This window comes from Rhinolophus sinicus, linkage group LG06, assembly GCF_036562045.2.
Source record: "Rhinolophus sinicus isolate RSC01 linkage group LG06, ASM3656204v1, whole genome shotgun sequence".
Classification (NCBI taxonomy): Eukaryota; Metazoa; Chordata; class Mammalia; order Chiroptera; family Rhinolophidae; genus Rhinolophus; species Rhinolophus sinicus.
In genome coordinates, this window is record NC_133756.1 from 22,860,886 (window position 1) to 23,149,243 (window position 288,358).

Below are 288,358 nucleotides of genomic sequence, written 5' to 3' on the forward strand. Positions count from 1 at the left end.
CAGACCAATTCCCTGGGCCTCAGTTTCCCCACTTGCCACATGAACCTTAATTTAGAGTTATGGGGGACATGCTTGGGGCATTTGTCTAAATGGGCAGTCCTCAAACAGAAATAATAGCTGCATATACTGAACACCTACTATGTGACAGTATTGACCCATTGAAATCCGCCTGCTGAGGGAGGACAGTTGTTCTGTCTCACAGAATACAGCCCCAGACTCAGCGAGGTGACCTGCCCCCTGCCCCGTCTGAGATCTGGGAATCCTGGAATCCCTGCTGTCAGCACTCTGGGCCTCACATCTTTTGAGAGCCACAGCTTCCTGAGCCTCAGTTTCTCTATCAGTAAAAATAGAAGGGTGTGCCCATCATGTTCCGGAACTCTCTGGGGGCATGGAATCAGTCATAAGGCCAGGCGGGCTCCATGGAGACAGCTACACAACACACAGTGCCTTGCTCCGGAGGGACTGTGTCCTGACCCCCCCCCTCACCCCCCGGGGAGCCTTGCCCCTGGCAGTCTGCCTCTGCAGGATTTACTGACTTCACCTGGGGCTGCCCTCTGCCTCCCCCATTTGCTTTCCAGCAGGAGGTCCCCACTCCACTTCTCTCAGGCTCAGGCCCCACCTCTCGGCCCCGCCTCAGTTGCTTCACCCCGCAATGGAGGTTTGAAGGACAAGAGGAAACCTTAGGTGAGGGTAAATGCCAAATTTCTGGTGAAAATACCAGCTCGCCTGAGCACAGCCTTTACTGGTTTGCAAAATAGATCTGTTCTATTAGAGCTCTTGATTCCCCAGGAGCCAGGAGGCTGGGCATATGGTTCCCATTCTCCAGATGAGGAAACTGAGCCCCAAGTGTGAAACCATTTTCCACAAGTCAGTGGTAGAGGCAGGTTGTAAACGGGTTGACACCCAATCTTGGGATCTCATCTTAACTTGGCATGTGCCCCTCACCTCAGGAGTTTGGGGACAGCAAAGTGTTGGGGCTCAGAGGTTGGCCAAGGGTGAGGGCTTTGTAGTCAGAACACGAGTCCAAAACCTGGCTTGGCTGTACGTGATCTGGAGCAATTTACCTCATCTCTTTGCCTATCCGTTTTCTCCTCTATAAAATGGGGATAGCAATAAGACCTTCCCTGCTGGGCTAGTGAAGATTAAACAAGTAACAAATGTAAAGCACTGAGAGTGCCTGGACCATGGTAAGTGGTAGCCAACAGTGTAACCTCTGGGCCAGCGTTCCCATCCCTCCCTGGGTACTGGAGCCTCCTGGGGAGCTTTCCACACACGGAAGCCTGGCTTGCCCTTAGAGAGGCAGATTCCGTTGCTCAGAGGTGGGGTCTGCGTGTGAAGCTGTGGAAACTCTCAGATGATTCTGCTGTGCAGTCAACAGAGGGGACTGCTCCGTATCAAGCTGCTCATTGTGCAGCTGGGTAAACTGAGTATCTGAGAGGCAAAGTGACCCATGGGTCCTCTGGTCTCCCGTTCCGGCTCCTCCAAGACTCTGCTGCCCTCAGATGGCTTGTTCGTGAGGGTGACACCAGCTGAGCAGGCTGGGTGGGAGCTCTGGCCTCACTGCCAGTGACTTGCTGTGCTGTCTCAGGCATAGCCTTTCCTTCTCTGGGAATTAATTGCCCTTTTGTAAATAATAGCCACCCCTCACACCCCTGCCTCAGGGAACAGAGATGGTGGTTGTCATGTGGGGTCTCTGGTCCCCCTACCCGCACAAGAATGCAGGACATGGTGAGGCCAAAAAGGAACGCCAACAGAGCCATAGATAGGGGAGTCATACCACTATATTCTCGCTGGCAGCTGGGTTGGAGACACAGGAAGCAGGAGCCACACAATCCACAAACTGCTGTCCGCTTCTCTGCCAACCAACAACCTCCTAGCTCAGCCACAGCGGTTATATTACTGGCTAATGGCTAACTGGTAACAGCTGATGGCCAACTAGTCACAGCTGATGGCCACCTACTACCCGAGCCAGCACCTTTTCATGTGAGGCCGAGAGCCTGGAAACTGCTCTCTGGGGCTCTGTCCCCACAGTGGTCCTGTCGGGGCCAGCCTGATCCCTTGGAGCCTCAGTTTCCCCATCTATGAAGTGAAAGTGTTGGGGAGATGCTGCCGCACCTGTGTCCTGGCTGCCTCCAAGGCCCCAAAGGCTGGCAGAAGCTCATGAGCTCCAGCCTGTGGTCCCTGGGTCCACGTGGCTTTTACCCTGCAACCCCAGATTCTGTTTAGTTTCCTAATGCACCGGCTCCTTGCAGGGGAACGTGAAGCTGTGGAGAGTAACTGTCCCTTCCTGCTGTCCTGGGCTGCCTGGGCGTGAGGTCTGCCAGCCCAGAACCTCTGAGAAAATATTTAGACAGTAACCGAAGCCTCAGCCACCTGCTTTCCCTGCAAATGCGCAGTTAATCTCCTGGACGTGCTCTGCCTTGTGTCCAGCCTCAGGAATGACGCTGGGGTGGCTGGCCCACCGCTGCTGTGTGGGAGTGAGACACGCTCTGCTGTCACAGAGTCCTGGTGGGGCCTGGGAGGCCGTTAGAGGTTGTGCAGTCCAGCCCTTGACCCAGTGACAGGACCGTGTCATAGCTTCCTGCCAACTCTTGTTTGTACACCTTCAGGGATGGGGAGCTCACTTTATTCCAAAGTAGTAATTCTGCTTTAGAGGACTTTGCCTTTTAGGAATCTGAGATTTTGTCCCAGGATGTTTGGGGCTCTCCTAGCATAGTCAGCTCCCTGCAGAGCTTTGGGGTTCACACCAAAGTCCTCCTGGGTCTTTTGTGCTCCCAGGCATACCTCCAGCACCTTCAGCCACCCTCAGGTGTGAGGTGAGCAGACCTCTCTGTGTCCTGGCCCTTGTTCTGCACAGACTCTTATTTGTCACTGGCAAATTAACCAAAACAAAGAAGCACTTATTAAACCTCCAACATGTGCCAGGCCCTGTGCTGGGCACTGGGGCCACCGGGCCACCAGCACGGTTCCTGCTGTGACAAGGCAGGCACAGTAAAGGTGAGACTCCAGGCCCTCCCCCAGGGGGGCCCGAGCCTGGGCTTGCTGAGTTGAGCCGTCCAGGCTGCCAGACCAGCAAGAATTCCCAGCCTGCCCACACTGGGGCGGCATCAGTTCTTTTCTGGAGAATTTCAAACATACACAAAAGTACAGAGAATCGTGTAACAAACCCCAGAGACGTGTATAATGGATCCATCCTCCAGCTTAGCATTTTCACCTCTAGGTGAAATCTCCTCTGCGCCCCACCGCCCAAATTGAGTTGAAGCCTGGCTGCTCCAGTTCTTTGCTTTGCCCTAGAATCCATGCACGGGGCTCCCTGGCCCCGCAAGGCTGAGTAGGCCCAACCTTCTGCATAGACAGGATCCATCTCCTTGGTGGCAATGCCCTGCTCGGGGCTGCCTGGAGGCCCATTTCCTTGCTGGCCTCTTGATGGCCCTTCCACAGGGTCTTGTTGCACAACTGGGCCCCTGGGAATAAATCAAAGAGCTTTGGCTCTGCAGCCATAGGGCTGACAGGGCTGGCAATTCCTTCCAGGTTCACGTTCCACTTGCATTTTCCCCCAGAGACATGATCACTTAGAAACCTATAAATCCCTGGCAGGGCTGATGGCCCAGGCGAGTATATAAATCGGGACTTGTAAAAGCGTAATGGTCCCCTCCGGACAGCGGAGGAGACGGGCGTGTGCCAGAACTCCTAAGGACCAGTCTTGGGCCTGTAATGCAGATCAGCAGGGGCAGATGGCTGGCCTGGGGGCCACAGACTGCCCTGGAATTCCAGCTCCGCCCTGACTCTCTTGGTGGCTTCAGGCAAATCCACTCTCTGAGACTCAGTTCTTTCCTCTAGAAAATGGGGTAATCACACGTACCTTATAGAGTGTTGTAACAAGGTCACATACGTTTTGGAGGAGCTGTAAGCATGGGATGCAGTAGTTCGTTGGGTAGACTGACAGATGGGTGTGGCTCGGGACCAGGAGGCCTGGGCTCTCTGCTGCCCGTCACCGGCCGGCTCTGTCTGCGTGGGTCTCCTCATTTGGAAAACAAGGGGTTGGACATGGGACCAGCTCACAAATATTTATGGTAGCCATGCTACACACAGGGTTCGGTACAGACAGATCTATGTTTCCTTGCTCCCATCTCTCCTGCTCCATCGAGGGATTTAACAAACAGGCATTGAGCACCTGCTGTGTGCCAGGCGAAGTTCCAGGAGCTGGGCAGTCAGTAGTGAGGACAGATGGCCTGCCTCAGGGTGTACGTTCTCGTGGGAGATTCCCCAGTCCATTCCCTCCACAGCAGTAGGTGGGAGGAAGCATCCTCAGGTATAAATGTGATGGGTCACTGCCACCTGCCCCTTGCTTGGCGTCTCATTCTCTATGGGTTTCCTCATCTGTGAAGTGAGAGGGGGGAGAGCTGGGTCATGGAGGGTATGCAAGGGCCAGTGGGAACAGAGAATATGGGAGGCAGGGGGAGTCCCTGCAGGGCAGATCCAAGCATGGGGAATCCCTGTGCCCTGCATTAAGGGGACCCCGGCCATGAAGGGCAGAAGCAGAGGTCCTAATACCCAGTCTCCCCCAGACCTGTGGCAGGTGGAATTCAGGTTGAGGAGGGGTCGCCTTGCCCCGAGGCCTCTCCAACAGCACTCTTCCTGGATGCCCCCTTTTCATGGCTCTCTGCACCAGTCACCAATGTTCTATGTCGCCTTGGGAAAGGCACCACAGAGAATTAGGGACACTGAGCAAGGAGGGAACAAAGAAAGGAGAGTAAGGGGAGAGAGAAGAAAGAAGTCCTTGTCTTGCGTTAGACCTGGAAGCTTAAAGAGCGTAAGGCAAAGAGAAAAAGGAGGGAAAAGAGACCAAGGGAATGAACTGGGAACAGTGGAGAGAGAGGAAGGAGAGAATTGGGAGGGGAGAGGAAGGGACAAATGGGGAACAGCAGGGAAATGGAGAGACAGAGAGTGGAAGGGTAGAGAGCCAGAGAGAACTGCAGGGGAGCAAGGGGGAGCAATGAAGGAAGGCAGAGGGACCGGGAGCTGGCTGACAGGGACACAGGGAGACAGAAGACAGAGGGCCCCTGAGGGAGACGGAAACAAGGCACTGGACAAAGGCTAGGGCTGCGGGGGCCGCCTGGAGTGGCTGGCTTGGAAGGGCAGCACGGTCGCCTGGTGTGCCTGGGCACTGTCCCCTGCACTCTTGGTCTCCTTTGGGGGCTCTCAGCAGGCTCAGCTCCACTGCCCTAGAGGCCCCACAGGGCCCCCAGCCTTGGCCATCCCCCAGGAGCTCTCCAGGCGAAAAATACCAACCTCCTCCCCCCGAATCCCAGACTTCCTTGTGTGAGGGTGAAGTCATCCCTCCTGCCCATTAGGGGCAATAATCACCATGCCCCCTGTGATGGCACGGACTCCTGCTGTAGGGTCCCTGGCCACGGTCTGATCTCAGGAAGGACTGTGGTGTTTTCTAAATAAGAGATCAAAAAAGCACTGGCTGGGCAGGGAGCTCAGGTCCAGGCTCAGTCCTACCCCAGGGCCCCACCGCTGCTGAGCTCACCTAGGACTAGGAGAGAGACCCTAGGGGCGGGGCGGGTGTGGGCGTATCATAGTGTCAGGCCAGGCGGCTCCTAAGTGGCCAGGGGAGGAGCAGAGGCTCTGGGCAGGCCCCAGCGGGAGAGGGGCACAAGCACATTTACCGCGCAAGGTCACCATGAAAGCTACAGCTTACCCTACTGCAGCTTTGGATGCCTTCCTCTCCAGCTCACTTGTCTTTTCTCTCTCTCTCTGTTTCTTCGCCTTTGTCTCCTTGTCTCTCTCTCTCTCTCTCTCTGAAATTAAATGGGATCCAACTGCCAAGCTCCATGTGTGTTCTGCTCATGGCCTCAGCCCTTTCCGTTATTAATAGAAATGTCCTCACTGTACAGCTTAATTCTGCTTATCTGGAGAGGATTAAGCGTGTACAATGACATGCAGTATTGATTGCTGAGCTTCCCTGTTAAAGGAATTTTGCCACGGCCTAATTAGTTCCATGACACTACTGGAGGGTGGGACGAAGGGGCGAGGGGGGCCTGGTGGGACTCAGGAGTCCTGGGTCCTCATCTCAAAAGCCGCTGTTCGGAGCGGCATTGGGTCAGTCTCTGCCCACTGGAGGCTTGGATGGGCCCTGTTCTGGGAGGCTGGGGCTGAGAGAGGAGGAGGGAGCCAGGCTGCCCCCAGTCTCTGGGGGGTAGGCAGGACAGTGGGTGAGAGGATGTGTGCCAGCACTGGAGGCTGGGGTTTGAATCCCAGCTCTACCACCCGCTGGCTGTGCTACATGGGCAAGTTACTTACTGAACTTCACCTTCCCTCAGTCTCTGCATCTGTAAAATGGGGTAACTGTCAGGCTCCGTCAGGAAACAGACGGCCCTCTGACTGAAGCAGTTGAGGGTGTCATGAAGGGACTGCATACAATGGTGTAGGTAGCATATCAGGCAAACCAGGGCGCCCTGACTTCCCTAAAAGTGGGAGCCGTTCCAGCTCCACCCATGCCTGAAGGGGGTGCACAGGGGGTGGACTGTGTAGACAGGGCCGCTGGACTTCAGTGGAGGCCACAGCCGCTGGGGCCCTCCCTATCCCCCTATATCCCATGCTAAGCTCCTGATTGGCTGGAGCCAGAGGGAAGACACAGTCCCCACAGGTCGGCCCTGGACACAGCTTTGGGGGGAACGCGCACCTGGTGGGTGAACAGGAGTCGGAGAGCGGAGTCACGTGAAGCACATTCAGGCCTGGCTCAGAGCTGCTGGGACCTGGTCAGATGCAAGTGCAGCCTCCTTAGACCTGGGGAAGGACCAGGCCCACACCATGGGTTCTGTCATCCATGGCTGGGTAGGCTCTCTGAGCCTCAGTTCCCTCTATAAAGACAGAGGTTGAGATCTTTCCATCTCACTTTGCCTACTTAACCCTGCCATGCGGTACAAAGAGGGGATAGAAGGATCCTTCATAAGGCTATTTCCAGAGCACAGGAGGGCTCAACACACAATAGGTGCGCAGCAAACGTGATCTCCCTACTTCAGTAGTGATGAGGCAGGAATTTGCCTTGAGGATTTTTTACCAGGTGACCTTCAGGGTGACGTGGTGATGTAGGACACTATCAAGGCCACCTGCACAGGCCTGGACAGGGGTCTGTTCCCGGTGCTGGATGATGCGGACGGAGATGGGCAGGGCAGGGCGGCAGCCCAGGGAGACGTGGTGCCCTCAGAACCAGCCTCCTCACGCTCCCTCCCCGGCCGTTCATGGTGGGGGGGGGGGCTGTGTGTGCAAAGGAGGTTCAGCATCCCGGCCTGCCTCCAGCAGCCTTGCCTCTGCCCCTCGCCCTCAGAACGTGCTTGGGCTTGGTCCCTGGAAGGCCTGCTCTGTTTACCCAAAGCCATGGCAGAAATGAAGTATTTTCCCACCTGCCGAGAAATCAGGGCAGAGAACAAAGTTCTGGGTCAGAAGGATCTGGCTTCCAATTTCAGTCTCACCTTGGTCTGCTCGCCTGCCGATGGGGATAAGCCCGCCTGTAGGTGAGGTCCTGGGACTAGTACCAGAGTCTATAAGGCCCACAGCCATGGTGGGGCCATGTGGCTCAGGCACTCATTGCCACTGGGGTACCCAGGGCCCGAGCTGGTCTCCACGGGGCCTTGGGAGCCCCCACACTGGCTCTGTAAAATACTCCTCCACCCTTGTTCTGGTCTCGTCCTCTAGGCTGCAATCACTAAGCAGAACCAGGCCCCCAAGTTTCATTTACAGTTTTTAATGTTTTTCTTGCAAAACCCAAAATATAAAACTGGCAGGGGAATGGAAAACAAGTTCTGTACATTTTATATACACGAGGTCTGTGATTTTAAAACTATTTGGGAGAGAAAGGGAAGACACAGTCAGGGAACGTCGCAGGTCACAGATCCTGATGGGTACCTCTGAGCGCCCGGCTCAGGCTTGGACAGTTGCTCCCGGCCAGTGCTGGGCGGCCGCTACAAACCCAGCACCCTGAGGGCGTGGAGAGCTTTGCTCTGGCTGCTCAGGCTGGGTGCATGGAGGTTGGGAACACATGGGAGGTGGGCAAGGTAGCATCTGTAGTAGACGGTGGACAGGTGTGGGCTGGGCCTTCCTTCAGGTGTCCGTGTAGATGGAGGGGATGTGACTCAAGCAGTGGTCGAAGGCTCCATTGGGGAAGAAGCTGCAGTCCTCAGGGCCGCTGGACACGATGTCTTCAGATGGCTGTGGTGGTAGCGCTGTGGGACCTGGGGCCTCAGCCAGGGCCTCGTAGCCTAGGGGTGTGTGGGGGGAACAGGGTCTGGGCTGGGGAGCTCAGAGGCTATGGCTTGTCATCTTTCCCCAACCTCCAGACCCCCCCTCTTGCCCAGGGTCTCTCCTTACAGCATCCCCTCCACAGGGCCTGCTCCGAGCCCTCTGCCCTTCCAGGTAGGGGAGGTGGATGGTGGGTGCGGAGGCGCCCTAGTCCTTGCACCTTAAGAGGCCCATGGCAGCTGGGGAGACAGGCAAGTGCTGGCTTGGGGTATCTTTCACCCAGTGCTGGCCTGTGGGGCAGAATGTGTAGAGGAGGGGGTGAGGGTGGGCAGGTTCCCTTCTGGCAGAAGGACCCCGGCCCAGCCCACCCTTTCAGGTTCCTCCACCCCACCAGACACAAGAAGCCTAAAGAATGGGACCAGCACTCACTCGGCACTCACTAAGGGCTCGAAGAAGTGGAATCTCATTTAAGCTTCACAACAATCCTGGGAGACTCATTATCCCATTGCACAGCTGAGAAGACGGGCTTAGAGAGGGCGAGATACTTGCCCAAAGTCATATTGCTGGTAAGTGGCGGAGCTGGGCTTTGAACTCAGGTCCATCTGGCTCCGAGACACCTGGCTCTTCCATTGGACATGCTGTCTAAGTGTGGGGTCACTGCTCAGAGGCCCTCAACCTGGGAGGACCTGGAGAGGGGCCTGCACAGGCTGCCTATCCAGTCCTTGCCCCAAGGGCTCTGTGCCTGAGCTGCTGTCATGAACTTCTACAACCTAAGACAGGTGGGCCTCAGTCTTCCCATCTGTGCTATAAGACCAGGCTGAACTATTCCTGAAGAGGAGGTGTGGGCAGCCTGGGATGGGTGCTGGATGCTGCGCTACCACCCAGACAGGGGAGAGGGGAGGCCAAAAGAACCCCCTAATCTATGTGGGGGGAGGGAAGTTCCTTTTCACCCCCTAAAAACGGTTTATTTCAGGCCTTGCTCCTAAACCAAGAAATCCTGCCTTCGTCTGTCTGGGACCTGGGTGGAGGACCGGGCTGTGTGAGTGAGCAGTGCTGGGCCAGCGGCTGGTGCCTAATCACACACCCATCCACATGCGTGCAAACACAGAACACACCCACCTGTCCCTGCACACCCTGTGACTGGGTACCCATCTGCCTGTGGTGAATGCATGTGACACGTCCACCCACAGATATACTTGCACCCTACTCAAACACAGTCTGTGCACAAAGATGGGGTCACGGGATAGGGGACCCCGGGGTGTGCACAGAGAGGGTCACGGAATGGGGAACCCCGGGGTGTGCACAGATGGGGTCACGGAATGGGGAACCCTGGGATGTGCACACAGACAGGGCATGGACATTGGCAGAAGCACGATGTGAGCACACGTGCACTGAAGCTCCTTATACACTCGTGGGCCTCACACTGCCTGGAACCCACAGGCGCTGGCTCCACATGCAAATACACACACAGATGTGTCCATGGACACGCGAAGAAAGAACACAGCCACAGGCACGGGAGCACGTGTGTGAACAGGAAACATGCACTCACAGCTTTGTGTGTGCTCGACTGTGGCCTCGGAGCTCGTCCCTGTGTCTTTAACCTCCACCCCAGCTTCACTCACCCAGAGCAGCCCCAGGGGCATCTGGGACAGGGTCTCAGGCTCCCCTTTGTCTTGGGCCCCCATCCTACCGAGGCCTTGTAGCTTCCAGCTGGACCCGAGCTCTGGGGCTGGTCTGGGAGGGGACTTGGCTTGGGAACCACTCACACGTGTCCTGCTCTGACCAGGACTTGCCCTGCCGGCCTGAGCCCGACTTTACCTCGGGCCATGTACAGACCTCCCCTCTCACTGGGCTTCTGCACCCCAGCCAGGGGCATTACCTGGGGAAGGCCCACGGCCCTGCAGGGGACACACATGTAGTACAAGGAACAAGCACGACCTCCAGGCTCTGTCCCTTCCTAGCAGAGTGGCCTCATCTGTTAACTGGAGATCAGTATTTGTCTCATTCCCTGCCGGATCCCCAGGGTCTACAACAGTGCCTGCACATAGTAGGTGCTCAGTAAATGTTCAAAAGGAAACATCAACTAGGCTGTGGGCTCCAGTCTGATTCTTCTCTGCTCTTCAGAAACCTGCCAGAGTGCAGACATGTACAAGCCGAGTGACAGTGTGGGAGGAACAGACTGTGGAGTCAGGCAAGTCCCCATTCTGTATGATCCTGGGACCTCACTGTGCCTTTAATTCCCCCTCTGTAACCTGGGGATGCCTCTGCCTCATAGGGCTGTCCGCAGGCTGTGGGGCAATGTGCATAAAGCACCCAGCACAGGGTTGGCCCTTGGTAGGCGCTCAGGGGAGGCAGGCAGGGGGCTTACCTGTGGCAGGTAAAGGTGCACTGAGGCTGTGGTAGCCATTGGGCCGCAGCGCATTGAAACCGTGGGCCTCCTCGGCCAGCCCATCTCCACTGGCTGCTGGCTCGGCGGTCCGGTAGCAGTCACCATAGGGGAAGCAATTTTGGATGGAGTGGAAACTGCCCTGGTACCCTGCAGAGAGAGGCAGCAAGGGCTGCATTCACAGAGGAAAGAGGCCCAGGGCAGGGAGGGGCCCATCCCCACTGCACTGTTCAGCCTCGCACATTGTTCTGTCCAGGCGTGGTGGGTGTGACTGAGAGAAGGGAGCCCCAAGGCGGAGAAGGTACCAGGTGTCCTGCCCCCCCTTTCTGCCCTGCATTGGAGGGGTTTGGGGAGGTGGCCTCATGTGGCTGTGCCTGACTCGTGTCATTTGCAGCTGACGAGAGTGCTCTGAGGGAAGGGACCGTTGGCTCTCTCTTCCCCTCCCCTCTGAGATGACCAATCACTCACTGCTTCTCCAAGCAGTAGGTGGTTCCCTGCTCTGCCGATGCTGCTCCCTCTGCTGGGAGAGCCCTTTGACACCTTAGAGATGGAGCAAACTCTTTCCCCGCTCAGAACGAATTTCCTCCAGGAAGCGCTTCTGCTGAAGCGTGTTGGGTCACCTGATGCCGGTTTCTCCCAGTGTGGCCTTAGTGACCACTGTCATCCTGTTCCCCACCTGCCTCCCCCTGGTCGGTGATCCATCTTTCTTGGGCACCCTAGCAGTAGTCGGTGTGTGTATAGGACAGGGACCCGGGCCAGAGCTTACCTTGCGGGCTGGGCAGAGGAGGGGGTGGAGGGCTCTGGAAGGGTGGGTAGGGTGGCTTGCTGGGGAGTGTGGGGAAGGGCTGGCCCCCTGGAGAATGGCTCTGGGAGGACGGCGGCAGCGGTGGTGGCCCGAGCCCCTTCAGTGGGCTGACCATGGGTGAGAGGAGGCTGGGTCCCAACCTGGAGAGAACAGAGATAGCCATGAGCGATATGGGCTCTGGGGTTGTAGGGGCCAGAGGCATGGCTACCGCTGCTTGCTCCCCTCCAGCAGTGGTGAGCTCACTAGCTGACTTGCTCAAACTTACAACACTGCAGTTAGAAGAGGAAGTTTTATTTCTGATTATGTTTAAACTGGAATTAAATTTTAAAATCCTGTAAGCGTTAAGGCCCAAAGGAATCAGTAAAGAAAAGCTTCCTTCTGGCATTTAGAACTGACAGTCAGCAAGAGACACTGGTTATAGGCGTGACCTTCGGAGTTGACAGAACTGTGTTTAAAAGCCCATCTGCTCTCACTGGCCATGTGATTTGAGGCAAGATGCTTAATATCTCTGAGCCTTGGTTTCTGACAGGGTTGCTGTGGTCTCTGCTTGGCACACTGCAATTCTTATAACCCCGCGCAGAACACCAGCCGACCTTGCTGAATCTAACTTTGTGCGTGCAGGAACGGGCACGCTGAAAGCCTTGGCAGTTCCTTAACAGAAGACTCCATGGCACTAACAGTCACCATTCACTGAGACTCCATCTCACCCCAGGCCCCGTGGGAGATGTTCCTGTGTCCTTCTCACCGACCAGAAAACCAAGGTTCAGAGAGGATGCCTAAGTTAGTCCCGGCCACACAGCACTGCCATGCACATCTAGGAAGGGTGAAATAAAGAAGGCAATGTACACAAGCACCAGTATGACGTCAAGTATATCCTTAGCCACTCTGTGAATCACCGTCATTATTACCAAGATGAAGGGAAGGAAACCTAGCAGGTAGGTTTGATGTCCAAGTTGGCCTTTATTTCCCTCCATGTGCACTTTCAGTGACCTCTGTCCCCATCCCTGGCCATCTCTCCTCCACTTGCATACATCCTGTGATGGGGGACTCACCACCTCCCTTCATACACAGCCTGAGGGGATGCAGCCCTAAGCCTGTGCTTGCTGGAAGCTCATGTTCTGAAACAAGCCTGCCGTGGCTGAGCTGTGCAGTCACCCGGACCCAGCTGAGTGGAGGTGGGCCATCTAACTGGACGGCACTGCCTCGTGCTGCCTTCTGAAGCCTCCGGATCTGTTCACAGGAAATGATCCTAGGCTCAGTTGGTCTTGGGGGCTTTTGGGACCAGGTTGAAGGCTCCCAACCTATAATGCATTTATGTGCATTGCAGAAAGAGGGAGAGAGTGAGCGTTTGATCTCCATTTTCTTATTTGCATTTGTGGATTTGCTGGACGATCCACATTAAAATACACTGCAAACTGAATGTCACAGCTCTAGGTGACCTTTGCAGGCTAGGCATGTTACCGTGGCCAAGACACAAGGTGTTCATGGCTGGATCAGCGCCTCTCTCTGGGGAAGGACTATCTTGAAACCAGAACGGGGATCTGGAAATTGGTCAGTGGGCTCCACGTCTGTACCTGTGCTGGGTCCCTGTCTGCTCCCTCCAACCGGGGCATCCTGATGTCACTGCTCCTTCACTGCACTGTCACCATTCATACGTGTGGGACCCGACCACTGTGAGTGTGCTGAAGGCAGCAAGAAGGGGGGCCTATGCACTGGGTCCCTGGTCCTTAGCCCAGCACCTAACACCCTGTACGTACTCGTCAGCCTCAAGTTAATGGACTAAATCCTCCTCCAGCCTCTATGAATGAACGATCATTCTCGTCATCATGAATAGGCCAGTCTCACAGGGCTGGCAGGTGGGTCGGGTCTGCCACTGTGCTCTGTAAACGGTGGAGGGCTCTGCACAAGCCATGGGATCTCATGACCAGCTCTCCCGGCTGAGGCTGGACCCCGGTATGGCCAGGAGGGTGGATGCTCCTTCAGGCCTGCTGGGTGGTGTCCGCCTGCTCTATGCCCACCCCAGCCTGGCACCCACACTCCAGCTCTTTCCTGATTTCCTGTCAGCCTCCTGCCCTGTAAGCTCCTTTGGGGAGGGCCAGGTCTCGGTCCTGTCCGTCCCATGGTGCTCAGCCCTGGGCCTGGCACACAGCAAACAGCTGATACATACTGACAAATGGGTTTCTGAATCACTCAGCGACAAAACCCAGAAATTAACGGTGCTACAAAATTAAGGAGAACCAGATCTGAAGGGGAAAAAACATGCATTTCCAAAGTTTGTTTTTCTTGTCTTAAAGCTGCCATAAATTCACATTTGGCACCTTCACAGCCAGTGAAATTAAACAGAACATGACTCTCTCCATAGCAGACGTGAAGGCTGAGGTTATGCTGCTCTACCTGAACCCTTTAAAAGGAAAAAAGATCCTCTGGAGCTCCTCTTCTGAGTCATGCAAATGATTCCTAAATCAAATATTTTTGCTACAATTGGAACCTATAAAAATTACTATGAAACCCCACTGGCCTGGCAGACTGAGGGCTTCATACCTTGTACAGGGCTGGGGAAAACACCACCCTGTTCGGCGTCTCCTCCGAGCCAGAATAAATAAATTTGGTCATGAAGTCAGGCCCTCTTAGCATACTTTTGAGTGAATCAGATAATTCTGTCAAGCTATTTAAACGTCCCAGCAAACCACCGGGGAGCCGCGAGTGGCCTTCCCTGTTGACTTTGGCAGGGAGTGGAGGCTGAAGGCCTTTCCACCCCCCTCTTCTCAGGGGCTGAAAAAAGAAATCCATTCAAGCTGGGCCCAGGCCTGGTGTCAGGCGTGAGCACCCTTCTCTCCCGCAGCCCAGAGGAGCCTGGGCACCTCGCAGTTGGAAGACTTGAGCCCAGGCTCCGGCAGGCATGGCTGGGTGGGCAGGCTGGGGGTCTGTCTCGGTCTTGTCACCACTCTGCCACTCGTTGCACGAATTCTTGACGGGTACTTATGCAGGCGGCAGGCAGGTGATGAATGAGGCAGAGCAGAGTGCACAGGCCCGAGCGGGGAAAGGCCTCTGTGGTTTATTTTTCTTGGGTTGGAGATGTTTGGGGCTGGCTGTTGGGTGAGCAGGTGGCCTGAGCCGGTGGTGGGTGGGTGGGGGACGGGGGCTGTGTCCGTGGAAGCTGTAACACATACAGCGTCAGGCATGTGCTGGGATCTCACTACCTTCTTCCAGGAGGGTATTTTAACGTCCACTTCACAGAGGAGGAGCTGAGGCTTGGGGAGGGCTTGGTTTTCTGGGTCCTCCTTTGCACCACATCAGCTGCCTCCTCATGGGTCTCTGCCCACCCACAACCACAGTCTTCTGCTGTTCCACGAATGGCACTTCTGCCCACCCAGGGGCTCACCCCTGAAGGCCCCTTCTCTTCCCACAAATCAGAGATTACCTAAGTCCTGCTTATTCTATGTCATGAATGCTTCTGGGGGTGCTTCCTGCCCACCTACCAGCCCTGCCTCAGGCTGCCACCCGCCCCACACTCCACCCCACATCCGATGCCCCCCCAGCAATCTAGGCCCAGGCTGCAGGATGTATGTTCTCATCCCCAAACGTGACCACATCCCTGCTTAACACCCTTCAGACAGAGTCCCATCACAGGCCTCCTGGTCTGGCCCTGGTAACCTTTCCCCTGCGCTTCTCACCCCACACAAAGGTTCCTGTTTCCCAGAACACACCAAGCTATCGCCATGCTTGCCTCCACTCTTGCTGTTCCTTTCTCTCAACCTCTCCACTCAGCCAACTCCTACTTAACCTTGGAGGTCCAGCTTAGCACCTCCTCCAGGAAGCCTTCCCTGCCATCTGCCCCCACCGCACTGGGTTCTCCTCTGGGCTCCCACAGTCCCCTCTGCTTCCTTCCCTCAGAGCACTTGCCCTGTTTAGTCAACCTCTTCAGGTCTGTCCATCTCCCCTCCTCACAGGGAGCCTCTCCAGGGCTGGCCCAGGGTCCCCCACACCAGGGTCTTCATAACTGGACATTAAATAAATGGGTGAGTGAGTAGGAGGAGGAGCCCAGTGAGGAGCGTAGGCAGCACATTTGGTAATGAAGCCAGGTCCGACCCAGGCCCAGGTGGCCAAGGCTGTGGTCTCAGGGAGGTGGAAGGAGCTGGGGCCAGGCCTCAGGGGACACGTGTGACCATGTCCTGCCGGCGATAAGCGAGAATGGCAGGGAGGGCAGGTGGTAGGGCAAGAAAAAGTTTTCTGCAGCGTTAGAGGCCAGCAATAAGCACAGGCACCATCTCCACCCATTAAGTGGCCACAATGGGAACCACGTTGAATGCGGAAAGAGGCCACCCCTCCCGCAGTGATCCTGTAGGAAGCGCAACGGTCACAGCCACAGTGGTGAAAAGTGGGGCGAGGCCCAGGCAGGCATCTCTGGAGTGGGCAGCAGGCAGTGTGCTCACCAAATGCATAGTGCGAGCCAAACAGAAGCCAGAGTGAGGCTACCAGGAGGCCTGGGTGTGGCAGCCCAGAATGCAGGGGTCACGTGAGGGCACGGCATCTCCCCAGGGCTGCCCCAAAGGGGAGGAGAAGGTGCGGCATCAAGAAGTCCAGGTGCCGAGACCAGCTACCAGGTAGCGTTACTGTGAGGCACCAGTGAAATCACGCATGGAAAGGGTTTGGTACAGACGCAGTATACAGGAAGTGCTGCCTAAACACGGGCTACTTTCACTGTTAGTAACAACCATTGAGTGTGTGGGATGCCTGCCCTCACCTCCTCCCATGCAGGTGCCTGCTTGCTGCCTTGGAGAAGGGCTGGCTTGCTGTACATACCCATCCCTGGTGTTCTCAGCCGTGGGCAGAGGGGACAGATGATGGGAACTGGTGGTGGCGTCCATTGGGTGGTGCCTGGAAGGGACATCGTGCGTGGGGGGCAGGATGCCTGATGCGAGCCCATTATGGGGGGTGATGGAGCCAGGATACACGCCTGCAGGGAAGCAAACAAATATCGCTGGGCTTCGGCCACTCCCTAGAGATGGCTGTGGACGACCCGGGAGCTGTGTGTGTGCTTATATAGAGAGAAAGATAAGAAGGGAAACCAGCAAGGCTGTGATAATAGAAGGTCAGGGGCCCAAGCAAGGGGGACGATGGTTTTATTCTGCTCTGTTTATGCCTTGGCTGAAGGGCTGTGTGCAGGGCTCAGGCCTATTCTGATAGCAGAGTTCCGACGAGGAGTTATCAGAGACATGGGGTGGTCAGGCCGTGCGTGAGTGCGTGTGCGTGTGCTGGGCAGAAGGGTTATATGGAGCAGGCTGCCTCAAATCTCTGGGGCTGTTCTGTGAAAGAAGGGGCTGACTCTGTGTATGCGTGTAGCCTCAGAAGCAGACAAGGATCCTGGAATGGAGAGAAGCTTTAGAGAAGAAGACTCAAGCTCAGGGCTGGGCCATTCTTTCTAACAGGCTGAGCTGCTGTAGGGTAATGGGCTGCCTTTGGAAAAAATGAACTCCCCATCATCCCCGGAGATGTGCAAGGAGGTCCCGGATAGCCACTGCAAGGGGTTCCAAAGAGAGCATGACTATGCTAGCTGGATAGCAGGCTGGCCTGGGAGACCTCTGGGAAGGGATGCCACAGATGGTTGCACAGCCTGTACACCGCACAGGGTCCCAACTGAGGAGAGGAGTCAGCCAGGCTCTAGCCTCAGATTCTAAGCCTGCAGAAGACACCTGCAGGTTGATACCACCTTTTATCACCTTTTACTCCCAAGGGTCTTATCCTTGTTAAGATAAGTGGGCCAATGAATCAAATGGGGACCCTAGGTCAGAGTTAGTTATTGCTCCAGGGACCTTACTGAGGGTCTGAGTGTAGTTACTGAGGACAGTGACTCCCAAATGCCTTCACCAAGGAACCCCAATTAGAGAGACACAGCAAGAATTACAAATTTTTGACATTCCCTATTTTATCTGAAAAAAAATTGGTTTGATTCTGCATCCCCCTCTTTAATCTGGCTGTGTTTATTTGAATTTTAATAGAAATTGACATCATTTTCTCAGAAATCAATTCATCAAGTATCAAGTTGGTGCCCTGGGAGGACTCTGGCCCCGGGGGCCATACCCAGAACTGCACTGATGCAGTGCCCACTCTGATTGGTCAAAGCTCATCCTGGGCCAGCTGTTACACTTTGAATAGCAATCTGGTCTCAGTGGATCCAGACCCAATGCTCTTTATCACCTCATGAGGACCATCTGAGAACACATCACACTTTTTTCACGGATGGGGTAAAGAAGGGACCTTTACCTTCTCAGGTGGTTGGGGTTCCAAGGCTAGCCCACCCCAGGCTGGTCCCTCTGGCCCAGGCCTGCTATTCAGGAAACTTTTATAAGGAATTGAGCAGAGCTATGACAGGGATTGCAAGCTCAGTGTCTTACGTGGCATGACAGGGAGCAAAATAAGTGAAGCTGCAGGGTTACCATAGGGAGTAGTGGGGACTGCGGCAAAGTGGAGAGAATGTGCCTCTTAAGGCCTTTACATTGAAACTGCTAAAAAAAAAAAAAAAGAAAGAAAGAAAGAAAAGAAAAGAATGAAACACTGTGCCTTTGCGACCAAACAGTTTGCAAACCCTGTCCTGGAGTTAAAGCAGCAGATACACTATGGATGGATTTTATTAGGTGAAATTCTACTCTTACAATAAATGTATGTTAGCAAGTTACTATTCATCAAAAATATGCTATATGTCAAACTTTTTCCACACCAGTTTAACCACCTCAACAACTGTCTGTAGGGGAGATAATGTGATCCCATTTTAAGACAAAGAAACTAAGTCTTAAGAACTTCAATGATTTGTCGCAAGTCACACAGTGGGCAGCTATTCATGCCTCCTAAGGGATACCAAGAGAAAGTCCATTTAAAGCCATGCCCAGCAAACGGTCTAGGGCTCCAGATCAGGCTATGGCCTGTATGTCTGGCGAGGGGCCCCTGGTTCAGGCCTCACTGCGGGATGGGGCTCGGAATGGGTTCCTGAGGGACACTGCCTCTCAGGCCCAGTTCTTACCCCTCCCTGTCTCAGGGACCTCTGCTCACACGGCATGTACCGCCCATATATCCATCCACTGCCTCCCTCAGCCACAGACCTCTCCCCAGCTTGGTCAGAAAAGCACCAGAGGGGATTTCTGTGGATGGAGCTGGCTCAGTGCTGCGCATGGCTTGCTCCACTCACCACTCTCACTAGCACCGCTTCACCTGCCATCTTGAACCAATTTGGGAGCCTGACAGCTCAGAAGGCCTAGAATCCTGATAAATCCCGCTCCTTCTCATTCAGCCATGCTGACCTCATGCTTCTCACATCCTCACTGCCCATCGTGTTCCCCTGGGTCTGCTAAAGGAGGCCTGCCAGAGAAGCTTCTGAGGTTTTCCTCTGAGGAGAGCTGGCCGTCCTGATGAAGGACAAACTCACAGGCGCTTCGTACAGTTTGACAATGCAAATTCAATGTCACCCTCACCAGCTCCTCCCTCACCCTCACTCCTCTGTCGGAGACTCTTCTATCCTAACAGGACTTGAACCTGTTCCCCTGCTTTCCCTGCCCTAGTCTGGGTCCCTGCCTGTACCACCCCAGAGGATGAATACGTGGGGGGTGTCTGAGTGTGTGAACTAGGCATGTTGAGCATGCAAAGAGATGCTCGATGGAAATGAGGGAATCACTACATGCAAGGGGCAGCGGGAGTGGGAACGCCATGGGGCCGGCCCAGCCTCTCCCCAAAACGCACCACTTCAGGCTGTAAATCAGCGTCATCAATCATCAGCCATGAGCGCTTAACCTCTGGCCCTAACATCTGTTCCCAACTGTGCCTCAGGCATCTGCTGAGCGGCCTGCAGCAGGCCTGGCGGCCGAAGCCCAGAGGATCCAGGACTCCGTCCCTCCCTGCTGTGCTGCAAGCTGCTCGAGGACAGGGACCGGGATGGGGCCTGACATACAGTAGGTGCCCAGTTCGGTGCAGCAGAGCCTTCGCAGCAGGGGAGACGGCAGACTATGTGGGTAAAGGCACTGCCTGCAGCCAGACGGTCTGGATTCAGATCCAGCCTCTGCCATTTACAGGCTGTGGAACCTCAGCAAAAAGTGACTTGACCTCTTAAGGCCTCAGTTTCCTCATCTGGAAAACAAAGAGCACACTAGCATGTACTTTATGAGGATTATGTTAATACACACACGTACAGTCCCCAGAACTGCTCTTGTACACACTCTAAAAATGTTGGCCATCGTATTGTTGTGAGATGGATGAGTAAATACTCTTCTCATTCACCATGAGCAACAATAATAACGATAAAATTATTGGTCACATTAGGTTTATATAAGTGATCACACCCACAGTCATACTTGTGGTCACAGCAGGTCTAGGCGGGGAGGCAGGGGACTGAGGCTCAAAGCAGGGAAGACACCCTTCACTCACTGTCACAGCAGGACTGGGCAGGCACGCTATGATCCCAATGCTGCCTCATCCATGCTGCTGCCTCAGTGACTCTCATCTGTAGCATGGGTTCAGTGGGGATTGAATAAGATGACGTTTGTAAAGCGACTGGCCAAGTGCTCAAGAGATGGTTCTTACTGGCTCCGGCCCCTCCGCCTGGGACAAGCCTTGGGATGGTATCTGGGAGAACAGGCTTATAAACTGGACCTGCTGCAGATTTCTCCTGATGACCTCTGGTCAATCCTTCTCCTGAGTCCTCCCAGGCTGAAAACTGATGGGCTGCAGGAACTATGCCCCAGGGCAGCCATTGCTAATTAGTCACAGCCCTCTTTCCTGTTGAGTCTCAGAATCTTTCTCAACACAGAGCTCTAAGCAGTAGGGAGCTGGCAGTTGAGATGCAAACCTTCATCCCTAGGGGTGGTCATCCCTATGGTACCTTCTTGCCCTGCTAATTTAGCAACTCTGATCCCGTGAGAAGCAGCCTGTGGCTGGAGGGAGGAGGGTAGGTCCCTCTTCCATGGACCAATCCTTCTGGGGTATCCTTGCCCTTGCAGGCCTGTCTGAGCACATACCCCTATGAAGGGCAATCCAGAAAAAGGACAAACACCTTCTCTTTCCAAGGCTGTTTTGGTAAGTGCTTTGACATAGTTTTAAATCTGCTGCTACTTCCATGTTGAGAGGAAAGAATACAAAATTGAAAAATAAAAAAATGTTTAAAATGGTTGGAGTAATTCAAGAAATGCCAGAGGGTGGGAAGACCTTTCTGCTCTGATGCTGTGGTTTCTTCTGTGGGAGGAGAGGGCAGAGCACAACTTTGTCAGCTGGAATCCACAAGCCACACTGTCCTGATCTGGGCTAGATTCCTAAGCCACACAACCAAGAACTCCTACTGGGGCCCGAGACTTGCCCCATTGCTCGTGGCTGCAGAGAGGGACAGACAGGCTGCCTCAGCTGGACCAGAGCCTCTGAGTGTCCAGCTGGATGGGCCTGCAGGGACCCAAAGGTTTGGGGGCCCCATCTCTGGGCCCCAGAGTTTATTGAGGAGCTGGAAGTGATCATCGCCAAGTTGCCCACCCTCTCAGAGCCCCTCGAGTCAAGGGGTCGTGGTTTGCAGTACGTGGGACTTCAACTTGAGTCCTAGGCCTGAACCTTAAGGCAGGTCCTGAAGGCAGCAAAGTTGCTGCCTTAGTGAAGAGGAGGGGGGAGGAGAATGGCAAGGTGTGTACAGTGGCTCAGAGGCCAGAGGGAGCAGAAGGTGTTCAGGGAACTGTGTCCAGTGTGCCAAGGGTGGGCCAGGAGGATTCCAGGCGCAGCTCGGCCCTGCGCGGCCTCGGAGGCCAGGATGAGAGGAGCCTGGGCTTCCTCCCAGGGGCAACGGGGAACCACAGGAAAGTTTGAAGGGCTATATGCCCACTTAGATACGCTGCAGAGGCATTTAAGCCCAGAGGAGTGGGTGTCCCTCAGCAAGTCGTGCCTATATGGCTCCGAGTGGCCCACAGAGCATTCCTGTCTTCTTGCAGGGCTGGGTGGCAGCAAAAGGGCGCTCCAGGCTACGTGCCTGGCCCTGCCTCCCCACGTGCATACCTGGGAGCAGCTCCTGACCCAGGGTGCGGCCACCCTTCCCTTCACTGGCAGCCAGCTGTGTGGACGCGTGGAGCTGCTGTAGGGCCAGACATTCGGTCAGGACATCAGTCTCAGCATCAGGGCCTGCGTGCAGCTGGAGGGCAAGTACAGGGAGAGAGGGTGTCAGCAAGAGACCACCTGCCCATCAGTAACGCTCAGCTTAGGGGACAAGGCAGGAAGGACAGTGGCCCCAGGGTAAGACTCTTTATCTCACTGAGGCTCAGTTTCCTCATCTGTAAAATGGAGCTAATTGTGTACATTGTGAAGGTTGTTAGTTCAGGTCTGAAAAGCAAATACTAAGACGAGATTAAACATGTAAGAATGTTAATAGGGGACGTGCCTGCGTGAGAGAGCTGGGCAAGCTGGGAGAGCCATCAGACCGAGGTACGAGTCTGACCACCAGGAAAGGAGGGAGGGAAAGGATGTGGGTGGGAGCTTCCTAGACTGGGAGTCTAGGGAGCCAGGGGGTCCTCAGGGAGTCAGAGTCTCCTGGAAGTAAGTCGGGGGGAGGGGCGGGATCCTGTGTCTCCTGGGAAGGGGTCTTGTTTCAGCACCCCCGCAGGGCCTGCCACATTTAGTCACTGGCTGGGAGCAGCCCGCAGGAGGCACAGCCTCAGCACGACGCCGAGGTGGGTGTCAGTGCAGCAGCCGGGGCCTCCCGCAGGTGGCTGGAGGTCTGCGAGGCATGTCCTCATGGCTGCCACGGAGGTGGACTGGTGCGGAGGAAGTAAAATACAGCAGGTACGCAGTCTCTTCCCTCCTTCTCACCCATCCCACCACCTTTTTTCCTTCCTGGCATAAGGTCCAGGGGAAATAGTCCAGGGCTAGGGACAGAAGACTTGGGTTCCAATCCCACTCCCTCTTCTTACTCTGTGTCTGACATCGGGCAAATAACCTCTCTGGCTCTTCCTCTCCTGCCTGTAGCAACAATAATCACCTCTCACCCCAGGCAGCTCCGAGGCGTAATGAGATGATGGGTACGAGCATACTTGTTAAATGTGCTGCGCAAAGGGCTGGCTGACTCTGGCTGGCCGAGTCTCACAAGGTCACATGACAGTGGGCACACTGATCAATATACGGACCTGAGATCATTGGCTAAGAGCAAGCTTGGGCTGGCACACCTTTGGCCAATAACCTTCAGTTAGTCCCAGAGACAGACTGGAGACCAACATCTCAGAACATCTTTGCTTCTCCAGATGGGGACAGATTGGGACAGGGAGGGGCTGGTTGGTGCCTTAGGGACATCAGGAGATGAGAGGGCATGCACCTGGATGGGAAAAACTGCTTTTCCCAGGGAAATCCCAAAGCCTCACTTCTGGAGCCCTGAAGATTGACTTGTTCAAATCCTCATTTTATCTGGGACAAAACCAACCCAGAGAAGGTGAGAGCCTTGTCTCATGTCACACAGCAGCTGAGAGCCAGCCCCAAGGGTTTTTCCACCCTCCAAGGCCAGAAGGGCCAGCACCCAGGCTTGGGGAGGGCATGCCCAACCTCTCCATGGGCCCTCAGCTCCTTGACCCAGCAGCTGTTTTCCATGTAAATTAAGTTTCTGGCAAAAGAGGGCCAAAGCATGCCTTGCAGACCACAATGTCGATTGGATTAGGAGCAGCGGGAGAGGAGAATTAAGGAAGAAAAGCATTTCTAATTCTCTCTGAAACGCAGCAGGGCTGCCAAGGAGCTGTCATAATACAAGGGTCGCTTTACCCAGAAAGATACATCATCCCCGATGGCTCTTAATGGATGCTTATTGTTGGGAAGTTTGCAGATCTGCGGCCCCAGGTCCCTGGGGCCCAGTGCAAGCCAAGCATGGGGCCTGGGAAAACCAGGGCAGGATTCTGGTCCTCGGGCACCAGTCCGCTGGGGACAAAAGCCTCCTTGGCACAAAGCCTAGGCTGTTCCCTATCCTGCTCAGGCCCCTCAACCTGAGCATGGTGGGGAGAACTCAAGCCCTGGAGACAGATGGGTCTGGGATGGGACCCTGGCTCTGTCACTCCCATATGGCACAACTCTGGGCAGATTTGTGAACTCTCTGAGCCTCAGTTTCCACATCTCTAAAATGGGGAAAATAATTAGTGCCCACTTCCTAGGGTTCTAGTGAGGATGACATGAGATACAGTCTGAAACATAAGGCTCGGCCCTCCCTTCTCAGGGTGAATATGGATGTGGTGTTTTCACTGGTGAGTTCATGGTCCAGGCTTTAACTATGTCCCTTTTCTGCTCTCCTGCTTCCAGTGGCTCCCAGTGCCTGCAGGATGAAGACCAAAGTTTCGAGCCTGGCTGCCCTCCCCATCATCTTTCCCACTGAGGCCTGCTTGCTCCAATCCCCCCATCTCTGCAAACCTCTATCCCATGGACTAAAGTGGTCTGCTTTTCTAAACTCTAGGCCTTTCTCTGCTTTATTCACGCCCGTATCCACAGCTTGGAACACTGCTCGGGAAACAGTAAGGTGCTCCATGAAGCTTGCTAGCAACTGAATGGGCTCCTTCCCCTCTGTCTTCCTCCATCATGCTGACGGCCCCGGATTGGGCCCTGGTGTTTCTCTTCACCCCCATGCCCTCCTTGGCACCCAAGTACCCCCACTCCCATGGCCCCAGTGATCCTCTGGAGATGTGGGCTAAACCCAGCTTGGTATGCTCTGCCCCAAGTTGTACCGTTGTACCCCAATAAGACCTAGCCGGACAATCAGCTCTAATGCGTCTTTTGGAGCAAAAATTAACATAAGACCTGGTCTTATTTTACTATAATATAAGACTGGGTCTAATAATATAATATAATATAATATAATATAATATAATATAATATAATATAATATAATATAATATAATATAATATAATAAATACTGAGTCTTATATAAGACCCAGTCTTATTTTACTATAAGACCAGGTATAATATAATATAAGACTGGGTCTTATATTAATTTTTGCTCCAAAAGACGCATTAGTGCTGCTTGTCCGACTAGGTCTTATTTTCGGGGAAACACGGTAGTCCCAACCCTCCCACTGTGCTGGGCCCCTCAGTGGCTCACACCTTATTCCAAACAGAACCCGCTGCTCTCTCCTGCAAACCTGCTTCTTTCTTAGATTATCTGTCCTGGTGAAGGGGACCACCATCCATCCTGCCCCCCGAAATCTGGCCCTGGTGCTCCTCTGCCGCTTTCCTGCCCAGCCCAGTCCCTCTCCTTCCCCTCCTGCTCTGCCCCCGTCAGCCCCCACCATCTCTCCTGCTCCCCAGCAGTGGCCTCCCTGCCTCGGACTTCCCTCCAAGCACCCTCAACCCATTCTCTAAGCGGCCCCCAAGCGGTCTTTCAAGGTGACACCCCTTCCCTCCTTAAGGGCCTCGATGGCACCCACTGACCGCAGGACAGCCTCAACTCCCTGGCAGGGCTTCGGGGCTGTCCCGTCCCGTCCCCCCTTGCCTTGCTGCTCAGCCTCGACAAGGCAGGCTGCCCACTGGTCCTCGCACAGTGTTTCAAGCTTCAGTCATTCCCGGGGGTGCACTCTTCTTCCTGTCTTCACCTGCCCAACGCTTCCCCTTCTTCAAGACTTAATGACAAAACACACCACCTCCTGTCCTGAACTTTTACTTTGGGCCAAGTACTGCTCTAAACCCTTAACATGTATTTACTCATTTCATCCTCATGACAACCCTTTAAAGCAAGTCCTTGATTGTCTCCACTGGACAGTTGAGGAGCATGAAGAATGAAGGTGGTAAGAAACGTGCCCAAGGCCACAGGGCATCTGTGGTGAGCCTGGCGGGCAGGCTCCAGAGCGCACCCCACTGTGCTCTACTGCTTCTTCCACGGCTCTTCTGTGTCCGGCCTGACGGGCTAAGGCCCTTCTCCGTGCCCTGGACTAGTCTCTGCATGCCTCCTTGCAGTGTTTATTATTTTGTACTGAATTCGCTCTTTACGTCTGCCTCTTACCCACCAGGTCTCCACTGGAGGTGCGGACCATGGTTTTCCATTTTTTCATCTCCAATGCCTAACAGTACCTGACATCAAATGTTTACTAAACGAGCCAAGGTGAGTGGGCAGATGGATGAGAGAGGAGCTGGACGGTCTGTCGAGCTGGCAGGGGGTGAGGAAGTACACTCAGGGGATGAGTAGGAGACAGATGGTGGACGATGGACAGTGGTGTCCTCAGGTATGTGGAGGGGCGAATGCACTCAAGCAGTGTGGCTTGGTGCTGGACAGGCGGCTGGGAGGCCAGGAATGGGGCTGTCTTACCTTCTTACGCACCTGCTGCTCTTTGGCCGAATGGGCCTTCACGTGCTTGCGGAGCGAGCTGGGGTCCGTGTAGCGCTTGGAGCAGCCGGGGATCTGACAGGCGTATGGCTTCTGTAACACCAGAGGGCAGAGGCTGTGTGAGTGAGGGACCACCTGCCAGGCCCAAGGTCCTGCTGTGTGACCTGCAGTGCGGAGGATGACTGGGCCAGGGGCAGGCTGTAGGCTCACTGCTGACCCTCCTGCCATGTCCCCAGCCAGGAGGGGTCTCTCAGCCAGTCCTGCCCACGGGTGCAGGGAAGGTGACTGGCCTGGGAGCAAAGGGGGGATTTGTGTCTCCATTCTGCCCTCACTCAGGGGTCTCAGGTAAGTCTCCTCCCCTCTCTGAATCTCACTTTTCTCCTCTGCAAAATGGGGCCAACTGAGGATCCTTCCAGCTCTGACACTGGCTCTGAGAAAAGAATACCCTTTGTAGCCCAGAGCTGCAGAGAAGCAGCAAGTGGACAAAGAGTGAAATGAAGTGGCTGGAGAGGAGGAGAGGGAACAGAGAGGGACAGCACGGTGCCAGGAGGGCACGGACATGGGGTCAGGCTGGGGTAGAGCAGGGCCCCAGGCTGGGAGTGGCTGACGAAACCTGGCAGTGGCGCCACAGTCCCCAGACTGCTCTCTGGTCCTTGGCCCGACAATCACGGGAGGCCAGAAGGGAACTGAGTCTCAGACACTGGCCTGGGGAGGCTGGGGGTCTGTGCCTTTTGTGTCCCTTTCCCTTGGGGCTCCCGTCGCTCATCTAGAACAAATCCATGCTCACAGCCTCCCCTGGTTTCTGCCCAGGCCCCACCCTGCTCTTTGCGCCTCCCATCTCCCCTCACGCTCATAGCCAGGGGGCCTTTCTCACACAGCTGGCCATGCTGTACCTTCTAAACACTCCCTGGCTCCCTGGGGCTTTGGATACAGCCCATCTCTGGCCACCAAAAGCCCTTTGCGACTTGGGCCCTCCTTACGTCTCCCGCTCCTCCTGCCCCTGCCTCCAGCCCTCGTCACCTCCTCTTAAAGCCCTCCTTGAATCTTCTTCCCACCTCTACCTCCTGAGCGTCCCATCGGCAGCACTGTCTACCTGCACTGCTGGGTTTGTCCACTGTCCTTCTCCACCAGGTGGTGAGTCTTCCTCAGGGGACAGTCCCTTGATCCCTGTCAGGTCTCAGGGATGGGCCCAAGGCAGGGGCTCCGTGGCTATAACTGGATTCTGAGCTCTCCCACGGGGGATACCCCTACGCCCTACTTGGGGACTCCAGCTGCTACTGGGGCTTAAAATCCCAAAGGCTTCCCTTTTGGAACACACCTCGTGGTTCCTATTTCTCTAGGCCCATTGGCCTCCAGTAACTGTAGGGGACAGGAGAATGTTTGGAGGAGGTGACACCTCTTAGATTAAGTACCAAGGATCTCTGTGTTCCTGTCAGACACACCCACATGGAATCGCCCCCCAAACCTCAAGGTAACTCTGCCCTGTGGACCGAGGCGAGGTTAGGTGACCTCAGACCCAAGGACCCATGCGGAGAGGCAAGCAGAAAGAGAAGACTGTACCTTGGTCCTGCCACGGAGAGTTGCCAGGTTAAAGAAATGGAGGAGAGCAAAAAGAGAGAGACAGCGGTGAGAAGCTTGCCTCGCTGTAAGGAAGGTGTGGGGGTGGGAGGTGGACAGTACGCCTCAGACCCGCCCCCACCCAACCACACACAGACAGACATACATGCACACACAGACACACAGACACATGACCCCTTTCCTATCGGCCTGACCCCACCCCAACATATGCACACACACATACCCCTTCTCATGGGCCTGACCCATCCCAACTCTCTCTCTCACTCTCACCCTCAGTCTCCGGTTCTGCCCTGCCCCGCCCCAGGCTCTGTCCCTTGGGGACACTGATACAAATCCACACGCTTTTGTAGAAAAGCAGAGTTCCTTGTGTGCAGGTGCACTCGTCTGGAAGGAGGGCACAAGGCCCATTTCCATGTTTGTTTTCTCAGGGCTTGACATGCACAGAAAAGTCCTCCGGCCCAGCGCCCCTGTGAGCCCTCAGGAAACCCTGTGGCTGTCCCAAGCAGCAGCCAAGTCACAGGCCTGGAGTCACAGCACAGGCTCCATAGCCTGGGTCATAGCCTGGGTGTGAGGATGGAGCACCGCGGCTCCCAGAGCCCTCCAGGTCGGTGCTCACGTACCGAGTGCGCCCCCCTATGTGCAGGCACCTGCCATCTGTAATGCCCTTTCCGTCTCACACTCACCCTTGTGAGAAGCCTCCCCCTTTGCAGATGAGGAAATTGAGGCTGATGCTTTGCCCAAGATCCCAAGTGAATAAGAGTGTGCCCACGACACTCTACTAGGGCACCTCCTCTAGTCAGCAGCGGATTGTCCAGGGCAAAGAAGGGATTATCACCTCCATGTTGCCATTGGGGAAAACGAGGCCAGAGCGGGCAGTGGCTTAGTCAGGGAGTCTGAGGCAGTCAGGACTGGAGCCCTGCACCCAGTGCCTGGGACATGGCAGGCTTTGGTCAGCATTCTGTCAGCACACAGGAAAGGAGGGACTCATATTTCCTGTGGAGATGGTGTCAGGCTATATATCTGTCATCTCAGTTGATTCCCATCTCTCTCTTGTGAGGTAGGTATTTGAGGAAACTGAGGCCCAGAGAGGCTAGCAGTCATTCCTTGGACTTCTGGGACCAGGTGGAAGGCCAGGACTAGGCTCCAGGCTGGTCCTCTCCAGTCTGTTCCACCACTTTCCTGCCCATGGACAGAGTCCCGTGTTCTCTGGTACCAGACGGGAGCTGGAGACATGACGGGGTCCCCTCTGGAAAACAAGATCCAGCCTGCATGGGGCTGAGTGGCTGGGCCTCGGAGCCTCGGGGGCTGGGACAGCAACCCAGCCACTCAGAGCTGCCTGTGATGTTTACATGGGGCTGTGTGCAAGCAGGGGTTGGGCCTGGCAGCTGCATCTCCCAGGCTTCACCAGGACCTTCTGGGGTGATGCAGGCCTGACACAACCCTGCGGGCTCATTCTGGGCTTGAGCTGACCTAGGCCTCGGAGCTCTGTTCACACACCAAGTGGGGTCCAGAGGCCTATTGGTCTGGGGCTGGGTCCAGGAAATGCAGTCAGGAGGGAGGGAGGAAGGGGTAAGTCAGGGTGGGTGACCCTGAGAGGCCTGGAGGGACAGTGCCCAGGCCTGGGGGGAGGAGGTACAGACAGGCCTGGTGCTGTTGGTGCTGCCGTGTGGCCTCTGGGAGACCTAAGCAGGGTGCTGGGGCACAGTCTGTGCCTCTCAGGGCCTGGGCTGGGACCCAGGGCTGGGTGTGTGAGAAGGTAATGAAGGCAAGCATTTGACCCAGGGTTTGCATCCCAGCTTTGCCACTTACTAGCTGGGCGACAGACAGTGACGTCATTTCTCCTAGTCTCAGGTTCTTTATTTGCAAAATGGGGATAATGGCCCCGACCTTGTGGTTGTCACCAGGATTAAACGGGGGAAGTATGTGTAATATGGAGGTGGGGAAGATGTCTAGAACCTTCTGCCCAGGGCCTGGCCTGAACCCAATCCATGACTTCCCTATTTTCTGCCATCCCCCCATCTTTTTCGGGTCTTGTTTTTCCCAGCTATAAAAGAAGGAGTTCGGACCAGAGGGCCTCCAGCTCGGACCTCTGTTGTTTTGAGGCCTCCAGGTTACCCTGGGGGGGGGGGTGTTGATCCCCCTTTTGGGCCTCCGTTTCCTCATTTGTGTATCTGCGTACTAGACGGGCTGGGCTGGACAGCCACTCAGGTATCCTAGCCCCTACCAGCAGAGTTCCCCAAACATTTACATGAAGAGAGGAGACACAGGTAGGCCAGGGTCCCAGACTGGCCTCTGGCTGAAGACCTGTTTCCTGGTGCACAGGTGGGCTGGGGTCCTCCCAGGCCACATGCACCCCCTCACATGGGCCCTGTGAGACTGGGGTGAGGCGCAGCTCTGAGTCAGCTCTGCTACCTTCTAGCTGAGCAGGCACTGAACCTCCCAGAGCCCTGCTTTCCTCATCTGTCAAATGGTTAGTGACCCCCTGACTGACAGGGTCAGTAGGAAATCCTGGGAGACCATGACTTAGGAAGTGCTCTGTTAACTGCTGAGGTGTGTATTCACAGAGGTAATGCTTGCACTGACCCTGGAAAAGCCACTGGTTGTCTCACTGTCTTGGAGGTGACATACAGGCACCTGGGGCCAGGTCACTATTCCAGGAGCCTGGAGTCTTAGGACCTGCTCCCCTCAACTCCTCACCCACCGGGCTCAAGGGGTGAAAAATGGCCTTGAAGAGCCTCTGGTCTGTCTCTATGGAGAACGGAAAGGAGGGGCAGGGAGAGACTGCTCTGGGGGTGGCTGACCACTCAGGCCTGGGGAGAGGACTCGGGATGGTGAGCTCACCCTCTCCATGGGGATATGCAAGGCCACGGTGCCTTGCTAGACTACAGCAGTGGTGCCCAACGAGGGGACACTTTACTCCCTCCTCCCCAGGACATCTGGGAATAATGTCCAGAGGAATTTTTGGTTGTCACAACTGGGAGATGGGAAATCACTGTCTAGTGGATAGAGGCCAGGGATGCCACTAAATATCCTATAATGACAGGACTTCTCTCTCCTCTCAAACAGTCATCCTTACCAAATGTCAACAGGGCTCAAGGATGAAGGCAGGGTTTCTGCATGGACCCCGGCTCCCGTCCTGCATTTGCCATGTGGGGGGGAGTGCACGTCCTGCCCCCTCCCGCCCTCGCCTCCCCCGTCAGGCCTACCGTGTCGAGGTGGGTGCGCTGGTGCTTGGCGCGGTCACTGGAGTTGCTGAAGGCTTTCTGACAGCCTGGGTGCTGGCACAGGTATGGCTTCTCGCCCGTGTGGCTCCGCAGGTGTATCTTGAGGTTCTCCAGCCGTGAGAAGGCCTTGCTGCAGCCTTCAAACTGTGGGAGAGGCTGGTGAGGGGTGCTCTGCAGCCCCTGTGGGCCTCCCACCCAGCCTGGAAATGGCCCCAGCATCCTCTTCCCTTCCCCCTCCCCAGCACCGTGTCCTGCTCGAGGTGTCCAGGTGCCCTGGCTCAGCAGCTCCCCATGACGTACTCAGAGCCCATGCTCTCTCTGGGAAGCCCTGATAAGTACAGAAACAACTGCACCCCTGACTTAGAAGTGGCCACTAGGGCTGGAGAAGAGAATGGTCTTTCCATCTGTGTATCTGGAAGGATCCCTTCTCCAATGGCATCTGGAAACAATGGCTGCTCTGACAGCAGCACAGCCCTGAATGGACAGATGGCAGGCACGTGTCGTAGTGCAGAGAGCCCTGGTTTTGACAGCCCTCGGCCTCCCTGTGCTTTATTTCCTTGCCTACAAATTTGAGACTGTGTGGCCACCACTCGGGGCTGAAATGAGGGCCCCAAGGGGTAGGACACTGACTGTCAAAGGGCCTGCCCATCTGCAGCACAGCTTCAGCTGACTGCTGTCAGCACAATGACCACATGTGTAAACTTGGGGTCTTTGATGAATCATTTGGCCGTTTAAGCCATCCAAGGCCCACCACATACCAGGCCCTGTGCTGGGCAGTGGGCATGCAGTGGGTGTAGCACAAACACGTGATGCCTCTGGGGGGAGGTGGGGGTGGGGGTGGCAAATGCAGCGCCCTCCTCCTGTGGCCCCAGGTCAACCTGATCCCAGCAACCTCTGCCCAGCTCCAACCTCTCTCCCTGGAATCCTCTAATTTCTAACCCTCCCTCCCTATTCTCCACACCGCTGCCCAGAGGCAGGCTCTGACGTAGTAACGGGACCCTGCTGCTCTCTGCTTAAAGCCCTGTGGGCCTGGCATCGAACCCGCTGGACTCCCACCACTTACTCTCTGTCTCTAATAACCATCCATCCAATCCCCGCCCCCCCGTGACCCCCCAGCCTTCGAAGTCCAGCTTAAATGCTACCTGGTGGAGGAAGAGATAGCCGCCTGGTGTGACTGGCTGCTCCTTCCTGCTTCTCCCCACCCACTGTCTGGCCCGTCCTCCCGTGGTGTGTGCAGCGGTAAGGGGGATTCAACACTGACCCACACCTCTCTGTCCGTCCAGAACTGCTGCTGGGTGTTTAACCACAGAACAACCCATCAAGTGTGTGGCCTCAACGTCCCCACCTCAGAGACGGAGGCTTCCCGTGGTGATTGCAGGAAAAGACAGGATGCAGGCCACGTCTGATGGCAAAGCCCAAGTGGCTCTGCTACCAGCTGCCTTCCTGGGGCAGGTGGGGGTGGGGTGACCCTTGAGGAGGATGAGAGCAGAGGACGCCAGTTCCCTCTCCTGAGCCATCGGTTTCATCCCCCAGGCCAGGGTTGAACTGCCAACCAGATCAGGCCCCTCGTGACCCCATGCCTCTGAGCCAGACCAGCAGCGTCTCCCAGGGCCCGCAGTCCCACCAAGGCCCCTCTCCACCCTTTCTCTGGGCTTATCTGCAGGTGGAGGAAGGAGCTGACAGCGCCCGCCTGTGTCCACATTTGGAAGACATAACCTCCGTGTTTTCTGAGCTGGCACTGGGTTCGTTTTTGTCCCTACCTCCCAACTTTAAAGGTATCTTCTCCATTAATAGTTTACGGGTGGGAGCCTGGAGGGAACTGCAGGTGGATTCAGACCCAGGCGCCCACCTGGCTTATTTTCTCACTGACAGGTCAGTGTCCCCATCCAGGGCAGTTTAGCACATTTGGTCATTTTTGGTGTGGGCTGTTCAGTTGGACTGACCAGCTCCAGCCCTGTGCTGGGTGAGGCCAAGTCAGAGAGACAACCTGACCCGGGTCCTACCCCCAGGAGCGCAGAGCCCACGAGGAGGCACACACATACATCGTCAGGAAAAAACACAGCAGCCAGAAAGGGCCGAGGGGTAACACGAGGCCACAGCAGCACAGAGGCGGCACCTAACCCGCCTGGGAAAGGTAAGGCATCATAGGTGGGGGCTGTAGCAGCTCGGAGAGACATGCAGTCAGGCACGTACCACGGAGACATTCGCTTCACTCAGTCCATGCCCAGCTGAGCCCTGAGCAATGACCAGGACACCACAGAAGAGTGGGGCGATGGACACTAAAGGCCAAGGGAGGCAGGCCCAGGGGCACCAAAGTGCGGGGCGGGCACAGAGTCCCTGTGGAGGCCCCTCTGGGGCTGAATGGGGGGTACACACTGGGGGTATGGGGTGGGCTCTAGTAGGTGAGGAACCTAAAAGGAGATCAGAGGCCAGAGAGTGGGGGCTCAAATGGCAGGCTGAGGAGTCTGGACTCCACCCTGGGGACAGTGGCGACCACAGAAGGGCCGTAAGAAGGGAGGGCACGGAGCCAGATATGCACGTGGAGAAGACCCCCCACCACTTGGGCTGCTGATAACATCTAGGGCTGGTGAGAAGGCAGGTGTTGCGTCACAGCTGAGGGTCACCGAGGCCGGATCCAGGGCAAAGGCAGCAGGACAGGGTGGAGACCAGGCCAGACGTGCCCGCCAGACATGAGCACAGGGCCCAGAGACAACGACCGGTCCGGGACAAGCTCCCTCCCCACCTCTCCCTTGAAGGTCTAGCTGCGGGTCCAAAGCAAGCTGCCCACAGCTGGGTTTTAGACGCTGTTCTGCTTCCTACTTCCAGATGTGCCTTTTCCATGCATCCAAACCAGAAGGAAATCCTTTCTGGGGAGTAAACAGACCACAAGCCACACCCCTTGCTCTTCTGCGATGGCCTTATGCCAAGTCCACCCCAAAGTGAGCTGGAGAGGGGCCGCCTCTCGGCACCCAAGTGGTCCCGGAGTTCCTCTCTGGCCCGAGCTGCAAAGGCAGATATCTGAAGCAGAGCCACGATAACTCCTCAGGTGCTGCGTGATTTTCCTGCGCGTGGGAGGGTCCACCGGCCTCTGGAGAATCATCTCTTCTACTACATCATTTCCCCACGAGGGTCTGTACGCCTGTCTGGCCACCCTTCTGTCTCAGTCCAGTTTCTCCCACCCTCCATGCCGCTGTTCAGGCCACGCCCCTTCTGGGGCACCTTCCCTTCCAGCTCGCTGACAATTAATGCATATATTTTTCAAGAGCTCAGGATCTGCTGCTTGGTTCACTCTCTTCCAATATGGCCCCAAACCCTCTCCCTACTGCACACACCCCAGGTGTCACGCTGTAGCCGCAGGGAGCAGTGAGTGACCCATTGAAGGCAGTAGGAACTTCCGTGCGCCCAAGCCTTTGCTGGAGCTGTCCCCTCAGCCTGGTCTGCCCTCCTTCCTTCGCTCATTTAGCAGACATCTACTCACCGTGCTCAAGCACCACCTCCTCTGAGAAGCCTTCCCCAACCTCCCCAGCCCTCCTCGGCGAGTGGATTAGGTTTCCACTGAACACTCACCGCCTTCCCTCTATGCCTCCAGTTTGAGGGCAGGGCTGGCATCGCATTCAAGGGCAAAGGGTGGGTTAGACATGTGATCCAATGGGGGTAAGAATGGGGGTTTCTGGGCCGGGGGCTGCATTGCCCCTGTGAGAGCACTTCTTCCCCGCACTGTTCATCAAGGTACCACAGACCTGGGCATGTGCCCTGTGCCCATGCCACACCCAGCCTTGTCCTGCCCCTGCCCCCAGAACTCCCCAAAGCTGAGTTGCAGGCTGGCCAGGGTGGCATCGTTTCAGGTAGAATCAGAGGTAGCAGCAATGGAGAAGGGGTGCTGCCCGTTAGGACTGGGCTGGGATGAGGAGCCCCCAGTAGCTCTGGCAGAGCAGCGCCCCCTTCCGGGCCGCACCCCAGACATGCGGGGCCTTGCAGATGTGTGGGCTCTGTTTGCAGCTGCCTCCAGGGTCTCCTCCATCCTTCCCGTCAACAACCACACCGATGGCCTAACAGAGGCAGAGAAAGGAGGACAGAAACACTCACGGGGTCAGCACCTACGTGTGCTCGCTGCGGGAGCGTGAGGGGGACCAGCACAGCGGCTGCCGCAGGGCTCTGGTGGGGGACAACCCAGGCTGCTCCACTTATGAATGAGCTAAGGCGAGGCCTTCAACTCTTTGAACCTCGGTTTCCTCATCTACAAAACGGGGTGAGTTCTACCAACCACAGAGGGTGGTTGTGAGGATTAAGTGAAATAATGTGCAGTAAGTGTTTATACTGGCACCCAATGTCGTCACTGGAACTGTCATTTAAGGCTGCAGAGCAGGTAAGTAGTGGAGTGGCATTCTGCCTGGGTGGCAACTCCTGGTCCTTCTGCCCCTCGGCAGAGTTGGAAGGGGTGCGTGCGTGTGTGTGTGTGTGTGTGTGTGTGTGTGTGTGTAAGACATGTCTCACTGAGCATGGCAGGCTCCCTCGTCCCATGTCCTGTTTCCACCTCTCACTCCTTAACCCCTCACCTCACTCCCTACCCTCTTCTCCAGCCTGATATCTAGACATTACTTCTCACCACACCCTGGGCTCTCAAGCCTTGGCTCAGGTGTATCTGGGTGTCAGCCGAGGGATGGGGCCTGAAGCAGGCTGGGGACAGCTCAGAGGGATATATATGCGCCTCAGTAGCTCCTGCAATGGGGAGTTAGCCCAGGCTGTCCTGGCTCCGTCTCTGACCAGCAGGCACCTGGGCAGGTCTGCGCCCTCCCTGGGGAGCCAGGACCTGGCAGGGCTCACACAGTGGCAGAAGGGCCTGCTCTGGAATCCAACAGCTGGTGCTCCTGCTGTCTGATAGCTGGCAGCTTCACCAGACAGCCCCCAAGACCCCTCCGGCTCTAAGGCGTTAGGAGTCTAGTTCTGAACTGTACATACAAGGAGCTCCGCTCCGCTCAGGACCCTCCCGGGCTCATCGTGCCTTCTGACCCCCGGCCAGTGCCTCTAGCCTGGCATGCGAGACCCTCCGCTGTCTGGTATGCCGGAGCCCAGGTGAAGGGTCCCGACGTGGAAAGCAGGCAGCCCTGTGAGCTTGGTGAGTCGGTGCCATTCTCTATGCCTGTTTCCTGCGCTGTAAAGTGACGATGATGGTGACCACTCAGAGTGCCGTGAGGGTGGGGCAACGTGCACACCGCATGGCACTCAGTGAGGAGGACCTGCCGCGTCGATGCCACTGCTGTGATGTGCTGGGCGTGTTCCTGTCTTGCCCTGAGGGAGGATACCAGTGTGGGTCTGCTTTCACTCAGGCCCCTGGTTGATGTGCTCCCATTGATTGGTCTGGCCCTAGAGCCTTTGCCATGCCAAGCCCGTTCGGGTGCTAGAAGCAGCTCCCAATGAGAGCGAGGCAGCCTTTTGGGGGTGGGAATAGTTTGAAGGGGCCCCATCCATCAGCTGCATGGGGGCTAAGTGGGCAGCAGGGAGAGGTGCCCCACCACTGTTGTGTTGTGGGGGTACAGTTGCTGCCAGAAGGGAAATGTGGGTCTTGCTGAAGCAGAAATAGAGCTAACAGGTACATCCCTGGCTTTGGGCATCAGTTTCCCCGAGGGGGGTGGAGGATGGGCCCCTCAGGCAATGCCACTGTGACCCAAGAGTGTAATGATGCTTCCATGGGGTCCGTACCCCAGGGGGTGGAGCCTTTCTGACATTCTTCTCCTACCTCCAAGTCCCCCCCCCCCAATCCCCTGAGTTCTAGGGAATATGTTGCCCTGGGCAGAACCCTTCCTCCCTGCTCTCAGGGTCCAGGTATACAACCCCGAGGGGCAGACCCCCTGGGATGCCCCCCACCAGTTGTGAGGGTTGGGTATCTGTCTGTAGGGGACAGAGAAATGCCGTCTCTTAAACATCTTACATGCCTGCCTTCTTCTCTTCTCACCTGCCCACTGTCCTGACCCACCACCTGGCATTTCTCTGGTGCCTGTACCAGCCCCTTCCCTGTCTTCTGCCTGGCCCCTCCCCTCCCATCCCAACTCATTTCCATATGGCATCCAGAATCCAGACCAAACACTTAAGGCTATGGGTCTGTCCAAGATGCTCTCGGGCTGGTGTGACTTGGCCCCTGATGATGGCTTGGTAGTGTCTGTCTCCCCCAACTCCCACACTGCTGTGTTTCAGCATCAGAGAGATCTGGGTGCAAATCCTGCCTCCACACTTCCCAAGTGGATGACCTTGGGCAAGTTCATCTCACTTGTTGGAGCCCAGATTCCTTATCTGTAAAATGCGCACACCTGGGCACAGGTAGAGGGGCGTTCTCTGCGCACGGGGTACATGCAGCATACCATGGCCCAGAGCCCTAATGCCATCTGTGTCCACCCAGCGAATTATCTGAGCACCTCTTATTCAGGCTGAATCTGAAATGCACCAGCTCCAATAACCAAACACACAACAGACTTATCTGGCTAGGAGTGAAGGCTCACGTGCCATGGATAACAGAGAGTGTGGCTACAGTGCGTAGGGGGTACACAGACAGGGGAGAAGTAACAGAAGGGACACCTATCAGTCTAGAAAAAAACTGTAAGAATGGATGTCAGGTTTTTATTATTTACCTTAAAATGCATAAACATTAAAATATATCCTAAGATGAAATAGGGGTGAATTCAGAGTGATGGAAGTAACTGGGCGACATCCTCCTAACACCTATCAGGGGCCGGCAACTGTGTGTGTTACCTTTAATCGTGACAACACGCCCTGCTGGTGAGGCTCTTTCCCAGTCCTACTCTGCAGATGAGGAAACTGAGGCTCAAAAAGGGGATATCAGTGGCTCCATAGCCAGCAATTAGCAGAGCTGGGATCTGATCTCAAGTCTGACTAATGTGCAAGGCTGTCTACATGTGTCCCTAACCACTCTGGCCAACTACCTTAGGGACCCCTATATGAAGCACCAAAAACATGTCTGGCACTCAGGAGCTATTACTTGGGCTCACTCAGCGCTTTCCAACTGGGCCCTTATCCTGGGTTCCCTCCCCAGGCAAAGACCAGGACCATCAGATGCAGAGTTGATGCCAGGAAAGGCGGACACGCTCCTTCTTCCCGGCCCCTCAAGACAGGCAATGCCACCACACAGTAAGGAAAATCAAGGCGGCACAGCGGAGAAGAAAGAGCCCCGCTGATGCATAGAGCACAGAGGCTTGAAAGGCCCAGTTTCCACATGTGGGGTGTGTTACCAAAGAAGATTAAAATAATGGGGAAAATACCCCAGGAACCGTGAAGCCCTAGACCATCTGGAGTTTTATAGTAACAGGCAGGGGAAAATCAGAACCTAATTGAAAAAAGTCCACTGCAATCCATTACCGCTGTGTGCAGCTCACAGAACCAAGGGCAGGAGATGAAAGAGAGAGGAGAACTATCTCGGAGCTGGGGAACGGGCACCCTCCTCCCCTCTAGGCCAAGCCTGAGGACCCTTCAAGCTCGGGCTACGGGAGGGAGAGGGCACTGGGTCAGATGGCAGAATCTGCAACGCTGGGCTCACCACACTCAGGTAGCTGCCCTCTCTGTGCCTTCCCCCCATGGGTCGAAGGGCTAAGCGAGATCATTCAGGGAAGCACAAGCATGGTGCCAGCTGGTGCCTCTGGCCCCCAGGGAAGGGTTGAGGGCACTGTGTCACACGTGAGGTGTGGGACACTGGGCTACAAGCTGAAGGCCATGAGGTCACTCGGGGGTTTGTGCTGGGGTCCCACTGACAGCCACAAACTTGGGCAAGTCACCTCCCATCACTGTCCTCATTTTTCTTGTCTCTAAAATGGGGCCACTACAAATGGCTGTTAGAAGTAAATAAAAGGACATGCTCAGTGTAGGACCTGGCACACAGTGGGTACCTAACGAATGTCAAGTTTCCTCCCTGCAGCTGACATGGCCCAAAGAGGAGGGAGGCCCCGGTTTCTCATGCTCTGGCTAAGGATCTCGGCACAAAGGGTACGGAGGGGGTTTGGGGGAGCAGGGCATGGGCGGGAAGGGGAGGAAATGTCTCCACTTTTGGCATTTGCCAGTGACTTGCTTCTAAACAAACACATTTCTGGTTTAAGGGTAAAATATATTGGGTTACAGCAGTCTGGCAGGCCGTTCGGGGATCAGCTTCTCGTTTTTGTACAAACTTTTAACTTACTTTGCAACAATGATTTGGAGGGAGAACTGTGTGGTGCCAGATCCTTCTCTAAGATGTCAAATGATTCTATGCTTGGCCAGCTTGAAAGGCCATCCAGCTGGGAGCTGAGGTCCACTCCCCAACCCCACACCCTGGGGGGGCACTCTGGCCCTGAGGTCACTGTCCAATGGGTCCCGATGGGGTTTCCACGGGGTGGCACGGGGAGAGGATGTCTCCTTAGAGCCTGTGCTTGCCCAGTCCTGGTGGGGGGGAGGTCAAGGCAGGAAGGGGAGGAACAAATGTGGAGAGGGTTCTGGGAGGTGAGGCTGGAGGGCACCGGCCTGGACTCTGCTCTGCGAAGCCCCTGAGGGTCCGGTCCAGCTTCGGGTACACAGCGCTGTCTGAATAAATGAACGAACAGGCAGATGTGTGCAGGAGGGAGACTGACTGTTAACAGCAGCTATCACATTTTATGTACCCGGGACTGGGCCCAACTCTCCCTAAACACATCTCCTCCGTCCCATTAGGCCAGCACAACCGCCGCCCCCCCCCGCCCCTGCCATTGTTACAGAGGCAGAAACTGAGGCCCCCAGAGATGATGTGTGAGTCCCAGAGCTCATGAGGGTGGAGCCTGAATGTGACTCCAGCGCCTGAGCTCTGTGCCCTGGGCCACACTAGTGTCCCCAGCAGCCTGGACCAAGGCTGTGCCATGAAATCTGAGGCTGGTGTGGGAGCTCTTAGCATCTGCTCAGCTCTCTAGGCCTTCACACCATCTAGAGAAGCTGGAAGGCTGAGGCAGGGGTTGGGGCACACAACAGGCAAAAGGAGAATGGGCTGGAGGGATGGCCAGAGACACGCCTCGCTCCCGGAGCCGGGCGGGCTGCGCCTGCCTTTAGGAGGATGTTTCTAAGATGGGGATGGGGTGTGTGGGGCGGGTGTACACCCCTCACCAGGACTGCACTGAAGGCTCTGGGCTTGGCCTTTACCAGCTTGGCCTGTCCAGGCAAGAAATGGGTTTCTGTTCCCAGCCCGTGAGGACCAAGAGGGCTAGGCCACCCTTCCAGGGGTGTATGGAGGCCCCAGAAGTAGGAGGTGGAAGAGGGGACTGAGTCTGCTCACCAAGGAGACAGGTGGGATGCGGGGAGCCCCTCAGGCTGAGTTGTGGCGACATCGTTGGAGATGTGGAAAGAGGCTCGGCGAGGGGCCAGGGCCCAGCAGAAAGCAAACTGCACAGAATGACTGACACATACACACACTGAGCCACCAGCCACAGATCTGGCTACGCAGACACACACACTCTGACACTCTGACGCCCCTCCTGACCAAGCCACACGTCAAAGACACAGTCCCAGGACACCAACACACAGCACTGGCTGACATACACATGACTCCTGTCACAGAGATACACAGGCCAGCACACACATGCTCACACATATACCCAAGGACACGCAAGCCCGAGACCCCGCCACAGGCACAAACGTACAAATTCCGCAGACCCCAGACACTGACACACAGCTTGGGGCCCAGCCCAGCGCAGGCCATAAACTGGCCGATGCCTCAGCATATGATGACCTCGTGGGGGTTTGTGTGCGCTCAGGGAGAAGACATTCACCCAGAGACAACATCCAGAAAAGGCTTCCCAGAGGTCAGTGCATAAAGACATGTCCTCACTCACACATTTCTACATCCAACATGCCAGACCCATGGACAGTCATGTTCCTACACACCTCTCTCCTCGCCTCCAGGGAGCCCCGCGGGAATGGCGTTGAGGCTGCAGGCAGGAGGGCCTGAGCCCCCTGTACCTCCCGACTTTCCTGGACTGGCCTTGGCTTTGGGGAGGGCACGCATGGCCTGAGAGAACCCCAAGACAGGGCTGCAGGCCACTCTTTGGCCCCCTGACCTCTAGCCCAATGCCTCCTCCGTCCTACCTGCCACCGGCCACACCTTCTCGCCTCCAGGCCTCTGCCCAGGCCGTGTCCTCTGCTCACAAGGCTCCCCTTTCGCCTGTCCAGTAGGCCCTGTCCCTCTAGGCTTGTCTCAAGCCTCAGCGTCCACCCACCCACCAACCAGGCCTTCTCTAATCCTCCTGCTCCCGCCCTTCTCCGAGGCCACCCTTCCCGTTCAGCCCTGGTGCTAGGCCACGACTGCCTGTCTCACTGCCCGCCCGGGGTCAGACACTGCACGCTCCCTGGGGTCTTGCCTGCGGCCTTTCCGGCTTCTAGGAGTTCACGCCCAAGAGGGAAGGCAGGCCCAGGCAGGAGACCACATGGCAGCCACTCCATCTCAGCAGCCAACTGAGGAGCAGAAGCACATGGTGTCATGTGCTGAGGCGGCACATGGCCCATGTGGTACAGCATCCGGCCATAGGAGCGGGGGGAGGTGTGAGTGCTGCTTCAGGAGGAGGACGGAGGGGCCAGCATGAATCAAAGGGTCCTCTGCAGCCTCCACCTCCAGCCCTCGCTCCCACAGCCGGCACAGGATGTTTCCCGGCATCGGCGCTGCCCATGTTCAGGTCCGACTCCTTCTCTTCCTGGCCTATGGGAACCTCAGTGCTCACAGTGCCAAATACGGTGCCACACCTGGCCTCAGACACCTGTGATGGACAATAGGGTGTGGCCTTGGTACTGGCGGCAGGACAGTTAGTCCCCTTTTCGACTCTTCTCATGAATCCCAAGAAGGAACAGCGGGGATGGGTCCAGGGTGTGAAAAATATCAAGGTCTGAAGACCTGATTCCAGCCCTAGCTCTGTCCCAGGTTGCTACGTGACCTTAAACCAGTCACTTACCTTCCTTGGGCTTAATTACCCAGGGCCACCTGCCCAGGATGGGTAGGGGAGTGGGGTGAATGTGTACCAGGGTCACACAGGTGGCAGTTGCATCAATGCCGAGCCTGGCATGACCCATGGCACCCTGGGGTTACCAGGGGAGGAAAGAGATCGAATACATTCCCCCCATCCCCTAAAAGAAAACCTCACGTTGGGTCACTGGGAATCATTACAGGTGTACAACACGCAAAGCTCCCGTCTGAGGTCATGGGTGGGTGGGAGCAGCCTGCCCAGTGTGTACCCAGGGCTCAGATGCCACCAGGATGTCCCAGTAGGCTCTGGGCCCCCACCTGGTGAAGGGGCAATGTTCCGAACCAGGCCTGTGAGGGGCAGGACTGAGGCTGGGCAGCTCTAGGGGCAGCAGGGAACTCTGGGGGTCATGGTGGGGGTGGGGGAGTCACAGAGGGACGTGCTCAGTGTCAGGAGGGACCCTATCGTGAGGAGGTGAGTGACCGGTTCACACATGCTCAGGAACAGAGCCCGGCAACATGTCCATTAGGGCTGCTTGGAGGGTGCCACATGGTTCTGAAGTTACCTTTAGGGCATCCAACGAGTCTAAATCGGGTTGGACCTGCCCCCTGGGGCCCGGCGGGATAAACAGGCCAGGCTGACCTGCTTCAGCATTGTCACCCCTCTCTCACCCACCACAGATCGACTAAGGGGCCCCAAGGTGGGCTGGCCCTGGGCTGGTGCCTGGGTTCATGGTGGGTGGGTACTTAGTCATGGGGGACGGAAGGAATGGTGACAGCCCAGCTTTCACACTCAAGCAAGTGAAGGAAGGGCAACTACAACTAGCAACCAATTACACAAACAAAAACATAGAACAAATGAAATCCAGTCCTTGGAGGGGCGAGAAGCTGGGCAGAGACAAAGGCAACCCTTTCCAGCAGCAAGTACCTCAGTCTGCACAACACCCCTCTTCCTTGGTCCTCACAGGATCACAGCAACCGCGTGAGAGGCGGGACCAGGAAGCAGAGGCTCACTCGGGGCTTCTCAGCAGCCGGCAGCTGCTGCCAATGCCTCCCCACCCCAACTGTCCCACTGTGCAAGTGGCACCTAGCTGGTTCAGCCACGAGGAGCCCCCTGGGCCAGACGTCCTGGGAAAGTCCCTCTACCTGCTGGGCCTCAGTTTTCATCTGTCAAATGGATCCGTGTAGAATAGCATTGTGCCTCTACCCGCAGGCCTCGGGAGGAGATAACTTAGCAGAAAGCTGAGCAGACAGGAGCAAGCTCCTGGCTTTTGGGTTTCAAAATTGCAGGCCTCAGGGCTGAATGGAAAGAACTCTGGAGACAGAGATGAGTCACTCACAGTTAATATTTCAGACAAGTTTTTCTGCCATAAATGCATCTGAAAGTGCCCAACCCTGGACCTGGCACAGAACGGGCTTTTGTGAATATCTGTTAATGAATGAAATAACCCGATAACAAATAAGTGAGCTTTGAGGAAAGTGGGGGGCAGGGCAGGGAACCCCTCAAATTCGTGGAGGCCAGGGCTCCTGTGCTCCTGCCCTGGAACAATGCTCCCGGTGGGATAGGGACACAGGAGGGGAAGGAAGACAAGTATAGAGGACGGGGGTCTCTAAAAAGGGAGGCTCTGAACTCTGCTCTTTCACTCCTGGGCCAGGCCCTGGGGGTGTGGACAGTACCCCCAGCTAGGCTGGTGGGATTTGGAGCAGGGCTCCTCCATCATGGGGTTCAGGTGCCCTATAGGCAGGGCTCCGGATGTCTCAGGAGATCCCACGGTCAGTGCAATGGGAGAGGTGCTGAGTCTGCCCTGGCCCCGGGCAGCCTTTCAGAGGGACGGGACACAGGTGGACTCCGGCCAAAGATGGAGCAGGATGTGGGACAGCTCAGCAGGTGCCCACAGGAGAAAACGCTCTGAGTAGGAGGAGCCCTTGGTTCAGTGTAAGCCCCCCACACTCCAGAACTTAGACGCAACTAAAAGGACAGATGGGCACGAGTCTGTGAGCTGCCTGTGATTTGCTACCCAGCATTTGTGCGCTCAGAATAGGAAGGGAGTCAAGGAAAACGTTACAGCCACATTTTTGTCTCTCTCTCACTTGTGTGTGTGGACTTCAGGTTCAGACCTGTCATCATAACACAGAGACCACCGTCTGTCCGCCTTCCTCACGGGGATGTGGGAAAGGGAGAAGGGACAACAAATGCGGCTGGAAGGCCAGCCTGTGTAGCTCTCTGTGCTCTGCCCCACTGACACTTCAGGGCCCCCGGCAGGAAGGTGCTGTATCACCCTCTTGCGCAGGTGAGGAAACAGGCTCCCAGTGCGCCTGGCTCAGGGCGCCAAGGAGTAAGGGCCGCATCAGGACCGAACCCACGGCTGTCTGACGCCGAAGCCCTGCCCTTGTTCTTGTATCACGTTCAACAAAAAGCAGAGCGGTCTATAGATTTCGGAAACATTAGGCCATGGGAAAGAAATGACTAGAAACAAAGAATTAAATGTTTCACATTATCAAAAAATTAACAGTACTACCAATAACAGCCACTACACCAATTTTCAGATTCCCTGAGAGTGATTATTTCCCTTAAGACCTAAATTCTCCAGCTGTTCAGCCCAACACAGGTTGGAAAACTCTAGAAGGGTCTGCAGGAGATGCCCCCGGGTCTGAAAGGAAAGTTATGCCTTCTGCTGGGACAAGCAGGCCCTCCAGCCCTTGCGGGAGCCTTCCATCCCTCGGGCAAGGGAAAAAAATACCCTGTGGTCAACACATGAGAGAACAACCATGCAAACCAAAAAAAATTCTAACCACATGATAAAGTGGGAAGGGGTCCTTAAGAAGAAACCCGCTGCAAGACACTTCACGGAGAACCAAGGGGGTGGGAGGGCATGCTGGGGAGCAGGGCCCCGCCCCCATGTCGGCCTGGCTGCACTGGCTGACTCAGGGGGACACCTGGAACCCATCAGCATTATGTCAGGAATAATGCAAAATTAAAACATTTAGCTTTGGCTTCTAAAATTAGGGAGGACAAAAGGAGAAGGAGGCCATTGTGCTGAGCCACTCAGCTATGACCTGGGCGGCACTAATTTACAGAAAATAAATTGCCATGTAGCACTTGAGCCCAGCTAGGGCCCTTGGGTGGCCAGCTGGGGCCGAGGACTGAGACTGAGTCCACAGCTCTGTCCTGGGCGAAGCAAGTTGGGAGCCTGGCTGGGGCTGAGGGCCCAGGTGAGGCCTTCTACTTGCTCAGTCCCCGGGGCAGTGCCAGGTATACACCCACCCTGCCACTCTCCTCACTGGCTTCCCTGTCTCCACCCTGGCTATTGCCCCCAAATCCATCATCTACCCTCCAGTCAGACAGATTCCTAGTGTGCAAACCTGCTTTGTCACTGCTCAGAATCCATCGATGGCTCCCTACTGATTTCAGGATACAACCCAAGGCCCTCAGCCTCCTCCCATCGGAACCTGTGGGCTTCCCGCTGTGCCCGGCTCCCCAAGCCCTTTTGCTTGCTAGGCTCCAGTTACACCAACTACCTGGGCTCTCAGAACTTCTGTACTTTCTGTGCTTTTGCATATGCTGTTCCTCCAGTCTAGAATTCCCTCTGGCCCAGCTCGGAGGCTCTGGGCTTTGGGGCAGGGCCTGGGCCAGACTCCTCTCTGGGTCCATTATGGCCCTGGGGTAAAAGCAGGGTGGTTGGGCTCGGCTGTGTGGGAACCCGAGACTCACACAACGTCAGGACCGACTGGCCGCAGAGGCCCTTGTGTTACAGCTGGGAGGACTGAGGCGGCCCAGAGAGCGCAGGGCTGATGAAGGCTTCTCCTGCCTCCCTCTGCCTGCTTTGTCCCCCTTCCTAGAGCAGGCTCTTCCTGCTCCTACATGCTCAGTCTGGGGTACAGAGTGCTCCAGAGCCACCCAGGCCTGAGTTCCAATCCCAACTCCTTCCAGCTCTGTGACTGGCAGAAACCACCTAACTTCTCTGGGAGTCAGTGTCTTGGTTGGCATTATGGGGATGGTGATGACAGTATAGGGTTACCCACTCCCAGGGGTGGAGAGTTAGCATCGGCACTGCTGTAACACCTCCCATTGCCACCCACAACCCCCTGCGCAGATGGACAAACGGCCAAGGTTACGGAGGACAGGGAGTCAGGGACAGGAGCGAGACAGAGGCTCGTGGCTCTGGGGAGGCAGTGTGAGCCGTTCACGAAGCCTGCCTTGTCCGGAGGCAGGAGAGAGTAGGCTGCAGTGCGTTCAGTCATTCACCAGCCATTCATTCATTTCCTCACTCACTCAGCTAAGGGCACATAGTGAAAAAGGCAAGTTACCAAACAGTATATATAGTCTGATTCCATTCTAGGAAAGCATATAATTATCACATCCACAGAGAAAAGCCTGGAAAAAATACTCTAAAATGTTCAACAGTGCTTATTTCTGAGTGGTGGAGTTAGGGATAATTTCTCCTTTCTTCTTCCTACTGCACTCTCTACATTCCACTTCCTGATACATTCTTATTGCTTTATGTTTTATACTGCTCTGCTGTGTTGAAGTTTGAAAGTCACAGAGGGCAGTTAACACTTTCACAGACTGCTCTAGGCTACAGAACTAGACTTCCTTCTTACTTCTCTGCAAGTGACTTTGGGGGAGTTGTCCTGCATCACAGGACCTGGGGATGGCCTCTCCCACCTTCCATGTGGAGCCAGAAAGACCTGAGTCAGGTCGGGACCCAACGCTTGCTCCCGTCCTATGTGATGTGGGCACAGGACTTCCCTCTGCACTCAGCTTGTGCATAAATATATAAGGACAATCCAAGGAGCTCTAGAGGGAATCTGAAGATCAAAGAAGACATGGGTGGTGACCAACTTTCTAATGTTTTGGGATGAAGCCCATGGCGATGACAGCTGTGTGCCTGCATCAGGGAACCCGAGGTCCACCCCCCTGGAGGCAGTGAGGGACGCAGAGGACACCTCACAGGGTGATGTCCCTGAGGTGGCTAGTGACTGAAGAGTCTCAGGAGACAGAGTGGCTGGTTTCATTAAACTGTGGTGACTGACAGGATCACTCCGAGGGCAGAGGACACACAGGTAAGTCTGAGCCACCTGGACGGGGGAGGGCAAGGCTGCATTTCCCTTCCCAGCAGCAGCCACAAGCACAGAGTACCAGGAAGGAGCAACTGCTCCTACAACAGCCATCTCTACAGCCTCAGCCAAACGTCTGGGGACACATCTCTGAGCCAGTTGGATGGGGAATGGGCTTTGGATCAGGCAGACCTGGGTTCAAGTCCCAGCTCTGCTGCCTACTGGCTGTGTCCTTAGGAATGTTACTCAGCTTCTCTCGTCCAGAGTTGTCTTCTGGAAAAGACTTGACACTCCTTCCTTATAGGTTTATTGTAAGGGCCAGACAGGAGATGGCCCACCACCTCTGGGGTTGGGACAGGGCTCCCCCAGCAACATGACATGCCAGTGACGGGTGTCACACTCCATGCCACCTTCACCACTGTGCCTCTGCTCCTGCCACATGCTACCTAGAGTGCCCTTCTCCTGCCACTTCACCTGGCCAAATCCTGCTCATCCTACAAGCTTCAGCTCATATGCCACCTCTTCTAAGGAGCCTCCCCTGATTTCCCTACCGTTAGGGCCGGGCTCCTCAGGGGTCCCACAGCCCCATCCTTCCCTAGTCACAACCCCTAGGACTCAGGATTGTAACCATCGGCATCTGTATCCTTCTCTCCCACCAGCCAGGGGGATGAGCAGACATAGGACGGTGCTTGTCCCACCAACTGGCCTCTCACTCCAGGGCCCAGCAATGGACTGGACAAACAGTAGGCGCGCAGGGCACGTTTGCTGACTAGAACAATCTCCTCAATCAGGGTTAGCCGCCCTTGCCCCACCGCCTGCCGTGGGTAGGGGAAAGGCTCTTTCCTTTTAATATCACAGAAGGGTGAGTTGCAAGGGCTGTTAGAGGAAGCCTGCCCACTTTACAGATAGGAGACCAGGGCTGGGGAAGAAGACACTGGCTCAAGGCCACCCATTAAGTCAGTCGTGACGCCAAGACAGGGAGTCAGGTCTCCAGATCCCGCCCAGTGCTCCCTGACCTTTGGCCTTGGGGGTACTCTCCTCCTCACACCCAGAGAAGGGCAGCAGAGCCGTCTCCTGCATCCTCACAGAACTAGCTCTTGACTCCTGGGTCCTGAGCTTTTCCATCTTTCACCGCTGGTTACTGCCTTTAACGGATAGAAGGTGTTACTTATCTCTGTGAGGTCCCATTCCTAGGCCCTGACCCAGGTGAAATCCCCCCTAATATACCTAGGCCCCCAGAACTTCACCAACAGCCAAAGCTCTCCAATGGGCCCTGCAGGCCCCCTTCAAGCCTGAAACCATAGGGCCCTGCTTTAAAATGTGTTTGCTAACTGCATGTACCACAGAGGTTTTCATCATTTTGGGAATGACTATACATTCTGGAACACAAACTTGGTGAACTGGGTGGGCTGGGTCCAGGTCTGACAAATTCTGTTGCCCTGCCTCTCTCCGTGTGCCGAGCCAAACCTGGGCTGCCAGGGATTGCCAGAGCAGAAGGGCGGTAATTTCTCATTAGAAATATGTTTCATAAAGCCCATTTCTATTTTACTCAAGGAGCCAGAGCAGCGGAAAAAGGTCCAAGTTGAGGCTCTGTGTGAGGGGGCAGTAGAGAGGACTTTTGCTTTCTTGTAAACCTGTGCTTATTGTATTTTCCATGTTTTCCGCAATAAACACATAAAACTTTCATAAATATTTATTTTTTTAAAAACCCAAGAACAGAATCTTCCTCCTTTTCCGACTCCTCCCTACTGGCCCGCCTTCCTCTTCGCTTCTTTGCCTGGGGGTGGTTCCTGCTGAACGCGGGATGAGTCCTTCCCCTCCAGCTGCCAAACTCTAACTGGATCCTGGGTCTGTGCAATTTACCTCCTCGGCAACACCCCATTTTAAAGGCGACTGTTGCCCAAGGCCACCCCAGGATTCCTGGCTGACTGGGACCTGAATGCAATCCTGTCTTGACTCCAATGTATTTCTTCTTTTCCACTCTACCGCTCTGGGTCTCGGTTTTCCCATCTGTAAAATACCAGGGAGAAGGCTGAGGATGATCCCCCGGGTCCCTTCTGGCTCTGGCAGGCCACACCTCGTGTGACTGGCTTCCTTCATTCAGCATGTTCTAAGGTCCATCCGTGTGGTAGCATGTATCCACGCTTCACTCCTTTTTATGGCTGGGTAATACTCCATTGTACAGATTTGCCACATTTTATTTATCCACTCATCAGTTGATGGACATTTAATTTGTTCTCACTTTGTGTCTATTATGAATAATGCTGCTATGAACATTCATGTCCGAGCTTTTGTGTAGACATATGTTTTCATTTGTTTACCTAGGAACAGAATTGCTAGATCATATGGTAACTCTGTACTTAATCGTTTGCAAAACTGACAGACTATTTTCCAAGGCAGCTGCGCCATTTTACATGCCCATCATCAGTGTATGAGGGTTCCAATTTCTCCACGTCCTTGCTAACACTTATTACCCATCTTTTTTATTATAGCCATCCTACCGTGTTTCCCCGAAAATAAGACCTAGCCGGACAATCAGCTCTTATGCGTCTTTTGGAGCAAAAATTAATATAAGATCCAGTCTTATTTTACTATAATATATGACCTAGTCTTTAATATAATATAATATAATATAATATAATATAATATAATATAATATAATATAATATAATATAATATAATATAATATAATAATATAATAATGTAATATAATACCAGGTCTTACATTAATTTTTGTTCCAAAAGACGCATTAGAGCTGATTGCCTGGCTAGGTGTTATTTTCAGGAAAACAGGGTAGTGGGCATGGAGTAGTAAGTATCTCATTATGGTTCTAATTTGCATTTCCCTAATGTCTATTGGTGTTAACATCTTCTCATGTGCGTTTGGCCATGTTTTCTCATTGGAGAAATGTCTATTCAAGTCTTTTGCTCTTTTTAAAAATTGCGTTATTTCTCTTTTTTGTTATTGAATTGCAAGAGTTCTTAATATATCCTGGACACAAGTCCCTTACCATAAATGTGATTGCAAAAGTAAAGTCATTCTTGAGCTAAAACAAGAGCTAATATATATACATATATATTAAAACTCCACAAGGTAGGTATTCTTTTTGTTGTTATTGTTTTTATCGCCCCATAGTACAGCTGACTAAACACACAGTGCAGTACCCTACTCAGGTCATCCATCTAGGAAGGGGCAAAGTGGAAGCTCTGGGGCATGAAGGGAATGTCACAGTGCCTCCTGGGGCTGATGGAGGCAGAGCAGCAAGAGACCCCGCAAAGGGCACCCAGGAGCCAGGGTCACCAGGTTGAGCCCACCTCACGAGGTTTTCTGTCTCCTTTACCAACCTTCAGGGATCTGAGTTCCATTTTATTCAGGAAGGAATCAGTTTCCATAGAGCCATGCCTGCTCAGAATTGGGTGAAAAGGGAATTTTCTCCCAGGAGATTCCAGTCTGGCTCAGGAACTGACCCACTGCAAATCATGGCTGAGGATGTTTTCAGCCGTCAGCACCAGAGGGAGCCTCGCTCATTAACACATTGGCAAGTGAGCATCCTGGGCTTTTCTCTGCAGCGGGTCCTGGGCCGGAAGGGAGCAGGAGGCCGTGCTGGGGAAACACAGGGCCCAGAGGGGAGAAAGTCTGGCCCCCAGGGTTTGGAGGGTTAGATGTGACCGTACGTTGAGAGCGAACACCGACTCAACACAGAGTCAGGTTCCAATCGCACTTTGATATCTCAGTTCTAGGTGACCACCCAGGCTGGAGATCAGACCAGATTTATGGGAGAAGATGGTTAATGAAATATTCTTATTATGAACTAGGAATCGTGGAAAATTAAGGAACAACCTAGATATCCAGCAGAGCGAGCAAAGCTGAGTACGTTGTACCACAATCTGCAAGATGGGATATAAAACTGCTACGAAAAACGATGCCTATGATGCTCCATGGAATCATGGGAAAGTTTTAGCCACGATGCTAAACTTATCAATGCAAATTATTGTCAATAATCCTCTCCACAACCCCACTGGGAACTGGAGGCACACAGAGATGAACACCTCACCCAAGAGAAAGTCTGGGTTGGGATTCAGACCCTTCTCACTCTAAAATCCCAGCAATACATTTTAACTCACCCCTTGCTGAGCACCTACTACGTGCCAGACATTGTGCTCAGTGCTCTCAGTGTCACACAGGGACAGGAACAGGCCCAAAGAAAACTTTCCACTCTGCTGGTTTGGAGTCATCTGCTCTCTCTTTTTGGTTTTGCAAAATTTCTAGCATATGATGACGTCCCATTTATAGAAAGAAATTCAAAATAACCGCCACTTGGATTGGCAGTGAAGCCGGGGGACATTACGAGGCAGAACTTTGGGAACCACGTGCCCAGGATGGAAGCCTCTCTCAGGTGATGGGAGACTCCCGGGTTGAGGAAGAGGAGTCTCTCCTTTGAGGCCAAGCCACAGGCCTCTTTCTCCCTCCCGCCCATGTTTTCATCAGCCCAATGGGCTAACGATTTACTCTATGGCCTCCCTGGGTGCTGGGAGGACCCCCAGTCAAACATTCACTCTACTGCGGGAGCTCAGAGCCTGGGGGACTAACGTGAAGCCTCATGAAGGGACTGCCTTTCTCAGGGTCCCTATGAGGACTTCACAGAGCCCTGTTGGCAATACGGCCCCTCTAGGGCCTCTTCCATTGTGAGCTCTGCAGTCCAGCCTATTCCAGCTCTTCCTCCCTCTCCCGCAGAATCGAGGCCTGCTCCTGGCCTGACATTCAGTCCCCGTGTTATGGCCCCACTTCCTTCTGCTCTCCCTCACCCTGTACTCCACTCTCCATGTCCACGGCTTTCCCTGGACGCGCCAGGTGACATTCTGCCTCCTGCTCCCTCTGCCCAGAAGGTCATGGACTCAGTGCTCTCTTCACCCCTCTAGGCCCTGCTCACTCTCATTCCCCCCCAAGAATATTCCCAGATGCCCCCTCTATTGAGGAGGAGAGACTGGGGGCTACAGGCTCCTGGGTTCAAATCACAGGCTGAGCTGGGTCAGCAGACTCATCTCTCCCCACCAGTGTGAGCTCTACTCCAACTCCCTACACCTACCACACACGTACATCCAACATTTCACCCCCGACACACACACACACACCCAATGCCAACACACATTCCCACACTCCATACACAGGAACATACAGAACAGATTCTCCAACACACTCATCCAAACACATGCCTGCCTTAACCACACACACACCCCCATATCCACACCTAACCAACACCCAATGCAACACCATACCCCCAACACACACGCATTGCACATACAACACATACCCAAACACCCAGCCACACTCTCAAATTACCCTCTTCTGATACAAGCACATACCACGTGCTGCCCCCCCACCAATTTAAACTCAAATTCCAACATATACACAAGTACACACATTCGCTCAACCCGACCCACACACGTGTGCATAACTATTACAGGAGTGTGTCTGAGTGTGCTATGGAAGTATGTGTGGGGTGTGGGGTGCTCAGTAGGTGTGGGGTGTGTCGGGTCAGGTCGTGGGTGTGTCTGGGTGTCCTTCGGGTGTCGTGCACAGGGCCCCATGGGGTGTGCAATGGGTGTATGTCTATCTCTAACATATACCACACCCCCAATACACACGTATCAATTGCATAAACACCCCCATCCCATGCTAAACCCCACACACACCCCAGTCACAATCCCAGACATAGATTCTCCAACCGTCCACATTCCAATCACACTGCAGACAACTCGCATACACATCCACACAGACTTAATTCCACAAATACACATATCCACTCTCTCAATCCCCCCAACGCTTAACTCACGCCCAGGTGTAGCCAACATACGCACTCCCACAAAAACCTCACCCACCCCAAAAGATGGAAACCCCCCTCCCAAGACTGTTCCCTACCAGCCCCCCAGGCCTCACCGCACACCACAACCTTAAACTTTCTGGGTGGAGAGCATGTCCCCATGGGAGTGGAACCAGGCAGGTCCCTGTGATCCCGAACACAAGCGTGTACACGGCTGCCTGCACAGCGGGACCAGGTGGCAGGCAGATAGGCTGCCCCCACCAGGCCTTCCTTCTCAGGTCCCCTGGCCACATTCCTGCCTGCTCCAGGGGTTTATTCTTCCCTTGTTCATTGATGATTAAAATACTTTTAAGCCAACCACAAAGATTGTTGTCTTACTTTTTTTTTTTTTTTTAATAAAAACCAACAGATGCATTTGGGGACCCACTGATTTTCCTCCAGGGTGATTTACATGACCACAACCAGTTCTTGGAGAAGAAAAGCAAACATTCCCGTGGCCTAACAGGAACATTCCCGCTCCACCATCCATCGGCTCAGCCCCTCGGCTCATTCCCAGGAACGGCTGGCTGCCCAGCCCCCACCCCTGCCGCCTGACAGCCGAGGGGCAGGAGAAGCATCTGGCCGTCCAGTGGCCACAGCTCCAAGTGAGACTATCTCTAGGAGTTTTTCTATTCTTATTTTTATTGTCAACCCGATAGTTGGGCAAGCAGAGACAAATCCCTCAGCAACAGAAAAGGGGACTCCCATTTAATCAGCCATTTTAAACACTTACCAATCTTGCGGGGCGAGGTATTAGTGTTATCCCCATTTTATATACAAACAAACTAAGCTCAGAGGTAATAAGGAAGCAACTTGTTCAAGCCCTCAACTGGTGGCGGGTCCCAACCAAGTCAACACAGAACTGGTGTTCCAACTGATTCCATATCCCGAGCAGGGGACCACTGACCTTCTCTGCTTTCTGTGCCCACCCAGCATGTTTACACTGGCTGGTCTGGCAGCTGCAGCCAACACCATCGCTGGAAGCCTTGGGGAACCCTAGTTGTGCTTCAGATCTAGGGTAACCAGGAAAGCACAGCGTGGCCTGGAGGGACTTGTGTGTTATCTCATCAACCCTCCCCCAGGATAGGAATTTACTACTCAGCCCTCTGCCAGGGACCACTGCCCTCGGTTCACACGCCTGCTGAGAGGTTGCCCCGGCTGGCCAGCAAGAGGCAGCCTTTTCCTATCCATCCACCGTGACCTATCCATCCACACACTCACCCATCCATCATGCATCCAGTGTGAAGTGCCTACAAGATGCCGGGCAGCATTCCAGCTGCTGGTGACATAATGTTGAACAAGACACTTATGGCCTCTACCCTTGTGCAGCTCACATGCTGGAGTGACACAGATACCAACCAAGTAAGCAAATAAATAAGATAATATCAGACCATGTGAGTGCTATGGGAAAAAGCACTTGGTCTTGTGATGCGACACGAGTACTGAGATGGGGCCGGGGTGCCCAGGGAAAGCCTCTCTGCAGAAGTGGCATTTGAGCTGAGATCTCAAGGACGACAACTTTCTTTTGTCCAATGAGGAAACTGAAGCACAGAGAGGTGGAAAAATCATCTGAGGTCACATGGTGAGTAGAGTTGAACTCAAGCCCTTTCTTTGGGGTGCCCAGAGGACCCCACCAACCCCACCGCAGCCCTGTGGGGTAACGTTTGTTTAACTGAGGTAGTAGTAGGCAGTAGGGGCCAGGCTATTTACACAGTTTATAAAAGTAGAGAACCAAAGCTCAGAAAGGGGAAGTGACCTGCCCAAGGCCACACAGCAAATCTGAAGCGGAGCCAGGACTTGATTCTAGTCTGGCACCACAGGACTAATCAAGCAGCTCATTAGTTCAGGCAAGTTTCCTCTTCTGATGCCAATTTGGACTCGGGGTTGAGCCTGTTGGTGGCAAAGACCCTGGGCAAAAAAGTGTGGGTGTGGATGCGTCACATCAGGGAAGCAGTGACACAGGCTCCACCAATCCTGAACTGTCATCAGGCTCCAGGGACCAGCTCCAAGAAGCTGGGGACACTTCCCTGACAGCCACTGCCTTGGGGGATTCGGGAAGGCTCTCCACCCGACAACCCGTGATCGGGCGGAAGGCACCAGTACAGGATACTCTGTCATCCTCCCAGGCTCCATCAGAGCCTCTGAAGCTTGAACGACACATTCTCAGGTACAGAATGGAAAAAGGACCTGGGATCTGAGGGGACCGGCAGTTTCGGGCTCCTGAGGCTGTCTCTCTGGATGGCCTTGAGTGCTGCCCACCGGTGGCTTCTCTAGGCTCAGCAATGCACAGGGCTGGTATGTTCCAAAACGTGCCACAGGGACTCTCAGATCCAAACACTGGCAACACCCCCCCACCTCCACCCCACCCCCACTCAGGTGACTAGGTTACTTCCTTCCCTACAAAGCAGTGTGTTATGATACGATGGGCCGCTCTGATTCTGTAAATCCTCCACCTCAGACCTTGGTGGTGGCTCTGAAGGCTTCTCAGAGTGACGGGGCACCGGTATCCTGGCCACAGCACGGGACAGAAGGGGACCAGAAGAGGCCATGCAGGTGAGTGTGTGCGTACAGGTATATTGCGGGCACGTGTGCATGTGGGCTGTAGGACTGTGGCTGTGCTGACAGGCTTCAGGAGACACTCGAGAAACAAAAGCCCTCCATCTGCCAGCCTGCCCACACTCAACTCTGAACCAGGCCCACTAGGGAGCTGTCAAAACGAGGAGAGTTCACTTCCAGGCTGCGGAGGAGAGGGCTAAGCTGCAGACCATGTTCATCCACCACCCACAGCCAGTGTGAAGTGTGATCACCTCAGAGACAGCAGCCCGGAGCTCGCGCCATGTGTGCACAGCACGAGCCAGCGCCACAGCCCCACTCACGCCCTAAATTCCAGGGCAATCCTGCCGACCAGGACTGGAATTGGAAACAGTGTATCCCTTAGCCCACACTCGTGCCTTGTTTGCTGGACACCCTGGACGCTCTACATTCTATCGTCAAGTCCCCAGAACAGCCGCAGTGGTGGACGTTATCATCAGGACCCCCATTTTACAGATGAAGAAACTGCAGCACAGGGGGTGATGTAACCGCCATGTTCACTCAGATACAAAATAGTAGCAATTGGGATTTGACTCAAGCAGTCTGCTCACGAGACAAGTTTAGGAGGCGAGCATTGGGTGACCGACTAGATGTAAGGAAGCGAGGAAGAGTCTGCAAAGCCTCTTGGGGTTCTGGACGAGCAGGGCGGGGATGGCAGCTGGTACCCAGATGCAGAGCAACCACAGCCTGTGGCTGAGGCCGGCGGGGGAGCGCGGCTCTGACCCTTTCAGGTGTGCCTTGACGCAGACACAGAGCAGACCACGTGGGTGTGGGGTACCGCTGAGCAGATACTGGGAACTAATTGTCACTCTGATTCCATTACTGAAAACCTCTCCTAAATCACCTCCTGTAAAATCAGAAAGCCTCTATGTACATATAATATTCTATTAAATGAAGCACGTCACAGTACCTAAATGATTTTTACCAAGTTCTTTCCAGTCTCTTGCAAAAGTTCTGATTTCTAAATAATCGTTATCTATACCATATGCCCCTCTGAAGTCTGTTAACAGAACAGCAGAAAACACATAAATAATCTTCCCTTTTGCATGAACTTATGGTTCACTACAGTTACTGCCAATCAAACGTCCTTAGGAGAGCCCCAAATCAAAGCAGGACGGAGCCGAAAATGAGGTGGGAACCAGGATTCTGGATGATGAGGGATGCGGCCAGTGGGGGCTGGCAGCCCCAGGCCCTGCATGGGGATTGCTCGTCAGGCTGAAGGAGGGTACACGGTCAAACAGTGTGATCAGAGCCTGGGTTTGGGAAGCGTAGCAACATGTGGGCACCCAGAGGGGCACCTTCAAAGGGCCCAGTGTGACCCCTGGAGGCAGGCCCAGGGTCGTGCTGGGTGCCATTCCCTAGGGTTCAGCCTCCTCTGTCACTATCCAAGTGATCTTTGGAAAAACGCTGCTGATGACAGCACCTCTTGGAGGATCTCCAAACATTGTCCCAATTCCTCTGCATGCAAGCAATCCAGGTTCTACGAGCCTGAGCCCCAGCCCCAGCTGGCCTTTCTGGTCTCCTATCTGCTGCCCTCCACCCCAGGTCCTTCACCCAGGCCCAGCAGATTCCTTGTCATTCGCAAACACGATGCTCATTCCGTCACACTGTCCCCAATTCTCTTCCTAACAAACTCCCACCCCTTGGGCCTATCCACATGTCCACTTCCCTTGCTTTATTTAGTGTCTGGCTTCTCAACCAGACTTGGGGCAAAGTGAAGAAAAGTGTCCTATTTGTGTCCTGGTGCCCACCCCCAGCCCAGGATTTGGCCCAGAGGAGCTCTTGGCAAAGGCTGAGTGAGCGAGTGAACGGACGCCCACCTTCCCCTTGTGGGAACCCTGTATTCCCCATGCTCGATCAGGACCCTGGATGTGTAGGACAGCCTCAGTGTGTACTTCTTTCCTCCCTACCCCGGACCACCTGGAACCGTCACAGTGCCCTGTGGCCTGCAGGTAACAAGAACAGTCCTGCACTGGCCTGCGTCATGTAGAAACTGAAAAGCAGGAGAGACGCAAAGCCCAGACTGATGAGGGTTCGCCATGGCAGAGAGAAGAATCAGACCCAGAGCTAGAAGGCCTGGGACATTTTACAGGCCCTGGGACCCTGGGACTTCACAGAAACAGTCACTTATAACGTAGTGGGCTTTGCTGGCCTCTGCTATTTTGTACAAATCCTGTCTTTTCAGGCTTCTCTGAAATCCCTGGCTGTTCTGAGGCAGGGACCGAGGCTTTCGTGGCTGTGCCCAGCCACTCAGAGCCCGACCTGGCACAGAATGGACAGTCACTGGGGACTGCGGCCTGAAGAGGGGACTCAAGGTCCAGAGCTCACAAGGTCAGAACACTGCTTTGTCATGACTGCTTGTCAAACGCTCAGTCCTAGGGACAGTCCTGAACCGCCGTCCATCTGCTCAGTCCCTGCCTTGACCCTGCCACACCGCTTCCGGTTGGGGTGGTGACCAGCACACGCCCACCGCTATCCCCCATCGGGCCTGCCTCTGCCATCCATTCTCTCACCACATGGCTCCCGGTGTCCAGCCTGACAGCCTTAGCGTGGCCTAAGGGCCTGGTCCGCAGCCCCCGTGAGTCCCTCCTTTGGCTCATCTTCCCACGACATACCCATCTCCAGTCCATTTCAGCCACCTGCAGCTGGCCGCCCTGATGGGCTTGCGAGAGTGCACTGTCTGTCACACACACACATACACCTTTGTGCCCACCATTCCCTCTCCTGGAACAGCTTTCCTCCTCCTTTGGCTAATACTGCCTCATCCTTCAAGGTCCAGCTCAAGCGGTCCCTCCTCTGGGAAGCCCTCCATGACTTCCCAGGCCAGGATAGGGGCCCTCTATGTTCCCACAGCTGTATTCCCAGCCCTGGACACACAGCGATATAAAGAAGTTTTCACTGGATGTTGCCATGGACAGGGATCATGGAGACACAGAACATCTAACACAAAGCTACAGAAGTTCACAGCTCATCAGCAAAGCCAGAGAAAGGAAAGCTGGCTCTGCTGAGCATGGAGGGAGTGGCTGTGTCCCAGCACAGGGGGAGTGGAAGGACCCGAGGTCACGAGGCCTGCTCCTGCCCAGTGACTGAATCCCCTTGCAGCACCCAGCCTGCTCCCCACCTCAGTGACGGGGCTCACTCCCTGCTTGTGGAACAAAATTCCCACTAGTGGACAGTACTGATTGGCAACAACCTGTGCATTCGCTGACCTGACGCCAGCGTCCCTCCAACGCCCACCAGTGGACCCCCACCCCCCACCGAGGGGAGGAGCTTCAGTGAGGAGCGTGTGCCACAGGGAAGACTGGAGACAGGGTCCGGGTCTGTCTGGTTGGTCTGTGAGTACATCAGCATGACCGACATTCCCACGACTGCGGCACATTTTTGTTATGCCTGCTATGACTCTGGCACTGTGCTAGGCACGCAGCGCTCACGCACACAGAAGGTGCTTTAAAAAGGCCTCAACCACAGTCTGTTCAGTAGACTGTTCAGAAGCCCATGGTAATGGTGACAAGCACCCACGCAGCCCACCCAGCACCCATTCCCGGCCCTGCTGCCCCAAGGACTGCAGGCAATATACCACACTCTATTGCCTGCCACTGTCAGCAGTCAGGCAGAGTATCAGAGAAGAGGCCAGCACCATACCGGGTTTTTGTTCCTTTCAGGAACTCTAATATACACACCATTACTGAGCACCTACTATGTGCCAGGAACTGTGATGGGTATCTACAGCCATTACCTAGTTGGTTGGATTTCCACAAAGCAGAGTGTGTGACTCTTCTCAAGTCACATTCTACCACATTAGTCAAGTTATAGATGAAGAAATTTAGGCTTAGAGAGGCTAAACCACTTGCCCAAGGTCACACAGCAAGTAGTAGAGATCCAGGATTGAAACCAGAACCCCCTTTCCAATAATCTCCTAGGGTCACTTTAACAAGCAGCTAGGCCATGGGGGCCCCAGACCTTTCAGGTAAGCTGAGCAGTAGGGCAGTTAAGAATATAGAGTATTTATAAACGGTGCATGACTTTACAAGCCTCCAGCTATAATTTCATCATAGCCCAGGCCTTGGAAAGTCTGCATAATCCTGGAAGGCGCTGGGTTTTAGCTAAAAGACGGCTGTGAATGCTAATTGGATCCTCGGCCTACACTGTAAATCAGACCAAAGTGTGGGCACCTAAATGCAATCCTTTTTCACACAGGGACTGTAAGTCTTTACATTACTGTTGGCCAACCAGGGCCTTAAATAATTTCTGTGTGACCGAGTTCATAAATCTGCCCTCGCTCCATGGCTGGCAAATGCTGCCACAGAGGAGACCATGATCATAAGTAAACAGTTGGCTGGCAGCTGCCTCCCAGCTAGCCAAGAACTAGAGCAATGAGCCTGGGGTGGGGGCCCAGCCCGTCCTGGGGAAGCCTCAGAATGTGCTGGGCTTGGTGGAGGCCGAAGGGAACTGTGGGCCCAGCCATAAGTGGTGTGGAGCCAAAGACGCTCAGGCCCTTTGGGAGCCACAGAGTTCAGGTCGGGTGTAATATGCCGGCAAACAGAACAGGTCCAGAGGCCCACGAGGGAAACTGGAGGAGAGTCTCCCTCACCACAAACCCACCCACACAATGCCCATCTCTCCACATTCCTGGGAGGCTGGCTTCACTCTCCCCATTTTGGAGGTAGGAAGACTGAGACTGAGGTTCACACAGGTTAAACCCTTTGTTCATAGAGCCAGTGAGGGGAGAAGCCACAGTTTGGATCCAGGGATGCCTCGTTCCAAAGCCCTTTTCCATACCACACATGAAGCGAGGACCTGGGGGCAGATGGGATACAGAGATCATATTTGCCAAACCAAAAATTTGTCCACCCAGAATGACAAGTACACGTGTGGGTGCGAGGACAGTGCGATGGAGCGCTGGAATGTGGGATGATGCCGGAACACAGTGCTGGGGAAGCAGCGAGCTTCCAGCTGGATACGCAGAGGTTTACGAAGGTGCTGTCAGTGCGGCTCCTGCACGATGCAGTAGGAAGGATCCACTGTTTAGTCCGGGATTCATCATCTGCTGAACACTTGTGATACGCCAGGCCCTTGCCAGGTGACAAAGAGCCAAGAAGAGTTGGTGCCTGCCTTCAAGGAGCTTGGCCGCTCAAGAGCTAAGCGGTGAACAGAAAACGGCACCAAAACTTCCACTGCACACAGAGATGAGACACACAAGGAACTTGAGGACATCAGAGAAGTGCAACCGACCAGGGAAACAACAGGGGCCATACCTCCGTGATAACTCACAAAGTGTGCAAACACTGCAGCACCCACAGCTCACCCCTCTGCTCCTAACAGACGAGCAGGCTGAGATTCCTGCAGCCAGCACCCCAAACCACAAGCTCAGCTGGTTCAAGAGCATGAACAAGAACCAGTCAGAACCACAACCCTACCCCTTCTCCTGAGTCCCAGCAATCCCAGCAGTCCCTAGTCCACCACGCTGCCCCTCAACCAATGGGCAGGCCCCCAGCCCATTCCCTTAGACCGGTATCGCCACAGGTGTTCCCATTGCCTCCTCTTCCAACAACGAGGTAACAATAACGATCAGAATAACCGTGATGCAGTTGAACCTTAACCATTTGAAACCTTACTTCCTCTTTTGTAAAGTGGGGTTGATGAAAAAACCAGATCTGCTGGAGGATTAAATGAAATATTGCACGTAGAACACTCAGCACCATAAAATATCAACAACATACGGCAATTGTTCTCAAACTAACACTTTTATGGTGCTTTGCCCTGTATGATTTCCTAGGATTCTTACGATGTGTGGGGTAGTTGTTACTACTGTTCTTATTATTGATGACCATTTTACAGATGAGGAAACTGAGGTTTTGCTTCTGGGCACTTCTGCGGCAAAATGCATAAAATATAGTTTTTGTGGAGCTGCTTATATCCTAGAAAGTAAGGACAATCTCAGAGGCAAGGGAAGAAACAAAAGGAGGAAGCCATAAGTGAAAACCAGACTAACGAGGTGGTGGAGGGGTTGTCCTGAAGCAGATATTGACATCAGAGCTGCAGCAAGGTGTGAGGGCTGGACTTTCAACTCCTAGATTGCGCTTGGGGACCTGGCCAGGTTTGGAGGTAACCTGGTTTTCAGTGCTCCTTGCTTCTGGCAAACGCTGATGCTAATCCTCTAGGGAGGAAAGCATGTTCAACAGGCCTCCAGTGGGCTCAGAGGAAAACATCAACTACGTGACCTCACACTCAAAACTACCCAGCAGACAAGGAAAGAAGCAGAGGGAGAACCTGAAGAAACAAACAAAAAGCCCCACAAAATTAGATGCCCCTCTTCAAGGATTTCAAATTTAAAAACTAACAGACTTAGAACATAAACTAATATGGGTGAAATGTTTAAAGAAATAAAGGATGGGATCACAAAATATAAACAAGTAATAAAAGACTAGTAAAAAATAACCAGTGAAATTTGAAAAGGACCAAACAGAATTTCTAGAAATTAAAAATATAATTGTTGAAATGAATTTTTAAAAACCGAAATGGGTGAAATAGATTAGACACAACTGAACAGGAAGAGCTGAAGAAATTTCACAGAATTCAAATCAGAGAGACAGGCAGCTAGAAAATAAGAGATATAGAGACGAGAATAAGAAGGCATAATATACCTTTAACCAAAGCTTCAAAAGCAACAAAGAATGGAAAAGAAGTAACATTTAAAGAGATAATAACTGAGAATTTTCCATGCTGCAAGGAGGGAAAAAAATAAAAGGACTCCACACCTACTCACAGAGCAGTGCAAATTCAGAACCCAAAGTAGAAGTCTTAAAAGCAATAGAGAAAAAACATAGATAACCCACAAAAGGACAATATTTATACCAACAGGCTTCTCTACAACAAAACGGAAATGGAAGCCAGAGGCAATGGAATAGTATTTTCAAAGTGCTGACAGAAAATAACTGTCAACTTAGAGATGGGTATTCCAAAATCTATCTTTCAAAATGAGGGTGAAAGAAGAGACATTTTCAGATAAATAAATGAGAGAGAGAGAGAGAGAGAGAGAGAGAGAGAGAGAGAGAGAGAGAGAGAGAGAGACTGATGGACTTAGACAGGGAATTTCTAAGTGAAAATGGTACCAGAAAGAAGGTCTAACATGGCCAAGAGTTAATGATGGGCAAATAAATTTATAAATATGTAAATATGTAGGTAGAGCTAAACAAACATTGTCATATAAAATAATGCTTACTAATTTGAAGTTGAAACAAGGGCAGATCTAGAATACTGCACAACAGTAGCATATAAGTTTGGATGGAGTAATTATTAATTACACAGTGTTCTGAGGTCCTTGTATGGCTAGAGAAGAGGTTCAGGTACTAACTTCAGGCTTCTTTAGGTTAAGAATGCCTGGTAAAAATTCAAAGGTTATCACTAAACAGAAAGAATTAGCATGTATAACTTCCAAACCATCAGAGGGGGTAAAGTAATAAGGAGAAAAAGACCAAAAAAACCCTTCTCTTAATCAGTCAAAAAGCAAAATAAAACACAACAAATGACAACAAAAATTAAGACAAAATAAACAAAAAAGTACAGGAAAAGCAAAAGTAGAAAGTGAAATGTAAGAAACACGTCCAAATACTTTGGTAATCATAACTGAAAACGAACCAAACTCTAATTAAAAGAGAGCTCAGCAGAATGAAGAAACAAAACAAACAACACCTCCCACTATTTGCTAATTACACGCCTAAAACATAAGAACATGAAAAATTTGAAAGTTAAAGGATAGAATAAGATACACCATGAAAATGCTCTTCCAAGCAATGCTGGCATAGCCGTATTAATATTAGAGAAAATAGAATTTAAACCAAAACAACAAAAAAATGATTCGGGATAGAGTTATCTAATGATAAAAGTTTTAAACTTCTAGGAAACTAATTATGTTGCAAATATTAATAGAAATACAAAGCCTATCATCTTGGTAAGAGATTTCAATACCTTTCTCTCAATTATTAACAGAACAAAGAAAAAATTAGTAAAGCTATAGAAATTGTGAATAAAATAAGACTTTTGATCTACTGAACAAAAGTAGAATGTACACGTTCTTTTCAAGCACATATGGAACATTTACAAAAAAACTGCTTTATACAGTTATAATGGCTGATATGTAAATAAATGTTCTTCAACTACAGTGAAATTAAATTAGAAGTCAATAACAAAAAGGAAAATATTTCTCTATGTTTGGAAAATTAAAGACTCACTGGGTCAATTAAAGCATCATAATGGATATTTAAAATACTCAGGACTAAACAATAATGCCAACATTACATATAAAAAGTTCTGAGATTCAGCAAAAGCAGCATTGAAAGAGAAATTTATTTCGCAAATGATTGTCCTAGAAAAAGAGAAAGTCTGAAAATTAATGTGCTAGGTGACCCATTTCAGAAGTTAGAAAAGGGACAGAAAAATAAACTAAAAAATATAAAAGAGGATAATAAATATAAAAGCAGAAATTAATGAAGTAGAAAACAAAGACACAAAGAGAGAACCAATAAAGCCAGGAATTAGTTCTTGGAAAGACTAATAACAGAGACAAAACTTCTGGTGAAATGAATTAAGAAAAAAAGAAAGAAGGCATAAAAAAAGAGTAATACGGGGAATAAAAATGCAGACATAATACAGGCCCAGCAAAAACTTTAAAATAAAAAGAGTACACTATAACAAATTCTATGCAATTAAATCTGAAAACATATACAAAGTGGACACATTCCTAGGGACGGGAGAACTAACTTCAGAAGAATTAGAAAGCCTTGATAGGTCTATACCAATTATGGTAACTGCAACAGGAGTTTAAAATCTTTCCATAAAGATAACACCAGACTCAGATAGTTTTATAGGCAAGTTTTATCAAATATTTAAAAAACATGTCATTCCAATCTTCTAAAAATTCTTCAAGGAATAAAAAAAAGAGGAATACTCCCCAAATCAATAAAAATCTGGTATTAAAATCAAATGAGCAAAGTATGTGAAAGGAGAATAACAGGCAACTATCACTCATGAAGAAAGATGTAAAAATCTTGAATTTAGTGATGTAAAGAAAACACCATAACCAAGTTGGGTAGATCTTAGGAATATAAGAATGATTTAGCATCAGAACAATCTATAAATTTAACTTACCATATTTACAAATTGAAGTAGTTAAACTATGTATCCATGATAACCTCAATAGATTCAGAAAGACCCTTTGATAAAAGTCAATGCTCATATATTCCAAAATTCTTAACAAATTAGGAATAAAAAGGAATGTCTCGATCAAGAGAAGAATGTCCTCTTTCACCACTCCTGATCAACATTGAACTGAAGCGCTAGCTAATGAAGACAAGAAAAGGAAATAAAAGGAATACAGATTTAAAAGAAAGAAATAAAACTGTCTTTTTTCACAGGTGACATGAATGAAAATCCAAAAGAATCAATAACAGAATGACTGGGACTAATAAGCAATTATAGCAAGGTTGCAGGATACAGGTTTAATATACAAAAGTTAATTCTTTCCTACATGCTAACAATGAGAAAAAGGAATTGAAATAAAAAACACAAGACCATTTACATTAGCACTCCCCTAAAATGAAACACTTACGTATCGATCTAACAAAATACGTACAAGATATATATGAGGAAAATTACAAAATTGTGATGAAAGAAATCAAAGGAGAACTAAATAAATGGAGAGCTAGTCCACATTTATGGATAGGAAGACTCAATATTACCAAGAAGCCAGTTCTTACCAACTTAATCTATCTATTCAACACAACCCCAATCCAAATACCAGCAAGTTATTTTGTGGATATTGATAAACGGATTTGAAAGTTTATACAGAGAGGCAAAATAACAAGAATAACCCACACAATATTGAAGGAGAACGAAGTTGGAGGACTGACACTACCTGATTCAGGACATACTACAAAGATACAGTAATCCAGGCAGTGTGCTATTGGCAAAACGAGAGACAAATACATCGATGGATCAGAATAGAGAGCCGAGAAATAGACCCCCCAAAATATAACCAACTGATTTTGACAAAGGAGAAAAGATAATGCAATAGCAAAAAAAATAGTCATTTCAAAAAATGGTGCCAGAACTGGACATGCACATGAAAAAGAAATCTAGACACACAGACTTCACATCACAAAAATTAACTGTAAATGGATCATAGCCCTACATACAAAATACAAACCTATAGACCTCCTAGAATATAACAGGAGAAATTTTTGGTTGCCTTGGCTTTGGCAATTACTTTTTTAGATACAATACCAAAAGCATGATCCATGAAAGAAATAATTGATAAACTGGACTTCATTAAAATTAAAAACTTCTGCTCTGCAAAAGGCACTGTCAAGAGAATAAGAAGACAAGCCACAGACTGGGAGAAAATACTTAACAAAGACCTCTCTGATATAGAACTATTATCCAAAATATACAAAGAACTCTTAAAATGCAGTAATAAGAAAACAAACAACCTGATTAAAAAATGGGCAAAGATCTGAACAGATACCTTACCAAAGAAGATACACAGATGCAAATAAGCATATGGACATGCACATGAAAGATGCTCCATATCATATGTCACTAGGGAATTAAATTAAAACAATAATGAGATACCACCACATATCTATTAGAATGGCTAAAGTCCAAAACACTGACAACACCCAAGGCTGCAGAGGGTGTGGAGCAACAGGAACTTACATTTATTGCTGATGGGAATGTAAAATGGTCCAGTCACGTTGGAAGATAGTTTGGTCATTTCTTAGAAAACTAAACATCCTCTTACCATTTGATCCAGAAATTATGTTCCTTGGTACTTAACCAAGTGAGTGGAAAACTTATATCTACACAAAACCTGCACATGGATGTTTGTAGAAACTTTATTTGTAATTGCCAAAACTTGGAAGCAATCAAGATGTCCTTCAGTAAATAATGGGTAAATAAAACTTACCCTGGTACATGAAGACAATGGCATATTATTCAGTTCTAAAAAGCAATGAGCTATCAAGCCACAAGAAGACATGGAAAACGTTCAAGGCATATGATTACTAAGTGAAAGAAGCCAGTATTAAAAGGCTGCTTATTATATGATTCCAATAGCATAACATTCTGGAAAAGGGAAAACTATGGAGATCCCTGGTCGCCTGGGGTTGGGAAGAAGGTGGGACGAACAGGCAGAGCACAGAGAATTTGTAGGGCAGTGAAACTCTTCTGTCTGATGAGCTAATGAGGGATATATATCATTACGCATTTGTCAAACTCATAGCTGTACACCAAGAGTCAGCCCTAACGTAAATGATGTATTTGGAGTGATAACGATGTGTCAGTGTAGGTCCACTGATTGTAACAAATGTGCTCCAGTCCAGGATGTTGATGGTGGGGAAGGCTGTGTGTTTGGGGCAGAGCATATATGGGAACCCTCTGTACTTTTATTTTGTGAACCCAATGTAAATGTCTGTGAATCTAAAACTGCTCTAAAAACCAACCTATTTTTAAAAAAGGGAATGCCTTCCAACTGATGGAAGGTATCTACAGAAATCCTACAGGAAGCATTATACTTAATGGTAAAATACTAAAAGCATTTAAAATCAGCAGCAACACAAGGGTGCCAACTGTCATTGTTTCTTTCAAAGATAAAAGAAAATGTATAATGATTGTAAGCACAAAATAAAATCATCATTATTCACATATATGAGAGTCTGTATAGAAATCTCGAAAGAGTCTTCACAAAAAGTAATAGAAAGAATAAGAGAATTTGTCAAGATGACTGGCCAGAAGATAAATATACAAAAAGCAATTGTATTTCTATTCACCAGGAACAAACAAAAAAAATAATTTAAAGAGAGATGTATTTTAAGTTAGCAACAAAAAACAAAAGAAACCTATTAATAAATATTTGAAAGAAATGTATGTGATACATATATGGAGAAACATGAAATCTTGCAGAAAATCACTAACAAAAACCATGTTTAGAGACAGGAAGAATTAACATCATAAAGAGGTCCATTTCCCTAAACTGATCTACAGAGTAAATGGAATTCCAATCAAAATCTCAAGAGTTTTTCATGGAAATTTTAAAGTTGAATCTAAGATACACATAGAAAAGACCTAAAAATAGCCAAGGGACACCTAAAAAAAGATTGGAGTGGGAGTAGGGTGACGGTCTTTCCTATTACATAGATATTAGCAAAGACTTCTTACAAAACTATGGTAACTAAAATAGTCTGATACTGGCACAGGGATAGGAAAATTGACTAATGGATTAGAAGCATCTAGAAACAGATTCATAAATACAGAGGGTGCCAAAAAAAAATGTATACACATTTTCAGTAAGGAAAAAACTATTAAAATTGTAATACTCGATATATACCAATAACAAAAGATGAATCCAAGTCACGTTTGACTCTGCAATGACAAGGGGTGCTCAAAGTGGTTACCATCAGCGTCCAGACACTTCTGATGACAGTGAACTGCTGCTTGAGCAACGCTGACCAAAGTGTCCGCTTGTATACATTTCTTTGGCACCCCTGGTATATAGAAGCTGATATGTGAGAGGGTGGAATTGCAACTCACTGGACAAAGGATGGGCAATTAAATGAATAGTTATTCAGATGGGAAAAAAAATTAAATTGGGTCCCTACCTCACACCATACACCCTAACTAATCCCAATGGATTAAAACCTTAAATGAGAATACAACTTTAAAAACCTTACAATAAATCCTCCTATTGTGATGCAAGAGGATTTATTTGTGATATCAAGGTAGCGGAGAATTTCTTATAACAGACACAAAAGATATAAACAATGAAAGGAAAGGATGATAAATTCAACTCATTAAAATTAAGACCTTCTATTCTAGGAAAGTACCATCATGAAAGAGAAAGAATAAGTCACAAACTGGCAAAAAATGTCAAGAATTCCTATGAATCAATCAGAAAAACATAACTAACCAATTGAAAAATGAGCAAAGGAGATTAAAGGCATTTCACAGAAGAGGAAACATGAATGGCCTACAAACTATGAAAAGGTACCCCATCTCATTACTAATCAGCTACGTGAAAAGTAAGACCACCACCATTTCACACCCACCAGACTGACAAAGCTATGTAACGTTTTTGAGGATGTGGGAGAACAAAACTTCTATATACTGTACGTGGGTAATTTAGTATAACCACTTTTGAAAACAATTTGGCACTATCTTATGTTCCCTGAGCCAGCAATTCCATTTCTAGGCCCACAGTCTAGTGAAACTCTTCCACTGATCCAAAAAGACACACGAAGAAGCATGTTCACAGCAGCAGTGTGAACTAGCATTCAACTGAAATAACCCAAATGTCCACCACCAAGAGAATAATTAAAGTTGAGATTATTCACACAATGTAATATTACTACTCAGTAGTGAAAATGAATGGATGAATAGCTACACACAATAATACGGACAAAATCTTAAACACGTAAGATTACGTGAAACAATTCAAGATCACATAAAGTAGGATACTACTTTTGTAAAGTTTTAAACCAAACAAAACCAAACAATACGTTGTTTATGGCTCTAGACGTATGATGAAACCGCGTTACGCAAAGCAGAGAATGCTAGACAGAAAACGAGCAGTGGTTCCAGAACGTCATGGATGTTCATTTTGCTACGCGTTATTACTTACACATATTTGCATGTATTCTTTCGAATGTATCAAATAGGATATAATTCTTTAAATGTAAACATGAGTAAGAGCTGTGGGGCTGAACAGTGCTGGTTCCAACCCTGGTGTCTCCACTTTCCCGCATGTGACCTGCACAAGTCTCTTTCCTAAGCTTCTGCTTCTGTTACTTTATCTAACAAATGGGGACAGTAACACCTTTCTCCGGAGGTGTTTGGAGCCAATCCTAACTCAGCGCAATGTCTGGCATGTATGAAGCACTGAGTAAGTGTTGGCTACTTTTATTATTACTATTCATAAAGATAAACATAGTGGCAGGACATGGACCCAGCCTCCACCACTACCTCTCAGTCCCGTGCTCCTTCTATGATGCCCTTTCTGTCTGGGGTCCCCAGGCCCCTGTGAGCTGAAGCAGGGGGGCTCTTTCCAACCTTGTCAGAGGAGCTGCATCAGAAGCGCCTTGGCCAACAGCCCCTGTGCAGTCAGGCGATGTTTATATTCCTGCTGGATTAAAATCCTCAGCCCGCACGGTAGTGGCCTAGGGGCCTTGGTTATTAATAACCTGGCCTAGTGCTAAGAGCCCCCAGAAAATGGCTGGCAGGTAATAGGTGGGATGGCACAGGCACTTCTTGGATGCACATGTGCTCTGGGGACAGAAACGAGCCTCTTCCAGGCCCTGGCTGGTACCATTACCTGGAGCTGGGGTAAGGGAGGGGGGCCGGCAGCTCAGTCCTGACTTGGGGGGGGCTCCACTTCTAGCCTTGCCTCTGCTTGCTGCAGGGACCCCAGGCAGGCTGCTTCAGCCTCTCATTTGTAAAACAGCACCTGGATCAAATGCGTTAGTGCACGTAGACCAGTGCTTACCACAGGGAGGCCCATCACTTTTAGCTATGATTCCCTTGGGGACCCAGTTTCAAGGGTCATCGTCATTAGTCTATGGGTCCTGGAATTCAGCCTGAAGTATGGCTGTGTCCCAGGGCCCCGAGCAAGGCCTGGTACCAAATACAAAGCATCAGGGAGTGTGAGCTGAACACCACTGCCCAGTGGCAGGCCAGCCTCTGCTCCCACTTCCGGAGGAGAACCTAACCCCTTCCCTCCACTGGCGGAGGTCCTGCCTGTTAGCAAGTCCTTCCTGACACTGAGCTGAACCTGCTTCCTAACAGCTTCCTCCCTCTGAGCTGAGATGGGGGGATGACAGTGCGGAGGAGAAGTCCCCAACCCCATTTGTACCCACTCTCTAGGGCCCAAATCCGCATGCCCTACTCAGTGGGCATTCCGCCTGCCATCCTGGCCAGGAGGAACGATGGCTTCCTCAGGCTTGTACAGACACATGCTGCATGGACACGCAGAGGTGTGCGGACACAGTCACACAGCCACAGACCAACATGCACACAGCAGCGCACGGCAGCTCGGCCCCTGGAGACACATTCAATCACACAGGAGTAGCCACAGATACTAACGTGCAGACATACGCTTGTGCACACGTGCACATGTACACACATACCCCCACACACACAAGCACACATCAAGCCACGGTGATTGGCACCCAGAGACAGGCAAACACATATAAACACAGGGCCCCAGAGGCACTGGGCAACTCTAGAAGCCAGGGAGCCCGGGTCAGAGCCCATTAGCAGAGGGGGCTCAGGCCTTCCTAGAAAGGGACTCGCTTTACCCTGAACACGTCCCTTGGGGGCAGCTCAGGCTAATGCCGGAGACCACAGGTCTCCCCTTAGTCACTCAGCAAGCCTGACATCGAGGAGCTTTTTTAGAAGTGGCATAAACAGATATTCAAGACATAGTCTCTGCTTCATTCCATGCCGTACACATCAGCACACAAATTGCAAGATAATAACAATTAGAACAGTTGCGCAGACCAGTTAACTAGTGTGGAGACCTCGCCACTTACTCCCTATACCAGCCTGCAGCCTGCTTGCTCCAGATGTTCTACACAGCAGGATCCTGTGGTCTGGGATCGGCCTCACCCACACCAGGCCATCTGCACTTCTGGTTTCCACTTGCGAGGTGCTGCTCTGAGTTCCCTCAGGGTCACTCTCCATGAGGCCCTGGTCAAGCATAGCTCTGAGCCTCAGTTGCCCCAGATGTCACTGGACCTTTGGTCAGCTTCCCCTGCAACTTGCCCACCGACCCTCCCTTTCTTCCAGGTCCCACTCACCTCTGTCCCTAGCACCCTACACATTGCTGGGCGTATTCCAATCACTCCATTAGGACTGCTGAACTCCCTTCCCACCCTGGAAGACACTAGTGGCAGACCCTCCCTCTCGGTCTTCCCTGGGAGATCACGTGTACACGAGTCCTCCTTTCAGGGTCTGTTTCTGGGACACGCACTTATACACTGTCTTACAGACGAGGAAACGGAAGCTTCCGAAAGGTAAAGTCACTTTCTAATGTCACACAGCACAGCCTGCCCTTGGCAGTTAATTCTGGGGAGGCCGCCTCCCCACCCCTCATCTGAGGGTGTTGATGAGGTCCTGATGTCTGCTGGTTCCTAACTGGGGTAGAGAAAACAGCCCACTTTACCCGCATGCCCAAACCACATTCACGGTTCCAGCTGTGCCATTAGCCAGGAGCTCTGTGATCCTCGTTAGACGTGGGGTCTAGATGTGAATACAGTTAAGAGGAGGAGGGCTGAGTTCAGCCAGGGTTTGACCACAGGCCTGCTGGAGGGGAGACGTCCACCCCGCCCAACGCCTGGGCGCCCTACCCTCTCAACAAGCGGTGCAGTCACTCCAGGGGCAGAGTGGGCGGCCCCATCTGGACCTGACGTTTCGTCAGGGGCCCTCACTGGACACCCTGGCCCAGCACAGAGGATACTTGGGCCAAGTTGGAAAACTGCTTGCAAATGCAGTGCTCTCCAGCAACCTATATAAATTTGGAGAAAAGGGGTTATTAAACCCTGGGAAACTGCAACCAAAGACACTAACTACATTCTTGGAAAAGCCTCTCGAATCAAGTCATTACCTGCTAGTGAACAAGAAGGGGGCAGAGATTTTAGTTACCCCCCTGGCAGGAGTGTGTGGACGTGCTCCTGAGGCACACACACTTATGTTCACACGTACTCACGCCTCTCCCGCTGCAGCCCAGCCTCACGTCCCTGCAGCCCTGAGGACAGAGCCCGAGCTCCTCCACCTGACACACCAAGCCCTGTTACCAGCCCTGCTCACCCCTCCATCACTCAGTGTTCTGGGCCTCCAGGCCTTTTCTTATGCTGTTCCCTCTCATGTGGGACACCCTTCCCATCCTTTCACACCAGGATAAGTCTTACGTAGCTTCCCTCCCTGGATTAAATCCTCTCCATTCGGTCCCCACTTATATCCCTTCAGGGGATACATCCTGGGGGTTTTGTAACTGGGGTCCTGAGTCTGCCCCCGCTCTAGACCATGAGCAACTCCTGGACAGGACTCCTGGCTGCGTGGCCAATGCTGAGCACGAGGCAGGCACACAGTAGGTGCATAGAGGTGAGTAACACATGCACACAGCTGCACACACACCAACCTGCTCTGAGCTGGCCCTTGAGCAGCCCCAGGCACGGAGGCTGCTGCAGCAGCCACTGCATAGGAGGGCCCGGCCCACCAGCCTGCTGTCTCTTCTCGGAGACACGCGCAGGTGCAGTCAGTAAGAAACGGATGAGAATTCAAGGCGGCCCAGCGGGAGTGAACAACCTGAACTACCCCAGTGTGTCCACTGGGAAAGGACAACCAAAATCATCCCCCACACTGCCCTTGCTGTGGCTGTCCGGAATGTGCTCTCCTCCAGATACCAGATTCAGCTTTTTGTCTGTTTTCTCAGTGAATCTTATGATATTGGCATTACTCTCCATTTTATGTATGAGGCTGAGGCTCAGAGAAGTTAAGTGCTGGGATTCCAAACCCTGGCCTCCCATTGCTTCAGGATACTCTCATTAAGCATTTGCTATCCAGACAAAATGGGTCCCAACGCACAAACTGGCTGACCTGCTTTCTTTCCCAGACAATAATAACACTGCACTTCAACAAGTTGCCTTCTGTGCCTTGGCTCCTAGGAAGCTCCAGGAAAATACAGGATTCAATCACAATTTAACTAAATGAGCTTAGGTTTTTTTCATGTATGTCTGTCCTTTTCTCTAATCTCCACCCGTTTAACTACATATAGATCTTTTATTGTAAACACCCATGTATTAATAGAAGACCAAAACTCAATAAGGAATAAAATGGGCTAGAACAGAAGGGAATGGCCTAGGACACCACAGCAGGATTTTTCTGGTGTTTCCTCCACTTATCCCTGTTCACAGGACGAGACTGAAGCCCAGAGAAGGGGAGCATGGACCGTACCTCAAGTGCTCCCAGCCTCTGCAGGCCTGGCTTCTGGCCTGAATTATCCACTTGGCACAGCAGGCACACTACCTAGAATCAGCTGACCTTTGAACTATGCAGGTTTGAACTGTGCGGGTCAATTGAAAACTTCCACAGATAAATGGACCCACACAGTTCAAACCCATGTTGTTCAAGGTCAACTCACTCATGAAAATGTTTTAAAGTAAAATCGAAAGAAAAGAAAGAACTTTTAAGTCCAAGAAAATGTTTTAACACATAATGTGAATATGTGGTCTTTATACCAATGGGATTTTTCATGTTTTTGATGGAGGTGGGGCCAAAGCCAAAAGTGCCAGCATCACGAATGTCACGAGGAGGCCCTGCTGGCTTGACCCATCTCACCGGTGAGTACGGGAAGCTCCTACTTCCCACCTGCCGGCTTCCTGGGGGCCCAGGCCTATTCTGCACTTCCCTTTCTGACAGGATCCAAAGGGAGCGTTTTCATGAACATTCTATGGAGAGTGGGGCCTTGCCAGGTGAATCTAATTTATACCCTGCAGTAACCACCTCAGACAGCTCTTGAAAGGCTGAAACCGCCGCCCGGCTGTGGGAGGGGATCCCCTGGCTGATTTTGCCAACGAGTTGTCAGGACAAACCTTCCTGGGTTCAAAATGTGGAGACAATTAAAGAGCTGGGGCTTTGAAGGCACAAGCTGAGAACTTCCTGACGGAGGTGCTGACGCGGGCGGCAGACCCTCCTTCCTCACGCCTCAGGACCACACCTTGTCTTCCCCAGCCTTGAGCTGGGCTCACTGTGCGGGCAGAGTGGGAGCGGAGCTGTCCTGCGAAACACCATCCCACTCAGGGTCAAGTGGCAACAGAGCTCAGAGGAGCGGTATGGCAGGGAAATGGCTTGCCCTGGGCATCACCGCTGACCCCGAATGACCCCAGACATCACTGTTGACCCCGAATGACCCCAGGCATCACTGTTGACCCCGAATGACCCCAGGCATTACTGCTGACCCTGTGTGTGACTCTCCGCTGGCCATCCTGCTTCTCCAGGCCCCAGGGTCTTCACTGGGAAGATGGGGCAATGGTCCCAAAGACACAAGGTTGTCACGGGATTATATGGGGCGAAGGGCAGTAAACAACTCCAGGCAGATGAGGCAGGATTCTCATTCCCACTGAACAGATAAGGTAACTGACACCAGAACAAGGAAACAGCTCGCCCTGCCAGAACAAGGGATCCAGTGAGGCTTTGGACATAGACCTGGATCCAGGAGCCCAGAAGGCAGGGTCTGGGTCTTCCCGAGGAGTGGTCCCACCTGCAGGCTTACTTGGATTCAAGTCCTGACCCAGCTCTCCTGGCTGTGGGACGTCCCCACAACCTCTCTTCTGCCCAGTGTGTGCGGCCACGAGCCATACAGCCCCTCCACCTGACCTGCTTCCCTCACCCTTTCTCAGGGCTGGAGCCCAAGGCAGTTGCCCCCAAACCCCTCTCTTCCTCTGCCTCCCCTAACCTGTGAGGTCAGCTCTCGTACTTCACATAGACTCCAGTGGGGGTGGGACACGAGGACGGACGCTTGGGGCTCATGGTGCAGAGTCTTGATACAGCAACCCCCAGCCGGTACTGAATCAGCTTCTGAAAAGCTCAGATTACATGAGATTGTTTTGAAGAGCTGCAGTAACTAATGCAGGTGCCTTGTGAGGGGTCCTCTGGGGCGAGTGCAATGAAAACAGGAAGTAATCAGTGCATGCTCTATTACAGAAACTCGCTGACACAGAAGGTATCCTGAAGCAGTGGGAGCCCAGGGTTTGGAATCCCAGCACTTAACTTCTCTGAGCCTCAGTCTCCTTATCCAGCAAGTGGGAGAGTAACGCCAGTATCAAAAGATTCACTGAGAAAACACAGACAAGAGAGCACATTCCCTAACCAATGCCACTTTCTTTTCCCACACTTCAAAGTATTTGCCTCGGGGTAGTTTCATCATTTCCCCTGCTGTATTCTTGGCTGTAAAATAGGCCTTTTGTCATCAATTAATGCAAAATTGTATTCTTGCTCTATCTCTGGGCCCATGGTCATAAAAACAGGGTCTGTGGAGACGGAATTAATGATAAACAGCTGCAGCAACAGCAGCTAATTACCGAACATCTACTACGTGGACAACTTGACTGTAAATTTATTTCCGAGCCCCAGAAACAGCGTGGGAACCTGATGAGAACTCCTTCTTTCTGGGCCTCAGTTTCCAGATACATAAAAGGATTGAGCCAGATGGTTTCTAAGCTCTTGCCTGGGTCTCACGTTCTATGAGCTGGTGGACTCAGGGTGTCACTGTAGATTAACGAGGGAGGGAAGTCAGGGCAAGTGATGGGGTGAGAGGAGTGAACTAACATGTCTGAACACCTACTGTGCACCAGGCACTGTGCTGGCCACTCTGGGCACACTACCTACCTAGCCGAACCCAGACATGCATCTTGAACCTGAGCAATCCTCACCCCCGCCTTGAATTTGTTGCAAAAACCCTCATTATACAGGGTAAGACGCCTGATCCTCCGCCTGAACCCTTCCCAGCACACTCCATCACTTCTACCCCACACTCCCCTTTCCATTCAATCACATTCATTGAGCAAACAGTTGTTGATTGTGTTATTGTATGCCAGGAACTATTCCAGGCATTGGAGATGCAGCAGGGAACCTGCCCTAAGAAGACTAGATTTCATGGAGCTTACATTTGAGTACAGGGACAGATCACAGACAAACAAATACCAGGTACTCTGAGGAGCTATGCAGCTGAAGGTGCCACTTAAGACATGCGGTAGTCAGGGAAGGCTTCCTGGAGGAGGAGACACGAACTTCCATGAAAGCCTCTGTGGGCCTGAGTATAGGGAGGTGAGGCTGGAGCAAGAGCATTCTGAGCAGACAGAATGAACATACAAAGAGCCTGAAGTGGGAACAAACTTAGCATGTTTGAGGAACAGCCTGGAGCCACCGAGGCTGGCGCAGAGCAAGAGAGAATGTGGAAGGAACTGAGGTCTGAGAACTCAATATGGGTCACACACATACCCCTTCCTGTCCTCCATCTCCTTCCTCCTCCCCTGGGCCTTGCTAGGAATATGGAAAGATAACTATGGATGTCAGAATGTCTCAGTTCAAAGGATCTTAGGGATTCTGGAGTCCAAGCCTTCCATTTTACAGATGAGAAAAACGAGGCCCCAAAGGGTCTGGTGACTTTCCCAGAACAACAAGGCAATTTGAGTGCAGAGGTGGGGAAGAAACTGAGCTCTAAACCCCTGGCCCACACTCTCTGACTGACCAAGACTGACTGAATCAGGGTCATGAGGCCTCAGAGCTTTGAACTAATCAAAATCCTTATCATACACATGAAGAAACTGAGGTTCCAAGGTCAGGTGGCTCTGTGTGCAGGAAGATAGCAAGGGGTGGGTGGGCAGTGGAAGTGAAAACTCACGTACCATGCCTGCGTGGGCCCTTGCCCAGCAATCCATCATCGTGCCTTTCTCATGCACATAGGAGGTGTGATGTTTGAGAGACCTGCCACTGGTTAAAGTCTCGCTGGGGCCTGCTGGGAGGTGCTTTGTGAAGCAGACCCTGCCAGGAGGAAAGGTGATTCTGACACGTGTGGACTATACAAGCTGCCTGCCATCTCCCGCTGCATGACCTCCAGCAGGTCATCTCCCTGCCTTGGGCCTCGGGTCCCCATCTGTCAAAGGGTGCTCCAAGAGCTTGGAGCAGCATCAGAGGAGAGTCCCTGGAAGGTTCTTCGCCAGTGCAAACCCAACACTAGCAAGCGTTCTTCAGAATTTGGGAGGCCAGTGATGGTGTAAATGGAAGCAATGCATGTAAACCCTCAACGCAGGGCCTAGCACATAGTAGATACTTGACAGATGGTGGCTCTGTTAGTGGGTAGGGCACGGGGCGTCGTTCTCTGGATCACTTTTGCTCTGTGACCATCCATGAGCCAAATCCTTTCTATGGGCCTCAGTTTCCACATCAGCAAACCCCACAAGTGCACACACAGGCATTGGTACTTGATGAGCCACCTTCTCCGTCCTGGGGACCTGGGGAGAAGGGATGGCGGCTGGCGGTGGGGAGTGAGCGAGAGCATCTTGAGGAAGTCTCCGAGGCACAGCAGACTCGTTTTCCTTCTTGACTTCCAACTGCGCTCATGTTCGTTGGCAACTCCTGGTCAGAAATGACCCTGTAGGCTCAACTGACTCCCAACACTTGGAGTTCAGCCGATTCTGGGAAGTGCAAGTCGTGGTTAAACGGGGGTGTGGAAAGCAACTTTGGGCAGTGGGATGATCATGGAGCAGGGAGCCAGGGACGTGAGGTAGAGTCCCAGGTGTGACACCTGGCCAGGTAGCTTCCACGTTGTGGATTTCAGTGACCTCCACTGTGAAACAGGGAGCCCGCCACCTCCCTGTGCATTCCTGGAGCACAGCGACTATCCATCGAAAGTCTGCATTCTGGGGCCCCACCCAGGGCCTGGCCACGCCTGGGCAGGTACAAATGCTACTCTCAGCTCGAAAACCCTAAGCCTTTCAGCTGATAAAACAAAGCGGCTGGTGGAGGGTTCACCAGTTGAACATGCACTCACTGGGTGCTTGGCTTGCTCCATGTCCAGCAGAGACCTCCCAGTCATGTCCCCAGAAACACATAGTCCTGCAGAGACCTCCAGTCCCATTGTCCCTTCAGCAAGAAATGCACAGCTTAGCACCACCGTACCATCTGCCCCCAACACGCAGACGGATCAAGGGAGGCCGGGCGGGGGGGTGTGGTGGGGCCAAGCGCAGGCTGTGCTCCCTCAGGGAGCCACCTCGCAGCCCTTTGGAAATCACCACTAGCAGGGTCATGGAGTCCCCATGATGGACTCTCACTTTATCATTAACCTCGTCAGAAGAATGCGTGGTGAGGAGGCAGCACGGCGCGAGTCAGTGCCGTAATCACTTACAGACCATGCTGGCCCCAGTCCTGGCAGTGGAAGGAGATTTATTGTGGAGATGGATGGAAAACAAAGAACAGTTGTGCAAACTTTACGGAGTTACATTATGGGAAATGCCTTTCCCATTTCCCACTGGTAAATGTGCTGGACGCCGTTTCCAAAGAGGATTGGGCTCCGTTACCCCATCGGGTCAGACACGATGCCCAGGCCCTGGCTGCCAGCCAAGCACTGCTGTCTCGGGGCACAGCTGACCCAGGATGCTCTGGAGGAGCCAGGGAAGAGGGCTCCTTCCTGGGCCTCTGGACCCTCACCTGCCTATTGTCACTCCCAGCCCCCCATGTACCCACCTTGACCAACATTCAACATGTTAACGTTGATTGCGTCACTCTCCTGCTCAGAACCCTCCCACGACTTTCTCCACTGCCCTCAGGGTAGAGTCCAAGCTCCTCATACTGGACTTTGAGGCCCTTTCAGGTCCAATTCCAACTGCTATTTCTGCTCCCAGCTCCTATGCATATAACACACTCCATGCAAAAGAGGACACCTACATGCCCTTCAAGGGTCAAGACTATCACATCTCAAAACTTTTGCATAAGCTGTTCCATTTCCTTGAAATAGCTTTCCTCATGGTCTGCCCTTGAAAAGCTCCTAGGCTCCCCTCAATGCCCAGCTCTTATGACGTCCTGGGGGAAGTCTTCTCTCTCCTCTGTGGCACTTGGTTAATTCCCTTGCCCCCATCTTCATCTGATGTTGTACCCCCTGCTTCTAGAGTAAAATCCGGCACAGTGTGGGTGTCAATACAGCTGCGTTGAAAAGTTGGCAGCGGGGAGACAGTATAGCTGAGCTTAAGGCTCTCTCCTTAGGTGGGGGCACAAGTAAGGACTCCTGAGTGTTCTGGGTCTTGGAGCGTCCGGGGTGACCGAGGCCATAGGGTCGTGTGACCCATCACCCACTTAACAGATGAGGCCAGGACACTGAGGTCTGTCACTGCAGCAGTTAAATGAAGCCCAGGAAGTCGGCTCAGCTAACCCATCTGCCATCAGCGGAGACAGAGCCTATTAATGCCCAATCATGAAGTTTACCATTTCCAGGATGTCCCTCTTCGAAAACATGGTCTAGACGCTTTCTTAGAGTCACTGTTGATTTTATCTGACTTTCTCATTCCAGTAAGAGAATCATTTCAATTCCATTTACATTTAATTCAAAAGCTCTTTCCCCCTTTTATTATTTTAAATTCAATTCAGAGGGTTGTATGTTTTTTTTCATCCTTAATTTTTTTCATATTCCATAAAGCAGTGTTGAATTCACAAAACTTGGCCAGCGTTCCTCAAGCGTGGTGCTCCCAGGAATTCTCATTTCTACAAGAACTCGGGTTTGATGACTCGGAAAAAAAAAAAAAGGAACAAGGGCTCCTGTTTTTAAGCACCAAGTATTTGCCAGGCATGAGGTAAGTGCTCCATATACATGATCTCATTGAATTCTTACAACACTCTCCCCTTTACAAAGACAGGCCACTGAGGCTCAGACAGGCCATGTGACTTGTTTGAGATCTCACAGGTGAGTAAGGGGCAGAGCAGGAATCTGAACCCCACGGGTTACCCTATGTGCTTACTTAGCCATCGGTCCACCCTGGCTCACCAATTCCTGGCTCAGAATTTAAATAAGGCGGGAAAGGAGGGGTCAGGGATGGAGAAGAGGGAGGGGTGGGGACAGGGCAGTGGATGGGAAGAGGGTAGGGTAGGGGATGAAAGTGGAGGTGAGGGGTGGGGGATGGGCAGGGGAGGCCTGTAGGGCAGGGAAGGGGGAAGCCCAGGAGAGCTGCAGACCAGAAACTGCATGTGGGGAGCATGTGGCTAGCAAGTTACATGCTTGATGGGAAACCTACCAGGGGGGACGCTCCTGTGAGGGTAACTGTGGACTCCGAGGCCCCGTTACAGGCAGAAGCACTGGAGTGGGAGTCAGAAACTCAACTTGATCCCCTCTGGGGATCACTCTACAGTTCGCAGAGCACAGACCCTCCACCCCCCACAGGGACTCTCCAGGGGCATCACAAGCCCATTTTACAGGTGCATCCACTGAGATTCAGGAGTGAAGTGACTTGTCCAAGGCTGCACAGCCAGTGAGCAGCAGAACTGGGATTCCAGCTCCACCTGTCTCCCGTTCCTCTGCCCTTCCCCAGGCATGGCATTTCCTTCTGGGGCCTTAGTTTCCCCCTCTGGACAGTGACAAGAGAAGGCCCTTAGGGCTCTGACCTAATCACGAGGCTGGAGCTTCAGAAAGCCCGAGTTTGATTTTTAAAAACGAGGGGAGGGGGAAAGCATCCAGTATAAGCCAAGATCTATGGAGGAGGAAACTTGGCTTCAAGAAGGGAAAGGATCTTTGCTTCTATTGGGCCCTCACTGAACACAGAATGCTAGGCATTATCCCATTTCACAGCACAGGAAACGGAGGCTCAGCACAGCGAAGTCCTATCCAAGATCACAAAGCCTGTCCCTGGCAGAGTAGGGACTTATAAGAGCCATGTCTACTCCTTTGGGAATGTTGGCCATTGCGTGGTCACTATCCATTTTAGACTCTCCCTTTTCTCATCTCCTAATACAAACGGCCAAGAAAAATCAGATCCATCCGTTGTGCACTTACTGTGTGCCAGGCATTATGTTAAATAGCTCATGTATAGTATGTGTTATGGAAGCCCGACCACTGTTCCATTCCCTCCACTTTACAGGTAAGAAAGCAGAGGCTTGCAGAAGTCAGTTACTTGCACACAATCACAGGCTGGTAGACAGCCAAGCCAGGCTTCAAGTTAAGGCTTTCTTGCAGAAAAACCTTAAGCACCAAATGAGGGGGGTGAACGTGACTATCTTTAAGGTCCCTCCAGTCGTGTGACTTCATAGGAAATGGGTCTGGAGGACAGTATCCAGGCAACCTCACAGAGCCTTGGAGTAGAGAGGTTGGATGTCCACCAGGGGAGAGCCTCTGTACTAGGGAGCAGGCTCAGCTGTTCTGCCTCCAAGGCCAGGCCAGGCATCAAAGGGCATGTGGTCCCCAAGACACTCAGCCGCACCAGGAAACATTGTTATACATGGGGCAACACGTGCTGGGAGAGCAGGAGGCACAGAGGAAGGGGTAGGAGAAACAGGGACACCGGACTTGGCTGTGAAGGATGGTTAGGAATTTGCTGGGCTGGGAAAGGCAATCCAGATGGAGGGACCAGCAAAAGCCATAGCCCAGAGGAGTGAAAGAATCTGGGAGGAAAGGAAGCCTCAGGGCAGGGAGAAATAAAGCAGGCATCCCAGGGCTACTGTTAACTCTCTGGGCGACGCTGGGCCACAGAACCCCCTCTCTGGGCTTCAGCGTGCCCATCTAATAAATGAATAGACACAAGAACTGATGTGACCCCAGAGGGGTTGTTAATGAGGCACATCTGGATGCCAAGATGAAGCTTGCCTTCACCCAGGAAGGTTTCCTACCCAGACCCTTCCATCTGGAATGAGACGAGGCTCCAACTCCAACTCCCCTTCCCAAAGGAGCTGGACTTGGTGACTTGAGCTGGTTGGACCAGCTTGGCCTTTCTAGGCTCATTTACAGGAGGGTTCTCCAGGGCAGGGGTTTTGAACCATGTTCCCTTTTGCAGCTTTTTAAGCTCCACAGAACCCCCAGCCTCCAGGAAAGAAGACTGTTTTCAGATGACTTATTTATTTTGAAGGTGAAATGTCTAATTCCTTATCCCATGAGCACTCTCTCCTCCAAGATAGAACAAAAGACCCATCGTGTCATCAGGGCAGGGGACAGCAACAGGCTCTCAAGGTGACTGGGCCACTGACTTAGGAAAACGAGTTAAATGCAAATGTCTGTCAGTTTCCCTGCTGGACTGAGGGCTCCTTGAGGCCAGGCTGGCTTTGATTCCCTTCTGTGACCTCAGGTCTACCAGGGCCTGGCACACAGGAGATGCTCGGTGACCGCTTGCTGAATGACTTTCATATTTGGATATTCTCTTGATATTTGTAAGCAGACTAATGATTCTTTGCCTGGGAGGTCGCATGGGGTCTCTGGAGTCAGGCTGAGACCTGGGTTCAAATCTGACCCATGATACATTTGGGGCCTGAACTTGGGCGTGAAATGGACAGCCCTTTCCCTATCTGTGAAATGGGGATAATAATTCCAATCTCTAGGAATGTTCTGGCTGCGATCACACATGTGGGGAAGCCCCATATAAATTGAATAACGTTCTCGTCCCCCTTGACCGACTTGGACAAAGTTTTACAGCCAGGCCTCAAATCCTCAGCTCCTGGCTCCCTCCCTTCCTCCATCGTCCAGCAATAATATCACAAGATTCAAGGGCAGCATCCTTCCCACGGTGCCAGAAGTCTCACATCCCATAATTTTGTCTCCAGACCCCCAGGTCCCAGCACGAGGCCCTGCACACAGGGCAGCCTACTCCTCGGGTGAGGCAAGTGATTCAGGAAGATTCTTCCCTCAGTTGAGGGTCACTTTCCCACAGTCTAACCTTCCCCAACTGTCGGCTACCAGCTCCTTCGGGAAACAGCCCCCCACTGAAGCCCCTTTGCTGTGCACTCCGGGCCCCTCACCACCCTCTCAGGGTCCGTCCTCTCCATCCAATCTTTCCATGAGGAGGATGGACTAACAGACCTGCCTGCTCAGAGATTTCAGGCTCCTGGATAATTCCCAGGATTGAGCCTGAGATGCTGAGGTGCGTCAGGGCGGCTGCTGGCCTAGAAATACGCCCAGCCCACAAGGTTGGTCTCAGGCCACGGTGGGCGGGGAAGGAGCGATGCCCAGGGACTCCGCTGGCTGTGATCTGAGAAGCGCAGAGGGCTCTACTCTGCTGAAGGAAGAGACTGGGCAAAGGTGGGTAGGTGGAAGGCAGTGCGGCCTACGGAATGGTCCAGGCAGCTGAGTAAGGTGATGCAGAACAGGCCATTTCTCTGGGAATGTCAGTAACATGGGCAAGGTAACGCATGGTGGACATAGCATGTCCCAGAATATGTCAGTTCTCTTTTCTCTCAGGACTGCCCATGAGCTATGATCCCAGACCGCCAGTCAAGCCTGACTATCAACTCACAGCCTGGCTGGGCACTTAGTCATTATCTGTCCCCTGCCACATGGCAGACGTGTGACCTTGGGTAGTGATTTAGCCTCTCTGGGCCGCCGAGTTTTCACCAGTTTTTGTTCTGAAGATGGAATGGGGAAGGGCCAACACTGAGCCAGGATATAAGAATCTCTGAATCTCAATAAACAGCAACGCCCACTTCTTCCCCACCCATCTTAGCACCCAGGGTTTTGTTTTTCAGGAGGGGTGGGGGGCTGGGAGCCCCAGGATTATGGAAGATGAGAGTAAATTTGGCCTGGGCTGGCCCTCTGGGAGGTGAGCAAGGCACTCCCAAAAAGTCCAGCCAGGTGGCCAGTGTTCTGAGTTCCTTGGCTGGTTAAGGCCAATCGATAATGCTCAGGTTTTGGTCAGATACATTTCCCTGGTCCCAGGTGCAGCGGCACCCAGGACAGATTGGCACATGGCAGAGAGGGATGGGGACCAATGGCCAGTGCCACTGCAGCTGCCAGAGGAACCCGGACAGGATGGAACCCCACGGCTCCAGCTGAGCATTGGGACTGGGAGGACTGCACCACAGCCTCCTCCCTGAACCCCCACCCCGGAGCCCCCTTCTAGCTCCAGTCACCAGACACTGCCTGGTGTAGAGCCCGCACTCGAGATCACTGGCAGACACCTGACAAAGCCACCAGCACGGATGACGGCCCTGCCCGCCTCACCAACAGTGGAGGCTGCTGCAATTAGTCGACCTCACCATCCAGCTCTACCACTGACTGGCTCTTTTGAGCCTCGTTTCCTCATTTGTAAAACAGTCACCAACGATCCTGTCCTAAGTCCTAGGGCTACTGTACGAATGTCCCGAAATGATCAGTGTGAAAGAGTGTGCTGGGGGAAGGAGGGCATTAACTAAGAACTTCCCTATGTCATCTCCTTTTACCCAAACAACAATCCCAAAAGGCAGGTACTATTATTAACCCATCTTACAACCAAGTGTGCGTCAGCTCAGAGAGGCCAACTCACCTGCCTGAGGTCACACAGCTGGTATGCGGCAGGGCGAGGAAGGGACCCAGGTCTATGTGACTCCAGGTCTGTGCGTTTTACCTATCTATACACACGCTCCACGCTGTACTCACAGCTTTGGTAAAACTCCACAAAAGTCAGGGACTGCAGTCAGTCTTATTTCTTATAAAACCCAAGACGATGAGAGGTTTTCCTTTTCACCCTGCCTCTCTTTTTCTTGACATGGACAAAAGCAAACTACAGTCTGCTAATTTCTGCAGTCTCAGACTATCAGAATTCCAACTGTCTGGGAGAGCCAATCTAACAAAGCAAGAAATTAATCTTTTCAAAGTTAACGTCTTAGAGGCGTCGTGGCGGTATTTGGGTTGGACATAACCTTGCTATCGTAACACAGATGAAACCCCCAATTTAATAAGGCTAAGACAACTCGGACAATGTAAGAAACATAACAGGATATTGCAAAGAGATTACGGCGCTTCCTCTGGACGGCATGGACGAGCCAGGGAGAGGGCAGGGTGGGGGATGGATGGTGTGGTCTACTGGGCGGCCAGCGAGGTGGGTGCCAGTCCCAGGCTTGGCCTGAGGTCTAAGAGGCCTCGGCCGAGGAGAGCTGGGCTCCTTGAGACACCTCGAGGCCCGCCTGGTGCGGGAGCTGAGGCTCCACACTTAGGTTAAATGTAAACCAGCTGCAAGGACGGGAGTGTTACAGTTGGATGGAGTGGGGAAGGCTTACCTCATGAAAGAACTGTGGAAACGGCTGCTGGAAAGATAATAAAAGGATTAACTGCTATTTTAGTGGGCCATTTACTCTTCAATCAAAATGTCTCATCTATTTCCTGTTCTCCAGAGGCTCCAGGTCCAAAATTCCTTTGTCTATTACAGCACATGGTAGCAGAGGCCTGTCATGAGAAATTAATAATTTTACAGGGAAGGGTGATTTTATTTATCTGGGTGCGGGCTGGGGCCCGCTCCTTCCCAGGGGTTGCCTACTGCACCAGCATCTGCGGACGGGGGAGCACGCCCATGGCTGCTGGGAGGAGCTCAGAGGAGATCTCTGCTACCATCTCCAGATGTGGCACCCAGCAGCGCGGGCCCTAGGACCCCAGAGAATAATCAGTTGAACGGGAGAAGATCTACACAAACCACAGCACACAGGTTAGAAAGACGCGAGTTCACATTCCACTCCAATGGTTACTAGCTGCGTAATCTTGGGCAGATTATTTTTATTTGTTTTTGTTACTACTACCGTGTTTCCCCAAAAATGAGACAGGATCTTATGTTAATTTTTGCTCCATTAGGGCTTATTTGCAAGGGATGTCATATTTTTTTCATGTACAACAATCTACATTTATTCAAATATAGTCATGTCATCTTCTTCTGGAACATCGTCATAATGTATCAATGCATCTGTTTGGCTGAGATCTTAACTGGGGCTTATTTTCGGGGAAACACGGTATTACTATCATGATTACCAGCCTCTATTATTATTGTTGTTATTGTTCATCTGTAACTAGCTGTGTGACCTGGGGCAAATTATGTACTCTCTCAGCCTCCGTTTCTTCCTCTGTAAAATGAGGATTAACAGTACCCACCCCATAGGGTAGCTGTGAAGACCACGTGGAATTATCACTTAGAATATCCCCTGCATATGGTCAACACTCAGGAGCTGCGGGCCGGTATTAGCGCCATAATCCGAAATCCCCAAAGAGGCAAGATGAGGAGTTCTCATAGCGGTGGATGGAAGGCTAGCTGGACCCCACCGGACTTTTGTTTCCTCATCTATAAAAAGCGTTGGTTTTATAAGACTCTTGTGAAGATTAAATGCAACCATGGGTGAGCGCAGACACAGCTCTTACATCGTCTCCTCCTTGCAGCCCCTCTGGGCCGCCCCGCCCGCAGCCGATGCAAACTCCGTCCCAGAACCTGTCATGGATCTCCACACCCATCCCTGACTGTGAGTGCTCCCAAGGCAAAGACCTTAGCAGGTCAGGGTCGGGTCCCCAGAGCCAGGCGTGAGCCAGGTGTAAGCCAGGGTGCTGGGGAGTCCACAGAATCAAACAAGATCCCGGCAGGCTGGTCCAGGAGAAAGAGCCCTGGAGAGAGATCCTAAAATGACACCGAGTAATCTGGGCTTCTCCCACCCACGTGCTGGTTCTGCATTTACCAAACTGGACAATGGGCAGTGAAGGCGTCAGTCAACTCCAACGGCCCTAATGGCCAACACAACAACTCCTGGATGCTATGATTCCACATGGGAGGCCTAGTGTGAGAAGGCCACTGACCACAGCACTCTGGGGTTCAGGTCACGCAGCCTCCACGTAGGCCCCACAGACACCAGTAGGATCCCCCACAGGAGACAGGGTATTAATGAGAACTGTAGCTCAGCAGTTGTCAGCTCCAGGGTCTCAGAGGGAGACAGGGCCCTCTGTCTCTAGCAACCCTGGCCCGTGCTGTCTACTGGTCATATCCTTCCAGGCAGGGACACGCCTTTCTGCAAGCTATGTGTCACAACACTCCCCAGAGAGTGGCCCAGCCACCAGCTCTCCCTCCAGCATACTCTTGGGCCAAAGGCATGTGATAAACTCAAATTCTCAGCCTGTTCCTTCCAGCCTCTCCCCATGACCTTTGCACGCCAACCACAGGCTCCCTCCTACTTCTGGGCCTTTGGAGAGGTTGTGCACTGCCTCTTACTTGTCTCTGAAGTGAACTCCTTCTCATCCTCAAGACCCAGCCTCCTTGAAGCTGAGTAAGCTGGGCCAGTGCATCCCCAGCTCACAGCAATACAAGCAGATGGGGACCAAAGGGCAAATACCTGTTCCCTGCAGGATGGAGTTTATGCTGCTGGTGGCCAGTACTTCCTGCTTCCTCCCTACTCCCACAAATGCTGCCCTGGGCTTTGAGCAGGGACAGATGTGTGTCCCCTGTTCCCACTACATCCCTTCCCAGACTGAGTGCTCCATGAAGCAGGGCCCAGTGACAGTGACAACACAGAATGTAGAGGAACTCGACCTTGGCTATGACACTGGCCCTGCAAACCAGACACACTGCTTCCTTCCTTCCTCTGTTTCATCAATGCCCCAAGGGACCCACAGCTCTCAAGCACGTGCATGCAAGAGAGAAGGCTGGCCAAGCCTGCTCTGACCTCGGAACACGTGTGTCATCAACTGAACAAGTATGTGGGACACGAGGCCATGTAGTTCACCTTGGGGTGAGGGATGGGGCACCTGGATAGCACGCGGGGTGCATCCAAGGTTCCATGGGATGGGGCACTGGCCATCTTGACCAGTGGCTACATCCATGGCATTGGTCCTTCCCTCCTAACCACAGGAGATTCTAGCTAGCCGCCAGGTGAAGAGGCTCAGGTAGGCCTCTCCGGGCAGTGAGGGGGTGCTGCTTTGCCGGTCGGGCTGGACGCGGCCTGGGGGCCGTGGGAACTCACCATGCACTTGTTGGGCTTCTCGCCCGAATGCACCCTCATGTGGATGAGCAGCTTGTAGCGGGCGTTGAAGGGCTTGTAGCGGCGCACGCAGCCGGCCCAGAAGCAGGTGAAGTCCTCACCCTTGCGCTGGTCGATGTGGCTCTTCTCGATGTGCCGCACCAGCTCCTCTTGCTGCTCGTAGGCTGCACAGCAGTCCACCCAGCGACACGCCTGGCGCCCAGCCACCACTCTCCCTGCCAGGCCCAGCCCGAGGCCACCAAGGCCCGGGCCTGGTGGCAACTGAGACAAGGGGTACGGGGGTGGCAGGCCCTGCTGGTGAGGCCCAAAGAACTCTGAGAACTCGTCCGCAGGCTCCTGTTTCAGGAAGCCCGCCTTCCGGCAGGATTCAAGTTGCAAACTGCCCTCATGGCTCTCAGTGGTCACAGGGCCAGTCCGGACCCGCTTGGGAGGGCCCCCCAGGTCTCCCGGCAGAGGGGGGCTCCGGAGTCCATTTATGCAGGTGACCAGAGCTGTCTGGGAGGCGCGGATGATGGAGGTGATGTCGGAGGCGGCACAGGGTGAGGAGGAGGCAGAGGAGGTGGGCGGCAGGCCCAGGAGGCAGCAGCGCTTCAGGCCGCCCTCAGGGAGGTGGGCCTCAGGCGGGGGGCCTATGTTGGAGCTGGGCTCACTGCCCAGAAGGTAGCAGGACGGCGCGGGGTTGGCGAGGCCTCGGCCTGGGACGTCCAGGTCTGTGTGCAGGCCTGTGGCTGGAGGGGCCCGGCAGTGGGCGGACAGGGGTGCTCGAGCTTCCATCATGGCCCGGTACCCAGGAAGGGACTCCTGCTTGATGTGCTGTGTGGCCGGGAGGCCGCCATTCACATACATGGCCTGGGGTCTGGGTGACCTGGAAGACAGTGACCAGAGAGGCCATGAGAGGGTGGGTACTGCACAGGGGGAGGCCCAGGTAGGGGAGAGCAGGGAGCCTGAGGACCGAGGGCCAGGGACGCCCAGAGCAAGAGAGGAAGGCAGAGGGCTGGAAGCAGAGAGAAAGGGGGGCAGGGGACGGAGGAGGACAGACTGGTTGTCTGGTCAGCAGGGAAGAATGTGGAGGAAAAAGGATAGAGAGGGGAAGAGGAGTGGGGCTGGAGAGAGGTTCAAAAAGGGCAGGAGGCCTGAAGAGGAGAATGCAGGAAGCAGCACTGTTTCATCTGCTTACCAAGGCCGGCCACCTCCTCTGCCCCTGGGTGCCCTCCCATCCTCCCTCTGAAGCCTCCCCAGGGTCTGCTCTGACCCTCTCCCCCTGACCTTCTAGTGAGTTCTGGAGGAAGGAAGCCAAGGTTGACGTTTTGAAGGATACCCAGGTCCAATCTGTCTTAAATCTTGCTTTTACATGTTCCTTAAATCTTTGTTCATTTTTATAATCTTTCATAATCCTGAACAATATTAATTGTGTGACATTTTGCCCCCAAACAATCTGTCTTTTCCACTGTGAACGTCAGTGGGTGGTGGGTTGCAAACACAGTCATGGTTGGAAATAGGAATAACTGAGGAAAAGCATCCTAGGGATGTCCCAGAATTTCAAGCCCAGACAATGTGACTGCATGAAATGCCACTTTGGGGAGAAGCGGTGGGCGGGCAGGCCAAGCAGAGCGGCGTGTGCGAGGCAGGAAACCTGGGTTCGAGGCCAGGGTCTGCCACTCCCAGCTGGGCACACCTGAGCAAGGTGGTCTGGGGCTCTCCCCTCACCCCAACCTCGCAACGGTTCCCCTCTGTGGGTGAGGCTGCTGTGATGGCAGGCTAGCTGAGGTATGTCTTCTCCACACATGTGATCCATACATTCCTAAAGAGGGCATCTCCCAAACTGGGGGCAAGAAAGTACAGGGAGAGAGTCCAGGGCCTGCTGGTCACTAGAGGACTCTGAGAAGGGGCGAGGCCAGCAAGCTGAAAGTGAGAGTCCAGAGCCCTCAGAGAGCGTCACCTCCAACCCCTCACTACTCTGACAGGAAAGGAGTGAAGAGGGCAAAGGGCTCACCCACAGTCACGAGCAGCAAGCCAGTGACAGGGCTGGACCAGAACGTGTCCGCATACCTTTCTCCTGTATAGAACTGACCTGAAGCCCTCCCTGCATAAAGGCTTGGGGGAGGGGCTCTTAAGCTTGTTTCTCAACTACACTTGCACAGTTCTATGCCGAGGGAGACCCCTCTTCCCTCCCAGGCACTCTGCTGCCCAGAACGTAGTCAGTGGGTGGCATCAGAAGGAGCTTAGATTCCAATGCAGACAACACACACATAAACCCTCCCCAGCCTGGGGACGCTGGGCCCACCATCACCAGCAGAGCTCTGAGAAGCTTAAAGATCTGATATACAAGTGGTGACTTTGTGGAACTTAAAAGATTAAATAAAAGCACAACTGCTCCTGGGCCTGGCAGAGGGGGGCATGGGCAGGGAAGGCCAGCCAGGCAAGCCTCTGTTTCTAGCAATCCCTTTAAAAACAGTGGCAGGTGAAAGCAACCAGAAGAGAGTAGCTGTAGCAGTCTGTGACTTAGTCATCCAAATAATCAACAGCAGAAGCTTGAATGACATCAGGTGGAGAGGAGGCAGCTGTGGTCCTGGTGTCTCGTGGCTTCCGCTTCCCTCACTGTCCTTGGGAGGACAGGCCCTAGTTCCGGCACTGCTCTGCCACCGAACCCTTTGCACCCCAGGCAACTCCCATCACACCTCTAGAAAGTGTGAGTGTGAGTCCCCTGCAGACAGAGCAAACAACCTCGGAGGAGCCCCACGTGCCAGACACTTTCCCGAGGGCTGTCTCGTGCAATCAACACAGGAGAACCACGCATGGTATCTGTTGAATGCATGACCAAATTCTTCAAGGGAGAGGCCGCCATCTGTTTTACACTTACGAAAGCTGAAGCCCTCGCCCAAGCCGGCAGAGGCAGTCCATGATGGAGCAGGAAGTTAAACTTAGATCTGTTTGAATCAGAGCCTGGGATTTTCCTGCAACACTCTTCTGCCCAGGGTCCTGCTTCCTCATCTGTACAGGGATCTAATTTAATGACCATTACGTTTCCTGGCAGCCTCAACCTCCTGAGTCTCAAGGACTCAAACGTGCTTCTGACTATCTGTCACGCTGGACCCTAGAAGGGAGCTGCCAAAATTGTGGAACTCAGTGTTTCGTTAGAAGCGACTCAAGGAGAGAGGAGGGTAATCTTGGACCTCGTGGGGTCCGTGAACCCGCTGGTGGTTCAGGAGCTGGGGCCTGGGCTGCGGGCCAGCGCGGTCACTCCACGGGCTTTTCACTCTGCGCTGGGTGATCTAGGGACTCAACACAGTTCAAAGACCAGGTCCTGCCCTTGAGAAGCTCCGCTTCTAATGGGGAAACTGAGGGCCAGCCCAAGGGAACGCTTAAACTGCAGAGGGGAGGGTAGAGTCGTGGCAAACAGTAGACAGCAAGGGGCCTCTGAAGGCTGAGACGTGCAGCTGTGACATGTGTGGCCCACTCAGAGCAAGGTCAGGAAGCTGGTGTGGTGGCAGGCAGGGGCAACTCCTGGCACTACTGGGGCCTGCCCTGTGTTTCTATCTTCATCTACAGGTAAGGAAGTGAGGCCTGGAGAGGGTCAGCATCATGCCCAAAGTCGCCTAGAGAGCCAGTGATGGAGCTAGGACTTGTCATGCACTTAACAGTACATGCTGCTGGCCATGGTGATGGCGGGCAGTCATTTTAAGCACACAAATGACAAAATCAAAATATTGCTGAAGGTCCTTAAAACTGCTCACACTTTGCTGGGTGACCTCAGGCTCGTTTTGTAGCCTTCACGGCCTCAGTTTCCCCACCCAGTGGCGGTTGTGAGTTGCGCAAGTTAACACGTATAAAGTGCTTGGCCCACTGTGGCACATAGTAAGAGCTCCAAGATTGTCACTTACTAGCAGTAGGACCTGGGCCTCCATGACTGTGTGGATTAAATGAAAGAATGTGCACAGGTGGCAGTCACTCACTCAGAAAGTGGGAGCTATTTGATAGTATTAGAAAGCTGGGCTGGTGGCAAGGAGGCTGGCTGGTGTGGCTGCTGCAGGAACCCCGGCAGGGGAACAAGGTGCCGGAGTTCAGGAGGGGACAGCAAGAATGAGAGGAGGGGCCGCAAACACAAGGCAATCTAGTGGGAGAGAGAAGAGACAGGATTCGATGGGTGTGGGATAGGGGCTGGGTCCTCTTTTTCTTTAGGAAAATGAGGGAGTCTGAAAATGCCAGACTAATTCAACTACTTCAGTGGCAGCCACTTAGATTGACTCTGGTGTAGAGTTCTGGGTACAGACTCTCCTGTGCCCTAAATTGTCAAAATGACATTCAAAATGACAAGTGATCTTTCTGATCATCTCTATCAAGACACAAAGGCCACTTCCTTAGCTTTCCCTAGGTTAGCATAGCTTCCACCCTGTGATAGAAAGAACTTCATGGAGACACTGGACACATCTAGGGAGCTTCAGTGAATAATCAAGCATTTGACTGTCACCACACAACACACAGCTCAAAGTCTGAAGGAAGCTTGCTCCTTGCTATATACTGCATTTATGTCCCCCTAAATTCATAAGCCCTAACTCCCATGTGACTATTAGGAGAGAGAGCCTTCAGGGAGGCACTCAGGGTTCAATGAGGTCATGAGGGTGGGGCCCTAATCCCACAGGACTGGTGTCCTTACAGGAGGAAGACACAGCGGGGGTGTGCGCACAGAGCAAAGGCCATCTGAGGACACAGCGAGAAGGCGGCTGTCCGAAAGCAAGGGAGAGAGGCCTCAGGAGGAACCCATCCTGCTGACACCTTGATCTTGGACTTCCAGCCCACAGAACTGTGAGAAATAAATGTCTGTTATTTAAGCCACTCCGTCTGTGGTGTTTTGTTACGGCAGCCTGAGCAGACTAATACTCTCCTAGACCTCAGAAGACTCACTAACATCAAAGAAGGCCCCAGGGAATCTAAATTCTCAAAGAAAAATGGTTCCATGTAGAAAGAATAAGCACACTGCTGTTGAGTAATATCTCCCACTGTGGCGCTCCCACTGGAAAGTCAGCTCCATCGGGAAGATCTCTGCCTCCTTCGCAAGGCACCCGCAGTAACGCGCAGTGCCTGGCACACAGCAGGCGCTTGATAAATGGCTGGAAAAGGAAGGAACTGCAAACAGGCAGCTGGGCGAGTTTTTAGAATCTCTGATCTGTGAACTGGCCTCGGGTCAGCAGCCCCAAGCAGTGGGGAGAGGGCCCTGGGCGCCAAGTGGGTGGGCACACAGGCCTGTGTGTGGGTGACCTCCACCTGTCAGCAAACCAGAGGGCACGAAGGTAAGGGTGGGAGCCCAGGAGAAAGCCGCAGGAGGAAGATTCCAGCTCACTATGCAATCTAATGGAACATCTGTGCAGAGGCGGATGTCACTAGAATTGTATGAGCATTGAATGAGGGTTACCTGGCAGGGCGCCGAGGGGCGACGGTTCCTGGGGCCGGAGATGGCCCAGGAGGAGGAGCCCCCTCTCCAGGCTACGAGTACTCCAGAGTTTGACACTGTGAACCCTGAGCTGAGCTTTCCTTCCCCAACTCATGCCAGAATCTTCCTCTTCTGAAATGGCTGATTCTCTGTGACAAGCTACCCCAGCTTCTGCAATGGGGAAATATACCTGAATAAAACCACCTTTGTCTCTCATCAGACCCTGTGATGCAGGAGGTGTGGGCCTAGACCAGGCAGCCTCACTGCTACTGGGCTCTGGCTGGTCCCTGGCGAGCCTGTGCCTGTTGCCCTATGTATCCCACGGACCAGGCAGACGAGGTGGGGTCTGCAGGCCCGCGGTCCTTGGCCTCCAGGGAATGTCCACAGAAGGCAGCTGACGGTGGGATGGAGCACATACCTGCTAGGGTGAGGGAAATGGAGCAGCCTCTCGCAGGCAGGGGAGTGGCCCCGGGGCGGGGGGCTTCCTGCAGGGAGAAACAAGCCCTGGCGGCAAGTGGGGCTGGGGCCCTCGGCAAGGTCCAGGTCCAGCAAGCTCTTCTCCGAGGCCGGTGTGCAGTGGCCGTAGCTCCCGTTCACTGGGCAGAGAAAGACAGGAGAAGGGCACAGAGTGAGTGAGGACAGCCTTCAGCGTTGCGGGGAGACGGTCGTCACTGGTGCCGCATGGAACAGAGCACCGTGAGCTAACACTCACGGAACTTCTGCTGCATTCACGGCAGCGGGACACCTCCTTCGAGTCCCACGATCAGCAGCGGGATCAGCGAGAGGACCAGGCACGACGCTGGGCACAGGAAACACGGCCGAGCCAGCCAGACAAGCACGGCCTGGGAGCTCATCACCTGTGAGCCTCGTGTCCATCACCGCGTGCTCATCTGACAAGGTGTGTGGCCACCTGCTGGGGCTGCACAGGCCGGGTGAGCATCACTGGTGTTTGTATGTCAGGGAGCAGCTGCTCACTGAACAGCATCTGCTTGTTACCACCAAAGCTCAGTCTATGCTGTTGCCCCAATTGCCTCGCAGCATAGAAATGCAGGATCCAGTAATCCGCACCTCTGTACCCTCCATGGTTCTTGGATGGCCTGACGACCGTGTGCCCTGCCTGGTCAAGCTGCTGGCTTTCTATGAACACTAACTGAGGCAGTAGATATGAAAGCCCTTGGAAAACGATATAACATGTAACAAAAATGTTAGGCGTGGTTGTTACGTTACTTCCCCTCCCTGGGCCTCAGTTTTCTTATCTACAATGTGAGGAGGGTTAGTCTAGAAACTCTCTTCTTCTAAAGTGCCACTAGATTTGTGCCCTGTCACCTGGCAGGGTTATGCTAAGGAGGAAAGGACATGCGTGGGCTTTGGGGCCCTGCGGACCTCGGTGTGAGCGCCTACTGCCCACACACAAGCCCGTGACTTGGCCAAGTCCCTCCCCACGGCTGACCCTCCCTGAGGCTGCCACTCAGCCCCCTGGTGGAGTACGGTGGAGACATCGCCACCACGCACGCCAGCTCTCCAGGGACGCGGGGAGGTTTTGAGGGCTGAGGCACAGAAGCCCTACCGAGCACAGTGCTGGCACCGAGCAGGTGCGCCAGGAGTAGAAATTGTTTTTATTGCCAAATAACACTTTGAAAAGCGTAAAGTACCCTAGAGAAGTAATAAAACATTATTAACAGCCCAAGTATTGTCCAGGTGCTGTTACCACTAAGCGATGAGGAAAGGACTGACCCAGAACACCATCGGCCCCTCATGTAAGAACAAGAACGACAGACGTACTATTTGCTGAGCAGTGTGTGCAGGGCCTGGCTGGCTGCAAGGCCACTATCTTCATGGAGCACCCCCACTACCCTCTGGGGGAGGTAGAGTATTATGATCCCTATTGCACAGAGCGCAAAACAGAGGCTCAGGGAGGTTACATGACTCACCCAAGATCACACAGCTATAAAGAGTCTAGGCTGGCTCTCTGGCTCAGGTCTGCCAGACCAAAACCTCCCCTTGTAATTGCTGTGTAATAAAAAGGGGTCTCTTAGCCAAATATCCAATCCCACCCTAGTTCTAGCCCACCCCCAAGGCCAGACACTCGCAGCTAACTTGCCATGTGCCCACGGCATTGGATAGGCACCAGCACTCACTGGCCAAGCACTTTACAGTTTGCAGCTGAGAATGCAATGCTCTCAAGGTCCCACGGCGGGTGAGGGACTCGGACAAGTCTCCAGGTCCCCAGGCCCAGGCAAGCGGCTTGAGGTGGCTTGGATGAACATTTGCTCAGAAGCCGCCCTCTGAGTCACCTTCCCAGGCGGAGGCTGGGCCCGGGTCCTGCTGTGAGAAACACCCACTCCCACTGGCTTGGGCTGCTGCTCAGCCAGCCCCTCACAAGCTTATTTTTTAATAACTTGGTTGTTTTTTAATTAAAAAGAAATCCCTGGTAACAAATGTGAATGGCCTGAGTTAATGAGAGCAGGCTGCCGCTCGTTTAACTCCGTCTGTGCTTGGCGGTCTTGGCCTTTTCCAAATCGTTTCTGCATGCGATTTTATTGTCCCACTGAGGCAAATCCTGGGACTGAGCCTCAGAAAACTGTGGATAATTTTATGACCATTAATAGCATTTGGAGCAGAGAAAGCTTAATCATTACACAGGGCTGTTCTCCCAGAGTCTTTGGGTCGGGGACACGGTTCTGAGGTTCCTTCCAGGACCCACCAGGCCCATTGGGGACTCTGGGTCACTTACCCCTCCTTCACTCAGGAGGATGTGTGGCGCGATAGAAAGCCACCGGGGAGGCCAGCACTTATCAAGCCTTTATTCATCCGGCCCTTCCTAGGCGCCAGGAACTTTCAGTCCTTTCAAGTTCCATCCCCGTGAGGCGGGCTCATTATAGCCACTTTCCAGATGAGAAAAGTTGAGGTTTGGAGAGATGAGGGGCTTTCAGCCAAACTCAGGGGTATATAAGAGGCGGGGCCACAAGTCAAACCCAGATGTCTCAGACTTCAAAACCCGAGCTCTGTCCTGTTGCCCCTCAGCCAATTGGTGAACAAGTGGGGCCCCGAACAAGCATCCCCACCTGGGACTCCAATGAAGACCACGTTGGCGGACCTTTGGGGGAAGTGACAGTACAACCACTGCCAGGTGGTAGGACCGCTCCATCTACAGATGGGCACACGAAGGCACAGGGAAGTTTAGTGGTTTGTCCAAAGACACACTGGGAGTCAGGGGCTGTGCCAAGATGTGGAAAGAGACAGTCATGACGGGACGAACAACTGGGGCCTGTTGGCTTCTTCTCTGTTGGATACAGTGCGGCGTTTTCCTGTAATACATAAGCAAGCCGGCTCTGGGAGGGAGGAAGGAAGGAGCCCCTCAGGTCAGAGTTTGGCACTGCTCAGGGTTCCCAGCCCATTCAAACCTCGTCCTGCGTAACTTCACAGACCCTGGATGAAAGCATGGGCCTCGCCACCTTGCAGAGGAACGCGAGCACCAGAGCTGGCAAATAGTTGTCCAAGGTCATATGCCAATTGCTGGCACAGCCAGGGCCCGAACCCAGCTCTCCCAAGGCCTATGCCAGACACTACCCTGGGCCACCTGCTTTCTCAAAGGCTAGAAATTAAATGACAGACCGTAACATGTGTCCCAGAGAAGCTGCCACCACTGGAAAGATATGGCTCCTGTCATGGCTGCCGCCCACCCCAGGCACGAGTCCACCTGGGGACCTCCCACTGCTCTCCCACCTGTTGGTGTCTTGCTTCTCTGTCCCCAAGTGCATCACAGGACCCACCCCTGATCACTCTCCACCTCCAGGGAGCACGGATTGAGTCTTTCTCAGAGGAGGCAGGGGAAGGAGAGGGGCACACTGGCCCCACTGCCCTGAGGCAGGCTGGGGATAACCCTGGGAAAGGGCTGTACCCAGAAGCCATGTCTCACTCTGTGCCACAGGGGACCAGACCCTGGACCTGGCTTTCCCCATGTAAATGAAGCTTCTTTGGAGGCTTAGAGGACGAGGGGGATCTCATGTTCATTTCTACAAGTTGATGAGAAAACCTAGAACAGCAGGGCTGGGACTGACTGACCATCTATTTCATTAATAGATGAACAAACTGAGGCTCAGTGAGGGAAAGGACCTTCCTGGGTCACACAGCAAATCTATACAGAAGCTGGACAGGCACCGTGGGGGACTAAGGAAAGGTTGGTTTAGTTTCAAGTCTCAGTTTTCTCGTCTGTAAAATGGTGCTAAAACTGACCTCACAAGGTCGTGGTGACAATTAAGTGAGATATGATCACAATGCATTTGGAACATGCCTGGTTCATAGCAAGCACTTGAAAAGTAATGATGCTGGTCATGCTAATGATTTCTTCCCTTTATCCTTAAGCTTTGGACGGGACCAGGAGGCAGGGCCCTGTGTGACAAGCATTCTGTCCCCAGGAAGGTCAGGTCTGGATGACCCTGAGGCCAGACTCAAAAGGACAAGCCCCCAAGGCTCGGGGGGTCACAAATGCAGGAGCAGGCAGCCTGAATGAGGTCACAGCCAGCAAATCTGAAGCACATGTCTCCAGTTACACAGCACAGAACTTTGCAAATTACCGTAATGACTTGGCTATAAAGCGGCACCACATATAAGGTGACTCCCCACAGGAATTTTAATGTGCGCCCAGAGCTGCCAAGACTGCATTAGAGGGACAGTGGTGCATTCAGCCTCGCAGGCCCGGAGGCCGCCTCCTTGCAACCCCGGGAGTGCCAGTGGGCAGGTCTAGGACGGCCTACGCAGCGACTGCTCCTCCTTCATGGACAAGCACAGCAAATGTTTAGTGCCCACCAGGCACCAGACTGGTGACAGACCGGTGACAGTCTACGAAACATTTCACAGCCATCACCTAGGAGCTTCACTACCACCCTCAGCAGAGCTGGATAGGCTGGGGGGTGAGGGGGCGGTGGACAAGCAATTTCCCAAGCTCACGAAGCAAATGTAGGGCTCAGACTTACACTGGATAGCGGGACTCGGCCATCTTGTCAGCCAACTTTTGATGTAAAGGGCAAGATGGTAAATAGTTTAGGGTTTGTGGGCCATACAGTCTACTGTCACAACTACTCAACTTGGGCTGTGAAAAGCAGCCATAGACAATGTGTAAACAAATGAGTGGGGCTGTGCTCCAATAAAACTTAATTTAGAAAAACAGCTCACTGGCTCTTGGGCTATAATTTGCCAACCCCTGAGCTAGTGCAGCAGCTAGAGACAGGGCTGTGCAGTTAGAAAATCAGGGCTTCAAAATCTGAATCTATCATACTTTCCTGCATCTGTGAAACGGGGAGAATTTCACAGGGTGCAGTTGACGGCTTGAAAACCACTGTCAAACAGTGAATGCAGGGCTGGCTCCTGGTGGGCATTCAATAAATGGAAGTGCCTGCACCTGGCTCAAGAAGCCCCCCCACAGCCTGGGCTCACACTTCTGCCTGGGCACTGTTACCTCACACTCCCATGATGCTTTGCTGCTGTGCTGCGCACATTCTAACCCATCCAGTCAGGGCGGTCTGACACCTCCCAAACCCATCTGGGCCCTCAGAGCTCCGCAGAAGTGGATCTCCTTCTGGAATGTTCCCTGGTCTCTCCTGACCTCTCTGAGCTCCTCTACCTCAGCTCACAGCAGTCCCTGTGAATAGTCGCTATGTAAGGTGCCCCTTCTTTCTGCTCACCCAGAATAGGCTGAACACTCATTATGTTTGATCTCTAAGTCTCTGCAACGTCACCCAAAGTCGGGATGAGAACGCTCTGTACCGGCACGTGGCTGTTTTTAAGGGCAGCTAAAGTCCTGCCTCCACCATGAGTCTGTGAAGACCCTTTAGGACCAGGGTCTTGGAGCCCCCGAGCTGCTGAATGTCACAGCGTCCTGACATATGATTTTGTCCAATTTCCTTCACATACAGAAACCAGGGGCCCAGGTGAGGGAGAGGCTTGTGCCAGCCACTCAGCAAGCAGGTTCTTTAGACACCCGGGCCCCATTGGGGATGCTCCCCTCATTCCTAGCACACGGTTAGACCCACAGGAGGTGCCTGGAAACCCTGGGAGGGTGGGTGACTGAAAGGACTTTCTCAAGTTGACTCTCCTGCCTACTGTATGCCAAACACTGTGACAGGAAACGGAACGAGCTTTTGTCACACACTGTCACTCACACACACACACACACACACACACACACACACAACCTAAGTTGAAGCCCTGGCTCCACCATTAACTTTCTGGCTATTTGATCCTAGATGAGTTACCTCCCCCTTGGAGCCTCAGTTTCTTCCTCTGTAAAATGGGGATAAGGACCCCAGTTACAGGGGGTGCCTGTGAGGATTAAATGAGATAATATATGTAAAGGCATGGTGTCTGGCACAGAGTCAGCACTTTAGGTCCCTGGTTTGGCTCTCTTGACCGGCAGGAGAGATGTGGGCCTCCGGGGTGACATGCGTCTCCAGGAACAAAGGCCTGCTTTCCTGGGCAGTGAGCACCACTGGCCACAGAGGGCAGCTTCAGGCAAACAGAACCTTGAGTTGGCACCCAGGCTCTGCAGGCTGAGTCTGTGCAGAGCAGGGCCTCAGCCCTCTCTGAGCCCCCTGAGCCTTCCCCTCTGAGCAGTAGGAGTGCCAGGCTGGGCAGGAGGGGCACTAGAGATCCCAGAGAGTGGGAGACACAGGGTTCCACTTCTCAGGCTCAGGGAGGGTGAGTGGCTCTCTAAGGACACACAGCAGAAGCAAGCCCACACTGCATCCACACTCCAGGGCCCATCTTCCTCTCCATGCTGCCTCGTCCTCTCCTCTATTCCCTCCTCACCAAATCCAAAGGCCTGGCAACCAGCAGGAAGTGGGGGGCTTCTGAAAGAAGCAGGGAGGCAGACAGCTGGGCTTTTTCTCCATTCTCCACAGCCTGGCAGGATGGGCTAGCTGAGACACACTCACTCAGCCTGGAGCCACCTCGAGGGGTGGGGGGGTTCATGGCCATTGAAGGGGGCGGTAAGCTTGGCAGGGCCTCCGGAGCTACAGAGCCTGATGCTCGAGGCCACATGCCAGGTTTATGGCCACCCGTCGTCTCTTACCCCAGATTACAAAAGCTCCATAAATTCCCCTTTAAAGCTAAGCTCGATTTACGGGACTCAGGCCAGTAAAACCTGAGCAGGCTCACCTCAGGACGGCGCCGCAAAGAAACCAGAGCGAGCCCTCGGCTCTGTCCCAATCCAGCGCAGGAAGTGAGCAGCCCAACGTTGGTTACACAGGTAGGTGCAGGCATGTATATATATAAACACATATATGGGCTGCATTTTCCCTCACATTCTCTTATTGCTACCAAATTAACACATACTTACAGTATGAAAACATTAGAAAATGTACCTAGGCAATAATTAGAAAACAGGTATCACCTATAAGGCCACCAGAGAGAGCCACAGCAGACACGATGACATATAAACCTCTGTGATATTTCCCTATGCATCTCCATAGATTTCTGACCAAAAAAGCAAGATTATATATTTATTTTCTTGTACTTGGCTTTTTTCATTTAGTAACATATCATGAATACCAAAGTTCATGGAGTGCCCGCCCAGTAGTACCAGGGTCTTTCTGTGCCAGTCTTATTAACGCCATTTTCCAGAGGAAGAGCAACTTGCCCAAAGTCATCCTGCTGGTAAGTGGTGGAGTCAAGATGCAAGACCAGCTCTCTCCGATGTGGAGGGCAGTGCATTATTCCACATCGTGAAGGGCTTCAGAGCCAAGGCAGCTTATTTCCTAGTGTATTGGTCAGCCATCACAAAATAATACCATGGAGTGGGTGGCTTAAACAGAAATGTATTGTCTCATAGTTCTGGAGGCTAGAAGTCTAAGATCAAGGTTCCTGCTGATTTGGTTTCTGGTGAGAGCTCTTTTCTTGGCTTGCAGACCTCTTATTATGTCCGTCATATGGCCTTTCCTCAGTGCATGAATGAAGGCGGGGGGGGGGGGGGAGAGAGAGAGAGATAATGAATTTGCTCTGGTGTCTCTTCTTACAAGGACACTAACCCTATTGGATCACAGTCCACCCTATGACCTCATTTAACCTTAATTACTTACTTAGAGCTTCCATCTCCAAATAAAGCCACACTGGAGGTTAGAGCTTCACCATGAATTTGGTGGGGCAAGGGGTGGGGGTGTGGGACACAAACATCCAGGCTGTAATACCTGGTGTTCATTCCCTCCTTTGCCCTCCCTAATAGAGTCCCATCTTTTCATATCTGTATCTAGAGATATGTATCTTGAGAAAGAGAGACAGTATCACACAGCAGGTAAGAATGCAGATTCTGGGGCCCAAGCAACTAGGTTTGAATCCTGGTTTTGCCATTTACTAGCTGTGACTTTGTCTAAGTCACATGACTTAGCTTCTCTGTGCCACAGTTTATGAAGTTGCAATGAGTTCATCCACCCTCTGTAAAGTTCCTAGAACACACCTCTGACACACAGTAGGACACTATGTCAGTGCTTGTTCTCATGGTCATTCTCATGGTCAGCATCACTCCAGGGTGGCTGTGGACACCTTAACTGATCAGCATGACCTCTTCTCCCTGGCCACAGGGTCACAGCGATTGGCTCCAAGACTGGCATGTAACACGACTTGGTTTAATTAGACAGAGGCCTGGAATTTCTGTTTAATGACTGAAGAAAGAACAGCCTCTCCTCCTCTCTATGCGAATAAGGAAGCGTGTGGCGCTGGTAGCTATTAGAAGCCACCTTGTTACCCTAAGGGAAGTCTGTGGGAAGACAATGTCAATAAACCAAGGTGTCTCAACCAGGACAGCAAAGTAACTACGTCACAGCACTAGTGGCACCAAGAACCTCTTGTGTGAGCAATAAAATTCCTATAGTGTTTTAAGCTTGTCTCGGATGTATTTTACGCCACTTACGACCAAAAGCATCCTTATTAATATGATATTCTTCTATAAAATAAATTTTTATCCACTCTCACAATCTTTGTATTTAATTTGAGTATTTAGTCCATTTAAACCATTCACATTTAATGTAACTTACATTTCAGTTTAAATCTACAACCTTACTATTTATGTTTCATTTGTCCCATATATTCTATATTCTTTTCCTCTTTCTTGCCTTCTTTCAAATTAATCAAGTATGATTTTATTATTCCATTGCCTCTTTTAGCTTGCAAAATACACATTCTTATTAGTAGTAATAGTTATCTTAGCAATTATAGCATCCATCCTTGATTTACTGCAGTCTAATGTAGACTAGTACATTTACCACTTCCTGAAAAGTGCAAGAACTTCAGGACTCTGACTCTCTCTCTCTCTCTCTCTCTTCTCTCTGTTATTACTGTTGTGCATTTTAATTCTACATCTATTTTTAAACCTCACCAGATACTATCAATGTTTTGTATAGTCAACATTTACTTAAATATTTTCCCTCCCTCTTGCTCCCATATAGAGTCCTTTTCCTTCTGCATAAAGATTTTTAAAAAAATTTTTAGTCTATTGGCAAGGAATTCTCTCAAGTGGTGTTTATCTGACAATGTTATTCTTTCACCTTTATTTCTGAAGGGTATTTTCACTAGGTATAGAATTCTAGGTTGGCAGTTATTTTCTTTCAGTATATTACAGAATTCTTCCACTGTCTTCCGGATTTCATCATTTTTATTGGAAAGTTATCTGCAAGTCTTTTAAAGACTGTATCACCCCCATTTTAAAGATTTTTCTCTTTGTGTTTAGTTTTCAGTAGCTTGACTATGGCTACGACATGCCTACATGTGATTTTCTTTGTATTTATTCTGCTTGAGGTTCATAGGGCTTCTTAAATATGTGTCTTGATGGCTTCTGTCAGTTTGGGCCATTATCACTTCAGACATTACATCTGCCCATTACCTTTCTTCTATCTTTCTTGGGCAACAAATGTATGTTAGAACTTTTCACCATGTTCTATATATCTATTAAGCTCTTTTCTGAATTTTCCATCCTTTTTTATCTTTCATGCTTCAGTTTAGACATTGTCTACTAATCTATTTTTGTAATTCATTAAACTTTTCTTTAACTGTAATCTATTAAACCCATCTTTTGAGTTCTTAAATTTATTATATTTTTCAGTTCTAAAGTGTCTACTTGATTAATTTTATAGTTTTCAGGTATCTGTTGAAATTCTTCATTTGGTAATCTATTTTTTTGAACATATTAATCACGGTTATTTCAAATCCTGTGTCTCCAACAAGTGGACCACCTGTGAGTCTGTTTTTATCATATTTTTTTCTCCCTCCTAGTCCTGGTATCCCCGGTAATATCTGACTGAATGCCCAACATTGTGTATGAAATTTGTACAGGCTCCAGATGATGTTATCTTCCTCCAGAGGGAATTTTCTTTTGCTTCTTATAGGCAGTTAAAAGAGGGAAAGATGATCTTTATCCAGTCTGGGATTTAGCTGTTTTAAAGCTGGGCTTCAGGCTTTGTAAAGGTTGTGCTACTTCTTGTTCATTCTCTCCTCTAGGATGTCGCCCTCAGGGGCCCCAACTGAAAGTTTGGGATGCCAGGGCTCCTCCTCCTTAGTTGACAGTGAACTTTGGTATATGTTTTCCCAGAACTTAAAGCTATTGAAAGGTCTGCCTTGCATCTCAACCTCTTTACTACCATACTTGGTTCATTTCTCAGCTGCTTAGCTGGTGCTGCTTAAAAATCAACAACTATCTTGGAAGGAAAAGCAACAGTAAATGTTAGGCTCACTTTTCATTACTTCCTGCCTCCATGGAATCTTGACCCCCTCAAGATCTACCTGTCATGGTAGCCCTAAACCCCAGTTTCTGTCTCTCCAGCACAGTGTAGGCTGCAGGAAGATCTGTTCAGCTCGCTGACTCTTGGTCATACATCACTTGCAAAATGGCAAATACGTGAAAGGAAGAGGCACAGTGTCAGGTTCACCTCAGTGCATTTCCTTTCTCTTCAGAATGTTGGTCTCTCAAGTTCTGGCTGTTATTTGATACCTTCAAACAGTTGGTATTTATGTTTCATCCAGAAGAAATGTCTGATCCAAGCTTATTTGGTATAGTGAGATGCAAAAAGCCCCTTCCAACAAATACCTTTAATGACTATATAGTATTACATTATATGGTGGTACATATTTTATTTAATCTATTTATCCATACTTGGGATTAAGATTGTTTAGAAGAGTTTTAAACTAGAAACAATCAGGTAATGAATATCTTTATAGACCCACCTTCATGTCCGTCCATATTTATAACCTTAAGATGAATTCCTAGATGTGGGATTACTGAGTCAAACAACATGCAAAATTTAAAGAATTTTGCTACCTGAACTTCAAACTGCTTTCCAAAAGGAATATATCAATTTCCTATACCATCAGCAGTATAGGAAAGCACTTCTTTCCTTGCACTCTCAGCACTCAGTATTCTCATTTTTAAAAACCTGTTTAATTTACCAGCTCAGAGTTATTTATAATAGAAAAAAATAGGAGATAGACTGCATATATCCAATAATAGAAGAATGATCAAGTAAACTATAGTAAGTTCCTCAGGAATTTTATGTAGGCATTAAACATGATATAATAAAATCCCACCAATAATCCAATAAGTATGGTCCAAAACCTTCAATTACTAAAAAATGCAGAGTTGTGTTATTATGTAGTTAATAAAAAAAAAATACACTTTTGGTGGTTTTTCTAGTTAATGAGTGTGTGTGTGTGGGGGGGGAAGTTTTCACTTATTAGACATGTAGGAAACAGGTCATTTATCACAAAGTGCACACCACACTAAGAACTGATATCAAGTGGTTATGAGGCAGTCACTTCCTAAACCCATCATCCCCTGAAAACCCCATAGAAAAGAACTCTCTCTGTCTGATTTTTGAAGAGGCTGGACAAGAGAAAGTGCTAACTGCCAATCATGTTTTATATGATTTTGCCTCATCCTAAAGGCATTGTATCACGGGTTTCACTGGATTTACTAAAGGTTTCAATTAGATGGGAAAATATTGATAAGAACTATATTAAATGAAAAAGAGCAGGATTCAAAATTCCATATACATAAAAATAACCTGAATAGTAAAAAAAAAAAAAAAAAGAAAACCAGAAAAATCAATACATCAAATATTAATCTTTCATTTCATTCATTCAACACATGTATACTGAGTACCTCCTATATACCAGGACCCGGCTCTGAGTACCAGACATGCAGCAGCTAGGTATCAGTCACCAGGAATGAACGAGAAACGAAAATCTCTACTGTCATGGTGTTTACATTCTAATAAGAGAGAAGACAATTTAAGACAAAAGTAAACACATCAACACACACCATGATATTAGGTAAGTAAACGTTGTGAATGAACATTAAAAGTAAGAAGCTAGAAAGCGCAGAGAGATGGGGAGAGTTGGGCCACGTTTCTCCGAAGGGCTGACATCTGCACAGAGTGAGGTGAAGGAGGGAGCCATGTGGACACCTGGGGGAAGAGCATCCACAGAGGGAGCGGCAAGCACACAGGTCCAAGGCTGGACAGAGACAGCCAGGTGTGACTGGAGCCCAGTGAGCAAGGTGAGCGAGGCAGGTGATGAGGAAGCGGGGCTGATGTGCAGGGTCCTGTGGGTCTGGTGAGGAGCTGGGTGTTATGCCCATGTGGCAGGGAGCCACTGGAGGGTGCCAGCAGGAGTGACCAGACCTGACCTGTGGTACGGACTGATGTCTGAGTTTTATGTTGACAAAAGACTTTAGAAAGAATAGAGTAGATGCAGGGAGAAAGGTGGCTTTATTACAGAAGTGTTTCCAAAAATCTCCCTTCTTTCTTGGGGGGAGGGAACTGTCCCAACTCCTGACTGTATTTACATTTCTGATGTAATGACTATGCATTTGTCAAAATTCACACAACTCTTCAAACACACACACACACAAAAACTGAATTGTACTGTATATAAAATTTAAAATAGTTTTTAAAAATAATCTCCATATTACATTTCAAAATAGTTCATATTGTTTTAGTAATTTTTAAAAACTGTGTGCAAACTATTCTGAGAATAGACCAAGTGCTGCCGCTAACTGGGCATGGACCAGCCTCCAGCATACTGGTCTGCAAACAGGCCCTGTGCCTCTCAGCCCATCGCCAGCACTACCAGGGAATGGGACGTGTGGGGACCCCAGGGTAGCCTTCCTCTTAGTGGCTTATCAAAGAGGATAGCAGCCCTAAAGGAGACAGGCACGTTCACATGAGATAAGGCTGCTGACAGGAAGGAGGCGCTACCCAGTGCATCCCCAGGATGGGCCTCTCCTCCTCCTCCCAGCTCCTTCGCAGGAAAGGCTGCACTCACCCCAACTGTAAATGACTGCCAGTGTCCCCTACAGGAGGGACAGACATTCCAGACTGAATAGTGGCGGGAGCAGTGCAAAACAAGGGACCCAAAGGTTGGCAGAAGAAAGCACTGCCTTTAGTGTATTTCAGTCTCTCCCAGGGGCTGGGGAGAGGTGGTCTAGGAGATGAACCCGATATACTTTAAAATTCGCAGATTCTATGTTTCATCATACTGAGCCATTATGTTGCCAACATTTAAGATGAGAAATTTCAGTGCATCTGGGATTCGAAAATGCCATGATTCTCTGATTCTGATATGATGCCATTTTATAAAGCTAAGCGTTTACGTTACTATGGCTCTAAGATTCTCCGATGTCATGGATTGGACATAAGGAGATTCTCTGATTCCAAGGTCATAAAATCCCAGGTTAAAAAGCCTGCGGCGTCCTAGGGTGCCCTGAGCCCCGCACGAGCCCATGCTTGGCCCAGATCATCAGGGAGCAATAGTAATAATCACCAAAACCCTTTGTTTTTTTTCCAAGCCCAAAAGAGCCAGGAGAGTAATGAGATGACAAGAAAACCAGAGGAAAGGCTGTTGAAATCTATAAAAACTTCTCAAAGACAAACATTTCCATCTGTGTTTTTTCAGTAAATACAGGACATTAATGTTATATCAGGCATATATTTATTATTTTATGTTTGGCCTTTTTTCCCTAACATCTTCCACTTAAATCAAGCTAATTAGTTAACTCTTATGCCCATGCCCATGTTGGTCCCCCCACACCCCACATCCCCCAACTATTAAAAAAATACATAAAGAAAGAAGACCTAAGGGCAATGGGGTGGGGGGTGGGGGGGTCGGGGATGCACAGCTCCAGGCACCTGGAGCGGAGCGGGGGTACATGAGACGCCAGCACTTTCAAATCCCTTCCCTCCATCCCTGTCTCTCTGAGAGGGATCAGTTGTTCTCACTGAGAAAATACCACCATCCTGCGGGAAGACACTGCAACCTCCAGGAAAGGACACCACCAGAAATACAGCACAAAGCAGGCAGCAGGAATGGTTCCTCATCCCTCAGAGAGGCTCAGAGCTTTTAGACTCTGTGGAAAAGACGATGTGCTCCACAGTATGGCCAGAAAGGCTGGCAAAACCTACTGGAGAAGTCACAGAAACTGCTTTGGCTTCTGAAAACTCCTCCAGGAGGCCCTCCCTGACCAGCCCTGTCCCATAGGGTTTTTTGTTCTTTTCTGCCCTCTCTGAGGACCTATAACTAGTGCTCCAGTCACCCTCACCTGCCAGGGCACAAGGGGCAGCATGGCAGCAGAGGTTCTCCAGGGTGGGGTTTCATCCCAGGGGGTACACTGAAAATCACTGGGGGTGGGGGGAGGGAGGCAGGGGCTGCTGGTCACAGTGGCTGGGAACCACTAATTTAGTGGGAGGAGTCGGGGATAGACAACTCACTGCCAAGGGTGGGTCAGCCTTACACTAACTTTTGAGTATCTTGCCATGTATTCAAAATAACTGTAAGCGAGCAACTTGGTCATTTAAGCCTAGAACACAGCTCCATTTTACACACAAACACAAAGTACTTTTTTCATGTTTTTAACATACACTGAATTTTCCAGGAATGGAACTACCATGTAAATTGAGGAGAGACTGTACTGTGTTTTGTTTGGAACTTAAACAGGAGGCATTCACTATTTGAGAAAATCACGTCACCCTCGGTCACTCTGCGTGTGACGTGTGTGTGTCTGTAGCAGTCAGGCTCGAGGATGCTGCACGCAGGGTGCAAGCAACTGACAAGCACCCCGTCTTCTGGCCCAGTCGTGGCTGAACGCTTACACAGGCAAATACACATTACTTATGAGTTACTTCCTTTGTATTTCTTCTTGATAATGCAACTGAAACATTAGATGACATTTTTAAGAATTTTGGTGAAGGCCGGTTACATTAGGTATGAATTTCATTTCAGGGGAATAAAAGAGGCCCTGTTCAGAAAAGGAAGCGTTGCTGGGAACTACGGGCCCAGGCCAAGCCCTCGTTTTTCAGGTGGGGAAAGCAAGGTCTCCTCCAAAGTCACACCACACCGTGAGGTGACATGGAGAGCCGGGATTTGGCCAGGTGCCTCTGACTCAACAGCGCTGAGACACACCGAAGGCACAGCCGTGTCTTGATGCCTTTGAATCCCAGGGTCTGTTTCTGGATTCAGCAACACACAAAGAGCCCTGAGCCCAGAAGGACCCTGAGAAGGGAGGCACGCAGTTCCCAAGGGGGCGTCCCAGGGAAGGCAAGTCGCTCGTCTAGGCCTTGTGCTAGAGACATGAGGTGGGGGGTGCCAGGCTGACGGTGGGAAGCCCTCGGAGGGGCAGCCTAGAGGGGTGCAGTCTCCGAGGACTGGACAATAAGCAGAGGCTGCGGGGAGGGCGGGGAGGGAGACATGAGATGGAGCTCACCTCCCCACTCCCGTCCTCCTGCACCCAGCCTCGCCCTTTCTCCTGCTGGATTCCATTTCCTCTCTTTGTCAGCCTCAGTCCCCTTCCTCCCACTTAACAGTCATCCCTCCTCCCCATCCTCGCTGTCTCCGCCTCAGATCAAACCACCCACAAACCTGGCTCAGTCTCCTCTCCTCCTCCGTCACTCCACCACAGCCAGCGGGGTCTTTCCAAAGCACAAAAATCTGACGCATCTCCCTCTGCTCCTAAACCTCCATGGCTCCCACTACCCACTAGATACCCTCTCCATGCCTAAGTCAGGCAAACGAGACCCTGTACCTTCTGTTTGTTCCCACCATCCAGCCCCTCTTCTGCTGGTTCCCAACACCCAACACTCTCCCCACCGTGCGGCTGTGCCCAACTGCTCACAGCCGCCCAGACTTGCCCTGTCCCCTCTCCCCACCAAGCGTGCCCTCACTGCTTCCTCTGTGCTGCTCCAGCCCTGTGTGTCCCATCAGAGCTTCCCTCGCTGTGTAGTGTGGCTCATGGGGAAGCGCGTCAAACGCCAGTCGGAGGGACAAACGCAGAGAAGAGTACACTGGGTGAGAACTGAGAGGCCTTCAGTGACACCTGATCGGCTGCCAGGAAAAACAGACCTAGAAAGACAAGAGAGTCAGAAGACTTTTCTCTACGATGCAGTCCTGAGGGGGCGGGGGGGTTAGCTGAGCCATAGACCCCACTCTAGCCATTACCACTTTATTGGCTGTAACCCAGTGCTTTCCCTGGAGAGACGGGGGATGACACATCATGAGCATTTCCACAAACATGTTTGCGGGAACATGAAACGAACAGCACCTAGCAGTGTTTGCACTGCAAACAGGAGCAGGCCTCTGAAGGGAGGGCAGCCTGCAGACACAGCCCGGCCCAGCCGGGGCTCCGCTCTGGGCTGCACCAGCCCTCGTGCGACCACACTGCCCTGGCTCCTGAGGCTGCAAGGGAGGCTTTCTAGGGAAACACAGCTGACGAGGCAGCCCACGCAGGGACTCCCACGGCTGGGCAGCTGCAGAGGAGAAAGCCTGTGCCTCCATGGGAGGGAGCCAGGTTCTCACCACAATAAATGAATCAATGCTCAGGTGTTTTGGTCCGGTAGCCCCCACATTCAGTCCTGATCCCCTTTCTCACACTTCAGGTCAAGAGGCGGGGTAAGGCCCCCCTGGGCAGGCTTCCCCGAAGACTCATGACATGTCTTGGGCAGCCCTCAGCCCCTGGGCCTCAGTTTCTTTTGCTGTAAAACAAAGGAAGTGGACTGGAGATGCCACCAAATGTGTGTGATCTCTTCTAGCCCTGGAGAGCCATCATGAATCCCGTCAAAAGGCCTCATGATCCAGAAGGAAGGAACTGGCACCGGGCGGGCCTAGCCCCAATGTCTGCGAGGCCTCACTACCTGCCAGGCCTACTGTTTCCCACAGGAAGCCCAGGCTTTCTCTGGAATAGCCAAAGACAGCACCTATATATCCACCCCCAAGCTCCTACTGTGTGTCAGGCCTGGACTCTAGGACACAGACATGAGCCGAGCACCAGTGGTGTTCTCAGGAGGCTGGTGAGCGACATGGACCCTTAAACAGAAAAGAAGGCTAGGACGGCTCAGCGCTAGGGCTGAACGTCGCCCCCACTACCTAGGACCAGCTAGTATGCCTGCCTTCCCTAATCCTTCCTCCAATGCACTCACTGTCTCCACGAAGCCTTCCCTCACCCTGTCACCCTCTCCCTACGGAGTTCTCCACTCCTATGCATGCTGGAATCCCTCCCCTGTGGCCCCTACCGTGTGATATAAGTGTTGTGTCTGTACCTTGGAGGGCAGAGCACTCTCCTATATGTTTCATCTAAGCCTCTCAAAAGTCTTATTAGATAGATCAAGTAGCCCATTTCTTTGATGAGAAAACTGAGACCCTGGAAGGTGCAATCACTTCTCAGTAACATGCCTAGAAAGAAGCAGACCTGGCATTCAATCCTAGGGCAAGTTATTCCAGATGACAGTAATTGGCTGGAGTTACAGCGATCAACGCAACCCCCCACCCCCCACAGGGCTGCCCACAAGGCCGCCCACAGGCCCAGATTCCTAGGGGGACAGCACCCATCCCGAGGAGCATCCTTCAATCATCCTATTGTAAGATGTCAGGGCTAACACGGCCCTGAAAGATAATCTAATCTCAGCCTCCTAGTTCACAGAAAAGGGAGACGAAGGCCCACAGAGAACAAGGGGCTTGTCCAAGGTCACACAGCCCGTAGCCACGTCAGGACCAGACCTAGTTCTCTACCAGGAAGTCACTCCACAACACCTCACTGCTGCTTCTTAAATGCAGTCAGAGGGGATAAAGTTCTCCTTGGCATCCCAGGCGACATGGGACACTTACAGGGACAACTTGATCTACGAGTGTATCTCAAAGGTTGTGCCATCAGCTCTGCAAGGCAGAGGTCATCGTTAACCCCCTGGAGAGATGAGGAAACTGTCTGGGAGGGGAGGGGGCCATGCCAGGACTCAAGCCAGGTCTGCCCAGGGTAAAGCCTGGGCTCGCTCCAAGACGCTGTGCTGCTGGCTTCCATGACATGGCCCTTCACATGTCCACAGATAATCTATCTCATCGGTCCTCACCACAGCTGGTGGACAGCACTCACCCGCACTTCTGATGCCAGCTCAGTGCCCAGCATCTTTTCTTCAGATCAACCCTGAGGTCGCCATGGACCATCTTAACGGATGTATCTGGTTAGAGAATAGGGTGGATAGAAAATGGGCCAGAAGGCCTCCCGGGCACAAGACGTGATTTCCCTGACGTCTGCCTGCTTTCTTGTCGCTCTTCTTGCTGCCAGGTTTTGCCGGGTGAGCTGCGGCAGCTCCCTGCCAAGCGCAGGGACCCTGTCAGCAGGCTAGCCATGAATGAGTGCAGTGTTTGGGACCAGTCAACAAGATGGATGTTGTTTCGTTTCGGCTCCGCGCACCGTAAACATTCTGTGGCAGACGCAGCTCCAGGTGGCTCGCTGGCTCGCACTCGGCAGCTGGGCCGGCCTGCAAAGGCCCATTAACAGGGACATAAACATGGAGCGCTGGGGGATGGGAGGCGGAGAGGCCACTGGGGTTTGTCCCACTTTCAGAGACAAGAACACAAAGGAAGAAATCCAGGAGCCAGGCTGGAGGTGGAGGCAGCGAGTGGGGAGGAATGAGGCCCTGCCTGGTCCCAATCCTAGCTCTAACATGGGTCCTGTGTGACCTTCGGCAAATTTCACATGTTGCCCAGTCCTCAGTTTCCTCATATGGAGAAACAGGAAAGGGCTCCACTGTCAGGCTGCAAGGAGACTGTCAGAAATTCTTTATGAATGAGCTAACCGCAGCAGCAGCTGTTTGAGGACAAGGGCTATATCCGATCCATTTTGGCCCAGCCATGAATAGCATGGACTTTAGAGACAGACACCTACCTACTGGGTCTGGAATCCAAACTTAGCCATTCTCCCACTGGTGAGTTCTTGGCCAGGTAACCTAACCACTCTAAGCCTCCCTTCCCTTATCTGTCAGCTGCAAACCAGTCGTGCTTGGGGCAGGGGTTCGTCGTGAGGGTCACATGAGAAGATGTCCATGGGTGCCTGGCTCCGGGCTCAGCACACAGTCAATAAAAGTCACCCTCATTCTGTGATTTGTATCCCCCAAATCTCACAGAGCCTTGCCTGACAGAACAGGCTCTCAGGATGAAGCGGGCGGCCAAGGCTGGGGGTGGCCAGGTCTTCTGGGATTCTCCCCTCCGCGTCTAAGATGATCTTTGGAGCCCAGACCAAGCGCTTCGCCTGCCAGGCGCCCATGTGGGCCTCACAGCCTGGCCCCCGACACCAATCCCCAGGCCTGTGTGGGAGGCAGTCCAACTTGACGAACATTAATTCTCTAAGAGCCAGTTGGCTAAAAATCAATGTGTCAAATGACCAATTCATCAAAAGCCAATTAGCCACAAATAACCTCGCCAAATGGCTACATTCCCAAATTACCCAGTTACCCAAAACTTGTTTATTTGAACCATTTATAAAGATGACAACAATTTATGTTGGAGGAGATGGTTCTAGTTTTAGCAGATTTGGGAAAAGGGTTTTTGCAGATGTAATGAAGTTAAGGACCTTGAGATGAGATCTTCCTGGATTATCCCAATGGGCCCTAAATCCAATGACAAGTGTCCTTAGGAGAGACACACAGACAGAAAGGAGGAGACAATGTGACCACAGAGGCACAGACTGGAGTGACGCGGCCACAAGTCACAGAATGCCAACAGCCACCAGAAGCTGGAAGAGGCAAAGAACAGATTCTCCCCTCAAGCCTCCAGAGCCAGCACCGCGATGCCAGAATGCAGAACCGTGAGGGAATAAACGTCTGTTGTTTTTAAGCCACCAAGTTAGTCATCATTTGTTACAGCAGCCTCAGGAAACTAGTATACATTTTTTTAATGATTAGTTCATGCCATTTTCTGTTTTACCTGCTCTTAGCTTTTTGCCTTTAAAAGACTCTTAATTTTCCTTTAAAAGACTCTTAATTTCTCAAGAAACTTAACTTTAGTTTGTTTATTTCTAGCAATTACCACACAACTGTGATATGGCTGCTTGTGCTACTTTTTAGTTTATATATTACTTTGCCCATCTTTTCAGACTTTTTATGGTTTTTAACCAACTTTTTTTTACTTTCTTTACAATTTCATATTTACAGTTAAAGTATATCAAATCTACACTTTTTAAATAAAGTATAGTTGATATACAATATTATATTAGTTTTTATGGGCATAACATAGTGATTCGACATTTATATACCTTACGATGTCATCATCATGGTAAGTCTCATAACCATTTGCCACCATACGAAGTTATTACGATATTATTGCCTACCTTCCTTGCACTGTACAGTGGATCCCCCTGACTTATTTATTTTATAACTGAACGCCTGTACCTCTTTTTTAAAAGTTAACAAATTAAATTCAGAATATATAAAAAAGGATAAATCATCATGACCAAGTGAGGTTTATCCTAAGAATGCAAGCTTCTAGATCAGCCAACATAATTTACTAAATCAAAAGGAGATTTAGTAAAGGAGAAGAATCCTCTGATCAGCTCAACAGATGTAGAGAAAGCAATATCCATTCATGAAAAAAATTCTCAGCATAGTAGGAACAGAAAGAATTTTCTCAATATAATAAAGCACATCAATAATAATTTTAGTTAACATCATGCTTAACGGTGAAAAACTGGATGCTTTCCTCTGAGATTGGGAACAAATTAAGCATGTCCATACTCACCATTTCTATTCAACATTGCATTAGAGACCTTCACTAGTGAGTGCGCTTAGGCAAAGAAAGAAAAAGGCATGAAAATAGGAAAAGGAGAAGCATAACTCTTTATTCTCGGATGACATGATTATTTACATGGAAAGTCTGAAGGAATCTCCAAGAACAAACACATACAAAGAATAAGGTAACCTAGCAATGTGACAGAATACAAGGTCAACACATAAAAATCCACTGTAATTCTATATCCTAGAGGAAGTAATGGGCACATGGAATATAAAGAGCAATACCACATGCAATAACACCGAAAAACATAAAACACTTAGGAACAAAGTTAACAAAAGGTGTATGAGACCTTTACAATGAAAGCTACTAAACCCTGCTGAGAGAAAGTCAAGTCCTAAATACATGGAGAGAGGTGCTATGTTCCTGGATGAAACAGTCAATATTGTTGTCAGTTCTATCCCAATTGATCGGTAAGTTTCATGCCCTCCTAACCAAAGTTCCGGCAGGCTTTATGGTAACACGTGACAGATTGATTTGAAAACATATATGAAAATACCAAGGACTTGGACTAGCCAAAACAATATTGAAAATGGAGAACAAAGTTCGAGGAGTCACACTATCTGATTTCAAGACTTTCTATTAAACTACGGTAACCAAGCCAGTGCGGTAGTTGGCGTAAGAAGAGACATACAGATCAATGGAACGAACGCAAAGTCCACACATAAACCCACACTAATATGATCAAGGAATTTTTTACCGAGGTGCCAAGTCAAATCGATGAGGGAAAGAAGTCTTTCAAACGAATGTCGCTAGAACAACTGGGTAACTGGAAAAATGAACTTTTACCCTTCTCGCACACCATACACAAAAATTAATTCCCAATGCATCATTAACCTAAACTTAAAGCTAAAGCCATAAAACTTCCAGAAGAGAGCATACCTTGGGGCCGGCAAAGTTTTCTAAGATAGAAGACAAAATCAGGAAACATAAAAGAAAAAGTTGGTAAATCGGACTGCTTCGAAATAAAAAAAAATTTGTTCTTTGAAAAACACCATTTAGAATATGAAAAGACAAGGCTTACTACAATGGGAGAAAATATGCCGCAAACATATATCTAACAAGACTTGTATCCAGAATATAGAAAGAACTCTTACAACTCAACAATAAAAGGATATAAACAATCCAATTGAAACATGGACAAAAGACTTGAATAGACTGGATGCTTCCTGAAAGAAGATATGCACATACCAACACGCGCATGAGAAAATGAGAAGATGCTCTACAGCTTTCGTCATCAGGGAAATTAAAATAAAACCAGAGGACAACAGCAACCCTGGCTTTTGAAACGTGGGTAACTGGACAACCCCTGGAGGTCTGATGATGCTGCTATCACGAAGGGCTGCCTTCCTGCAGCCACTTCTGAAGAGAAAATGAAGCGCAAGTCCAGCTTCTGGCAGCTCCAGGTCTGGACGATACACTGGGTTCATTGCTACGGACTTCCTTTTCTTGCGTCTAAGCAGGAAGAAACGAGAAAAAAACTGCTGGAAGAAATGACTCTTGAGCTAAATCCTGAAAGAAGACAGAGCAAGAAGCACATCAAAAGTGCAAGGAGTAGCACCCAGCCAGAGACCTGCAACAGCAGGAAGTATTTGGGAGTGTGGAGTATTTCCCACCCGGGACCAGGAAGCCCAGGAAGGAAGATGAGCAGGGGCTGGGGCAGGTAAGGCCCGGTGGGCCACATCAGTAACCTGGGACTTTGTTCGCTATCATTTTAGCACTCGGCCCAGGTATAGCCCAAATCCCAATATGCAAACCATATTTACTCATTCATTCATTTTTTTTACTCAAGTATTCATTCAACAAACATTTACTGCACACCTACTGTTGACGCGTTTCGTCTGCCTCGCCTAGAGAGCAGCCCGCATTCCCAGCCCGGTCCTTTCTCTGGAATGTACAGCCACCACAGAGTGAGCTGCTACTGTGTGCCAGTAGCTGGACCTGATGCTACATAAGCAAGATCTTATTCAATTCTCATGTTTTCTCCATTTTGCAAATGCATAAACGAAAGACTCAGAGAAGCTGATTCAAACCCAGGCCTACCTGACTCCCAAATCCCTATTCATATCTATCCACCCGTCTGCGCAGAAACGGTGCCCAAGTGCAGGCTGTGGGCCAGGTCCTGTGACCAGCACAGGGGCACAGATGGGACACAGGTGGTTACAATGCTGCCCTTGAGGAGCTCACACCTGCCTGCCTGGACTGCCTCTCCCATCAGAGGCAGAGTCACCTTCCCTCACAGCGGTCCCGACGAGCCCCCGATGCCTGGCTGAATGACCGTGGACTCGGTCATGACAATGGGTGATCTGTCCCTTTGCCTCCGGGTAGAACCACCTGGCTCAGAGTGGGGCTGCTCCTGGGAATGGCAAAGGGGGCAGGGCATGGTGCCAAGGTCCAGCCCCGCCCCCCTGCAAGCCCACACCTCTCTTTGGCATAACCAGACCCTGGCCAAATACTGCAGTCCTCATTATTGCAGCTAGTGGGGTTGTTAATCCAGTTAGAGGCAAGTCAAATAAACAAACATCAGACACAACCCATAACTTCCCCAGGAGGCAGCCTTCCCACACCCCTCTGGAGTTCCTGCCAAGTCTGTCCTCGATAGCCTGGCAGCCACAGGCTCTGCACCCTGCCACCTCACCCCAGGAACCCCCATCTGTGCTCCAAATGCTCTGCACTGGCCCCCACTACCGAGGCCTGAAGGCCCCCACCTGCATCCAGGGAATCCCTGAGCTGGCTGGGCTAAGTTCTCTGCCTCTTTATCAGCCCTATTTCTCTGCTCCAGCCACACTCACTGTTATGGACTGAATGTTTGTGTCCCCCCAAATTCTTATGTTGAAACTCTACTCCCAATGTGATGGTATTAGAAGAAAGGACCTTTGGGAGGTAATTAGGGCAGAGGTCACGGGAGTGGAGCCCTCATGAATGGGATTAGTGCCCTTATGACTGTCACCAGAGACCTTGCTTCTCCCTGTGCGCCCCAATGTGAGAACACACTGAGAAGATGGCCGTCTGCAAACCAGGAAGCAGGTGCTCACTGGACACTGAGTCTGCCGGCGACATGACCTTGGACTTCCCAACCGCCAGAACTGGGAGAAATAAACATTTGTTGTGTTTTTGTTATAGCAACCTGAACACACTAAGATCCTGGCTTCATCTTCAAACACATTGAAGTTTCTCATCTCTCTGGCCTTTCTTCTCCACGTCTGTGCAGCTCCTTGTCACCATTCAGGTCTTGGTGCAAATGCCACCTCCTCCGGGAGGCCTTCCCTGATGCTCTGGGAGTCCCAGTGTCACACCATCCTATTTGACCATCTTTACAGCACTCATCGTTATTTAAAAGCATTTGTGTCTTTGTTCACATCTTTATATTCTACTCTGAGAGCATGGAATTGGTCTGTTTTGATCACCACCCAGATCCAAGAACACTGCCTAGCTCATAACAGGAATTCAACAAACATCTGTCCTGGGCATGAACCCTGCAAGACCCAGCTCACATGACACCTCCTGGGTAAGACCTCCCTGGACACCCTTGCTCAGCTCCCTCAGATGCGCAGACCTCACCATCCCCTCCTGCACCTCTCTCCCCCTGGTGCCTGAGGGCAGGGCTACGGCTGATTCAGCTCCTTATTCTGCCCCTAACACAGGGCCTGGCCTGCCACAGGGGCCGAATACATTTTCACTGAATAAATAAAAGAATGCAATTTGGCTTTCCCACCTGTGATAAATGTGGAAGCACTTTGTAAACTGTAGAGTGCTGTGTACACATACACACACACACACACACACACACACACACACCTCCAGGGCCTGCGGTGACAGGGCCTTCACACACAGATGCTGAACTGAATTCTGGGCAGTTCCCGCCTGTGCCCTAACTCCCGGTCCCCCAACCACAGCCACACGTTGGAACAGTGCAGCTCCTATCACAGTTGGCGTGGGTCTTGAACCACTCATTACCTGAGCAGCCCAGGAGGCAGAGGTTAAGAAAACCACAGAGCTGAGTGCCCCACAGACCCAGGAGGGGGAAGGAAGTACGGAGAGCAGCCTGCACATGTGAGCAGCAGATGGTCAGCCCTGCGATTGGGAGGGTTCTATTTCAGTGACAATTCATTTTCAGTAATTACCCCTCTCTCCTTTAAAGTCACCTAAGGCAGCCCTCGTGGGCACAGTGAACCTCTTCCCTGGGCGAACTTTCAAGTTATTTGCACTTTTGGAGATGCGTGGAATTAAAAGCAGATGTGCCAAATTGAGCCTCCCGCTTGCTGCTCCGTCTCGGACTTTTTTTCCTGCAGGCCCACTGTAAATGTTTTTAAAATGGGACCCCGGTACTAGACATGTCAAACAGCTGAATTCAAGGTAGAGGAGGCTGCCAGCAGAAAAGACGGATGAAATTTAAAATCCCTTTCGACAGATTAACTAGAGACACTTTGAAGCCATAAATCATGCAGACAGTCTAGAAGAAGCTAATAATGGATTTCAGTTTTGTTCGTATTTATTATCTCAAAGAGATAGCAGAACGTAGGGCCACTGCGCCTGGCTGGGAGAGCCACTGGGGACTTCCTAAGGCGGATTATCAGCCAAAGAAGAGCTGGGATGGGATGAGAGCAGGGACATAAAACCCCGCACCAATTGTGTGCCTGCTGTGTGCCAGGCACGGAGCTGGGCATGACTTGTTTTGTTTCCGCTACGATGCCAACCACAGTACTGTCCCCATTTTAAGGATGAGGACTCCATGATGCTGAGACAGCGTGTGCCAGCCCACAGAGCTCGCAGGCTCTAACTCTGCTCTTCTCACCCGACAAATGTAGGAAAAGCGATGGCCCAACATGAGAGCACAAGGGACCTGAGACAGACAGCCAGGGAGGGCATGAGCTCCTGTACGTGGCCGGTGCACTTTTCCACCACAGGGCCTCTAGCCTTGCTGTGCCCTCTCCCTGAGGTGCCTTCAGTGTCATTTCCTGAGCTCATGCTTAGGCCAGGACCTTGCCTGGGTCTCTGATCTCAACAGCATGCAGCACTGAATTACAGCATTTCTGTGTTTGTCTTGTTTATCCCCAGAGGGCTTGCCTCAAATACATATGGCCTCATCCATCCCCATGTCCACCATGGCCACACAGGAGGTGCTCGATGCTGTTAACTGAATTATCTGAGGCCCCAGCACCCTGAACAGCAGCAGCACATCTGCCCAGGGCAGGGGGATGGCCGGGCGGGAAGCTAATCTGTACAGAGCACCTCACTGGTTCATTCGACACACGTTTTGAGTGCCCACTCTGTACCAGCACCATGGATAGAACCCTGCACCAGACATAGTGCCCTCACAGAGCTTACAGCCAAGTACTAGGCATTTTATAAAATACGAATTCAGCCCTATCAGCACTATGGGAGGAATCATTACCGCCAGCCACCTACCAGACAAGAACCTGAGGCTCAGAAGTTGAAGCCACTCGGCCAGGATCACGTGGGATGCACCCCTGGCCCCCCTCTGCCACAAGGCTCCTCCGCCACAGGCCCGCCCTGCGTCAGCAAAGCCCCATCCCACTCGCCAAAGGAGCAGGTCTAAGTGCACCTACTGTGTGCTGAACATCAAGCGGCCACTGGTGCAAAATGCAGGGTGGGGACAGGATGGAGTTAATGACCAAAGGCTCCCATCCAGGGGCAGGAAACGACGTCCTCAGAGGCCAGAAGGGACGGCCATCGGGGAGAGCTCCCAGGGCGGAGGACAGAGTCCTCGGCCACAGCAATGGGCCACAGACTCTCTGACACATCAGAATCACCTGGGGAACTTTTGAAAACTATGTCTGGGCCCTGTCCTAGATGTGTCAGTCAGAATCTCAGGGGATCTGGGCTGGCAAGCTCTACTTTTACGAATGCTCCAGAGAGTCCTGCTGAGGCCAGGATGGTGCCAGCCCTACCTCGTGTCTTCAAGAGAAAGTCTCATCTCTTTGGTCTGGCACCGACACATTCAATGCCCTTCACAGCCTGGCTCCAAACCACCACCTCTCTGGTCTGATCTGCCAGGGCTGTGCACTAGCGCGCGCGCACACACACACACACACACACACACACACACACACACAAAACGTACAGTCAAATAGTCCAGGCCTAACGGCTATTTACCATCGGTCCAATATGCCTGAATGTGCAACCTCACCCCCACGCATGCTTCATGCTGCTCCCTCTCCTGAAATGCCTTCCCACCCACTTCAACCGGGTGAATTCATTCCACTTATCCTTCAAGGCCCAGCTCAAATACTTCCCCCTGAAGCCCTCGCAGACCCTGCCATGTTTCACAGCCCCGTGAATAAGCCCCAGCTGTTCCCATCACTGGACAGTGGGCTCTCAGGAGCTCTCTCTAGTTAATCCCCTAGCCTGACTTCCTGGCCCAGTGCCTGGCTCAGAAGGGTCCCCTGGAAACGAAGGAGGCACGTGCTGGTCTTGGAAAACAGGCCTCGACTCCAGGACAAAGAGGGGAAACAGGGGACTCACTGGGAGCCTTGTCCCACGCGCCCCACCGTGCTGCAGCCACACTGGCTCCGCGCACACCGGCAGCTTTCTCCTCCTTCTGGGCCTCTGCACGGGCTGTTTCCTCTGCCTGATGTGCTCTGCCCTGGCAGGTCATGGATGTTTCTGGTCATTCAGACCTCACTCCTACAGGAGACCTCCTCCGACCTCCTCCTCCATCATCACCAGTCCCTCATCTGCTTCAGTTTTCTCCTTAGAACATACCATTACCCACAGAGTATTCTATTTGTTCGCTGTCCATCTGCCCCACTTGAGCACAAACTCCATGTGGCAGGAACTCTCTGAACTCAGTAAACATTTGCTAAGTAAGTGGACTCGATCATTCCTACACACACACACACACACACACACACACACACACACACACCCCTGAGAAGGCCATCCTAGACCATTCAATACGTGAGCCTTGGGCTTTCCTTTCTGAGACATACATATATGCATGGCTGACTGTACATGTTCATTATGGTGAATTTTAGGGAAAAAACCTTCAAAGAAACTTTAAATCCCACAATCCCAACTCTCAGACTGCATAGATTTTATATGTTCATATTTTTTTGCTATACCTATGTGTGTGATTGTCTGTACACACACACACACACACACACATTTAGCATCTTACCACATAGAGACATTTGTTTAGTATTTGTTACACTCAGTATCAAATCACGAGCATTTTCCCCTTGTCACTAAGGATTCTCAAAAAAACGCCTTTTGAATGGCTGCATAGTATTCTGACATGGGCTTGCAACGTAATTTATTCAGCCAGTCCCTGCTGTTAGACATTTAGGCTGTTTCCCTGGTTTGGGTTCGTATAAATAATGCTGTGACGCGCACCCTGAACATAAATCACTGTCTGAATCTCCAAATGTTTCCTCAGGGTAACTTCCAAGAAGAGGAATTCCTGGGTGAAAGGGATTGAATACTTTCCAGGCTCATGGAACACGTGGTCACACCGCCCTCCAGAACTGTCCCAACCCACACTTCCCCGGGGCCTGCTGCGGCCAACGTCACCGCACCTGGCAGCAAGGGGAAGCAGGCTTTCCTTCATCTCTAACTTGTGAGACTGACATGATGCTTCACTTTTATTTGGATTCTATTACTAGTAGAGGCACACATTTGAAAATACTATTTAGCTATCTGTACTTCTTCTGCCAACTGCCTATTCCTGTCCTTTCTCCATTTTTCTTATCATTTTGGATCAGGGCTTTTTTGACATATTAAAGGTATCAGTCTTGGGGCCGGCCTGGTGGCTCAGGTGGTTGGAGCTCCGTGCTTCTGACGCCGAAGGCTGCTGGTTCGATTCCCACAATGTGCCAGTGGGCTCCCAACCACAGGGTTGCCAGTTCGACTGCTGCAAGGGATGGTGGGCTGCACCCCCTGCAACTAAGATTGAAAGGACAACAACTTGACTTGGAAAAAAAAAGTCCTGGAAGTACAAACTGTTCCCCAATAAAGTCCTGTTCCCCTTCCCCAATAAAAAAATCTTTGAAAAATAAATAAAAAAAATAAAGAAAGATATCAGTCTTGCTCTCTGTAGCAAATACTTAGTGTGTTTATTGCCTTTAATTGTTATAAACTTTTACATGTAAAAGTGTTCTAATATTTCACGTGGTTGTATCTAAGTCTTTAGTTGAAATCACTTCTATGGCCTTTATGTAAAGCCAGGCCTTTTCCAACCAGACATAAGATAAATATTTCCCTATAATACCTTCTAATTTTTTTGTGTGACTTCATTTTTCACTCTTAACTCCTTAATCCATCTGGAATGTATTTTGCAGGATAATGTAGGTGAGGATTTATTTTTTTCCCTGAATAGTTAACCAATTGCCCCCATCTGTGTTATTTTTCTCAAGACCTGTAGAGCAGGGTTTCTACCATCTCCGTAGTAGCACCACAGTGTATTAATAATCACAAATATCACATGTATGTACTTACTTTACAAAAAATTATTCATTCATCATTCATTCATCACGTTTTTATTGAGCGCCTTCTATGCACTAGAGACTATTCTAAATGCTAGGAATACCACAGTGAATAAAATACATAATCATCGCTGCTCTCATGCAGCACAACTTCTAATGGGGAGGGGGGTTGAAATAACATAAATAAGTGAATGATACCGAATGTTAGTGATAAGAAAAACAATAAAACAGGAAGGAGCATCGGAAGTATGTGTGGGAAGGATGCACTTCTACATACAACGTTCAGGGAAGACCTCACTGAGACGTGTCCCGTGGGTAAAGACCTGACACAGGTGAGGATGTCTGGGCTTGCGGGGAGGACATGCCAAGCAGAGGAAACAGCCAGTTCCAAGGCCCTGAGGCAGCAGGAGAGCAAATATGCTCCAGGATCAGCAAACAGCCAGTGGGACCAGAATGGAGTAAACATGATGGCATGAAGGAAGGGCTGAGACCAGAGGTATAAGGAAGTGTGTGAGTGTGTGAGTGTGTGTGTGTGTGTGTGTGTGTGTGCGTGTGTGTCTGCTTCACACAAACCTTCACAGGTCTGGCTTTACTTCCCACATCTGGATGCGTTTTTGGTGAGTTTTAAGCAGAAGAGCAGCATTGCTAATGTTTGAACACAGGGTTTGTCAACCCCGGCACTGATGACACTTAGGCTGGATAAGTCTTTGTTCCGGGGTCTGTCTTATGTATTGCAGAATGTTTAGCAGCAGTAGCTCATGTGCATGCGCATATCTACGTACGTGTACACACACACACACACACACACACACACACACACACACACTGTGACAATTAAAAAAGTCTCCAGACATTGCCAAATGTCCTCTGGGAAGCAAAATGGCCCCCAGTATGAACCGCTGCTTTACCAGTATCACTCTGGTCACAGTGCTGATGGAGACAAAGGCAGAGACAGAGAAACGAGCTTGGAGGCTACGGCGTCAGCCAGGGTGGTGAGCAGTGGCTGCACTGTGGATACACTGTGAGGGCGGAGGCATCAGGATTTATTGACAGATCAGCTCTCGGGAGTGAGAGAAAGAGAAGAGTCAAGGGTGACACCCCAGGTTTTAGCCTGAGAATCTGTAAGGATGGAGTTGCCATTTACCTAGATGAGGACCACAGGAGAAGGACCAGGTGTGGGGAGACCATTGGGACCTCAGCCTTGGTCATGTACGTGGAGACACTTTTTAGACATGCAAGTGGAGGTGCTGAATAGCAGCTGGATTTACACGTCTGGAGTTTAGGGGCCCGATCAGGGCCAGAGACCTTACTTTGGAGCCATAGCAAATCAATGGTGTTTAAAGTGCAGTTCTACAAGAAGAGACAATCAAGAGAGTGAGTATAAACAGAAAAGAGGGGCTGGCCCGGAGGCTCAAGCGGTTAGAGCTCCATGCTCCAAACTCCAAAGGCTGCTGGTTCGATTCCCACATGGGCCAGTGGGCTCTCAACCACAAGGTTGCCAGTTCAACTCCCGCAAGGGATGGTGGGCTGCGCCCCCTGCAACTAGCAACGGCAACTGGACCTGGAGCTGAGCTGCGCCCTCCACAACTAAGACTGAAAGGACAACAACTTGAAGTTGAATGCCACCCTCCACAACTAAGATTGAAAGGACAACAACTTGACTTGGAAAAAAGGCCTGGAAGTACACACTGTTCCCCAATAAAGTCCTGTTCCCCTGCCCCAATAAAATCTTAAAACACACACACACACACACACACACACACACACACACAGAAAAGAAAGCCGTCCAAGTACTGAGCCCTGGGCAGACCTATGTTTAGAGGTCAGACAGCTGAAATGGAGGGGCCCGAGGCATAGAAGGAAAACCAGGCATGAGAAGTGTCATGAAGCTGTTAGAAGGAAGTGCTGCAAGGAGTGGAGTGATCGGCTGTGTTCACGGCTGCTGACAGGACAACGAAAATGAGGACTGAAGAGTTGTCCACTGGATTTGGCAACATGGAAGCCACTAGAAACCTTCCCAAGACTGTTGAGGGGTGAGGGTGGCATGAGGGCCTGACTGGAGTTCATTCGTGAGGGACCGGGAGGAGAGAACCTTGCGACCTTGAACATGGCAGCCCTGTGGTTTGCTGTAAGGGCTTCTCAGACCCTTCCTGAGCGCCTCTGCCGTCTCTCAGCCCCACCTCCTATTGCTGTCACTGTGGCAGCAGCCACTGCAGTCAGGCTTCCGCGCTCAGGCAGGGGCAGCCTGACAGGCCTCCTACAAAGCCAGCGCATGTGCTGTCAACTCACACACCCAACCTTAAAGTGGGTCGGGGTTAATGCTTCTGGAGCAGCCCGGCCAGTGGGGAGGGGTGCCCACGAATGATTTCCCCCTTGCTGGTGCCTGAAATGCATCTGAAGGCCCCTCAGAGGGAAGAGCCAAGAATGCACTCTTGATAGGGTCTCCCCCCACCCTGTACCAGGCCCCCATCTCTCATTCCTGCTCCCTGGGGTCACCTCCCAAGGAAAATACCAGCACCAGGCAAGGAGATGAGCAGGAGGTTGGAGGTGAACGTGGAGTCAGGAGAGGGTTTGGGTTTGGGTTTGGGTTTTTTTAAAGATGTTAGAGATAACAGCAGGCTCATATGCCAATGGGAATGATCCAGGAGGGGGGCAAAAATTGGTGTAGAAGAGAGAGGGGAGAATGGCTGGAGCAGTGCTGTCCTTGAGTAAGTGAGAGAAGGGTCCACAGCCTTATTTACAAAATTGCCCATGGGCTGGGCACAAAACAAGTCCCAATACATTTCAAAGGACTGAAATGAACAGAACACATTCTCTGAACACAATACAAAAGATAATTAGAAATCTCATGTATTTGGAAATTTGAAAACATGCCTCATAACCAGGGGTCAAAAATATATGGAAATTAGAAAATATTTTGAATTGACGGATAATGAAAATTCTACATATCAGTGCTTATGGGATGTTGTTACATCAGTACTCAAGACAAATGTGTGGGTTTTAATGTCTTAAATGCCTTTGTTAGAAAAAAAGTGTTCAGATTTAATGAGTTAAGTATTCATTTCAAGGTGTAGTTTTAAAAAAGCAAAACAAAGCAGAAAGAGAGAAATTATAAAGACATGGACAGAGATAAAAAATATAGGAAATATACACACACGCATACACACAATCGAGAAGATCAATAAATTAGGCTAAAACTGGTTCTTTGAAAAGATAAATAAGATTCACAAACAACTGATAGGACAGGTTACAGAAAGAAAGAGGAAGAAATAATAACTAAAATCAGGAATAAAAATGATCCCATATTTGATGCTCCAGGCAATAAAAAGATGTTCGTGAATATCTTTACGCAGTAATTTTGAAATATAGTCAAAATGGACAAATTCCTGGGAAAATATAATTGACCAAAACTGATTAAAGAAGAGCTAGAAAAACTGAATAGTCTTATAGGCATTAAATAATTGAATAAATGGTCTTAAATCTTCCCACAAAGAAAACTCCAGGCTTTTCTAGTGATTTCTATACAACATTGAAGGAAGAAATAATTCTCATCTGTAAGACTACAAGGAGGGCAATACTCCTGAATCTACTGTGTAAGGCTAGGAAAACCCTGATATTTAACCTCAAGAAAGACAGCGTGGGGAAGGATAATTACAAGTTAATTTCATTCATGAACGCAGATGCAAAAATTTCTAAGTAAAATATGAACAAACTGAATCCAGCAGTAAGTAACAGGAAAAATATATCATGACCAAGTTGGGTATATCCAAGGAATTCAAAGTTGTTTTACATTAGAAAATCATTTAATGTTATTTACCACATTAGTAGATTTAGAAAGAAAATAGTCCAGCATGTTTATAATTGCAGAAAAAGCATGTGATAAAATTCAACATTTGTTCATGGCTTTAAAAGAAAACTGTTAGCTAATCTGGAAAAGCAAGGAACTTCCTTAATGCGATAAAGGCTATTTACAAAAAGGCAACAGCACATTGCGCAGTCAGTGGTAAAATGCTGAACGCGTTCCCTTTGATGATGGAGGCAGGACAAGAAGCCCTCCGTCCTTGCCGTCTATCCCCCACCCTCCACTCTTATTACAGCCTATATGATGATACTGTATATTATACCATGGGGGTCCTAGCCAGCGTGGAAAGGCAAAGATGAAGGCAAAAGACAAAGATGAAGGATATACGAATAGAGCAGACATCCATTCCCAGGTTTCTCTGATTCTAGGCCACGTAGAGCGCTCCCATCTCTAATTCTAACCTGAGCTTTACCTGTCTTCAATCCTCTTCCTCTTCTCTCCCTCAGTCACTCAGCAAATGCCCCCTGAGCCTTCTGGGAACCAGTCATCACCTGCTCTGTGCTGTGCTGGGTCTCTGCCTTCCCTTGCACACAGACTGCATTCTGAAGGCAGGGACAACTCTTGTATTGCTCTGCGAGCGTCACTGTCCCGACCACAGCTGCTTCTGGTCCTTGTGGGCAGGACCAGGTCTGCTTCACCTGGGCCCCACCCCCTCACATGCCGCAGGGCCCAGCGAGTGCTTGTGGGACGATGGCTGAGTTGGTGCAGCATGACGGCAGCAGCAGGACCCTGCCTCCCAGGCAGGGACTTCCTACTTCGCCCACAACAATCAGCTTCTTCCTTTCTCCTTGAGAGACCATTTCCACTGCTCGGCACTGAGCAGCTCTGCACTGGCTCTACGCTGGGTGGGCGCTGGGGACACAAAAGTGCACACTGAAACCCTGTCCCTCCTTGGTGGGCTGACAATGGCCAAACAGGGTGGTGCGAGCAAGAAGGTGCCAGATCCAGTCTATAATATCAGGAGAGGCTTCCAGGACGAGGGGGCTTCTAAACTGAGCTCTAGACCTGAGTGGGGCTATGCTCAAGGGGGGCCCTACCTGAAAGAGGAAATATATGTGGGAGGGGGACCAGGCAGGGCATCTCTGGGGAAAGGGGATTTCCTTGTTTCTGTTCATTTTGACAGATAATAACCACAGGCCTCCGTGGTGCTGGACACCTAACATGTAAAGGTAAGGGTGCTCGCCAGCTCCTTACCAGCACTGTAATGGGTGCCGGCTGCGAGAAGAAAAGGCTGAGAGGAACAGACACTGGCCCGGAAGGACCGGTGTCCTCCGGGTCAGCCCCCGCGGGCCCAGAGGCTCGGGCGTCCAGGACCTTCCCTCCACTGACAGATGAGGACGAGACCTGCACAGGGCTAACCAGGGGCCACCGCAGAGTCACAGAGTCTAGAAGCGGCCACACAGTCTGGAGCCTGGTCTGTCCCGCCCTTTCCCCAGCCGGGCTGCTGCTCAAGCCCAGAAAGGCCACTGAGACAGTGTGGAGCAGCCACAGGGACCCAGGGGTCCTGTGTCCCTGTCCCAGCTACACACTCCTGTGTGTTCCTGGCCAGCTCACCTCACTGTCACCTCAGCTCAGACAGCTGTCAAGAAGCCACTTTCCAACCCCCAAATTTCACATACCCAGAGGCCAAAGAAGGAGGGCAGCAGGAGCCAATGGACGTAACCCAGCAGTGACCCTGGAGGGGAGAGGTCAGGGAGGCTGCTGGAAAAGGGGGGTCTGACCAGTGGGCTAGAAAACAGCAAGACCAGTGGGAAGGGGCTGCTGCGTCCCAGATCTGCCTCAACTCAGGGGAAGACCTCAGGCAAATCATGACCCCTCTCGGTGCCTGCATCGCCTCATCCATAAACTGAGGGCAGAGAGTGGAAGGCTGAAGAAGAGAGTTGGACCAGATGCTCCCAAGACCTTTCAGCTTCACACTGATAACACAAGCTTTAACGTGAAAGGACTGAAATCAGGACTTGCCACTGGGAATTATGTGACTTTGAGCAAGTCCTTATTCTCTCTGAGCCTCAGTTTCCTCATCTATAAAATGGGGATAATAACACCATCCTGTTAGGGTTGTCCTAGAGATTAAACTTCACCAGGTGACAAAGAGCAGCCTAACAATGACGACACGCTGTCCAGCATTACAAGGAAGGGAGCTGGGGAAGGCCAGGGAGGGTGCGGCCAGCAGGCTCCACCGGACCTGGATGCCTCTCCCAACTGCACCAAGTCTGCTGCCATCACGCCAGGCTGCGGGGGAACCTCTCGAGCTGCAGCCAGCTTCCCCCTTCATTCAGAGGAGTTCTCCTTGGACCCTGAGGAGTGCTGTCCCCTCAGGGTGGCAGCTCTGGGAAGTCCTGTCCATCTCCTCAGGGCTGGCAGGACCGCCCTATAAATCAATCAATGAATTCCAAGCAGACGCGCACAAGTTGTTTGGGTTGGAACCCTGGCCCTTTTCTGCGGTTGCCATGAAACCAGACTCTCTCAGGTGATTCACAATTTGACGGGCTGGGCCTAGATCCACTCGAGGGTGACGATAATATTTTCTTTCCTGTCTTACCTCAGAGACAGGGTGGAGTTTTTTCCAGCCCTCTATTCTGGGCTGACAGCAAACCCAGGTTTACTCATTGCATATTTATAGACCCCCAGGCTCGGGGAAGCCAGTCACAAGGGTGGCCACCACTGCTGTGGGCTTCCCAGCCTGCGAAGGCCTTTTCTCCCAGGACTCCATGTTCCTCACAGCTACCCCTGAGGCTCTGCCTGAGGAAACCAGCAGTGCCCATGTGCCCAAAAGCTGTGGCTTTGCTGCTGAGGGGCCTGGGTTCGAATCCCAGCTCTGAAACTTCACTGGGCCTCAACTGATATTTTTGCTATTTTTGTTTTGTTAACAGAGATCATGTACATAACAAATTGTAATGAGGTGAGGTTTCAATTAAAATAAAATACGTGACTAGCTCCAGAGTCCGTGCTCATTCTCACTGTTCCCTGTAGCCAACTGGATGGCCTAGCCCCACCCCACATGACTTCAGGGGGCAGTAAGACAGCTGGTCCCAGAGAAGGAAAGGCACGGAAGATGCGCCCAATGGGTGCGTCTGCATGCTGGGCCTGCCCATGAGACAGGGACGTGTCCCTGAAGTCAGTCATGGTGCCACACCCAGCGCCACCCATCCGGTTCTCCGGGCTGCCAGGCTTCCGGGCAAACAGCAACTCACCTTTCCAAGGTCCCACAAACCCCTTGTATGAAGAATGCCCAGAATGAAAGAAAAATATCTGAGTCTGCAGCCAGATCCAACTAGTGATGTGACTACTTCTCATTGGAACCAAACAGAAGGAATACGAAAAGGCCACGAGTCTGGTTTAAAAGCAGTCCAGTTACTCTGCCCCTTTTTTGGCCAGAATCCTGACCTGCCTCTCCTTGGGTCTCAGTTTTTCATCTGCCAGCAGGATGTCTGAGGTTCCCGGCGCTCTGCCGCTCTCTGGGCCTGGATCCGAACCTGCCTGTGGGTGGGTGTGTGGAATCCAACAGCCACAGCCATTTGCTGAGCACGTACTAGGTGCAGGCACCACGCTGAGCGCTTACTTGGACAATGGCTCACGCTTTACCACACCCGCTGAGGCGGGGGGCACCACCACCGTGCCCACTGCAGGCAGGAAGAGCGTCACCAGGCGGAAAAGGAGCTGCCTAAAGTCATCAGAGAGGTGAAGGCAGGACTGGAAACGAAGGCAGTCTGGCCCCTGAGCCACTCTGCTGCCCCTATCCCTGCCCTGTGCCCGGGCACACGCACACACACACACACACACACACATACACAGAGACACACACAAATACAGACACACACCTACAGACACACACACATACAGACACAGACACACACAGATAGACACACACACACAGACATACACACACACACTTGGGCCTATGAGGAAGCAGCCCCCAGTCAGGGCTCAGCTGAGATTCATAGCAGGACTGTGACCTTATTCTCTCTGAGCCAAAGTTTCCTCATCTGCAAAATATGGATAATAACACCTGCCATATAGGGTTGTCCTAGCGATTAAAATACACCAGATGACAGTTTCAGAGGTGACCCTGACACTGCCAACCTAGCCTTAGGAGTTAATGGGACAGCCAAGCATGGAGAATTATGGCGAGAGCTCAGCCTGGCCTCTGCCCACCTCTCACCGTGACCTGCTCTCAGGGTACATGGCACCCAATCACCTACAGAGCAGTCTGGCTCTTTGCTGCCCCAGGGCGTCTGCTCCCTGAGCCATCTACCAGGAACGTCCTTCCTCACCACTGTCCTCGGCAAACTCCTACTCATCCTTCAGAAGTCAGTGTAACAGCATCTCCTCCAGGAAGTCTTATCTGACTACCACAGGCTACATCAGTGCCTCTTCTGGCTCTGCCACTCCGGGCCTCTCTCCGTCCCAGCCCTGCTCCAGAGCCACTAGGCCAGGCTCTTCCAGGGCTGACGTTGTGTCTGTTGTCTGTTCCCCTGGGGTCCCCAGCATAGGGCCTGGCCCAGAGCAGGTGTTCGGGGGATACGTATGACACGCATGAGTCAGTAACTCAACAGATGGCTGAGGCAGGGATGAGTGGCCAGAACCCCTCTCTGGAGACCTAGCTCTGTCTGTCCCCCACAGTGCACCCCCTCTGGGACCTGACAGCATTTCACCCATCCATCTCTCTTAACATTTCTCCTTTGGGGCACCTATACTGAGATTCAGACACATACACACATTCACTCATGCCCATGCTGAGCCAGCACCTAGTCTGGGCTGGGCACAGGAACGTGGAAATGAACTAGAGGGACTCAGGAGGGGCTGCAAATTGCAGGTAAAAGTGTCCCATTGGATGCCCCATCAACCACCAGAGCTGGGAGGGCAGGGCCTGTGACATCCCGCCAGCCACCTGCTCAGCCACAATGGTGTGGCCGGGCCAGGCAGGCCAGGCTGCCAGAGCTGACTCTGCAAAGAGATAAAAGCTCGGGAAAACAAGAGCACACAAGGGAGGGAAGGGCAGAGGGAGAAGGAAAAAAAATAATAAAAAAAGGGTTCTTTTGGTATTTGTTTTCAAAGCCACTGACGAAAACCAGATTTGAAGTTTTGGGGAAAAAAGGGATTTGGGCTTTTCAAATTCCACTCTCCACTAATTGACTGCAGTTTCCTTTGAAAGAGCCCCCAGCTCTTCTGAACAATCAGCAGCCCAGCTGGGACTCGACAAGCAGCGGCATCCAGGCCTCCTGGCTCCAGAGGGTCGCCCTGGCTGTGTGAGCCGGATGGACAAATAGATGAAGGGACACTGGGGCTAGGATCCTCGAAATGAACACGGAGTCAGATCCTGTGCCACGTGCTTTCCATGGAAAGAGGCCAGATCAGGACTCAAACCCAGGTCTGTCTGAACCCAGAGCCTAGCATTTGCCATTTTGCAGCCTGCCTGCCTCTCAAATGTGACTGTGGCTTATCTGAGGCAGTAGGGAGCCACAGCAGGTTCAAGCACAACATTCCTGGAGGGCAGGTTTTCTGAGAGAAGTAGCAAACCGCCTGATCCAACCTCCTGGAAGCTGAGAATAAAAATCTTTACAGGGTAAGGTGCTCACTCCATCTCTCTCTTTCTGTCTCTCTCTGTCTCTATCTCTCTCTGTCTCTGTCTCTCTGTCTCTCTGTCTCTCTCTCTCACACACACACACACACACACACACACACACACACACACACACACACACCATTACTCCCTTCCCACTCAGCCAGTGAAGCTGCTCTGTTCCCTGTTCTTCTCCTGACAGAGTCAGAAACGCTTCCCACCTGAAGCCCTGTCAATCCCCTGCCTCCCCTTGCCTAGCCTTGCAGCATCTGGTCAATGGCTTCTCTTTGGGGTAGTTCAGAAACAAATGTCCCTACTCCCACTTTGCATTTGGAGAAACCTAAACCCAAAGGCCAGAGAATCCCAAAAACCCAGGCTTGCAAAAACCCTGGCGCCTCACCCAATGGCTGCTCAGTCCATGAGCACCCCACACGAGGCTCTCCTATCTCATGTCTCACACAGAGGTCCACAGGGCAAAGGGACTCGCCCAAAGATACCCAGTCAGTCCTGGAATTCGCAGGGTCTAAATCCAGACCCGACTGGAACCCTGCCGCTTTGGCTGGTCCAGCCCAACACCCGGACAAAGGGCCGCACTTGCCTTCCTGAGCCATTAGCCAAAAGGGATTTATGAACAGCAAAACCAGCCTGTCCTGGAAATGGCAGCTGTCCTGCCACGAATGAACAGGGCTGCCATCCTTCAGCACAGGTGGGCCTCCCAGCTTTGGCACATGCTGTCTCTCTGGCTGCAAAGCCTCTTCCCCTGGAGAATTCATACTAGGAGGTCTGCCCCAGGGCTTGCCTCCTCCAGGATGTGCTCCCTGACCCCTCCTCCGTGCTCCTGCTGTCTTCTCTCATGCCCTGCTTGGCACAGTGTGCAGTGACTCTGTCCCTCTGTTGATTCCCATGGTCAAGCTCCTCCAGGGCAGGAGCAGCTTTTCTATGGCACGCCCCAGTGCCACAGCAGGAGCCCCAGCAGTGTCTGGTAAAGGAGGGAGGCAGGGAGGGCCAGGGGAGCCAAGCTCTCTGGGAAGAGCCCTGGGTGCAAGTTTTGACTCCGTCACTTGCCGACGGTGTGACCTTGGGGAACTCACTTCCCCTCTCTGTGCTTTGGGCTCCTTACCTGAAAAAAATGTGGGTAACAAACTCTGCCCTGTTGGGTTGTCAAAAAGGTGTGACAAGATTGAGGGTATGGAGATGCGTTGTGAATCATGGAGCTTTCAATAAATAACAGCAATGAGGGGTAGTGAGGATGATGGGGAACTGGGGACAGGGAACCTCAGTGGTGAAGTGAGGGTGATATTCCTAACACATCTTCCTGACATCTGTCCACCTCTCCTCAAGCTTCTCGGAACAGTCTGTCTGTCCATCTGTGCTGGGAAGTGCCACAGCTAGCCCCTCAGGAGGGGTGGGTGCCTAATACCTCTCTTTCTTGAGGGAGCTACTGGTCCCAAGGAGTGAGCTGCTCGGCCCAGGTCTCCCGCTCAGGATACTCCCACTCCAGAGCCTCCCACCCGAGTCGGAGGCCAAGGCTGTTCCTGACAGAGTGTCCACTCCCCCCCCAGGTGCTGCCAGGCCTCGGGCCTCACAGGCTGTTCCTGAGGCCAGCTGGCCAGAGCCGGGACCCCTCAGTGGCCCAGCAGGCCCACAGCCCCTTGGGCCAGGCCCCAACCCCCCTGAGGAATCCCCAGGCAGCATGATGCCCTGCTTCTGTTCCCCATTATGAGTGAGGACCAGTGCATGTCAAATAAATCAGGCGTATGAAGTCTGATGAACAAAGATTCTGATGGTGGGATGCTGTAATTATAAACATCAGCAGCTCAGCAATCTGGGATTGGGGGAGCGCGTTGCTTTGATGGGGGCAAGCAGCAGAGTGGCTTGATTTAGATTTTTCTGGACATCACAGGCAGGAGGAGCCAGGGTCCTCTACACCGACTTCCCGGCACACTGCTAGGGAGTTTCAAGTTGCTGCCTGGCCTTCTACCACGGGACCCCCACCTCTATGAAACCCCACTGGAACGGCTCATTGAGACCCACACTCGCCGTACTATTACACATGTCCAGGCCTTTGCAGTGGTTGTTCCCTGTGCTGATGAAGGCCTAGACATCCTGTAACACCCAGCTCAAATGCTACCTCCTCCAGGAAGCCTTCTGAGCATCCCACGTAGTAAAGCACGCCTTCCTCCTGCTCTAAGGCTTGTCTCCCAAGCCTCACATGAGCTAAGCTCCATCTTTTCTCGTGTCTTCGCATATGCCATTCCCCCTGCCTTGTCTGCAGCTTTAACTCCAACTCACCTGTCCTGTTTTAGATTAGACGCCATCTCCTCTGGGAGGCTCACTCTGATCTGCCACCAGGCTGCTTTGGGTGCTGCCCTGGCTCCCCAGCTCCCTGCACTTGCCTCGGACTCTAATTGTCAGTTGGTGTCCCATCCTAACCTAGAAGCTCTCTGTCCCCAGCACCCAGTACAGGCCACTTAGTAAGTGCTCAGAGAACATGTGCTGAAGAAATGTGTTCAATCACTATCAAACAGCCAAGAGGCAGGACAGTCAGAGGCTCACAGACTGGTCTGGGTCCTCTGTATCCTGTCTTCTCAGACTGACAAGAAGACCCGGATCCCAGTAACTAAATAAATGAAACCACCAAGAACTGCCAAGACCCAAACGCAGAAGGCTTCATATGGAAGGAATCAAGAGGCCCGAGGAATAAAGTATCAGTTGGAACAGACTCTTTATTATCCAGGCCATAAACCTGATTTACACTCAGGTTTCTTCTTTCCAGAAGCTCTGTAAAGTTTTACCTTTGCCCCAGCAAGCCTTGGGAACAAACCTTCAGAGCAACAGGAAATCGCCCATTTATCTGGGGGAGAAAAAAGGGGCTCCCCGATGTTCCTGTCCTCCAGGTAACCCTGTAGGGGGAGTCATTCAACAAGGTGCAATGGATGGGGCCTGAGACCTGAGTTTAAGTACAGACTCTGCTACGCACATGGGTGTGGCTTTGATAAGCTAAGTCTGGGCCTCAGTCTCCCCTTCTGTGCAATGACCACAGGAAAGGAGATTAGGCCAGATCTAGCACTAATGTTCAAGGAAACTGCATAACACAGCAGCTGTGGGTTAGAATCTTACTAGCTACGTGACTTGGGAAAGTCAGTGAGAACTGTGCCAGGATGGCATCCACCTCTGAGAGCTGCTATGGGCACTAAGGGGGTTCATGGTAGAGAAGGGTACAGACCAGCACTTGGCACATGGCAAGTCCTCTCCACTCTGCCAGTGGGCCTTCTCTCCCCACCCTCAGTCAGCAGATGCTAAGAAGTGGATACAAGGTCCTTCCAAATCCCTTGTCAAATTCATCCCTCAGGGAAGATAGGGAGCACACAATCTTAGAGACGCGGGAAATGAGTCTTGGAGAGGGGCCTTAATTTGCCTGTAATTCAGTGAGCTGGGAGCCCAGCCCTGGACTCCCAATGCCAATCCACTGTTCTTTCTCTGACAGAGAATGTTCTAGGTCATCTTGTTTTGAAAAGAAGGGGCAAAGTGGACAAGAATCCATCTTAGGGTCAACTCACATATATTGGAAAATGTGCCTAAAAGACACCATTTAGGGTCAGCCAATTTGCCTGTTTCTCTGTCCCACCTCCCCAATCACTGGCTTCCCCTGCGCTCAGGCTGCCAGGACACCCTTCCCCACAGGACGCTGGGCCCTCCCTCGTAGCACCCCAGCCGCTGCTCAGATGACACCACCGCAGAGAGCCCTCCCCATCCAGCTGAAATACCACTCCCGCCCCTCGGTCTCCAGCCTCTCATCTTCCTTTTTTTTATCACCTTATATCATGCTATCAGACACAGTACCAATTTTTTCCTTCAATAAACAAATATTTATTGAGCACCTATTATGGACCAGAAGCTGCTGTAGATGTTTGGGAAATAACCGTGAACAAGACAAAAATCCCTGTCCTCCTGGAGTCTGCATACCAGAAGGGGAGATAAATCATAAATAACGAACATGATAAAATTATAAAATATATAGTATGTTAGAATGTGAAAAGTCATTTGAAAAAATTGAGCAGGGTAATGGGATTAGGTGGGCCAGGGGAGGGAAGGTACAGAACTTTTAAACAGGGTGTTGAGGCGGGTGTCACAGAGAAGGGGACGAGCTGGTCCAGCAGACACCTGGGGGAAGGGCTTTCCAGGCAGAGGGAATGGACAGTGCGAGGGCCCTGAAGAGGAAGTGTGCTCAGTGGAGTGGAGGAAGGAGGAAGTAGAGAAGCACACGGTGCTGTGGTCAGTAGGGTCCCAGGCCTGGTATCATACTGGAGGCGGCTTTCTAAGGACTCAGGCTCCTGCTCTGAGTGACAGATCTGACCCACAGTATAATAGGATCACTCGGGCTGCTGTGTTGACAGCAGACTGCCTCACTTGTATTCTGGTTTATTGTTTGCCTCCTCCACAACAATACGAGACCCATGAGGGTAACACTTGATCTGAGTTAATCACCATTAGCTCAGTGCCCAGAACTAGGGTTGGCACATACAGGTACTCAGGAAATGTCTGCGAAATGACTGACAGACTGACTGAAATAGGCAAACATGCCTTCTGGTCACACTGGCCTCTTGCTATTTCTCATACATGCTGGGCACACTCTGGCTCAGGGCTTTTGCACTTACTGTGAACTCTGCCCAGAATGCGCTTCCCCTAAGATATCTTCATGGTTTATTTCCTCACTTCAGATCTTTACTCAAATGTCAATGCACACTCAGGCCTTTCCTGGACAATTGATCTGAGAGGGGCATACCAAATATCGCTCTCCAACATGTCCTATCCCTCTTCCCTGCTCACCTTTTTCTCTGTTGCACTTGTTACAAATGACATACTCTCTATTTTCCTTTCTTACTGTCTGTCTCCATTCACTAGAAAGTAGCCTCCTGGGAGACAGAGATTGTTTTCTGTTTTATTCACGGATTAACCCCTGGTGTCTAGGACAGACGCACAGCAGGAGGCCAGAAAACGCTCGCTGTCTGCTCAGTGAGCAGGGTGCTGGGCCGGGGCAGCAGCGGATGGCCGAGGACTCCTTGCCCAACAGCAGGACCCCATCAACCACAGCCCTAGAGGCAGAGGCCAGAGCAGAAGGAAGGGCTGGCCCTCTGTGTGTTTTCATGGCAAGTTACCTCTGGGTAACCACACAAAGCCAGTGTTATCTCTTCTACTCAAGAGAAAAACCTGAAGCTCAGAGACACTAAGTAACTTTCCCAAGGTCACAGAATTTAGTTAGATAGAGCTGGAATTTGAACTTGAGTCTACTTGACTCCTTCCAGTTCTTACTCAAATCAAGCTTTACTGACCCGCCATGCCATGCCTGACACGTGGTCCTGAGGAAGGCAGCAGGGAACTAGGGGGCCGAGGGCCAAGGTGAAGCGCAGTATTTCATGGAGGGAATGGCATGTACAAAAGCCTGGAGGTGAGTGTTGTGGTCTGGACGGAGACCTGCAAGAGGAGGTTGAAACAGGAGAGTCAGAGCAGTCAGGCCTTCCTCGTGAGATGCGAAATGTGTTAGGAAGCTGGGACCACAGGGAAACGCAATTCAAGACCAAAATGAGGTGCCATTTTACACCCATTTCATAAGCAAAAACTACTAAGTCTGACGGTACCACGTGTAGGCTTGGCTATGGCAACAGAAGCTTCCATGCCTTGTTGTGAGGTGCAGACTGGCCCATCACTCTGGAAACGTGCTGGGCATCATCTTCAAAGAAGGATTCACATGCCCTTCAGCCCAGAGATTCCACACCTCGGTGACATTTAAGAACAGGAGTAATTAAAGTGGTGTCTGCAGACCACAGAAATCAGCAAATACTACAATCAGGGCTCTTTTTTTATTTCCCCAGAGAGCCAGTTGTTAAACACTTACTAGCACACTGCTGGATATCACCCACATAAGCAAAAGGTCTTTGGGGGTCCTTCATAATTTCTAAGAGTAAAAGGGGTCCTCAGGCCAAAAAAGTTTGAGAGCCGCTGCCCTAGAGAAACCCTTGTGTACGTGCACCAGGAAATGTGGACAAGAGTTTGCATCACAGCACCACTAGTAACAGCCAAAAAAAAAACCAAAAAACAAACCAACCTAGAACCAACCCGAATACCCACCAACCAGAGTGGATAACAGTAACTGTGGGATAGTCATACAATGGAATGCTATACAGCAGTGAAAATGAATCAACCAGAGGCACCTGCTGTGACCTGTAACATAATGCTAAATTTAAAAAGTGCATCCCAAAATCTAGACTAAAGTCCAAAACCAACTGAAACTAAACAATATATTGTTTAAGCACACATATACATGACAAAGACTTTTTTCATAAGAACTATTTTAAAGAAATAGAAAGAAAGAAATTTACCGCTAGTGGGTAAGCAGGGATGAAAGAAATAAAATATACATGAATTACAAAGAAAGACAGAAAACTGTTATTATTCACAAAATCAAAAAGAATCTAGAAACAAATTGTTAACATCAATAAGCAAATTTGACAAGGTCAGTATGCACGGGGTGAACACTCAAAAATCAATTGCAAGTCTATCTACAATAAACAGAAAAGGAAAACTTTTAGATATTTATGAGCATATTGAAAAACATCACATACCTAAAGATACATCTAACATAAGATGTGCAAAACCTCTACATAGAATATTACAAAACATTATGAAGACCTAAATGAATTGAGGGATATATACCTATTCATGGGTCAAAAGATTCCAAACATGAATTTGAAAATTCCACATTTATCTTCCCAAAAGCATCGAGACATTCAATGCAATCCAAATCAAAATCCCAGCAGGCTCTTTTCATGTGTGGAAATTACCACGTTAATTCTAAAATTTATATTAAAATCCAAACAGCCAAGAATAGCGAGGGTAATCCTGAAAAAGAACAAAGTCAAACAACTTTCACTACTAAATAGCAAGCCTTATTGTAAAACTGTCGTAATTAAGACTGTGAAGATGGCACAAAGATAAACAAATAGTCCAATAAAACAGAAGAAAGAGTTCAGAAATAGAGCTGCTCACTGAACTGATTTACGGCAAGGGAGAGTGGAGAAAGGGCAGTGTGTTCACTAAAAGCTGCTCCCTCAATCGGATTTCTATATTTTAAAAAAAGAATAGACACTTAACCCCTACCACACACCATACACAAAAATCAAATCCAGATGGATTCTAGATCTAAATATGAAGTGTAAAACAAGCAAGTTTCAAGAGGAAAATACAGGAGACTATTTTTACAATTTGAGGCAGGCAAAGATTTCTTAACTAGGATACAAAAAGCACTAACCATAAAAAGAAGGATGTGTAAAGCAGACTGTTTTAAAACTAAGAGCTTCTACTCATCATGAGGCATCATGAGGAGAAGGACAGGCCACAGAGTGTGAAAAGATATTTCTAGCACACCTGCCTAACAGAGGGCTTAAATCTAGAATAAAGAACTTCTACACATTAAAAGGCAAATAATCCAAAAAAAAATTGTTTAAAGGGCTTGAATAATTATATTCCATCCAATGACTGAACAACAATGTATGCATTCATTCCTCCCCTTATTGGCTATCTAATAGTTTTCCATATTGGATATTTAATAGTTTTTACTTTCATTCAGAGTTGGCAAAACCTACTCAGATTTTTAAAAAATCTACTATAAATACAGTTGTCATAAATATCTTTTGCATATAAGTATTTACCCACATTACTGATTACTTTCCAGCATAAATCTCTAGGATTACAATTCTTCAGTTGAGTATAGTTGCAAGTATTCTGAAGAGTCTTCATATACATAAATTGCTTACAAGAAAAGTTCAATCAATGTATATTTCTGTGCACAGTACAGACACTGCTATCTTACCATACTACCATCAGCATTATCACAATGTAAAAAATCGTTGCCATTTAAAAGGGTGGGGGGGCTCCAAAGGCACTTTACAAGCGACTACTCAACAGTCAAATGTATAAAATGGTGCTCAGTATAATCGATCATGAGAAAAATGCAAATCAAAAGCACAGCAGTACCACCACACACGCACCAGAATGGCTAAAATCTAGAAGACAAGCAACACCGAGTGTGAGCAACGACGATGAGCAATGAACTCTGCGGCTCTGCTGGTGGGTGCTGTCGCTCTGGAAAACTGCATGGCACTGCACAGAAAAATGAACAGACCCATAGCACACAGCTCAGCGATTCCATTCCTACACAGACACCCAACAGAAGTGCAGGTACAGATATATTCATAGGAATGTTACTCATAATGCTCCAAGACTGGAAACAACCCAAATGTTTACCTGCTGTGGGGGAAAAGAACAACACAAACTATAACACTACACATCCATGAAAATGAATAAACCATAGCTAAACAACCACATGAACAGATTTCAGAAACATGCTGCTGGGTACAAGACGCTAGACAGCGAGTATGTACAATACAGCCTGTGGGGACAGAGCCCCAAAGAGCAGTTTCCAGGCTCTCGGCCTCATGTGAGAGGTGCTGGCTCGGGTAGTAAATGGCCATCAGCTGTGGCTAGTTGGCCACCAGCTATAACCAGTTAGCCAATTAGCCACTGATATAACTGCAGCGTCTGTGTTGGTTGGTCAGTCGGTTGGTTGGCAGGTAGAGAAGCGGATGGCAGGTTGCAGGTCATGTGGATCCTGGCTCCAGTGAGATTATAGTGCTGCCAGTGAGACTACAGTGGTATGGCTCCCTATCTATGGCTCCGTGGGTGTTCCTTTTTGGCCTAGCCATATCCTGCGTTCTTACGTGGGGAGCGAGAGCAGAGAACCCACAGGCCACCTCGCAGGATACAGCCCTAGCTAGATCAGTTCAAAAACAAGTAAAGCTGCTCTGTGGGGCTAGGAGGCAGGCCTGAGGCCATCCTGGGGAGGGCGGCAAGAAGCGGACACATTGGGAGGAGGAGTGAGCGAAGCTGCCTGAGGGGACAGTAATGGTCTATTTCTTGATCTAAGTATCAGTCTCACAGTTATGTTCACATGTGACATTCACCAAACTGCATGCTTATGGTTTATGCATGTTCTATATATAAGATTCACTTGAATAAAAAGGATAATTAAAATAGGATAGCAGGAACAAAATTTGGTAAAGTGATTACCTCCAGACTGGAGGCAGGAGACCACATAGGGCAGAGCACATAGGAAACTGTAATTTTGCTTATTAGTGTTCAAATGATAGGGGAGGGGGAGGGAGGGGAGAAGAGAAGTGGGCACATCAATGGACCAAACAAGATAGTGGCAAACTACTATCTGTGCTTTATCCAATTCTATGCCTTTAAGATTAAAAAAATAAACGTATGAAAAGGGCCGCACTCCAGGAAGAAATCACTGGAATCAAACCACTACCACCCCCCTCATGCAGCCATGAGATAAGGGGTGTAGTGCCCTGTCAAAGCGAGAACAAAATAAATATCATTTTCTTGATTTTAATTCAGCATCTAGAACAAGGCAGAGCTCCAATAAATAATTACTGAATAAAGAGATGGATGCTCCAGTTATAAGATAAATAAGTCCTGCAGATGTAATGCACACATGACTATAATTAGCAATACTGTATTGTATATTTGAAAGTTGCTAACAGAGAAGATCTTAAAAGTTCTCACCATAAGAAAACAAAAATGTGAGGTGATGGATGTTAACCAAACTCATTGTGGTGATCATTTCGCAATATATACTTACATCAAATCACTATGTTGTACCTCTAAAACAAATACAATGTTATATGTCAATCATGTATCTCAATAAAACTGGGGGGAAAAGACATGGATGGACCAACGAATAAGTGAAGCAAGACACGCCCCTCAATGTGCTCGTCTCACAGCACCCATGTCCCAGCTTCCTCTCCCCACGCTTATGTTTCTTTGGGGCTGGCACTGGCCTAATTAGTGCAGCCTCTATTAAAACCCCCTTACCAGCCTCTCTCTGGCATTGCACACTGGCCCGGGGAGCCCTAGACGATGGACCAAATGAGTTAACAATTTCCTTTCAGCCCTATGGTGTTTCTCAAATGTTAGTCCACTTTTTCACAGCCTGGAAGAGCCGGAGTCTGTTTTAACAGTCCGATTCTGGGCTGGATCTGTCACCACGACAGTAAAAAATAAGAAATGGTTAAGTGCATAATGTGCTTATTAGAATAAATAGTTTGCCCCAAATTATTCCTTCCACATATGGGCAGAGCGATGCCTTTAATGTGCCCGTTGTTTGTGGAGAGCCTGTAACTGAGGCTGATACTGGGCAGAATGTGGAAGTTGTTTTCTACTGCTAAATAAAAGAAACACGGTTCTCATTTTTCAATTAATTCAATGAAGACTATTAAGCAATTGGCTGTGAATGCCTCAGTATTTTTTCCACACTGATACTAATGAGAGCTCCCCCTCCCAGCCCTCCCTAAACAAAAACACAAAATTTACCACATAATCTCCAAGAACATTTCCCCAGAGTTGTTCTTTAGAAACAAGTAACAAGGAGGAGCACGCAGATGCAACCAAAACTGAGACCCAAGTTCCTGGGACACTGTCCCCGGGTGGATTGGGTGGGGCAGCCGCCTCTTGGTGCCAAGGGCGGGTGAGCAGAGTGCTGTTCCCTTTATCCAACTGTCAGTTGATGTGTGGGGCGCCCTCCGTCCTGGGTTCCACCTGAGTGGAGGGAGGGAACGAGGGGTGAATGAGACAAATGCAGTGTCACGGCTTCTCCAAAGAAACGTGGTCAGCCAGTGAGGACAATGTCCATTGTGGGCAAAAATGACTGCAACAGTCAGATAGACATGGATTTAAATCTCAGGTATGTCGCTTTGTCGCTTGATGGGCTTCGTGTCTTCCTCTGTACAATGGGGCTATTCTATGCACTTGATACGTCCCTGCATGTAAAGCATCCAGCACATGCTTGGCACACAACAGGTGGTCATCTGATGTTGGGCCCTTTAGTCTCCTTCTGCGGGGACAGCTCTGTGCTATGGATGCAGAGACAAGAGTCGGCCACTGTTCCCAGTGGAAATGCAGCTCATTAGGACAGGAAGTATGGCCTGCTGTGGGAGCTCGGGGAGAGGAGGCTGGATCGGAGGCTGGGTGGGGGGGGTCTCACAGGTGCCATTCCTGAAGGGGGGTCCTTAGCTGCTGACACTCAGACCAGTGCTGACCAGGAAAGGGGTGGCAAGGACAGCTGAGGAAGCCAGGCTAGGATGACAGGAGCTCCAGACTACCTTGGGGTGGAGGGCTTATGTGTCCATGTCCCCCAGGCCCTGTAACTGTCAACCTCCGGAAGGCAGGGAAAGCACCTGACTCATCTCTGAGTCCTCAGTGCCCAGCCGAGCTGGGAACAGCCCAAAACTCAGGGAAGGTTATTAATAAACAAATGAGTCCTCAACACCTTCCCTAAGTTTTCTGTGGTTCACAAGGAAGGTGGCCCTGGGTGGAAGCCTGGGTCCCTACATCATACAGATCTCTCACGTTGCCCCTCTTAAAACTGAGACCCACGGGGTGATGGAGGGGCTCAGACCCTAGGGCCAGGATGACAAGGACAGGCTACCGCCAGCAAAAAGGGGGTGCCGCTGAGCTCCTACTTTCTCTCTAAGTGGGGCAATGGAATAGCAACAATCCTGCCTCCCAGGGTTGCTGAGAGAGTCCAATGACAGAAGGGAAGGGGATGACAAGTGCTGCACACACGTGAGTCTCACCATTTTCCTCTCTGCTATCTCTGTCTCTCTCTCAGCAAGTTCTGACTGCGCACCTACTGTGGCCAAAGCCCTGGGGCCCACAGGGAAGAACCCAGACTAGAGGTCGGACTGGAGGTGAGAGTGGTCCTAAGAGACGCAGGGGTAAGAAAAGGACACAGCCTGTCTGGCATGAACGGGCGCTTATTTAAAATTGGATTGACAGACAGAAGATGGACATATGGATGGGGACAAAGGAATGAAGGACCGCCCATGCAAGTGCCTGTAAACAGCGTGCATCACGGCCGAAGGCTCCACTGAGTCTCTGTCCTCCCTCTTTGTCTCTTTCTGGCCGTCTGTCTCTTCTGGCTTCCGGTCTCTCTCACCGGGTCTTTGACTTTCTCTGTCTCATTCTGTTTTTCTCTATAGGTGGGTGTCTTCCTCCTTCTCTCTTGGTGTCTCTGCCTCTCTTTTTGGCTTCTCTCTTTTCCTCTCCTACCCCGCACCCTATTGCCCGCCTGTCTTCCCAGTTCCCCTGTGAAAGCCCCGCTTCCCGCAGGCACAGGTGAGCCTGCAGGTGTTTTATCCTGAGAGACACTGCTTACAAGCAGTGAGCGAGGATGGGGTGAGACGGACACCCCTACTGAAAGGGGGAGTGGCCCAGAGTGCAGCTGTGAGCCAGGTCCCAGGCAGGGGAGACCAGGCTCTCTGCCATGCGCCCCCCCACTAGTGCATCCCACCTCCTCCCCATCCCTGTGCCTCCCTTGGCCCCGCCCTCCCGGGTGCCAGCAGTGGGTGAGGAAGGAGGGCACCCAAGGGAGAGGCCTCCACTGGACCAGACCCTACCGAACAGGTGCCATGCAGCCAGTGGGCTCTGCTTGCAGTCAGGGGCTCCCAGCCAAAGTACTGCCACCGTGAGTGGGCAGAATCGGGGGCTGTCTCTGTGAGGACAGCACCACAGCCCCGCTGGCTTGGGGCTGAGATCAGACATGTAAGACGCCCAGCACCACAGCAACGCTAGTCACCTGCACGCGTGGGCCCAGTGCTTCTCAATGTCAAGGCCTGACATCCCAGCCATCCTCTCAACGGGTACTTACTGAGCACTCCTCGGTGTCAGGCACAGCTCTAGGTCCTGGCATAGGGCAGGAATAAGACAGACGAACGCCCCTGCCTGCGTCAGGCTGACCTGCTAGTGGGCGGAGACGGACAAGCAACATATGGACTACACTGGAGGGTGCAGATGGAGCGGCCATTACTGTGACAAGAGCCAGTGGGGGCCAGAGTATCCCCGGCTCAGATCTGACCACATTACATCTGAGGTGCCACCTGGACATCCGGGGGGTGCAGGGGAGGCAACTAGATGCACAGGTCTGAGCTCCAGGGGAAGGCCTGGGCTGGGCATGTACACGTGGGAGGCATCCACGCCTGAGGTGGTTTCCAGCCACAGCCTGGACGCGATCACTGCGAGGCTGAGCCAGTCAGTGAGATGAGGTGGACCCAGGGAAGGGGCCAGAGAAAGCAGCGGGGGGGGGGGGGGCAGAGATGGGGAGCGTGCGGTGGCAGTGAGGCGGCTGACACAGAGGCCACGGGGCCTTTGGAGGAGCCGCGTCACAGCACTTGTGGATGTGAAAGCCAAACGGGACACAAAGTACAGCCAACTCTTCCAAGGAGCGGTGCTCTAAAAGGAAGGCCAGAGCAAGGCAAGTGGGTCGAGAGGTCTGTTTTGTTTTGTAATATGGTAGAAGGAACCGCTTGCTTATGCGGGATGGGAGTGACTCAGCAGGAGGAAGTGCTGAGGCAGCAGGAGCAGGCAGGCTGCTCGGGCAGAGCCTTTGAGTGGCTGAGGGGCACCCTGTGCATGGTCCACCTGACACCCACACACCGCACAGGGGCAGCCGGTGCATGGTCCACCTGACACCCACACACTGCAGAGGGGCACCCTGTGCATGGTCCACCTGACACCCACACACCGCAGAGGGGCACCCCGTGCACGGTCCACCTGACACCCACACACCGCAGAGGTGGCGGGCCAGGGTACCTGTCCTCAGTTTTCACATGAAGACACTGAAGCTGAAAGCGCTAGCCTGCACCTCCAGAGCGGTCACCCCGGGCTTTCCTTCCCCACCTGTCCCCTCTTAGAAACCTCTTATACGCCCAAGTCAGGGCAGGAAGCTGATGTTAGCCTGTTCCTTAAGTGTTCCGCGTGCACGCTACAGTTTGACAATCACTACTGGGGACCAAGCTTGTTTGGTCCCTACAGGAGAAAACACATTCATTCATAAAGCACAGACACAAACTACGATTCTTATACATATTAAAACACTCTAGCACACGCTAGGTACGCAGCCTTGGGCGAGCTGCCCACATAACCTCTCTGTGCCTCAGTTTCCCCATCCATAAAGTGGGAGATAACAAGAGCACCTGCTTCATAGGGTTGTTGTGAAAACGACATGAGTTAAAAACACATGCAGTGCTCAGAACAGAGCCTGACACATAAGTTCATCATCATTGTTATTACACCGAAAATGAGATATGGCGTAACTATAAACCACGTTCTAATATTTCTCCCGCATCCCACAGACAGTCCTGGTGCCCCAGCTTAGTGGTCACTGGTCCACACAGTGAGGTCCTCAAGTTCAAGGACCAATTGTTTCTTATTCATGCTTGACTTCCAATGCCTCGCTGAGGGTCTGGCACAGCAGGTAGGCAATAGTCCGCTGCTGGAATAAACCACCACCACTTGTTGGGACCCAGCTGTGAGCCGCACGTCACTCAGTCCTTGCAGCAGCCACGGAGGTGGGGATCAATGTTTCATTTTACAATGGGAGAAACTGAGGTTCTGAGGGGTAACATAAATCGCCTCAGGTCATAGAGCAAGTAACAGCAGAGCTGGGGCCCACACCAGGGCAGCTGGGTGCCCAGTCCCACAGCTAGTGGCCTGGGACCATCACCAGGGGTGCAGCCAGGATATACTGCTGGGACCTGGCTGCTTGCTTGGAGGGCGGGTGTCGACTCTCAGCCTTTTGTCCCCCTGCCCCCAGCAGAAGAGGAAGGACTAGCTGGCCAGATGCACAATACTTCGTAATGAGCAGAAGCACAGAGGGAACCAGAGCCCAAGTGTAGGCAGGAGAGGCAGGAGGGGCACAGAGCGGACCTGGCAGCCCCGCCCGACTCCACCCCAACCCGGAGCTGAGCCCGGCCTGCGCCCGAGAAGCAGTGCTGCCATGTGGGAATCCGCACCTTCCCTTCACCTCACGCCTCCCTCCCGGCCAAGCTGCGTATCAGCCGACAAGCCTGCATTAACGGATTTCTGAAATGTGACCAAGAACAAAGCTCCCCTTTCTGCCAGCCCCTAGTATTTACAAGCAAGCACAAATCTGTGAGAAAATCCAATTGAACGCAGATGGCAGGAAATTCCTCTAAAATGACAGTGGCCAAATTCAAACCACAAGACATGAAAATAACCCAACATACTAGACATGAAGAACATATCTTATAGCCTTCTCCTCGTGCGATTTGCAATCTGTGATTGATTACCAGGAAGACAGACTGCAGATTTATTGGACTTCTGTAGAACACGGATTCCATTTGCAACAATTAAACCTTCCGCGGTTGAGAAAGGGGTCGGAGGGGGCTAACAGGAGATGGTGAAGTTAAGGAATGCGGCGTGAGGCCGATAACGGCTGGTGTTAGCACCGTGGAGCGGGATGTCTGCGGCTCAGGTACCAGCTGGCAGGAGAGGACCCGAGGATGCTAATGCGTCCACAACTCGGACGCGTGCCACTGGAGTGCTCATCCGGCGGGTGGCACTGGGTTGGGAGCAGAGGCGTGCCGACAGGCTTCTGAAGGGATAAGTAGACGCAAACCTGCTGACCCTCTGGGTACACACGGCTAGACCAAAGCCGTGGAGGGGTCCCTACGATGGCAGTGGTCCTGGAGGTGCTAAGGGGAAAGGGGACAACAGAATAGTGAGCTGAGGGACAGTGACAGTGCCTCTCCCCAGGCCTTGGACAAAGCAGACATCACTAGTAGATCACCCCAATTCTCTCCCATGAAGCTCAGAATCCTTCTCAACACAACTGTCCAGGCAGCACGAGCAAGTGGCCAAAGCTGGGCTGAGAGCAGAAGCCTGCTTGCCCGCCCGGAGCTCAGGGTGTGCGCTGGCGGCACGAGCACGAGTGGTGTGCAGTCACCTCTCAATGGTCTCGGTACGTACTGAGAAGCTCGGGACGCGGATGTGTGGAATGGGTCAGTAGCTGAGGTGAGTGCTGACAGGTCACAGATTCAAATCTGCGCTACAGAGTTGAGTTGTTTTTTTACCAAGTGGCTGATACCCGGCATCTGGAAGATTCCACCTCCCAGTCCTCCAAGTCCTCTGAGGAGCTCAGCTCTCTAGGGGGGGAGGGAGGGAGGTTGCATGTGGATTAAAGATGGCCACAAATTATTTGCCAGTCTCCCATCAAGAGGTGGGTCTGTGCCCCTCTCTGAATCTGGGCCAGCCTGTGACGGTGCAGACAAAAGCAGCACGGTGGAAGCAACGCTGTGCCTGTTCATACGCCTGCCTTTCTGAGGACCGGCAGCTTCCCGCTTGGTCTCTGGGAGCCCTGCACCGTCACAAGAAGCCTGACTACCCTGCTGGTGATGTGACACCCAGCAGGAGACTATAGGACAGGGAGAAGGGTCCAGCTGAACCCAGCCTTCCATCCACCTTCACCCACGTGCCAGCAGACGACGATCAATCTTTCCCGGACTCTCCGATCGGCCCAGCCGCCAACTGAATACCCCATAGTCACCCAGGCGACGTGACGTGGAGCAGAAGGATTACCTGGAAGAGCCCTGCTCCAAACTCCTGACCCACAGAACTGCGAGCCATAGTGAAACCGTTAGTGATTTCAACCGCTAAGTGCTGGGGAAGTTGTTATGTGGCTCATCCAGCCTTGCTCCTTCCTCCTCGTCCTCCCTGTTCCCTTGCTCACAGCCTTACCACCTCAGCCTAGAGGACCACCCCGGCCTGGCTTCCAGCTTCCCGTCTGGTCCCCGCCTAGCCACACTTCCCCGGGCCTCCAGTGACCTTGCCAAGCTGAGGCTCTAATCCACCCAACCGCCGAGCCCTGTGAGGCCTTGCCCACCTCTCCAGCCACCTGACCCACCACTCCCCTCACACCCTATGCTCACCATTCCCCAGACCCCCATGCTGTTGTATATGTTGTTCCCTCTACCTAATGCCCTGCTCCCTGCTGTCTGCTTGGCAAACTCCTATTCAACCTCCAGTGCCCAGCTGAAATCCAGGGCATTTGTTGGCTCCCTCCTCTGGGCTTTTGTAGCCTTCACCATCCTGTACTGTCATACATTAGGCTGGGACGCAGCTGGAGGAGAGGACAGAAGCTCTTGGTTTTTTATCTGCTCAGTACTAACGTGGTACCTGCCATAGAGTCCAATAGAGTTTTACAGAATAAGTTAATAAAATAACAAACGCATGATGCAGGAAGCTCAGTGCAGGGCCTGGCCCCAAGCTGTGTGTAGGGAAGGAAAACATGAGAAAGTTGAATTTCAACAAAGAATGCCGCCAAGCAGCGCAGCAGTGATCCGGACCCCAGGTCAGAGAAGACGGAAGCCACTGGGCCCGGGTAGTCAGGGAGGACTACTGGAGGAGGAGGACCATGCTGGTGGCAGAGTCTCCTCTGCTAGGAGCTCTCTCAGAGTCCTCTGGGCCGAGGCTGCCCCTTGCACTCCCACTGGCTGCACTCACCTGACTGCCTCACAGAGGTCGCTCACGTGTCCCACCCCCCACTCACGGCTGTATCCACACTCCCCAGCCAGGGGCGTTCAGACAAGCTGACCTCTCCCATGGCATCATAACTGGGTTCTGTAGCTCCTCCCTCTGAGAGACAGGGACCAGCCCTGGGCCTCACCCAGACTAGGCCCTAAGAGGCTGGTCGTGGAAATGAATGAGGAGGAGGGTGTGGAGGCATGGTGGGCGGGAGGAAGCTCAGAGAGGCCCAAAGAACGAAGCGAGGAGCCGTGGGGCACTGACGGCACCGCTGTCCTGGCTGCGCGACCCCACACGTCCCCTCTGTGAACAGGAGTCATGGAGGGGCGGGGCGGTAAGTGCTTGGCACTGAGCAGTGTGTACTGATACCTGGTAAACAGGCGTCTGGGCATCAGCGGGTCACTGAGGGATGGACGGATGACCCCGGGCCCTGAAGTCCTCCTGGTGCTCTGACCCCAGAGAAAGCCTCCAGAAGGAGCCAGGGAAAGGAAGAAAATATTTTCCAAGCCAGCAGCCAAGGGCCAGGCCCTGGGCGTGGCTGCCACTCCCAGGGATGGGGGGGGGGGACCAGGAGAACAGGCGGCAGGGAAGCCCTTGAGCACTTAGTGGGGCTCTGTGTGGAGGAGACCTGTCCAGCACGGGGATGGGGTGACGAGACAGGTAGTGAGCTGCCCATCACAGGGCATTCAGCAACTGGGTAACCTCTTAAGTCAGGAAAGTCAGGGCTGGAGGGTCTTTCAATCTTCCTAAAGATGCACACAGGGAAACTGAGGCCCAGAGAAACGAAAGGAATTGCTCAAGGTTACATAGTGAGCTGCTGACAGTGAGACTTACACCCTGGTCTCCTCACTCCCAGTTAATGCATCACCGCACACAGGCTCTCCTCATGACCCAGAGCCAGTGGTGTTTATGAGGGGGGCTGTAGGCAAATTCCACCCCCAGACACCTCCCAGGCCCCGCCCACTGATACTGAATCCTAACTCCACGGCTCTACAGCACTGAGAGGCTTGTGCCACCCGGGGAAAGTTGTTCAGCTACTTCAAGCCTCAGTTTGCTCATCTGTAAAATAGAAATAATAATGGGTCCCACCTCAAAGGATGTGTGTGAGGATTAACGGGATAAAAGATAAAAAGCACTCAGAATAGATCCAATATGTTGCAAGGGTTCAATAAACGTCAGTTGCTGACTTTTTTTCCCCTTTAACTATTTGAGGCTCAGCTCCCCTCTAGCTAGTGGCCTTCGGAAGGCTTCTTTCCCTCTCTGAGTTCTTCTGCCTCATCTAAAGTGAACTCTTTGGACAAGGGATTGCAAAGATCCTGGCCAGCTCAAAAGTTCTTCACATCTACTTTAGGTTTCCCCAGATTTCTCTAAGCTGGGGCACCATCTCATTAGGGTGCAAGAAGCCTCGCCGCTTTACCGGACACCTCAGGTGGCGGAACATCCGAAAGGCATCAGGGCCTTCCTTCGGAGGCCAGGGACCTACTGCCTCATTTCCATCTCCAGATGTAAGGTATTTCTTGGCTCACTTCACACACACACACACACACACACACACACACACACACACACACAATTTTCCCTTTCTCACCAAGGAAGGGGCTGGTTTCTAATCAATAGTGTAATGTATTCAGCACCTACTATGTGCCAGGTAGGGCACCAGGCCCCTCACGTACGTAATTCTACATAACTGTCACAGCAGCTCAGGGACGGGGATAGCACACCCCCTGTGTGCCTGAAGAAGCCAGCTCACAGAGGGCAAGTGACCGGCCCTGGTCACACTGGTACACAGCAGAAAAGGGACTGGAGCTCAAGCACACACTCCACCCTCAGGTGGCTTCCAGGCAGCCTAGGCTGAGCAAGGGTGGAGGAGGGAGAGAGCAGGGCGCACAGTCTGCGTGAAACCTGACCCCTGGCCATGGGTGGAGAAAAGGAGAGAAACTGAGTGGGCCTCGAGTAGGGCAGGGAGACGGGAAAAGCACAGCCCCAGGGGCTGCATGCAGATTCAGATCCCTGCGCAGAGCCCAGCCTAGGCTTTCCTGCCTCTCATCTTCTCATCTGGTTGGATGGGGGAGGTAGCGGCTTTCTGCAGCGCTCAGGTTTACAGGAATGTGTCCCCCAGGGCTCAGTGGGGAGGAGCAACTACAAAGAGAGCAGTGGGTCACTGCAAATCAAAGCGCAGTCCACCAGCAGGCCGCTCTCCCAGCCGGGCAGGGAAGACCACGGTCGTCACAGTGGGATTCACTGGGGAAGCGGCCAGGCGGGGTGGAATGAGCGTTGGCAGACCCATGTTTGAACTGTGGCTCTACGACTCATCCACTGCATGGCCTTGGGCAATGCCCACCCCACAGGGTTGTAAGGCTGAGCAAGGAGACGTGTACATATGTGCACACACATGCATGTGTGTGTATTTCAGCACTGCCTGGCTCATAGGACGCAACTGGGAGAGGTACAAAGAGAAATGCTAACACTTCTTGGGGATCAGGGACAAGGCTGGGGTCCCTGCCTTGTTGGGAAGACAAGAAAGCAAACGACTGGTGACAGAGAGATGCCTGAGGACTACAGGAGCCCAGAAAAGGCTCCTCACCCAATCAAGAAAGTCAGAGAAAGCTTCCTGGAGGAAGAGGTATTTGAGCTGGGCAGAAGGTTGGGGGGTGGGAAAACTGAGGGCAGAGCATTCAAGGCAGAGGGGCAAAGGAAGGTTCATAGAAGCAGGGAAGGCCCACCATGAAAGGCTTCTTTGCTCGGCTATACATTTGGCCTTTGTTCTGGAACAAAATTCCCCCCAAAAATGAATTTGCTTTCATCAAAAACAATCCCTCAACATCAACCCCCCCACAAACGTCTGGTCTTCTAAGCTCCCCTAGACTACTCCACAGGGGCCCACACAGTCGGAAGGACCTTAAAGGTGGGGGGCAGCTGGGGAGGACATGACTGAGTGTTGAGGGCCACTGAGGGACCCAAAAACCTTCTGATTCAAGGAGGCCTAGGGAAGTGCTGACTTGTCAGGGTCCGACAGAGCCCAGACCCCCAGGTACTCAGCCCAAGACTCCTTCTCACCATCACTCCCCACATGGGATCGAGTCTGCCACATCTCTGAGGAAGCACCAGGGTCTGCCCTCCTGGGGGACAAGAAAGCAGAGATGGTGGGACAGACACAACACAAAGACGAGGACTAAGCTGGGGGGGGGGGGGAAGCCTGGGTCCCCCCTGGTCCTTTGAAAGGTAATTCAGCCCAGGGCTCACATGAGGGGAGACACCCAGGATGCCTCAGCCAGGCCACACCGCTGGGATGAGCGGGAGGGACAGAGAGCCATGGACTGGGGACAGACCTCCACTCGATTCAGGTGGTGAGCTTCCCATCCTGGAGGTCCGTCACCAAGTGGCTAAGCTGCTGCTCCAGAAGGGAGGCCTGCCCCATGGGAGGCTAAACTGAAAATGAAGATGTCGTGAGCCTTCCATTCCACCACTTGTGTCGCAGCCCCACAAACTGGACACCTCAAGCACGTCACTGGAATTCTCGGGGCCTCAGATTTTCTTGTCCAACAGGATGTTCATTCCTGGTTGATGTGCCTTGTGAGGAGCCACAGTGAGGGCCAAAGGCAAGCACGGATGTGAGGGCACTTTGCAAAGTACAAAGCACTATAAAAACGCGCAGCATTATCATCATTTGAAACAGACTTTCGGAGGAGTGGGCCCCACAGGACCCCAGAGAAAAGCATCCTTTGCTTCTATTGGAACCATGTGTTCCCAGTGAGGTAATGGATGAGAAAGCACTTTGTAAAAAGTAAATCCCCACACAAATGGTAGTTGTTATCATTGCCATTATCACGATGATGATGGTGATGACGATTGCTCTTCTCCCATCTCCTGACTCGGGAACCCCAAGGGGCCAAAAATAATCTACCCGCAGATCCTGAAGGCAGATCTGTCACCTGTGGGGCTATCAGCCTCCTGGTTTGGAGGCGGCCGGGAAGCAGTTTCTGGCCAACCCCAAGAAGGCCTCACCATCTCCAGGGGATGCCCCACAGGCAACCTGGACACAGCCAAGCACCCAGCCATGCCACCCCACACCTGCTCCTCGTTTCCCGCCTCCAGGTACCCAGGGCACTATCCTCGATGCCTCCCTCTGGCCCGGTCCCCCACCTGATCGGTCACCAATAAGAACAGTCATGACAACAAAAGTTTACTGAGCCCCACACAAGTGCTGAGACTGTTCTAAGCCTTCTCAAGGTTCTCTTCCTTGGCCCTTAAAGAAAACACCGTTAACACCCCCATTTTACAGATGAGGAAGGTGAGGCACATGCCCAAGCTCACATGGCTGGTAAATGCTAGAGCCAGGTTTGAACTTGGGCAATCTACAGCCGACGAACTGCCTCTTCCATCTCCTAAATGTCTCTCACATTTCTGCACTCTGCTTTGGGACCACTGCCACCACCCTGGTCCAAGCTGCCAGTACCTCTCATCTCAGCCCGTATGACCACTTGTCTGCCACACCCATGGTGAGTAATGCAAGTGCTTGGACCTGGCTGGCTCTTTTCTAAGCTTCTAATTTCTGGTACTGGGCTTGGCCCAAAGCAGGCAGGCATCCATCAGCGCTAATTACACAGAACCAAACCAAACTCACTCAGGAGGCTGGGGGCTGCTGAAGCTGATGTGGGGACCGCAGGCAGCAGAATGGATGGCTCCTGGTTGCCGGGTACGGGCTGAGTGCTTTCCACCCATTATCCCTTTTCATCTACCCAAGGAGCCCTCCAGGTATAACAGTGCCACTCAACAAATCAAGGCTCCTTCCGTCCCACCAGCTAGAATGTCTCCTCTCGACTGCAGGGGTGAGGGATAGCCATAATTTAAGACGGGAGATGAGGCTGGCCTCTGTGCCTCCGTCACTGCCCTTCACTGCCCTGTGCCTCGGTTTCCTTGTCTGTCCAGTGAGACGAGCCATCCTTTCCCGGCAGGGGGGCTGAACATCAGTGACTCACTGGCCCAGCTCTGGCATGCAGCTGGAGTTCGAGAAACACTGGCTGCCCACGCCCCACAGAGGTCTCCCTCGGGGGAGGGTGCTGGAGCCAGGGGTCAGGAGGACAAAAAGTTCTGAGGCTGAGCTGTGACTCCCCTCTGGACCAGTGGCCAGACGGCCCCAGGCAATGACCTTTACAAGGAGCCGTGATTTATGGGGCTCATGTCTTAGGAAAAGCCTCCTCTGATGTGGCTCCAGACACCTCTGAAAAGAGCCAGGAGTGCAGCAGAAGACTAGCCTGGGTGGCCCCCTCCCAGGCCGGCTTCCATGCTCACTCACTTCCCTTTCGCCTTCTCCTGTCCAGTGGGCAAGGAACACAGCTCAGAAAAAGAAGGGCAACCCAAAACGTGCTCTACACCTTGTTGGGGCCCTGCCAGCCAGGGAGTCTGAAACAACCCTGACAGGCTCTGTATAGTACCCAGTCCAGGGGAGAGCCCTGCCCCACCACAGACTCTGCTGTGCAGCCACTGGAGGATTCCAAGCAGAGAAGTGACATCAACAGGCTTATGTCAGAACAGGACCCCAAAGGCAGGGAGGCCACGTGGAAGCAGTGAGCCAGATAGGTGGCAATGACAATAATCGAAGGGAGACCGATGGACGTGTGGGCCAGACTGACGGCAGGGAAAGGACGAAAGGGGTCAGGTTCTGCCCATGTGGTGAAGGGAGCACCAACAAGATGGGGTGATGGATTCACTGGAGAACGTGAGAAGGAGGTGAAAAGGGGACTCCAAGAATTTAGGCCTGAGCAACTAGTAAGAAAATGGGGGAGCCGGGGGGGTATGTTGTGGGTGTTATGGTTCAGCTTTGGATATGCTAAGTTTGAGATAGCTATTAGATATCCAGTTGAAAAACAGGGCAGTCTGGAGTTCAGAGGCAAGGCCCCAGCTGGAAATACAAATTTGGGATTTACCAGTTAAAGCCATGGGCGTGGAGGAGAGCGGCAAGAGAGTGGTGCTGACAGAGACGAGAACCCTGGGGCACATGAACATCTAGATGTCTGAAGGAAGAGCAGGAACCAGCAAAGGCACGTGAAAATGAGCTACCAGGAGGAAGGGGGAAACCAGGAGGCATCCTCCAAGCAAATGTAGAAAATGTCGCAAGGGGGAGGGAGGGAGCAACTGCGTCGGACGCTGCTGAAAGGTCAAGTATGATGAGGCCTAAGAGCCACCCCCTGGATCCAGCAGCAACACCGGGGGCACTGATGATGGACTTGGGTGACCCCCATGGTGGGGAGGAGAGTCGGAGTGGAGTCGATTCAAGGGAAAATGTAACTCATTGAATACTCACAACAATCCTATGAGGTCAGTATGACTTTCCTCAGCTACAAATTAAAAACAGCAAAACAAAAGAGACAGAGAGGGCTCACCAGAGGGCCCCAAGTCGCCTGGCCAGCACATGGTGAAGGTAGATCTGAACCTGGGCAGGCTGGCCCTCGGGCCAGTCTCAACTACTCCGCTCTGCTGTCCTTACTCAGTTACTCAATGCACATACAGCCACCTGTTGTTTTAGCCCCTGCTGTGTGCCAGGCTAGCTCTTCACGAATACCACCGACAGCGTGGCATCTCCCCTCCACCGGCTGCAGGCTGCTTGTTATTTCCCTACTTCGCTGATCAGGAAACCTGAACTCAGGGTTAACAAGAGGTGAGACCAGTGTCTGAAGCCCGGTCAGGGTGACTCCCATGCCTGTGGCCACAACTGACAGCTTCCAGGATGGCACCCAAATTGATCCCTCTGCTCGGGCAGGAACCAGGCCACAGCCCTGGCTGAGGGCCCCCAAACTCCCTGGTTGACAGAGAACCTGAGCACGGCGAACAGCTCTTGGGTCCTTGCAAGGTCTGGCTTGCCTCCTCTCCCGCCTCATCTTCTGCCCTGTCCCCTTCTCCCCCCACTGCAGTCATTCCTGGGGATCCAAGCCCCAGCCTGGCAGACTGAAAGGGCAGCAGAGAGAGGCATGAGCCAGGCACACCCTCAGATGGTACAAATACTCACATACACCCCCTATGCCCTCTGTAGCACTTTATCAAACCCCTTCCATGCTGCTGGTCTTGGGCCAGGCTGGGGAGCTGCAGGACAGGGGTGGTGAAGTCAGACTCGGCCTTGCTCCCAACGCCACTGTCCAGTGACCCTGCGTCTCCCTGCAGGCTCAGCCTGCCCCCGAGTCAGGGACCAGCAGCCCAGTTTTGCCTCTGTGCCCGGAGCACAGCTGCTTTCACACACCTGGTGACCGTGTACCACGCTGCTCGTCCCCAGCTGCTGCATCCATTCATTCTCTACGGGGAACCTCCTTTCCCCTGACATCGGGGACCCAGTTTCTCGCTGGGAAAACGTGGCTCTGTGATTAATGTATCCGTCTTAGCACAATAATGAGGATAAAGAGATTCAGGAGCAGGAAGCACGTGGGGAACTGTAAAGTACTGTGTATATGCGCCACCCCAAACCTCCCTGGGAGCCCGGGGGGCCCTGCTCCCACACAATGACACTCAGCCCCACTCCATGTATGATACTTATCAACCCCCAACCCTCCCTAAACACGAGCTCCCTGCTGGCCGGGAGCCCATCCAAAGTGCCTCTGTCCCTTGCTTTTGCATGGCCACTTCCACAGCTCTCATGACTCCCATGTTGTCGACAAGGAAACTGAGGCCCAGATCAGGGCACTGCATCCCGTGGGCCCCCAGCCAGGCAGGAGTGGAGCTCTGCCACAGTTCACATTTACTGAGCATCTACTGCATCCCAGGCAACGCCCAGGGTCCTGGAGGTACTGTGGCAAACAGGCCCAACACACCCCAGCCCCCACGGGCCCCACGGGCTGGCAAAGCGTCCAGGCTCCACGGCCCCCGTGCTTCCCTCAGTCCCCACGCCTCTCACCACACGTGTGTCCTGAGAGCTCCCTGGAAGCGAAGGCTGGTCGAACTCTTCCTGAGTCCCCACACCTAGCACCCAGCTGTGAGCCTGGCCCTGAGTGGACCATTGCTGGTGTGGTCCAAGGACTGGAGTGAGAGTTGTTCTGTTTGCTTTCGAGAGGACTTCCTGACCAGGGCAGCTTGCAGCCCAGAGGGGTTTTGTCACACCAGACACTTGAAATTGCTGCACAACCTTCATGACAACACATGGCGATTACTGGTCTGGCTTTTTCTCTGCTTGAACCTAAGTGACCCAAAGCATAAAACAAAAATGGCTCAGTAGCCACAGCCCAGGTGGGAATCCTATTTCTGGACTGGATCTCTCTCTGGATTCAATATTCAACCAGCTCTGGCCACGAAGGGCTCGGCTGACAGGAACTGAGTGCCTTCCCAGCTCAATCCCACATCTCCAGTGAGGGAAGGTAGCTTCCCAAGTCACACAGCACCTGACCAAACAGAGACGGAATAACTCAGGCAGCGTGAAGGTTTTCACTGTGGCAACAACCCTTTAGACTGTAAATCCTCCCAAAGTGAGACTCCTCTGCAAAGCCTCAATCTGATGCCTTCCTTTTCTAAGCCCTTTAACTTCTTAACGCATCTTTGATGTCTATTTTGTTTTACCAATAAGACTGACTCAAAGGTAGGGTGAGTCGCACTCATTTCTTCTCTGCTCCAGATACCAGGACACAGAATTGCTTAGTAAAAGTTTATGGTTTCCACATCTTAACAATTTTCTAAAGAGGCACCTTCCATCCAACCCCGCAGACACCAGCCAAATGAAATCCCAAAGGGCTAAACGTCGAGTCCTATGATGAGGTTCAAATTGCTACGTGCTGGGCCTCTAAGGTCTCCAAGCAGAGCTCCAGCCTCTGTGCAAACTCCCAGCAGAAAACCAACCAGACTCCAGTCTGTGCACACCCGTCTCCAGCTGCACTCCTTCAAGGTGCCTTGTTCAGCTTTGCTCGCCAGCACCCAGCACGTCACCTGGCCCACGTTACTGGTTCTCTGTTATCTGAAGATGTTCATCACAGTGTTATTTACAATAGTAAGTGAAAAGCAGGAAACAACCTAAATGTCCAGCAACAGAGGAAAGATTCGTATAGTAGGCTGTGTCCAGGTAATGAAACACATGTGGCCATTATTTTGAGAGGCTGTAGCTCATGAAGAAAACTTTTAAAGTAGAATATAGAAGTATCACCTATGCCATGGTTTAAAAACTATTTTTAAACCATGCATGTGGACAGAGGTCGAAAGGATTAATGAGCAGGGGAAACTGGTGATTTTTTGTGGGCGTGGGTTCATGAAAGAATGCATCTCATGTTTGAATCAGTTATTGCTACAGTGTTACCAGTGAAGGATTTTTTAAAATAACCTGCACAAGAACAGGAAGGAAGAAACCTGCCATAATAGCAGACGATGTCTGCAAAGGATGGAGGGTTTTGAAGGATGGAGATGTTTGTATACACTGAGTCAACAAGCTGACGACGTCTGAAGCTGTGTTTGCTAGAAAGGTTCAGGTGTAAAAACTTTCCTCCTACCTGGGCCCAGCTAGGTCCCCTGGGGCACTGAGGCTCAACTTCTGGCACCAAATTCGAAAAGGAGCTTGGGTACCTACTTTGAGAAGAGCCCAAGGCTCATGGCCTGGGGATGTGGCTCCTGAACAAGAGAAGGCTCACTGGCCTTCAGTGTCTGAGGCCTCATGAAGGAGAACCAGGATCGATGGGAAAAGCTACAAGGAGCCAGATTTGCTCAATATAAGAACTGTCCTGAGAGCAGAGAGCTCCCTATCCCTACGTGTATTCAGGGACAGACTGGAGACTTTCCATCAGGAATATTTGAGAGAAATAAGCAGATGAATTTCATGTATGCTGTGGAAAATAAAACATATTTTTTAAGCACCTATATGAAAATGAATACACTCTGAATATATTATTTCATTGAATCTTCATGGGTTTTCACAAATGAGGAAACCGAGGCTTAGGAAGGTGAAATGGTTTGCTCAAGCTTTCAAAGCGGGCTGAGGCAGAGCAGGAATTCAAACCCAGATCTGCCAACGCCAAAGCTTCTTCCCCTCACTCTTTTAACTTCTTAAATATTTCATTCATTAGCAAGAGGACACTGCATCCTCATTCAGACCTCCTCCAACTGTAGGATGAGGAAATTCTCAACTCTCCATCGGTGAGCTGTGGCCTGGGGAACACAGCAGATCCTGGCCCCTCTGCAGGGTACGAGGGCCAAGGCCAGGGAGTCAAGCCCTGCCTCCGGGCAGTTCTGAAGACACCGTGCCCAGCCATTCCCACTAGTCCAGGTGCTAAAATGCAACAGAAGCCCAGGACACATCCGAAGCCTTCCCAGGGCTACTGTGGGTGTTTGAGAGTAGATCTAGGAAGCAGTGTGGGGCAGTGGGTAGAACACCAGATAAGAAATCAGGAGAAGGTCTGACACTCCTCACCTTGGGCAAGCCACTCCACCTTCCCGAGCCCTGCTTTGCCTTTGCGCAAAATGGAACCATTCCACCCACCTGGCCAACTCGGAGCTGCATGGGGTTCTGCCTGCAATGCCCCTTCACCATCCTGTCTGTGAACTCCCACACATCCTTCAAGGCTACGCCCAATGTCACCTACTCTGTGAAGCCTGCCCTGATTACCTCCATCCCTAGGCCCAGAGTAAGTTACTCTGTGCTTCTCTAGCACTCAGAACATGCCCTACCTTTGGGCTATTTATTTGACCGTGGACCTTGGAGCAGGTGCCATGTGCCTCCAGCTGCACAGACTGGTGAGCTGGACTGAGAACAAGTCCTCTCTGCCAACCCCAAACCAATGTAGCCTTTCAAGTCTTGCCTTTGCAGATCTCTGTGCCATCTGCCTGGAGCCTCTGAGAGCAAGTTTTCTACCTGCTCCTCTCACCCCACCTGCCCCACCCGAGCCTGTTTTCTCGCTCCTGTGCCCCACAGTACTATTTCAGCCTAGCCACGTACTATTTCAGACAATGCCTCCTAAACCTACCTGCCCACAGCAGCGAGAGTGCCTGGAGCTCTCGCAACCTTACCCTGCTCTGCAGGTAATGGTACCTGGCCCTCAGTGACTCCAAAACCCACCCGCCAGGAGGCGGCAGTACAGGGCCCTCCGCCTGGTCCAGCCAGGCCAGACTGTCGCCAGGTCTGTGCCCAGCCAGGTCACTCCAGTGTTGGGTACGTTCTTCCCTGAGCTGGCAAACACGTCATGTTCCCATAATCTCAAGCCTGTAATGGCCAGCACGGCGCCAGTGGTCATGGAAGCCTTGCTCCAGTCTGCGTCCCCAGGAGGCTGCCTGCACCGCCCCGAGCCTACTCTCAATTCAGGACTGTACGTGTTATGTCTTTAACCTCCTGTCCATAGTGTCCCCACAGAATTTTATTAGTGGAACATTCGAGTGGTTGAGAGAGATAGCAGTGATAAAATGACTCGAAAAGGGCCTGGATTAACATTGGGGCCACTTGCCCAGGGAAACCCAGCCCCAGATACAGAGGAAAAACAAAATAAATCCATCCTTCCAATTAGACCATGTTGAGAAAATGAGCCAAAAGGGTTTTATGGGGAGACAGCGCAGCTCAGGGGAGAACTGGCTTTAAGCCCTGGTTCTATACTTATCAGTCACATGGTCTTGGGCAAGTCACCTCTTCTAGAGAGCCTTCCCTGATTCTCCCTGCCCCAATCCCTGTCTATGGGCACCCACTACTCCTGGAGCTTCCCATGCATCCCGTTACACTGGAATTTCCTCTGCCAAGGATACCCAGCTCAGGGCCTGGGACAGAGGAGCAGCAGGCATCTGTTGGATGGACAGATAGATGGATGGAAAAACAAAAGAACAAACAAAATTCAACTCTCTGGGCCTATTTTTCATCTTAAGAAAAAGAATTACGCCTCCTCCACTGTACCTAGCGCTACGCACCAGGCCTGGTGTGCGGTAGATGCTGATGACCACGAGAAGGCGAGAATGAGCAGGAGCCTGTGGGGCCCGGCTCCGCAGGGCTGTGGGGAGGGGCAGCTGAGATGCGGGTGAACACGCTGCACATACCTGTGTGATGGTGGTTTGGACTGGGGCTACCTGAAGTACATCAGCACCACCTGGGAACTTAGGAGAAATGCAAGTTCCCAGGCCGCACCCCAGACCAACTGAAGCAGACTCTCTGGGCATGGGGCCGAGGAATCTGGATTCTAACAGCCTGACAGGACTTTTCTGCAAAGGAAAGTTGGAGAAACACTGGTTTCAATCACAGGTCTAAGTCCTTCACATCCTCTGTGCCGGTGTCCATCTCGGCAAAATGAGGACAATGCATGTAAATACGCTCAGGGGAGTCCGAGGCGTGCTGCTGTCACTCAGCGCCTCCACCAGGAACCTGGCTCCCACGGAGCACGGAGGGACACAGAGGCAGCAGACACAGCACCACTCTGCCTCCAGAGGTCTGTTCCCCAGAGCACAGGCGTGGGATAAAGCCACGTTACACCCGAGGGGAGGAGTAACGACGTGCTCCCCAGTGTGGCTGGGGCCACAAAACTCACGGCTGACAAAGAGACCCTTGAGCAGAAGCTGTCCCCGTAAGAGAGGATAGGAACATACAAACTCCATTTTACACAGGGGGAAATTGAGGCCAGAGAGGGCAAGCCTGGCCTGAGGTCGCTCAGCAGTATGGGTGAGCCAAGCCTGGGATAGAGGGCTTCTACAGAGATTTCAAGCCCACGTGCCCACTGCAGGACCCCTCACTCACCTTGGCCCAAGAACAGTGAGGACAGGCTGCCTGCACACAGTAGGGGCCAACTCAATACTCCCAACTCATTCCTGGCTAGGAGCCTCACACGGGCTGAAGTTCAAGGTGAGGAGCCACAGCGTCTCACCTAGTGATGGTTGGTTCTCTGGGGCCCCCTGCTCTGCTGGACTTGGGGTAACGGTGGAGCTTTGGATGCTCCAGCAACCCAGAATTCCTCACAACAGTCTCTTTCCCCAATCCTGACTCTTAAACTCACATCCATTATTCTCTGTGCATCAGGCATCGTCAGATACCTTCAATCCCAGCAATGACAAGAAAATTGTTCCTGTGGGATTACTATTCTGCTTCTAGAGTGAGGTTCAGAGAGAGCGCGTGACCACCTGTGGTTACACAGTGACAGAGAGGCCGAGGAGAGTGGGCCGACCCCAAAGCTCGTTGTCCACTCGTGCTCTTCCCTGAATTAGAAGCTTGGCGTTGGGCTTGGCTGAGCCCCAAATTAGGTCCCAGATTAGACAAGTCACAGTCCCGCTCTGAGTGAGCCCAGATTCCCTAAAGCCAGGGGGGAAAATATCTATCTCCTAGGCCTGTCTCAAGAAATCTCACCAGAAAATAGAAATAGGGAGATGTGCAAACATAGGGGTGTCATTGTCTGGTCACTGCTCATCGCTGGCTGCAAGGCACAGACACTTTCAGGGGAAACGTCTCATGACCCATAGGCAACGGGACTGTTTTCCTCCTTTTAGCAGAGGTTTGGAGATGTGAAGTTCTCACAGAGGCACACAGCACCCAAGCCTGGACTTGAACCCAGGGTATCTGGCTCCTGGGCCAGGGCCCCTTCATGAGGGTTCTCACTGTCCTGCCACCTCACTCACCAAACGTCCTCCCATAGTCACCCCCGGAACAGCGACCCTAGCCACCCCACCCCACTCCACCTCCCCCCTCTACCTGGCCCAGAGAGCCCAGCCTGGAGCCAGCAGCCACCAGGACCCTGTCCAAGAACCCCCAGGCCAAAGCAGAAAGGGGAAAGAGGCACAGTTTAAGATTTTAAACTTCTTAAACAGAAACTTCTTTTATTTTGAGGAAGAAATTGTCAACTTGGTTCACAGTTAAAAAAAAAAAAATCCTCGGGTTTGGTTTGGGATCCAGCAAATTAACACCGTTTTCTTTGGTTTGGGGTTTGCGGTTTTGGTCAGGTCTGTGGGAAGCAACAATTGGGGAACCTCATTCCACAGGCCCCAGAGGCGTCAGTCTCATTGGCTCCATTTAAGGGACGGGAAATAAGAAAAGACCATTCACCGTTCCGGCAGGAGTCCTGATTCTCCTTAGAGCTCTGAGAGCAGGACCCAGGCCCGGGTTGAGAAGCACCCCTCCTTGCCCAGCTCGTCTCCTCCTCCAGCCCCCCAGCATTGCCCCTCCCCCACACCCTGGCACAGCCACCCAATTAGGAACCTCCAAGCCTGCAGGTTCCCACCAGTTCTACCTCCGTCTCCCCTGGTCTTCCCCGGTGATCCTCCCACCTCCCTCTGCACCAGAGAGGTTCCTCTGGGCAGGACGTGTGGGCATCCCCATCTTCCAGGTAGAGAAACAGAGCAGCCACACAAGTCGCCAGAGTCACCCAGCTGATGGTGACAGAGCTGGGGATGGAATTCGGGTCTGCTGGCTCCGGAGCCCACCAGAGAGAAACACCCTGTAAATGACAGCCTGGCCTCACCAACACCTCAGCATGTTCCCAAAAATTCTGCTCCCCCAGCCTGGCCTTTCGACACACAATGGCCAGTGGAGAAAAAAACAGCTCAGTTTGGAAGGCAATAAAAATGTGTTTTTTCTTGCTAAACAAATTAGTTTACATCTGGTGATGTACAAATAAATAGAGGGGCCTTCGCCAGGCCCAGACCAGACGTCTCCCAGGGCCTGGGCCCTGCTCCGACTGGATGTGGCCCAGGGCGCCACGAGGAGCACCCTCACTTCTCACTTGCTCTCACGCCATCTCTAGGATCTGCTCGCGTGCTTGTCTCCTCTCCCCTTCTCTGTCATCACCTCAAGAATGGTCCATCTGTGGGGGTTCCTCCAGTCCTCTTTGCCCCAAGGGTAAGAGCAAGGTATCAGGGAGGTCCTACCTCCCTGTTGGGAGCCTCCCGGCATCACTTTCTCCCTCAGAACCTCAGTTTCCTCATGTGTAAAATGGGCATAGTGGTGTCTTCCTGCCAGAGCTGTTGTGAGAATAAAAATACCTGATGTTCCCACCACAGCACTTGCCACTTAGAAGACGGACCCAAATGTAGAATTCCTCCACTGTTCTGTGGAGGAATCAAGCCCCCTGGGGAACATACTGACTGGGGAGGGCCCGGAGCTCAGCTGAGCCTGGTGCCCCCACGTTCCCAAGGCAGGGAGTGCCCCCATCATTCCGACTGCGCTCTCCACCAGCCCAGTCCCTGGAGACGCCGGCCACCCCTCCTGGAGACCCCCACCCCAGCACATCACGCCCCCAAGGGAGCCTGTCATCGAAAGCCTCGCGGCAGTTGTCTCCAAAACACAAAGACGGGTGAGCAGGTCTCTGACAGCTGGGGAGATGCTGCGCTCAATGGGCAGAGGTTCTTCACCCCTCCACACACAAGATGAAGAAACTGAGGCCCAAAGGTTAGATCACGTGCCTGGCGTCAGGCAGAAAGCCGGGTATCTGGACTCTCTGCCCCAATAGCTTCTAATTCAGACTCATGAGAAAAAGCTGGTACCTGCCCCCCAAGCCGTGATGGGAAGGCCACCGCAGGGACACATTGTGGCACAGAAACAGCAGCCAAGTAGTCACACCCACCATCAGCGCCAGTTTCCCTGTGACTTAAAGGCTTCAGATTTCCAGGGCCACTGACTCAAACGCAACTCACCGAGGGTGTGCGTGTGTGTGTGTGTGGGGGGGTCATACCTGGTATTTTCAGCTGGGACACAGACGCGATTAGCTGGGGGCAGAGCAGGAGTGAAGCTGTGGGTCTGGGGGAGGTGAGGAGAGGCAGTGAGCCCCCTCCCTCTCTGGACCTGTCTCCTTAACTGTGAAAGGCAGGCACTGATGACCGTCAGGATCCCTTCCTAACTAGAAAATCTGATTTATTTGGATCGCACTTTGCAGCTTATTTCAGCTGTACAGGGGCATGTGTCCGTGGTCCTGGTAACCAGTGTGACCCTACAACTAGGCCCGGCTGCTCCTTCCCTAGTGACCCCTCCTCAGCCTGAGAGGTGGCCCCCCACCCCCATGTCTCCCTTTCCGAAGCTGACCTCTTGGCCACTGCAGCCGTCGGGTTCTTAGATGGAGCAGGTGGACATGGGAGGGAGTAGCCTTACACCTCATTCTATCTCCCTGGCTACCCCAGGCCACCCTGGGACTCTGGTGGGAGGGGACGGGTCCACAAGGGGAGAGGGAGGCAGCAGCCGCAAATGCCCCCAGCAGCAGCTGGATGACTGTGGGAGCTGGGTCCGCAATTAAAATAAACCCCCAAACAGCCTTAAAATAACTACAAGGCATTTCAAGAAGATTGTATTGTTGAATTTACTGTTTGTTTACTGAGACAATTGTGAGTTGGGTTTCAGATGAAAGGAGGAGCGAGACCAGATGTGAGGCTGCACATCTGACATGTAGCATCTGCTGCCCGGCGGGATCCCCGCATGCTTGGGGGGCAGGGGCCGCCCGGACAAGGCGATGAAGCCCCAGAGCCCCCGACTCCTGCCCCAAGCCACAGGCTGTCCAGGGCCCGGAAGGCCAGCACCCTACCTCCATCTGCCCACTTCCCTCATTACACAGACACTCAGGAGGGCTACTCAGACACAAGGGGTCCCACAAAGGAGTCTGGCCTTCGGAATCAGAGATGAAAGTTCAATGCCAGCTGTGGAACCCTGGGCAAGTCACTGTGCGCTGAGCCCATACCCTCAGCTCTAGAACGGGCACAGCACATGCGTGCCTCCTGCCCTCCAGGGAGGAGGAAACGGGAGGTCTGGAAAGCCCCTGGCACAGCGCTGGCCACAGGGGGGCTCCGTGACGGCAAAGCCAGCCCCACTTCTCTCCTTTTCCCTCTGGCTGGTCGGTCTTCTTGTAAAGACGGACACCCAAGCTGCCCACCTGAGGCACCTGGCCTGGGGAGGGCCACTGCCACATTCTGTGAACTCCTCAAGTTCGGGGACCAGGTCAGAGCCCACGGCTGGACACAGAGCAGTGGTGCCCAGACATCTGTTGAATGAAGGAGTGAGATGGCATGGAAGGAAGGAGCCTTCACTTGCTTTAGCAAAGGTCTGACAGGCACAGGTGGTCCATCACGTCTCAGCTAATAGCTCTAAAACTTTTTCATATCAAATACAGCCTTTTTCCTCAATGTCCTCATAAGGGAAGGCAAGGAGAGACATTTCCATCACATTGATTTCACAGGCAGGAACACAGACGCCAAACAGATTAAGAAAACTCACTTCCCGGGGCGGCTGGTTTGCTTGGCGCTCACAACACCAAGGTCGCCGGATCGATTCCCACATGGGTCAGTGAGCCACGCCCTCCACAACTGGACTGAAAACAACGACTTGACTTGGAGCTGAGCTGCGCCCCCCACAACTAGATTGAAAACAACCACTTGACATGGGGATGATGCGTCCTGGAAAAACATACTGTTCCCCAATATTCCCCAATAAAAAAACAAAATTAAAAAAAAAAAAAACAGAAAAAAATGAAAAGAAAACTCACTTCCCTTTCCACAAATCCCTGCTCCTTGGCAGGATGTGGATGCCGCTACCCATGTCATGAGCATGGGGCACGTGGCACCAGTACCAGGTTGGGGCCCTGTGGGCAAAGGGGACAGCCACACACCACTGCTACTGACAGAGCTGTGTCACCTTGTACAAGACACTTAACCTCTCTGAGCCTGTTTCCTTCTCTTACAAAATAGGGATAAAATCCCCACCCCTCAACATCAGATGAAATAATGGAAGGGGAGGTGTCTATGAACTGTAAACAACATGGAAATGTGAGAGGTTATCATCCTGTTATAATTAGGGAAGGTTTTAAAACTCACATGGTCAGAAAACAGATCAATCGTATTTGAGGAGGGGTTAGGTACACACACAAGTGTGTGTGTGAAGCTCCTGGTACACGCTGAGTGAATGAGTGGACTAATGAACAAAGGACACTCCAAAAACAGAGCTGTTCAGGCCCCTTGAAAATATGCTAAGACTAATTCGCCCTAATAAGTACGCAGTAGGAATAAAATATCCCCAATTCTACCGCTACAAATGAGCAGGTGAGACATGTCTGAAGACTTAGGACTGACAGTGGGCGAGCGCTTCACCCCTTGCCACACCCAAGGTGAACTTCCCCAGAAGGTGATGGCACACACACCTGCCACCATCTGACACCTCCATTCCGCAGCAGACACGGGCCAGATAAGCTCAGTGCTGGACACAGTTGAGTAAACGTTTCCTGGGCCTTGGGTGCGACAACACTGATACCATCTGCCGGTATCAGAGGGACATACGCTGGCCCTTCTTTCTCAGCCTGAGGCCCACACAAGCCTCTGAGTCTCTGAAATTAAGTCAAAGAGGAAAACTAAGGCACTCTGCAGGCTGCCCTGGAATCCACACTTGCACCAGGAGAGCCGGGCTTTCCTCCGAGTTGGCTGCCTGAGGAGGGGCGCCAGTTCTTAGTCACTGGACGGGGCAATGGGAGCACGGCATTCGTCACCAGGACCAGGGCCTCACCCAGAGTGGGCAAAGACGATCGAGGCAGGGCTTCCGGGCCGCACAGCCTCTCGTCTGGACTGCTGCCTCACTGCTCCAGGGACGATGCCAAGTGGGCTGGAGGATGGTGGTGAGAGGCAGGAGAGGGGCCTGGACCTGGTAGCAAGACTTGGGAGACCATGTCAAACAGTGAGTGCAATTGAGAGAAATGGATGCTGCCGGCCTGGGCAAGTGTGTCCGGTCAAAGGTGGCCCATAAAGAGAACATTCACCTTCTCTCTGTGCTGACAAAGCGAGGGACTGGGCTTCCTGAAACCCCCAGCTCCAGGATGACGACTGCTATACGAGGGAGGGGCAGGTGAAAGGGCCGAGCCCACCAGTGGCCACCTGTCCCACAACCACATGTGGTGCCTGGGACAGGAGAGGACCCAGGCATGGCCTCCGCCCTCAGGGAGCTTACAGTGGACACCTCACTTTCTCCCAGATGACTCAGAGGCTGAGTGAGGTGCTCAAGGCCACACCGCTGGCAGGCGGTGGAGCTGGGACTCAAACCCGCTTTCTGATCTCCCAGCACCTCCTTCTATAGGGCCACAAGCACCCCGGCAGCCGTTTGTGCCTTCTCTCAGGGACCTTCCTGGCCATTCCACCTGCCCCCCTACACACACACACACACACACACACACACACACACACACACGCCTGCACTGAGTTTACACTACACTAACTTAAACCACTTTGTCAGCTACTTTACAAGTGTTCTTAATCTCTCAACTAATTCATTGGTTCTTGGAGAATAAAGGAAATTTGAAATTGCTATACTGCATGCAATAAACTCTTGGCATCTGGCCGGCCGGGCCGTTCCAGGCAGAGTCGGCAGCAGCCCCGCACAGATGCTTCCTGCTGTACAGGTGAGAAGGCTCTCTCCCTCTCAGCAGCCCCTTCAATGACCCTGACCCTGGGACCCACTCTGCAACCATCATTCTCTCCTTTAGCTGTTCAGCCACTAACAGAGCTGACACCTGGTGGCAGGCTCTGGGCAAGGCTGGGGGATCAGAGGTCAATCAGACACAGTCCCTTGTGTCCCTGTGGGAGGAGCTCACAGGCTGGTGGGGGATGCCCAAGGGCCATTCCCTTCTCACTCTACAGATGTGACTGAAATAAACAGAATGTAACCAGAACAGGCCTTCCTCTGTGGGTTACCTTTCAACAGGTGTCCCCATAAGGCACGCTGGGGCACAAGCAGGTCCCAAGGACCCTGGCTGCGGCCCTTAGTGTCGGTGCTGTAGGCAGGTAACTTTCACGAGGGTGGATTTGGCATCGCTCATTAGAATACACCCACGCTCTCGTCTGGACTGATTCTTCATGAGCAATAACTTCAGAGTCAGGAAGAGCAGGCAAGGAGGAAAAACTAGGAGAGGTCCTTTTACCATTGGTCCATCTATTAGGTTCTGTCTTTTACACTTAAGAAAGTGGGGGTAGGGGGAGCCGCAGTAACACATTAAATCATATTACCAGAGAGTAGAAAGGGACCTTACGATCTTCTCAAACAACCTTTCCATTTTACAAATGGGGAGACTGAGGCCCAGAAGAGAAAAGGGGCAGCCGGAGGCCTCACAGAGACGCAGGAACAGGACATGGACAGGAAGCCAGGTGTGGTATCCAGCAGACAGCCTGGCTTCATTAGTCCAGACCACCCCTGCCTTCCAGGGAAAGGTGCTCGAAGCTGAAGGCGAATGTTGACGAACCTGCAGAAATCCGTTAACTAGTGAGCTTCCCAACCAAGCGTCACAATGAAGAGTCGTTGTTGCAGGTGGGGTCCCTGGAAATGTTGGCTACCTTGAGACCCAGCCAGCTCCACTGAGGTCTCTTCCTCTCCTTCCAAAGGCCCCAGGTACCTTGCCATTCTTTCCTTTGAACTTTAATTCAACAAGTATTTGTGTGGACCTACTATGTGCCAGACACCATGGACATAATGATGAGCTATACAGATGTCCCTGCCTTGACCTTAACGTCTAGTGAGGGTGCTAAAGTAGCCAAAGAATCACACAAATAAATGCCTAATAATCTCTGTTAGTGGTATGAACAGTGTGTACAGGGAGCTATGGGAGCACAGGAGAGAAGTGAGGGAAGGCTTCCCTGCAGAAGTGGCATTTGAACTGAGACATGAATTATGAGTAAATATTAAGTGAACAAAGGTTGCAGCAGAGGAAGGAACATCCCAGGTCAAGGGAACAGCCTGTGCAAAGGCCCAAGGCAGAGGTAACAGTGCTTTGGAAGGGAACCGAGCAAGCTAGTGTGGCTGGAGTGTGGAGAATGAAGGGACAGCCACCGAGGAATAAGCCAAAGGGGCAATCGGGCCAGGCTGCACAGGACCCTGGGGCCAAGGTACAAAATGTGAGTGTTATTCTAAAAACAGCAGCAAACGAGTCAAGTCCTAAGCAGGGTGAGGGTATGTGACAGGATCAGATTTTTGTTATAAAAAGGTCACCCTAATTACAGGGTGGGAAACAGCCTAGAGGGAAAACAGGAGACCAGCAGGGAGGTCACTCCGTTGGCCAGGCTTGGCCTAGGCTGTGACAGTGGCGATAGAGAGAACGGACACACTCAAGCGAGGTCCAGGAGGTCCAAATGACAGGGCTGGTAAAGGGGCTAGAAGTAGGGGAGTCAGAGCTGCCCCCAAGAACAATTCCAAAGGTTTAATGGTGGCAGCCTTCAGTGAGGCTGGGACACCAGGCAAGGACCAGACGATCTCAGTCGGGCACGTGGAGGCTGGGGTCCACTTCCTCTCTCCCCCACCTGCCGTGCTGGTGGACACGGCTAACACCCCAAGCATTTACCAAGGGCTGGCCTCCTCTGAGCAGTACAGCCATTAAATCCCTTCCACCAGCCTCACATCTGGCGGGGTGACTATGAACCCAGGCAGGCAGTCTCCAGAGCCCGAGCCCCTTACCAAAGGCCCCATCTCGACCGCGGGTCAGAGTCCTGGGTTCAAGCCCAAGCTCTGCTTCTCATTTCCTGCGTGACGCTGGGTGAGTTATTCTATCACTGTGAACCCACCTGTGAAACAGGGATATGATGGTACCACCTACTGCGGAGAGTCCCCCAAGTGGATCAAACGGTACAAATGAGTCAGCACCGTGCCTGGCTCATAGCGAGCACAAAGAATGGAAGCCAGGACTCGCCGTAGCAAACCGTGTTTCCAGCACCGGGGCAAGGCCTGGCACCGAGCCGGTATGTGGAACGAAGGAAGGAGCCAGGTGCCGTCAGTGGTCGTCAGCTACGGAGCGTTATGGTCATGAAGTGGGTACACAGGGAGGTAGCGCGCACCTGTCTCAGAGTACTCAAGCACGCACAGGGTGGCCACTTGCTGGGGACGCTGCAGAAGGGATCGGACGATGGGAGGACCTGGATTAGGAGGAGGAGGGCTTCGCACAGTCCTTTCCAGACCTGAATTTCGGGGACTCTCCCCACCCACCAGCTGGCGAGAGCATGAACAATTTTATGGAGTTCAGTTTCTTAACCTTCTTCCGTTGGTGCTTAGAGCAGAATCCTTTCCCCAAATTGGCCCCTTATGGGGCTGGAAGAGGGACAGAAGAGCAGGCTGGATGAAGTGTCCACACTCCAGTCGGGAGGTTAAGGGTTTTGTGTTCCTTCCTTCTAAACCCCAAACGTGCCCGCCAGGTCTGCAGGCATACACGTCTCCTTCAGTGGGCAGCGCCCCCTCCCAGACTCTGCAGTCCAGTGCCAAAGGGAGCCAAGCTACCAGGACCTCAGCGCGCCCCCAGGGCTCAGCAGGGAGCTGGCACACAGTAGGTGTCTGTGTGCAGAGTGTATAAACTGCGCCCAGCCAGATTTCAGGCTAGCCCAGCCCTGCTCCCTCTTACTCCTGGGCCGTGTGGCCACTCCGTGCTCAGGACCAGCCACGCATGGTCAGGAATGGGGCCAGACATGGGGACCGTGCAGGTGGGCCTCACGGTACACCGCAAGGTGGAGCAGTCAAGGTCAGATCCACCAGGGCAGCTGGTTGTTAAGAGATCCCATTCTCACAGAAGAGGAAAAGGAAGCATTTCCTGAAGCACAGCTCCATTTCTGTCAGCACCCCCAAATCAAGAACCTTCAGTGGCTCCCCAGTGCCCAGAGCATCAAATCCACACTCTTCAGCCTGGCACTCATTCCATCTTCCCTCCCAGCGACTCTCCTTCGTGCACTCCAGCCTCGTGGGGCCACCTGCCTCTCCTCGGCGGGGCAGCAGGTGAGTGAGACACCTGGGGATTCCTGACCCTGGCTGGCAGGCTCCTGGCACCCCACCTTCACCCAAGAGCCGCTCTTGGCAGAAGCGCTGGGGCTGCTCCCGGGACAGGCAGGCAGGCAGGCAGAGCCCACCCCTGCGGTGCTCTTCCCAGCCATGTGGCTTCAGGGACTTGGCTCCGTGCAGATCAGGGAACTCAGCCTGACATGCAGCTCTGTGCTTGGCCCTGAGCTGGACACACAGGGCATGGAGAAGCGCACTACCACTGAGAGGCTCATGAAGAGGTTTGGGGACACACAGAAATAGATGATGACAACCCCATGTGAGCAGGGCTCTGGGGACCCAGAGGAGACACCTGAACTGAGCGTCAGGGAAGGCTTCCTAGAGGAGGTGCGAGCAAGCAGTGTCCTGGGGAAAACAGAAGATAGAAGAGGGTGAGGCAGACGTTTAACAGCAGGAAGGGCACGAGCAAACATGAGAAGGTGGAAACAGTGAGTCCTGGGCCCCAGATGACCGCAGCCAATGCCCCGCTGGCAAGAGCAGTCCTGTCGATGGAGGCTGTGGAGAAGGAAACAGAGGCCACGGAGAGGGGACTAGACTTCCACACGCGCCCCCTGCCACCTTCATTCCCATCCAAGCCCGCGGACATACCATTCCTTGCGGCCGCCCTGCCGCGGAGCACGGCGGCCCCAGAGCGCCGTGGTGTCTGCGCTGCCGGGTGCGATCTGTTATTATCCCCCGTCAGGGCTGCCGGCCTGTGTACATTCCTGGGTAATGAGTCTGACCCTCCTCGGCAATGTTTAATCAGAGCCTAATCGACCCTGGCTTTGATCTGCTTCATTTTCTGCAGAAACCCCAGTACCTGATTTTTACAATCTGATTAGCAGAGCTGGGTCTCCAAAGCCAAAATTACCCGAGTTGCAGGGATCCCTGCTGAGTTCTTTGTGTCCTTCCCCTCTCTCCCAACAAGTTATTTCCTGAGACAACTGTCATTTCCCCACTTGTCGGTGACTGTCTCCCTCACCCTCATCTTTCACATCCTATCGGTCGCCAAGTCTCCAATAGGGGGCCCGGATCCACCCCTCCTCCCCCTGCTGCCACCCGCAGCCAGATCGGAGCAGAGCCACCGCTGTCCCCAAACATCTGGCCACAGGCACGGCTCCCTGCTGACCCCTCAACCTGACCTGTGACTCTCCCCCACCCCCACCATGGACATCCCAAGTCTTATGCACAGGTTCTGTCACAAACATGCTCTCCCCGCCACCTGGACCCTTCACCCAGCTCACACGCTCGGCCCAGGCTCACCACGCAGGCTGCTGGGCTGGCTTCCTTCCCAGTCACCCCACGGTCCGTGCTTCCTCCATCTTCCCCACCAGACTGTGAGCCCCTCTCTCTTATTCTCCACTGTTTCCTTGAGGACTAGAGCAATGCTTGACATGAAGCTGGGTTCCCACTAAATGATGAATGAATGACCAAACGCACAAACGAAGATTCCCTTGCAGCCCATTTTGGAAGCAGCACATTAGCGGGTCGATTCTCCCTGGGCTCAGCCCCATTCCACTGCCAGCAGCAACTCAGCCTCTCTGACAGAGGTCCTCGCTTGGTCTGTGCCAGACCCTGAGCTGGGCACTGAGGCCCAGACGAAGCAGACCCTACTTGGGAAGCTCAAAGCCGCCTGGGGGCTGCAGAAAGGGGAGCAGATAAACTAGTACACAGAGTCAGGGTGCTGGTACCTGGTCACCTTGAAAGAGATGGGAAGGACTCAAAGAGGGTACATCTGAGCTGGGTTTTGAGAGATAAATAAGAGCTCTCCAGCCAAGAAAAGAGCAACCGTGCAAAGGGAAAGAAACATAGAGCCCATGGTGTGTTCAGAGGATGAAAAAGGTTAAGGGTTTCCAAAACCAGGGCAGGAAAGAAACGGTAAGTTTACTGGCCAGATCACAAAGGACCGTGTCCACCACGCTAGGGAGGTCAGCCCATGTCCTCCAGGATCACTATTTCTGTCACCTAACTGAACTTGTGACAGTGTTGAGCCCTTCCCTGGCCTTAATATTCAAAGGATTCCAGAACTGTGTGTAGTAGGCTCCCGAGAGCTGTTCCAATGCCAGGATTTTCCTGTGAGGACACAGGCTCAGAGAGGCCAAGTGACTTGGCTGAGGTCACACAGCCTGTGAGGAGCAGAACTGGGGCTGGAACCCAGCATTTACAGAGTTAAGAGAAGATTTTCACAGGATGGAGACAGAGGAACAAGGGGAGGAGGGAGCCAGAACCAAAGCCAGGCAGGAGAGCTGGACTTGGGAGGGGGCCACTCAACTCTTCTGCAGACACGGGAGGGAAGTAGGTCCCAGCTCACACCTTTCACACCCTTCAAGCCTCCGCCTACCCATGGTTCTCAGACACTCTCTTGGGTGTGTGTGTGTGGGGGGGGGTGACAGGCAGGAGGAAAGAAAGTAAAGGTCTCCTGAGGACTTCTCATGGGGTTCTTTTACTAATTATTTATTCCCAGAAATTCCAAGGAGACTGAGACATTGACCAGCCCATCCAACCAGCGAACCCTGCTTTTACCCAAATTCAACGCACTAAGCCCATGTCAGGCCTTGTATAGTTTACTCCCCACCATGATGTGTTTTGGGAGATACTACTATCTGCCTGTTACTCTTTCCTCCCTAAAAGGTCACCCCGCTAGAGAATATGTTTGTTCATTTGCCTCCTCCATTCATAAGATTTGCTTCACAAATGGTTGGTCTCCCCCGCTAAGAGATGGCGCTGGACCAAAGCCCCTGCCTCCCGCCACCCATGCCAGGGGTCTGTCCTCCACCATCGGGCCACCTCCTCTCCACAGGGAGGATGATGGGGCATGAATTCTAGGTAACAGGGGTTCCAGTTAACTGAGGTTATCAGCCCCAGGCTCTGAAGGCAACCACACGTCACCAGGTAGTAGGGACAACTGCCCCAGCTGCAGGCTCTGGGCAGCTGCTCACCTCCCTGTATCTACCTCTCACTCCGACTAGGGCAGGCCAGTGATGTCACCTGTCACAGATGAGGAAACAGTCACAGAGGTAAACTAGACCTGTGATCATAGTCCAACCACCACGAGTGACAGCAGGGTCACTGCTGAGGCTGAGGACCCGGGGCCACCCCGCGGAAGGCCGGATTGGCCCCATTGCCAGATTAGTAGTGTTTTCCGCACCCGTGGCCTGGCCTCATGCGTGGCAGGTGACAACTGCTCCACCCGGGTCACAGTGAGCGCCTCCTCAGACTCTCATGTTTTCTCTACAAACATGTCCACAGGCCACACCCCTCCGGTGCCCAGGAATGAGACCCTGGCTCACGGGGGATACATCCGTCTGCGTCTATGCATTTTGACTGGTGCCTACAACACTTGGTATGTGGGCACTTAGCAAGGGAAAGGTGGGAAGGTGGGAGGGCAGGAGGGCTGGAGGGAAGAAGGATCTCCTTCCTTCCTGGGGCAGAGGTGCAAGCTCCTGCTAAAGCAAATGAGCAGGCACCAGCCTCCTCCACACCTTTGCCTGCCTTTCCCACCACCCTCTCTGCTTTCCCCCATCACTGCCACTAAAACCCTTCCCATTCTTTAATGCCCCCTCCTCCAGGATGTCTTCCCTGGTTTGCCCCCACTGGGGACCATGCCGTCCTTCCCTGAGCTTCCACAGCATGTGCTTCCTCCTTTATCTGACACTTGCTTTCCCCACTGGACCATAAGCTCTCCCTGTGATGGAGAAAGGGCAGGCCCATAGTACCCATAAAGTATCATGTGCCACAGTGGGTGCTTAAGAAAAATCTGCTAAATGAGTAAGTCCATAAATTAATGTTCTCACTTTGACAATTTCCGAGTTTGTACTGAATGGTGGAGAATTCATTGGGCGAGCACTGTGAGAACCCTCGAGGGGCACCTGCTGGCAGAACCTTCCACTGCCCAGGAGTTGGGCAGATCTGGCATCAGCCACATCCCCCCAGGTCAGAGGCCGCCTCTGTGCCAGGCCTCGCTGGGGGGATAAAACGCAATCATGGTAATTTTAGAAACGGTAGCACTGCTTTGCTTTCAATAGCACTTTGTGGATAACTGGGCCCTTTCTCTGAGGTTATCTGACTGTCTCCATAGACACCACCCTTGTGAGACAGGGGAGGTTAGCGACCAGCCCGAAGCCAGTCCCTCCATTCTTTAATCCCTCACTGAACAGAGTGAGTTAGAAAGACACACAGAGAAAGGAGAGGGGGTACTTAGAGCAGAGAGGGCCACAGGCCCAGGGAGAGGGCAGGCCGTCAGGGAGGGCTTCGCAGAGGAGACATCTGAGCTAAATTTTGAAGAGCAAGTAGCAAGTACTCAGGCACAAACAGCAAGAAGGGCGGCCCAGGCAAGGGAACAGCAGACAGAAGCCCAGCGCTGTGAGCAAAGAGCTCAAGGCTCAGTGCGGCTGGAGTAAAGGTAGCAAGACAGACGTGGCAGAGGGCAGCGGCACTGTGTGCCAGGCTGGGTCCTCGCCCAAACGGGGAGGTGCAGACATGGCAGGAGGGGAAAGGCAAGAAGGAGGTTCGCAGCTCTCCAGGCAGCCCACCTCTCTGGGCATGAAGCTCCCGCTAGGCTTCCCCACCCGGAGTCACCCTGTGTGGTCACACCCCGCTGCCTGACCCCTCAGCTGGGAGCTCTTCAAGACAGGCCTGGCCCTGATTTATCTCTGGGTCCTCAGCCTCCAGCTCTGGCCAGAAGGTGCAGAGACCAGGACTCAAACAGCAGCAGGTCCAGTGGAAGCCTGAACCACATGCTATAATGAAGGCATCAGACTGGTGAGCCTAACCCATAGCACCCACTGAGTACCACGGAGGAGCCTCTTCAGGGATGGGCAGTGTCTTCACACACACACACACACACACACACACACACACACACACACACACACACACACACAGCTCCAGTCCCCCATCAGCACTACAATGGAGAAGCAGCTGACCTCCAAGTCCTTCTGAAGGTCTGTAATGCAAGACGCAGCTGGGACCCCTCCAGCCAGTCTCACGTGGGACGTGGCAGGGTCTCCGCCCAGCACCAAACATCAAGTGGCCTCTGCCTGAACCAAACCCTGTGATGGAGGAAGAACTCTAACCCAGTAAGTACCTCTCAGCCTCAACCTCTGCGTCTTAAAACGGGAACAACAGAACAAGTAAGAGATTGCAGCGCAGCTTACATTGGACAGCGCCATTCAGTGTGCCAGCACTGTCCCATTGCCCCTTTGTAACCCCGGGAAACAGGCAGGGCAGAATGATTAACCCCTTGTCACAGCTAAGAAAATGTGAGTCAGAGGGTAGCACGCTTCAACTGGGCAGAGATGGGAGGAAGGGCATCTGGCAGAGGGACTGGCGTCGCATCACCAGCTGGTGATGGCGCACGGCACGGCCTGTCCCAGGGTGTGGCTGGAGCAAGAACAAAAACTGGGTGCCACTGGAACCTCACTGCCTGTATTCAGAAACTCCTTCCTCATGGCAGTCCCTTGAGGTGGGTACAATTATTTCCCCCTTTTCAAAGATGACACACAAAGGTGAAGCACCTTTCCCAACACTGCCCAGCTAGCAGGTGAAGGAAGGGAGACGCAAACCCAGGGCCAGGGCCCCATTCTGTCTTGACCACCAGGCAACGTTGCCTCTTGAAAAGGAAGGGAGCATGTGAAAGCAGACTATTCAGCTCCTGGCCCTTGATTCATATTTGATGAGCAAACAGTGGATGACTGAATGGAGAGTCTGGGCATCTCTCCGCACCTGTAACACTAGCTGCCTGGTCTGAAGCCCTTACCAGTCCCTGGGACCACGCACACCCCCCTACACACACACACACACACACACACACACACACACACACACACACACACAGCACAGTGTGCTCATTCCCAACAGGCTCTGGGGCCTAACCAGTCGCCAGCTGGAAAATCTGCAAAGGTTTCAAGGAACCCCGAGTGACGCTCAGGGAGTTACTGGTCCCGCTCAGCCCTTGGTCCTACCGCTCTGGCCAGGACCCACTGGAGCCACCATCTGTACCACCAACAGGCTTGCTCTAGCCCTCGTTTGTCTCCCAGCGGTGGGCCCGTTGCTGACCCTTCAGTCTGATTCCCTATCCAGTCCCCACCCAGCTCGTGGATCCCCACATGCCCTCAACTTTACCATCACTCATGACCAGCTTCTAAACAAAGCTCTCCAAAACCTCACTCCCACTCACCCAGCCCAGGGTCCCCCACGTCTACCCAGGTTAGGGCCACCTTCTCTCCCTCCCCTTCCACCAACTGCAGCCCCATGGGGAGTCCCTCCTGCCCTCTGCCCAGGCCCAGCCCGGCTCACCACCTGCTGCCTGTGGCATCATTCCTTCCACCTACGTGGGAGCTAGAGGTGGACCTAAATCCGTGTTCCTTAGAGACTGCTCCTTTGCCTCTGTCCACAGACCCTCGTTTATAATGCAGATTTCCAGGCCCACCCCAGACTCCTTGAGTCACAGTCACTGGGGATAAAGCCTGGGAAGACCCCTGGGCCCAGGGACTCACATGCACACACATCCGGAGAAGCTGAGTGGCCTGCTCGCCACCCCCCCTCCAATTTCTCTAAACTTCCCTCCTTCCCCAGCTCCTGCTCCCTTCCCACTCCCTCTCCCTCCCACCCACTTCCCACCTCCCCTCTAGCTGTGCCACTGGCCACTCTGCAGCCACACAGCCATACACTGGCTGAGCTCGTGTCTGCCAGACAAGGGTCCTTCATCTCTGCATTGCTCCACCTTAAATATCCCATAAAACAATAAATGCCTCTTTTGAGCGAAGCACGCCTCCTAATGAAGTAAACCCACTGCCAGATTAATCATCGTGGAGCCCAGCTCTATGCCATGCCCTTGCTCAGAAGCACTCCATGGCTCCCCGTGGCCTGAAGCGTAACAGTCCTGAGCACAACCATAAAACAGCAAGTGGGAGCCAGTGTGCTCTGGACGCGTGGGGAAAGAATGTAGTAATAAAGTGAAGAATGTGATCATAACAATAAAAATATCATGTAACAATTACTGAGCACGTAATACGTACTTTATACATATTAACACATATTACTTACATTACCTCACAGAGTTCTACTAACTGTCATCACAAACTGCCAAGTGGGTGCTATTATTCTCCCTGATTCAGAGTTCGGGGTTGTGGTGAGGAACAGGGCTGAGAAGTGAGAGAATTCCAGCCCCGCCACACACACCCCCTTCAAGCTTCGGCCTTCTTTCTCTCTGCTGGGCTGGAACCACACACTGGCCCAGGGCCCCTGCAGGCCCTGGGTCTCTGGACCAGCACACCCACCCTCAGGGCCCCCCACGGCTCGTCCTGGAGCCTGTCGACTGCTCGTCCGTGCTCTGGCTGCAGATGGCGCAGTCTTCTCTGGATCTGCCAGCCCAGCCCTCGGGCTGGCTCCTCGGGCGTATCCTCCCAGGAAGCAGCTTGAGAGCCAGGCTCTGTCCTCCACATCTACCTCCCTTCTTTCTGAGAGAAGATGGGTACACAGCACTTCACAGTGTGCAGACTGCTACCGCTGGACCTCTCATCAACCCAGGGAGATAACAAGCAGAGTAGGTACAATTCCATTTCACAGAGACAGAAATTGTGCTACTTGGTTTGTTCCAGGCATTGTTTGATGATTTAATCCTCCCTAAGCCCCTAACAGACTATTATTATCCCCCTTTTATAGATGAGAAAGCTGAGGTACAGAGAAGAGCCCCAGGTCCAGTCAGTGGCATTACTGACTAGGCAGGATTTGAACCCAGGTCTCCCTGGGGGCAGTCAGTGTCTGGAGACACTGACCCTCAATAGGCCAGAGGAGTCACATTCATCTTCCTCGCTGCTGTTGATTATCCAAAATCTTCTGGACACCCAGACACATGGGTCAGGCGTCTGGCCAACCACTGAGAATGGTTTTCAGTGGAAAAGAACTAAGTCTGGTTCTGATGTGTTCGCCCGGCCACCCCCACCCCACCCAGAGCTGCTCCCCCAACCCAGCCTCTCACCCCCGTCCACTGGTCCAAATTTCCATTCCCTCAGCAACATGAGCTCAGCGGGGAGGGAGGCCATCTGATTACAAGCCATGTTGGCCGCGGGGTCGCCTGGGTGTGGGCGCCATAAGCAGGCGCCTTCGGCGGCACCCCTGAGGCGGTGGGGAAAGAGCGCGCAGGAAGCCTTGGACTTAGAAGGCAGGCTCTCCCACCATCACGCTGGGCAGCTTCCTGAGCCTCAGTTTCCTCACCTTACCACCACAGCCTTACCTAACACCAACCATGGTGCGGCTCTGTGTGACAATGGATGTGAACACGCTTGGAAAACAGACGATATGGTTCAAACAGAAGGGGGTTCGATCACTGCTACTCAAACTGCCTAAGCTTTCTGTGAGCGTGCCGGGCACCAGGAAGCACGGGGGACATAGCGCAATAAACACAGTGCCACCCCCTGGTCGTGGGAGCCGCCTGGTCAGAGAGACAGACAGTGAGCAGGTGATCACGACACAGGGGCCGATGCTGTGGGGAAGGTCGGGGGTCTGTGGGGTCAGCACAGGTCTTCCAGGGTGACCTTGAAAGGAGTCCTAAAAGACCAACAGGAGTTAGCCCAATAAAGAAGGGTGCCAGGGCGCGCTAGGCAGAGAGAAGAGTACTGGGGGGGGGCGCGGGCACACAGGGAGGGTGGTGCTTTCACGGGAAGGGGTGACGAGAGAGGATGGGTGCATAGAACACGCTTGTTCGCTTCCTGCCCCCACACGCCCCGTGCACTCAGGTCCAAGCTCAGGAGGCCGCACGCCCTTTCCGCGAACCAGCTGATCCTAGCCCGGACCCTTTCTGCCTTCTCTTCTCCACGGGCTGGGACTCAGTATTCCAGGACAGCCCTGCTGACCTGATCTGGGCTCCACACTGGACCCGGCCCATGAATTAAGACCATGCTGAGGAGAGGCCAGTGAAGCAGAAGTGCCACTCAGGAAAAACGCCCAGGCTTGGCAGATGCTGCCCCAGCTCCACCTTTTAATGGCGACGTGACCTTGGGCAAGTCACTCCAGGACTCAGAGCCTGGACCTGAGGTAAAAGGAGTTACCGTAGACAGTTACACACGGTTCCCAGCACAGACCTGCACAGACCATTAAGTGTTCAACAATGGGAACTAAATTCTCACCATCATAGTAATTGAGGCTATCTCCCAAAATCTAGGTCATAGCATGAAATATTGTGCAGGCAATTGCACTGATGCAGAGGGCGGCCGAAGGCATCCCGGCAGGGAGGGGGGAAGGGCAGCCTTGGTGCGAGGCTGCTCAGGGCCCTTCTGGAAAAAAGGCTGGCTCGCTACCTCCCCCACAGATGCAAGGGAGCAAGTGGCTCTCATAAGTCAGGGGAAGTAAGTCCATGAAAACGTGACAACCCACAGTAGGGCCACAGCTGTGAGAATGCCGTGTGTGTGCAGCAGCCGGGTCTGCTGCTCACCTCAGGACCTCGGCCTGGATCCCCAGTTTGGTGACTTCCCACCTATAAAAGGGGGTGATAGGCCGCCAAAGTCCTGGTGAAAGTCCACCGAGAAGACATGTATAAGTCACGAGCTGCAGGTGAACAGCAAAGGAGCAGGCCGAGGGAGGAAGCAGAAGTCAAGGAGAGTCACTGGAGGAAAGTTGAGACCTTCCAGCCCTCAGACGGTGGCCGACAGGGCACTGTGACAGCCATCGGAGGCGCTTTTCCCCAATGAGCTCATCCCCAATGAGAAGTCCCCCCAGCACCTGCAGGAGGACGAGGTGCCCTGCTGGCCACTCCTCACCACTGAGGTTCACTCATCCGTCTTCATCCATCGCGCTGGGAACTCCGAGAGCAGAGGCCTAACGCACAGCATTTCTCGGTGCCAACACATGGCAGATATCTCACAGAGCTGGCGTCAAGCCTGCATGAAGGAGTGACCTGCCTGGCACAGTGGAGACATCAGGCTGAGGGGGGCCTCTCCCCTCCACCTGGTCACGGGGAGTGGGCTGGGGCTGGCCCTTTAAGCAAGAACTTGGAGCCTGGAGTCAGAACCAAGGCTGGGAAACCACCTAAAGAAGAATACAGCACTGGGACCGTTAGTTGGGATTTATTAAGCACCTACTAAATACCAAAATATTCAGTGTACATACAGTATCTCATTTTAGCCTTAGCACCTACCCCTAGAAAGGACAACCCCCCATCTACAAAACAGTAGATGAAGCAATGCAGCCAAGTTCGTCCATCTTAGAAGAGACTCGGACTTGACCCAGGCACCAGGGTCCTTTCCTCGGCCCTTCTTGGCCTCTGTCCCTGCTGCCAGGGGACAGAATGGGAGCTGAACCCATCGTCAGGAGGCTGCACTCCAAGTCCAGAGATGCCTGAAACGCAAGCATCCCCGGGGCGCACAGATCCCAGCGGTCACCCTGTTTTACAAGGTGGGACGACTCGGAGGGCGCCCCCCACCCCCCCGATGGAGCCGGCCAGCGCCAAGTGGCTAATGCTGTGCTAAGCAGAGGGTTGAGTTTAATAAAACTAGAAGCAGCTAATGGCTAACAATAAAAAATAATATTTTTCCTTCAAGCAATTAAATTGTAATATAGAGCTCACTAATTCCTTCCTGTTCTTTCCCATGGGATCTCAGATCAAGCATCAGGAGAAATAAATTATGTGTCGCTATTCCCGGCTTGAAGCCCAAGTTTTAAAGACTCTATGGGAGAAAAATTGCCTCCTTCATTAAGGCAGAAATCTCTAAGGATTTTTGTAATGGCTTCATCGCAAGTTACCTTTCTGCAAATGCAGGATCCACGACTCACCCCCATCTTAAAGACTGAGAAATTCACTTCGTGTCCCTTCTCCAAAGACCACAGTGTGCCAAACCGAAGGGTCTACAGCACAGCTAGAAGCTCCCCCAGCTCCCTGTGAACAGGGAAACTACCAAACCTGCCTGCTCCCAGCCCCGCTTAGCCCAGCACTCAAGACCCTGCAGCCTTATTTCTCTCCATTCCCTCCATGCGCCCTTTCCTCCGGCCAAGCAGAACTCATGCTGCTCCTCACGCGTGCCCTCTGCTTTCCCACCTCGGCCTCTGTCCACGCTGACAGTGCTGCCTGGAATCCCTTTCCCACCCGTGCGCCAAGGCCCACGCCCTCCAGCAGCCTGGCCCAGTTCCCCAGCTAGAACAGGCCATTCACCTGTGGATCTCAGTCTCATGAAGACCTACCCCTTCCAGTTCTGAGTGACAGCCTCTTTGGGGAGCCTCCTGAGACTGGGAACAGAACGCCTGCGACACGGTATGGCCCTGTGCCTCTTCTGTGTGTGTCCCTCCACTGTGCCTAGCATGGTGCCCGGGGCTTTACAGGAGGTGAAAACAGATTCGTTGGGTGAACTAATAAATGAACTCAGTGACCTCTAAGGCCTGCTTTCTTCAAGACCAGGAAAGGGAGCTGGGAGGAGGCAAGACAAGCGCCCTTGGACACTAACCAGGTAGGAGGGCAGACGGTCCTACACGACCCCAAGAATGTGTAATGACAGCTTCTCTAAGAAAAGTGTGGGGGGCATGACAATGCCGAAAACTCTTCCATGGTTCCCCCTGCCCACTGGGCAGAGTTCAGACTTCCTTAGCTTGGCATTGGAGGCTTTTTGTGAGCAGGTCACCAGCCTTGCACTTTGGACTCTAGTTGCCTTACACGCAATTGCTGCCCACCACTCTGCCTAAGGAACTCCTATTCACCCTTCACAGCACAGTCCTGTGTCGCCTTTTTGACCCCTCCCCTTCTGGGCGGCCACTGTCTGTTCTGGAGCCTCCCTTGCCCAGGCTGCGAGCATTCCTATCCTGGGGTAGGCTCAGAGGCTCAGACCAAGTCCCAATGGGGGGCTTGGCCCCACTAAGGTCTCCGGAAGTTTTAGTGGAGCTGAAGGAGAAACAGTTCTGCTGGAAGGACCCCCCCGTCCTCCACGTGTCTTGCGCAGTCCAGCTAACATTTATGCAGCACGTCCTCTGTGCTGGACGCAGTTCTAATCGCTTTTGCAGATGATAACCTCCTAACAAGAACCAATGAGGGAGCTGCTATTATTACTGTTTTACAGATGAGGGAATGGAGGCACAGAGAGATTAAGAAACTTGTTGCGGTCACAGAGCCCGTCAGAGATGGAACTGGGCTCAGACCCAGCGGTTGTAACCATGACAGCCAACACGACATGCCTCTCTGAAATACAAGGACCTATCGGGTGGGGCTGGACCAGAGTTATTGTAGCAACCAAACCCCTTAGTCCTTACGTTTGCAAACCTCCCCGTGTCCACATCCGTTTTTTCTGACGTCTGCCCTCCTCTGTCCCAGAGAGGCCTTCTGTGCTGCTCAGGCCAACATTCCGAGGACTCCCCACCCCACCGCCCCAGACCAGACAGCAAACAAACAGGACAGGATTAAAGAACCAACCAGAAAATCCCATAAACTCTCCCGGAACACACTCCAGTGAGGGATGTCTGAGCTGGGGGAGTTGTCTCAACTTGGGGGACGACCTCAGCCCACAGCTCTGAAGACAAATGCAACAGGCAACAGGAGCCCCTCGGGACCCGCGCCAGAGGATGACGAGGAAGGAGTTCCAGACAGGGATTTTCCATGGGAGACTTCCGAGCCCCTGATGTCATGGAGCAGGGGACACGAGGCGGCTGGGCTCGTGCTTCCAGGTCTCCTCATACCCCCAAAGGCAGCTTTTGGCTGCAGCCTGTGAGGTTTCTCTGTTACCCAAGGGTCTCCCTCCCAGAGGGTCCAGAAATGCCAAAAGGCAAGGTCGTGAGCTGTCTGCAGGCGGGCCTCCTCCTCCCACGTCTGAGCAGACCACGGCTGGTGGCACTGGCCCCGCTTCCTGTCCGCCTTTCTCATTCAGGGAGAAGACACTTGTGAGCCCAAAACATCAGCCTCGGGACCTCTGTTCAGCCGCTACCACCTGGTACAATCAGACAGTGTACAAGCTGCTGCCAACCAGTCACATCCTGAAAGGGCCACAGGACAGCTTCTGAGCCAGGAGTGCCCTCCAGACCTGCTGTCTCCATGGTGCTGCTCACACTTCACCCACATTTGTCTGCAGGGCTTTCCCATCGCTTCCATTCCACAAACACCCAGCCCTTCCACAGGCACGCCGTGTCAGAGCTGAGGAGCCTCTCAGCCTACATTGTGTCATCGGCCCTTGCTGCAGCCCTGTGTGGGCAGCATCTGGGCCTCGTTCCACAGAGGAGGAAACAGCTCTGAGAGTAAAGTGACTTGCTCAAGCTCCCACAACTACTAACGACCACAGTCATAAAAGGAGTCACCTAACAGTGATAGCAGGTGTGTTCCCCACGTGCCAAGCACCGTGCTACAAGCGTTATATCCTTTATTGTTTTTAATGTCTTGTCAGAGGCAGCCCAGGCTGCCATAGCAAAATGCCATAGACTAGGCGGCTTAATCAGCTGACATTTATTTCTCACAGTTCTAGTTCTAGAGGCTGGAAGTCTGAGCTCAGGGTGTTGGTTTCTGGGGAGGGCTCTCTTCCTGGCTTGCAGGTGGCCACCTTCTCAATGTCTCCTCCTACAGCAGAAAGACAGAGAGCTCGCTGGCATCTCCTCTTCTGAGGGCACTAATCCCATCACAAGGCCCCACCCTCATGACCTCATCTAACCCTAATCACCTCCCAAAGGCCCCACCTCCAACAAAATAGCATCACACGGGGGGTATGGGGGGAGGGCTTCAACATATGAATTGTTGGGGGAACACAATTCAGTCCACAGCATGCCAACCACAGCCTGTGTTTACTAAAGATGACACGGAAGCACAGAGAGGTTGAGTGATCTGCAAAGGTCACTCAGCTAGAAGGAGAAGAGCTGGGATTCAAATCCAGGTCTCCCTGACTCATAGCCAGGACTCTCAGCTGGGCTGCCTCTACCAGGTGATGGCAGAACCCCACTATGTGCTCAGCCAGGGCCTGGGTCCTACACTACCCCAAACAAGCAAGACACTCGACCCGGAGGAACGAATGCACGATGGAGAACTCAGATGCTTCTGGTCAATACCCACCCCAGGCCCCTGCCTGCCCTCATCTCCCCTCACAACAGTCCTATACCACATGTTAGGTGAGGAAACTGAGATCCAGAGGCAGGGGCCAGAATAGGAGAATGCAAGGCACAGTGGCTCCAAAGCTCCGGACTTCTTCCGGAGAGATCACCTATGAAGTGTGATTCTTGGCCCCAGACAGCCTGCCTCGGGGCCGAGGGATGGAGAAGCCCGTGTCCCCAGAGGAGACAGAGGGGTCAGGTCAGGCAGGGTTTTTGTTTTTGTTTGTTTTTTAATTGAGATATAACTGATAAACCACAAGACTCGCCCTTTTAAAGTGCACTGTTTTTAGTACACCCATCACCACTACCTAGTTCCAGAACATTTTCATCAGCCATAGCTGTTAGCAGTCACTCTCGATTTCCCCCTCCCCACAGCCCCTGGCAACCAGTAACTTCCTTTCTGTCTCTATAGATTTGCCTATTCTGGGCACTTCATGTAAATGGAATCATGTAATATGTGGCCTTTTGTGTCTGGCTTCTTTCACTTAGCATAAGGTTTTCGAGGTCCCCCCATGTTGTCACATGTATCAGTGCTCATTCCTTGTTACGGCTGCACAATAGTCCATTGTCTGGAGAGACTGTATTTTGTTTACCCATTTATCAGCTGATGGACATTTGGGGTTGTGTGCACTTTTTGGCTATGACGAATAATATTGCTATTAACATTTATGTACAAGTTGTGTGTAGATGCATGTTTTCAATTCTCTTGGGTATAAACCTAGGCATGGAATTGCTGGGTCATTTGGTAACTCTGCGTATAACCTTTTGAGGAACTGCCAGACGATTTGCCACAGCAGCCGCACCATTTCACACTCCCACCAACAGTGTTTGAGGCTTCCAGTTTCTCCACATCCTCGCCGACACTTGTTATTGTCTGTTCTTTTATGACTGGGTGCCGAGGCATCTCACTGTGGTTTAGGCAGGGTTTTGAACTCCTGACTCAGGGACAGACTTCTCCCATAAAGAAGAACTTTGGGGTTCAGAGTCTCCAGAATCAGCTCCACCATCTATCCCCTCCTGTCCCACACCCTCCTTTCCTGCCCAAAGGAACACTCACCGCGGGTGCCCGTCATGTGCCAGGTGCTATTCTGAGCCCTATTATTATCCCCATTTTACAGATGCAGAAAGAAGTGGCTGCCCCAAGCTCATAAGTGGTGGAATCGGGGTTCCAACCACGGAGTCCGGCTCAGAGCTCTGGCTCTTAACCATCAGGCTCTTCTACCTCCTGAGTCAAAAAAGACACTGCTGGGAACATACGTTGTTTGAAAATGAAAGGACTGCATTGCCATTAGCTATTACTGCTATCAGAGACCCCAGCTTCCTCCACGGTCAGCCCAGAGCCCCACCCCCTGGCGCAATGCCCAGCAACAGTAAGTATTTAATAGAAGTTTATGGGAGACGGGCTTCCCGTATTTCTCCCTCCCTGTGTTTGCTCACATAGGTGCCTTCTCCCTCCAATGCCTTCCAGCCCCTTTCCATCAGGGGCAGCAGGGCACTGCAGGGTCCTGATTGGGCTGTTAGAGCTCCAGTCCCGCCTCCAAGCTCAGTGCTCCTCCCCCTCACCTGGCTGCCTCTCCAGGAAAATGCCAAGGCTCTTTCCTCACCTGTAAAATGGGGATACTGACAGTCCCCATTTCCTGGGGTTAAGGTGAAGATGAGGGAGTTAACAGAAAGAGCTTCACGGAGGTCCAGGTTCAGGAGAAGTGTACGGTAAATGTCAGCTCCCACAAGGGACCTTCCCGTTGCATCCACCCCCCTTGCCAAAACAGAGAAGCACAGCTCTGAGCCCTATGGCATAGGGGAGCAGGGCTCTTGGCTGAGGTACAAACAGGGGAGAGAGACGGCTGCCCCTGAGCCACTCAGCCATGGGCTCACACTCCTGAGTCAGCCCAGGGTGGGGGCTGCTCTCCAGGGCAGGGGTCACTGTTAGTAGGCTGTCTGCCGTGAATGAACCCAGCCAATGAAGAGGGAACAATTGTGTCAGCAAGGGATGGTCTGCCTTAGGACTCCAGCCATGGAAGATTCTGGCCATTTTCTCTGCATGGCCATGAAACTCCAAGCCAAGAGCCAACCCAGGCCAGTCTACTAAACCCTCCAACAGACCCTGTCCTCAGAAGCCTGTTCACAGGGCTGATGAGGGAAGTGACCTTGGAGACCACTACAGCTTGTCCCCTGTGGGCGTGCTCCTGCGGTGTGAAGGGCATTGCAGCATGGAAGCACTCACTCGTCTTTCAACAGAACTGCTCTGGCTTTAAAGTCCGTCGGACCCAGACTCGAAGCCCTGCTCTGCCACTCACGAGTACGAGCAAGTGACTGCCTGTAAGTCTCAGCCACGTTCAAAGTAAAAAGTAAGTCCATCCCTTCCTGGCAGGGTGGTCATGGGGCTGCCGCTGACTGCATTATCCTGCGCCCCGTACTGTTCTAGGCTCTTTCTAGGTATTAACTCACTTTGCCGTGACCCCTGCCCTATGCAGCAGGCACTGTTCTTGTCCCCATGTTACAGAGAAGGGAACAAGACAGAAAGGTGTACAGGGGACAGACACCTACACAGGGTGCCAAGCCCAGCTCCTGGCATTCGGAGCCGCTCAAAAACACGAGTCCTCCATCCCCTGAGTACATGGGGCCAGGGCTTAGGGCGTCTGACAGCGATAGGACAGCCCTTGCCCCAAACAGGCTACGAAGACAACTGATCCCCTTGCAGCCCTCAACACAAACCTCCCAATCCGCAGCAGTCGGAGCCGGGCTGGTGCCCTGGACTCTGCCTGCCGGGACCGGAAGGCTTCCCAGTGACCCACCGGTAACACGGGGTGCGGGAGGGGCCGGTCACTGCCACAGACCAACTGTGGTCTCATGGTTCTATAACCATGGCCCAGGAGACGCAGCGCAGGGCAAAGCACTCCAGAGCCCTCCACAACCTAAACCGCACACATTTAAGCCTCTTAGATTTTCCGATTTTAATCAAGTCTAGCCCCGAGCAACATTCTTCAATAAGAGGGGATTTGTTTAGCTTGCTCTGAGAATCAGTGTTACCTACTAAAGAAACAAAACTCTCTCCCTCAGTTCCACTGTGCATTTAGGACTGTGCACGGCCTTTGCAACTCCTTCTCTCCCAACGTGGAAGGAACATTTGCTCACAGCCAAGCCTACAGAACACGGGGCCTTCTCCCAGGACCCGGCGCTCAAACAGCACCTGGCCTGACGGCACTTTTCACTGAGTCGCACCTGCTCACTGCCAGCACGACTTTCAACCCTTTGTAACAAATCTGTGGCAGGAATAAAGCAGGTCTTATCAATCCTGTCTTATTCATGGAGAAATCGAGACACAGAGAGGGAAAGGAACGTGCCCAAGGACACACAGAGTTAATGGCAGGGTCCTTCACTTGTTCCTTCCCAGAGCTTTTCATTCAGCGGTCTCCCCGTCTCATACCCCTTAGCCACACCACCCTAAGCCCCGGTGAGTAGACCAACTATGGTGAAGAAGGGGGAGGGAAAAGGGAGGGAGGAGATGGAGAAGGGGAGGAGGAGAGCTCACTTAGGACAGAGAGAGCTCCTGTTTCATGACCATTCTGACTCCGGGAGTCCAGGGTCTCTCCGAGAGTGGGTCATCAGGGCAGGGATGGCGCAGGCCTGACCTGTAGTGGGACAGACCCCAGTTTAGCTCCTGGCTCTATGGGACCTAGTAGCCCCCAAATCTTGACAAGTCACCTCCCCTCCCAGCACTGCCTCCTAGAGAGAAAGATGACAGCCACCCCAGAGGAGTGCTGTGAGGCTCAAGGCAGTGATACTCTTTGTAACCTTCCCTGTGAGGCACGATCATTGCTGCCATTACTGTGCTTTGAATGGTCTGCAGTTTCCCAGGTGCTTTCACGTGCACTGCCTCATGGGAGGCAGAAAAGGGATTGTCTTCCCCATTTTGCAGATGAGTAAAGGGGGCCGGAGGAAGGGAAATAAGCAGGGGCAGCTTGAGCTCACACCTGCTCCCAGCATGCACTTAACCGGATAGCAGGCAATGAATGAAGACGGCCTTTTGGTTCTCAGGGCCCCTGCTGCGTCCTGGGAAGATCTGGAAGATTCCAGCTCAGTGTCCAGTCCAGATCCTTCACATCTACTACAGCATCTGCCTCCTATGGCAACTATTTATCCTACGAGGACACCAAGGCCCGTGGGAGAGTGACCTACCCACGACACCCACATGGCAAGTGGCAGAGCCACTGGAGGGTGAGTCCAAGCCGCTGACTGCACAGCCAGCTTAGCTTCCCCACAACCCCAGAGCCCTCCCTTACCCTGCCGTCCCATGGAAATCAGATGTCCCATCTCCAGGGAAATGGCCAATGTGGTCAGTAAAGGCTCTCAGAAAGGAAGTCAATGTTTCCCAAAGCAAGCTTTTCCATTCAGGGAGGCAGAGGGGGAGGCATCTTTCCTGCTTCTCCTATACAGCAGCTAAGCTAGTTAGAGGTCCGAAAAAGAAGTTTTAAACATAAGGGAAAGAAAATCCCATCTGTTAGTTCTCTGGTACCTGCCACCAGGTGTCCAGAACAGGAGTAAAAGGTGGGTCGTCTGGCTGTGCTCAGCCCCATGGGTCAGCAGACCACACACCCCCCCCAGACCCCTTGTGATACTAAAGGGGGCAAAGGGAGGGAGGGAGAGCCAGGGAGGAAAGGTGAGGGTGGGGGAAGCCTTCCAAGCTGTTTCCACTTTTTCTATTTACCCAAATCCTTTAATTGACCTCCATGGAAAGACTCCCGATTAGACTAATCCTGCCTACTGAGCTTTCCCATTAATGCTCCAGGAAGCCTGAGGAAGGCCGAAGGAACACCCCATGTCCTGGTGCAGGGGTCAGCAGGCTTCCCTCCATGGCCATCTGCTGCCCACTGTGCCCCACACCCAGCCGCCCAAAGCAGGCGGAGCAGCATCAGGAAAGACTTGGGAACCTGAAGACCTGGGTTCTGGCTGTAACCCGCTCTGGGCAGCGGCCTTGGCAAACTGCTGTGCCTCTCTGTACCTCCATTTATTTCATGAGGATAATAACGTTAGCTAACGTACTGTGAAGCACAGTGAATGGCCGATACTATTCTTATCCCCATTGTACGGATGAAGGGACCGGACCTAGTGAGGCTTAGTAACTTGCCCAGACTCCCAGACAGTGACTGGCAAAGCCAGCGGGACCTGGAAGGCTTCCTGCAGGCTGAGCCAGTCAGCATTCCTAACCCGGCACCATTCTGACGCCCTTCAAGTGGGTAACCACCTCGGGTTGTTGCGAGCTTCAGCTAGACCCTGTAGGAAAGCACTTATGCGACAGAGCCCGGCACACAGTAGGTGCTCTAAAAAGGAGCATTCTTTCCCTTCCCTCTTCCTCAGGTGGTTGAGAGTAAGAGGGGCTCTCATACCCATTTTTTCAGACCTCTATGCAGCCTGGGTCCCTCACTGGGATGGAGTGACCACTGGGTCCACTAAAGCCAAGGGACTGCCTGCCACCTTCCGCATTTCCTGCAGCCAGTTGGGGCGACTCCACCAGCAAGGCCCCACCAGGGACAGCCTCCTTCTCTCTGAACCTGGCCTTTCAAAGGGCCTTTCATTTATCGGGCTTTAATGTCTTACATGATTTAATCGGAAACACGTGCCTTGTAAATATCATCTGTCATGTTCCATTAGGTTCACAGGGAAAAGTACAAGTCAATAAACAAAGGTTGTAGCATAAATCTACCTTGAACACATAATACCTCAAATAAGAAAATCAAAACATGTGTGGCCTCTGACCTGGGTTGTTTCACGAGCGGGAACGCTGGGTCTAGTCGGGAACATTTCTAAATGTTCATAATTAATAGGAGGCTGGAGCTCGTCCCGTTTGCACAGTGCGAGTGCATGCAAAGCGCTTCCAACAAAAGACTCCGCTTCTGCAGCACCTGTGAAACCACCACGCACGCCTGGCTACACCGCAAACGGGCTCTCTCCATGGCAGAAAGGCTCAGAGAGCCCAAGAAACTTCTTTTCTAAAAGAGGGGGCATTGTCTTCCTATGGAGGATGCAGGAGAGGAGAGTATGATAAAAAACAACACCAACAACAACAAAAACTAACCTTCCCTCTTCCCTGTCAGTCCCCTCCTTCCCTGGCACACTCCCAGACTGTTTTGAGAGTCCTGACACAGACGAGGGAGAGGATGAGGATGTTTAAGGAGTCAGGCAGCCTTGGGTTTGAGTCCCAGCTCTGCCATGTAAGACCAAGTAGCTGCTGCCAGAGTCTTGTCTGACCCTCATCTAATAGGAAAGCAGTTCATTACAATATGTTCTGTTCCAGCGTTCCTGCTATTAAAGACATCACAACCGTGTATTGAGTTTTTGTCTTCAAGAAGAAATGAAAACGAGCATTTGCCATCTTAGATAGGCAAAGATGGGGCTCATGCACCCCGCTCAGGCTGGAGCTTTCAGACACACACCTCCATCCACCCCCAGTGAAGCTTTCCCAGAGCTTTGAAAGGAAAGCAAAGGCTGAAGGCAGCTTGATAGAGTGGGAAGACTCAGTTTATTCATCTGCAAAATGGGGGTAGTACCTCCTCCCTCACAGGATTCTTACAAGCTATATTCAAGAATGCCACTGTAGAACACGATAAATATGTCTCCCCTTTTAATTAAATTCATAGATCTCAGAGTTATAGGAAAGTTTACAGCTCATCTAAGCCAACCTCTTCATTTTGTGGTCTTGGGACAAGGGATCAGAGTGAGAAAGGGACTGACTTCACCCAGCAAGTTGGCAGGAAGGCCAACACTGCATCCCAGACACTGGATGGCACTCGGGGTCAGATGGCACTTTGCACATTTCGGCAGGTTGCCTGATACTGTGACCTCCTACAGGCTGAACTCTGGTCTCTTCCCCAGAACCTCTTCCTTGGCTGTCCTTCTCACCACCTGCAGTCCTTGCTGTGGAAGAGCATCCAGGTAGGAGCCGCACGTGAGCAGATCCTGGGCGTGTTCTCTGCCCAGACCTGCCTCACCCCCAACAAATCGGAAGCTCCCTGAGGAAGCCTAGTCCATACCAGGCACACAGAGACACACACTACAATCTCTATTTGCTGACTAGTGAGTGTGTGTCTCCCCTACTAGAATGTAAACTCCACGAGGTCAAGGACTGTCTGTGCTGTTCACCACAGGACCCCAAGTGTCTATAAAAATGTCAGCAACAGTCGGGTATACGGGTTTATTGAAATGAGAGCAGGACCCCGTCTTGTGCTTCTGTGTAGTATAGAATGTCCGAGCGTTAAAATCAAGTCCCAGTAACTCACCTGCTCCAGGTCATACATCAGGCTCATATTCCCGGATCTAATACGCGCCGCGTACATATTGGGAGCTTACAAACATAGTCCTTGTTGATGGTGTGAAGGTGAATGAGCTGCTGGGTAGCTGTGTGGCTGAATGGCTACTAGGGTAGTTGGGTGGCTCCTGGCAGTTAGATGGCTTCATGGTTGGTTATACAGATGGGTGGGTGGACAGACAGACAGACACATGAATGGGTGAATGGGTGAATGGGTAACTGGACGAGGAGGTGGAGGCAAAGGAAAGCTGGAAAGTAAGGACTCACTCTCTAACCCAGTTCATCTTTAAAGGACAGTCAGGGTTTAGGGCCCTCCTTGATGTCCAAGTCAGAAAACCACGACCACCCCCAACGGCCCCTCCCACAGAGGCAGCTCTGATTCATCTCAGGGTGACCCAGTGCAGAGTGAGCTCAGGGAACAGGATGGGCCTGGTGCTGTTGGCTGATGGGTGACTGGGTGGATGGATGAAAATACCGATGGGTATTCATGCATATGGGCACGAGGACGGGCGTGGGGCTGGATGGACGAAAGGACGGTGCACATCTGGATGGGGGAAAGCCTCGCCGTTGGGGGGATGGTGTATGGCCAGTCGGGGAGGCACAAGGGGGTACCCACGGAGGTACAGAGGATGGGAGGGGGCCCCTAGACGGGACGCACAGGGCAGAAGAGAGACCTTTATCTACGTCCCAGTTGTTCTGAGGACAGCACACCCCTTCATCCAAGCCTAAAGAAGTGGGGAGACCCTGACAGACTGTCCACTAGCTACAAGCCCCCGCGGGGTCTGCCCAGTCAGCTCAGACAAGCGCTCCTTCTTCCTGAAGCTCCAAAGAGTGCTGGGAGCTGCCCTGTGACCAGCCAGATCCCCACAAATGCCATCCCTCTCCACCTCCAGGGGGGACTCTGAATACGAGGGCGGACAATTAAGTTCACAAACTCATCCTAGGAAAAGTGCTACATACGCCATTGCTGAATATCACTACGGTCACCTCCGAAGGAGGAGCTTCCCCTTGGGAAGCTGAGCACTGATGCCTGTGCCTAGTCCACCCTTCAAAGCAATTTGGGAACTCTTTTTCTGGAATGGCCATCAGAGTTGTCACTGTATTATCCTTGATGTCCTGAATGTCATCTAAATGTCTTCCTTTCAATATTTCCTTTCTCTTTGGGTAAAGAATGAAGTCATTGGGGCTCAGATCAGATGAGAAAGGAGTGTGTTCCAATACAGTTATTTGTTTACTGGCTAAAAACTCCCTCAAAGACAGTGTCGTGTGAGCTGGGTCATTGTCGTGATGCAAGAGCCATGAATTGTTGGCGAAAAGTTCAGGTTGTCTAACTTTTTCATGCAGCCTTTTCAGCACTTCCAAATAGTAAACTTCATTAACTGTTTGTCCGGTTGGTACAAATTCGTAATGAATAATCCCTCTGATATCAAAAAAGGTTATCAACATCGGTGCAACAAGTTTGCGAATCTAATTGTCACACCTCATTGTACCCAACCTGAGGGCCTCTCCCACTGGACTATACGGACATGAAATCAACAGCCCACAGCCTTTTACATTTCACATGTAGGAGTTGTGTGCAGCTGCAGAACCTGCGAGTGGAGCTGTGCAAAACGGCGGCCACAGTCAAATCTCATTTTGTTTTCGCAACAAGCCTGCTAGGCAGGCAGTCTGACAGATGAAGAAACCAAGGCTCACAGAGCTAAGGGGACTTGCCCAAGGTCATACAGCGAGAGGACCCGTCTGGCTGTCTCCACGGCGGTGCTCTTGCTGGTACATGCCCTGCAGGGCTCTCCATCACTCCTTGTGGGGACGAGATCACCTACTTCACGAGGAAGGTGAGCGATTCTCCTCTACCAGCCAGTGCCTAGAATAGTCACTCCCACCCATTTGCCCACCAGGCCCTTGGGAAGAGCTCCCTCAGCTCGTCCTGCAGGATCCCTGAGCCCCGGGTGACGGCGGAGCTCCGACACGGTGCCGGTCACGCTCGTGCAAACGTGGTGCCTTCCCGCAGACCCCCAGCACATGTGGGAAGCCAGTGCCAGGCACCCTCCCACGCATGTGAATGTTCCCAAACAGAGTAATTAGAGCGGTGTTTAGGTAACTCTGACACAGGCCCCTAATCAGAATCACATGTGGGATGGAGTCAGCGATGGTGGCCGAGCTGAAGGGGGCCGGTCAGTCTCCTCCCCTCACACCCCTTCTGCCTCCCGTAAGCCCTGTTTCTCTGACTACGCACACCCCAGGACTGAAACTACCCGCACCCTATTACAGACCAACAGGAAAACACTTGTGGGACCCGGATCAAGCCACCCAGCAGCAGCTCTGTTATCGGAGCATGACATACACAAAGCCAGACTCAGAATGGATGAGACCCTCTACTGGAAGTGCCGTGGAAACCCCAGCGGTGAGGAAACTAAGAGGAGGGAAAGTGCTCACCCAAGGCCACCCAACGAGCGTAGTGATCACCACACCAGGTGACCTTCCCCAAAGCCCCAGGCTGACCAGATCCTTCCCCGGCTCCAAAGCCTTTCCGGGCTTCCCACCGCCTCGAGGATAAAGCTGTGTTTCTCTGCCTATCTGCCAGGTGGGTAAGCACGGCGGCCGCGAAGTCCAGGCCCTGGAGTCAGCCAAACGTAAGTTCAGAGCCCAGCTCTGTGCTCATGTCATTTGATCTTGGGGCAGACGTCTTTACGTCTCAGAGCCTTAGTTTCCTGTCTGTTAAATGCAAATCACAATAGGGGACTGACCTATTTCATTAGCCCCATGGGAAGCACTTGGTCTCATGCACGGCTTGTAGTGTGACTTTAATAAATAGCAAAACAAATACGTTCTGCAAAAAGCATTAGCTGAGCAATCAGAGAGCCATGTTTTTCAGTCCCATCCTTCCTCTTATTTACTGTGTGACCTTAAGCAAGTCACTTGGGATCTCTGGGCTTCAGGGTCCCCATTGGTCTCGTGAGAAGACAGGGACTGATGATCGCAAAAGGCCTTTGCTGGCACGGCAGCCTGTAGCCTGTGGTCTGGCAGGTACCGGGAAGGAGCAGGCACAGCTCCGTCCTCACCTGATGGGTGATGCAAGGCTCAGCACGGTTCCAGTCCAATCTGCCTTTCTAGCCTCATTCGGCCGCTTTCAGCCTCATCCTGCAACACTTAATTTCTCCCCACTGCCCAACGCACGGGCCGTCTCCCCACCAGGCCTTTGCACAGACAGCCCTCGCTGAGAGCAGTGCTCTCCAGCTCGGCGGGCACATCACTCACCTGGGAATCTTGCTGAAAAGCAGATTGACACAGTCGGTCCGGGTGGGGCTGAGACTCTGCATGTTTTACTGGCCCTGCTGCTGGTCTGCAGACCACACTTTGAACAGCGAGGGCCTAGAATGCCTTCTCCCTATTCTAGTAAAGCAGCTCCTCGTCCTTCAGAGCCTGGCTCAGGTCACCCCTCTGCTAGAAGCCCGCACCACAGCAGGATTCGCAAAGCCCCTGCTGCTCTCCTGGATGTATCCCTGAGAGTCACCGGCCCAGTGCTACTCACACAAGCAGTTTCCAAGCCCACGTCGCCACCAGGAGCCCGAGGCTGGGGCAGTGCCCTGCTGCCCAGCACAGGACTGGCACAGAGCGAGGGTGCCCTGCCCCCAGGACTGGCCCACGTGAGGCTTCATCTGCTTCTTCCAGGCCTCTGTTTCTAGGCAGTTCAAGTGCAGTGAAGAGCAGCAATGGGCCATGGGCTGCCACACAGATTCTTCTTTAACACAACTGCAAAAGTGGCACTTGCCAGAAATAGCAGGTAGCAGGGGCCTAAGTGTGAATAAGGACCCCAAAAGGCAGAAATAGAGAGAAGGAATTTAAAAACACAGAGAAAAAATGAGGCAGGGAGAAGCCTGGATAGGAAGACATGGAAAGCTCCACAGGGGAAAAAAGAGAAAGTGGGAAATAGAAACAGTATAGAGACCCCAAAAGGAGTAAAGAGATGGCAACAGAAAGAAGTAAGCAGATACAGAAAGCACGAGCTAGAGAGCAAGACAGAAGGAAAGAAGAAAGATGGGGGGAGAGAGAGAAAGCCGGGGAGGGGACAGCCGCTAAGGCTGCAGCTAACTTATCCTGAAAGGCATTCATTGACAGGATGTAGGACAGCCTCCCCACAAAATGTCACCTTGGACCCCTGAGTACCTAGGTCTCTTCATGCTGTCCCTCCATCTCCACCCCTGGCTTTGGGGTATGCGGCTGGACAGGGTCAGTCCTAAGACCTTTTCCTCACTTCCCTCCACCTTTCCCAATCTTCCCCCTCTCCCATAAATTACTAAATGAAGAATAAGAAAGAAACTGGGGACAGCAATTTGATGTTCTTTTTTTTTTTCTTTTTTTCCTCTAAAGACGAGGTCCAAAACTTGCAGGAGACTGAGCTGAGCCTAAGAAAATGGAGCCACACAAGCTCCATGGATTGGAGTCACTCATCTGGAGCCAGCAAATCACTCAGCTCCTCCAAGTCTTAGTTCCTTCAGCTACAGAATCACCAGAGCCTCACAAGACTATTGAAAAGATTAAATGAGTTATGTATCCATGAGAACAGAGCCTTGTTCTAGCACATAATAGATGCTTCACGAATGGTCACTGCATTTGAATTGCAGGACGGGTTACAGAAACAACCTCTTCTCTAGCCTTTGTTGTTGTTTTTAAGCCCTTTCCTATCCTGTATCTCCCCTAAACCTCACAGGAGCCCAGGTATCACCCCATTTTACAGAAAAGGAAACCAAGAGATTTTATGTGGCAACCTCAGTGCTCAAAACAGTGTGGAAATTCAGTCCACGGTGGCCCCCCACTTTTTCTCCTATCCCAGCTGCAGGCGGCATCGAAGCAAAGGTCCACACAAGATTAACAAGAATGCATTTTCTTTCCTACAAGGAGGAACCAAGCCGCTACTCACGCTGTGCCAGGCCCTGTGCAGAGATGGGCACAGAGAGGGATGAAGCGTGGCCCTGCCTCCCTGGGGAGATGGACAATGCAATGCGCCCATGGCTGAGATAGGCAGGAGCAGTGAGGGAGCATTCCACCCACTGGGCTCAGAGGCCTACTCTTTGCAAGCACTGTTCTAGGCCCCAACCAGGTCCCGGCTTCTCACAGTTTTCATTCTTGAGAGGAAGGAATACTGTGAACAAGAGAATACTAAGTAATGACAAGCGTTCGGGTAAAAATGCAGCAGAAGAAAATAACACAAAGCAGCTGGGTAGTCAGGGAAGGCCCTCTGGGAGATGACACTTGAGCAGACACCTGGGTCTGCCAGGCAAAGGTGAGCTGGAAAAGCACACCAGGCCGAGGGAACAGGCCGTGTCAAGGCCCTAACGAGAGGACAAGCTAACTGTGTTCACGGGACAGAAAGGCCAACCTGGCCGAAGCATGGTAAGGGAGGCACAGAGGAATGTAGAAGAGCAGGATGGCCATCACACCAGCCTCAGGCCAGGCCAGGAGAACAGAAAAACGATGGAGGGCTTTGAACAGAGAGCTGTCATGGTATAATTTACATTTTAAATCAACTTACACCAGCTGTTAGGTACAGAATGGACTAGAGAGAGGCAAGATGGCAGCAGGGAGACAAAGGAGCAACTCCTCGGAGGCTACCAGGAAAGAGGAGCCGGGGAGGCACCGACCAGTTGGTCTGGTGGAGATGCAAGACTGAGCCCAGAAGCCAGCGGCCGTGGAACATGGCGCTGCAGGTGGAGACGGTGACCAGGGCAGCCCCGGGGCGCCTAATGCTGCTGTGAGGGCACTGAGATGAAGACACAGATGATGGCAGATCCGGCCACGCAGAGGCCCTGGGGACCTTGACAAGAGCAGTCTGTGGATAGGGGAGAACAGGGACCAGGAAGTGAGAGAAGAAAGACTGCAAACTGAGGCAACTCCTTGAGGAAGCGTCGCCCTCAGCAGAAGCAGAGCAATGAGCAGCAGCAGGTGGGCGTGTGAGCTCCAGGAAGGAATGCGGCCAGTAGGTTCTGGAACACGTGAGCATGGTGACTGAATGACGCTTAGAGCGCGCGAGATTCACGCTGCAGGAGAGGTCACTGTGGAGGCAAAGTCTTTGAGGAAAAGGACTGAAGATGGGATTCTCAGGACAGTTTGGCCTTTGACAAAAGCAGTGGCAAGGCGAGCACACAGTGGGGGGGGGCATGGGAGCTGTGAGGTGACGAATGAATGAAGACAGGTCCCCTTCAGCACGGCTGTGCGTCCTCCAGCACCAGTCCCCAGGGCTGTTGAGGCCTGACAGTGAGAAGAGTGGCTGCTGGGAAAGGGGTGACCATAATGATGGACTCTAAGGGGGGAAGAAGGGCAGTGAGGACACAAGAGGCGCTGGGCAGCAAAAAGCAGTAGGGTTTGTAGATGTGGTGTCATCATAAGGTCAGAGCACTGTCCCCAGCGTGTGGGGACAGCCCTCGACCTGAAAGAATGAGACCGCACCATCAGCAAATGGAAAACAAACAAATGGGAAACTGGAACACAGGCCATAGGAGAAATGATGGTTTCAAATCCTAAAATCTGCTGAGACGTATGATAAGATTGTGAATTCATAAAGAGATAGAATGCATGAAAAGGAACCAGTAGAGACCAAGAAGGTGCCTCTGCAAACTAAAACTTACAAAAAGAAAATGGGAGACAAAGTCAAGGAAATTCTCAGAAAACAGATCAAAAAGTCAAAGACAATAAGAAAATTAGAGGATCAATACAGAAAGCAAAACATGCAACTAGTGGGATTTTCAAAAAAAGACAATAGAAAAAGGATACGGAAAAAAATTCCCAGAACTAATACACCAAAATGTCTAGAAGAGAAAAGAAGGTCATGAATCTTCAGAAACAAAGGGCCCACCAAGCAGCTAGTCCAATTAACGGAAGAAAATCCACAGCGAGGCACATCACTGGAATTTTCACAATACCAGAGATGGAGAGAATATCCAGAAAGCTTCTAGAAAATAGAGGGAGGGCCAAGAATCTGTGCGAAGTATCAGAAATCCACATGGCTTTGGACTTCTCAACAGCAGTAAGGGAAGCTGATAGTTCCCACTGGAAACTATCCTCAAAATTATTAACAAGATCAGTTCTGAGGCCAGACAGCCTGAGTTCAACTCCTGGCCCTGCCACTTACTAGCTGTGTAACCATGGACAAGTTGCTTAACCTCACTGGGTCTATTTCCTCATCTGCAAGATGAAAATACTAATAGTCTCTACCACCTACTTCAATGGATTGCTGTGAGGAAGAATGAATCCCTGTAAAGCACCTAGAACTGTGCCTGGCACATAGTAACCAGTACTTAACCAGTTAGTTCTTATTATTAAAATTCCCCAGCCAAACTATTAATCAGGAATGAGATACTTTTCAGACAAACATCTTCTCTTAGCTTTCTTACAAAGTCATTGGAGGATGTTCTCCAGCAAATTATAGGATTAAACTAAGAAAAAGGAAACTACAATGCAAAGGACACGTGCCTTTCTTTTTGAGTGCCCAGCATCTGAACACCTTTCTTCTACTAGGAAAATTACCTTCTGAAGGCAACCCCAAGACAGACACACACACACACACGCACGTGCGAACATACACACAGAAAATGTCAACTCCCTCAAATTTTTTGTCTTTGTTCAATGTCACCCTATTATGATCTCCACATTGTAACACAGCAGCCCCTCAATCTTGCTTTTTATCCACAGGCTGTACCATCATTTGGTAAACTGATTTATTTGATAATTTTGTCTTCCCCCTATAGAATGTAAGCTTCATGAATACAGCAAGTTTTGCCTGTTTGCTTCTTTTCTCAGACTCCAGAAGAGCGCCTAGCACATAGCAGGTGCTCGATAAAAAGCTGTTGAATAAGGAAAATACATGCTTTCCCAGCCTCCCTTGCAGCCAAGGCTTGGGCACATGGCCTAAGCCAATTAGAAGCACCCGCCCCAGAACATGACTCTAGGGAGATGGCTCAAATCTACCCACATAGGTCAGAGGCAGCCAGCTCTCTGCCAATGTCTGGTACCCACTTTCACTGTGCATTTTCACTACACAGCCCTGTGGCAGGACTTGAGAGAATGAAATCCTCCTGGCTGTGTAGCTTCCGAGCCTGGTTCTCTAGCCTCAGTAGGAAATTCTGAAAGCCACCCAGCATCCTTATAATAAAATCTCTCTTCTGCTTTAAATCAGCCACAGTATGTGACACATGGGTGAGCCAGGAAATGGGGAGTCCCACCCAGGAGAGCTTCAGAGAGAGTCCCTGGGGGTCAGCTGTGCAATACAAGTACCTCCTGCCTCTCTGGGACGCGGGAGACGTGGAACTAAGATAAGCTGACGCGTTTGCACACCTAGAAAATTGTGAAGACAGGCATTTGACAAAACTGATGGAACATTTAGTGAAAATGGTAATAGATACATAAGTATAAAGCTATGCCAATGAAAAAAGAGGTCCTGTGTAACCCCAGGAAAACAAAAGGCTGTACCCAAAGGAACAGCTCCCGTAGTGCCTGACTTGATCCAACACCTGTTCCAAACGGAATCACTGTGCTGAAGAGCAGACTCCAGAGGGAGCCACAGAAACAATGGAATGACCCCCCCACCTCCACTGTCCCTTTTAAAACCCAATCTTCAGACTTGTTCTCCATCCTGTGAGGTCTATGGCAGTTCCCTTAACTCTGGCCCACTCTTAGATCATAAAACATCTTCCAGACAGTTTTAGTCCCAAGAACAGTCTCCGTTTAGTAATTAAGATGTCCTGTCCAGATTAATAATCTCAACTCTGAGCTTCACTGCAGTCCAGTTCCCAACCTGCCCTGCTCAGGCCTGCCTCGGGCTGGGGACCCTAGGTAGGGTGGAGGGACAATTCTCCAGTCCTCTTGCTCTATTTGGAATGGCAGGAAGGGATGCCCTTGTCACATACCACGGGAGCTCTCTGGACTCGGATGTTCAGTGCCCACTTCTGTGGGTTCCCAGGAGAGCTCCCCTGGTTTACAGACGTCCCCCCACCCCCACCCCACTGCTCCCCATGGGATATCTCCAGTCTCTCTCACCTCTGCCTGGCAGGAAGCCCTCGAAGGACAGGCAGGTCCCTTGGAACACAACCCTCTGCCCCACACAACGTAACAGTACAGCTGCCTCTCCACTCTGCCCAGGGCAGGGGTTGCAGCCACAGCTTTCATCTTTGACACCTTCAGACATGGGTACACATACGTGTTCTTGCAGCATCGGGCTGTGCCCAGCTCTGAGTGGGCATCTTAGAGCGCCTCTCACCTGAACTGTGCTGAGGACAAAGCAATCCCCTCCACCCAACTGGCTTGGGGGAAGAAAATGTCACAGCTTTTTCACAGCTCTTGCCAAGGAAACCCTCTCTGGTCTCTACCTGAACCCTTTACACCCTCAAAGCGTGCCTGGTAAGGATCAAATCCAGACTTTAGACATGTCAAGTCCCAATGCAGAGGGTAAAGTCCCACTTTAGAAGGTAGCATCCAATACCTATTGTCAGTACCTACTGTCTTGGGGCTCAGCCAATAGTCCCCACAGTGGCCTCCTATTACACACAGCCCCACCTGAGCACTGGCTTAGCCAAAGAACTCTGCTGCAACCAGAGCAGGAGGGAAGGGAGGGGCAGTGCACGTGGGAAAAGAAGTGGGGTGCAGGTGGGGTTTAAGTGAACTAAATCCTCATCATTCCCAACAAGAAGCCAGTGGGCAGTGAGTACAACTGATGCAGACACTGCAGCGTAAGTCTTCCTTAGAGGCGGCGGCGCTCAGAGGCTAAGGCTTCACCACTGACCAGCTGTGTGACCTTGGACAAGTCACTTTCCTCCCTGGGTCTGTTTCTTCAAATCAGGGCTAATCACAGTAACTCCTTCATAGGGTTGTTGGGAGAATTAAAGGAATGATGTTTGTAATGTGCTTAGAGCCTGACTAGACCATGGTTAAGTACCAAGTTTAGCTAATGTTGTTTTTATGTTTGTAACTGAGACATATGCACAAAAATACTAGAAAACGACAACTAAATGGGTTGAAGGCAGGGCCACCGTGTTGCACACGTCCAGACAGCACCATCCACATACACGGGGCATGCGTGGTGCCCCCTGGAGGCGGGCATCCCAGCAGCCCTGCTCGAAGACAGCTGCCTCTCACGGGGGTGACAATGAAGGAAAGGGGACTGACTGACTCTCTTCAAACTCTTATAGTATAAGGTGATTTTAAAGCTATGTTTAGCCTTATTTTACTAAAAAATTTTTGTTTTTAGAATGTTAATAAAACAAGCTCCTCAAAATAGTAATAACAGCAAGCAACAGGACTTGGTGAACGAGGAAAAGAAAAGCAATGAAGGAAACGACAAAGGAAAAAAATCTTAGAAATACCGTATTTCCCCGAAAAGAAGACCTAACTGGAAGACAATCAGCTCTAATACGTCTTTTGGAGCAAAAATTAATATAAGACCCAGTATTATATTACATTATATTAACCCAATAAATTATATTATATTATATTATATTATATTATATTATATTATATTATATTATATTACATTACATTACATTATACCTGGTCTTATATATAGTAAAATAAGACCAGGTCTTAAATTAATTTTAGCTCCAAAAGACGCATTAGAGCTGGTGGTCCAGCTAGGTCTTATTTTCGGGGAAACACGGTATGACTATATAAAAATTTTTAATTTTTGTTTCAAAATCAGTATTAAAAACTTGTTTCAATAGTATATTCATAAAAATACTAGCAGCAAATACGAACAGGGCATTAATACTCTTCACTTAATTGAGCACTTCAAAATATGTAAATTTTTAATTTTACAAGTAAAATATTCAGACTCCAAGACAAACACCAACTCACAAAAGAGGAGCTATGAACTGTCAATCAACACACAATATACATTTGACTACATGAACAATTAAATAAATGTGAAATGAAATGATAACCAGATATCATTTCCACCTATGACTTAGGAAATTATTTTGGAAACAGGTGAAGATCCAGGGCAGTAAACGCTCTAGGATACTGCCTGCAGCTGTGAACATTTGTGTAACCTTCTAAGGAGCTATTTGGTAATATGTGTCGAATGTTACTACCCTTTAGCCCAGCAATTTTCACTTCTGGGAATCTATCCTAAGAAAATACTCGGAGATGCAAATAAAGACTACCGCATAAAGATATTCACTGCAGCAGCATCTATACTAGGGGAGAAGCTGAAAAACCCTAAGCATTATGCACACACAAATAATATATGTCCGTATTTGTTTGTGTGAACATAAACGATCTCTGAGAGGCCAAACAAAAACATAGGCATTACTAGTTGCCTCCAGCAATGGGAACTGGGAACAGCGGGGGAAAAGAGAAAAGGAAGGCTTTTCCTAAGAACCCTTTTTGGGTCTTCTGAATTTTGAATCATTTTAATGTATCGCTTATTCAAACTAATTTAACAAACTTAATAAAATGTGACATACTTTTGAATGCTTACAAAGAGTTTTAATAACATGGGAAAGGTTTATTATGTTAGAATGTGAAGTTTAAAAGTAAGTATACAAGACTTTCATATTCAGAATGATTTCAATGATGGAAAAAATATTAATATAGGGCAGGTAAGCACAGTAAAGAGACTGAAACGAAATACACCGAAATAAAAATGGATGTCCTGACTGAGGGTGAGATTGTGAGCAAATACTATTTCTAGCTTCATGTTTCTGTAGTTTCCAAATTTTCTACAAAAAAAGAAGTACTACTGACGTATGTGGGAAAAAGAAAGATGATGAAATGAAGGTATCTTTAAAGGGTCAGCCACGTCGCAAAGAAGGGTTAGGAGCGAGACTGAGTACTTTGTTGGCGGTCAGGAATGCATTCCCACAAGGCGGCTCTGCAGGGCGCCATCAGGAGCCCTGAGCGTGGTGCCCATTGCAGCGATGCACTTGCATAAACCAACTGCCCTCCCTGGGCTGCTGCCCTGGGGAACCGGCAGAACCCACCCACCAGGGCTTGGCCACTCAAATCCCGCCTCTCAAGGAAGCCTGGTCTGACCTCTCTCACCAGTGCTGGTCTGTGAGCTCTCTGAAAGCAGGACAGACCGAGGACTCATGTTAGCATCCCTAACAGGAGCCAGGCCTGGTACCCAGCATGCTGAACCCACCTCCAAGCTGGTAGGCCCATCTGCCTGCCCTCTTGACTGGATACTCTCCAAGGCAGAGGCCAGGCCTGGGTGACACTTACTTGTCCGGGGCCAGACATAGAGCCTAGCATATGACAGGGCTCCCGGAAATGTTTGTGGAACAAATGAATAAATTAAAGAATGATATTCTAGACTGGCGCTGTCCAACTGAACTTTCTGTGGTGATAGAAATGTTCTATGGTTGCTCCAACATGGTAGCCACTGGCTACTGGGCACTTGAAATGTGGCTAGTATGACCGAGGGCCTGAATTTTTAATTCGTTAATTATATTGTGAATGAATGAATTGTAAGTAATTTAAATTGAAGTACTCAGAAGGTCTTCCATAAGAACACGTACTTGACGGGGTCATTATAAGATTGCATGAGATCAATTAGGAAAAGGAAACAAGGTGATCCAGTGCCTTACAGTCCTCAACAGACGATCCCTGCAAGATACTGGAAATGATGAAGAGGAAGAGGGAGGGTCCCTAACTGCCCAGAGGGCCCACCTACTCGGCCAATCACACAGTGGGAATTTCCTTGTGTCTGTGACTCCCTAGCAAATTGCCCGATGTATTCTGAGTACATAAGCAGCCAGAGCCACTGAGAGCATGGAAAACCAGGAAGAGAGGAGAGGGAGGGGTTTGAGGCTAAGAGAGGAGAGAATGAACACTTTGCAAACGGCCGGTTCTTGGCCTGCATAGCCAGAGACAAGGAGAGAGGCATTTCCTCCAAGAGGAAGACTTCAGTCAACGGGAACTGCGCCGGTACAAGAAAAGGACTGACTAACCTATGCCGCTTCACCGTCAGTGTCCTGCAGAGGGCATTTCCGCTGTCCCCAGAGGCTGAGCCGTCAGCCCTCCGACCTCACTGATTCTCTCTCACTCGCCTTGCAAGGGGAGCTCGCTAGCAAATATTTCCATTTTATGAGCCAGCAAACCAAAGCTCCGTGAGATTGTCCGAGATCACAAGGTTTAGACTGGCTGGAGCCCAGGAGGCTGCTTAGCACAGGGAGCCAGGTGATAAAGCAGTGAAGATACACAGAGGACTGAGAAGCTGGCCAGGCTGTGAAAACTCGTCCGCTGTCCTCTGCCCTCCAGACTGCGAGCTCCGTGCAGGTGAGGGCTCTGTCTGTGAGCCCACCATGGTGTCCCGGGGACCAACCCAAAACCTGCAACACAGCAGCCATTCAGTACACACTGATGAACCAACCAAGTAACAACCACAATCAGGGGCAGCCCTTCCATTTTCAGGATTCTTTCACATACTTCATCCCATATGCTCCTGACAACTGAGCACGGATTACTCTAGATGCTTTACAAATGGGAAGCTGAGGCTCAGAACTAGAGGGCCACTCTGGGTTGCTTTCCTGAAAATCTGCTTGGAAGACTTTCAGGAAAGCCACACCGTGACTGGAGAGGGACAGATTCATTCCACTGGGGTCCTGCGTGCATTCTGTTCTCTGGTCCACACTCCCTCTGCAAGTCAGACATGCATTCATTACAGACACTGCTCCAAGGAGTCTCGTCAGGGAGGAAAGCATGGAACTAAGCATCTCAATACCTGACTGTTCAGTGAGAGAAAAGTGACAAAGGGCAGTTGGAAGATGAAGGAAGGAAATGGGCCTTCTGGCCAGAGGAGGCAGTTTCTCTCTGTGGTGAATGCGTAAGACTGCACTCCTGGCAGCAGACGTCCAGACGACCTGAGGGAAGACCCTGTGAGGTGAGAAATGGTGGGTGTGGAGTCAGACAGGCCTGCGGCTCCCCCCTATCAGCTCTGGAACTTCAGGCGGGTCATTTAGCCTCTTTGGGCCTGAGTATTTCTCATGTGTAAAATGAGGGTGACGGCACTCCCTCACCAGGAGTAAGCGTAGGAAGAAGGAAACGGCTTCATGAGCTATCTATTCACAGCAGGGCTCCCCGATGGAAGCCCCTGGAGCAGTGCCGAGAGCCGCCAGCGAGGGGAAGTGGGAGCAGAACAGCGATGGCATCAGACACTTAGGAGGCACAATCAAGGAGGGTATTAGAATCAGAAGGCAACTGCGACCCAGGGATGGGGGCAGGTCCGAGCCTCCTGGCCCACCCCCCAAACAGGCCCTCCTCTGGACATCACAGCGACCACAGGTTGAGTGAGCGCCTTGGACTGACCCCAGGGCCAGCACCTGTCAGAGAGCTACGCGGAGGCAGCCCATGCCCAGCTCAGCAAGGGACACAGCTCCTAACCTTCCCCTCGCCCTAAGCGCAGCCAAGATGCCAGCCAATCAGATCTGTGTCTCTAGCATGGATTAAAACCTCAGTCTGTGACTCCAAAGTCCTTATTCTATTCATTTACCAAAAAAAAAAATTAAAAAAAATATCAGAGTAAAGAGGTAGGGTCTGTGGTATAGAAGAGAAATAGCATGAGACCAAGTCAGACCGGGGACCTAGTCCCAGCTCTGCACTAAGACTAATAACAACAGCTCAGCTTTGTGACACACCTACTATGTGCTAGCTCCTGAGCTAGGTGCTCTACAGACTTCTCGGCTTGATCCCCACATCAACCCTATCAGATAGGAATTATCGTCATTTTAAATTTTCTCCAGTGAGGAAAACTGGGGCTCAGAGTTCAATGAACGTGCCCAAGGTCCAGCAAGTGGTCTAGTCGGGATCTGAAACCAGTTCTGACCCCAGAAGCCATGTGGCCACCTTTGTACAAGTAATATGGCCTCTCTGAACCTTAGTCTTTCCATCTGCTCAAAGGGGGATTGAACGAATAATGATTTGGGCGGAACTTGACAGTTTACAAAGGTCAAACCACAGCAGAGCCTGGAGAGGAGCCAAGAGACCAATACAATCCCCCCAGGCCCCTGTCTAAGCCTGTCCTGGAATGGGGATCTGGGGTGTGTACCTCAGTCTCCATCCCAGCAGGGCTGCCGAGAGCGGGCTCTGGCTCCCAGTTCCAATACTTGGTCCAAGGTTCTTCTTCATCTTAGAGAAATCTGGGTCAGATGTGTTGCAACCACCAATATCTGCTCTTTAAACCACAAGACAAGACACATTTTACAGCACCTGGCACTGCCTAGAAGGGAGGGTAAGTGTGCACAGAGTGTGTCTACAACCCTGGACCAGGCAGGCCAGGCAGGACAGCCATCAGGCCTCCAGCTCCTCTAGTCGCCTGGCAGCTCTTGGTTAAGAAGGGTCTGTGATCACTGAAGCCAAGTCTTTGAGGGGAGGGGAGAGGAGGGCAGGCAGACAGAGGGGAGAAGAGGAGAGCGGAGGGGAGGGGAGAGAAAGGGAAGGGAGGGGAGGGAAAAGGGAGGGGAAGGGAAGAAGGCCCAGATAGGTAAGAAGACTTGTCCAAGGTCACCTTGAAAGCCATGGGGAAGACGTCATTATGAAGAGCCCCCAAGATGGTGCTAGAAAGAAAATATGACCGGGTCTGCACGGGAGAACTCATTGCATGTTTACTGGAGTCTCGCGTGGGCTGAGAGCCTTCCGTGTGGTCAGCCTTGTAGGAAAAAGAACGCAAAACTCAGCTCCTCCTGTACAGGCTACAAGTTCCTTGAGGGCATCACCAACCTTCCTGGTCACCCACTCTGAGCCAGGCCCTGTGCTGGGCACGCGGGGTGCAGGGATCATGAGACTCAGCCCGTCCTCAAGGGCACTTAAGTAAACAGAAATTCACCAGAGAGAGTGACCAGTGCTACAGCAGAAGGAAGGATGGGGCCGTAGGGGCCAGAGCTCTAGCATGACCCAGCCTAGGAAGAAAGGGAAGGCTTCTGAGAGGAGGCGGCACTTCAGCTGGGTCTTAAAGAATACGTAGGAGTCAGTCTGGTGGAAAGGGAGGGCAGGAAGGCCCTGCCAAGGCTTTTGTTTACTAAACATTTACAGAAAAAGAAGGAGGAGGAGAATTCCAACATGCACTGAGCCATTTACCATGTGTCCATCTCTGTACATCCGCACTTACATGTACAAGTATTAACTCACTTAATCTTCCTATCAGCCCTTTGAGAGCATCAGCATTGTTACCCCCGTGTTACATATCGAAGCCCAGAGAGCTCAGTAACTTGCCCAAGATCTTCAAGTCAGCATCGGAGCCAGAATTTGAGCCTCGTGGCCTTTTTCCACACCCGCAACCTCAATGAACACCATATATGCTTCTCCCATGTGTACTTTGTGCCAGACCTGATACTGGACTCAGGGTACAAAGGGAAATATTTGGGTAACTATTTATTTTCCAACTTGTTCTAAAAATGATTTAAGGAGGCACAAAGGTTAATTAAAAGAAGCTCGCATGTATCAGGACAGGACAAATAAAGAGAAAATTCCAGGTCTGGAGCTGCATAAGGAAGTCTGACGCTGCCGAGAACCAGCCAAGCAGGCATTAGCAAGGATGATGCTGGACTGGCGGGAAAGCCTTAACTGCCAGATCAAAGCGCTTTGGGTTTTTCCTATTGGCCAAGCGGTTGTCAATCTACAAGCCAAGTCTCTCAGAGGAGAGCATTAAAGCACATTTCTACAGATGTGTGAGTAGTTGATAAAATACAAACCTATTTAAGAGACCTCTTAAAATTAGCAATCTCATTAGGTATTTTTTCCATCAACAGATACTAAAAAATATAATTGTTAGCATGTGAACATGGGAAAGATTTTTGTCCTTGGATTTAGAAAACTTGAATATCTCTGCTGTCAGGGATAGAAGTAACAGATAGGTTTTAAGCAAGGAGTTGCTAGGATTCAAGGTCTGGGATATTTGCTCTCTACCTATACCCCTGCCCTATACCCCCACCTTCTCCAAGCCTCTCAAGCTGCTGGAAATCAACCATCTGGGAGCCCAGAGATGAGCCTACCCCAGCGAGACGCTCCAATGCAGAGATATTCTCACAAAGAGCGCTGCATAAGTACAAATGACTGTTTGATCAATCATTTGGCCTCAGCGTGGGATTTGGTTAGAATTAAAGCCATCTGGCTTGTGGGGGGGGGGTGATGGGGGAGGAGACAACCAGGCGGGAAAATGACCCACTCCCTCCCCCAAAAAGCATTGTTAAAATATAACGGGGGGGAAAACAGTAAAGTCTCTGCTGTTATTTCAGCCTAAGCCACTTAATCCTTCAGCACATAAAGCAACTTATTTATGACCTTTTCCCTTTAAAAAGTAAATCAGAAGACGCTGCCTTGAATTCAGATATCGCTGAAACTCACTACTCATCCCTCCCAGACAAATATCCTGTTTCATAAACCTTCTTCGAGATACTTGAAACTGCAGATGACTAAATGCCTAGCTTTAGGCGTCTGACATTCCAGGGAATTAATATTTAAACTTATTATAGGAAAAAAGAATTGAGTTTGGTTGAAGCATGAAATATTTAATAGTGTTCTCCAAATTAGAAACCCTATTTTGTTTCGCGCTGGAAATGCCAACGTTATTACCTGGGCTTTGCACTCAAATAAGATAAAATGCACAGGCGGTCTTGAGATTAAATACACAATTACGGCCGATTTCTCCAGAGAGAAGGGGAGTGAGACAGGTTTGGGGAGTGGAAGCGATTGAGTTTCATTTTTACGATACACTTAAAATTATATTCTCATTCTCTGCCTTGAGGGTTGGACTTGAGAGGGTGAAGCCACTTAACCACCGAAAATTGTGTCAAGATCAGTGAATCCACGGAGGCCTGTTCAACGCGCTCGGAATGGGCCGGCTGCCGGGCAGAACCCCGTAACTTTCTCTCCTTGCTAGGACAAAAGTATTAAGTGGTTTGGGATAAAAATTAAGCTTCATTTGATACAGTGGATCCTGGCAGCTTCTGCCGGCACGTGTAATTTATTTACAGGGTTGGAAAGTCGGCAAAATACATCATCAACTCTTACACAAACTTCTACTAGGTATTAAATACTCAAGCCTCAGAGAAATAATTCATATAGTCCAGCAACCGTCCAAAATAAACCCAATCTCCAGCCCTGGGGAGAGCTTGAAAACAGCAAATGGGATCTGTATTTTTTAAGTCAGGTTTATAATAACTCTCTGGTTTCTTACTGAAGCCTTATTTTCCATCAAACCTGTTATTTAAAAACAAAAGCAATAATATCTAAAAGAGTAATCTTGTTGCTGGAAAGATACAAATAGGAAAATGCTGGGCCACCTGGCAGCCAGAGCCAGGCTGATACTTCTGCCTACTCTCCCTTTCAGACCGTCTTCACATCCAAAGGCAGAGAAGCCTTGGGCAATAAAGACTCCTGCAATTTCACCTTCAGAATAAGTGTGATGCCTTGAGAATATCGGCACGCACATTCTCATGAACGCACTTGGCCTTATGCAAGGCCACAAACACAGACGAGCGGAGAGACCTTTTCCTTCCATAGCGGGTCATTTGGTTCAGTCATCATTTGACACACAATGCCCATTTCCCACAAACAAACTCTCAGGTTCACTCTGATCCCTGGCCTTTTCTTCCTCCCAAACCCTCTTTCATCCCAAGTGTTTAATAAGAAATAATTGTTTAATAGATCTCAAGACACCGCGCCCAGGGAAGCACGCATTCTACACACCAGGCGTGGTGGAGATTGTGAGGAATTCTCTTCAAACAGATGTCTTCAAAAACCATAGAAGGGAGGCCGCACCCAGGGCCTGGGCCAGGAACCTCCCCAAACTGCGTGAAAGTCTCAAACAGGAACTAAAACCCGCCTTCACAGATGGGGTGTGTACGTGTGTGCCGCTGCTTCTGAGAAGGGGTGCTGTAAGGGGCCCCTCCATAGCCTCAGAGAGCCCTTGCCTGAGGACCCCATGGCACAACTGGGAACCACTGAAGCAGGGCGGTGGGTAGAGCCCCAAGACAGAGTCCCCCCTGAAAATTACACCTGGGCCTGTTAGCTGTGACTCAGAAAGTGCCGCTCCAGGGAATGGCTGTCTGGCCCGGCCTATGGCTTTCCGCTGCCTTTCCCCTCCACTTCCAGGCACACTCTACAGCCACAGTGACTTCTTGCCACCGCTTGGGTGTTAAAGGCTATCCTTGAGAGCCCTGTGCTTTAGTGGGAAAGTACCGGCTTTGCTGTCAGAGGGAGCTGGGTTCGAATCCCAGGCTCTACTACTTACTACCTGCATGGCGAGTCGCTGTGAATTACATAGTGAGCTTATTAGGATAAATCAATAACCTTTCCAAGCCTCAGTTCCCCCATCTGTAAAATTAAAATAAGGCCTCCTGTCCTCATCAGGTTGTTGGGCATTATTAAATGCAATCACAGCTAGAAAGTACCTGGCCTGACACAGAGTGGGTACTCAATAAAGGTTAGTTGACCTCCCTCCTCCGGTTCCTTCGATGGTCAGCTTCAAGAGTCAAGAGTTCCAAGGAGAGGTCATGTCTATAACCTGGCCTCAGACAAAAGTGGCCTCCTTCCACACCCTGGATTCTTCCCAACCTTCCCAGCCTAGTTCATGTGGAATCCTGGAGCATTAGAGCAGGAAGGGACTATAGTTCATCCCATTAAACTGCTTCCCATTTTACAGATAGGGAACCCGAGGCTTAAAGCTAAGGGCATGGTCCACATGCATGGAGGCTGTACAATGGCGCATGTGTTTGCTCCAGACAGGCCCAACCATAACCACCAAATAAATTCAGGCCATACAGGAAATGCATTATTCAGTTAGCGGACTGAAGGTCTCCTCTCAGTGCATCTGACTCAAATGCTGACTTTAAAAACACAGCTCGTAATGCTAACACAATCCGCCTCAACCAGCCGGAAACCTTCTGAAGGAATAACCCTTTGGAGTTTAGGGAAAGACGTTGGGAAGGGTGGGGGAAGAAACAGATGCTTTAAAGTGACTTTAAACTATAAGACCACTGGGTTAGGGTTGTATCCTCTCCACCCCCACCCCACCCAAGCCTCTGTTTTCTTTCAGTTTCTTATAAATAAGGCCTTGGGAGACCAAAGCAGCCACAAAACATTCCACCCACCCCCCGTTTTTTGGTTGTTGTTTTTTTTTGCTTTCCTTACTCAGTAACTCAGCTATCAGTCCCGGACTTTGCTTCTAATGCTGAAAGCATTTTTTTTTCATTGTAAACTATTAATTCGGGCAGCGGTTGTTGATAAACAAGAAGTTCGGTTTTTAAACTGCTAGAATCATTAGCACAGTGAAGGCAAGCAGCACAAATATTTCAAAGTGTGCTCTTTTTTCCTGGCCCTGGTATTACAGCTGTGCTCTTTGCATAATGCAGTTGAATTTTTCAAGGCCCACTGCAAAGTTTGTTTCATTTCTTCTCCCGCTTGCACTAAGTGTCTTCTGTTTCTTTAAACACAAAAATAAACTACCCCCTACCAAAAGAAGCAACACAACTCTCTAGGTCCAAACTAATTGCAACTAAAATCGGTATTAAGAAAATGAATTAGCAAACCACACATTAGAATTTAACTTTGAATATAATCATAGCTAGAAGGTGAGATTGTTGAAATACCACCACATGGGCTTCAATACAGAGATTTCTTTTCCAAGAAAGTTGAGAGAAGAAAGGGAAATTACACTGTCTACAAAAAAGACACAGTTAGGGAGAGTCACTGGTCAACCTAGAAATAAAGTTGGTATCTATTTGTTTGTTGTTTTTTTCCCTAATCCGATCCAAAAAAGGATTGCAAACCCTATTCCAAACTTTAGTTTCTCTCCTTTTTTTCTAGGGTGCTGGCCAAACTCCACAAAATAAAACCGAAGAAAATGATGACAATTATGCAACATTCAGAACAAAGAACATAAGAATATATTTTTTAAAATGATTCATTGTGCACTTATGCCTGTAATGAGATTTTAACGCATTGTAAAAATAAGTGCATTGTAAAAATAAGTGCGCTGGCTCACTGAGCTTCTCACGCAAATGCAGCGAAGGGAGATGAGTAACTCAAAGATGGGGTGGGTTTTGGTTTTTAATTCAGGAGAAGTGTGAGGGAAAACCACGGCATATGAAGAACCATGTTTTTAAATCACAGACAGAACAACACAGTCTATCAATGTGATTCCACAGCTGAGAGCGTCCTGAGATCGCAGCCCAGTTAAGCACTGCAGGTAAACTGCTCAGAAACAGCTAAGCCTAAATTAAGTAACGATCTCATATGAGATCGTATGCATGCCAAGTCTTAGCAGCTTCTAGAGAGCTAGGGAGGCAAGAAGGGAAGAGAAATTCTAGCTGTACACGATTTTTAGGGAATCTTGGGGAATTATATTTGCACTATGTCTATAGAAGATTTGTCAGATACGTAACTCCTAGAGATGTAGACACAACATACTTCCTATCTTATTTGTGTACCCACACACAAACATGTTTCTCTTTGTCTCACTGAGCCTGACATTTGGCCAGCAGGTTTTTCTCCCCCTTATTTGAAACCTCAAGCCCCGAAAAAATTTGGATCTGATTATTTCCGGATCACAGGACCAGCACTTTAAAATGGATGAAATGCAAGCAAATTGCCCACCAGAGCCGGAGGGGGTAAATGCTTTCACCATAACTCATACCTTTCTATTACGGATGCAATAGCCCCTCCAAGGCTGCCCCAGAACAAGTGGCTTCTGATTCAGATGGAGAAACTCTACCAGGTAACGCCACCAAACCCATTACATTTACTCTCCAGCACCAGCAGCCTCCAACGTCCCTACACACAACCTACAATTGCTTTCCTTCTTTGTTTTCCACATATACATTTATATATGTATATATTTATATGTGTTATATATATATGTGTATGTGTGTATATATATGTGTGTGTGTGTGTGTGTATATATATATATATATATATATATATATATATATATACATATATATGCTTTTTCATTTTTAAGTTACAAGATTGACTACTTTGGGGCATTTACAGCCTTGGTATGACGGCTGTTTACTAATGGCAGGGTCCTCATTTGTCGTGATCACCAGTCCTGTTTTTATTGCTAGGACGTGTCTAATCTCAGCACATGGTGAAAAGGGCCCAGTGAGTCTCTGTGAATTAAAAAGGGAGTTTATTATCTGGTATCGTCTGGGAACAGCGACTCTGGACAAATGGAATCATCTGGTAAACAGAGACGTTTCCTAACAATGTCACAGATACTAGTCACCAGTTTCCAAAGATTTAAGACAGAAGAAATACTAACAGCGAAAAGTATTTTAATTTCTCTGGGAACATTTGGGAGGCCGTGCTGAACACCAGCTCTCGGCCCCAACCAGACACATGTAGAAGGTACAAGTTGTAGAACCAGAATTGAATTTTTGGAACAGGAAACCTTGAAAATGGCCACATACTGCCTGTAGCTTTGAGCACATCCTTGAACCTTATATCTTCACCTATAAAACGGGAATCATAGTAATTAGAGCCAGTATCTGCCCAGCACTCTACAGACTAGAAAGTGCTTCTACATCTGTTCCCTCAGAACAGCCCACAAGGTAGAACACAGCTGGCGCGAGGACAGATGAGAGAATATGTAGGCACACACGCTGACAACTGTAAAGCGCTGTGCACGGAGAATGAGCCCCATCAGGCCATCGCCAACAAGAGCTGACCACCTCCATGAAGCCCAGATGTTTACCTTCTTTCCTTGTCAGGACTTCCACAAGCAGAATGTCGGGTGTTTAATAATAAGAAAGAAAAACGCAGCATCTGGTATTTTGGCCTTTCCAGCTGTTTGGAATCTGGATAAACGGGACTCTGCCATAAACAGATCGTGATTCTTATTGTAAATGATGATAATGTTAGTCCATAACGTTGCACCATCCCAATGCCTCCTGACTCCAGATCTGGAAACACAGAGGACCCCAACATTTATGGATAAGCTGCCGAATGCAAGAGCTCGCTCCCTTCCTCAGCTTCGGGTTTGTCCAAGACAGAAGGCAGATCATCTGAAACCTGACTCCAGACCGAGCAATATCGTCTCCTCTCCCGTCACTGCGCAGCAATGGCCACACCAGCCCTGAAGCCGGGCTGCTCTCAGCTTCCCTGGCTACAGCGTCAGTTAATGCTCTTCACATTCAACATTTTAAAAACCAAACCTTGCTCCCCGCTTGCCCTACCCCCTTTAGCTCAAGTATTCCTGACTGCAGCATGGTTCCCAGCATGAATTAATAAAAGAAACCCCTTCTTCCTTTTTTATAAAGCATCCTTACAACCATTGTTTCCTTTACCCTGGGAGGTAAGTATTATGATCGCTCGTGCAAATAAAAAGCCAGAGGCTGAGAACGGTACACATATTACAGGAGTAATACGCCACATAATCAGGCACTGAAGCAGCCCTTTCACACTCTATCACTGATGCTCTCCTCAGTCTTTCAAAGTAAGTCTCCCGGTAGATTTATAAACGAAGAAACCAAGGCTCAGAGAGTGAAATAACTTCCCCCGAGGTCCCACAGATCATCGGCCGCAGGGTCTTACAACTTCCAACACAGTCAATAAATATTTTGCAATTGGTATTTCTATCTGTCTGTTTCCAATAAGCCTCAGACTTGGAGCTAAACGACAAACATTGAAAGGGTTACGTGGTCTGGGGAATATTTTGGTGGGAATAAGGGCAGTAACAAGGTGTTGTTTCCTTCTAGCACTTTTAAGACAGCTACCACAGTTCTGCTTTTGTCTCAGGCCACTGGGTGACTTGACTGTGAAGAAGAACTTGCCCAGAGGGACAGAAGCCAGGTCAGAAACCTCTTGAAACCTCTTCAAGCCCAGGTCCGTGAGCAATGGGTTGGCTAGAGATCCCCAATCAGACCTGCTGGGTGGCCTTTTACAAATGAGACACTACCCTCACCCTCAGGCTTCAGTTTCTTCATCTTTCAAATGGGTGTGATAAATCCTATCTCACCAGCCTCACTGCAGGCTGTGAGGAAAACAGCCTCTTACAAAAAGCTTACCCAGAATGACCATCTTAAGGTACAAAGAAAGAGGTTCTTCCTCCCATCCCTTCATCTTCCTCTGCCTTTCTAAATACCATCCTGATTTAAAGAGCTCATGTTTTAGACATTGCGGGGAAAGGGGTTATAGATAAAAATAACTGGGGTTTGGGAAAATAGAAGTAGGAAGATCATACACGAGCATCCAGATGAAAGGTGTCTAACCACAGCTTGGAACAAAGGCTATGTCTGGGAAAGCCAATCACCAGGTCAGTGGAACCGCGATGTTCACAAGACAGCTACGAGTTTTTCAGACACAAAACGCTGTAAGAGGGTATTCGTTTAAGTGAGGATTGTGTAGGGAGGGAGGCAAACCAGGGAGCTCAGGGCAGCAAATATTACTCACGTCTTGCTGCGTAGCAGTCTTCTCTCCCTAGTAAAAGAGAACCTCATACGTGTATTCGAGCAGTATTACTCTAATGGTGGTGTTTCTCTATCTTTCCTCTAAAATATGATCTCTACCTCTTGGAAAAGAGGCTGATGTTTAAAACAACAAGTCAAGAAACAGTGCTCGCCCACAAAATCACGTGTTTTCATTAAAAAGAAGAAAAAAAAAAACCTGTTTATGTTTATTTCATTTGGCCAGTCCCTGAATTGGGAAGTCGGGTATGTTTTCCCCGGGAGCTCTCAATTCTAAAAGGAAACCACCCTACCTTTTCTAAATTGCTGGGGCTGCTGCTAAAGGATGATGCCTGTAGAGCCATAAAAGAAACTGTTTTTGTCTTCCTTGAGAATCACCTGGAAATAGAACCAACAGGCCCCAAACGCCGAAAAAAATGAAACCCCAAAACCTTGGTTTCTCCCCGGGGGAAAAAAAAGTATGTGGGGGGCGGCAGGAGGGCACAGAGCCTTAACAATTTCCCTAATTTCTGGTTAATTATCTGTCAGCATGAAACTTATAAATAATGGCTCAATAATAATTAACTGTGATGAAAAGAACATGCTCATGAGAATCCTGGCAACATCGCTGGTTTTGAGCCCGTAAATGGTACTGGGGACTGCACCCTAATGGGTAGAGGAATAGTATTGCAAAATAACTTTTAACCAAAGACTATGCTTCTGAAGCATCCAGTACAGAAAAACCATTTTTCAAGTCAGAACTTGACTGAAGCTGGATCACAAATTCATAAAATTTTCCATCAGGAATCCAGAAATCACCTGGTGTAATTAATTTCTTACTTGACAGGTGGGGAAACTGAGGTCCCAAGAGGAGAGGAGTCTTCCTGAAGGCCTCTGGTTTTTGTTATTGAGAGAGATTGGAATATTTCAAAATATGCCTTTAGCGGGCTCAGAGAGATACTCAAGTGGCTGGCTACTCACCCTAATTTATGAGATTTTAACAAGTTTCACATAACTTTTATCAGAAACATCCAGAAGCAAAATGATGTAATCTGACCTTTCTAGACACACACTTGCCCAAAACAGACTTGAGTTTAAATTAGATGCTTCCTAAACAGGCATCGCTTTAGAATGACACACAAGCTAGTCCCAAACAACTAGAAAGAAACTGAAGACCTCTGGAGAAAGTTCCACCAAGTTCTCCGGAGGATTCCTACAAAGGCGTGCGGTGGCGACATTAGGCTGCCCGAATCTCTCCACGCCGCGGCCTGGTACGTTGGCAGAGACAGACTTACCCTTCCCAGCGGCGGCGACCTTGGACAGACCATAGTCCCGGGGGCTTCGGGGCCGGAGGAGGTCGTGGGCGCGCGGCTGTGGCACGGGCAGCCGGGACAGCAGATCACGAGGGTCCCCATCCCCGCAGCCGCCACCGCTCACGGTGACCCTGAAGGCCATGTGTGCGTTGAGGCCTGCGGGCCCACCACAAGGACCCGGGGCGCCGGGGGCCTCCTTCGGCCTCTTTTCTGAGTGCGCTTCAGCCACCTCGCAGTGCATGGCGCCGGGGCTGGGCGCGCCTTTGGGGGTCGCGCCGGACTCCTGGGGAGCAGAAACAGAACAGGAGCGTTAGAAGGAGGGGAGCGGCTCCCTTCTGGTCCCGGGGCCGCGGTTTGGGCGGGTCACCACCCCTCAGTTCATTCCTTACTCAAAACTGGGCTAGCACACTTACCCTAACCTGGCAAACTCTCCTGACCCCGGGTAAAAGCTCCTTCCTGAGGCGTAAGCGACCCGCACTTCCTTACCTGGTTAGTCGAGGGTCGCCGCCGCCGGCCGCCACAGCTCATCCCCGAAGCCTCCACGCCCTCCTACCCAAATCCGCCTCCACCGACTTCAGCCCTCTTTGAACGAATGGGGAAACTGAGGCCTAGCGAGGGGAGAGCGCCTGTGCGGTATTACCCAGTGAGAAAGGGAGTAGGCGGCAACGAGGATTCCCCGGGCAGGGCTCTGGCGAAGCCGCAGAGACTGCTCCAGGTGGGTCGCAGGCTGCGCCTTGGGGGCGCTCTGGGACCAGGTGGCTCCCAAAGACCGGGAACTGCGCACCCACGGGTCGAGGCGCAGACCCTCGGAGATTCACCCACGACCACCTAAGCTGCGAAAATGGGAGTCCGAATGGGAGTCCAAGGATGGGCGCTCAATCCGGTGAGGTGAAACCATCACACACGCACGCTCCCACGCGCAGCAGATAAATCGAACCCACCACGCGCTCAAACCCGCACCAAGTCAGTGACGCCAATGCACGCCCACTCCCACGCACATCACACACCCCCTCCAATGCACGTTCGGGGACATGACGTACACATATACTACTCTCCCGTTCACCCGCTCAGGCACTCAGCACCACTAGCAGCCGCACTGTTTCACACTCCACAAGCGCGCCCTGATTCCCCCTCCACAGAGCCTCGGTCTTTCCGTCATCCCTTCTAGAACGAGGGACCGGGGACCCCAAAATCTCCTTTCCCCTTGGCGCTCCCCGCGCCATCCCAAAGTTCCCCAGACTCGAGCGTCGCTGGGACGCCAGCCCCAGACCTTGGTCCCGGGCGCCGCCCCCTCCCAGCGGCACGGGCCGCGCCCCCTCTCACCTTGCCACAGCCGCAGCAGCTCGCGAGGCGCAAGGCTCGCCGCGCCTCCACTGGCGCCCCAGCCCCCGCAGCCGCGGCTGCGGCCGCCGCGTCCTGCGGGGCGGCACCCCGGGGTGGGGGCGGGGCCAATGCTTGCTCGACAGCCACTCCGGCCACTGGCTCGCTGAGGCCGTCCTGCTGAGGCCAATCGCGGCGCGAGGCGGGGCCTCCTCGCCTGGGGGCCTGGGCGGGGCTGGGCGGAGGGTTTGACAGGCGGTGGCGGCCCAAGCACTCCCCTGCCTGCCACACTCCCGCCAACGAGTGGGCCAGGCGCTTAAGAAGGCGCCGCGGGAGACAGAGGCTGTGCTCTGTCGTTGAGACTGGGCCGGCCTGGGAGGTGGAGTGCACTGGGCGTCAGGAGAGCCGGTTCAACCCGGCTCTGTCCCCGTCTCTCCCAGTGGCTGGGGCAAGGCCCTTCCGCGTCCCTGGTCAATTTTCTTCTCAAATGGGAAGGGTGAAACCTGCTAAGGGGAAGGCAGTAGATGTGAAAGTGCTTTAAAGTTTTCTTCCAACCCGCTCACTTTAGAGCTCGCATAGATTTCACACTGAGTCAGCTTCAAAGTTGGGACCCAAACCCAAGGCTCTCAGACCACTTTTCTTACGTTTCTGTTTTTGATGGTGTTTTTCACGGGGAAAAGCCCTGGCTGGAGGATTTCAAACTCCAAGGATAAAAGGCAAACAAAGAAACAGAATCCCAGATCCCGACTAGAAAATATTCCAATTGAATCTGTGAATCTGTCTGGAAGTGCTATAGTTCTGGCCTCTGTCTGGGGATTTAGAGTTGGGGATTGTTGCTACTTTTATGGCAGAAGGGGAGGGGTAGAAAGGAGCGAGAGTAGTTCACCAATCCCTCCAACTTGCTACCAGGTACTCCTCCCTCCCTGCCCCACACTTCTGAAGGTCCAGTGTTGGCTCATATACTTCATAGCTTTCTCTGTGTTTCCTATGCTAACACTCTTCCTTCTTGTCCATCTTCATATTCCTTCCTAGGAATCATTTAAGTCCTTGTGGATTTAGGCAAATCATAACCTAACTCTGGACCTGTTTCCCCCTCAAAAAGCAAGAAGGTAGAAGATCACTGGCCTTTCTAGTTCTACCTTTCAGTGAGTCTGGGAGCCAAGTCCTCTGCCCTTCCTCCATCACCACACACATACACTTAGTCAGGACTCTGAAAACATTTGCTGAATACGTCAATTAACCAACCGGAACTGCAGGCAAAGGGCTCCACATTTCCAAGATGCAGCAATGGCTCATTCAGTTATTCTTCACTGAGCACCTACCCAGAGCTGGGATACGGGGATCCTATCCTGCCTTCCCCCCGTTAGCACACGGCTCCACTCCCTCAGACAGATGGGTTTGTAAAGCCTGAAAAAGTAATGAGGTTAACCTGCTCGATAAAATGGGCTTCTTAAACACTGTATATGGCAGGACAACTTTGGAGATACATACATTGTGTTTTCCTAGAAGGAAACACCGGACAGTGTTAACAGTAGTTAAGGGAATGGGGGACTAGCGGGAGGCCTGTACTTTTCATTTTATACCTTTCTGAACTATTTGTATTTTCAAGTAATATACATTATCCTCCTTCCTTTCAACAGGGGTTATTTAAGTAGGATTATGGGCTGTATTTTTTTTCTTAGACTTTTGCTATTAAAATAAAAGTCACCAATATTTTCATTGTCAAGAACAAAACAAAGAAAAACAAATAAAACCCACTCCTCCCTTTAGCAGACCAGACAGTAATATGTGCTTTTAAACACTAACTCATGTTCCAGTTCAAACTTTATTTTGTCCTCCAGTCCCACGTACAGTCTGTCTACTGTATGTCTCCATCTGGATCCATCTGCAAAAGCAAACATCATGTTTTCTTCTCCAACTTTGCTTCTTATTCTGATGTCCCTGTATGGGTGAATGGCCCCATAGCCAAGTCCCCAAGTCAGAAATCTGAGCGTCATCCAAGGCCCCTCCTCTCCCCATACCCCCATATCTGCTTTGCCATAAGTTCACCTATCGATCCCCCACTCTTTATCCTCTACATTTCTTCCCAACTCTTCTTCCGGCTTCCAGTTTCATCCTATTCCCTATCATCCATTTTCCATACCTATCAATCTCTGAAACATTGACTTGACACTGTCACTTCCCTGTTTAAGCCACTAATCATTAACAAATTCTAATGGCCATTTAGATAGTCAAAGCATTTTCTCACCCTACCAATTATCCCTATCCTATGTTCCAAGCACCCCAGAATATTTTTCATCTCCTAGAACCCAGAACTTGTATTCATGCCATCACAGCTTTATATGTTTCCTATACTAACACTTTTCCCTCTTTTTCATCTTCTTGCTCCTTCTATGAATCATTTAATACCTAGCTCAAGTGTCACTTTTTCCCAGAAGCCTTCCCTGAATCCTCTGGCTAGAATTATTTTCTTCTTGCATACTCACACTCTCATAGTAATCTCTGTCTCATCCATGTGGAAAATCCCATGGAAACTACACCCCTGCCACCCCCCCCCCAAAAAAAAAGCTCCTAGAACTAATAAGTGAATTTATTGAGATTGTAGGATGTATATTTTAAAAATTGATTGCATTTATATATACCAGCAATAAACTATTAGAAATTTAAAGTACCACTTATAATTGCACTTAAAATGATATAGTTAGGTATAAAGCTGAAAATATGTGTAGAATCTATATATTGAAAACCTCAACTCTGATGAGAGAAATCAAAGATCTAAATAAATGAAGAGTTGTATCATGTTTATAAAATTCAATATTTTTAAGTTGTCAATTCTCCCCAAATTAACCTATAAATTCAATACAACTTCCATCAAAATCTCAGCAACATTTTTCAATAGAAACCAACAAGCTGATTCTAAAATGTATTTGAAAGGCAAAGGAACTAGAATAGCCAAAACAGTTTTGAAAAAGAAAATGTTAGAGGACTCACTACCTGATTTGAAAACTCACTATAAAGCTATAGTAATCAAGACAGTGTGGTATTGGCAAAAGAATATACACATAGATCAATAGAATAGAATATTCCATATTCTATGGAAACTCATCTATGGCCAATAGACTTTGTCAAAGGTACAAAAGCAATCCAGTGGAGAAAGGATAATCTTTTAACAAGCAGTACTAGAACAGCTGCACATACATATGCAAAAAAACGAACTTTTACCTGTATTTCACACACTATACAAAAATTAACTCAAAATGGCTCAAAATGCAAAGCTACAAGTTCTAGAAAAAAGCTTAAAAGAAAATTTTGTGACTTTGGGTTAGATAAACAGAAAATAGATATGATGCCAAATGCACAATCCATAAAAGAAAAAATTGTTAAATTGGACTTCATCAAAAATTAAAAATTTTTGCTCTGTAAAAGACACTGACTGTACATTTCATGGACAGTGTAGGTGTCTGACCACTGCACTGTACACCTGAAGCTGAAGCTGAATAATAATGAATGTCAACTATAAGTTAATATATATATAGTCACAGGATGTGGAATACAGCATAGGGAATAGAGTCAGTGGAATTGTAACAGCTATATGTGATGTCAGAGGGATAGTAGATTGGGGAGGGGGGTTATCACTTTGTGAGGGGTATAAATGTCTAACTATTACATTGTTTTGTACACTAAACAATTGTTTTGAAACTAAAAAAAAAAAAAAAAAGACACTGACAAGAGTACGAAAAAACTGGGAGAAAATATTTGCAAATCATATATCCAACAAGTGACTTTATTCAGAATACATAAAGAATTCTTACAACTTAATACAAAGAAAATAACCAAAGTTTTTAAATGAGCAAAAGATTTGGACAGATACTTCACTAAAGAAAATATGCAGATGAAAAATAAGCACATGAGGGGCCAGCCCGGTGGCTCAGGCGATTAGAGCTCCATGCTCCTAACTCCGAAGGCTGCCGGTTCGATTCCCACATGGGCCAGTGGACTCTCAACCACAAGGTTGCCAGTTCAATTCCTCGAGTCCGGCAAGGGATGGTGGGCTCCGCCCCCTGCAACTAAAATTGAACACGGCACCTTGAGCTGAGCTGCCGCTGAGCTCCCGGATGGTTCGGTTGGAGCACATCCTCTCAACCACAAGGTTGCCGGGTCCAGTCCTGCAAAGGATGGTGGGCTGTGCCCCCTGCAACTAGCAACGGCAACTGGGCCTGGAAGCTGAGCTGCGCCCTCCACAACTAAGACTGAAAGGACAACTTGAAGCTGAACGGCACCCTCCACAACTAAGATTGAAAGGACAACTTGACTTGGAAAAAAGTCCTGGAAGTACACACTGTTCCCCAATAAAGTCCTGTATCTCTTCCCCAATAAAAAAAAAAAAATCTTAAAACAAAAAAATCTTTAAAAAGAAAAAAGTGGGGGAAAAAATAAGCACATGAAAAGATGCTCAGCATCATTAGTCAGTAGGGAATGAAATTTTAAGCACATTGAGATCACTACACACCAATTAGAATGGTTAAATTTAAAAAAATAAAAAACCTGCGATACCAAATGCTGGTAAGGATGTGGACCAACTGGAACTCTCGAACATTGCTGATAGAAATGCAAAAAGGTACAACTACTTTGGAAACGAGTTTGATACTTTCTTATAAAGTTAAACATAATACTTACCATACAAGATACTTACCATACAACCCATATAAGCCAGCAATCCCACTGCCAGGAGTTACCCAAGTGAAATGAAAACCTATGTTTACACAGAAACCTGTACATGAAGATTTTTAGGAACTTTCTTTGTAATCTTCAAAAACTGGAAACTAAAAGTACCTTAGCTGGAGAATAGATAAACTGTGGTAAATCCACAGAATGGAATACTACTCAGCGAGAATGCCAACGTAACTATTGGTAAACATAACAACATGGATGAATCAAATGAATTATGGTAAGTAAAACAAGCCAGACTCAAAAGACTACATACTGTATGATTCCAACGATGTAACATTCTGGAAAAGGCAAAATTATAGGGAACAGATCAATAGTTGTCAGGAGTTAAGGATTAGAAACTATTTGACTACAAAAGAATGAGGGAATTTGGGGGAGGAAGGGACCGTGAGCTGCTCTCTTGACTGTGGCGGTGTTTATGTGACTCTACGCATTTGTCAAAACTTGTAGATCTGTACACTGTGAATTTTAGTGCACGTAAATTTAAAGAAACAAAAGAGTCAAGCTGATGATTTTTAACATTAGAGTCCTTTCTGAATGAAGCTTCAGGTGAATCAGACACATTCTAGACATAGAAACTGCTAAACGGTTTGGGAAGCCAAGTTCTACTAAATTCACTTCCTCCAGCTCTCCTCCTCTCTTCCTTCCTCATCCCGTGTTTTCTCTTTCCTGATTGATGACACCACCAAGTTGGGATCCTAGGGGTTATCCTAGGTCCCCTTCTCTCCTCCTGCCCACATTCAGACTCCTAGGCCTGTGATTCCTACCTATGTACCTTCTGTAAATGCTCCTTCTCTCCATCTCCACAGCCGGGACCCCCATCAGGCCTCATCTCTAGCCTGAATCACCGGACCAGCTTCTCATCTGGGTCTCCCTGCCTCCAGCCTGACCCCTCCAACCCATCCTCCTCCCTGAAGCCAGAGTGTTCGTTCTAAATCACTGATCCAGCCATGTCGCTGTCCTAACTTAAAGCCTTCTGAGTGTCCCTGGCTCTTTGGGGCCAGGAATTGGTTTACTTGCCACTGTAGCCCTAATACCAAGCACAGTGCCTGGTATCTATGCACACTCCGTGAAAGACAGTTGAATAAATGTATAAATTAATAAAGTGGATGAAGGAGTTGTTCAAGGATGTGCAGGCCCTCCAGAAACTCATTCAGAGAGGTCAGAAGCCAATATCTAAGAGTGGCCGGGGGAAGCACCAAGGTCTGTATCCCAGAGCGGCCTCCATCCTGACCCAACAATATCAACTGAGCGCCTACCCTATCCCCGGCACTGCCCCTAGGAGCCAGAGAGGCATGGAGCTTCTGACTGCTGGTGGACTCAAAGTATTCAGCTCATCATGTAAATGAATGCAGATTTACAAACAAGGAAAAGGCCCTGAAGGAGAAATGTGCCATGTGATGAGAAGACATGACGTGGGGAGGGGGTCAGAGGCTTGACAGACTCTAAAAGGGTCAAAGAAGTCTTCCCTGAGGAGGTGATGATTAAACTCGAATGTAAGAGGATAAGAAGTTACTGGTTGTAGATTTGAGGACAAGCATTCCAGCAGATGGAGGAGCTCGTGCCAAAGTCCTGAAACGATGGGAACTGAGATCCCTTCCAAGCAGCCAACAAAGGGCAGTGTGATTGGAGCCACGGGGCGAGGGGCGGGAAGGCACCAGATGTGACGGGAAGGGAGGGCTGGGTCCGAAATCAGTGAAGAACTGTAGGTTGGAGACTGACACGATCGGGTCAGTTCTGAAAATATTCAAGCTGTTGTGTGGAAGACAGATTGAGAAAGGGGGCAACTGTGGATGCTGGAAGAACAGTCAGGAGAAGTGGCTGGAATGCAATACATTTGAAAAGCCTGGGTGATGGGAGTGAAAGAAAAGGAGAGGATGGATGTTTGGAAGAACAGCAGTTTTCGAGTTTGGAACTTGCACTGGGTGGCCCAAGGCACTCCTCATACTAAATGGTGGTTTCTGGAAGCAAAGATGCCACAATTACCACGCCACTAAGTGATACCCCTTCCTCACTCTCATTACTATGCAACTGCTTTTCCATAAACATGTTAGTTGTTTTGCAGCACATCACTGCATTTGTAGGGAAACAGAATAGGACTTAATATAAAATGCACAGCAAATGCTGCTGATGAGGACAATGATTTGACAGCTTGAAAAGTTATGAGGGCCAATACCGATTATCCATATAGGAGACGGGGCCAGCTATTTATGGAAGCACAGAGTACCACGCCCTGTGGCAGTTTCTTTTATATAAATTACTGCAGATGACAGGACATACATATATTCCGTACAGACAACAACCCTATGAAGAGGGCAGTATTGTCTCCTCTGAGGAGACAGATGGGGAAAATGAGACCCAAATAGGTTAAGGGACTTGCCCAAGGTCTCAGGTAGCCAAGTAACAGATTCAGGGTTCAGTTTTAGGTGTACTAGATCCTAACTACCACGATCTTTCAGTTGTGCCACCGTACCTCCTCTACAGTTGAACTGGAACTGTCGCCTGACCGCTCCTTCTCTTTCATCCAAAATGCCTTTGTAGCTGACAACTCCCACCCGGACCCTCCCAGATCTGCAAGGCTAACCTCAGATGGCATTTCTCCACATCGCATGCATCCCCTCCCAATAAAGCACACAATGCTCCGCTCAGAGCACTTATTTTCCGCATACTTATACACCTATTTGTGTACTTATTGTACTCCCAATTGCACACCCACTGAAGCCATAGACTTTAATGCGTATGTATGCGGGATAAGCAGCAGTGTGTGGTTTTGAACACAAGTACTCCATTTTTCAAATAGGCCAAAAGTTGGTAAGTGAGGCTACAACTAATATATACATGGGGTAAGGAGTGGGATAGTTTATTACTCATATTTTTACTTAAATTTTTTATTATAAAATAAATATCAGGTTTATCCAGCATATACTAGTTTTATGTAATTCATCTCTTCTTTTCAAGCATGTATTAAAATCATCTATACCGATATGCAGAAAGCATTCTGAAAAATAGAAGAATGGAGTTGTATTCATGAATAAGTTTGAAATGAATCTTTCAATTACAAAACTCAATTTTAAGACATTTGATAGACATCTTCTTGCATAATCTTCTCTTCAAGACTTACCTCTTTTATGAAAACTATACTTACCTTATTATACAACAAATTCAAAGACTCATGCAATGTAACAGTTAGAAGGGAACTTAAAAATCATTCAGTCCAATTCTTTTATTTTGCAGTTGAAATAGAGGTTTAGGTGATAGAATCTTAGCTCAAAGTCACAAAGCTAAATAGTGCCAGAGATAAGATTAGAACTCATTTTTTCCAAAGTCAAACTCCAAACTCTAGAGGAGAAACTACTGGCAGCCTACTTTAACATTCATTCGGAGCCCCAGTAATAGTACCTCAATTTTATTTAGGGGTTACACACAACATCTAAAACACATTTCCCAGACTCCCTTGCAGATAGATGTGGCCATACGACTTCAGCCAATGAGACGCAAGAGTTAAGTGTGTGGACTTTTAGGAAGTCCCCTTAAAAGGGAAGGTATACACCATTCTCCCTTCTCTTCTTCCTACCTGTTGCCTGGAATTCAGATATGATGGCTGCAGTTCTAGCAGCCGTGTGGGACCAGGATGAGGGCCACACCTTGGAGATAAGGAGAGAGCAAGAATGAGCCTGAATCCCTGATAACCCTCCTGAGAATTGCTGGCAGAATGGTTGTGGGTTATGAAAGAAAACAAGTCATTAATATTGACTCCAAGGTTTTTGGCCTGCGCAGTTGGTAGAATGAAATTGCTATTTACTGAGATGGAAGAGGAACGGGTTTACAGGGGGGGGCAAGTAAGATGCGTTAGTTAAGTTTGGCTACATATAACTGAAAAACTCAAAATAATGATGGCTTAAATATCATGGGAATTTATTTTTCACATAAAAGATCTTCCTTCCCTGGAGCCCCAGACCTGTTTTCTCATCGTTTTCGCCACTGTCACTCTGGTTCCTCTCTCACTTGGTTGACAGCAGTAGCTCCATAACGAGCCTCCCCGCCTTCATTCGTACCTGCCACCCCCTCTCCCCAGTCTATTTTCCAAAGGACAGCCAGACTTCATTTTATAAAACATAAGTGGGTCAACATTACTCCTTTGCTAGAACTTTCCAATGGCTGCCTCTGACTCAGAGTAGGAGCAAAGTCCTTGTTGTAGCCTCCCAGGCCTGACAGATCTGGGCTTCTCCTGTGTCTCTGACCCCGCCTTCTACTCTTCCCCTCACCGGCTGTGCTCAGCATCCGGCCCTCTTTACTATCCCTTGAACGTATCAGTCATGTTCTTAGTCTCAGGATCCTTCTGCCTCTTGGAACTCTTCCCCCAGATACCCACTTATGCTCTCTCTTACCTCACTCAGGCCTCTGGCTAAACATCACTTTATCAGGAAGGCCTTCTCTGACCAGGTACCACCGAAAATAGAATCCCACCCTACTTTCTCCTTGTTCTTGGGGGTACTCACCACCACATGCACGTTTTATTCATTGTCTATCTCCCCTCACTACAGCCTTCGCTTTGCTTCTCTGAGCTACACGCTATCCCTGTGAAAGCTTGTTAAATATTTGCTGACAAAAATAAGCCAGTTTCATCTATTAGTTAATTAAGACGATCTAAAAGGTTAATGCTGTTTTCTGTTCTAATAATATAGTTAATAGCAACCACACAACATTACAAAATTTGAAATAATAATAGCAGTATGTCGGGCCAGTTTGTAAGACTGACTCCAGAACCAAATGTCCTTTTATAGCAGCCCAAAAGATACAAGGCCTTTCTTACTGTTATCACATGACCTCTTCAGTGAGAACAGGGGGGTCAAATTGACCACTCCTTATCTGGTGATGAACGCAGCTGTCCTCTTCTGACTCTCCAGCTTTATGGAAAATCTTGGTGATTTATTCAGACATGAATAAATAAAAGTCCACTAAAACAGATTTATCTTTTCATTCAGCCTATTTCTTTTCAAAGTTAGGAAGTTTTCCATTGGGCTTGTAAAATGAAGTAAGAAATCTTTTTAGTAAACTTTACTCACTAAACAGGTTTGTCAGCTTGAGACATTTTTTTGGAGACACTATATTACTAATATTTGTTTTCATGTGGAGAAGGAGCAAAGCCTGACAGAACATCACAGTTCCTATTTTCAAAGGAGACTAAGAAGTAAAGTCTACCTTCTTCATGAAAATAAGCTGAAATTTGCAGAGGAAAAAACAGCAAGCTATTTCTAAGGTTTTGCTTCAAAAATACAGACTCCCCTCATACATTCTTGGTGATTGTTGCTTCAGGCTGCCAATATATTCCTTCTCTGGGAAAACAAAGTACAACTCCCAAGAAAATTAAGATCCTCACTTTGAAGACAGATCTCCCTGCCATTCAGATAGAATCTGAATCCCATCCCCACTAGATGTGTGTCTTGGGGTGAATTAGCACACTTCTCCTGCCTCAGGCTCCTCTTCTGGAAAACTGAGGTAAACTTCACAACAACCCTGGAAGATAAATGGCTATTAAAGAGAATGCGTGTAGAGAATAGTGCACAAGGTCCAGCACCTAGTAGGTGCTCAATAAATGGTAGCAGTTATTCCTCTCATAAGCAATGATCTCCAGAAACCCACTCAAGCCATCAACACTTTTAAATGTAATATTTAAAAACAACTGATTTTTTTGAGAACATTTAAAAATACAGAAAGTATGAATAAAAAGTCTCCCACCAGGGTGATGAATAAAACCTCCCCAAAAGAGAAGTGGTGTGGTTTTTCCTCAAACAACTTTGAAATAGTGACCTCTGCTGGCTCGTGGAAAACATGAGCTTTCCAACCAATGCTTCATGATGGAGCAAGGGTTGAGTCAGCCAGGCTTGGTCCCTGTCCCTGGAACAAAAACCAGGTGTTGCATTACAAGGGACAGAAATCGTCACAAGGGTTACCACAATGTAATTGGGATGTTAACAAAATTAAAGGCCGGCCTTTCCATTTGCTCATCCGCCCAGAAGATTCTTTTTTTTTTCAAACCCCATGGTCTCCTATTTTTAAAATGTTATAATTGCATGCAAATGTTACAGCCGAAAAACAACACAAGGGGCATTAAAAATCAATCTTCCATGTAAGCCTCAGATTTTCCAGCATGAAGATCCAAAAGCAGAAGTGGTGACAAATGTGTAGAAAACAGAGTGAAAAAGTCAGAATGCATCATTAAGAATATTACAACAAAAGGAGGGAAAAAAATCTTTGGGAACACATGTCTGATTCAGCTGGGGTAAACGGCCAACTACAAAGAAGGCTTTAAAAAACTCTGCAAACCTCTTACAGATCTGACCCAGAAATCCCATTAGGAAGCAGTCACGACCCTTTTCTTCAGGCAGAAATATGCTTGATGGAAAAGGCAGCTCAAGAGTCTATTGGCTGGGATGTTTAGACATGAAACACATTCCCACCTCTTAAAGGTGTGAAGTAAAACAGAGGTTGCAAACTGACAGCCATAGGGCTGTGTAGTTTGGTTTGGCACTCACTGTATTTTTTTTTAATTAATTAGTTTCCAACTCTTAAAAAATGGAGATTTCACGTCAAAATCTGAATTTCTGCCTTCTTATAAACAAATGGGGAGATAGACATACCAGGCAAGCATTCTCCCACAGCAACAATCAACGAGGGCCAAACAGCAGCGGCAGTCACCAGGGCACATGCTCTCCAGTTTCCCAGGCCCCCCATTCCCCATACTTGGGCCCCACTCATCGTATCACCTGCCTGGCTTTTGTAAACACTTGAGTTTGAGACCCTGGGTTTCTAACAACCCTAAGGCACTGAAGTACATTCAGTTCAAACAAGTATCAACCGTGTGTGAGGTACTTTAACAGGCACTGGGGATATAAAAAATATGATCCCTGAACTCCAAGAGCTCATAGATCACTGTTTCCAGTGAGAGCACGTAAACCGGCAATTATAATACATTACGACATGTGCATTGAAAAGGTATAAAAGTGGTAACGACCCAAGTGAGTAAACTCACTGTCTAGCTTTTTGAGATGATTGTCAGCTCACTGATGTTCAGCCTTTTCTTCTTTCCTAATATACACATTTAAGTGTATAAATCTCCCTCTAAGCTTGGCATTTGCTGTATCTCACAAGTTTCCACATGTATTCTTATCACTCCTTTGAAAACATTTTCCTCATTCCGACCTATGTGATGTCTTCTTTGGCCTGTGGACATATTAAAAATGTATTTCTTAATTTCCAAATATACAGAATGCTCTAATTGTCATTTTTAATTGATGTTTACCTTAGTTGCCTTACAAACAAACTCGAAACAACTTGAATCCTTTGTAATTGGTTGAGACTGCTTTATAGGCCAACATAGGGCCCGATTTGTAAATGTTCGATGTGAACTTGAAGAGAATGCACGTCCTTCCATTGGTCGGCGCAACGTTCCTTGTGTCCACTTAGGTCACGTTTGCTGATCATGTCATCCAAATAGTCTACATCCTTAGTGATTTCTACAATCTGCTTGTTCTATCAGCTACTGAGAGAGGTATGTCAAATATCGTTATAATTGTGGATGTCTATTTCTCCTTGTAAGTGGCTCTGTTTTTGCTGTGATGTATTTTATTAAGGTATAACATTCGTCAAGTACATACATCTGACATAAATAGTTTGATGCATTTTTATATGTATATGCCCACATAATCCAAATCAAGATTTAGAACCTTTCCCGCACCTCTGGTTTCCTCGTGCCCTTCTAAATCAATGTGCTGCTCCTCTCTCCATGACCACTATTCTGACTGAGGGTGACAACATTGTTACCTATTCCTGACGTGCATATAAATGCCACCATACAGTATATATTCCTTTGTGTCTGGCTTCTTTTGCTTAATATTATGTCTCTGCGCTTCATTCATCTTGTTTCACGTAACAGTTCATTCTTTCGATTGCTATTTAAAATTACACTGTAGAAGTATAGCATGATTTATCCATTCTATTGATGGACATTTGAATTGTCTCCAATTTGGGAGCTATTGTGAAAAATCTTGCTATAAGCATCTTGTAAACATGACTGTCGGTGGACATATGCACTCATTTCTCTTGGGCAGAGACCATTTAGTGCAATTGGATAGATTCTAAGATAGGTGTGTTTAACTTTAGTAGATATGGCCCATTTGTTCACTACCTCCAGCAATTATTTGAGTTTTAGTTGCTTCCCATCCTCATCAACACCTGTCATTGACAGTCTTTCTATTTTGAGCCCTTCTGATGGGTGTGTAGTGGTATCTCAGTCTAGTTTACATTGGTTTCCCTACTAACAGTGAATACCTGCCTTCTCTTATAAGCCGTTTGAATACCCTTCTTTTTAAAGTGCCTGTTCATCTTCCGTCCATACTGTTCTAATGCACTGAGAGACTATGCTGTTAGGGACAGTAACATTGAGAACTGTATCTTTCTCATGAATTGAATCTTCTATTTTGAAGTGCCCCTCTTTGTCTCTAATCAGGCTTTTTGCCTTAAATTATACTTTGTCAAAAATTAAGACAACTATACCAGTTTTCTTTTAGTGCATATCTTTCCTATCCTTTTATTTTCAATATATCTATCCTTATGTTTTAGATGTGGTCTTGTTAACCGCAAACAGTTGAATTTGGGTTTTTATTTAATTTTATGACCTTTGCTTTTTGATCAAAACATTTAATCCATTTACATTTAATGTAATTACTGATATATTTTGGTTTAAATCTACATCTTACTATGTGCACCTTCTTTGTCCTGTCTATTACAGATTTCTTTTTCCTTCCTGCTTACTTTGTTTTAGATTACTTTTTATTGTTCCATTCTTCCCCGGTCTCAGCTTGAAAGTTTTAAATGATTCTTTTAGTGATTATCCTTAAGTTACAATGCACATATTTAATGTATCAAGAATCTACTGTTGGTACTTTCACTCTTCCCAGACAATGTAAAAAGCACAGGATATTTTGAGTCCCAAATACTCCAATTTCTATGCCACTATGTTGTGTACTTTAATTCTCTATATTTTTAAAACCTCATCAGACATTATTGTTTCCTAAGTCGTCATATATACCTTTTTTGTTGCTCTTAATTTCCTGCTTCTCTGTCCTTCTCCCTGAAAAAGCTACCTTTATAAATTTTTTTTTAATGTGACCTGTTGATGAAATTTCTCAGCTTTTGTCTGAAAATGTTTTCATTTCCCTATCATTTTGCAGATTAATGCTGGGTATGGAATTCTAGGCTAGCACATTTCTTTCAGTATGTATTTCATTGCATTCAGCTGTTTTTGTTGAGAAGTTAGTTGTCTAGCTGTTGCTCATTTCAAAGTGGTCTTTCTTCTCCTCTGGCCACTTTTAAAACTTTGCCTTTGGTTTTTAGCACTTTTACTATGCTGTACCTCAGTGTGCGTTTTTATTTATCTGTTTGTTCATAGAGCTTTTCCAATCTGTGACTTGATGTCTCATCCATTTGATAAAGTTATTTGCTACTAAACCTTCAAAATTGCTTCTGCTCCATTAGCTCTCCATCTTTCTAGGATTCCAATTAATTACACTTATAAGCTTTCTCATTGTATCATGTGTCCTAACCTGTCTTCTTCTGTATTTCAATATTTTTTATTTTCCATACTTTATTCTGGATAATTTCTTCTGACCTACCTTCCAAGTCATTTTTTTCAGCTATGTCTAATCTGTAGGTAAACCTAACCACTGACTTCTTAATTTCAGTTATTCTATTATTTGGTCCTAGAATTTCTGTGGCTCTCTTTCAATGTTTACTTAGAGGTATATATATAACAAGGGTTGCCTCCACTTACTTCTCCCACACAAGGTGGTAAGTTCTTTGAGGGCAAGGTCTGTGACTTTGTACCATCAATGCCTATCACAGAGCCAGGTATACAGCAGGCAGTGAGTGAATGCTGAATGAGTAAATGGAAGAATTCACAATATTCTACAAAAGCAAGTCTACAAGGTTTTGTCTTAAACTCCTGATGCCTGATGTTTCAGAATAAAAATGTTTCAGATTTTAGAAAGGAAACAGTGACGCTTATTACATACAACTCCCATGGAGTCTGGGATGACAGCACCTCATAATCAAACATACTATAGTGAATTAAGCACAGTCATACTACATGGAATAAATTAAGTCTACAAACAGCCTCATAGGTTAAGGTCAGACTGCGCTGCCAAATCAATTTTGTCACAAAACTTACCAATAAACAACAAGAACAACTAAAACCCCTTCATATTTCAGAATCATAACTAAAGGTCTGCTAATTTTCACTTATTTATTGGGAAACCATTGATAGTGGCTCATAGTCTATGTGGCATTCATTGATGGAAAAGTGAAAAATATTAGAGAAGACTGGTTTAAGACATAGATGATATACTGAGAAAATGTAACTGGAATCCTGGAAGAAGTCTACTAAGGAAAGCAGATATGTAATCAGTTAAGTTACAATTCAGTGTGATAAGGTCCAAAAAAGGAATGACAGAGCATTGAAAAAAAACTCATTGAAATCTCTGGGAGTATGTGGGAAAGCTAAGGTCACCGTGCAGAATGAGAAGTACGCCCAGACAGAAAATCAGGCAAAGGGAGAACACTAGCTCAAGTGCATAATTGCATCAAAGGGCACCTTATGTCACATCACCTGCTGCGACTTCAAGCTAAGCATATAAACACCTGAGTATTTCTCAGCATTCCTGCCTTACTTCTGGGATCTAACCATATTCTTCAAGCTTTCCAATAAACGACTCAGATGGAAGAAGTCTACCTTAGAGCAAATGATAACTCCTATGCTGCACGCATCTGAGAGAACCCCACACATGAGCAGTGATTCTGTGTAGTCTTCTGATTAGCACTGTCACCTCGACTCAAATTCATGGGCCTCACCCCAGACTTAATCAGAAACTCTGAAGATGGGACCCAGTTATTTGTGTTTTTACAAGCTTTCCAAGTGATTCAAATGCATGCTAAGTTTGGTTAACTCCTGATCTATCATAAACAATTCTCACAGTGTGATTCTCAGACAGCTCTTGGCAATCAGACCAGATCTCCCAAAGCAGACCCTGCACTGAAGTGGAGTCCAGACTCTGCACCTCTACTAAAGTTTCTGTGAGTATGATGTTTCTGATTCCACATTCCAAATGCCACTACATTAGATTATAAACTCCTTGAGGGTACAGACTGTCTTGCTCACAGTTCAATTTGTTTCTACCGTGTTTCCCCGAAAATAAGACCTAGCCGGACCACCAGCTCTAATGTGTCTTTTGGAGCAAAAATTAATATAAGACTTAGTCTTATTTTACTATAAGATCAGGTCTTATAATATAATACCTGGTCTTACATTAATTTTTGCTCCAAAAGGCACATTAGCGTTGATGGTCCGGCTAGGTCTTATTTTCGGGGAAACACGGTATTAGCAGGCCCATAACAGACTCAGTGAATATTTGGGACTGATTCGCTAGCTCTACGTCAACTTGCTCATCACCACAGCAACTGCCCAGGCTGCCTAGGATCAGGACTGAGAACTGTAGGGGTATGTGCTTGTCTATCTCACCTCGTACCCCTCAAAACAATAAAGATTTTACTTATTTAAAAATGGTGGTCAGCAGCTTGCTAATTGCTGGATGGTTAATGGGTAAGTTCAAGCCATCTTTGTTATAAACTACGTGGTTTTAAGGAAAGACGACTGCATTGGGAGAGCAAAAGAGGGAGTGAGGGCCTTGGTGTAGTACCTCAACTACCTTGAGGTTAAGTTCAGACTAATTTAAGCCAAGCTGACAGACATAACTGTTAGCTTGGGGGAATCTGATCCATTTGGAAACACTACTCTGGCAAGAAAAGAAACCTCTATTAAGAGATGTCTTTCAGCACCTGCCTCCTTTGTTTAGTTCTGGAAGAAAGGCAGCCAAGACAACGAAGAAAGAGACTTTCAGAATTCAGGTTCCTTTGCATTAGCATTAAACAATGATCACCCACCAAACTACTCTAGTTAAGGGCAAACGCTAATTTCTCAAGAAGTTAAACCTTTTCAGGTTTTATAAGCAATGACGTGGAGATGGAATTCAAATGGCTAAGGAAACGCACACACCAGAAATTAAATCATTGACACTGTAGATACACGTATTTCAATTAATAGTCCCATTTTTTTAAATGTCAATTTATTTGTCTACCCAATTCAGTGTCAGTGATATACAAAAGGATATAAACACATTACCATATTTACAGGAAGACATACAAAACAATTACCAAGGAAGAAATCTGGCAAAGTAACAAATTCTTACTTATCCATGTCCACTCAGCTGCACAAAGTTTATTCTAGGACAGTTTCCTGGTTCTCTAGGAAAGAAGTTGTATGGATTTATATCTTCCGTAAGAATCAAGCAAACATTACAAGGGCTGACAGAATCATGTTTTACACGGACAGAGAAAAGCTTTTAAAGAACACTCTAATTTTCAGGCCCATGTTAGAGCATCAGTGGGCTCACAGGCAAGATGTGACTTCATCCAAGGAAATGCTTCTCTCTTCTTGGCCTTCCTACGATCCTCCTCCTTGCACATAGGAGAAGCAGCTCTTTTTAATAACAGGTGATGGAGCTACACCCTACCCCACCAGATGGTGTGGAGATCATCAACACACAAATGGGGAAAAGAACTGAACCAACTAAACACAATCCAGATTTGGGAAGACAGTTTCACTTTATATGACCCATACTTTGTACAAAGCGCACTCTCTGGAGAGAAAATAGGAATGAACACCTCAAAATTTTCACATTGCTCATCAAAGGTACCTTTGCCCAAAGTATTTGGGAAATGGCAAAAATCTAAACTCAGCCAGACATTTTATCTAAGCCAAAATTTAAAGGAATCATCCCGTTGTCATTCTGGGGAATCCAGTGGGTTAAATACCACAATTCTTTAATGGAAGCAGAAGGTGAAGAGTCCTGTTCTCCCAAAAATGCCTCAGCTAGGGGCAGCACAGAGAATGGGATATAAAAAGCTCAATGGATTTAAAATACGGAACACAACAGTTCTCAGTCAACCTAGCCACAATTGTCTGGTCATCTGTAAGGAACTATGACATTCAAAATTCAACTTCCATATTCAAAAAGAGATCAACTTCACTTCGGGGGGGCGGGGGGGAAAGCAATGACAATAGCCGAAATCCTCCAAACACTTGACAATTGGGGAACTGTCTCATAAAGACTCTTTAAAGGCCATCAGGATTCATTTATAATTTGGAATGTGCCAGCTGAGGGGCAACAAATGAAGGGAATAAAGATACAATACGTCAAGCAATCAGACAAACTGTAGACATATATACCACATAAAAGATACACATACAATACTGTGCTGACTAAAGAAAATATTGGGGATCACTAGAGGGAAAAGATAATAGGAACAAAATTACAAGGGAGCATTTCAGCCCAAAGTTAATCCAGTGAGTATCTAGCGGTAGGATTTCCAATCTCTCATCTCCAAAAAAGTTGAGCAAATAAATTATAAAATCACGTTGCTCACCTTTGGGACACACAACATGCTCTCAAGTAATCCCCCTGATATCTTGGACTCGCTTGCTATTTGACGACTAAGTTGTTTCTGGCTGTAAAGATTTTCCCAATATATTTGAATTAGCCAGTTGACACAGCAAAGACTGCCCCCTCTGTGAGGCCAAAACAGCTTCACAAAATAATTTGATCTAATGAAGATGAAGGGTGGGGAAAAAAGGAACATTTCCTTGTTCTTGCAAAACTTTTTCTCTCACTTAAAAAACTCTGCAATCACTTAATGTTTTGTTCCAGAAAAAGAAAGTAAAACTGGCTGGGAAAATCACCATATACGTATTGTTTACTAACATGGTACAAAATAAATTCATAGATGGCAGTCGATTGTCTTTCAAAAACTAAATGCAAATGCTTCATCTTGTAACTTAAGAACTGAATTTTTCCACATTCCTTTATATAGAGTTAGCATCTGTAAATTGAGACCTTTTTTGGACAATCATGCAAATTTAATTTGTTCCTGGAAACAAAAACACAACCTAACAGATTAACAAAATATGTCCTTTAGACAGTATTTTTTTCTGTGAACTTTTCTCCAGTGTTACCATTTTTATCCTTTAGTAAACAGACACTTCTCTAAACAAGTTTATGTATCTTGAGTTTACAGAGAGCTAAACTCTCAGAACGATTAGAAAGGAAGACTGGATCAAGTAAACCTATTTTACCTTCTGAACTGGCTCTAACCCTCTCAAAAGTAAATTCTAAATATTTTCTAGTTATTATGATTAAGCTATATAAGCTAGAGACATTTCTACTGTCATAGATGCTTCTGTAAAATTGAATAAAGATTTTATTATACCACACACACAAAAAGCAACTGGTACAGAAAAGGCCGTTTTCAGTTTTTCTGTTGAGAATTTCTTTCCATGATTTCTCCCATTAAAGTATAGTTTTCAAAGCAACCACCACGACAAAGGAAGCATCTAATTAGTCCATTTTCTTCTGATCCAAGAATGCTGAACATTTACTGTCCCATCTGTAGTTGTATCAGCAGTGTAATGAACACAGTTTATATTACTTAACTATTCTTTGAACTCCAAGAACTGTTGAAGTCTTTTCTGATGTTCTGCAGATGCTTGCACAGCACTAAATGAAACATAAATTCAAAGCATAAGCTTTATTTTACATTAAGCATATTAAGTGAACCACAGAGCACAGAGTCAATATTTTTCAAAACAATTAAAAATGAATAGAAATCTTCACTTATTTAGTACTTCTGAAAAAGTTGGATGAAAACTCTCCTTAATCTAATGAGGAGGGTGGCTCACATTCAGTAATGGCATGCTTCCACCTTCTAAAAGACCAAAGCAAATTAAGACTGACAAGTGAAGGCATCGATTTTAACCTGCTCTGCTGTGGAACCTGCTGTGTAGAGTTCCAGGGCTTGCAGATTTTCTGGATTTTATTATTTTATTTAAACCAGATTCCAACATTATCTTTGAGTTGTGGAGTATTTGAATTGTCTTTAATATAAAATCCTTTAAACTAAAATGTTTGGTTAAAACATAATAGACTCCACTAATCGTTTTCAAAGGTAACAGCTCAGTGGTTTCAATTTACTTTTCCCTTTGAAAATAAATTGTCTTGGATGGGGAAATTGAGTTCTCTCCCTACCCTTGCCCCCAGAAAAATACATTACCTTGACAAAATTGGGCAAATATATACAGAAACTAGTGTAAAACTTCCTCTTAAACTTCTGGCCAAAAAGTGAATACAATGAAAGATTCTGATTTTCTAGCTGTTGAATAGTAATATATCATCACGGAATGATAAAATTCCAGTAACTGAAGGTCACCACTCTTAAAAGTGCCAGAGTCTTATTATAACAATTTTGCTACAAATCATTCCAAAAGACCTTATACATACACCTCTCTGCTTTCCTAAACCATGTAGCTGCCTCTAATTGAACTACTTCAAATATTTTACTGTGCAGCTTCTGCCTAGGTGCTAGTGAGGCTGTAACCACCTACTAAATGGCTCTGAAATCTCTCAAACACCAAGTCTGCAACTTTCCTCACGACCCTTCCCTCTGCGAGCTGGTACCGCACTATGTCTTAGTCCTGTCAGCGCGCCTGACTCGAATAGTTCTCCTGTTTCCTCCCCTCAAAACTAATACGCTACGGGTTGGAAAACCAGTAAATCAAATTTGCCTATATTAAGAGTCAATATATATTGTATGGCAACTGTAATTGAAAAATAAATTAAAAAAAAAAAAGAGTAAATCGGGGTTGAATGAGTGTCTCCCATGAGAAATGGCCGTGTTAATTTTCACGCCTCCAGAGTTTACTTCATTTATACCTGATTCTCAGAGGTGGAGCTTTGGAAAATGAATAAATTAGGTATTATTATACAGTAATATATATTGTCCAACAATATATAATGTACAGGTTGGGCTTTATAGATGTATGACCCCATTTTATCTCTAATAGCAGCCAATGGCACAAAGTGGGACGAATAACACACCCTTTCCATGGGAGGGTAAGCAGTGGCAGCAAGCTTCAAAGGTTAGGCGGGAAAATAGACTGTAGCTAGAGCTCTAGGGTCACAGATTTGAGTCTGAATTCTGGCTCTGCAATTATTACCTGCATAATCTTGGGCAAGTTACTTAAATCATAAGGTAACTTGCCCACAATCACAGAGTCAATAATGTAATGTTTTAACTCCAAATCTAACATTTTTTCTACCAGATCGTTCTGTCCTTTATTTGTACAAAATAGTCTCTACTGACCTCAACAATTTCAGTGCACATATAAAACATGGCTCTAGAAAATAAACTAAGGCAGTTTCATTCTCATAATTTATCAGTCACCTATCTCTCATCTGAGAAATCTCAACTTTCCCCTTTTCTCCCTGTGTTTTGCTCTATCATCAACATACATCACATCTATTTCATTCTCTGAACTCATCAAGTGTTTTCTGAGAGTAACCTGCATGGCAGTTTACATCTCAGAGGCGGTCTGGTGGTATACAGGAAAAGAAGGTGGAATTTTAAAAGCAAGAAAGACCTGATTTCAGGTTCATGTTCTAACTCTCACTGGGTTGTGCTATTTATTAAGCAAGTTCTTATCCTCTTTGAGTTTTAGTTTCCATATTTGTACAATTATGCTCATCTCTACACCTCACAGGCTCTTTGAGAAGAGTAAATGAAGAAAACGAATGTATAAAGTGCTAAGTGTATTGTCTAGAACAGCATTGTCCAATAGAACTTTCTGCAACAATGAAATTGTTTTGCTATCTAAGCTGTCCCATACAGAAGCCACTCGCCAGCCATATGGAGTTACTGAGGACCTGAAATGAGGTCAGTGTGACTAACAAACTGCATTTTAAATTTCATTTAACTTTAATTAATTTAAATAGCCATACACGACTATCATATTGGAAAGCGCAGATGTAGAAGGCACTCAATAGATTTTGTTTGTTTTTAAACAAATGAATAAACCTCTTAAGGACAGAGGGTTATCTACAGCTCTCTTGAATTCCCACATAGAACCAATGTGTGCCATAAAACTTGCTACTGCTGCTACCTGGAATTATGGAAGTAAAAGAAAATATTCTACTGTTTATTAAAGCAGGTGTATGAGGAAGTTCTGAACTATTTATTGATTGCATACAGACAGGCAGAGCAATCTCTCATGTCTCCTCAAGTTCATTTTATAATTATGATAAACAAAGCTTAGTTAATAAACTAGTATCCCTTATCCTGCCTCGCCAGATTATTTCATGAGAGGAAAGCAGTAAACATCAATGAAACTAAATATAAACAGGTTTGGCATTTGTGGTTTTCTTTCTGGCTCCGTGTCTGAAGGTGTTGTGATCTGTCATGGTTTTTCCAGCATGATTCACAAAGCACCAAGGACTCATCTATGGAATATTCTGCTCACCCACGTCTTAGTAACCTAGATGCAACTGAATTTTCTTTGTCTTTTTTCTCCCTTAAGGATGTTTTGGTAATTTAAAAAAATAATAATAATGTGTGATTACATTTGCTGTTTTCATAACTTTCTATCCTCTTTTTTTGGCCATCTGAAAGAAGGCCCCAAAGCTTATGATAGGCCACATTTTAAAATATAAAGTCTAAATCCAAGCTGTTAATTTCTGGTAAGAATCAAGAAGGTGCCAAAAGAACACTTTCACCACATGAGCCTTTCTAATTCTCAGATCTATTTCTTAGGGGACCTCCTGAAAGTGGACTATCCTCAGGGAACAAAACAGGTAAACTTACTTCAGATGTTCACCAAATGTAGTAGTTATTCGATAGATGGCAGTTTTTAATGATGCTCTAAATGCAAATCTTAATGTTTTATAAGAAGTGTCCACAAGGCTTCCTGAAATCCGAGGTGGCTTACTGGAAGCATGAGGAAGCTTGAAGTACTTGTCAACTGCCTGGATCAAGAAAGAAAGAAAACACATTAGTTCAAACTACCGAGAAAGCCAATTTAGTCCAATGGATTAAGGAGATTTTATTTCACACATCCAGACAGACAGACACATACAAAGACATATATGAAATATTTATTTTGGATGACAAACAGACCAGGAGAAAGTCCAGACCTTTCCTCTAACAAGGAGCTGTACGTCACAACAGCCTTGAAAATGCAAAACTGGGGAGTGAAACATAGTCACCCTACTCTGCTTATGATGTGTTTATGTGTGATGGTAAGAGTGTCTTTATTATAAACTAAAGCTCAGCAAAAAAAACTGAAACAACTTTATACTTTACATAATAAAAATTACTTACTAAACTAATCTTCCTTTTCAATTCTAGATGATAAATCATCTACACGCAAGAATAGGTGGGGAGAGAGAATTTAAAAGAGAAACTGATTTATAGTTGATAGAATAGAGATTTAAGTGTATCTTTTAAAGGCCAAAGGTACCTTCAGACAGAAGTGAGGATAGAAAAGTATACATGTATTAATCTACTACAGTAAGATAATGTCTAAAGTGACTAGAAACAATAGTATAAACCTATTATTTGTAGTAATGGATAGAACCACCAAAAGAAATAAAAACAACAGTTAAACTGATTTATGCCATCATATTTTAAATTTTAAGCTCTTTATCCTTTTCACTTTAGCACCCTTTTAAAAAATTTTTTTAATTAGTTTCAGGTGTACAAAACAATGTAATAGACATTTATCATTTATATCCCTCACACAGTGATAACCCCACTCCCTCCATCTACTACCCCTCTGACATCGCACAGAGTCATTACATTTCCACTGCCTCTATTCCTAATGCTGAACTCCACTTCTTGTAACTATATATATAAAATTGTAGTTGACATTCATTATTGTTCAGAGGCACCCTACTTTTGTTTCAAGGAGGCAATATCCTTTCTTATGTCTGAGGATTTTGCTGATTTTTGTTGTGTTTTTGGTTGCTTGTCAGTTTCTTCCAAGTTGCTTCTTTCGATCTTTTATCGTCTACGTTACAGACCTTCCTCAGAAATCTAGTGACTCCTTGGCTCATACCTGAGAGTGGACTTCCTAAGGAGCTGACCGAAAGCTCTGAGTACACGGTTGAGATTACTGACAACACTTCACAATAGGTGATCTGTGTGGACTTCTGTGGGGTGAGCTCAGAGTTCCCAGAGAAGAGTTTTTCCAGTACGCTGTCTGGAGGGCCTGGTCTCCAGTGCTCGGGGAGCCAAGTGGGGAACAGAGAGCTACTGAGGACATCCCTGTGCTGTTGGTGCAGAACCCACAGCTGTGTCTGGACTCTCTCAGTCCAAAGACCCAGTGTTCTACTCTCTCTAAAGGATAAACTCTGACTTCTGCTGGAGTGAGGGGGGAGCAGCAGCAGCAAAGAATCTAGAGATCTAACTGGTTTTGAAACAGCTCTCACCTAAACCTCTTCATTTTGGTACCTGTCTCTACCCTTGTTTCCAGAGGTGGTTGGTGTTTGTCCCACTAACAACTTCAGATTTGCCTCTGGGATCTGCTAAGTCATTTATGTCAAGAATCTACTGCCCAGCTTTGAAAAATTTGTTGCTGTTGTCTCTTCTCCTGTTTATGGATTTATATGTCTTTTTCAAAGTCCTTTACTGTATTTTAGCAGAGTTTGGGGGAAGGGACAAGATTTAATATGCGTTCTGTCTGCCATGATAACTTCAAGTCCAATCATTTATTCTTCAACAGCAACTAATAAGAGTGTTTCCCCAAACTGGGACATACTTGAGATAATTTTAGGCAGTATGGGTGGGGGTATTCAGTGACACACTTAAGCAACATTAAACAACAGTGAATCAAAATGGAAAAGTTACTTCCTTTTCAGTTTTCTTGCAAACCTTCTGATTAACTCTCAATATATCAGGAAAAATAGTCGTCATTGTTTACCACCTTGGTTCAATGGACCCTTTTTATAAAGTCATTTTACAGAAGTAAGAATGACAAGATAATATAAACTAACTATAGAAATGTAAAGAAGAATACAAACGTATTTTCCAGGTTTTGAAGATATATATACATCTGAAATGGGCAATATCCTGTGACTGCAACTAGCTGCTCACTAGTTATCAAGCATAAACTTGGAACATACCCATCTTATAATACTGATTTCAAATTGAGGTTCTAGCTTATCATTACTTCTGGTTCTTTTTTTGCATTTGTACCATCAAAACACAATATTTAAAAAAAATTTTGATTATATATATATATATATATATATATATATATATATGTATGTATATTTTTTAAAGATTTTATTGGGAAAGGGGAACAGGACTTTATTGGGGAACAGTGTGTACTTCCAGGACTTTTTCCAAGTTAAGTTGTTGTCCTTTCAATCTTAACTGTGGAGGGCGCAGCTCAGCTCCGGGTCCAGCTGCCGTTACCGTTGCTAGTTGCAGGGGGCGCAGCCCACCATCCCTTGTGGGACCAAGGAATCAAACTGGCAACCTTATGGTTGAGAGCCCATTGGCCCATGTGGGAATTGAACTGGCAGTCTTCAGAGTTAGGAGCATGGAGCTCCAACCTCAAGCTACCGGGCCCGCCCCGATAACTTGTAATTTTGTTGAAGAGAGTTCAACCATTTACTTTGTACCATAATTGCAAAACATTTTCATTCTTAGATTTATAAAGACAAATTCAAAAGGTTAATTCAGTGACTTTTTCATTTTGATATCATCTATGCCTTCCAATGTCCTTTGTATACTTTTAGCATTTATCCACTTATGAACCATATAAAGTCAATTTTGGCACATAAATGTCATAGAAGATGAAGGAATACTGTCACATTTACTTTCAGCAAAATGGGATGATTCATGTTCTTTCTTACTTATATTATGGGATGAAATCCTTCCTGTTGAGTGACTTACTAGATGAGAATATCACATATATTTCCTTTTTTCTCCTTAAAAATTTGTTCCGTCAACAATTCTTGAGTTTGAGAAAAGATATCTAGAATATTATGATCTGAAACATCAGTGTGAAATTCCTTTTATATGATCAAGTTCACCATCATCATTAAAATCTATAGCTACACTGTTCAATATGGTAATCACTAAGACACATGTAGCTATCAAGGACTTGAAATGTGGCTGGTTTGAATTGAGATACGCTATTAGTAAAAACTATACACCAGACTTTGTAGACTTACTATAAAAAAATATAGCTCAATAATTTTATATTGATTACATGATAAAATGATTTTTAGATATACTGAGACAAATGAAATATATTATTAAAACAAATATCACCTGTATTTTTCTAATGTAACTACTAGAAAATGTAAAGTTACATATGCGAATTATATTTCTATTGATCAGATATGGTCTAGAGTATTGTTATTTGTCTCTTTGCATTCATTTTCTGATTTACCTACATAACTACGTAACATGATGGCAATCTTCTTCCCTTTACCAAGTGGGTGGAAAAGTTTTTAAATTCTGAATTAGCAGCTGTATTCAATGAGACCTAACAACAACAACAAAAATACTATAAGGATGTGGGTCCAGGCTACTTATATGTACCTTTTCTTGAAAGATGATGCCACACACAACATGATTTCATCATGCTTCTGTTTTCTTACTGGTCTTTTTTACCGCAATTGAGAATAACTGATGAGTAATAATGAAATAATTCCTAGGATGATCACACAACAAATTGTTTCAAGATACTGGAAATGTAAAATCACTAAAATTTTAAAGAGGTCTAAAGGGTAAACTGCAGAAGAATAAATTTTGTTGAATTGTTTTCTTTGTTTTTTGAAAGACCTCTAAGAGAGAATAGAAGTCATAAAATATCAAATCTTACAAATAGTTGGACCAGCTCAAAAAAGAAATGCAAAAAATAAATTAGGTCCAACAGACCCTAATGGCATGAGGGTTAAATCAGGGGGTAAAGTCTCGGTTTGGAGCGAATGTGTCCTTAACATATCTTTAATCATCACTAAGCTCCTTTTATAATAAAGGATAAGCAGGCTTCGTGTTAAGGGACTTCAGCAAACAACAGTATCTTACAATCACTGTCTTTTCTCACTCTGTCTTATGCTCAGTACTGAAATCCAAAAAATTCTGAACACAAACTTGTGTAACTGTTGGTGGCAAAAGCTGACCTGACCTGCCTGACCCCATCTGGCAGTAAAACCTGACCCGAACTGACATAAACTATTTAGTCTTTAATATAAACATTCAGATATTTCATTGGAGAAAAGTATTAATGTATCTGATTAAGGGGATTCTACCTCAGATACCAATAGGACTGTTACATAATGTTTGATATGTATACTATTTGTTACATTTTAAAATCCAAAAAAATCTGAATTTTGAAATCTATCCTAGGGTTTGAGATAAGGGGACATACACCTGTATTCTATTTATAGCAAGTCAACTAGTTTTCCTTTTACAAAAGTGATATAAACTTTCCTTTAAAATAAATTTAAGTTAAAAATGAATGATTTAAAATACTAAGTAATAGTTCAGGTGGAATATAAATGACTAAAATTATGACAGTATGTTGTGACAAACAGTACGGCCCAAACCACGAGGGAAGTATATGAATAACTGAAATTCAGGACACACTGATTTATGTATCTAATGCTGTGCCCCCTGGTTAGGAGAACTGAAGTACTTAATAAGCTGTGAGATTAAACAAGTTATCTACTGAGCACTCATTGTTTGCGCTACGTGTGGTTCCTGCCCTGAAGCCTCACATTACACAACTGGGATCTCAAATATTTGGTAAAGAATTATCCCAAACAATAAAAAGTATAAGCAGTGAGTACAACACACCACTGAACACAATATACTCTTCAGGAAAATTTTAAAATTCCTTGAAGGTCTTAACTTTGGCCCTAATACATGTAAAGCCGAAAGAGGGCTGTACTATGAAAACAGACACTTTTTGTCCATTTACATTTATATACAGTAGTTAGTACATGCACAAAAGCCAAATAAAGAGAAAATTATAGTTGCTCTCCCCTCAATATTTATCTATTGGTGTCATTAACAAACGTTCACTATGTAGAGACTTGACAGTCTCTGGTCTCAAGGATCCTACTTATAACCTAGCTAAAACGAAAGTTGACTCCACTAAAGCCAGAATTCCAAACAAATGTTAAGGATAAATGTAGACTTTGTTACTGGAAATAATGACTACAGAGCAGAGTTTTCCAACCTCAGTACTAGAGTCATTTTGGACTGGAGAATTCTTTATTGTGGAGGCTGTTCCTGTGCATTGTAGGCTGTTTAGCAGCATCTCCAGCCTCTTACACAATAGATGGCAATAGCACTTTCCTAGTTGTGACAATCAAAATGTCTCCAGACACTGCCAAATGTCTCCTGGGAAACAAAATCAACATAGTTGAGAATCTCTGGTACAGAAGAATAATACTATTAGATGATAATGACAGCCAGGTACCATGTCAGATGTTAGACAAGGTCCCTGCCTCTACTCCGACTAACAGAGACAAGAAAAGTAAATGGAAAATTAAAATGCAGTGTAATAAAAGTGTTGAGATGGGGGTTACAGGGCAGAGCCAGACAAAAGGAGAAAAATCTGTTCTAGGCAAAGAAGGAAAGAAAAGATATCATGTATAGAGTCAGAGTTAGGTTAAGAAAATAAAATATATTTTGGGGGAAAACTGAATAGTCCCTGGTAGTTATTAGAGCAGAGGGCTCATGGGAAGAACAGGAGAATGGCTGGAGTCAGAAAAGAATCTCTGTTAAGAGTTAGCAGGGGCAAGAGGCCACAGTAATAATTCAGGTCAAGAATGCCAAGGGCCTGAAGTAAGGCCAACACAGGAGCGATGAGCAAACAAGAATGGATGCGTGGTGGATACAGAGGTTTTGCCACATCAGCACAACTGAAGAACACAGGGACAGGGAGTTGAAGGAATTAGGAATAAAATGGTTGAAGTGACAGACTATTACCATCTAAGCTGAATAAGAAAAGATACATATGCAGCCAGGAGAGACTGAAAGACAAAGGAAGAGAAAATATTGATAAGGACACAGTGTACAGAAAAGGCAAGGGCATGAGAGGGCTATGCTTGGAGTAAGGGCTCATGTAAGAGATATACCCACAGATATATGGGTAAAATTCAGGGGGCGTAAACTTTAGGATAAAATTTACGTATATGTCTTCACTAATAAGCGCTAATTAAAAACTAGCATTTCTTTCAATGATGAATGTAAGCAACAAATCACAATTGCATTAGCAGTTCCTGTGAATTTGTCACCAACAGAAATTGCCAATTATCTTCATATCACATTACTATTGCAATTATCTTGAAATACCATTAAACTTATCACTACTTCAAAATGACAGTCATTAGACTCACTGATAGATCCTGTTAGTTAATGCATGAATTAAAAGGCATTCATTACTATATCACAAATTTGATACTTTCATAATTGTATTCCAATATAATTGCTTTCCTTTCTAATCCCAAGTACTTTATTTTATGCTTTTAAGAACATTATTCTGAGAAAAAGTCCACAGGCTTGATCAGACTGCCAAAGAGATCTTCAGCACAAAATGTTTCAGGATTCTGGTTTAGAAGATAGAATCCTAGAGGTTTAAGCTTTGAAGGTTGAGAATTCAGGGGATAATGAGGCCTGGGTGATGGCCGTGGGCTGAGACTGAAGGGTACATAAGAGAAGTCAAAGAACTGTGCTGCCAAAAAGGTGTGGGACAAATATCCAGCCATATGGACACTGGATTACTCATTACAGTCAATCTAAGGATATGGGGTGGAAAAGGCAACACCGTAAGGTAGTATGCGAAATCTGATGACTGTCGAATATGACCAAAAGGCTGATGTGAAGTAGCCTAGGAGAGAAGAGATGCCATGAGCCCTACACAACGAAGGGTTTTTATACTCAGAAGCTAAGTACCAAGTCAATGGTCCTGTTTTTGTTCCTTTTACCTCTTCCAACTCTTAAAAATATGCCTCTGCTTCTTTCTGCTTTGCTGCTCAAAAGTATTCTCCTTTCCAACTCCTCTATTTCAAAGTAAATAGAGTCATACCATTCCACAAATCTGTAATCCCTACCTTCCTAACCAAAGGTATAAATAACTATAGTCAAATAAACTGATCGCTTTCCTTGTCATACCTACCCATAGTCAACTACAAAGAAGAATTAGGTATTTTGATGGTGGGAAGGTGAAAAGAAAGAATATCTCCAGGGCAGTGTGATCCTTATGAAATCAATTCAGTTTCAACCAGCATTTTTTAAAATGAAATAGAATGGAAAACATTAGACTGAAATGCATATAGTAAAAGGTAAGTACTATTCTAAAAATCTTTTGTTTCTGTTATACACACACACACACACACACACACACACTATATCTAATGTAAATGTACTGCAGGTCATGGTTCAAAAACTTTGAAAGCATGGTTGCAGGGGTAGAAATGTCCTCTCTGAAGAGAACCTCGTGTGAAAATAAAAGGCCCAAGACAAAGAATAAGGGACGTGGAGCTACAGCTTTCCCTGGGGTCTACTACACTGCTAGTGGCCTGCAGTCAGCTTGGCTTCAAGTCCCAGCTCTGCCACCTACAAGATCTGTGTGTGTGAAAGTCACTGCACTACCGAGCCTCCCTCACCTGTGAAATAGTGCTAAAATACCTCCATCTGAATTACTTCACAGGATAATTATGAGGATCAAAAAAATAATGATATGAAATCATTCTGTAGACTAGAACGCATTGTACTGGTATTTGCTGTGAACTACACAGCCAGAGTGATTAGAAACAAACTCTGCTATATGAGTACCAAAGATATGCCCAAATCATGGTTACCCTAGTGTGGTCAGACAAGCCAAATATTAGAAGTTGTGGGGAAAGACTAGGAAATTATTTCTTTAGAGAAAAGTAACTGCAAAAAGAGCATAAATAATGAAACTACCCATGTGTACATACATGTCTCAAGTAACATACATGAGACAGTGGGCACAAAGAAGACTCAAGGCAAAAAAAAAATCCAAAAACACTGGTTTTGGTGGGTAAGACTTTTTAAGAGGTAAAATGAATTGAGATGAAGAAATGGACAGTGAAGCATGATTTCTCTTCATATCTTAAATTGCTTTCCAAGACCAAAATATGCACCAATTGTTACCCTTCAAGCCTAGTTCAATATCACCTCCTCCAGAAAACCCCAGCACACCCCACCCTCTAAATGCCTCTAGCACTCAAGGATTTATATGTCTCATGTGACACACAACCAATACTACAAGGCGGTGTAGAAGGCCCATCCACCTTATAGAAGGGCCTTCTGCTTACTCACAGTTCACCCATGTAAATGTTACTCTCATCCAAAAACATCTTCCACCTTGACACATACAATTAACCGTCACACCCTGGAAGTAATTAATTCTAAACAGATCCATTAGGAAAGGCTCTAAGTTATTATTGACAGAATGTCTGCGTTGAAATCTTATTTCTTCTGTTTCTCTTTGTGTTATCTTTGGGCACATAATTTAATTTCTCTGCCTTGGCTTCATTGCCTGTAAAAATGGAGGTGTAGTAATAGTGCCTACTCCACAGAGAGGTTGTGAAGGTTAAATGAGACAATGCAATGTTAGAGTGAGTCCGTCATGAACAGAGTTGCTATTATTGGGAGTATTAGAAATACACAAGCGTTTAAGCACAGGCACATCCTATTCACGCTAAACTTTTCTTATGATTTACAAACATACTTTAGGCAAAAGTATTTCATATTAACAACTTCTCACGTCGCCACGTAAGTATTGTTTGTCATCCACTGTGCCTAAATACTACATATGCCTTTTCTGATTTAATCTCTATCAGAAACATGACGTTAGGTGTGTTATTGTGCCTATTTCCAGATGCTACATTGAGGCTTGGAGGAGTCAAATGATGTACTCCAGGTCAGACAGGGACTCCGTGGTCGATGGGGTCTCCGTCAGAAATCTCTTGACTCTTCTTCATCTGGATCCTTTTCCATCTTAACATGCCTGTGTGCTGCTGGATGGCACCTAAGTCAGCCAGGCCTAAGTTTGCTGCCTCTTTGCATTTGGAAATATAGTCTTTTTTTGGGGGGTGAGTGGGGGTGGGCTCGAATCTGATAGTTTCCTCTTCATGTAAAGGGAGTGTAGGTACTCACATTTTACATTTAGTTTTGATTTTTTTCTCTACTTTGCTTCATTTCCTTTTTGACGTTAGCTAGGACCCCCATAAAATGACAGTTGCAAAACATGCCACGTTTTACTTGCTATGTATCTGCGTACTTATTTCTGAGCAAGGAGAAATGACAAATAAACATTGGTGCGTGTTTTATGCAAGCTAAGTGTCAGTACACTGGCCTCTTTGCAGCTGAATGGCCCCACGAAAGTCAATGATGGTCTTAGCTGGATTCTGCTTGTTTTCACTCACACCAGGGGTTCAGTAAAACTCAAATTAGTCTCTGCACTCAGAGACTCAACATGAAGTTAGGAAAGGCGGCCTATACATTTTATTTTTCTGCCTTTAAGTCTAGGACTAAAAAGACCTATTAATTTAAAACTATGCACCCATCCTGACGGCAGGGATCCACTGGCTTCAGCTTGATTGTTGTGAGCCTCTGGCCAATAGGTAATTTATTATCTACATGGGCAATTTAATTACAGGTCACTTTTAGTAGCTACAAATTGTGTAAGGATCCAAATGTATACTACTGAACAGAATTGTAATATCCTAAATAACCTGATTACTACCAGAGGTATAGCCTACAGGTTTAGTATACTTTCTTTTTCTGTTACTACAAAATTATTACTTATCAATGAATTAAAAGTTTTTATTCCTCGTCTCTTACATTATAATTTCCTAAGGGTGAGAATAGTACCATTATTTTAACTTCAACATATATTTTGTTACACAGTAAGTATGATATATTAAAAAAAAACCTGGGGCAGGGGGTGAGGTGGGGGAGGGAATAAGACCTCTACGGCCACCGAACCCACATATGGCCTACCTCTTGTAGCGTCAACAAAGTATTAAGAATAGCTGGTAGTGTAGTCTGCACAGCCCCGAACCTATCTTCTGTAAACGATGCTGCTACTAGGTGAGACAGACCTCAAGGAGAAAGAAGAGAAAAGTTAAAAGTGAATCAAAATTAGGCAAATCTATTTGCAATACATCGATTTGAGAAAGGATTAATATTCTGAATCTATAAAGAACTTCTAAATAAAAGAGAGGGGTAAGAAAAATGGACATGAGGTTGGAAGAGGCACTGGAAAGATGCTCAACTGCAGCAGTCCCCAATAAGATGACAGTCTGCTTTACGTTCTAACAGGAAAAAGTTTTTTGAAGAACGTGAGGATGCTTTTCATTCAGTGTCAGGAAAGGCCTCTCTGAAGAAGTATCGTTTACGCTTTGAGAAGGCAGTATCTATAAGACATAAATTCTTTAACAACTATGTTTTCATGTTTAATCTAAGTTAAATATATTAAATATGTTAAATAGTTGTATCAACGTAAGTTGCCAGTTAAAAACAATCTATTAATTGCAGTTTTTTTGAAGTAGAGAAAGATATACAAGAATCCCAGGCTCAGTTTATTTATTTATATACAAGGAAAATTTCTGCCCAAATCAAAGTACACCCAAATATGTAAGAAAAATGATCTGTATGAAACAAAAATATAAAAATGTATCTGAAAATTCGAAGATTGAGATCAAAGTCCAAAACTGACCTTTCATAAATTATACTTCAATATTTAATTGATAATTAAAATCATAGTTGTAATTCACTGACATTGCTTACCTTCTAATGCCCAAATATGCATTTGGGCATCTGAAAAAACAACTTGAATGGAAGCCTCCGGGTGCTACAAATAACAACAAAAACATTTAAGTAAGTTCCCCTGGGCAAAAACTCTTATTTCATCTAATCAACTATGTAGACTGGAACAATGAAAAATTCACAGCTGCCTCAAGAATTAAAATCTGAAATTCTAATGCAATGTCATCTAACTGCAATACAGCATTCTGCCACCAACTTATTATGTGACCCTTGCCAAGTCTCTAAATTTCTATGTGCCTCAGTTTATCATTTAAAATAAGAGTTTCATATGCTCAACGCACCTTAGGGATTAGTATAGAGATCATTTAAGGGAATGGTTACAAAAGCTTTTTTTAAAACAAAACCAAAAAAACTGCCTAAATACATATTACCTCTCTTAAATTGTCTATCCCAACCCCACTCCGAAGAAAAACCACCCAACCTTATTTAACATAACAAGGCCGAATAGCATGAAGCAACAATTAGCTCATTTAAACAAACACTGGCTTTGGTAATGCACTCAATGAAGCCCATTAAGCATAACAGCACTTACATTGCTCAACATCAAACAGCAGTGTCTATGTGTCTATAACTCCTTATTACAAGATAGATCCACTTGCAAAATTACAATCAAAAGTAACTGTTCACTTGCAAGGAAAAAGGAGACCTCGTTCAGCCGAGCCTGCTCTGTCACTTACAGGCTATGTGCCCTTAGGCTAGCTGCCTGACCTCACCCCAGAGCCTCAGGTTTCCCTATCCATAAAAGGAGGACAGAAAGACCACTCACAGGAATGGTGTCAGAATTAACGGAGGGAACTCAGGTGAAAAGAGTACGGGGTACAGGACACAAGGGTGACTTCCCTCCATCCTTCTGACACAAAGCACTGACGTAAACTTCAGACGACCTCTCTTCCTCTTGGTGGGAGACACCTTCCTCAGGTGTCTCGGAGTTTTCCCAAAGCTCTAATGGACAGCCTAAGTCGATTATTTTTGGCAAAGATCACTGATAGCTGGGTGGATCTTCCCTGCCACCACAGTGGAAAAAAGTTTCAAGAACTTAAAATGGTTCTTTGTTATATGCATCTATATTCTATCAGGGTTACTCAGATCTCTTTCCCCACCGGAGTATTACGCCCAAAGAATAAAAATAAATAATGTACGCCAACGCAAATTTTCACTTGGAGGCATAATTGAGTGCAATATTAGCTAATACTGCAATATCTGCAGAAAGAGAGAAGCGAGATTCAAAAAACTAAAACAAAAATTCTTTCCCCTACATATGGGCAAAGGTTTTGCTCATCAAAGGATTAGTTAACACACAACAGCTGTAGCCAGAGAAAATAGAAATGAATCTTTAGCTTCTGCAATTGAGATTTACTCTCCTGTGGCAGCTGGAGCAGCTGAGAGACAAGTTGGAAAGTCATTTAGCTTGTGGCCTGAATTACAACTTTTTATCCAACACAAGTTTAACAGCTGCGATCTAACTCCGTCATCTCTCATCTGAACACCAAACTGGCCACAAACATGTTAGCAAGACAACGAGCCATGAAGGATCGCCATGGATTTGCTCATTTTGCAGGAAGGGTTGTGTATCAGCACAAAGCTGCCTGCAGCCAAGAGACTCAGGGAGCCACTGCGTGAGTACAGGGCAGCTATTGTTAAAATGAAGGTTAAGTGAAGCGCGATGCAAAGCTGCTGGCTGGGCTTGCTGGGTTCCAGCTAAACACTCAGAAGTCAAATCCTATCTGCGACTTCATTTCTTATTTCATTTCCTCTCCCCTGATTGATTCCCAAGGCTATAACTACACAATCTTACCTTACTGAAAAAATACATTATCAGCACCCGTTTTGACAAGAAATTCTTAATCTGAGTTGGAAAAAAAAAGAATTAACACATTTACAGTTTTCAATTCTATTCAAAAATAATATTACATATTTCTAGGTTCTTCCTTACACTAACTTAAACACCTCACAGAGAAAAGAATATTTACAATAAACCACGTAAGTAAATACCTTTGTGCTATAAATTAGATTACCAAGATGGGCCATCTGACTAACTGTATTACCAGGTATACATGTCTAACCCCCAAATTAGAGACCTGTCATAATAAAAGGAATACTAAGTGGTTCTGGTGATATTTGCTAAGACCATATTCTTTCTCAATTCTCCACAGCTGTCTTGCCCTTTTAACTTCTTAAAACCAAAAAAGAACATATTTACCTTACCAAAAAAACCTTAAGATGTGGAGTGATTTTCTACTAATTGACATTTACAGAGAAAACAATTTTCTTAGTATTATAAGCTGAAAGTTACGCAACCCCAACTAACTTGAAATTAAATTCATGGCATGGCAGTACTTCTGGCATATAGAGCCATAAGGGATCCGGAAGTTTGTAAAATGCCTTCAGTTCTTCCCTCTATCAATTGATCATTCCATCAGCAAACATGTTATTACTTCTGCCATCTTAAGAAATAAAACCCGTCTTGGACCCTAACTCCCTGCAGCTACTACCCCATTTTTCTGCTCCTCTTATAGCAAAACTCCTGGAAAGGCCCGGTTTTTCTCGTGGTCTCCAGTTCCTCTCCCTGTCCCTCCTGACCCCATGCCAATCAGGTGTTCATCCCCACCACTCCCTCCGACAGCTCTTCACAAGGACTCAATGACCTCCACATTTCTAACACGGCAGTTCATTCTTAGTTTGAATCTCATGCGACTTGGCAGGAGCACCGGCCACTTCTCCTTGAAAAGCTTTTTTCTTGGTTCTCTTCTTACCTCAGTGGTCACTTGGTCTGCTTTGCTATTCCTCATCTCCCAGATTTTTAATTATTGGAGGGTGCCAGTTCTTGTGTGCCTTTTCTTCTGTGTCTACCATCCCTAAGAGTTCCCATGGAGTCTCACAGTTTTAAATACTGTCTATACTCTGATGACTTCCAGATTTACGTTTCTAGCCCAGAACTTTCCCCTACACTCCAGATATATGTCCAATTTCCTATTCAGTATTTTCACTCAGTTGTCTAGTAAGAATCTCAAAATCAACATGTTTAAAATCAAACTCCACATGTTTACAATCAAACTCCAGATTTCCCCACCTCGCTCCCATCAAATCCCTTCTTCTAGAATCATCAGCAAATTGCAGCTCAATAAATTCCAACTACATTATTTCAGATCCTTGGGCCAAAAACTTTAGAATCAATATTGACTCTCTCTTTCACACCACAACCAAACCTATTACATTTACCTTCAAAATATGTCCAGACCTTGCTCCCATCTTACAGCCTCCACAACCACTTTGGTCACACATACCACCATCTCACACTAGATTACTTCAGCAGCTTTACTACTATTACCGTGTTTCCCTCAAAATAAGATCTAACCGGAAAATAAGCCCTAGCGTGATTTTTCAGGCTGACATCCCCTGGACATAGGCCCTAATGCGTCTTTTGGAGCAAAAATTAATATAAGACCCGGTTTTATTTTCGGGGAAACACGGTCTCTGAGAATGTAGTCTCAACACAGCAGATAGAGCAAGCAGCACTTTCAAAATATAAAGTTACATCATGTCATTCTTACAGGCAAAGCCATACAGTGGCTTTCCATCTCACTCAGAAAATGTCAGTCTTGACAAACACGCATGGGCCCGACGAGCTCTGGGTGCCTGCTACCCCTCTGACCTTATCACCCACCTACCACTTTCGCCTCATTCACTCGGCTCCAGCCACACTAGAACCCATGCTCCTCACACAAACCAAGCTCAGTCAAAACCAGTCCACCACTGGCAATTTCATGCGGGTCAATTTAATATAGGGAGCATCAAAAAAAAGTCCTTTTTATTCCTGATGGTTCACTCATGTGAGAGCCTTGATGCTCTCAATGTTACATGCAAATATAAATCCTGTAACCATATCATCCTACCTGTTCACGTTTATTCTGCATCCATGAATAAATCACACTGGGCGGTCTCACTGTCTTACCCTCAGCACTAACAGTGGTAAATGGAGGATTAGAAAATTCAGTCATTTGCTGATCTGTAAAAAAAAGAAGGTGAAAACTTAGGCCATCTGATTCTCTGCAACTACGACATTTCAAATTTTAGAAAATAAGTAGTCCTCACCAGAAGCAGAAGTCCATAATCTGGGCCCTCTTCTTATTAGCTGAGGACTTTGAGGTGACCCATAGCAGGTGTTCACATCAAACATCCCAGCCATCCGATTCACTACACTAGTGCCAAATGGGGTCCCAAAGGGACTTGCAACATCAGGTGTAGATAATTTTGAGGAAAACAGTGACGTCTTCACTAACGGTGGCACTGACGGCTGAGGCATCTGGCTAGATTTTGGGGTCTGAAAAGTAGTTTCTTCTGCAAAAGAACAGATCCAGCGCTGAAGGGGCAACCTGATCCAAACAGGTCAGCATGGGGTGTTCTCAAGTTTTATACATCTCAATCTTTTGGTTAATGCATTCCCCCAGGGCTCAGTGGTTGTTTCCATTTAGGTTTACATTCGCAAGAGCCAGCTTTTATTACTGCAACTCAATGACCACTCAAGGCGCTTTAAACATCTTTTTCTGTCAGACTGGTAAGCCTCTCTTGTCTTTTCCCCTCCATGAATATCCTCATCTTCAAGATCATTTTCTCTAAGCTGTTTTGAATAAACTTATCAATTTACATTTTATTTTTATATGGCAACAACTTCAATTATTGCATCTTTCCAGTTTTATCGCATGCCCCCACTGGAACTATTACTTGGCTAAACACAATCAAATTCATACTGTGAAACTGTAAAGCTAGAAAGTGCCAACCTTATCCCATGTTCCCAGGAGTTCTTTTTAGTTAACAGAAGTCACACCAAAGACTAATTTGTCCAGGATATCTACATATCTGACCCTACAAATCTGATCTGTAAACATCTTCTTCACAAATTATAACTCTACCAATTTAGTTAGACTGTTGTACAAAGGAACATTTTTCCTGCCACTCCAGTACAAGGCACAAAGACAAATAAATTACACTAGTATTCTTTTAAATAAAACCACCATAAGACATTAAACATTTAAAGTACCATATTTTCATTACATGACGTTGGAAGAGTTAATGGCAATTAGAAATCTTTGAATAATCAATTTAAAAATTAAGACTGGGGTTTTTAAGTGTTGCAATAATTCCTCACAATTAGAGGCAAATTTTGTCGGCACGATAGGCTATGACAACAATTTAAAACAATGAAAAACCCATTTGGTCAGATCCATGATCCCTCCAACCCAAGATTACAATGATCTTTGTAATATACTAATTTGACGTAACTAGCCTATTCAAAACTCTCTAATGGTTCCCTAACTCTATGGGATAAAAATCTAAGCCCCTTTTTATAACATACAGGCCTCCTTTCATTATTAAACATCTTATCCATTCAGGCTCCTTTCTGACAGATTTACTTTTAGCAGTTACATTGTCTTGTCATTATTTGCATGCCTCCCCCTAAACCATCAGTTCCAACGCTGTTTGTCATCTTTGATTCTCTGGATTCTAGCACATTGCTTGGTATGTGGTAGGCATTCAACAACTGTTTGTTCAATAAACAAATGCTGATCTGAAAGTTGATAACATTGGAAACACTCTAGAATCTTATAAAATCTGACATTCATGAACTTATTTCATTGTAATCTATTTATTTTTGGTATATGGTCACTCCAGAGTAATGAAGTCAAAAACACAGATGTGTTTGCTTTGGCCCATACAGGGATTTTTTTAAATATCAAGATTAGTTGCTAACATTTAAAATGTGAAAGATTTCAGGCTTCTCTTAAAAAAAAAAAAAAGAGACCATGAGTTCAGATACTGGGTCCAAATTCCCACATGAAAACCACGGTCTAAAGCTAATCCATAGCTTCCCCCTTCAGATGAAGCCTGTGCTCTCACCTAGCCAGTTTCGCTCGTTTTCACTAAATGCCTGGCTCCAAAAGACATCTGAACATGAAGTGCTTCATCAGTCTTACATTCCTAGGCACGTTCTACTTAAGGGACTTGGTGAAATAGAGTAAGTTCTTCCACCTGTACGTCTTCCTGTCAACTTGCATCCTTCAAACTGAAGGGGTACTAACATTATACTAAGCTATCTTATGACATTGAACGTGATACTCCCATCCCCAAATCACTCATTCATTTCAGTTGCTCTTCTCTGGACACTGTCCAGCAACTTTTTGTCTCTGGGATATTGCAATAAGAACAGCAACTAGTATCACCTGTAAAGATTCACCTGGTTTTGTATTTAGAGTAAGATGAAGGCCTGTTTGATGACCAACATTTTGTTAACCATTTTACAACCACTACTACAACGGACTTAATTTTTTTCAATCTACAATAACACCCAAGTCTTTTTCTTGGTTTAGTGCATTACCCCATATATTAGATTTTCCCTAAAAATATACGCCTCACATTAATATACATATCCTTAGATTAACTACTGTCATCTTTCTTAGGAAATAAAATGCAAATGCTCTCCCCTCTCTTAGTTGTACAAGGAGTTACCTGGAAAATTCAATTTCTTAGGTTCCACTGGGTATGAAGACATTACTCTGCCATTCGTAGCAGCAGCTTCTTGGTAGAGAACTAGTTTTTGAGTCATATCATTTAAAAGATTCAAACACTCCCTTGAAATGGCTGTCCAATTGTGGGGATGTCCACCTAGGAAGTCCAAACACCAGCTTTCAAAATGTAGATAATTATATAGGCTTCTCTCAAAGTGGGGAGAAAAATCAGTAAGAGATGCTACATTACACTTTGTATCAGGGCCCACTTTTCTCGGTTAAGCTACTATTTATACTCATCACATCTAACACACAGCAGGAGTTCAATAAATATTTGGATGAAATAATTTTCCCAAAGTCTACAAGTAAGAAGTTGCTATTTTACCATTAAAAAAAACCTCTCAAACTAATCCCTAAAATAAAGCCAAACACCAGAGCATGGCTTGAGTAAAAAAAGCCCAAGGTTACTTTATTATTACTGGAGTACTGAACAGACTGAAGACTAAGGCGACAAACATGACTAATGAGATGCAACCCACAGCCTGGTGACCTATAAACTGCTGTGTCTAACCCACTGTGCTCCTTACACTTTCATTTGTGTAACAGTCACATATTGTTTGGTAATCATCATACTTCATACTTGGAGACTTTATATCTCTGCTGATTTTTTTTAACTACCATGATCCACACTCTTATTCCCTTATTTCTCATTAACTTTTTGATTTTCCAGGACTTTTATCCTAGAGTTGTGTAAAGATCTACTCTGCTTCATTATGTGTTGATTAGAGAGAAGATGAAAAGCTACTCAGGTTCTCTGCTCCCCACTGCTGGCTGGGGCTGGAATGCTTTCCCTGTAGGAATAAAGCAGAGCACTGGCACAATTAGTCTTGAAGGGCCTGGCAAGTAAAAGTGGAGAAGTGGTTCAGAGTCGCCAAGAGCACCCTCAGGTTACCATCTACTCTTTTCTTTTTAAGGGAGGCAAAGTAGCAGGGCAGGAGGGAGCTCAGCACTCAGAGATAAATGACAGGATGTCTTATTCCAACTGTAACATTAACTTTATTTAAGCCATTTAATCTCTCTGAGACTTAGGTCCCCCATAGAGAGGTCATACCACCTGATTTTTTCAGACCCTTATAGTGTTAAAACTTTTAGGATTCTTACACTGTGCTTTCCTGCTCTAAAACTGTCAATGTACCTCAAACTACTCCAGGTTAAGGGAATCAAGGGTGCTGAAGGAAATAATATAAAAAATTAAAAATACTTTTCCTGATGACATAACTTATACCCACAACAACACAAACACTTAGTTTTATAAGATTTAAATTAAGACTTCGTTTAATGGACTCACTTATGTGTGATATTTTATTAAATATACCTATCTCACCAAAAACTTTAAGTAGAACACCTTCTGCACGCACATGCTTAATCAGGTCTATCACTTTTAGCAATACCTGGTTGGCTAAGGCTAAAAACTTCTTGTCTTCGTGAAGGAGAATATTGAGAAAGCAACATCAGGTCCTGCAAGGCCAAATACTAAAAGGGGAAAAAAATTTATTTAATTTTTTTATCTTCATATAAAATCTTATTTATGAATTGGGCTCAGCACTATATATCTAAGGGGAAATTAGTTGAGACTTTGCATGAAGAAAATAATTTCTAACCTTCCTTTTTAGACTTCTAGAACTTTCCTGCCTGCAACCTCTATAGGCCCCACCCACTGTAGGCTCCAGCTACAAGGAACTATAGAACCCCGTTCCGTCCCACCTGTGTAGTGCGAAACTTTCCTTCCTCCTAGAACTTTCCCTGGCCTCTCCCACACTAACATACGAGTACACTCACACAATTCTCAACTGTGGCACTAACCTAATTTATTATGATCGCCTTTTACTTGTCTCATTTGGTTCCACCCACCAAACTGTAAGACAGGAACCACGTCTTGCTTGCTTCCACATTCAAAGGCCATGCCTAGCACACAGTAGACACATGATGTGTTGTACTTGACTGAAAATCTCCATTTTGGTCCCTGGCAAACCTCTTTACTCATTATGCAAGATATCATCCTTTCTGTGAACCTTTCTTATATTGGTCCCAAGCATAACAAGTGGTTCCCACTGCACTTACCATAGCGCATTTTCATTATTTTGTGCATCTGCCTTTTTGTGCATCTGCCTTTAGGCTGTGCTACACCTTATTCACCATTGTACCCTAAGTAACTAGTAGCCGTGACTGACACCTGCCCAGTAAATACAGATTTGTTAAATAATCAAATGAATAACTGATATTTTTGTTTATCTGTTAGTCAAAATTGACATTTAAAAAGGTAATCAGAGTCTCAGTGGTTCATTTTCTTATTAATTTATAACTTTTCCAGAGTGTAATCAAAACTATGGGTTCAAACTATTTCGATTCTTTTTAAGTTCTATGACCTCTTAACAAGATCATATATATTACAGATATACTTCAAAATTTCAAAATTTAAATAAAAACAATTTATTCTTAGTTTGATTTTTAAATTTATTGCAACTTCTTTAAACTCTATTAAAATTTGTTTTAGGATCATCATTATTCATATTTTAAGAGAGTTTACTGAGTGTCTACATACTATTAATATCAAGCACTACCTTTGATCTTAATAGCCAACAAACTACATGAGTACAAATATATCTTGGTCCAGTGATTAAAAAAGAAAAAAAAGTGCTTTGTTTTGCTACCATGAGGAGTTTACGAAAAGCCAATGCATATTGCTGGATATCATATTTCACGCTAGGAAATATTTTTACATCTCTTCTGCATATAGAATTAGTTTAACTTATAAACATACATTTTGCAATATGTACTGCATTTTAGTCTCTTGGAAAGAAAACTGAAAAAGTAAACAGCATTCAATGTAGCACGTACATGATTTTTATAATACCAGTACTAGAATATTCTAGGCCCTCGAAAAATATTATCTAAATACCCAAATATGCTAAATATTAAATCCTTCCTTACGATGAGTTAGAGATGACTGTGTAAAGATACAAAATGCACAATTCTCGTACCTTTATGATGAGGGGAGGATTGCTGTTTAAAACTTTCGGGAGGCATTCATCTGACTCTTCCGCAAATGGTGGCTGAATAGGGAACAGATGAGCCTATCAAACATAATCAAATGAAAGGATGATGATGGATCATGACTTTATTACATTCACTAAGTACTAACTGAAATTTATTATAACAAAGACAATACAATCAACATTAACATCTTTATAGTTCTTTGCAAAAATAGGTATTAAAGCTATATATATCAAAACACACTATTTTCAAAAATGTTACTCTCCCAATTTTATTACATCTCTGGCTTCCAATAATAGAGACAAATTTTAAAAACATAGATTCTCTGAAGCCATTCAATGATACAAACCTACAGAGATGGTAAAACAGAAATACTCACTGTCCAAGACAAACACTTGGATAATAAAGACAATGTAATTCCCATTCATTTAAAAAATGATAGACGTGATACATCTCTAATGAAGTCTCAGAAGAGACCAAAACCCAATTTACCAAAATGGCTTTGGGTGTAATAGCGTGCTAATCAGTGCTCTACTAAAAATAAATCTGTACACTCTAAAACACAAGAAGTATTATAAAAAATTCAATACTAACCTCTGTGGCATAGATTTTAAAGAGCATCCATGAGATGTACCAAGTCGTCAGGAGAAAGACACCACATAACCAGACATGGTAGAGTAATGAGAGATTCAAGAGGCCACTCACAGTGTCAAGCGGCCTATGAAATTGCCTATGAAAGCAGAAATTACTATTTTATTCTATGGGGGAAATACAATCTAACCATGTAACAGACTTGGGGCTCAACGCTGAGAAACAAATAAATCCTCTTTGTAAATAATCATGGTGATAGACTCCTCTCATTTTGTACCCTATAGAATTCCTTTCCTAATGTCTTCTGACAAGGTGTATAAAGGAGCCTAAAGGGAAGAGTAAACCCAAACTGGCACTCAGTTTCTTGTGTTCCACATCTTCACTGCCATTTACTATGGAGGAAGAATGAGCCAAGCCTACAAGCCAACCCTAGAGGTTGGGTAAAATTTTATTATTGTTGCTTTGTAGTTTAATACTTAAAAATCATTCAACATGACTAGCACCTCTCTTGGACCAGATTTCAGCTCTATCTGTATACTCCATAAACAGTTTCATAATAGTTAAAAGCATATAGTTCTACCTAAAAATAACAATAATTACTTGTAAAATAATTTAAGAAACTGTCAGAATGCTAAATAAAACAAATGCTATCTTACCAAAACCTTGAATAGGTCAATTAGTAAAGTCATCATAACCCTACAATCACACAAGGAGCAATTGTAAAAGCAGGTTTGAACCTCTGACTCTGCCACTTATAAGCGTTATGGTTCATAAATCTCTTGACCTATCCCACTCTCAGTTTCCTCATCTATGTAATGGAGACATGATGTCTTTGTTCTACCTCTTAGGGCTGTTATGAGATTTAAAACATCTTATGTTAAGAGTGCCCAGCATAGGACCCGACATTCACTTGTTGAGTAGGGGGAGAGGGGTGGGGGGGGACATAAATGGAGTTATTTTCACCTTTTAAATAAACATTTACTTAAGACCTGGCATAAATTAAAGACAGAATATCAGTCATGCTGCCATACAAACAAAACAATTTTTCAGTGAAAGGGGGAAAAAGTATTACATTAGATTTCTATCTAATATCATTTTATTTTTCTCTTTCTATTTGATCCAGTTTAAAATCTGGGCTAACAAAATAAATGACCCATGCATTTGATTTCATATCTAGCAATTAAGCAGAAGACAAGACTAAATTTTACTAAGGAACTTTTAAAACAGAAATTGAAGTCTACAGTGTAGAAACCTTATCTCAGAAACATCCATATATGCCAATATTCCCACTCCCAAAACCTGACATTAGTGAAGTCCAACTCAAAAAGCCTCACAATTGAAAGAACAAAACTAATAGAGAAATTTACATTTATTTGCCAAATAAAGATTGAAGCTTTATCTATGTGCAAAGTACATGGTGGTAACTAGAATAATACAACCCAGTGCTGCCATTTGGTTGCCACTTATGATCTTCAACTGGTCACATGACCCTGCTCAATTTTGGTTTCCTCACAGGCAAAATAAGAATAATGCTAAAGCACTGTGGTTGTCTAGCACAACATAGCATAGAATCATTGAGGAGAAAACCAGGAGGCCATGTCCATGCAACTGAAGAAGTCCACTTTTATATAATATAAAAGCTATCATCTAACAAAAAATGAATTATCATTGCTTACTTCTGGGGAGAGTAACTGGGTGACTGGAGATACAGGCAAAAGGAGTCTTTTTCACCATGTACTCTTTAATACACTGCTGGAATTTTAAACTATGTGAACTATGTGTGTTCAAAAATGAATACAATCTTTAAAAATCTTAAAGCCTAACCCAAACAAAACATTCGGAAAGAAGCAAGCATTGAAAGGGATGAAAACATGTAAGAGTTAAAGCTAGACTTTTCATAGAGCACTTACTCATCTATCTGAAGGTCCATAGCTGTGCTAATCCAAGCTTTAGGAATATGACCTGAGGGAAGAAAAATATGACACAATGAACATAAAAAACTAACAAAGCAAACTTTAATCATGCTTTAGAATCCGAGGTTGATGAGATCGCCAAGTAGACACCAAGACCTCAGTCAAAATGCTAGGATTAGGAATCGGCAAGTAAAGAGAATAATTTCTAAATATGGGCAGTACTTGGTTTGCAGTCCTGATATATATTAATACATATTTCAGTTATCATGGTTTAGTTACCAACACCAGTCACCAATAACACAACTCAAATTTCAGTTACCATAGCATATTAACTGTGAGCAATTGAATATAGTACTTCTAGCTTTTCAGTACACAAATCAGGATATAGACAAAAGATGTCCACAATAATCTGTGACTCATCACATATCGTTTTTCAAAGTAGATTGGTGTTTGAAGGATTACAGGAGAATACCATAAACAATTACATGCTAACATAGAAACAATTCTATGCTGGAAGAAATAGGTAACTTCCTAGAAACATACAATCTTCCAAGACTGAATCAGGAAGAAACAGAAAATCTAAGCAGATAGATAACCACTAACAAAATCAAATCAGTAATCAAAAAACTCCCCACACACACAAGGTGAATTTTAACCACATATTCAAAGAAGAATTGATACCTATCTTTTGCAAGCTATTCCAAAAAAATGAAGAGGGAAGCTTCCCAAACTCATTTTACAAGGCCATCATTACACTGATACCAAAACCAGACAAAGACACTACAAAAAAGGAAAAGTATAGGCCAATATCCCTGATCAACATAGATGCAAAAATCCTCAATAAAATACTAGCAAACCAAAGTTAGCAATACATTAAAAAGATCATACACCATTAGCAAGGGGGATTTATTCCCAGGATGCAAGGCTGGTTCAATATCCGTAAATCAATGAACATGATACACCATATAAACAAAATGAAAGATTAAAATTATATGATCATATCAGTAGATGCAGAAAAAGCATGTGACAAAATCTAATATCCATTTATAATAAAAACTGTCAGCAAAGTGGGGATAGAGAGGACATACCTCAACATAATAAAGGCCATATATGACAAACCCACAGCTAACATCATATGCAAGAGAGGAAAGCTAAAACCTTTTTAAGATCAGGAAGGAGGCGTGGACGGGTGGCTCAGTAGGTTAGAGCATGAGCTCTGGGCAACAGGGTTGCCAGTTCGATTCCCACATGGGCCAGCGAGCTGCACCCTCTGCAACTAGAATGAAGACAATGAGCTGCAGCTGAGCTGCCACTGAGCTCCTGGATGGCTCAGTTGGTTGGGGTGCGTGCTCTCAACCACAAGGTGGCCGGTCAGCTCCCGCAAGGGACGGTGGGCTGCGCCCCCTGCAACTAAGATTGAACAACGGCAACTGGACTTGGAGCTGAGCTGCACCCTCCACAACTAAGATCAAAAGGACAACAACTTGACTTGGAGCTGATGGGTCCTGGGAAAAACACATGTTCCCCAATAAATAAAGTCCTGGAAATACATACTGTTCCCAATAAAGTCCTGTTCTCCTTCCCCAATAAAATCTTTAAAAAATAATAATAATAATAATCAGGAACGAGACAAGGATGTTCACTTTCACCACTTTTATTCAACGTAGCATTGGAAGTCCTAGTCAGAGTAATCAGACAAGAAAAAGAAGTGAAAGGCATCCAAATTGGAAAGTAAAAGTAAAACTGCCGCTATTTGCAGATAACATGATACTATATACAGAGAATCCTAAAGATTCTACCAAAACATTATTAGAACTAATGAATGAACTCAGTAAAGTATCAGGATACAAAATTAATATTCAGAAATCAGTTGCATTTTTATACACAAATAACAAACTATCAGAAAGAAATTAAGAAAACAATCCCATTTACAATTGCATCAAAAAAAATAAAATACGTACGAATAAATTTAACCAAGGAGGTAAAAGACCTGTACTCAGAAAACTATAAGGCACTGAAGAAAGAAACTAAAGATACAAATAAATAGAAGCATATACCATGCTCATGAATAAGGAAGAATTAACATCGTTAAAATGTCCATACTACCCAAAGCAACCTACAAATTCAGTGCACTCCTTCTCAAAATTCCAATGACATTTTTCACAGAACTAGTACAAATAATCCTAAAATGTATATAGAACCACAAAAGACCCCAAATAGCCAAAGTAATCTTGAGAAAGAAGACCAAGTTGGAGATATCACACTACCTGGTATCAAACTATATTCCAAGGCTATAGTAATCAAAACAGCATGGAACTGGCATAAAAACAGATAACATAGGTCAATGGAACAGAATAGGGAGCCCAGAAATAAACCCACACCTATATGGTCAATTAATCTATGACAAAGAAGGCAAGAATATATAATAGGGTAAAGACAGTCTCTTCAATAAATGGTGTTGGTAAAACTGGACAGATGCATCCAAAAAAATGAAACTAGACCATTTTCTCACACCATTTACAAAAATAAACTCAAAATGGATTAAAGAGATAGTCAGCGGGATGTAAAGCACAGCAAAGTGAACACAGTCAATAATATAGCAACGATGTATGGAGTCAGGTGGGTACTAGACTTAATGGGGGAGATCACTTTGTAAGTTGTATAAATGTCTAATCACTATGCTGTGAACCTGAAACTAATATAATATTGAACGTCAACTGTAATTGAAAAATTAAAATGCCTAAAAGCCAAAAGTTAATTAATTAATTAACCAATATTGAAAGGGAAAAAAATAGATAAAAGATTTAAATGTAAGACCTGAAACCATTAAACTCCTAGGAGGAAAACATAAGCAGTAAATTCTTTGACATTGCCCTTAGCAATATTTTTTTGGATATGTGTCCTCAGGCAAGGAAAACAAAAGAAAAAATAAATGGGACTATAAGAGACTAAAAAGTTTTTGCCCAGCAAAGGAAACCATTAATAAAACGAAACGACAACCTGAGTGGGAGAAGATATTCGCCAATGATACATCTGATAAGGGGTTAATATCCAAAATATATAAGGAACTCATACAATTTAACATCAAAGAAACAAACAATCCTATTAAAAAATGGGCAGAGTACCTGAATAGACATTTCTCCAAACATGACACATGGTTAATAGACATGAAAAGGTACTCAACATCACTAATCATCAAGGATTTGCAAATTAAAACCACAATGAGATATCACCTCACACCTGTCAGAATGGCTATCATCAATAAATCAGCAAATAATAAATGCTGACAAAGATGTGGAGAAAAGGGAACCTTCATGCAGTGTTGGTGGGATTGTAAACTGGTGCAGCTACTATGGAACTTCCACAAAAAATTAAAAATAGAACTACCATATGACACAGCATATTCCACTTCTAGATATTTACCCAAAGAAATCCAAAACACTAACTCAAAAAGATACATGCACCCCTATATTCATTGCAGAATTACTGACAATAGACAAGATATGAAAGCAACCTAAGTGTCCATCGATAGATGAATAAAGATGTAGTACATACATACAATGGAATATTACTCAGCCATAAAAAATTGAAATCTTGCCATTTGTGACAACATGGATGGACCTAGAGTGTATTATACTAAGTGAATTAAGTGAAACAGAAAATGACAAATACCATAGGATTTCACTTACATGTGAACTCTAAAAAACAAAATAAATGAACAAACAAAACAAAAACAAACTCATAGAGAACAAATTTACAGTTGCCAGATGGGAGTTAGGAAAGGTGAAAAAGGTGAAAGGGATTACTAAGGAATTGCCAGTTATAAAAATACTCATGAAGATATAAAGTACAGCATAGGGAGTATAGTCAATACCATTGTAGTAACTGTATGGTGTCAGATGGGTACTAGACTGATCAGAGTGATTCCTTCAAAAGATATATAAATGTCTAATCACTATGTTATACATCTAAACTAATACAATATTGTATGTCAACTGTAATTAGAAAATAAATTAATACAAAAAAGAAAGGAAAAAAGTCTTTTGGCGATTGGTCACTCACATCAGTTATTCAGTTCAAGCAGACAACAAAGCATGTGTCGCCTCCTCGTCTCCCATAATAAATCCACATTTTACAAGAATTAATAACTGAAAGAGGAAACTTTTTCAGTTATTAAAGACCAAAGTGCTACAAAAAAATGAAAAGTGGTAACATTGGAAATGAAATTTGAATGGAACATAAATGGAGTTATAGAAGAAACAGCTGACCATGGAAATGTGATGACTGCTACGTCAGACTAATGTACAACCACAGGCCTCGGAGATATTGTGGTTCAGTTCCAGAGTTACACAATGAAGCGAGTACCACAACAAAGAGTAGTGATCTTTTTGCAAGTGGAAGGTCTTGCCTTTAATTTGTAAAAATCGCAACATCAGTGAAGCTCAATGAAGTGAAGCGCAGTAAAATGAGGTCTGTCGGTACTCAGAACAGCCAGGCTGACTGCAGTAGATTAATACAATAGAATGAAATGTTAACATTAGATTGACAATTTTGAAAGCCATTTTGAAAAATATGGATTATATAAACTACAACTGAAAAAGAAAAAGTAGACAACAAAATGACACCTATACACGGTGAGAACAGTTTTGTAAAATTGTATTTACAGAAAAAAGTTGGATCAGAAAAAGTTAGTCTAAAAACAGTATTTTAGTGTTGGATTTTAAATCATTATTTGTTGCTACTGAGATTAACGTTTTCCATTCAAATTGTACTGTTCATTAAAGAAGCTATATTGTTGTACTTACATTCATGTTAATAAATTCTACGTGGTTCCCTTAGCAACAGAATATTTCTATTTGTACCAAGTTACAAACTTATAAAAAGGAATATACTATTTCTAGAGTAATGACCAAATGACATACAATATTTTCTTTTTAAAGAATACTTTTTTATTGTGGTAAAAAACACAGAAAATTTACCATCTTAACCATTATTAAGTGGGCACACACTATACGTTCCTTGTTGCACACTAGATCTCCAGAGCTTTTTCATCTTGCAAAACTGAAATTCTATGTCCATTGAGTAATTCCCTTTTTCTCCCTCCTCTCAGGCCCTGGCAACCACCATTCCACTTTCAGTTTCCAGGAGTCTCACTACTCTAGACAACTCACATAAATGGAATCATATAGTATTGTCTTTTTGTGACTGGCTTACTTCACTTAGTATCATGTCCTCAGGGGTCGTCCATGTTGCAATAGGTGACAGGAGTTCCTTCTTTTTTAAGGTTGGATAATATTCCATTGCATGTATCTCATTTTCTTTAACAATATCTTCCCTTAACTAAATACTCTTCGACAATCTAAACAATAAATCAGTTGAGCTAATCACACACCTACAATTGTAGGAAACATACAAAAACAATCAAGAATGACTTTGAAACTGACATTTTCTTAGCTATGAGCTAACAAAAACACTATCAAAAAGCAGAAATTCTTACCAAGAAAATAATACACAATGCAGAAATTTCTAATCAGGAACAGTGATTCCATACAACTGTGTTTAACTAATAAGAGCAGAGATCTCCTAAAGCGCAAGAACTTGTATTGCTGTGGAAAAAAGAAAAACAGAATTAAATAACACAGCCAAACAGAGGTTCTACTTCATTCTAAAGCAAGCACATAACTACCACAGTCCACATATAAAACATAATCATTGCATAAAAATGACAAAGTTTATTTTAGAAGCTAAATATCAACCATTTCTGATGTTAAAATATTTAATATTTGTATCATATAACATTCATTGATATGAGATCAGAAATGAGAAAATTAATAATATCAATCTATACTTACACTAAAGACTATGGAGATAAAGGAAGTATAAAAATCATAATAAAAACAATAGCAGCTGACATTCTTTGGGCACTTACCATGTACCAGGCACTGTTCCAAGTACTTTACATACATTTATTGATTTAAACCTCACAAGAACCCTATGAAGGAGGTTCTATTATTATCCCCAATTTACAGATGAGAAAATCAAGGAGGCACAGAGAGGTTAAGTAACTTAACAAATGTTACCAACTAGCAAAAGGAAAATCTGAGATTTCAATTGAGATAGACTGGCTTCAGAGCCTAAAATCTTAACAATAATGTGTACTACCTTTACATAATTTTTTTTTAATGCTATTTGCAGAAAAATAGGAGGCTGTGAAGATGACACTAACCTAGGAATCAAGAGATCGGAGTTCTAGTGCTTTCCTCTTTCTGTACAACACTGAGCAAGTCATGTCTCCTCTCTATCTAATTATCTGTGAGGTAAGAAGGCTGAACCAGCTAAATAGTTCCTCAGTGGGTACCTTCCAATTCTATCACTCTAAGACAAAGGAATCAAATAAGAAAAACATGAAACTTTTTTCCTGAAGAAACTATATTTCTTGTGAAATAAGGGTTGTTTGCCCCTCTTCTGCCCAAAAAATGCTGATGGGAAAAACATGTGTTAATTATTAGAAAGAATCTAAAGAAACCTAATGAACAAAAGATAAACTTCCCAAATTCTGGTCTTCTCTTAGGCTTATTATATTCTTACACGTATAAGAATATAGATATAGATATAGACGTGGATACACAGATATATGTAAGAATAGATATGTATATAATTAAACATATGTATTCTTTTGTGCTTATTATATTAGGGTTGATTCTTCTTTAAGAAATTTCAGAAGCTGAAGGTGGAAATTCCATCTTCATACAACGTCTATAGTTTCCTACGGTATCTTACAAAAAGCAGCCCATATGAATACCTGGTCACTAAACATACGACTTCAAGTATATTGGCTTATTCAAATATTTTCAAAGTGCAAGATGTGGAATTGTACTATTTTGTGCAGCCCCTGGGTATTACCACCTTCTTCCCTTAACCTCCACAATAAAAAAGGCACACATATAATAGTTTCTGTACTATTCCTACTGCAGCTCTCGCTTTAACCATTACTCACAAGGGTACAGACAAGCTAGGGAAGCAGGTAGACATTTCAGCAGATATGCAGAGAATAGCACCCACACAGCGAAACCCCTGCACCAACCATCCCGTCTGGAGAACAGCACCCAACTCGACAGACTAAACACCACTGTACATTCATGGTTACAATAGATGCCTCCAAAATATATTTAGGTCAAACACTGAAGGGCCAAATGTTTTTTTGCTAAAGTTGAACCTGAAGCCAAGGCTGAGTATTACCATCAGAGAATAAACTTCTAGAATATAAGAATAAATCTAAAATTTTATCAAAAAAAATTATAGAACTTTTAGTAGTCAAATTTGTAAAATTTGACATTGCTTGGTAAACAATTTATTAGCACTGTTGATTACGGGACTGCTCCTACGTTCACACACTGTTTATCACTATCTGTGATGTTAAACAATGGTCACTTTCAACTAAGGTCCAGAGGGGCAACAGATTTGGGAGTATCTCATTTTTCTCTAACACTGTCTTTTCTTCATTCTCTATACTGCTATGTTTGGATCAAAGGTAATTTACCATGGATATTTCTGTGCAGAATTTTGGAGTTCTTCTCCTTGTGTAACTCTGAAATGGCAAAGCTGACACTCTATTTTTAATTCATCTTCAAGAGATGTGAACGAAGAATGTCTACACAGGACTTTTCCTTCCTATGCTCACAGGCTGCAGGGAGCAGATCCTTTTCTGTGAACACTATACAGTCTCCTTGATGTATGTGTATTTTCATCCGTGTTCTCATGGAAGCAACAGGCATGCTAAACCAAGAGAACCCTAACCCACCGCGCTCGTACTTCAGTCTCGTGACACACGCTTTGCCTCCACAGCCCTCCCTCCCCACCGGACTGGGGTCCAGTGGGAAGGGGCTGGTTCTACTATTTTTGCTCCAAAGCCCAGTCCTCAGCCTGCCACCGCGAGGGAATGAAGTGAATAATAGCACAGTTAGGAAGTAGTGGGAACAGCCTGGGGAGGCCTGGATGCCACACTGAGAAATCTCAAGCAATCTCTCTCTCTCTCCTGCCGGAGGAGGTGGTTCTGAGTTCCAGAGACAGCCTACCCGATTAGCAGATTGTTTAAAACCTAACTGAAAGACAGTTTAAACTGTCCCACTCAAAGCAGCTGAAGCTGTTTTATTTATACACATCATGCCTTGCTCCGACCACAACTGACATATTCTATACTTACTTGTACATCCTCAAGCTCGGGAAGTTCTTAGGTTCAAAAAGAAGCTGGCAGTTGCACAGCAGTACTTTGCATGAGTGTGAGCCTCACCCTCCCCGAGCCCTGCTAGGTCACAGCAACTGCCACGACCTCGCAGGGAGGGAAAGAGTGGAGCAGAGCGGTCTTTTGAGTGGCAGCAGGAAAGGGGCTACAGCTCTCAAACATATGCGCAAGTCTCACGAAAACAAATGTCTCCTCTCCAAACGGCATTTCGAGGATCTCAGTCCTAAGTTTTGCTGATCAAATCTTGAATCGATTAGATGAGGCCAGTTATATACACATATACCAAGGCAATTTTAACTCTGCCAAATTCTGACATAAGGTGATGCTCAAATGATTGCTTACCTGTATGATGGGAAATGGAAGATAGTTCATGTTGTTAATAAAATACAGGAGGCTATAGCTATAGCCCATAAATGCTCCAGCCAGTAGGAAAAAAAGGTGATATTCATTTAAGCAGGTTTGTGCAGCAGGGTTATCTAAGCTGAAGGGAAAAAGTTAGATTAATTCAACAGTCAAGGACAAATATCACCATTTTAGGCTTAGTACTTATGGACGGCAAAGCTTTAACTTAATCACCTAAGAAATGCCCCAAATTCTAACAAAATGATTTGTTTCAGGTAAGTGTGGGCAAAAAAATTAAAACCCTTTTCTCTGATACATGAGAATTTGACCTTTAGTTAACTCCCTAGCTCTGTCCTCTGGAAATATGACGAGGATAAGAATATCCTTTGTGACAGGTCGTAACTGCTTACAAGCTGGTAAACTGCACCTGCACTAAGAAAAACTATCAACAAACTATATACTCGTGTACCTGACAGACATGCCACAACTTTGGGCTTCCTTCTGTGTTGTCTCTTATAACTGAGCAATCCCTCATGGGGACCCTTTTCACTAAACAAAATGTATCATCACTATGAAAAAAAACACCCTGCCTCATATGGTAGTAGCTAGGGCACAAAAGGTAATCAAGTATTCCGCAGTGCTCATGCACAGGGTTTGTTTGTTTGTTTGTTTGTTTGTTTGTTTGTTTTTATTGGGGAAGGGGAACAGGACTTTATTGGGAAACAGTGTGTACTTCCAGGCCTTTTTTCCAAGTCAAGTTGTTGTCCTTTCAATCTTAGTTGTGGAGGGTGCCGTTCAGCTTCAAGTTGTTGTCTTTTCAGTCTTAGTTGTGGAGGGTGCAGTTCAGCTCCAGGTCCAGTTGCTGTTTCTAGTTGCAGGGGGCACAGCCCACCATCCCTTGCGGGAGTCGAACCGGCAACCTTGTGGTTGAGAGGATGCGCTCCAACCAACTGAGCCATCCGGGAGCTCAGCAGCAGCTCAGCGGCAGCTCAGCTCAAGGTACCGTGTTCAATCTTAGTCGCAGGGGGCAGAGCCCACCATCCCTTGTGGGACTCGAGGAATTGAACTGACAACCTTGTGGTTGAGAGCCCACTGGCCCATGTGGGAATCGAACCGGCAGCCTTCGGAGTTAGGAGCACGGAGCTCTAACCACCTGAGCCACTGGGCCGCCGCCCTCACGCACATGGTTTTAAAGTCAGTGAAGAATAGGGAACTTAAGATTACTTTAGTAATCTCGAATGACTTTTTAAAGTCACAATATCAACTTGCAATTTTTATCAATGCCATGTGTCCCAGAAAGGTATAAACTTCCAAACTATGAATGCACTCTACTGGAGAGGGGAGTGATAATATTTAAAAACGTTTTCCTCATTTTTCCCATACTACCCTTCCTTCAAACTGCACCCTAAATGCTACCTCCTTGGCTCCTCAGGAGAATGGAATGGAAGACCCAGCTTTCTCCAACCCAAGAAAAGAAATCTTTTTCCAAGGAGAAGCTGGTCAGTCGTGATCTTGAAGAAACAGCTGGCAGTGGAAGTCTTCCCAAGAGGAAGAAATCTTTCCCCAAAGAGGAACCAGTCAGTGGTCCTGAAGAGGCCGCCAACAGGAGGGTCTCCCAGAAAAAGGGGAATTTCTCTTCCAACGAGGAGCCAGTCAGCAGTGACCCTGAGGAAGCTGCTGGCAAGTAAGGGCAGCATCGCCAAGAAAAAGTTCCAAAAACTATACCAGGAAGATCAGAACGGACATTTCCCGAGTGAGGTATTTCCCATCCCAACCCATCTTCTACACCCCAAACAAAACAAATTCAGAAGGAAAAAAATGCCACCTCCTCCAAGAAGCTCTGTGTGGATCCTCCACTTTCTGAACTCCCACAGGTTTTATCTGTACATCTTACTTTTTTCCTATAACAACCTATTTCTCCTATGTTCCTACTTCTGCATTATATCCATTTGTGTCCATGGCTTAATTCCCCTGCTGTTCTCAGTTCTCAAGGAGCTCATAGTCTATGTGTGAACCAGGCTTATAAATCCAACAGCATCTAGTATAGCACCGTGCATCAAATAAACGGCTTTAAAAACGTGTTGGATTCAACAAACATAAAACATGAAAAGCATTTGATGTATGTAAAAAAGCACCTTCTATAGAAGTCTAGAAAGCGAACAATGCCCCCATGAACCATTAAACTATACAAGTCATCTTTGGCTTAGTAACTACACAACATTCCTTAGACGAAAACACACTTATATTACCTCTTAGTACCAGTGCAGGGAACCACAAGAAAACTGTATCGGCCCTTGGTGATCACTGCCGCACACCAAGCCACCATCATTCCCATCGCAGCGTGAATAAACGAGTGCATGAGCTGCTGAGGATGCACGATCTTCCCGATCAGCGCCAATCTGGAGCAGGGAATGGAAGGCACAACTACAAGCAAAACAGATTAATGTGGCTTTATCATCCACCGCGTAGGAAACCAGACGACCTAAACTGTCCCCTCTCATCCTTGCACAAATACTCCAAAGGGCGAGAAGAAACCCAGAGGCAATGTAAAATACAGTGCAGAAAAATTCCTAGTTAAAAATTCTAAATTAAAATGACTTGGAAAAAAGATTAAATACAAAGAGATGCAGCACGTAACAAAAAAAAAAAAAGAAAAACCAAAGAATCTAGAGAGATGAAACCTAAGGACAGTATGAGGAACATTTTTCATTTCTTCTTAAAATTTCTTGATAGCTCAAATAGTGCCTAACCTGGCACTCTCCTGTCATAAAAAAACAATAATAATAATTTTTAAAAGATAGTGCTTGCCCTCCAGCAAGTTATCTTTATTTCAGCATTTGAAAATTGGTAATATATAGTCCACCTGTGAAAAATAAACCACCAACTAGATAAATATTGATAACGCTGAATACAAAAATAAAGGCTTGTGTGGGAATTTCTAATACCTCTCTCTCGGATAATACAAAAAAGTTTTCTGGAAGTGAACTGGGGAGGTGAGTGTAGATGGGAGATGAGGGAATGTTGACCTTTGACACAGCTAGCATAGGGTTCCCTAACTTATATGTAGGCATTCTTCTTTTAATATGCTCAAAGTGAAGACATTGTGGGGAGGCAGAAAATGAAGTGTGAAGGAAAAGGGCTTCGGTGCTCTTGGGGAACAGGCTGCTATCACCACTCCCTCTCCAGCAGAAATGCCCACGAGGGGCAATGTGAAAGGACACATGCCATGCACCGAGGAGTTCTGTACACAATTTGAACAGAAAAAGATCCATCAGCCAGAAGTGCAGGATGAGCAAAGCAAAGTTAAACAGTATGCATTATAACATCCAGAATAGAATTTGAAATTGTACACCGTATCTAACAAGAAACTACTGGAGAGCTAAAAATAGGAAAGATGTTATAGTCAAAACAAGCAGTGTCAGAAAAAGTTTCTTATTGTATCTTAAGGACTCAAGGAATCTGAAAGGCAAGAAGAATGAGGAGAGAAACTGAGGGGGGAAAAAGAGCTCGGGAATCTAGCAGGTGACTCTCCCAAGGCAAAACATATATTTTTAAGTTTTTTGGAAAATCTTGGAATTATAGATTTTTATATTGGAGAAAGACCTAAGAAATCACCCGGTCCTAATCTCCTACCCTATTAGAATACATCTGCTGAAGCACAACTTTTACACCAGCTGTGAACCATGAAAAGACCTAAATTTTTTTAACTGTGGTAAAATACACATAAAGTTCATCATTTTAACCATTTTTCAGTGTATAGTTCTGTGGCCTAAGTACATTCACAGTGTTGTGTAACCATCACCACCATCCATCTCCAGAATGTTTTCATCTTGCAAAACTTAAACTTCGTACCCATTAAATCACTCCCCATCCCCTCCTCCCCGCACCCCCTGGCAACCAGAACTCTACTTTCTGTCTCTACGAATTTAATTCTGTAGGGACCTCTGAAGTGGAACCATATAATATTTGTCCTAGAAGGTCTAAATATTTTTTTAAAACCGAGAAACTAGCACTCAAATTTTAAGACATTCAAAGCACATGATTCTGTATACATTTGTAAAACTTTGACACATACACAGCCTTTGTCATACATACCCATATACAAAATGCATGGAGTCTGCCCTTAACAAAATTCAGATTTTTTAAAGATGATTAACTTTTGAAAACTCACCTGCATAGAACTCCACATTGAAAATATTTATTATTACTATTACCACTGACAGCAGCAGGAGGTAAAAGATTACATAGGAACTATACAGATCATTGAAAGAATCTGAAACACAAGAGAGAGGAATTAGTTAAGTTCATTCAGTCATATAGTCATGTTCAGTATGCTGCAACAGAAAAGGTTTTGAACCACAACTGTAATTTTAATTGTAAAAGTTTTCTTTAATAATTTACTCAAATATTACTGACAGGTCCTATAGGACATCCACTCAAAAACTACCATGTGAGTTATTTGGACCAAGTTCTCGGTCCTTTAAAATTACACTAGAATTTATTTTAGATGACCCAGATGTTAACAGATACTGACATATATAAACATATTTCATCATGTGAAACAGAGAAGTACCACATTTAGTAATATGCCGACAAAGGTTCTTTTTAAAATGTAAGTAACATTTTTCAGATCTCTTCTTAACAAATGCAATTAGCCTCTCTAGCTAAAAAACAAACAAACAAAAAAAAAAAAAACAAAACAAAAAAAAAAACATTTCTGGAAATAGTATAATCCATAAATCATCTAAATTAGCTGAATTAAAAAACAAGTAACATTTGGTGGGGAAAATGGCATAAATCAAATCCAATTTATGAGATTGGAGTATTAAAGAATACTTGGCCATGAAATGGCAAAAGTTTTAATCTTAAGTGCCAATTATGAACAACTAGTAATGGCTCTAGATTATAACACTGACTATTCTGAGATTGTGACAGCCAAGATCAAAAGATCAATAAGTGAAGCAGATTCTGGCAAAGCGGTTACAGAAATACTTGCCATCTCTGCATAGGTTTATGGCTTTATTTCATCTGATCTATGGGACCCATCTAAGAAATGACTGCTATATCTCAACAAAAACTTAACATGACTTAAATTCTTTAGCAGCAATATCTCCAACGGCAATAAAGCTTAAAACTCCTTAAAAATTGGCATTTTCTTCTGAAAAATTAAATTAACAACACACTTCCCCCTTTCCAAAGGAAAAGAAATGTATTGTTTTTGTTGTTGAGAGGAAATAAAAAGAATTTCAAGAGTATTCGTCTTCTTAGCCTTAGGCAAGATTTTAGATCTCAAAACCTATTCTGGCAACATTCCTCTCTTTTTAATTCAAGTGTGGCATAGTGGAAGAACATGGGCTTTGAAGTCAGAGACCAGTGTTCAAATCCCAGCACAGTTAGTCACCAACTGTATGTGTCTGAAGACTTTAACCTGAGTCTCAGTTTCCTCATTTATAAAGTCAAGATAATACCTCTTTATTACACACGGTTGTAGGAAGAATAAGAGGTAGTACTTAAGGTGCTTATTTAGCACGGTGCCTGGCACACAATAGATAGCTCCTCATCAATCTTTGCGTTTAACTCTATGTTCCTTAGTCTTTAACTCTTTCCTCCTTTTCTCTCTCGTCTCATCTTTCTTTCTTATTAGCCACAATACAGAAATGAAATATTCTTAAATTTAGACAGGCTTTTTAAAAAGAGATATATTTTCTATCCACAATTTTTAAATAGATGAAACAGTTCTCTTCCTTAAAAAGATAATCTCGATAAAACTGCCAGAAACAAATAAATAAAAATTAAGTTTTAATTTACATGGCCTTCTAATGATTTTTTTGTTCATGTGGTAATACAGTCTCTGATAGGTTTACTAATCTTATTATTATATAATGAAAAGGTGGTTTATGCTTAGGAAAGGCATGCCTTAAGATTACCTCAAAGTGAATGTTTGGTCATGTCAATACAGGCAGCAATTAAAAATAAATTTGAAACATAATGCAATTTTTATGTTGAGTAGTAGATCCTGTAAATCTATTTTCCCCAAACTGAATTTCACTTACCAGACAGCCACTGTATAGGATGAAATAAGTCAATATTGCTGAAGATTATAAATACTGTGGTACAGATGGGTAGAAGCAGCACTGACCAGGCAGTACTTGAAACTATCCTCCAGCCCAAAACCTGTAACAAAGTCATTCAATCATAAAGTCAGTTAAACTATTTCAGTTTATGCAAATCTTATCTTTTCATACAGGATGTTAATCACTAACATTTATACCCAGATCATAGTCCATGCAGCTACATATAAACCCAATGATTATTACTAATAACTTTACATACCACTACAGAATATTGTAATATCAGTGAACTGATGCTTGTATTAGTCCCGAGTCGGGTGCCGCATCAAATGTCACAGGGTGCAGGAGGCGGAATTGTCTTAGTTTTACACCTGTATTTCACAGCAACTTATACGTGTCTCCCTAGGTTTAATTGATAGATGCATCAATATCTAAAGCTGTATACATTTTACGAGAACCATCTGTATACTGTAACTTTACAATGATTGGATATGCACTTCTTACTGGGCAATTAATGTATCATATTCATGTCTGAATTACCAATGCCTACCATACAAGAGACACAAGATTTACTGCTGAATGAGTGAATACAATGAGTGACTACTGAGGGATTTTAAGCATGAAAAAAGTGACAAATGGACTTATATTTTGGAAGGTAAAACACCCTTGTGTTTGTTTGTAAGGTGGCTATGATGAAGGAGGATCAGAAGGGACAAGACCCAGACGGGAGACAGGCAGTCCACCGCAATTGCCCAAGCCAAAGATTATAGTCAGTGGCTGAAGGCGGCCACCGGGAAAAGAAAAAAGGGGAAGAAGACATTGCAGCCACATTTTTAATACACAATCTACAGGACATCGGTGATTGATAACATAGGTGGTAAAGAATAGGTAAGAGTGAAGGACTCAAAAGTTTTGGTTTGGGATACAGGGTAGATTAGATGGCTGTGCACTGGGGTAGAAGCACTATCCTAAGAGGGTTAGTTCTCCAATTTCTCTTTGTCCTCCACAAAATGGATGCAGAACTGTTGAAGCATTTTCAACGAGGAAGTATCATCTCGGTCCCACAGTGCATACATTCCTCTAATTGAACAAAGAATACCTGTCCTGCTTATCTAGTCCCCAACTCCAGCCTCTGCTAAGGCCTTTCCAATTCTGAACATTCCTCCACACTTCTTATCCCAAGTAACCAGCAAGTTGTTTATTTTGCACCTACTAGGTACACCATCCCCGCATAGACTAGTCCTCTGTTCCCTACTCCAATTCCCATGCAGGCCATCCCTCCCACTCTAACCAACTTCCACCCAGAACTCGTCTCTCCCCCAGTAACAACTATCCACACAGAACGTCCCTCATGCACACACCCTGTACCCAGCTTTCCCTAACACGTCCTTCCCACCCTGTAACCAGCTTCCACTCAGGGCGCCCCACATGACCCTGTAATCAGTCTCCCCGCACACTCCCCACGCGACACTAGAGCCGGACCCTCCCACGCCCACAGCGCACGCGCGGTCAGCACCCAACCACCCTCTCCGACCCCAGCAGCCGCCCAGCGCACGCCAAAGTGAACTCAGCACTCACGCGCCACAAGATGTCCCGCGACCCGCCGAAGCAGGGCCAACTAGCAGCCGTGGCCATGGTGATGGCGGCCCCTACTCTGAGAGGTGCAGGAGACCGTGAGCCCGCCCGCCACCGCAGTTCAAAGGGAGGAAGGCCCCAGGAGGACCCCGGTGGGGCTGCCTCAAACGCCGCCTGAACGAAGCCCGGCCCAGTCCCCAACCCATCCTTTCGAAGTTTCGTCTGGGCAGGCCCAATGGACCAGAACGTCCCTGCAGACACGTGCCCCACAGTGGCTTGGGACTCCAGAACCCGCCCTCTGGAACCGAAAAGTTCTCTCCGAAGCAGAATCTAGCGTGGTGCCAGTAACTGGGGGCGGGGCTGCTGCATGCTGGGAACTGTAGTTTCGACGGCCGTCTGGAAGCAAGGAGGAGTGTTGCACTCTGGGACTCGGAGTTCCAAAGTACAGCATGCTGGGAGTCGAAGTCTTCCTGGAGATACCTTGTGGCATGCTGGGAATCTTAGTCTTTTTTCAAGTCTACACTAGCCACAGTGTTGACAGATCGGAATTCTAGTTAGAAAGATCTGGCGAAATGATGTCCCCTCATTTCTCTGGATTTCAGACCGCCTGAAAGTGAAATCAAACGACGTTGTGGCCCTCTCCACAAAGGTACCCACTCATTTTATTGAAATGGAAAAATTCTCTCCCTAGAGGTGCATTTGGTTTCGTAAAATCTAGTTCCAGTTCTGCCGGATGATATTTTCTATAGAGGAGTGGAGAACATATACTCCCCAGGATAAACCTAAGTCCTTTTTTTTTTTTTTTTTTTTTTTACCAAACTCTAAGCCTTGGGGAAGAATTTGAAAGGTTCAGCAAACTGAAAATAAGGCTCAGGCTCCTCCTCCTTTGATCATCCTTCTCTGGAGCCAGGCTGCACCTCTTGTTGGCTCTTGGGTAGGGCTGTCCTCTGCTGCTTGTTTCTTGGGGTCAGATTTCAAAGGAAAGAACTGAAGATAGAGGGAGATCCTTGAGGGAAAATCCACACAGTAAAAGCGAAGTATATAACACAGTCTTCAGAAATGCCTTTTCTCCCTTTTAAACCAGCCTAGGGTGTTTGCAAAGTGTGATTTAACCTTCTGCCTATGGCAGAGACAGTAAAATGAAATTTATGGGTAAAGGTGAGAGTACTTAGTGCCTCATCTCCAAGTATATGAGGAAGAGGCAGGATCAAAGGTTTTTCACATCAATATTTAAGTGCCTGAGAGGCAATAGGTAAAGGCTTTAGAGTCAGACAAATGCAGATTTGAATTCTAGGTCCTTGTCTAATAGCAGGTTAGGGTGGGCAAGTAACTCAACCCTCTTAGTCCATGAGTTTCCTCAACTGTAAAGGGGGATATAGTGTACACTGTCCTTTCTACCTGTCTAAATTGAGTCCCATTACCCACCTTTCACATAACATCATAGCTCTTAATACTGTTCAAGTATTTCCAGCTTTCTAGGCATATAATACAATTGCACTTCATGGCCCTCTTTAAAGTTAAGTATAGCCATGTGTCCATTCTGGCCACTGAATTGTGAGCAAAAGACATTGTGACATGTGACGCTTACAGGTGAAAGATTTAATTGCCATTGTAAGACCCTGCGAGCTCTTTCCCTCTGGCACAGTGACTGATAATATTTGTGATGGTGATTGCTCCTTTGAACCCGGGACCTGAGTGACTAGAGTGGGCAGAGTTTCCCTGCCCATCTGTGACGGATTTGTAACATGAGCAAGAAATAAAACATTGTTGTTTTAAACTGCTGATATTTTGGAGTTGTCATTGCAGAATAACCTAATCTATCCTGAATGATACAAATAGTAAATCAATAAATGTAGTTACCTGAAGAGGGCTTGAAAAGCCTGTGAAAAACTTCATTTTATATATGACCTTATTAATTCACCCCACCAGCCAGGTCCTGTGGGCATACACCAGACCAGAGCCCCTTCTGTCAGGATGTTCCTGCCTGGTATACAAGCCCCATCTTTAGATACTCACTCTCCTAAATCATACTCTCAACGAATGCACCTGGTAGAATTGGTTATCAGTCTTAGTTTATAAGTTGTTCTCAGGATAAAAATGGGTACAGGTGTAAGAAGCAAAAACTGACCTTCTTTCAGATCCCTCACTCCTCACCAACATGTCTTGCTTTGTCTCCTTCATGCCTCTGCTTAAGCTGGACTCTGCATGTTCAAATGCCATGCCTTCCATGAACCTTTGCTGTGGCATCTTTCCTTCTTCTAATTCATATAATTCCACCATTCAGTGGCTACGTCCTGCCTTGAGTAGCACAATAGAGAAAGAACTAACTTTGGAGCCAGGCACTCCTGCATTCCAGTCCGAGCTTTACCCCTCCCTAGCTGAGGCAAGAGATCTTGCTTTGGTTGCACACTTACTTTATCTTGGACACTGGAAATCATATCATATAAATTTAATTGTCACACTTCCCCTTTAAGATTGATTATATATATAATCTTTTACAGAGAAAGTCAAGCAGAGAGAGGTAAAGTGAAGCAGGGATTCACACCCACAGCTATTGGAATGTTTCAGCTCTTTTATATAAATAGTTTTTCACTGTGTGGTCTGTTTATTTGCTTGCTTTATCCTTTTTCATGTTTTAAAAGGTTTGTGTTATTTCCTTTATGTAACATCTTTAATCCCCTCTATTTGGGGAGGACAATTATTGTTGATTGTTCTCTCAATGAACAACATTGACCTTATCTAATAACTTTTTCTTTCTCCCGTATTCTCCAGCATCTGATTTGAAGCAATATTCTTTCACTCTCAGTTAATAACTATAAAACAATCAACAAGCTTATTCAGCCTTATAAATATTCCCCCATTATCCTTCCATTATTAGTTATACAGTATATTTATTTTAAGGGCATCTAAGCATTAGAAACTATATTCTCCCCTTATAACCATCATCTATTTATTCTTAGTTCTAAAAGTAAATATATACTTAAGGCTCACCCCCTGTATGTTAATGTCTTACCATCCATGTTGGGTTGTCTGAAGTACAGGTATGTTGCCTAGCAGATACCTCAGAAAGGTCTCATGAGAGTATTCCCTGTGTTAACATGTTGGTAACATTGTCTGTGACCTTTAAACCTGAAAATCAGTTTGGCTGGATGTAAAATCCTTAACTCACCTTTCCTTTCCTTGGGTATCTTAGATATGTTGTTACTCTACAGTCTTCTGACATAAAGTGCTCTTGTCAAAAAGTCTGATGACAATCTGACTTTTCTTTCCCTTATAAGTGAATTTGTCTTTTAGCCTGGATGTGCCAAGTATTTTTTCTTTAAGTACACTAGAAATTTTACTAAGTATGTATGTCTCAGTGTTGATCTTCTGGGTTGATTTCCCCAGGTATGAGGCATGCTCTTTCTACCTGCAGTCTCAAATCTTTTTTTTTTTCATGAAAGTTTTTTTTAATTATAATTTTTTGCTTTAATTTCCCTCCATTGCATAATTATTTTCTTCTTCAGGAACATGTATAATATACCTTTAGATATCTTTTCCCTAGTATCTTCTATACTTGTCATTTTTTCTTCAATTCTTTGATTTCTCTTTATTCATTCTGGAATTAAAATTTTTTCCTTTTCACTTTTTATTCCCTTAAGGCATTATCTGTTATGCAAAAATTATGTTATTCTGATATTCCTTCTAGTTCGGTCTGCATTTGTGAAATGAGTTTTCCTTTTCTTTCCAATGCTTTCCTGAGTTTTATTACCTAATTTCTGCATTCTAATTCTGATTTGTGCTTTTCTTTCTTGTACTATTTCCTTAACTTACTTTAGCTCATTTAGAAATATTAAGTTATAGTTTTTATCTGGTTTTGTGGACATATCTTTCTGGAATGCTTTCATTCATTAGGGATGTTATTCTGTTCCTTGCTCACTCACTCGCGCGCGCTCTCTCTCTCTCTTTATATAATACCTTCATTATGAGATTTGGCTGCAGTCCTTTCAGTTGCTCATTTTTACATGAAAATAGTTTTCCTTCACATTTAGGAGGGAGGGGTGAGTCAGGATAGCTTTGCTAAATTCAAGGCTCTACAGCTTCCTTTTCTCTGTTTTCGCGAACTGTTCAAAACTAGGGCTTCGGGTGTTCTGAGATCTCCTGGCTCTGTTCCCTATCCACGTTCTCATCTGGACTTCATTTGCCTGTGCCCCAAATATCCCTGGCCTACCCTATTTGTATTCTATTCCCTGCATTTTTTACTCTGGTGTCCTGGGACGACACTTCGTCTGGTTTTGAGAGGTCACAGAACCTGGACTGCTCCAGCTTCTTCAGGCTTTATTTCCAACCCCTTGCTCTCATCAGCTGTAAACTGGGTTGTACAGAACTCCCCTCCACACCTCAGGACTAGCTGCTGTTCTGTCATCCTCTGTACTTTCCAGGGAGTACCTACTGGCTCTTTTGAGGTTCTCTTATTTTTGTATTTCTCAGATGCCCTATTGTTTCCCTCTGCTTCTTTCCACAAAAATTCTGGTACCATGCAAGTCTTCAAGCTGCCAGTGGTTTCCACCTACTTGACTTCCGGGGTTTGTGGTGATATCTTGTCACCCAGTTTTGTTGTGGATGTTGTCCATAGGTTTTGGGTTTTGCTATCTCACTCGTTCTGTTTTTATGGGAGAATTCAGGAAGATTCAGAATGTGTGTTACTGCCATTGCCATCATCCCAGAATTCTTTTTTCACAATTCTTTGGATGATGCCAACCAGTGAAATCAAACTGACAATGGACAAACCACCCTCATTAACTTTTCTAAAAGTCAGGGCTCCAAGATGTAATAGTTGTCTATCTAAAACCCATTCTGACAGTGTGCCAGCCTCCCTTGCAGCTAGGGGTGACCCTGTGATATACAGTTCTCACCAGCCCCATTGGGTGAGGCTTTGGGAAAATCTCACTAAAAGGCAGGTTAACTCAATGGCCAACCCCTTTTGCCCTTTCCCTTCTTCCTGCCTATCAAGAGCTGAGCTGAGCTGGAGAGTGCTGAGCTGCCAAGTGTCTGAGTAGAGCAGTGAAAATGAAAATAACCATCAAGCCTTTAATCACTTACTGTAATAGTATAAGCAAGAGACTAAGTAGGAGAAAGTGCTGGCTCCTCTAATGTTCCATTTTTCTCAAATACACCCACATTCAAATGTACCAGAATGCATTCCACCATGGAATTTGAATGATTGGATTCCCCCGTTCATTGGTCTGGTTAAACAAAAGTTGGCTGGGGATTAAGGGGAAATCACGGCTATCTCAAATCACGCTAAATAATAATGAGCATAAATGAATTGCTCTGAGTGGGTCTGTACACTGTATTTAACCATCCTCTAACAATTTCACGCACAGCTTCAAAGTTTCTCTTCTTTACTTGCTAGTTTTCTTAGAACGGTGGAATTCAAGATGAAAGAGAGAAATGACAACCTCAAATTTGTTTTCTTCAATGTTAAGTATTTATAGACTTAATATTTGGGGATTACTATAAGTCATTACGTAATAAGATGGAGAAAGGTTGAATGTTTCTGTACTGTTATTCTTAATATTATAAAAAAAAGTAAGAAAATCTTACAAAGAAAAAAGAACAGTGCCAGGTAAGGATCAGGTGGATTAGTGCAGTCGTGGCCATTATCTCACTGCCAAGGGATCCCTAAACAACAGGCTCCAGCCATTTTACAAACCCAAGAGGCTGGGAGGAGGGAGAGGGGGGAGGGTTGGGAGTGGAAAAGTACTGAATATGAAGTCAGAGTACACAAAAACATCTTCAAGGCACCCCCCCACACACACACACACACACAATAAGTTGTTCTTAGCGGCACCTGAGGGAGGCTATAGCTAGGATCCCCGACCCTTGCCCCCATAAGGAGACCTCCTGGACTAGGAATGTAGGTATGCGTAAGAGCATGGCTGGGGTGATGGTAGAGCGGGGCCGGGGTCCTTCACTGCAACTCCCCTCAGAGAGCTCAGTGCACTGGCTGTGCCCCTAGTCTACAGTGAGGCAAGCAGCTTTTCCCAGAGGCCTGTCAAGTGAAGCTTTGTGACAGCCTATGGCAGGCCTGAAAGATCCCACATAGGTTTTTGGTCTGGAGCTTAACTCCTCAATGCTTACACTTAGCTGGGAAAAGAGCAGACATCTTGGGATCGAATCATGCTAAGGACTGCTGATCAGAAAAAAA

The 288,358-nt window shown here is 48.5% G+C and overlaps 2 protein-coding genes and 1 long non-coding RNA gene across 7 annotated transcripts; 1 reads left to right on the forward strand and 2 right to left on the reverse strand.

The window, feature by feature from the left end:
• Positions 1-7,737: 7,737 nt before the first annotated feature.
• On the reverse strand, positions 7,738-220,424 carry GLIS1 (GLIS family zinc finger 1). 4 transcript variants are annotated; one of them, XM_019742765.2, is made up of 11 exons: positions 220,329-220,424; positions 218,988-219,288; positions 93,333-93,510; positions 87,469-88,351; positions 30,520-30,681; positions 25,730-25,828; positions 21,453-21,585; positions 16,242-16,395; positions 11,400-11,578; positions 10,616-10,783; positions 7,738-8,267 (listed from the first exon to the last, which is right to left on the reverse strand). In XM_019742765.2, exons 2-11 carry the CDS (start codon positions 219,244-219,246, stop codon positions 8,110-8,112), a joined length of 2,373 nt encoding a protein of 790 aa, XP_019598324.2. In that variant the 5' UTR covers positions 219,247-219,288; positions 220,329-220,424; the 3' UTR covers positions 7,738-8,109. The 4 variants fall into 4 exon arrangements, with proteins under 4 accessions (XP_019598324.2, XP_019598322.2, XP_019598323.2 ...); XM_019742763.2 differs by having other exon boundaries at positions 25,718-25,828; XM_019742764.2 differs by lacking the exon at positions 220,329-220,424 and adding an exon at positions 219,646-220,255 and having other exon boundaries at positions 25,718-25,828.
• LOC141572106 (uncharacterized) lies at positions 53,840-66,608 on the forward strand. Its single transcript, XR_012497227.1, has 3 exons — positions 53,840-53,989; positions 54,866-54,960; positions 57,185-66,608. It is a non-coding gene; the product is annotated as an uncharacterized LOC141572106 (long non-coding RNA).
• Positions 220,425-237,202: 16,778 nt separating the features above from the next.
• NDC1 (NDC1 transmembrane nucleoporin) lies at positions 237,203-282,382 on the reverse strand. 2 transcript variants are annotated; one of them, XM_019742886.2, is made up of 18 exons: positions 282,172-282,382; positions 280,576-280,696; positions 278,694-278,795; positions 276,772-276,946; positions 274,523-274,661; positions 271,436-271,544; positions 265,936-265,987; positions 264,029-264,164; positions 263,422-263,514; positions 261,832-261,913; positions 260,382-260,537; positions 257,970-258,215; positions 257,771-257,883; positions 255,673-255,723; positions 253,839-253,902; positions 253,050-253,150; positions 242,856-243,016; positions 237,203-239,719 (listed from the first exon to the last, which is right to left on the reverse strand). In XM_019742886.2, exons 1-18 carry the CDS (start codon positions 282,226-282,228, stop codon positions 239,656-239,658), a joined length of 2,022 nt encoding a protein of 673 aa, XP_019598445.1. In that variant the 5' UTR covers positions 282,229-282,382; the 3' UTR covers positions 237,203-239,655. The 2 variants fall into 2 exon arrangements, with proteins under 2 accessions (XP_019598445.1, XP_019598446.1); XM_019742887.2 differs by lacking the exon at positions 255,673-255,723 and having other exon boundaries at positions 237,216-239,719; positions 282,172-282,364.
• Positions 282,383-288,358: the final 5,976 nt, after the last annotated feature.

Excerpts from the sequence above, each read along its gene's own strand:
- GLIS1 (XM_019742763.2), bottom strand. The coding sequence starts at position 219,246 with ATGCACTGCGAGGTGGCTGAAGCGCACTCAGAAAAGAGGCCGAAGGAG. Across the intron at positions 21,586-25,717 it reads AGCAGCAGGTGCGTAAGAAG|CTGCACGCAGGCCCTGATGC; the intron begins GTAAGACAGCCC and ends CTTGCCCTCCAG. Across the intron at positions 10,784-11,399 it reads TCCTCTGCCCAGCCCGCAAG|GGTACCAGGGCAGTTTCCAC; the intron begins GTAAGCTCTGGC and ends CTCTCTCTGCAG.
- NDC1 (XM_019742886.2), bottom strand. The coding sequence starts at position 282,228 with ATGGCCACGGCTGCTAGTTGGCCCTGCTTCGGCGGGTCGCGGGACATC. Across the intron at positions 261,914-263,421 it reads ATCCTCCCCTCATCATAAAG|TATTTGGCCTTGCAGGACCT; the intron begins GTACGAGAATTG and ends TTCCCCTTTTAG. Across the intron at positions 253,151-253,838 it reads GCATATTTGGGCATTAGAAG|GTCTGTCTCACCTAGTAGCA; the intron begins GTAAGCAATGTC and ends TTTCTCCTTGAG.